We start from the raw sequence: 288358 nt of genomic DNA, 5'->3' as shown, positions 1-288358 counted from the left end.
TGGACTTGTTTGATATAATTATCATTGTCATGAGCTTATGGAAGATTTGAACTGAAAAAACCTTGCTTTCACTGGTAATTCAGTTTTATTTTACAATAATTTTCCTTCGCTATGAGGCCAGGGTATTTTTTTTTAATCATTAAAATAGAATAGAATTAAACTCATATTTGCCTTAAAATTATTTATTTTCTTAGCACTCTACCTGTAAGGGAAGATAGAGCAGTAAAGGATAAAAGGTTGATCATTATGTCGCGTGTTAGTGTTGAAACTTCCAGTAATTCTGTAATTATTTTACTAATAACTTCACACAACGCACAGGACAATATTATTTTACTTCAACTCTAAACACAGTAACTAGTAAACAGTTTAGATCTCTTAGATACAATATTTAACACTCTCTCTTAATTTTTTTTTCTTTGGAAACAACAGAAAACAAATTACATCATTCAACACACAAAACTTTTCTTGAAAATTGCATCACAGAATTAATTCATATAATTATAACCATAATACAACAAAAATTGATCACACATTTACGTTTAAGCAAAAATTAAAATTCCTTCAATTACTTGACAGTAATAAGTTTTTATGTGCATGAAACTTGATACTATTGAGGGGCTTTGTAAATATATCGGCTAACTGATATTGTGTTGGACAGTAATTTAAAGTCACTACTTTTTGTGACACCTTTTCAGAAATGAAATGATATCTTACATCAATGTGCTTGCTTCGTCTATTAAGCTGTCCAGTCTCAATTAGTCGAATAGTGCTTTGATTATCAAGATGTAAACTTACACTCAATTCTTTACCAACCAATTCTTCAATAAATGTTTTTGCATATATGACTTCCTTCACACATTCCGCTGCTGCAATATATTCTGCCTCTGTAGTGGAAAGAGCCACAATAGGGTGGTTTCCTATTATTTTTTTATTGCCTAAATCGAAAGATTATTACTCCTGGAGTACGTATTTCACGCTTTTAGATTTTTAAATGACGATATCTATTTTTCGCGATCAAATGAAAAGTGAAAAATTTCAAGCGCGCGAAAACGCGACGGGTAAGGAAATCTCTCCGTGTGACGTATTTCTGGTTCCCCCTCCCGCCTGGTAGGTGACCTTGATCGAGGCTCTGAGCGCTGATAGGACGCAGGATGCTAACAGGTAGCTGAGTACCTTCCTGTCTGGTAGCGCATGGCTTAAAAAAGGTTTATTAATACCTTATCAAGCGAATAAAACTTTCCGACCTTAGCCAGTTTTAATAGGTGATTATTAAGACATGTTTCCCTGAGCTCTGTGCCTCATGCATGCATTGGTAGCCTCTGACGATGCATAACTCCTATCCTCTCGTGTAGAAACTAGGTCCCTGTGACGTCACGTGGAGTGGAATCGCATGGGCGGCAATCTGGCCTTTTTCAAATGAGGTTAAAATTTGACCCTTGCCATTCGTCTAAACCGGTATTTCAAAAACCAAATAATTTGTGTATTATGAATACACTAATGGTGGGTAACGAATCGCCATCAATGCCTTTTGTTTTCTTTGATGAAGGAAACTACCCTATTGGTTGTTTACGTGACCACCAGGCTACTGGACCTCCACAGAACATCAGGACGTATCCACTTGTGCTCTTCCTAGTCTTTAAGTCACCTGCATAGTCAAGAGTCAGTATAAGCAGTCAGAGTCAAGCTTGATCTTCTTTTGTACCGAATACCCAGGTTCTCTGTATTCTTTAAATACTTCAATGTTCTTTTTACATTTTCAATGTCTGTTTTTGTTGGATTTTCTAGACTTCTGCTTTCATAGTTGACTGCAAAAGCCATGTCAGGTCTTGTTTTATTCGTCAAATATAAAAGACTACCAACCACTCCTCTGTAAGGAAACTTGAGAACACTTTTATCCCTTTCTTCGTGCTCATCAACTCTTTTCCCAATTTGAAGAGGTGTATCAGCTCCCTTGGTATTTTTCATATCGAATTTATCTAATATGTAATCTGTATACCCCTTCTGAGATAGGAAAATAGAGTCCTTAGTTTTTGTTACCTCTATGCCAATTAAAACCTTTGGATTATTTCTTGTCTTTGTTTCAAACTCCTTTCCTAAACTATCTAATAAATTGTCTAAATCAGATTCATTTTCTCCTATTATGATCCCATCATCTACGTACACAGCTAAATACAGAGTTCTGTTCTCATTTCTGAATACACACTGCTCTGATTTCAACTGAAAAAGCCCTCTGTTCAACCCGCAACCAACCGCATCCAGCGTTGATCCGTCTCGAAGTATACACCATGCGGGTTCGACCACCGATAAAAAAATATTTTAGCGATAATGCCATTCGGTCTTCCGCAGGCCGCCCTCAGCGGAGCGGTGCACCGGTCAACATAAAACCCTCTACATGTCGGATAGGCAAGATTTTTTTCTCCCTCTTGTTGTGCATACTCTTCACAAGGATCCTGCATAGGAATCTTTGAGGAGCCTGGAGGAGCACAAAACTATATCGACACATTTGACTAAAAATAGGCCCAAAAATAGCTAACATTATAAATAATTAAATATTTATATAAGAAATTCTGAAACGAACAAAAAATACTATGATATTGTGAAAAAATATGCAAACTTATCGAATTAAAATTGACAGATGAATCCCATGAAATTAAAAGAGTCATTTATTAAGTTGAATTACCCTAAAATCGACTATTTCTACGCCTCGTGCGTTTTAGGCTGAACATGCCCATGTTTGACGGGTTACACCAGTCAACATAATAATCACTCAGACCTATCAGGCACGAAATATTGTAGGCCATATCCTGTAGAATCCGAATACATCATTCAAAACATCCTCGTAAAAAGTCGAAAAAATGAGTTTTGGCCAACTTTTTTCGATTTGGGACCAGCTCTAATGGGAGTGACAAATGCTGTTTATTTCATTATTTACTATTATTTTGAAGTGTTAAGCATAGTTATTTCGTATCTTTCCTAAACATAGGATAAATGTTAACCCTAAATTAGATTACAATCACTGAGGAGCGTAGATTAGCATAACATATACCCGTCAATGGTATCACAAGCTAAATACAGCGTGAGAGCTCCTTATTGGTGACTACGGTCGTTTAAATTCCAATTGATATCTAACAATAGGGAAATTGCATACTTTTTATAAACAGTATGCTGATATACTACAGTAAACACTTAGTACAGCAATATACTTTTTTCCGCTTAAAATTCAGTTTATACCCTAGAAAATGACTCCCAAAATTCGCCCGAGTTTCGCGGGCTAAAAAATACCGCCCCCACTAATCTTTGGCTGTGACGTCATAGTTCAGTACGAGTCCAAGATCCAAGCCCAGTAACTGCAGGTTTGGAAGAGCCACGTTGCGTTTAAAGGAGAACATGGGTGAAATAAGGAAAAATTACAAGTGGTGCATTGTTCCTCTGTGCAATAACACCCCAGAAAAAAATTTCGTCTGCATTCCCACGGAGGAAATTAGAAGAAAAGCCTCGATGCATGCCGTCTGTCGGGATGAGCGTTTCGGAAAAATAAGAGTATGATAAACGGAATGATAAACCCGTGTGCTATTTGAGCGAAGATAACTTTAATATTAATAATATTTCCATATTTCATTGACTGAATAACTTGAAACATAGATTATTCGATAATTCGGCCGCCGTAGAATAAAAACTCAACTTCCGAACAAAAATCGAGATAGGTGTTTCTCGATGGTTACGATCGTTACGCGATGGACTCAAATTATTAAGGCACTTGTCAAATTTCAGTTACGGAAGGACATAGAAAATTCCATGATGTTTAAAATCAAGGGAGGAAATATGAAAATATATAGAGCAACGTTGATCCTCATGCATTCGAGTGCCAGCCAAGAAGACAGCGTTTTCTTCTACTGTCGGCGTCAAAATGATGTGCCGCTGTACTTTGCAAATTTATATCCTGGCTTCACTACATGCTATAATAATGAACTATACGTCATTTTAAAGGATATTTTATCCTAAATTCTGATTTATTTTATTACAAAAAAAATGAAAAATGTAGACACGGTCAGTGCAATAAATGACTCCGCGCACCGAAAAATTAGCCGTTTTGTCAACTTCATGAACTGTGCAACTCAACCTAGGGAAAACTACTACGTTTACAGCATTCATCTTCCACATTAATTTACACTCATCAGTGCGGATTAATAAAATGGCTTTTGGGAATTTTTCGAACTTATATTTTGTTATAAATTAATGAAAATATTTAAACATTATCTTGTCCCATGGTTTACCCCGAAAGATAAAGGAAGTTGTAGATGGAAAAAGAATGGAATCCAGAGGTGGTCACAAAAAATGAATCGCAGCATTCTTTGATTTTATTCTACGCCGTTGCTTGCTTTTCAAAAAAAAGTTGAGTCACAAGAGGAATGTTCCGCTGCCTTTGATTTGGAAACTATGGAGATAAGAATGGACATGTGTGGATCAGCAATTTCCATTTAGTTGGTTGTCAGGATAAACCAAGGATCCATTTAAAGGTTGTCAGGCCATCGTATAAAGATAGGACTGATGTGCACAACAGCTGGGGAAATGGTGTGTTTGAGGGAAAGTCAAACCCAAAGTTTCCCAAAGAATGCGCAGTTTTATGTTGCTCTTTCCCCAGTTAAAACCAAATAGAAATTGGATTGGGATGATATTTTCACCACGGGTTCCAGTGATAGTGAGAGTGCAGGTGATCACGGTCATCGTCGAAAGTCATCCCTCTAGGATTTCCGATACGGAATTTTTAAGTGACAACCGATCGCAATGACGATGAGCTCGCCTTTAGAGTAGGTTTCAGATATATCGTGAGAAAAGCTCCCAAAATGTATTAAAGACTCTGTTTGGAAAACATGCACATTTTAATGCTAATTTAGGAAGTATTTCATTTCAAAAGTAACTTATTAACACCTGAAGACCTGTTTATTATATTGATCGAAGTGCGATTGACCGATTCTTTCTGCAGAATAGGAAGTGGCTTCGGGGTTTTTAGTCACAAGATGGTAGATTGTGTTGGAAGTTCGTCTATATTATCGCTATTGATTGTCTGGCTTCCTGTCGCCCTCCAGGCAAGGTATTTTTAAGTTGAAAGTATCATCGACAGCTTCGAGGTGGAAATAAGTTCACCATAAGACTCTACCGGACTGCCAAAAGAATACACATTTCACATGAGTATACGCTTTCGCCAATATTATACGCAAGTCTCACTTTGTTATGAACTATAAAACATTACAGATGCACATCAGCTACCTTTCCATTTCTCGGCATCGACTTTCCGAGCCGACGAAGTCTACAGTTTCACTAAAATACCCTGTTATCATGATGGAATCAGTAACAGGAAGCTTGCTAGGATCAGCGTAAGAATAACCATATGCCTTCATCTTTACGCAATCTATCGCTTTCAATGGAGGAGAAATAGATCACATAATAGCCCTGAAGTCACAATGAACAACTCCGATACGTCTGCACTTCAATAAATGAATCATAACCACGCCGTCGCATGTATTCAATTATGCAACCTATACTATGGCCGTGCCGCCGTGCCTCGTACTGAACTATGACGTCACTTTTCTACCAGCCAATCATCGGGCGTTTTCGCTTCTCACTTGAATTTGAAAATTTTCGTGAACTTTGATGCATTAAATATCGCAAACCACGTCATAAAATAATAAAAAAACTTTCACCGAGGTATGCAAACATATATTTTTATATAATTTTGGGGCTATTGTTTATATCTGAAATATATGCAAGTTCCCTATTGTGCCCTCATGATCTACTCAGTTAGAGCTATATTTAGATAGCATGACTAGGACAACCTGTTTGAACAACAATTATCATTAATAAATATTCCTGAACACATTCCACGTTACTCATGTTCACTGAGTGTATGTAATTAGCTATTTCTCGAATATTCCGAGTTAGGAAATAAAATTTAAAGATCATAATAATGCATAGGCAAGGGCCATCATTACATGCATGATTATAGACATTATGGTCGCCATATTAACTTCAAATGCTATTTATAGTTAAGAAGAGTATTTTAAGAAATGTAATTGCGTAAAAATGCACAAAACAACATGTGTATTGAGCGTTTGGCTCGAAATCATAACATGATATGCTCCCAGGCCGATTTTTAGGAGCCAACACTTTTTGCCTTTCATTTGTTTTCGCAACGCAGAGCTGTGAAGAGCTCCAACTTGCTGCGATGAGTTAGCTCCGCTCCCAAGTACGCAACGCCGAGCTATGAAGGCACCCTAGGAGTTTCCTGATTGTTGCGTTTCGGTGTGGGTTTTCCCGCCTTTTTCATGGTCAAATCTTCCGACATCCGGTCATCTGCAAGAAATGCCTGCTCGACGAAAAGTTTTTTTTTATATTTTAATCTTATACTACCGATGACCTGTAAATTTAATATGACTATTCATAATTGAAGTGGACTACACTCAGTTAGTTTTTGGTCGATGTCTATGTACTATAAATACCTCTTTTTAAAGAAATTCTGCCGCCAAAGCGCATGGCTCCTATCTATGTATATCAGCCTCCCTTTACACTCAAATTTCTCTGAATTTTGCCCGGTAGGGGAATATATTATGATATCATTGGAAAGATGAAGACTTCTTCCTTGGAATGAGATAAAATTCATGGAATTCTACTTATGTTGATCGATTTTTCGTTCAAACTACCTTAAATGAGTGTCTCGATCTCAATTCATGTTATTTGGATGCAGCCGGGTCTCTATTGCTCCTTTTTTTGCCATTCTGTCCCAATAACCCCTCGTGCAACCGAGTTGGGTGCTTCCTCCCCTACGGATGTTGTGATTTTGCAGGACGCAGTGCCCCGCCGCGGCCGATTTCTCAAGTTGACCGAGTCGGAGGTGCCATTGATGCTCAGTCTCTCCAATACCTATACTTTAGTTGTGTGACAATTACTTAAGGCAATGTTTAAGTCAAAAATACAACATGTTTGATTGTGCAGCTCTTCCTTTGTCAAGATATTATTTAAATAACTCACCGCGGGGCTGCAATTCGAGTTCCACCCACACCCTTCCTTCCATCCAACGTATGAGGCTAAGTGCTATTTACATTTCTTGACCTTCTTTTAACTTTTATTTTCTCAAAGCTGCTTAGTACTGCGATTTGTTGTTGAAGTCCTTGATTTGAGTGTAGCCGTAATAAATCCATCTCTGGATTGGTGACCACAAACTTTAAGGGATGCCTCTTTCACCAATTTCACACTTCGCTCCACTGCTTGCGTGTGGCATGGGAAGTTTTTAATATCCCAATCTGGTATATTGCCTGAGTCAATAAAGGAAGCTATTTATTTATTAGCGATTCTCCGAAGAAGAGGTGGTGTAGATAGTTTGGCTACATTTCAGTTATAGTTTGATAGTTTTGCCTTTTGGTTAAGTCTGTCTGGCTTTTAATACTCTTCTTAGCCCTAGCTTTCTTATTTACCTTCTGACGTCGAAAACCATCGCCACCAATACGTTCTCTGGGTGAGCAAAGAAAAAGTTCCGCACAAAAACAGGGAATAATTCAAACAGGGAATAAGTAAAATTCTACCGAATCCTCACGAACCCCTTATCTACATCATAGCTCACCACAAGTCTTAAACTTGTAGCCACTCCATATGAGCTAACACATAGACGTGCATTGTTTTATGGACGAGACAAAAACCTAATTTTTTGTTAGTATTTACCTTCAAAACGAGTCGGCAAGTAAAAAATAGCTGCGTTTTAAGAAGTAAAGTTGTATTTGCGGCTTAATGTTAAACGATTTTTAGAGAAAATTAATGTGTGTCATCATGATGGTGGAGAAATATTTTCAAATGTTGCGACAAAGTGCTATAGCGTTACTGAGACATTGTACCATTGTCGAACGCAATTTTTTACGACGTTGTCTTAAAGTTGTGAAAACTTTAATTTATGCCCATTAGCTACCAGGTGACAGCGGGACGAAATATTGATTTTTCCCTTTGCAATGTATTGATAGGTTATTAATATTATCATAGATTAAACCGATTAAAGTAGGTTTCCATGGAGTGTTCAAGAAGTGATCTGGAAGCCTCTTTTTCCTTCCAGCACTGCCTTCTTTAATTCACTGTAAGGCCTAATCCCTTTCAATCTATCTAAAAATCCTATTCTTTTCCTTCCCCTCCCTCGTTTACCTAACATTCTACCCTCTAACACCATTTTCAACATCCCCTCCCCGCTAAGCACTCCTCCCATCCATACCTTCTGTCTCCTCCGTATCTCATCTAAAAGCTGCCTCTCCTCACCCACCATATCCAGCACTTCGTCGTTCCTTTTCTTCTCCGTCCATTTCACCTTCTCCATTCTTCTCCATACCCACATCTCGAATGCCTCCAATCTTAATGTGTTGAAAATGCTGGTGTGTGGGGAGCAAAGAAAACTCTTCTCATTTCCATGGAGTCTCTCACACAGATCCGAAATTGCGACTCATCGAAAGAATTCAGCGAAAGACTGCGGGAGAGAATATTCGCAAGGGGGAAAAACCTTCCTTATTCAGCCATGCTCTCGTCAAAAGGTTAAAAACAAGAAAATGCGAATATTGCAGCCCACGTCTCATGAGTTGGTGACCTCATTAGATTTTTGCATCGCATACTCGTTCCAAGAAACCCTTAACATGAGAGAAGGCGTCGCTCAGTACAGTGTAACAACCTCACTCTATTTCTAGGTCTGGCAGGAAAAAGGAAATGCGATGTATATTTCGCCAAGCGGGTATTACGTATTCGTTTCTCGCTTTTACATTGAAGGGCACAAATGAATGCCCGGTGGGACTCAAAAACACTTCAACGTACACCTTCTTATCTTTTGTAGAAGGCTGGTGTCCTAACACACACGCGGGGCTTCTTGCATGGGGCTTGCGAGGTACCGAACAACGTACGTTACTGATTGCTAATGCAGAACAGTAATAGAGTATAGCATGGGGAAGGTGTTTCTATAACACTTCAAGCCTCCATGTGAACTCAATGCAACGGAACCATTGCCTCTACAATGTTGCAATACATCTTATCATCGAGTCGATTAAAGGCTCGACCAATCCTGCCTTCGAATGCGAAGTGTGCGAAAGCACAGAATAATATTTATCGTAATTTTGCTCAAACTAATGCTCAATATCATTTTAAACTCAGCATCATCTTAGAAAGTTGCAGAAGGTTTCTTCTTCTTTATCATCTTAGAAAGTTTCAGTATTACTTAGGGAAGTTACAGAAACTTCGAGTCTATCGGGGAGAACACGTATTTGGAGATATTTATGGCAGAGCCCTGATAAAGCTAGGATTCGTCTAAGCGTGATGTGTGGAGGTTTTTATATCAGAAAGTGAAAGATTTGCACGTGTTAGGCCACACTTTGAATACTCGGCGATCACGTGGGATCGGGCGCAGAAAGAGTTGATCTGTGTGATCTATGAAATACAACGGAAAGCGAACAAAAAACTGCTACGAGCGAACAGAGAGCGTTCCAAAGACGCCTTTAATACACGCTCGGCGTTATTTCGCCAGAGCATATACGTTTTATTTGTGAACGACTGTTGCCCTAACACCCCCTGCCGCTCGCCTGTTGAGGCGATTTACGTACTGTATGTAGGTGTGATGGCTGTCAGAATTTCCACTGCCGAGCGGGAGGAGGCGCGCGCATCTCCCCCTAATGACATGACGCCCTTCCCATAATGCTGTTGATTAAAACGGGATGTCCCTTGCTTTCCCCCGAAACTCATCGCCGTATAGACCCTTGCTCCCTTTTATGGCCCTGGGTCGCCCCTGAGAGAGGCCAAAAATTAGAGATATTAGCGCCAGATTAAACTTTTCCGCGTCCCTAATTAGTCCCAGATTAAAGTAAGGCCAGGGGAGCGATTAGGCGATTTAGTGTTAATTAAAAGTGTAGCTGGCGCTCTCAAGATTAATGGTCGCCGAGGGAAATGGCTGGGCAGGGGGAGGGGAGGGTACAATCAATGGGCGGACGGCGGTGCACTCTAGCGGCGGCCAGACCAACTGCGACCCAGTCGACTTGAAGACGAGGGGTCTGTTCATTCCCGAATGTTCGGATGAACGATGGAAATATGACATTCATTCATTCATATCCCCGCTTTTTAATTGCTGATGACTCAGTTTTGTGCACCTTTTAACGTCTTCCGCTACGTGATCCTCCTTCGTTTTTGTAGCAAATGGAGGCATTTCAAAACTCGTATCTTTAGATTATGATGAGATTGCAAATCTAAAATAGTAAGATTAGCTTAGTTGACGCTTGGATAAGAGAATTCGTTGGAAAGCGGAAAGAGTTGAAGCGTTGATCCTCAGACTATAGACTTGGGAATTGGTCCTTATAAGAATAAATGTGTGTACAATACATCACATGCCGAGATGTTCATTAATTACGTCATAATTAGATGGAGAAATCGTACAATGCCGCCTTCGGAAACTTTGAAGGCGATCAAGGGAAATCTCCCAGAATCCTTCATCATTATTTCTTAACGTAAAATGCGAGTCTTTTTAGCTGTGCACATACATAACCACTTTTAAGTGGGTACACTCTGTCCGATGTACCGAAGAATGAATGGGTTCGGCACCCGTAAGAATAATAATTTACATTCAAATATTAAATATTTTGATTCTTTACAGTAATATCTGGAAAACAAGTAATTAGTGTAAATGAGCGAGGCATTGTCATTTACGTACACTCAAAAGATAAATGTCGCTGAGCAATAATGAAACTGTTAGTACCATAAAATCTAACAGTTTGGAGAATCTTTGTCTTTCACAAAATTGAATTTCTCAACACTACATAGACTCGATATTTAGCTCTGATCATGGGAATGTTTTAAATTACAAATCTTTGGATAAATATGTAGTTCAAGGAAACTGGTGAATGACAAGGAGGAAGCATGTTTAAAAAATGAACTTATGCCATATTGAAGTTAGAAGAAAAATGTAAACAAGTCACGCCAGACGACTTATTTATCCAACACTTAAAATTTCAACGAAACCTGTCGAGCCAAGGGCTACAAAAACCGACCGCGGAAGCGGGTTACATTTCATGGCGTCACGTAGCCTAAGTGTGGAATTAGGGTGGTTTCCTTCATCAAAGAAAACGAAAGGCATTGATTGCGATTCGTTACCCACCATTAGTGTATTCATAATACACAAATTATTTGGTTTTTGAAATACCGGTTTGGACGAATGGCAATGGTCAATTTTTATCCTCATTTGAAAAAGGCCAGATTGGCGCCCATACGATGCCACTCCACGTGACGTCACAGGGACCTAGTTTCTTTACGAATAAATATGAGTTTTACATCGTCTGAGATTACCAATGCATGCATGAGGCACAGAGCTCTGGGAAACATCTCTTAATAATCACCTATTAAAACTGGCTAAGGTCGGAAAGTTTTCTTCGTTTGATAGGGGAATAATAATCCTTATTTAAGCCAAGCGCTACCAGCTAGCAGGGTACTCTGCTACCTGCTAGCATCCTGCGTCGTATCAGCGCTCACAGCCTCGCCCCAGAGTCACCTCACTTGCGTCAGCGGGAACCAGAACGACGTCACGCGTTTTCCAGTTTCCCCGGCATTCATACTTTGCCGTCGCGTTTTCCCGCGCTTGAAAAATTTCACTTTTCATTTAATCGCGAAACATAGATAGATATCGTCATTTAAAAATCTAAAAGCGTGAAATACGTACTCCAGGAGAAATAATCTTTCGATTTAGGCAATGAAAAATAATAGGTGACCACCCTATTGATGACGAAATGTCACGTTTGGTGAGTTTCCCGAATAGTCCTTTAGTCGTAGTGATGGTTTGGTCTGCACAGAGCGAGCCGCATATCGCAGACTCTTTCGTTTTCCTTCTCAAAGTTGAATGGAGGTGGCCCTTTGAATCGTTTTGCACGACTTCTTACCCTTCTACATAATATACATTATTTTCTGAGAAATAGTTCCATTTTCACCGTTATCTGTTGGAGATTCTTCGCGCCCAAATTCTGACACATCCACATTCACCGAAATTTAAATAGTAAAATTAACCGAAGTTAGTTTTGAATCAGCTAATATTAAATTTTAACGAATAGAAATTTGAAGTCAACTTTTCCAAAAAATATAAAGGTTACCTATATGAAATGGCTGACTGATTAATTTTAATCGTTAACTTTTTGATCGCTAATCCCCATTATGGTTACTATGCGTGGAATGAATGATTACTTATCTATAATTGGTGCGAAATTTTACAAACGCGCGTTGTCGAAGTCCTTTGTTTGACGAGCTTTTTTGCCGCGTTTTGTTAAATTGAAGCATGAATAACAGAAGAAAATTTTTAATATGTAACTAGCTGGCATATTATGATGGAATGAAGAAGTTTAGCCCAGAAAAAATACCGAAGCCACTTAAGGAAGAACAACGCAACTTATTTTCTGTGGGGTTTTATTTCGGTAAGTTGCTGTCAGTTCTGCAGAGGAATGCTAGATGGCGTCCAGTACTCGTTAATTATTATATTAACGCTCCGAAGCAGCCACTTTAATGATTTTTCATCGAGTAATTTCAATTAATCCGACAATCTTTCTTCTTAAATGCGTTGAAAAGGAATTTTTATGCTTTTATCAGAGAAAATATTGAGTTTTCGCAGCTGGTGATGTGCATGTGGCTCGTTATTAAGCGCGACCTATCTATTTGGTGATAAACGACCGATAAGCGCGATCTAGCTCTTTGGTGTGAGCGACTGATGAATTGGATCACTCCGACGAACGACAGAGCCTTTTAGGCCGGTCGCGGCATAAGTCGGTCGTCGAGCACTCGCGACCGGTCGTTCGAAATTGTCGTTCGTAGTCGGTCGTTCGCGATCCAGAATGGATTTCCAGTGAAGAAAGATAAAGTGTTTTCCCGGCGAATAGACTTCGTAAACTATTCTCGGGATCGCCAATGGGTCAGGAACTGCAGAACTGCCGACGTTTTGATGTCCAACTCGGCAGTTATGCAGTTCCAGACCCGGTGGCGATTCCGAGAACATTTTACGGAGGTTTCGAGTCATTGCGACCGAAAACGATCGCTCGTGAAAGACATTTGCGAAGCCACGTGTAATCGTGGTTCTTCCTCATATAATGCTAAGGGGATATTAACTAATGGAGTACTATTCGCTTCATCTGTCGTTGGTATGAGGTATACCAAATGCCCTCCGCATAAGTCTAGTGCGCAGCCTCCGAGTCTCCAGCGGCTCCCAGCCTAATTCTCTTAACATCTGTGTAACGCTACCTGTATACCCGTGGAAGTTTTTGACGAATCTTGTAGCTTTACTTTGTACATTATTTCATTCACAGATTAAGTCTTTCGGCGCCTATAAAATTACTACGCATTCTATGTGTTTTATGACGAGTGTACTATAGTGTATTGTAGCACTCTGTCAATGTAGACCATCACGATTTCACTTTTCTTGCCTTTAACTTGTTTATGGTGATCTTGAATGTTTCAGTGTTTTACAAGGTAAAGCTATGCTAGGGCGGACATCACAACGAATTGTTCATTTTGGCCACGGCAGAAGAAGAAAAGAAGAACTGAAAATTGCGTTGATTCTCAGTTTCCCTTCTCACAAATTCGCGCGGCTTCGATACTAAAGATGAAAATATCAGAAAATAGCTGGATGAATTATCCCTGTATAATCGAATGTGAAATGGAATGAATTAATTCATTTATGAATGAAAATTCACATAGCTAAAAATGCTTAAGGATATTTCAAGACTCTACAGTTCCCTTTTCTGTATTGCGTTGTAGAAAAAACTCATCAATGTATTCTACTTAAGATATAATAGTAAATTGTGATATAAGTAGTTTTATTGCTCCAAAGAATCCATGCAGAATGTGCTCTGGTTATTCAGTTGGGAAAGTGACTTTAGGTGGGTATTAACAGCTGCCCAATTGTGCTATGGCCACCGTCAATCAGAATTAGGTTATCAACACATCTTCATTGAACATGGAGGGAGAGAAAGGAAGTATTTTAAATGATAACGGCGGTGGCGTAGCCAGGAATTTCGTTCGATGGGGGGGGGTCCAAAACCAGGGGGGAAAGTATTGAAAGAACAGGGTACTAAGTAGAGGGTTTCAAACCAATTTTAACACTTTTCATAATCGAAAAAAACTTCATTTGTCAAAGAAATATTTTGTAAATTCATAATTTTTCAATTTCCGTTTTCATTTACGAAGGAAAGAAATTGTGCTTTTATATTTAGAGGGGGGGGGGGGGTGGTGTCCGGACCCCCAGGACCTCGCTACGCCACAGTATAATGTTACAGATATAAGTTATGTAATATTGCACTCAGAGGAAAACAAACCTCATAGTTTGTCTCGTAAACAACCAAAACTATTCATATTCGATTGTTGAGTAACGGCTTTTTATTTTAGGCACGAATCTGGCAATACTTACCCATGTATGTTGGACCCCATGAATAAAATGCGTACTTTAAAACATAAGGTTAGGTTTAAGTGAAGTCAAGCGGGATATTCGTATAGATTGTTCCATAATAACTCAGTATTTCCACTGTAATTAGCAAGTGAGAGAAACCTTTATAATCATATTATATGGTTTCATATTTTAAATGCATTATCGCAGAACCTATAATGGCTTTTTAAAACCGAACATATCGAATAGGGAACTTATCGAAGCTATGCCGTTATCGAAATCAAGAACCGTATTCCAGAGCGTCACTCAAGTCCTGATTACGACTCAAACTCGACTCTCTTGCCGCGTTGCTATTACGAGACTACAAACTGAAATTAATTCGCCAAATTCCGTTGTCCACCGCCATTTTTAAAATGAAATATCTCGCGTAATATACCTCCACGTGAGATATTTTACTTTAGTATTGCTAGTTTTTGATGATCAGGAGACTATAAATGAAAATAGTTCATCTAGATATATTATTTAGTGAATAGGATGGTTTCCTATCTTTTTTATTGCCTAAATCGAAATATTATTATTTCATGAGTACGAATTTCACACTTATAGAGTTTTAAATGACGATATCTATTTTTTGCGATAAAATGAAAAATGAAAATTTTCAAGCGCGCGAAAACGCGACAGCTAAGTATGAATGCTAGGAAAACCCCGTGTGACGTAATTCTGGTTTCCGCTGCCGTAAAGTGAAGTGACCTAGGGGCGAGGCTTTGAGCGATGATACGATGCAGGATGCTAGCAGGTAGTAGAGTACCTTGCTTGCAGTTAGCGCTTGGCTTAAATAAGGATTATTAATACTTTATCAAACGAAGAAAACTTTCCGACCTTAAGACATGTTTCCCTGAAGTCTGTACCTCATGCATGCATTGGTAATCTGAGACGATGTAAAACTCCTATCTACTCGTATAGAAACTAGGTCCCTGTGACGTCACGTGGAGTGGCATCGCATGGGCATCTGGCCTTTTTCAAATGAGGATGAAATTGGCCATTGCCATTCGTCTAAACCGGTATTTATAAAACCAAACAATTTGTATATTATGAATACACTAATGGTGGGTAACGAATCGCAATCAATGCCTTTCGTTTTCTTTGATGAAGGAAACTACCCTATTATTTTCCAAAGTTTAATTATCCCAAGTGAGTTGAGTTGAAGTGAGTCTCTTAAGTACGAACTCCAACTCAAACTAAATTGGAGTTAGCTGAGCTATACTGAGGAATCGAGATTGAGTGAGGTTCTGGAATACTCCAACCACTCTCGTGTGGCGGCGGCAAAAGAGTTTTATTAGAGTAAGTAGTTTATATAGTATTTAACATTTGGAATAGTTATCCATTTCGTCGATTAAATTGATAATTATGTAAAACACATTCCACCAGGCTCGAATGGTTGCAAAATACTCGACTTATTGAACACGCACTCTAACGGGAAACACAGAAGATGTGGTTGATCACTAAGGCAACCCCATCAACAAACAGGCTGCTGCTTCTGACCACTTCCCTTTTATTTATCCATACACTAACGCCCTATCCTACCTCACCCCGGCGCGCTGCGGCCATTTTTGAAAACCGATTGCCGAAATGCGCCCTCGTGCGTGGCAGGAGCATAAATCACCAGCGCGCGCATCGGATTCCCTTGGCTACGTAGCAGAAGCATTCCCTTATGGCAGTCGTCGTCATGGGAATCAGGGGGGAAGGGAGGGGAGGGGGTGTACATGCATGGTGGTGTGGGTCTGCAGAGGTAGAGGGCGATTGCGATGCGCCCTGGCGGGAGGAATTGGAAGCGCGTGAGAGTCCGTGGTTTGCGGTGTGCCATTCCCTAAGGAACACTTTGGCCACACCGCCACGCATATCCCGAATTGACCCCCGTCAATTTCTCCCATCCCTGGCCAACACACTTCAAACTCCCAACTTCTTCGAATACACGGCTGCTGGTGCGCGACTCCTGCTGAAGAGTGGTGGGGATGCAGTGTTAGCGCCGGTGTGCAGACAAAGTCATCGGCGATACTTAAATGATACGCACTTAGACGCGTTGGATTCCAGCACTTCCCAGGCACTTCCCAGTCGATGGCCACCTTCAGAGAAAAAACTAGCTTGGGATTTTGTACATTTTCATTCGTCCCGAAAGTTTTGGAACGCGCAGTGTCATCTCTGCATGCACACGGTGCCCGTGTTTTGTTAATTCTACCCGTGAATGATGGAGTAAGACTTCTCGGAATGAAAAATAATGAGGATATGAAATGGAATTGATAAGTATGGATCGGAAAAGACCTATATGCGGCTAAGAAACCACTCAAATTCAATAGAATATGTGCGACAGTGCGCTAATATACTACTTCTGCAGAAAAAAGATAGACGGCGTCGAGTATGCGTTCTTTTTTTCCTTAAACGCTCCAAAGCTGTGAGCTAACTTTTCGTACTAAATTAAATTTATTGCTATTTTTACAAAATCCGGCCTTTAAAGACGGACAGTAGGATATTACCTACCAGTGAGCAATTAACGCAGGTGAATGCAAAAATTTAGCGAACAATTGAACAAACAAAGGTAATCGTGAAAATTAAGCTGAAAGGCTCATGGGCAACTATAAGAAATGAACGTTTACTGGAGGCCATTAATCTTTCTTCTGTGGGAGTATTCCGTGTTTTAGAAGAGAAATGACCTCATTCGTGAAGCTGCTGCTGGATCTTCAAATGCACATGCACCGCTCCAGCCAACATGATGTAAATGAGCCGTTCCCGTCGAAATGAGCCCTCATAGCCAAGGGGGCGACAAAACTGCGATATATCGTATGGAAAACCTCTTTTGTTTTGATTTTTCCGGAGCCCCAGTGGTCCAACGGCCTACCCAACATAGAGGCGCTGGTGTAGCCTGTATTTCTGAGCAGTTATGAACTGGGGGCTGCCATATTGAATCTCGCTGTAAACAAACGTGATATTGAGGCTTATTGATAGTCATTAGTGTTAAGTGCAGACTTTTTTTATTGCTTACAGTGTCCCTTACGATTTTGGAATTTGCTCGTTGAAGGATGTGAGTCTCAGTGATCTTGGTTATTGCTAAATAGGGTAGTTTCCTTCATCAAAGAAACCGAAAGGCATTGATTGCGATTCGTTACCCACAATTACTGTATTCATAATATACAAATTATTTCGTTTTAGAAATACCGGTTTAGACGAATGGCAATGGTCCATTTTTATCCTCATTTGAAAAGGGCCAGATTGGCGCCCATGCGATGCCACTCTACGTGACGTCACAGGGACCTAGTTTCTATAGGAGAAGATAGGAGTTACACATCGTCTGAGGTTACCAATGCATGCATGAGGCGCAGACCTCAGGGAAACATGTCTTAATAATCACCTATTAAAACTGGCTAAGGTCGGAAAGTTTTCTTCGTTTGATAAGGCATTAATAAACCTTTTTTAAGCCAAGCGCTGCCATCTAGGGTACTCTGCTACCTGCTAGCATCCTGCGTCCTATCAGCGCTCAGAGCCTCGATCAAGGTCACCTCACAAGGCGGGAGGGGGAACCAGAAATACGTCACACGGAGAGATTTCCTTACCCGTCGCGTTTTCGCGCGCTTGAAAATTTTCACTTTTCATTTAATCGCGAAAAATAGATATCGTCATTTAAAAATCTAAAAGCGTGAAATACGTACTCCAGGAGTAATAATCTTCCGATATAGGCAATAAAAAGTAATAGGAAACCACCCTATTGCGTGGGTATGAAATGTATTTGGTGATGAAAATGTGAGTAATTCTGTTTCCTTTATTATTCCATTTTGATTTCAACCTGTGATTAGGTAACCTTTTCTCATGTTTTCAAAAATTTATGGTGTCTTGTATTCCTTATATTTCAATATGTTTTTCATTGTACTTGCAGTTTTTCTAGTGTTCAAACTACTCATTTATCGCTAGTGCTATGCTTAGGTTTGTTTAATGCTAATAATTTTGTTGGTTATGTATGTAATTTGCTATTTCAACTCTGTCCTTTCAGCTGTTTAATTGTCATTAATTGAGCATTATTCATTAAGTGTTCTACGATGTTTACATTTCTTAAAACTTTAATCTCTTTCCTTTTGAAGTAAGAACTTAATTTCTGCTACATTGGTATAAAATATTCTTTACTTTTTTCGTTTTCTACTTTTGGAAAACTTTCTTTCGTATAAGTGATGGATATTAACTTATAAGAACCTTTCATTTTAAGACTCCTCTGCCAAGATATGTTGTATATCTTAATGGGTACTCATCATGAACAACTTCCTACGAAATAATGTCCTCCTTTCATAATTAAATAATTATCTTCCATGAAATGATATCCAAACTTGCACGCTTATTTCTAGTTAAGTGTTGTTATGGTCTATGGTTTCAGGATTAGCATTATTTTCCCTGTACCAGAGCTATTGCAAGATACATCTACCTCAAGGAAAATTGGGTCACCCTCTTTGTCTGTGGAGTGTTTACTTAAGTAATGGAATCTTTCTCCTATTACGCAAAGGCTTCTCATCTCATGTTGTCATTGATATTTGCTGCTTGTGCATCTCATGTGCTTGTAGAATGGTTAACTTCCTCAGATTTCATCTCTAGTATGTCATATTGAAATTGTTATTGTTGTATTTCTTTTGCCAGTTATTGTATCAATAAATACTAATGTCCACTGAAGTAAGTTTCCAAGATCATTATTCTTACCAACCACCAGATCGCCAGTTGACATTAATCTTGTATTACGGTTACTGCTTTAGTAACCTGGAGAAGTTCTTCAGGAAGATTTTCTTACATTCATTGCTTTTAAGTTTCTCGCAATTGCAGTATCATTATTAAGCCTGAATAGCACGCCCTATCGTGACGCGTAAAAAAAAATTGAAACACGCGCCGAGATGTGCATTCAAACTTCGCGGCAGCATTGGACCACTGGCATAGATGGCACTGATGTATCAAAACCTATACGCATTATCCATATGGGTATGTCGCACCCTTGTCATAGCGAGCCGTTACTCGCGCGCCGTTGGCGATCATTTATTGAACTTCCAAACAAATCCCGAATAGAGTAGTTTCCTTCGTCAAAGAAAACGAAATGCATTGATTGCGATTCGTTACCCACCATTAGTGTATTCATAATATACACACTATTTGGTTTTAGAAATCCCAGTTTAAACGAAGGTACCTGCTAGCAGGGTACTCTGCTACCTGCGTCGTATCAGCGCTCAAGCCTCGCCTCAAGATCACCTCACAGGGCGGCAGCGGGAACCAGAAATACGTCACACGGCCTTTTCCCATCATTCCTATTTAGCCGTCGCGTTTTCGCGCGCTTGAAAATTTTCACTTTTCGTTTAATCGCGAAAAATAGATATCGTCATTAGATAATCTAAGAGCATGAAATGCGTACTCCAGGAGTAATAATATTTCGATTTAGGCAATAAAAAAATAAAAGGAACCACCCTATTTGGGAAAAATCTATGACGCCATGCGAATGAGATGACAAATAGGGAACAAGACCTGTGAAGCACATGAAGCACTCTATATTCACTTCGCTTTGAGGTCGGATTGTAAAATAATAAGCGATAGTGAGAGCACTTCCATGAAAGTAACAAGGATTTGATGAAACTTCTGTCGCATATCCTTTGAAACACGCACTTTACATGATCCAAAGGAAAAGGGATTTCCAGGAGCCGTTTCTGAGATATTTTACGCTGAAATTAGGATAGTTTATCATGGGCTCTGGTGGAGAAATAGTTTTTTTTTTTCGAGATAGCGAAGGTGTTTGTAACAAGAAGTCGTTCAGAACACAATCATTAGAAGAACATTTTTGTGACAAATCTAAATATGTACGGGAAAGTATAAGTCCGTGATGAAATACGAAAGATTTTTCGAAAAACTGCCTGAAACTGGCAAGGCGGCCGGGAATCTTCAGTATATACTAACAATAAGATTGCAAAACGAAAACAATTACACCGATTTAGCCTAAATTACGCAAATATATTTGGTTTCCCATCTTTTAAATTCTACGTCTCACATATCTTATTCAAAAAATATTTATTTAGGATTTACCACTTAACAATAATATTGTGAACATTTGGTCTAGGTGTGTCGCCAACAGCCTAGTGTACAACGCAGTGTAGACACTAGTCAAGTTGACGACTGAAAATATCTTTAAAAAAATCATTTTTGACGTTTGCATTGTGCTGAGGTGCAAAACTGAACTCACATTTCATTCCTTATTTTGCATTTTGTTTCATTTTTTTGACGACTCTTTTGCGTATATTATAGGTAGCCCGAGTATCTCACGTGACTGCAGCCGATGCCGCTCTGACCTCCCCAAATGGACGAAAAATAATCTTAGCGGCTCTGTGTATTAAATTTAGAAATAAGTGCGTTGATAGGCCGCCGAATACGCCGCGGCGCTACGTTTTGCCTGCAGCCACCTTTTGCGACGCGCTTTCTATTGCTTTGGATGGAAGTGTCGCACATTGAAAGATCGGTAAAGGACCAAGGTCTTTTACGGACCTTGGCACACTGCATCGGGCACGCCAAAGCATAGCGAAGCGGTTTGTACTTGCTGCTTCGTCAACTTTCGTCCGTAGGACCTAAAGGCTTCAGAGAAACCGTTCTGCGCATGCGTGGGGATCGTCGCTACGAACAGTGCAGTGATTGCGACAGGCGGAATAAGTGTTTTCCTTGTGTATTCTAATTGCTTGTGTGAAAACGGCAAGCAAGGAGGATGATGTTGCCAGTGTTGATGTTGATAGACTGTTGTTATGGGAGCAAAACAACCCACCTCATTAAATTTAATTAATGAACATCTATAGCAGACGCCACGAAATATATTTGCAAGCTACGCACACCACTTTACTTTTCAGAGCGAAGCGAGCCTGTGTTCAAGTGGCCTTACCGAGCACGTGCTATGCTGCTCTTAACCATCGGCAAGGCACGGCAATGAGGCAAAAACGTGTCGCCACGCGCAGTGCCTTAAGGTACGTTTTCATAGACGCGTCAGAGGCGCACGCGCGCGACAATACGCGTCACGTATTCGCGTGAACCGTTCACATGCAAGCGAAAGCGAACCTGCGCGTAGGATGTGCTTGCGCGACATCTACGGCAAAGAAGAAATTATAAAAAAAGAAACGACACGACCGTGTGTGATTGTTGCAAACTAACTTTCAGATATATGAGTTGGAGTGTATTTCTGCGAACATATTTGAAAGGAAGAAATGGATGCAGTACTGCCATTGAATCCTGTACAAATGGAATGGAGGTTTAATGCCTTAATGGGCCTTGTTTTACTAAGAAGACGGCAATATGCAAGAAAAAGGTGGTGGGTTCGCCCAATATTTGAGGAACGCAGAAGGCAGGGAGACTACCATCATCTCCTCCAAGAGATGAGGCTTAACGACCGCGAGTCATTTTTTAATTACTTAAGAATGTCCCCAGAAATGGTTTAGTTAGAACTATCGAATTCTGATGAAATTTATCAAAATTTTCGGTCGTCATATGGCTCATTGAAAAATTTAGTAACAATTACCAAACCAATTTGATAAATTATATCAAACTGGTTTGGTAATTGATACCGAAATGGCCACAGTAGTTCGATAAAAACTATCAAAATCAAAAGATAATAAAGCATACGTAGCGTGCACATGTGAAATATTTTCAATCCATAAAACACTCTTATGATCTAAAATCAAAAAATTAATAGTTTAACGTAAGTTTATACCAAAAATATACATAAAAAAGTAAAAAAAAAACACCCCTTAGAGCAGCATCGAACGTGGACCCTCCGCATGGTAGCGTTTGGCGCTTACCACTGGGCTAAATCGGTTGCCATAACAGACGCGTACACCAACACAGTAATATTTTATTCATGTTCATAATCAACCTTTGCGTTGAAATGTGAATAAGATGTGATTAAACTTTCCCTTTGTAAGCTTAAGAGTAATACTTGATGCACACAATTGCACTAAGTAGTTACTCCATATCCATATCTAGTGCATATGCGCAAGAAAACTTTGTTTGTACGCTTTTTACATCGATCTAGAGGTGATTTTAACGTGCTGGGTGATATCCTTAGCATGGATTGCGTCTAGTATGACGACTTTAATCACGTCATTCAACATGATCGCGAATGATTATGCCTCAGGAATACCTCCAATTAAGGTTTTTATGTGTCGAAATACACAAACATCTCCTACCAGCTTTAATATCCATGATAATACGCTGTTCAATCATTGTCTTTGATGCACCGGCTTACGGATAACATTGCAATGTAAAGCAGAAATAAACAGAAAAATGAACGTAAATAAAATTAAAACTTTATCGCCATCACAAATAATAAAAACAAAATCATTTCTACCAAATTACCCGGATTTCCGAAATGATAACTTCATCAACGAAACCTCGCTGGTCGGCCATGTTTGAGATTCTACGCGTCCCACGCGTCGAAAGTTGAACATATTTCATCTCGGGAGACGCGAAGCTAGGCGAACGTACGCGATATCACACGAAGAAATCCGGGCTTCTGATTGGCTGAAAATTTCGCTTTCGCGTCGGTTCGCCTGAAACGCGTTCATGAAAACGTACTTACCTTTAGCCGGTGTGCGGCCGGCCTTTGACGAGGCTGGGGAACAATATTTTACTTTTTTTCAGTGGTCTTCAATTGTTGAGCTGGTCCTGGGCGAAATAGGCCTGCTGTTATCAAAACTGTGGTTAGTGTTCATCTACCACGTCAATTTCTTTCACAAATCGTTTGATAAGGCATTAATAATCCTTATTTAAGCCAAGCGCTACCAGCTAGCAGGGTACTCTGCTACCTGCTAGCAGCCTGCGTCGTATCAGCGCTCAAGCCTCGCCTCAAGGTCACCTCACTTGCGGCAGCGGGAACCAGAACGACGTCACACGGAGTTTTCCCATCATTCATACTTAGCCGCCGCATTTTCGCGCGCTTGATAATTTTCACTTTTCGTTTAATCGCGAAAAATAGATATCGTCATTCGAAAATCTAAAAGCGTGATATGCATGCTCCAGGAGTAATAAAAGGATTTAGGCAATAAAAAACAATAGGAAACCACCCTATTCCTCGTGTAATTGTGACCACTCTGAGCTCACAATAGCGTCGCTCATTGCTCTCCAATAGGGTGACCTCGTGCGACGCCTTAGAAGACTATCGACGCGTGCATAGCAGTCTGGTCATGCAGGAGATACTTGAGAGTTACACATGCACAGGGGCACCGACTTATAAAAAATATTGGGGGGCCCATATCCGAGGTCTTGCCCCGGGAAGACGTTAAATTCAAAGTGTGTCGCAGCACCGAAAAACTATCATGATTCACACCACCTGATTCAGTCAACCTGCTTCACCTTATAATTATTTGTTTTAACACATTGTTGAATTTATTTTAAAAGGTAACTATCGTCAAACATGGGAAATAAAAATAACCAATATATTTTTGTGATTTCACAAAGCATAATATAGCTTAATTATTTTCTTGAAATATTGAGGGGACTCCGCCCCCCCAAACGAATCTTTGAGGGGGCTCGGGCCCCCTCAGGCCCCATGGAGTCGGCGCCACTGCACATGCACTCACAATTTGCCCGAAATTTTCGCCGTAAGGCAGCCTTAGTTTCGCGCGGGTTATCTACACGGATATTTGTGGTCAATTCACGCGCATCTGTACATTTGTATAAATTAAATCACTCTTTATGGACAGTAAATAAGGTAAGATTTACCTTGAAATTCCTTCATTTGCAAATGTTGTGGTTATGACGCATGAGACAAAAAGAGGGTATCCTGAAGCTTAAAGAGTTGACGTGATAGTCAGTGGCGCTGACATAATGAGGCCTAAGGGGGCCCGAGCCCCCTCAAAAATTGGTTATGGGTGTGACGAAAAAATGTGCCAGGCTTCTCGATTTTTTCAATAGTGCCCAGATATCAGGATTCGAGTTATCAGGGCTCTGATGTTGATCATGTGACTCTTCTAAAATGCTTAAAAAACTAAAAACTCACTACTTATAAAGTTTCCTGGGACAAGATCCCCGGTTTGCCCCCCCCCCAATATTTCTTGTAAGTCGTCACCCCTGGTGATAGTGTTTAAATATCCTGACTTATTTTTTTCCTATTAAATTCTCACACTCTTTTTTTGATGCCTGGCCATTGTTTTTGTCAGTTCCATCTTTGCAGCCTCTTCGTTTGATGCTTGGCTATTGTTCAATCCGATTCGGGCCGTCTTACTCACCTGTTTTTGGCTAATGCGTGAGTCTCTTTTTCTAACTTTCCAATATGCCCGCACTGTGCCGGTTTCGCTGATTGCGAGGAATGCATCTTTGATAGTCGGTGCGTGTGCGCTTTTCAGAAAAGAATGGAGCACCATTGGAAAGTTCTAGAACGCACGGAGGGCGGATGCCGCGATGTCTTAAAAACTGCACGCATCATTTCGTCAACTCGAGGTCATTCCGTCAAGAGTCGGGGCCCACAGGGCCGTGGAAGGGAAGCTCTACGATTGACCCAGAGTAGCCGAGGGAGGGGACCACTCTTCAAACCAACAACCAACTCTCTCAAAATACACTCCTTGCGGTAAACTCCGTATCTTTCATTTCTCACCGATACTCTCCCTCCGAGCATGGGCTTTTATTAAGGCTAAAAATTAAAGCTACTTTTAGACTAAGTTTTAGGCGCAACTAATACTTTGGGGTGCTGCGGTATTGCATCCCCGCCAGGGTAAGTGGGAGTAGCTGGGGCCCTCCTCCAGAAAATTTTTAAGATTAATGGTTCCAAATGGCGAGTCTTACGGCTTTCCGAGGGATATTCGATTAATACTAACACTATTCTATAATTAATACTAATCCATTAAGTAAAATGGATTAAATTTAAAAATTTCTCTGAGTTCTGGAAGGGGGGGGGGGGTTTAAACCCCAAACCCCCCCCCCCTCACTGCGACACTGCCTCCGATAGGACCACCTTCGCCGTCCGCAATCCCTCAGCGTCAGTCAAGGTCCCTAGCCTGACTCGCCCCTTGCCGAACTTTCCACGAGAGTACACGACCGTGGATAAAAACTAAGGAAATTTTCTTATTCAGAGGCCAAAAGTTAGTGAAAGAACCAAGTCGCAGATCTAAATCAACAAAATGGCTGCTCCCCGCTGCTGTCATTATTCTGAAGAACTCGAAATTGCCACTTTGACAACTTGCTTCTCTTGCTATCTCTCTCTGTGTGTGTATTAGGAGTGTGGTCAAGAGAGTCCGAATCCTTTGCAAACTAGAGGCACTTCAACAATGGACGCTAGAGGAATCAATGGCCAATTCGTACGCGTTGCTATGGTAGAAATAAACAATAAAGGCAAATGGCAAAACATTCCGATCGACAGGTATCTAAACACGACGTGCCAATATATCGGTTTAAAACACATTATGACCTATTGGTATTGATCACTTGATAACTGGGGTAATTATTACTTAGAAATTAAAGGCAAGAAATAAACATTATTAGCAAAAATAACGTTATCTAAGAAAAATATTTTAGTATACCCATCAGAAAAAAAACCGTCCTCCTGCATTCAAGGCGATGGCAATCGATGTTTGTATATTCCGGCGTGTACATCTCGAAGGATACTCTTAAATAGTTGTTAATAGTAGTGAAGTGAACTTGTAAGCGAAGCAGACGCAGTTTGCGAACTTCCTTCTCTCTCTCTGTGGTTATTGTGTTGGAGATGGTGTGGAGGGGTTGTGTCCGCAGGAGCTTCTCTCCCTCGGGGCTAACTACGACGAGGTTGCACAGGGTAACAAGGAAGGGAGTAAGAAGGCGAGGGGGGAGGGATGTGTGTTGGGGGTGACGAGATGGATGTGGTTGCCCCGGTGATGATGTGGTGGGGTGGGGGAGAGTGGGAAGGGGTAACCCAATTAAGGCGGCGCTGCAGAAGGGGAAAGGAGCTGCTGTAGTTGTGCGGGCGATTCTTTTGTTGCTCCCCGAGATGTGTTGCTGGGTGAGAGAGTGTTGGTGGAGACATCTAACGGGGTTAGTCCTAATTATTGTGGATAACGCGCCTGCAATATTCAAGGAGGAAGACGAGGGGATAATCTGATTGGTTGGATTGCTAAACGAATCAGTCTGGCGAGGGGTGGGGTGGGGGAGAAGGCAAGAGGAGATTAGTTTGGGAGTGGAGAGTAGAATGGGGCAAGTTTTACGGGAGGAAGCATTCGACTGCGGCCGTATTGTTATGTGGGGGAGAGGCGAGAAAGTTTCGGGAAACGGACGAGAGATGGCAGTGATCACGGCAGTGAGTGGCTACCACCGCCGACTCCGAGATGAATTTTGGGGGGCGGGGGGATTCCCCTTGAGTGGATTATATTCTCCAACACTCCCGTTCTCTCACTCGGCGAGTGCGCTCTTCTTTTTTTTGTATTTCCGAAAGGAAGAAGCGGACCCTCGTGCTCCTTTTTTCGTCGATCGATCGTCTTTTGTTCTTTTTTCATCCATTCACGCCGCCTCGAAGAATTTTTTTGTTTTATTTCCGGGAAATGGTTGCTTCGTCTCTCCTTCATTCCCGTAGTTTTGGACTGCTTCGTTTTTTTTTCTCCTTCCGGGATAATTCGATTTTCGCTCAATAGATGAGTACCGTCTAATCAGCCCAAATTGCTCCTTCCTCGGGCAAAAACGGGAGCCGACATTATGATGTGTGATTGCGATTCGAGTGGCGATGCTCGTTTCTTTCAGAGATGGCGCTCTAGCCTCCGCTCCACGGCCATTCATTATTTTTGCCGCTACTTGCCTTTAGATAGAGGAAGGATTAGATGCGTGCGGGTGACGTCACTACTTTGGTCCCAACGAAAATCGTACGTCTCACCAGTGATAACGTGGTAATTTGTCACGTGACTGTCGTACGATAATCGCAATGTTGCATTTGTTTGGCGCTGAGAGAAATCATTTATGGGAAGCCTTGTGTCCACTCACAGGCGAGGAAAGTTTAAAATATTTTAATTTATTATATTTCATTTTGATAAGTGCCTGATTTTTCCTCCCAAACTCCTCAAAATATTAAAAGTCGTTTCTGCGCTGTTCAAATATTATTCCGATTCTTCCTCTGGGCTGCAAATATCATCAAATCGTTGTCCACCCAACTCGAAAATACCTCCGTTTGCACTCTTTTGGTAATCTCCGGGGCGAAAGTAGTGTCGATTGATGGACGCATTCATTCGCTATGTTGTGGGAATCATGTGTATCTACTATTTCCTTCGTGATGATCATAACCATTCAACGAATTCTGCCCTCGAATTGTGACCACAACTCGAAGGCGGGCGAAAAAGTTCGTTTAATGATATTAGTGCTCGGCAGAAATCGTAGGTGGACGCGTGTGTGAAGCAGTGCGGAAACTATAGTAACGTATTAATTGGTATAAATGCAGCGCAAGGACTGCAAACATCTCTCTGGAATGTTATCTTTTATGAATTTACTTATAGATTTTTGAATAAATGGTATTTAAAAGTTTACTAAAATGTTTTTCCTTTATACTGTGTAAGATTTACGCATCAGCACCATTATCCAACAAATGATTTCCTAACATTTGGCTTCCTCTCGATTCTACACCAGATACCTGAAGGCATTCCGTGAGATGATTGGATAAGCAACCTAAAATATTTTACGTAATAAATTCATTTGAAAAAGGTGGCAAAAGAAACATGGAAAATTCCCCCGTTGGAAACATGGTTCTGTGCTTCAGCAAGATCTTCACTCTCCCAGATTCTCTCTTGCTGATCATAATCTTCCTCTCTTTCTGTTTTTACCCATCAAAATTCTGTATTGTCAGTTTTTAGTGCTTATATTATTTATTTAAGATATCCAGCATTGGCTCAATATACTTTCTGTCTTGCTAAATAAAGCTGAAAATTATTAGCTTTTATATTATTTATTTTATATTACTTATTTTATATTATTTATTTTATATTATTTATTTTATAAATTAAGCGCTGAAAATTTCAGAAATGATGACAATCGGCACTGTTTATAGAACATCTGATTTGTACACTTGTAAAGAGGTACTAGTGATTAAAAAAAAATAATTTCAGGCACAGAGATTGATGGATGAAATGTAAAAAGAACTTGGTTTCCAAGGGATGCGAGTGAATCTCTGTTGTGTGTTCGAAAATCGAGTGGAAAATCAAGTGCACTATATCAAATATTCAATTGACCTCGTTTGATTTCCTGACCTAATTTATGAACCAAACTATGTTTAGAAAAATAATCACTTGTACCCCATGTCTTCTCCCCCCTCAATTATCTATTGAACCACTTATAACCTGATTAATCATCTAAGTAATTTACAGTGAATTTATGTACGTATATTTTGGATAGAATTTTAAAAATCTTATTTCAGATAGTTCATTTACTGCAGCTTAGTATTGAACTCAAGATACGAGGACTAAGAATCGCTATTGTTGGAACGAATGAAGTCAACAAAAAAGATGAATATGTCTTCAAAATATGCAAGTATTCTTCAATTATGAATTCACACTCTTGCATTTACCATAAAATATTCAATTTCTTGCTTGATTTGTTCGTAGCACCTTTTCCACTGAATCCTTTGTTAATCAATTACTACACATTTCTGCACATTCATTTCATTGCCAATCTTCTTTGAATTATAGTTTACCTTAACCTCGAGATTGGCATTCCATTCCAGAATGTTTTTAATGCCACCATGAACATTTTTCTTCCATAAATATTATTACTTCGTAAGAAAAAATTTCCTTACCAATCCGGAAGGTCTTTTTAATCGATTGTCCAGCATTGGATGGCGGTGATAGTCACAAAAATCATAGAGAAATGTCAAACGAAAATGAAATATTGCCCGGAGAGGTTATAAATTAGAATAATAAGAATTGAAATCTATCAGTTTAAGCTCATTCACGCCAAAGCAAGAACTATCCACGAGAAATAATGATTAGAGAATTAATCAACTATAAGCATTGTATTACTTGTAATAGATTGGCAAGTTGGAGCATAAAACCAAAAAGTACCGTGGGCCCAAATGGCATTCCGATTACTCACCACTGAAACATCTCTCAGGATTCATCCCTAATCTGGATCAATGCGAGGGATAAAGGATCAATTCCTTTATCTCTCGAATACATCGACTACCTCGTAGTGACTTTCCTCTAACACTGCATTAAAAGCAGTAACCATAAAATGCAAACGAAATTGACGAATTAGCAATACCTACAAATTATTTCAGCGCTATTTTATCAACAGATATCTGTATATATATTTGTGGAATACCTATTCTTCTCAATCTATCACATTTTCCTTACCTTGTTTTAAATTCATTATTTTTAAGCTATGATTTTCTTCTTGCGAAGAAACTTCGCAGAGCCAGTTGAAATCATTTCTCAAAACGATAATATCGGATTTATTTCTTCTCTCATGGTTATACTACTTCTTTCGTAGTATTTTATGCTAATTTGCCATATTCTTCAGAAATTTTTCACCATTTCAACCATTTCCCGTAAGCATGCGTGTTGAATAAATCGGCAATTTTGCTGTACTTTGAGGCCATATGTATACAACTCGCGGCGCTTAGCGCGCTACGCCCCTAAGAATTCCCGGATTCGGCTTCCCCGTCTCATTTTGTGGGTGCACAAACTATTTCTATAATACGAGTAATCTGACGCCGAAGTGGGCAGGCTTAGCCGGCCAAGGGGGAAAGGGAAGCCGCCGCCGCTGGAAGGATAGCCGCCACAGCCGGCTTCGCCGGCGCTCCCCTATAAACGGCTTCGCCGTTCCTAGAGGCTCCGTTCCCAAAATCCCCAGGGCCGGCTTAGACAGCAGCGCGGGAAGAGTGGCGCCTCGCGGCTTCACGGGCATATTCCTATTGTAAGTAAGTTGGGGGTGGGAGAGGTGATAGGTTGATATCGGGATATATTTAAGATTTTTTCCCAGTTGCTTCATCTCCTTACGAAATTTAATGGAATTTGATCGGCTACATTTCGAAAAATGATTTCTTTTTTAATTTCAGAAATTCTTTATTTTTATTTCGGAAATCAAGGGTGACGAAAAGGAACTGTTACTTACATACAGTGGAGGACCTTGTAACCATGCATAATAATCATATCCGTTGTCCATATGTCAAACGTGCCTCAAGGACAGCACAAAATATGGGAAAAATGTTATTTTTTCGTTAAATATATTTTCGGTCCGAATTTTCGCGACGATGCATGTAAAACCTCACTCGAAAAATAACGGGAGCTCGTGGAAACATTCATTTAAAGGCATACTTATGTAAAAACACCCGTACGACATTCATATTTTGGAAGTATTAAAGTAAATAGCAAACATCTTCCCGAATAAAATGGTATGTTTCCGCCACTTTTATTTTTTCGCCGTAATATCGGCGAAAAAAGTTATAAAAAGTTTGATTTTTCTGAAATAAAATGATTACATTCAAAGTATTCATGTTATTGAAAACTTTGAAAGAAATTGGTCAGATGATAGTGGACGAATTGTTATGTGAATCTTTTGGAAATGAACATTTTCGGTGATTTTTGGACTTGTTTAATTTTTATCTCGGTAACGGAGGGTGATGCGAACAATCTGTTATCACAATGTGATAGAAAACATGGTGAGTATAGATAATAATCATTTTCGTAATCCAACTCACGAAACTACGTCGAGGACAGTGGAAAGTATGACATTTTTTCCGTAAAATCTATTTCGGATGAGTTTTTCGTAACGTTGAACGTAAAAACTCACCTAAAAAATAGAAATACTTGATGCATTCAATAGACTTCATTGGTAATAGAAAGGACCCTTATAGCATCCTTATTTCAAGAGAAGTAAAGTAAATAGCAAAGGTCTGCCCGGAAAAATTGGGAAGTGTCCGACATATATATTTTTTCGCAGGAGAATAGATGGCAAAAGTATTAAAAATTAATTTTTCTGAATTATAATGTAGTTTTACATGTAATTGCAAATTTTAAAATAAATCTGTGGGGTAAAAGTTGACAAAATGGTGACGTATTCTTTAGGAAATGATATTTTTCGAATGTTTTTCGGAATTGTTTAATTATTATCTGGAAAACAAAGGGCGACGAAAACAATCTCCTGCCTACATACAGAAGAGGACTAAGTATGTTAGCATATGTGATATTCATTTTCGTTGTCGAACTCACAAAATTAGATCGAGGGCAGCGGAAAGTATGAAAAAATTTCCGAATTATCAATTTTTGGACGCCATTTTCACAGTAATGAACTTAAAAATAAATTGAAAAAACTGACGTTATTGAGTGACCATATACTCGTATATCAGCTGTAAAAATGCACAACGCACAATGGAGGAAGAGAGATAAATGTAATAAGAGACGCACAGTTTGTGCAGATTAAATTAAAAATCGATAAACCGTCCCCGGAAAATGTGCGCCTTCCGCCATTTTTTCATCCTAGCAACGAAGTGTGACGTGAACTTCCGGTTTTTGGATTTTTTCCTCCGGATCATTTCCGGTCGCCCACACATGTGGAAAATTTCAGCTCTCCAGCATCTATAGAAGTGATCGGGAATTTCTACCCATACCATTTTTCGCCATTTTAACCATTTCCCATAAGCAAGCGTGTTCAACAAATCGTCAATTTTGCTATACTTTCAGGCCATATATTCAACGCGCTCCCTTATAATCTCCGGATCCGACTACGCCATCTGGTTTTGTGGGTGTCCGAACAATTTTTTATGCGAGTAACGGCATCGCCGGCCAGGTGTGAGGGAAAGGTACCCTCGGCTGCGCCGTGGCAAACCCCTCGGAACGGCTTCGCCGTTTCTCGAAGCCCTGTCCACGAAGGGAAGAAGGGTAGCAGCCGCCGCAGCCGCTGAAGCCGGCTGCGTACGTTGAAGCCATATATATACACAATTGTACATTTCATCAACGCACCAGGTTATTATTTATTTTGGCAAGCAATTAAAATGTTAAGCAGTTTTAGGTTACACATACAACTAGTTGTCTTCGGGTATGAGTTGGGAGGGATAGTTTAACTGTCCTTAGAGAAAGGATAGAGTTTCGATTAGCCTTAATTATAGTATTTCTGATTCAATCACAGGTAGAGCAATATGGCGGGCGCCTGTACTTCACCTGCCAACAATGCCAACGCCCCCTCGCTCAATTGCTTCCCATCAGAAGAGCGCCCTCTCGTCTCCACGACAACCACCCCAACCCCATACATACAACCGCACCTCGTTAAGGGTTCCTCTTCCTCCCTCCGCCCCCCCCCCCCTCCGCCATTTCCCCTCTTTATAATTCCCCGATCCGCTGGCTTCCATAACTCCAAATTGCGTTTGGCCCCGGGGCCTTCTTCCCGCCTCTATGTCAATATCGGCCGATATAATCAATGAATCAATATCACCACGACGACCTCCGAAGAACCAATCCTCCCCTTACTTTTTCCTTTCGTTTCCGTCCAATCATGATCAGACACATCATCATCATCATGATCCCACCCCACCCTCCTCTTAATAACTGCCCCGATCGGCAAACACACCGCCGCGGTATTAATACATTGCTCCAAATTTCATCTCCGACCTTCGCATTTCATCTGTCGTTTCCACGTAGGTTTCTGGAGTGGCGGAGACCTCTGCACGGCCGTTCTCGGCACTACTGCGTCGCCAAGTCGAGACGTCCCATAGGCTGTTGTCTGGCCATGCGCCCGCCCCTAGGGTCTTATAGGGGGAAATAAATGCGCAGACATCATGTGTTTTTTTTTAATCTTTATAGAACGCATGAATATCGTAGGGCACTCAAGAAGAGTCCAGAGCCTTAAAGAAACAAACTGAGAGTGGCCATTATAAGTTCGTCAGAAATAAGGTGAAACGCATTGATGGAGTTGCTAGACACATCGTCCATTTATCTTAATTTTAAATTGGACATTTGAAAATAGGCAAAACCCGACGTCAAGACATTCCACTTTTACTAGCAGTGGTGCGTCAATGAATGGTGATTGGACGGCTCCACTTCGCAGTTACTATACTACGAGGAAATCTAGAGGACTTTGGTGGAGAGAGAGAGAGTGCCCTACCGTCAGCAGGCGGGACCCGAGCATCCGCCGTATTGCTCTTCCTCTGTTGAAACAGTACTTGGCTGATATAATGTAGCTGCTACGGGCAGGGGCGCAGCCAGGAATTAAGGCTGGGGGGGGGGGGGAAGGGGGGGTAGGTGCAACTAATAGCAGGGTGTTTGAGGGTGTGGAATACCCACCAGGATAAGTGGTAGGTGCTAGATTGATAAATTGCGGAATTTTAAAGATAAATGGTTCAAAATGGTGAATTTTACGGCTTTCTGAGGGATATTTTATTCATACTTACAGTATTCTATTAGTAATATCAATCCAATTAAGTAAAACGGATTAAACTTAAAAATTTCTCTGAGCTCTGGGGGAGTTTTAACCCCCAAACCCCCCCCCCCGCTCTCGCTGCGCCACTGATGTCCAGGAATAAAAGGATTTCATTCTGCAAATCCCAGACTCTCCTTATCACTTTGCCCACGCTCTACCACCTCACACGGAATTGTATCTTCATACTCTGCCTCCATATCCTCAAGCAGTGATTTGAACTGTCGATGGTTGAGAGCCCTTGCTCTGATTGTGATAATTACACTTAAAACAGGCTGCACTACATGTTTTAAGTCTAGTGCAGCTTTGCAAAGGCTTTCCTGTTGCAAAATGCAATGCAATGACAAGACGTCACTGTTTGTGCATTGTGCTCGTAACTCGTCTTTTAAAAACTTCACCATACCCAGATTTTTTCCAGTGAAAGCTGTGGCTCCATCTGCTGTAATGTTTGCCATTCTATTCCATGACAAGCCGCTTTTCTCCACACAATTTACAGCACACTCGAACAAGTCCTGACCAATGGTTGTGCATTTCATTGGTTCCATGATATTCCCCTGAGATGAAACAATTTCGATTAATTCCACGGATAAAAATTAGTAACTGCGCAGTGTATTCGTGCTCTCGTATCCAGTGCCAACGAAAACCAAACTGTTGGCTCGCGGTCTTCACCTGTTCTGCGAGTTCATCAACTATCGTAGCGTCAATGCGGTGTACTACAATCCTTCTATACAGTCAAAAGTGTCCAAAATAGCTTCCCACATCAGGACACAATACGCTTGCACAATCTACCATACACTGCTTAACAAACTCGCCAGCCGAAAAAGGTTTGTTGCGTTTAGCGAGGTTGTAGGCTATAATGAAATTGTTCTCTGAGGTACTGTCCTGAAGTATTAATTGCCTTGTAAAAATTGTTATTTGCTTCTTCAGCTTTGCAACATTCTCTGTGGCTTTTTTCTCGCGTCCTTCCTCGGAGATTTTGCAGCCAAATTCATTATGCTTTATTTCGTGGTGTCATCTCAAATTGTACTCCTTAAACACGGAAAAGGTTTCATGACACAGTAAACACGCTGCTTTATTGTTTGTATCACCAAAGAAATATTTGTGTATCCATTCTTCATTAAACACACGGGATTCATCACCAATAGGTTAGTTTCCTTCATTAAAAAAAACGAAATGCATTGATTGCGATTCGTTACCCACCATTAGGGTTTTCATAATATACAAATTATTTGGGTTTAGAAATCCCAGTTCAAGAATGGCAATGGTCAATTTTAACCGCATTTGAAAAAGGCCAGATTGGCGCCCATGCGATTCCACTCCACGTGACGTCATAGGGACCTAGTTTCTACACGAGAGGATAGGAGTTATACATCGTATGAGGTTACCAATGCATGCATGAGGCACAGAGCTCAGGGAAACATGTCTTAATAATCACCTATTAAAACTGCCTAAGGTCGGAAAGTTTCCTTCGTTTGATAAGTTATTAATAATTCTTATTTAAGCCAAGCGCTGCCTGCTAGCAGGGTACTCTGCTACATGCTAGCATCCTGCGTCGTATCAGCGCTCAAAGCCTCGCCCCAAGGTCACCTCACACGGCGACAGCGGGAACAAGAACGACGTCACGCGGAGTTTTCCCAGCATTCATACTTAGTCGTCGTGTTTTCAAGCGCTTGAAATTTTTCACTTTTCGTTTGATCGCGAAAAATAGATATCGTCATTCGAAAATCTAAGAGCGTGAAATGCGTACTCCAGGAGTAATAACCTTTCGATTTAGGCAATAAAAAAATAATAGGTAACCACCCTATTTTACGCTTTTTCGGAGTGTTCATAGCTGCACTTTATTTGAAAATTTATAAATTTTACTGTTGCAAAGACAAAATTGAAATGAAATCAATCCAACGCGTATTACTTTGGCCCAGGGAAGGTCATCCCACGATCTGGGAAATAACGACTAAATTAGGCTGAAAATATGTTGTTTATATCGACGTCATAGATGCGGATTTAGTAATGAAACGAGGTAGGTGGACACATAATAAAATAATTTTTTGAAATAACATCATAAAGTTATTCTTTCTTATTGATAATAGGCAAAAAACTTTATTATATAAGTGCAATATTTCCCTGTGAGTGTTATGACCTTCCCATGGCCAAAATGATGCCGCCACAAAACCACCGCATTGATTCCATTAGATTGGCAACGCGCATGGTCATTGACGAAGTCGTTCTAATCGAAAACACTGAACGAAATTTTTGCTGCCATAAGTATATACTGCACAGGAAGCAAATGTCAGTAAAAGGTAAGTTTTCCGAATATTTTGACGGGCGAAAAAAAAACTCTGTGGCATGTGGCCACAATGCGGGCCCGCCTCTGAATTGTACACGCAATGAATTTGAATTATAATACATTTTGATAAACGAACAAATAAACATATATATAAAACGATAAACAAATAAACATAATTTGAATTATACACGTCCAGAGATCCCACAGGAGAAGGGAACTCAAGGAATACGCGTGTCATAGATGTAAAAATGTGCGTGATTGTTTGTCGAAGCTTAATAATTATCATTTTGTCGATGGAATTTATGACTGTTTTGGCGAACTTTCTGAATGCCATTCTATTTACAGCTGGGTTTAACGGTTCCTTTTCACGGATCATTGTCACCCTTTTCAGTAAAAATACAGTTCTAAATATATGTTAATGACGAACAGTCAGGGTATGTTACCTACTCACATTACATATTTTCCATATTACCTCTTATCACGATTCGAAACGGCTTGAGCGTATGTTGGAAGTTGACGCTATTTCTATGCGTATTTCACTATTACACCCGGTAAATTAATCTTCCTCATTTTCGAGTTTTTATCCATATTCATTGCTGACAATTCGATAGTCCAGTTCCCATCCCTTTAAATAGTACATTCAAATGCGTGGTTGTTACAAGTGCCACGATGTTGTTTTCTTATATTAAAAAGAATAATTTTACAAAGAAAATAATTATTCATCACTGCCTGACGTGTGACACAATATGGTGGTTTCCTATTATTTTTTAATTGCCTAAATCGAAAGAGTTTTACTCCTGGAGTATGATTTCACGCTCTTAGATTGTCGAATTACGATATCTATTTTTTGCGATTAAATGAAAAGTGAAAATTTTCAAGCGCGCGAAAACGCGACGGCTAAGTATGAATGCCGGGAAAAGCCCGTGTGACGTCATTCTGGTTCCCGCTGTCGCCGTGAGAGGTGACCTTGGGACGAGGCTTTCAGCGCTGATACGATGCTGGCTGCTAGCAGGTAGCGCTTGGCTTAAATAAGGATTATTATTAACTTTTCAAACGAAGGAAACTTTCCGACCATGGCCAGTTTTTTAATAGGTGATTATGAGGACATGTTTCCCTGAGCTCTATGCCTCATGAATGCATTAGTAATCTCAGACGATGTAAAACTCCTATCCACTCGTATAGAAACTAGGTCCCTGTGACGTCACGTGGAGTGGAATCGCATGGGCGCCAATCTGGCCTTTTTCAAATGCGGTTAAAATTGACCATTGCTATTCGTCTAAACTGGGATTTCTAAAACAAAATTATTTGTATATTATGAATACACTAATACTAATATTAAGGAATCGCAATCAATGCATTTAGTTTTCTTTGATGAAGGAAACCAACCTATTATATTTTAGACGCGTAGTGAGGTTGGTCGATACGTTTGACATTAGTCTGAATTTGTCTTCAAAATCCCTAGATATGATATAATAGTGCTTACTGACCTCATAATTTACCAATACTTAATAGAGACATAATTTCATCGCGGAGGGGCGTTTTTAATGCCTGGAGTGCGCTTTGCACATGTCATCGCTGTCCATTTCCTCGGAATATTCTGTGCACTCGATTTCTCACGTGTTTGCCCTCCTCCCGATATTCAGCAATCTTCCTTATTGAATCATTCATTATCAATTGCATCTCCATTAGAAATCACAACGATACAACAATAAGACGCATGAGCGAAATGACAGCTAAAGCTTAACACGAAAGTGGATAGTTTAAAGTGCACTTAAGTGCACTAATATGCCCACATATGAACCAATTGGAATAAAACATTAGAAATCTCATTTATACGGCAGAAAACTATAGAGCCAAGTCATAGACGAAAAGATTTCTCCGCGGTTAAGCATTTCGAGGACAGTGTAACCTCTTTGTAAAATTTTTAACATCTGAAATGCCGTAATATGATAACACTATGAACTAAGGTCAGCCAAACGAAAGAAGAAAATATTTTGAGTGGTTTTATCTGTATAACTATTTATACACAAATTATACGTAAAATCTACCCAAAATGTCTTCGCAAAACATCTATTGGATCCTCGTGGACACTTTCAATGTTGCAAGGCAGTAATAATAATATGTTTATTATACCACTGTTTTCACTGAAAAGAGAGATACAATGTTATAAAGTCAATACGGCTTTTCTGCGCAACATTTCTTTCATAACAATGGTACGCTCGCGACCTCTAGAGATATCTTTGTATTATTATTTTCGGTATCAACTAATTTACTGTTGCCTATTAGTATAAATGTCATGATTATAATCCCGCGTAAAAACTTAAGTCCGTCATATCGGCCCATCATCATTAACGTGGATTAGCGTATGCATTTGGCCGCTACTTATTTTTTAGAATATGGTGGTTTCCTATTATTTTTTTATTTCCTAAACCGACAGATTATTGCCCCTGGAGTACGTATTTCACGCTTTTAAATTTTTAAATGGCGTTATCTATTTTTCGCGATTAAATGAAAAGTTAAAATTTTCAAGCGCGCGAAAACGCGACGCCTAAGTATGAATGCTGGGAAAACTCCGCGTGACGTCGTTCTGGTTCCCGCTGCCGCAAGTGAGGTGACCTTGGGGCGAGGCTTTGAGCGCTTATACGACGCAGAATGCCAGCAATTAGCGCTTGGCTTAAATAAGGATTATTAATACCCTATCAAACGAAGGAAACTTTCAGACCTTAGCCAGTTTTAATAGGTGATTATAAAGAGATGTTTCCCTGAGCTCTGTGCCTCATGCATTCATTGGTAATCTCAGACGATGTAAAACTCCTATCTACTCGTATAGAAACTAGGTCCCTGTGACGTCACATCATGTGAGTGGCATCGCATGGGCGCCACTCTGACCTTTTTCAAATGAGGTTAAAATTGACCGTTGCCATTCGTCTAAACCGGTATTTCTAAAACCAAACAATTTGTATATGATCACTTCAGAAATGAATTGTATTGCTATAAAAACGATTTCAGTACGAGGAACGAAAAATGCGAAATGACAATCCAGAATTGAATTTCATTGCTGCTAACACGAATTCAAGACTAAGTAAGAAAAATGCGAAATGACACTCCAAAAATGAATTTAATTGCTATAAACACGATTTCAATGCCTTTCGTTTTCTTTGACGAAGGAAACTACCATATTTCTAAATATCATTTTTATCCTATCTACGAAGTGATGAAAGTTGAAGTGTTTTATTACGTTCTGAAAATTAGTTACGGTAAAATTACTCGCACCTTTTCCCCTAGCGCCCTAACAAGTACCACGGACCGAAAATTGGAACTTTTGGTCTGAATCCCGTGAACGAAAAACGTGTAGTCCATCTGGTCCGTAATTTCGTTTTTTTTTAATGTTTTACGTATTTATCCGTAGGCGTTCATATGATATGGTCTCTCTCAATCCGTTCCACCCCCACTGCTGCGAGGTACGATTTTGAATTCCAGGTATGATCTGTCGAATGAAAAATAAACTTTTTACTCGTTATTCCGACTACAATACGCTTGATTAATCCTTGCTTTTTTATAGCTCCAACATGTGTATTATTATGATAATCCTCAGCAAGATAACGGAGAAATTTGCGTATTTTTTTACAACAAATAAATCAATTTTAGTGGTATTTTAGTGGTCGAATGAAAAATAAAATTTTTACTCGTTATTCCGTGTGCAATACGCTTGATTAATCCTTGCCGTTTTATAGCTCCAACATGTGTATTATCATAATAATCATCAGCAAGATGAAGCAGAAATTTGCGTTTTTTACCACAAATAAATCAATTTTATTGGTATAATTTATATTCTGCAAACTTTTAATACTAAATCTCGCTTTCTTATATCAAAATTGCAAATTACCGGAACGAAAACTACGGGAATAGCCAGCGCTCAAAGCTGGGGAACTTGATTTTACACGCAAAAAACGGGTAGGTACTTTTTTTTAAGAAAAAAATTGGTACTAGAAATAATATGGAGGAGAAAATTTTTAAAGCATGTGATCCAACGTAGAAATGAATTCTTTTTCGAATGCTTTGTTCAGACGCCACAACTCCTCGAACTCGGATGTCTTGATTTATTTACAGACATAAGGGTCGCTAACAATAAGTGGCAAGCCAGTCAGGGTCGTTGGCTTGCTAAAGATTTGAAGTGCGTGTACGTTGATTTGCTTATTTTATATCTGAAGATTTATTTGGGAGGGGGCGGTGTGACGCTTGCATGCTCGCGCCATGTTTTTGTCTTGTTTTGTTTCTTGGTGCTTTTCGTAAGAGCCGCGGAGTGGCAGTGGCGTCGACGAGGGTATATCCACAGATATATACTTCTGTATATATCTGTGGGTATATCAAGGTCGGTAAAAGACCGTTACGGACCTTGGGGTATATAGCCGGTCGGCGGTCTTGTGGCCAGATGATTTTCGCTTTATTGTTGAAGTTGGTGACGTAAGGCTGCCGAGGAGGTAACCGCCGAAGCAGCGAGTGATTCGCTCTTGAGGTCATTTCTTTCCTTTCCAAATCCCCAAGTGTGAGATATTTTTCTTTTCCGAGATATTTATCCTTTTATAAAATTATGAATAGTTAAAAATTGATTGGCACAAACATGAAAATCAAGTTTGAAATATTTTTTTGGCAGTGGTGCTTGTTTGCATTTGTTTGCATTTGTTTGCATTTTTTTGCATTTGTTTGCATTTGTTTGCATTTGTTTGAAGGTGGTCTCAGAATAGCTTTTTCTTGGAGGTCACCTAAAGGTTCCGTTTTTTCACGAATTATATTTTTTGCAATGTAAAATGTAATTATATTAGGAAGTCTATTACTAATTCCCAATGATGTCACGTTACATTTCTAAGTGAAGAGTGTGAGTCACTGAGGGAATTTAGGGTAGACCCTTCAACTTCCATTCAGCCGCACGCGGTCCTCTCCCCGATTCCCACCCTTCTTGCACTTCGGCCACTTGCCATTTCCACCCCTCGCCATCGAACCAACCCCAAGGGAGCCGCCAGGAACAGTTGACAATATTCCAATGCTATTTTTTTCGGAAGTTTCAAAAATTTAATTTCCATCGTGATGGATTGGAAGCCTGCTCTTGCGTTATGAGGTAGTATTTTGATTGGCCATACATGAAGACGCTTCTAACGATGCTTTTCTTTTCGAGATAGTTTCGCAGCTTACACCTTCTGTTCCTTTCTCTTCTGCTTCTTTCTCGTGTTGAATTACATGAGGGTGATCCTTAAATGATGAGTTGTTTTTGAAAACCGCTGAAAAGGCGACCAACAGGGTCCCCCCCCCAAAAGTTCGCTATATGGCATGGAAACTTGTAGTTATCTGTACAAAAGATTTATTTGGAAAAGAAATATTCATTTCACACCCACTACAAATTACAACTTTGACATTCATATCCCCCGCCATAGAACTTCTCACCTCAATAAATCATTCATGGTTACAGCGGCTAGAATATGGAAGTCACTGCCGGTAGAATTAAGAAATTTGCCATCAATACATTCATTTAAGAATAATGTATATAAGTTGTTTAATGGATAGTTCATGGCAATTCCCAGTGTAACTAGCCATGCTGACGTGATTGAGTACCGATGTGATGAGGGGAGAATATATTCTGTATTCATGATATAATTTTCTATTAGTCCTACGTTTTTATGTTACATCTGAATATTTTTCTTTGAATAAATAGTGATACTGTTTCAAATGTATTTAAAATGTCTGAAAATGTTGTGTGGCTAGATACCCGGGTATCCGCATTCGGGATGCAATTGTATGAACATGCATGTATAGGTTTATATTTTGTTTTTATTTTTAGCTTTTTTCTCTATTTTTTGCATTTACTAAGTCTTGATGCAGTATTTTTTTTCTTTGAACCTTGATTTGATGATTTTTACTGATTTGTTGTAAACCTGTAAATTATCTCATGGGCCAAATGGCTCACGCTAATAAATTACTTGCATTGAATTGAATAATGGCATTGGAAAAGTGTCAACTTAACATGATGACGCAACCGCTTGCCTCATTGGAGTTAAACCTCAGATAAAAAAGAGAATACTTAACAAACACTTGTTAATTTTTCTCCGTGAAATTTAAATAATTTGTCGTAGAAACATAACTTACATCTTATAACATAGTAAGTTTAATTTGATTTGTGTTATGATAGATGCAAATTCTTGATATAAGTTGTAGTTTTGGCCTTATTTGGCAGTTTTCAAGTAAAAACCATTGTGCGTGATACCCTCAAGGATCGCTTCAAATGCTTGAGAAGTTAATATTCTCAAAAGCATTCACAGCGCCTTCTCAGGATTGTTTTTCCAGTTAATAAATAAATTTATAATGAAGGGTCAACATCATTTTTAGACCATTAAGCAATAGGGTAGTTTCCATCATCAAAGAAAACGAAAGGTATTGATTGCGATTCATTACCCAACATTAATGTATTCATAATATGCAAATTATTTGGTTTTAGAAATCCCAGTTTAGACGAATGGCAATGGTCAATTTTAGTCTCATTTGAAAAAGGCCAGATTGGCGCCCATGCGATGCCACTCCATGTGACGTCACAGGGACCTAGTTTCTACCCGAGCAGATAGGAGTTTTACATCGTCTGAGATTACCAATGCACGCATGAGGCACAGAGCTCAGGGAAACATCTCTTAATAATCAACTGTTAAAACTGGCTAAGGTCGTAAAGTTTTCTTCGTTTGATAAGGTATTAATAATCCCTATTTAAGCCATGCGCTACCGGCTAGCAGGGTACTCTGCTACGTGCTAGCATCCTACGTCGTATCAGCGCTCAAAGCCTCGTCCCAAGGTCACCTCATTTGCGGCAGCGGGAACCAGAACGACGTCACACGGAGATTTCCCATCATTCATACTTCGCGTCGCGTTTCGGCGTCGCGTTTTCGCGCGCTTGAAATTTTTCACATTTCATTTAATCGCGAAAAATAGATATCGTGATTTAAAAATCTAAAAGCGTGAAATACGTACTCCAGGGGCAATAATCTGTCGATTTAGGAAATAAAAAAATAACAGGAAACCACCCTATTGTGTTTTTTCGATTTTCACCTGTAAGATTGCACCGATCCTCTGAAGCCATTTTAATTTCCCTTGCGTTTTCAAATTGCATGCGTAATTTAAAATTAATTTACTTAAACTTTCCTTCTTGCTGCCAACAGTTGAAATGGAGCAATAAAGAGGGGTAATGGTCGTTTGCCGAGGAGCCCCTGACGTCCGTGACAAGATTGCCTATTTTCATGGAAAATTTTAGGTTTAATCAATTGAGAATATTATCGATAAGAACAGGAAGTGTCTCGAAACCGATATAGTTGCCTCTTTATTTTTACTATTTTCTTGAACTCTATGATTCAAACAATCTATAACATTCTGTGCCATTATTTGCATAAAAGCGCATGATTATGCGACAGGATCTGAGATTTGCTGCAAAAGGCTGTCGGCGAATGCAAGTGAGCGAAACAGTGCCCCAATAAGAAAGAAACGAGCTTTTAGTGTCAATTGATGACTCGGAACTTGGAATGCGATTCGTGAGTAGAATGCGAACTAGCAGGAATAAACGTAAATTTTAGGCTGCCATCGGTAAAAGGGGGAAACATTATTTGTCAATTGTATGCAAATGCGAAATCATAAACTGAAAGAAAAAATTGGTTGTGGTATCCGAGAGTTGGATCCCACAGCCAATTTAGATGGTTGCTATGGCCCCGTCCATTTAGTTGGGCGAGGGAGCCATTTCAAATGGCTGGGCAAGAGATGGTTGTGAAAACCAACTCGTTGGATACCACTGCCCACTGCGTCGTTGGGTCTTACGTCCATCTATATTGGATTCCACAGCTTTGCGAAATTGTTGCCGTAGCGTTTAATGAATTGGTAATATTTCAGTGGATATTATTATTAATAATGACACCTGTGGAGTAGCGAGGGGGAAGGTCCGGAGTGTCCTGACCCCCCCGAAATATGAAAACACAATTACTTTCCTTCATTAATGAAAACAAAATATTGAAAAATCATGAATTTACAAAAAAATTCATAGATTATGAAAATCGTAAAGATTAGTTTAAAAGCCTCTACTTAGAACTCTGTTGATCAAAAATCCCCCCCCCCCCCCTAGTTTTGCACCACCCCGAACGAATTCCTGGCTACCCCTGCCCTGAGTGACACCATATGGGGAAATAATGTTAAAGCTAGAGTATTTATAAATTCATTCGCATCATCCATTAACTCGAAAAACGGCATTTAACTTTGTAAGACTTCGGATTTTCCCTGTGAAAGAAGTGGATAAGACGAATACATCATTACTGGGTTAATGACGTCATCGTGGAACGCGCTGATTTCCATTATCTTATACTGGAGCACCATAGTGAGCTCAAGCACTCGAGGGCAGCACAGGTGTGACCATCGTAGAATGGATCACGAATATTACAAATGAGGATCCTCAAGTCGGCCTCTAAATGTGTTGTCCACCAAAGCGCATTTAAATGGGTTTACAGAAGTCGCCACTCGCGTCGCTGACGGACAAATTGATCCGAGTTTCTTGTAATGAGGTTCGATATCCGAAATTCATATTCTGATGATGTTATCTACCAAAGTCAAAACTTTTCCATGTTATTCCTCGCTTTGTAAACGCCATATTGCAAAATATTGTAAAAAAGTGGATCGCATGGCACTCGCCGGGCCGCGGACATTTTTGAAAGCCGATTAAAATGCGACCGAAGTGGTAACAGAAATCAGCCTTCTATGGGGTGGTATTGAGCCTCCTATACGCAGTCCCCTTGGTATGGATTTATGCTTGTAGTTTCGCCGATCGTGCGTACGGTCGTAATTGTGGGAACCGTTTATGCATGAGTAACAGCAACGGTGGTTATTTCAACACGGCAAATAAGTGGTTGCTAGGTGTGACAGTGATGAAGTCGGCAATTTGCTCGCGAGAGGGCTCCTCATTCGGGGGCCTGCTTTTCTTTCGTGCATTTCCCTAATTCCCTGCTCCTCTGCTACTTCTCCATTCTTCCGCGGGGCGGCAGAGTAAACACATTTCGGGGCGTAGTGGTATCGCGTCATCCCCTTCACCTGTTTGCGGTTCGTGACCAAGTGGACACATGTGGCCCCACGCCGCTAATGGACTCCTTGACGGCGTAAACAGTCGTGTCGCTCCGAGAATCTCTTCCCAGCATTCCCCTCGCCCTCAAGTGCACGCATGTGGATCCAAACTTAGGCTCCGGGAAGGAGACGGCAAGGAAATATCATCATCATCATTCTTTAATTTTTACAGAATTCCAGTGGTGCCGACTCCATGGGGCCTGAGGGGGCCCGAGCCCCCCTAAAAATTCGTTACAGATGTGAGGAAAAAATGTGTCAGGCTTGTCGATTTTCCCCGGAGTGTCCAGATATCGAGATTCGAGTGATCAGGGTTCTAATTTTGATCATATGACTCTTCTAAAATGCTTAAAAACTTAAAATTCACTACTTATAAAATTTACCGGGGCAAGGTCCCCGGTTTGGGCCCCCCAATATCTTTTGTAAGTCGGCACACCTGCAGAATTCTCTTATTCTGCATCAGTATTCACACATTCGTAAAAATTTTACTTAAGCATCGTTGTATGTACTATTCGTGAAAATCTGAAATGCAAATTTTAGCTTCGGGAAAGAGTTGAGTTGCGCTGGTTTACGCAGCGCGATGCGTCGCGTATTAAAACTTTCGATTGCAGCTGCGAATCGCGGCCAGTGACTCACATATAAGACTGTCTGCCACCCTGCCCAACGTAAACTTAGTAGGAACCACGGCCCTAATCAGAGCTTATTTCTTCGTGAAATTACGATCGTTCTGCCGACAGCGACGCGACTGGAGGCTTTGGTAAGCTCCGAACTCTCGCAAACCCATTTAAAAGCGCGGTGGATGGGTTAAGTATAGCGAAAGGGGCGTATCCATTTCGTGATCATGGCCGTTTCTCCCCCCCTCATTACCTCTCCTCTCCTCATGTGTACGTGTGTGCCCACCCGTGTTTGTTTGTGTGAGGGTGGCGTCTCGTAATGTCCTGCCTGATGCCGCATAAATGAGACGGCAGCCGTCCGAACAGCCGATGTGATATTAGAGTGGGTCCTCTAGAGAAGGGTGGACCCTGAGCAGGCGAAGATTATGGGCGGGACGACGCTGGACTGACTTGACGCTGGTGGTCGAAATATGGGAGGATATAGTCACCCTTTCGCCGTCATCTTCCAGGGACATCGATATGGGTGAGGTCAAAATGTGCAACAAATATGAACAAATAAAATTTCCAAATGAAATGTAAGCCTTGGAATATTATCGATGAATTGTTTTTAATTAAAAGAGCCGATCAGTATTAGGGAAGTATTTTTCTTCTGTATTCAATATTTTCATACGTAACATTGCGGATGATTATAATATGGGAAAATGATGCCAGCAAATAAGCTTTAATTCGCTGATTTTATTTGTCACCACTATGCAGTATGGACGCCGTGGTGTGATCATCAGGTATAAAATCAAATGAGCCAAAGGCGCATTTCATTGAGGGACGATTGGCAGCGCTGCTGTGTCGACTCAAAATCAAACTCAAATCGTTGTCCCTGGCGACAAAGTGGTGAGCGGTGCCGAGTAACCCTCTGGAGGTTGAGCCCGTCTTCCCAACTTTCCACAGCGGATAAATCGCTATAGGGTAGTTTCCTTCATCAAAGTAATCGAAAGGCATTGATTGCGATTCGTTAACCAACATTAGTGTATTCATAATATACAAATTATTTGGTTTTAGAAATACCGATTTAGACGAATGGCAATGGTCAATTTTATCCTCATTTGAAAAAGGCCAGATTGGCGTCCATGCGATTTCACTCCACGTAACGTCACAGGGACCTAGTTTCTATACGAGTAGACAGGAGTTTTACATCGTCTGAGGTTACCAATGCATGCATGAGGCAGAGGGCTCAGGGAAACATATCTTAATAATCACTTATTAAAATTGTCTAAGGTCGGAAAGTTTCCTTCGTTTGATAGGGGAATAATAATCCCTATTTAAGCCCAGCGACCTGCTAGCAGCCTACGTCGTATCAGCGTTCAGAGCCTCGCCTCTCGGGTCACCTCACACGCCGACAGCTGGAACCAGAAATACGTCACACGGACTTTTCCCATCATTCCTACTTAGCCTTCGTGTTTTCGCGCGCTTGAAATTTTTCACTTTTCGTTTAATCGCGAAAAATAGATATCGTCATTCGAAAGTCTAAAAGCGTGAAATGCGAACTCCAACAGTAATAATCCTTCGACTCAGGCAATAAAAACATAATAGAAAACCACCCTATTGTAACGAATCCTGATGACGTAGGTAAAGGTCGTCCCGTGTGGAAGTCGTTCCAATGCAACATTTCGAAACAAAATTCCCATTCAGAGGGAAGTGTCAAAGTGCATAGCCGGATAAAGATGGTGAAAAGTCCCCACTCCCGGATTTTTCCCGTACTTGGGGTATGCGATTTGGGATCAAATTGGACAAACCTCCCCACATTTCCAGCCCACTAGAGGCCCACCAGGGCCGGCTAGATCGAATATATGATTTTCACTCTTTTTTATTATCTCGGTCAAGAAGGCATGTTTTTTATGGCGGCCAAAAAGAAAAAACGTTTTTGGAGGTGTTTTTTAATACCTTTCGGCTGGTGTATTGAAAAAATAATTTTCAGGTGGTGGAACACCGCGAAAAATGCGATTAAAAATATGCGATTTTGGCCATTTGGCTCTATGCTCTGGCCCTCCATAACACCCCTTTTTATTTGTTATAGTGTTCCACCGATTAAGGTGCTTACCACGGGGGACAGAATTGTATGGATACTGGTGCCGAAAATGGCTTCTCTGCCCTTGAAAACGCCTGAGTATGCTAAAAAGAATTTCCCGTCCTCCAACCCCCTCCGTCATTCCTTTCAAACGTTAGAATTGGTTTGATTTTACAGTAATAAACGCACCACGAGAATTTATTGAACTTCGTCAATGTCCTCCTTATCAGATATAAATTCATAGAAATTACCTCACATAACACCCCTTTTTATTTTTTATAGTATTCCACCGATTAAGGCGCCCACCACAGGGACAGAATTGTATAGATACTGGTGCCGAAAATGGTTTCAGGGCCTCCAAAAACCGCCGGAAATTCAGAATATAGATTAAGAAAATGAGCTCGATTTGAGTTTTCCCCGCGTTGTATCTACGCACAAGTGTTGTATCATTTGTGGATATACCTACCGCTACAAATTATCTCCATCCTGTTACAGCAGAAGCTAGATTGCAGGTGAAAGAAGGTTGATCATTCCTTTCAAAAATGTGGTCTGTAAGGATATTCTACATGATAAGCGGATTTTACCAATGAAATTACCACTTTCCGTATCGATTGAATAAGTATTTCCTTGCATGTTTCTAAAATTCGTCTATTTGTGGACAAAGTGGCAGATTTATCTAACCGCAGTTTGACGGTGAAACTTTGTGAATTCCATTTTCCAGACAACTGATTGTCCGCGAACTTTTACGGTTTTGTCATGGGACCAAGTAACTGAGTAACGTCGACGAGAAATTCGGATGTTAGGTCAGTTACTCAAGGGATGATAGTTTTTCTGTTCAAGCTGCAAACCGGAAACATGAACAGTACTAGTTCCCCTTTGTAAACATTCCCTATTTTTATCCTTGATGGGTTGTGGTTTATGTGGCAGGACCTTTCTTGGCCAATCAAAATGATGCTGAGTCTCTAAAATCTATCTTGCATTCGGCATATCCAATAAAAAGTTTCATGAAAAAGTGTGACATTTTGATTCTGGATAGAGGATTTCGGGATGTTGTGTCATATTTAGAAGATGATTTAGAGTTCAGTGTGCTGATGCCGACGTTGAAAGGCAAGCGAGCTCAGTTAACGACTAAAGAATCGAATCAATTGTGATTCGTGGCTAAATTAAGACGGGTAGGTAATTTTTATCTAGAATATACTTACAGCGAATGGCAACGTATGAGGCAGCATATTGACATATTACTGTGATTGTGGTAATGGAAATAGAAGAATACGGTGTTGCGCTCATATAGCAGCAACAATTTATCATTTATCCAATGGGCAGTAACAATAAAAAATCGCAAGACCGGCCGTGATTTTAACTAGAGTTGTTTTGACGGACAATATAATAACATGCATCAATAAAAAATAACCTTCAATGATGAGGACGACGAATAACCTTTCAAGACCGATTTTTATTGACACCCTGGAGCCAATATAAAATTGCATAGTGAAAATTCACCGAAAATTTATCTGTTTGCCTACATACTATTCACCAGATTTTTAAAAATTGTATGCCAACTGGAAAAAAGTTGAAACCTATTATTTTTTTTCATTTCAGCAAACAGCTAATATTAACTTATGAATAAATCCCAGTGGTTTAGCATAGGTGAGGTAATTTCAATGAATTTATATCTGATAAGGAGGACATTGAAAAGTTCAATAAATTCTCATGGTGCGTTTATTACGGTAAAATCAAACCAATTCTAACGTTTGAAAGGAGTGACGGAGGGGGTTGGAGGACGGGAAATTCTTTTTAGCATACTCAGGCGTTTTCAAGGGCAGAGAAGCCATTTTCGGCACTAGTATGCATACAATTCTGTTCCTGTGGTGGGCGCCTTAATCGGTGGAATACTGTAATAAATAAAAAGGGGTGTTATGGAGGGCCAGAGCATAGAGCCAAAATCGCATATTTTTAATCGCATTTTTTCGCGATGTTCCACCACCTAAAAATTATTTTTTCAATACACCAGCCGAAAGGTATTAAAAACACTTCCAGAAAAAGTTTTTTTCTTTCCTCTCAAACATATTTTATAAAAACATGCTTTTGAAATTTTCAAATCAACGCCATATCTTCTTGTCTCGCTCAAAGTTCTTGAAAACAATTGGAAATCTGCTTCATTAAATACGGTTTAAAATGCCGCAAACCGCATTGAAAAACATGCCTTCTTGACCGAGATAATAAAAAAAGAGTGAAAATCGTATATTCGATCTAGCCGGCCCTGGTGGGCCTCTAGTGGGCTGGAAACGTGGGGAGGTTTGTCCTATTTGATCCCAAATCGCATACCCCAAGTACGGGAAAAATCCCGGAGGGGGGACTTTTCACCCTCTCTATCCGGCTATGCCCTTTAAAAGAAATGCCATGCGCCCATGTTTCCGTTGTATCTTGTAATATCCATCTCGTCCATTTCACTCTCGTCATGTCTTACTGTCCGCCTTAGTTTTCCTTTTGCATTCAAGGTATCCACGGAGTAAAACCTCAGGCTCAATTCTTTATTGACCACTGAAAATTAAACAACTGAATGCTGATCGATACCCCTCCCCAAGTTAAGCGAAGATATTTCGCGTCTGGCCACCTCGAGGAAGACCTCTACAACCATTTTGCTCCATTTAAATACCACACGGAAATCACGCAAATTTCACTTTCTCTCAGCTCACATAATTCGGAATGGATTGCGAATTAGATGATAAATTAGTAATGTGTGTACTTGCGAACCATTTCGCCTCAAAATGCACTCCCCGTCATCACGATGGAATGCCTCCACTCCCCATCGCTCTGCATGTCTCCGTCGCCCCAGTCTCAATTCTTTATTGACCACTGAAAATTAAACAACTGAATGCTGATTGATACCCCTCCCCAAGTTAAGCGAAGATATTTCATTAATCATTAATTCGTCATTACTGGCTTCCCTTTCTTTCGTTTGCGCTGCTTCGATTGCCGATCGAGTGCCTCCTCACGTTGTGCGTTACTCACTTGTCAACCCACACCGCCCGATCGTGACGACCTCCGACGAAAAATGTAAAAAAAGGAAACTAATTGTAAGTAGGTATTTTCGAAGTTGCCTCTGGAACGCTCCGAAGGGCGGAAATAAACCCAGGGATTGGTAGGCAGGCACGAGATGGTGTCGAACTATTAGTGAATTTGGAAAGCCAACACGTTGCAAATTTATAGAATCGAAACAGCGGCAGAACGACATATGGGGATAGTAATGCCTCGTTCACATTACGATTGTCCGAGCGATCGTCCAAACGATAGTTGGCCGAACTAACAGTGTGAATGCATGTCCTGACAATAGTTGACGTAGTTCCGAACGTTGCCACTTTACGATTGTTAGGCGCTGAGAGACCGGAAACTGAAGCGACAAGAGAAAAACGAAAAGCTTGTGAAGCTCTATTTTTTTCATGGATTAGTCCTAGGAAGGAAGAATACGGGCGGAAGAAAAATTATTCAGTGAATACACGTTGAACACATTAATATCTTGTCCCCGCATACCTCAACAGCTTTTCTAACCGTCAATTTCCCGTTCACTTTAGATGTCAGCACTAGAGGGCAGCACAGGTTTTAACAATCGTTGCGTGAATGCACGATAGTTCCGACAATTGCTGGAACAATCGTAATGTGAATGAGGCATTAGCGATGCGTGCGTGTGTGGTTGCTCACGCACGCACTCCAACAATCCCGTCTCTCTCTCTGCCAGGGAATACTTTCTTTTGACGTCACTTCCGGCCTTGTCAACACCGTTTCATGTCAGCCTGCATGATCTCTTTCCAGAGGCCGTATTCTGTATTTCGTCGGCACCACCGCACCAATCGGTTTCCATTTCGACCCACCGATTGGATTTCATTCCGTACCGACCTTATACCTATGAACGCTTTTCCACAGATTCTGTAGTGTCGTTGGTATCAAAAGCAGTTGCTGTGGTTTCCCTTCCTTCCCAAACAGGGAAAAGCAGGATATAACCGAAGTTTTAAGCCATGCGACGTGTCTCCAGCAATTAAAGGTAAGTGTGGAAACAAGTGAAGACTGTAACTGCTCAATTCCCGCTGAAAGTCCCAAGGATGGAAGCAATCCGAACGTAGGTACTTTGTTGTCGTTTTATTAATCTTTTTATTTGCGGAAGTTGTGATTTAGATTAAGATAATCGATATAATGTAACTTGTCAATTTTGCTTATATAATGTGCGGTAGTAGTGGTCTGCCTACAGAAGCGAAGAAGGCAATATTACAGCAAGGAAATATAGTTAGCATGTGATGGAGATTGTTGTTGTCGGAATGCATTAATTCAATAATCCTTGAGATCGTATTTTATCTTTAAAATATTGGTTCCTGGTGTTGCTATTTGTTCATACCTGTGTAATATAGGTGTTGCTATTTGTTCATACCTGTGTAATATAGGTGTCATTAAGTGAGTTCCGTATAAATGTTGTAAATGGAAGGTTATTGTCTTATGTTTGACAAATCGTTTACTGTTGTTGGACGGGTCGGTTGAGATGTGTAGAAGAAATACATTTTTGATACGATATTGAAAAAAAACCCTTATCACTGTCAGAAAGTACCACATTCTCATAATTATTATGATGAAGTTTCAAGTTAATATATATTGGATATTTCACGATTGACATTATTTGGTCAACCAAATAGTTAAACCGTTTAGTATTAGACATCGATTGTTCCCAAATTTATTGATGACTACATCCTTAGAACGGAATTATCACCTTTAAGACGAGCCATTTACTGATTTTTCCAATCTCCAGAAGTCAATAAAGATGTCAGAAGTCAGCAAAGATGTCAGTTCCCAGAGAGAGAAATCAAGAAGGCGAGAGATGGGGCCGTGGTGGTTTTCTACGGAGTGGTCCATACATAGGTCGATAATGTTTCCTTGCGGGTAGTCCAGGAGGTGCGGAGGTCAAATTGTGAAAATCCAGTAGATGCAGAAATGAAGGTACTCGCAGCACGCAAATACTCAACAAGTGAATGACGGGGTGCGTGAAGTGTTGATGAGGGGAGAACAAAAGAAAACGTATAATGCGCACGGGTGAACTCATGCCCCGTTTACACCACGATCGTCGCGACGTTGATCCGTACGATCGTAACCTCAAAACGTCGTGTAGACGCGCAGAGTTACCATCGTAGGCCTTAGTACCTAACACTGCCGAACTTACGATGGTTAGCGCTAGTGTGCCAAGAAAAAAGAGTTAGGAAATGAAGATCGATGCATATACGATTCTTTCGCGCCGTTGCAATCTTGATACAATAACTGATATTTCATAAATAACTCTAATATATCAAAGATATATGGCAACGATTGAAGACATTATTCAGCAGGTAATGGAAGGACGTTTGGGGAAAGTTTTTTATGACGTTCTATTCACCAAATGATATCGGATATTCTGTACTTTACCAGTTTTATGCATTTCTATATTTACAGGTTAACCCATAACCATTTATCCTTACATTATACTTCACAGATGATGGAAAATAACAAACATGCACAAAATGTTAACCAATTAAATCATTGTATACAGGATTTCACAATAAAATTCGCCAGAAATAACCATAACATTTTGATGAGGACATGGAGATATCAAAACTTGTGCCGAATCAAGCCGAAATCTAAGCCTTTTCTAGTTAAATTATAACAGCAATATGTACTGTCTTTAATGCGTGAATATTCTTGAATGTTTTGACATATTCTCTCGAAGAATCTAGTTTCTTAAAGACTTCACGGACTGTTGTGACTAGTTTTAGTTTTATCTCATCATAGCTGGGAGTTGAAGACATAATTTGCTCTATGGTAATTAAAAACAAGCAGGTGAGGATTTATATAGCTATGACGGGATCCATTAAAAGTTACTAATAAAGGAGATAGGAATAATCTAAATATTAATTGATAATTTTGTAGAGGAATATGCCTTTGTTGGAGGATCCTTGGTCGTGCAAGAGTTTTCAAATTAACTAGGGAAAGAATATATGAAGCGTTGTAATCAGAAAAAGAGATTAATAAATCGCAATTATTTAATTTGAAAAATTTATTTTGGACACGTTCAATCCGGATTGAGTCGATAGTATAATAAAGTGACCAGTTAGCAAAATATTCCAATTTGGAACGTAGCAAGGAGACATATCTACTGTCTTTACCGCATGAATATTGCTAAACTTTGGACAGATTCCCATAAAGAAACCTACATTCTTAAACGTTTTACCGACAGTACGGTCTACCTTCAGTTTTAGCACATGAAAACATTAATATTCTTTTGCTTCCTAATTTCCAGGATTTCAATTTTCTCACGCAGTGTCGTCGTCAGTTGTTATCTGACACAATTCCACAACGAGGGCAGCACTGAGTTACGATGGTAACTTTTAGACGTGTAAACGTGCAGTAGTCGCAATCAACGTCGCGACGATCGTTGTGTAAACGGGGCATCATGAAAGCGACTGGTCGGTGGCCGTACCGTCACCTTTTTGGTGTACCGACGATCTCCCGTTTTCTCGTCGGTGGCGCACCGATCGCGTGCTTCAGGATACGGCCCTAGAACCCTTTAGAAAATTCCAGGCGCACCTCCCAATAAGCCCTAAACTCCTGAATCTGATACTTTTCTCTATTTCGATGACGATTTTTTAGCGCTGCGTTTTTTTTGTTAAATTCGAAGGCCAAACTTGGCTGTTTTAAGGTAATCAAGTAAATTAAAGAATGGAAGAGTCTCCTATCGCTTTTTTTATTTTACACCACCCAATGTGATAGTTTGAGTTCAAAGATCCCCCCTTTTTTTTCGTTCGTCGCGTCCTTCTCTCGAGCCAATCGTCGCCAAAATTCGACGTCTCTTCGCAGAGACGTGCATGACGTCATTAGCTCTTGCCGAACGTGTCGCCGTCGCTTCCTCGACCTTTAGCATGGGACTCGCGTGGTCCGTTCTTGTTTACGCCCTTTTTGTGAGCGATTCCTTCCCCGAACGAAAAACTCCCTCGTGAAGGAGCAGTTGATCTCTGATGACGTCACAAACTCATGCAAAGTGGGCGGTGTCTTTGGCGTTTTCCTATTTGACACTTGCGAGCGAATGGAAGAATTAGGAAGATATTTTTCCACCTGAAATTCCATTCGTTCCATGTGCCGAAATCAATTTAACCCGCACCAACACCAACAACCCTACTTCCCTCAACGGACACTTCCAAATAGCATACGTACACTTCGCATTAGCGGGCAGTCTTCTTAGGTCCCAGTAGTTAAACTTGGAATTAATGGCACTAACGCTCTCACGCCGTGTTCACTGTCACTGTAACGCTGTCGACAACGCAGCCAATGGGAAAAGGGTCTTCAGGCATGGATTAGTGCTAAATTTTTTCGGTTTTCTTATTTATAAATAGTTCAACGCCATTTCGTGTCTGTTCAAATGCACCTTCCACTGCCTGCGTCTATTTCCTATTTCCTCAGAACTTTCCAGAGGCACCTTCGAAAAGCCATACACACATCAATCCCCATATTTCCTTTTCTATATTTTTTTAATGATTTATTTTGTTATCGCTGCCTATTTCAAAATTTTCATTCCATTTCAGGAATAAAGTCGGCTGTTTTTGAATCATTAAATTTAATAATTAAAAAATAAACAAATGTAATGGGACAATTTCCATTGTGTAATGCTCGATGTGATGTACTTAGGTTGAAAAATGAAGATGAGCGCATTAATTCTCTTTGTAAGGCGAATCCTTCGCTTCCTCCTGGAGCAACTCAATCAGCAAGAGGAAAACGCCGGGATTAGAAGTCTTTGCTTGTGAATCACTTGTCGCTCTTCAGAGCCGCATGCAAGTACTCGATTGATTTGTCCCACGGTGCGAGCGGTAGCTTTAATGGGCGTCCGCGTGAGGCGTGTGTGTCGCCTTGTGAGGCAGTGTCCCTCAAGGGAGTGTCCGGCTCCCTTGTCTTGCGCCAACAGGACTCATTGATCCCCAACAAGTGTTTGCAGACGCCGAGATATAATCGTGCTTGTTACCTCCGCTCACCCCGTCGCGTGGCCTTGGACGTGAGGTCCAGCAAATCCTCAGTCAGTCCAAAGTCCTGGAAAGGAAAAACGTTCGTGAATTGGGTTCATCGGTTCAGTACACGGAAATGGCTTTTTCTGCTGAACCTGTTTTTGGCAAGGTCCAAAGCGAATTGAATTCTATGGATAAAATATCTGAGAAGCGATAATTGCAAATGATAATAAAAACAAATAGTACGTAGTGATGACCTTCCTTCCTGGAATTTCCTGGAAACTAATTCGCGATTGTCTGTGCCCGGTAATGTTTGCTGCATCTCATGTGGAAATGCGAGCTATTGGTGATACAACCGTGAAAATTGCAATAGGGTAGTTTCCTTCATCAAAGAAAACGAAAGGCATTGATTGCGATTCGTTACCCACCATTAGTGTATTCATATTAAACAAATTATTTGGTTTTTGAAACACCGGTTTAGACGAATGGCAAGGGTCAAATTTTATCCTCATTTGAAAAAAGCCAGATTGGCGCCCATGCGATTCCACTCCACGTGACGTCACAGGGACCTAGTTTCTACACGAGAGGATAGGAGTTATACATCGTCTGAGGTTACCAATGCATGCATGAGGCACAGAGCTCAGGGAAACATGTCTTAATAATCACTTACGCGTCGCGTTTTCGCGCGCTTGAAATTTTTCACTTTTCATTTAATCGCGAAAAATAGATATCGTAATTTAAAAATCTAAAAGCGTGAAATACGTACTCCAGGAGTTATAATCTTTCGATTTAGGCAATAAAAAAATAATAGGAAACCACCCTATTTTCAGTATAATTGACAGGCGTGTAAAGGAAGGATTTTTGTAAGAAGCACTTTCTGGTGTGTCTGTTAACTTATCATAGTTCTCTAATGCTGTACGTGGCAGCAAACAACTGACGATGCCTTCCAACCGCTTCACTATTTTTCCCGAAGGGAAATCAAAATACCCAAGCAAACGAAGCCGCTGAACCGCAATAGGGTGGTTTACTATTATTTTTTTATTGCTTTAATCGAAAGATTATTACTCCTGGAGTACGTAATTCACGCTTTTAGATTTTTAAATGACAACATCTATTTTTCGCGATTAAATGAAAAGTGAAAATTTTCAAGCGCGCGAAAACGAGACGCTCAAGTATGAATGTCGGGAAATATCTCCGTACGTCGTATTTCTGGTTCCCCCTCCCGCCTTGTGTGGTGACCTTGATCGAGGCTCTGAGAGCTGATAGGACGCAGGATGCTAGCGGATAGCTGAGTACCTTGCTGCACGGTAGCGCTTGGCTTAAAAAAGGTTTATTAATACCTTATCAAACGAAGAAAACTTTCCGACCTTAGCCAGTTTTAGTAGGTGATTATTAAGACATGTTTCCCTGAGCTCTGTGCCTCATGCATGCAATGGTAACCTCAGACCATGTAAAACTCCTATCTACTCGTATAGAAACTAGGTCCCTGTGACGTCATGCGGAGTGGAATCGCATGGGCGCCAATCTGGCCTTTTTCAAATGAGGATAAAATTTGACCCTTGCCATTCGTCTAAACCGGTATTTCAAAAACCAAATAATTTGTAAATTATGAATACACTAATGGTGGGTAACGAATCGCAATCAATGCCTTTCGTTTTCTTTGATGAAGGAAACTACCCTATTACATTGATGACTCCAACGAAATGATCTTTGAATTTTTCTCCTCAGAGAAAAAACTTCGAATTTCCTTAGTAAATTAAGAGATGGTTTCGCTGGTAGTGTGCCCCGTCGTCCTTCCTGGCGGGGCTGTTTTGCCCCTATCCTCTCCCCCCTGTCGCCTCCCTCCTTTCTTCCTTCCTTCCCATCCAACGCCCTCCCCGAGTGATCTGGCGTATCAATTGAATTTCTGCGTCCCGGCCCCGTTGTGTTTTATCCTTCAAAGGACCTCCCTCGGGCCCTCATTCGATGCTACACACAGTGACATATACACCCAGATTTAAGACGAAAAAAATCATTGGGCTCATTCTGGCTGACCCAAATGATTTTATGGCAATTATCACCCATGGTATTCATCCGTGCACTTGACTGCGTATAAAGTCTCTCGTCCTATGCAGTGTTTCGATAACGACCGACGGTGAATAGCGAGACTGAAATGTAAGTTTCTTTTTCTCCCGACCGTGAATTAGGGTGAGCACGGCATCCTCTCTACTCTGCTGCGACTGCAGACGACAGACCTTACTCCTTATTCGGCAAACGCAGTTTCAGATTCAGACGTCTTTCTTTCCTCGCACTATCAGGCGTAGCAACGGTTTGGCAATTGGTTCTATTAATCGCAGCACTCGCCATGACGAGTCATTGCATATTTATATTTTCCTATTGTTTTTTGCTCTTTTTTTCATTTTCACTGCAATTTTTCCCCTGATCATTTTCGAGTAGCGTTTTAATATATCGGTATCACTTTGCGAGGCACGTTTTCTTTTTTTGCATGGAGTATTGCATGTTTTTTGGGAGGTAATACCACGATTCGCGAATGCTAACGCTTTATTTTTCATTATTTACACACATTCTCGATGACAATGTGATGCAAATGTGCGTTACATATTGCATGCTGTAATTGACGAATGTTGGTCATCAGTCACCACCTGCCAAATACCCTAGAGGGAGTTCGCGTGATATTGTGTACACGCAGGACGGCTAGCACTTTTAGGTCACGTTTAGTATATTATGTTGAAGGGTCTTGGGTGTTGAAGGCAGCTTTTCGCGCCCGTTGGAGAGGGCGAGTGGGGTCCATGACAGACACACTCACACACACACTCACTCACACACCCACCCCTGTCCTTATACTCAATGCTCGCTCCTATCCCCGCGCTCAGCTTACTTAATGTTCGTGAGGGAGAAAACTCACCCCCTGCCATACACCCTGCAAGGGGCGAGAAGTATCGTGTCGAGAAGCTCTCGCAAAAAATGGGATCGTCCGCCTACTTTTCATGATTTATCATTATCGTTTTTTCAATATTGTCGATTTTCTTTTCATTGTTGTGAAAATCAAAGACATCCTCCATTTCGTTCAACTCGGTTTACGGCTAACCAAGGCTGACCGAAATGTGTGTGTTATGCCATGGCGAGTGCCACGTTGACGCAGCATTACAACTCAAGTGGTAGTACCAGTGGCAGTGGCGCCGATTCCATGGGGCCTGAGGGGACCCGAGCCCCCTCAAAAATGCGTTATCTCTGTGAGGAAAAAATGTGTCAGGCTTTTTGATTTTCCCCGGAGTGTCCAGATACCGAGATTAGAGTTATCAGGGTTCTAATGCTGATCATATGACTCTTCTAAAATGCTTAAAAAACTTAAAATCATTACTTATGAAATTTCCTGGGGCAAGATCCCCGGTTTTGGCCCCCCCAATATTTTTTGTGAGTCGGTGTCCCTGACCATTGGCGGATACAGATGGGGGGGGGGGGGGGAGCAGGGGGCGCGCCCCTCCTTGTGGGGCCACCCGTATTGCCAAAAATTGCAGAACCACAATTGTGACTTTTTTATATCATAAGACTAGCTGACCCGGCGAACTTCGTACCGCCTAACAATCAATGAACTTACATTTTACTTACACCATTTATAAATCAAGAGCGGCTGTATCGTTTTTAATCATGTTTAATTTATTATAATAAAATAAGATACCAAATTCAATAAAACTACGTAAATGAGTACCAAAATTGCTTGTCAGAAAGACATTTTCTTTATTGAATCTACATAGGGTGAATCGGAGCACGTTTACGCGGATTTTTTTCAACAAATTTTCTTACGTTTTTGCTTAAGAAATTTTGGGCATTGTGGTTTAATAAAGCAGTTCATGAAATAAAAATTATACGCATTCAGTTGTTGGCTAATTGCGTTATTAGCTGTAAAAAAATGTTTTTAGGTCCAAGTCTGTTGCATACACTTGGCCCATTCAGGGGGCAGGTTGACACGACCCCAGACCGACGCTTAACTGATGCTCAAAATCGTGCAAGAAAAGCCCCTATGGAGCAGCATTCGCATTAAATGACTTAAGGCGCGCCAGTTTTAGTATCTCTGTTTGGAAAAAATGCACTGCGTAAACGTACTGCATGCGTAAACGCACCACGGTGAGCCCTACACATTCGGGTTTAATGCCTTGCGTCAAGCACCTTCTGAGAAACAACAGTTTTTGTTTTGTTATCAGGCGCAAGATGAAGCGGATGGAGCTAAATAAATATAGCGAAGCAAAGCAGTGACGCAGCGAGGGGAGGTTTTGGGGGATAACCCCCCCCCCCCCCCCAAGAGCTTAGAGAATTTTTTTATGAAAGATTTTGTTATTAATATTAAGGGGACGGATGACTAACAAACAAAACATATTTAACTATTCACACAGCCACAAAACCCACTATTTTGAACCATTTATCTTAAAAAAATGTCTGGAGGAAGTGCCCCCACACTTCCCGCTTACCTTAGCGAGTTTTCTATACCCTACAGACCCGTAGTATTAGCTGCGCCCAAAACCCCCTATCCTAGCTACGCACTTGAAGCGAAGGAAGAAATACAGAGGATGGTTTATCAACTCGTGAAGATAGCACGTTAAATTGACCATGAGAAAATCATGGGTTTTCATTAGCACATGAGCACAAACAACACAAAAACTGAAAGACTGACCATGCCATTTTCTTTATTGTTATCACGAATTCAACACGAATTGGAAATTGAATACGTTTAAGCTCAAAAGGGCATATGAGTTGAGATCATGGAATCTTCGGAATGAGGACTTCCTAACCTTTGAATTTCCTTTGAGTAAAGTTGCGTGAATCACATTCATCACCAATTTTTTTAATCACCAAACACGTTCCGTTGGATAGCTATGGTTGGTTTATACTTCGAAAGATCATGAACACAGAAACTACATTTTTTCTGTAAATCGTGTCTTGGTAAGCCGGGTACGTCCAAGGACTTAAAATATTCAGATAGATAGTTGGTGATTTCGTCTTCGTTTGTTACACATTTAAAAGATTCGAATCCATGCAGAGTACGAACTATTTGAATTTACCTTGTTTTAGTCATCCACATCTTCGTTCTTGCTCGCTAAATCAACCATCTTTGATTCTTTTGGTGATCAATCATATTCTGGAACTCTTTGTTGATGAGCTCACTTTCCGCTGAAACTAATTTGCAATCATTTCAAGGAAATGAGTTAAAACTACTCGATTCCTCGACAGGAACACGGACATTACCGTTTGTCAACAATTGCTTGGAGATTTGTTTACAAACACGGTAGTGAAGTGTCAACTCGAGCTGGGCCACGGCTGGGCTTACAATTAGCTCGAATTAATTTTTTAAAATGTAATTTCAATTTAATTAATATTTTGAATATTTGTAGTAATTAAAATATTATTTTGTTACGAAATTCAGTTATTAAAGTTGTAAAAACAAAAAAAATTATTTAATTTGTAGTGTTGACCGACTTATCAATTGTTGTGTTACTATAACTCCTAAAAGCATGCCCATAGGAAAGAGATGAATTTTTTTGGTGAAATTATCCTTTTTTAATGGCCTATATGTTAACCCCGCCTGAGACAAATCCAAAGAACCAAATCTCATTGAAATCGGTGCAGCCGTTCTCGAGTTATAAGTGTTCTAACTAACACGATTTTCGACTTTCTTTTATATATATAGATGGCATTGTCTTGTATTTTTACAAAATCACTTTAATTAAAACCTTCTTAAACTTTGCATCTGACTTGATTATTTTTTATTAGGATAAAAGTAAACGTAACTCATGGTATCTTTTGCGCCCCCCCCCCCTTGAGTTTTTTCTGTGTCCGCTACTGATTGTGAGTGGTACACGCCATTTAAACCTAGGAACCACTCTGAAAATACAATTCATGGAGAAATTATTTACAGGGCGTTCGAATTCTCTATTTACTCGGATAAGGGATTCTCATTTTTTATCCACATACTTTAGGTATAAATTAGACATTAATAAATAAATATGTACAGTATTCGCGAAAGGGATTAAAAAATTTGAATATTCTTCGGTGAATTAGTTGGCTTGCAAAAAACCTTGGATTAAAACTAATTTCTTTATCTCAGATAATCAGTAACATCACTTTATAATAATTAGTAAAATGATTTTGATATAAAATAATATTTGTAAAATTCACCCTCTTTTAATATAATAAATATAATGTAATATATGTTTGAATAATAGATCACACATTCTTAGGTAAGGGTACCTACCTGTTATTGCAAAGGGTCGTTCTCGCCACCGTCACTGCTTCTCAGGAAATTACTTAAATATTCGAAAATATATAGAATATGTGTTTATTTATTTGGAAACCCTTTGATTATGTGTAAGATCAAACTTGAAAAGACGCCGTGTGACAGCCACACAGTATGTATCTACACCTCAATTCGTGGGACAACTGACTCATGTGAGCGACTTAAAAACAGACTTACGCTCTGAAAGCTCTCCACCTACCTCCGCCCGTCGTAGCAGACACGGTAGCAACGTCATAACTTCCGCGAAATGATTTTCAAAGCCCATCATAAAGACCATTTGGGTATTTTCGGCCTCACCGACGAAAGAGGTCATTTAGAAGTGATGTGAAGAGAAGAATCTTACGATAGGGGTTGGACATCACGTTATTGAGTCAACATTGTTAAGTTTCGATTGATTGATTAGCAAAGCGGGAAGATTGCGTTAATATTTCAAAGATTCAATCATAATAATGCGGAGGAAAATAACTTTGCGTACTTCTGCTGCGTCTACGTGACTTCTTTTACATTCCGATTAACATCCACTACCAGGTACCAGCTTTTGGAATGGGTTTCATGTACGTAAGTAATCTTTTTTGATTAAGTATTTAGTGTAAATCTTTCGGTTGGCCTCCTCTGGTTGCTCATTGGCGTAGGTAATCTGATGGTTCGAGTTCAGTTGGCTTTCAGGTGCTGCGTTCGCATGCAGCGGCAGAGAATTTTCAGAGGTCACCGGATCCCTGCTTGAGTGTTTTTTGGAGGGCACTTGAAGTACAACAGGCATTCCGTCGCATGGGACGCCGAGCCGTGGACCCCTCGGCGCCTCTATCTATGAGCAGGATAATGCCGACACGACGCCGGGTTTCTCTCCGGCCCTCTTTACCTCGTGGCGATATGGTAATAACCTCAGCCGTCGACCGCCCTACAGCCTACCATTCCACACGAGTGTAACAATTACGGCGACAGATGGAGCCCCTTACTTCCCTCTCACAATCAAAAGGAGGAGGGAGGAAGCTGTGTCGCCTTCTTCTTTTTTTTTGTTCTCCACCCATCCCCCCCTCCCCCCCTTTCAACCACAAACACACGCGCACTCAGAGAAGAGGGGGCGGAAAAATAAATCTCTTCCGTCGGCAGTCTGTTTGGGGGTGGAGACAAGTGGGAGGGGGCGTGGCCAAGGACCACCAATCAGGACGCCGCTGCCTCGCCCTCCCCTCTGCCGGCCCAGCGTGCGCTTCGCCACCCACCCCCCCGGGCAACAATGAAGAGCAAAGGGGGGAAATTCCTCACACCACTTGAAAGGGGGTGGACATCGATGTAGAAGTTCATTTATTTGCATTATGTATCTTCACCGCCTCGAAAACAGTTAAGGACGGCGTCGGAATATAGCGAAGATCACGAACACCCATGCCCGGTAATGATTAGGGCATCAGGCGGGTCTCGAAGCCGCTGCCTTCGGTATGGAAGGACTCCACGCCGTGTACCACCGTGGCGGACAATGACGGAATATAGGGCAGAATTGGGATGGATCGGCCTCTCTTAAGGGCTGCTAAAAGGAGTCCACTGTTTATGTTTCTTCTATAAGTGGATTAAAAATCGTGTATGGTACTGTTCAAGTGTTTTCTCCTGCAGATTGGCGAACAGTTGAAATGGTAGGTATTTTTCGATAATATGTTCTGCAACATGCTCCTTGTGAATTTTTACTTTTTCCGAGCACGTTCTTTGACTGTGGATGAAAGCGTTAAGGACATTATTATCACTCTCCCGGCTCCTAAGTTCTTTGATTTCGTCAGAAAATGAAATATATATTTTTCGATGTTTTCTTCATATTTTTTTTCAAATTTGTGGAGATTGGGATGGACATTTCTGTGAGTTAGGTTCAATTTTTACGACTTCGGCAATCATTATCATATCTGGACTGTTTTGTGCTATTTTAATACCGGTTATTGTCCGTCCCAACACATTTTAATTTCGCAATTTTCTGCTATTCTTTCCTGTTTGCGTTCTTAGAGTGGTAGTTGGTTTTCCGGAATCAAGTGATATGTTTTGAGCAACTGTAGGTGCATTATTTTGCGCACGTTTTCATGCCTCCTCCGGCAGTCATTTGCGCCTAGCTGATCGATCACAACAACCGTTGGTTGCGTGCTCTTGGGTTTCATTTTCGCTAATATTATTATTATTACGAAAAGAGGTGCGCAGTTGCGCGTTTGATTTTTATGTTAAATTTTGTCGAGTAAGTCTGAGGAGTTATGCCTTTTAATCCTTGCAACCAGTCACCGCCATCTTCAACTTGTATTTATATCGGTCCTTTGGTGTATCTTGAAGAGTTGTTCATTTTTTCTAGCCAAGTTTGTTTTCGTTCTTTCCCTCCCAACTTCACAAGTTCACGCCGTGTCCTCGATCAGTCTCCCGTGTCTACGTCACGCATCCCATCTGCTCTCCTCCTTTTCCTCCGTAAGTACATCCATTGTCTCACATCCTGATGCGTTGGACATTAAAGTCACTCACTCTTCTCTCCTATTCTATGTTTCCTTAGCATACATCTAGCCGTTTGTCTTGGCAATTTTTCTTATCTGCCCATTCATGTTTCGGTCACATTCAATTGCGGAATACATTTGGCGAATGTCTTTGAGGGCCGTTCAGGATTGTCTTTCGATTGGTATGTGCTCCATTTAATGCAACTCAAACGCGCCGACGACGCCACGAGATTGGAGAAAAGAAAAAAAAGAAGGAACTTAACTTCCGTAGCGTCGGAAAAAAATCTCACCTGCTCGGCTTTGAGAGAAGATGCAATTATAATTTTTTTCTTGATACGTGAGGCCGCTGTTGACTCTCGCCAGTATCTTAAATTGAAAAAAATAGCAAATGTCATCCCATGTACTTTGTTTGTACATTTTAGGAGCGGGTAAATGCCGAGAAAGGCCGACTCAAAGAGATCTGAATATTTCAAAGTGATAGATTTTGTTTTTAAAGGAGGGATAAATCACGGAAAAAGAAATGCGACAAGTGGAGCGTCTTTTTTCGTGTCGTCCTTTGTTTTTTGGGATTATTCGCGCGTAACTTATACTCTCACCTTGAAATGTTCAGGCTTCATGAAGCACACCGCTGTCAGCATTTGCGTGTATTTCAAATTTGAAAATTCCACCTTTAAATTGCATCCTCAAATGCAGTGGCGCAGCGAGGGGGGATTTTGGGGGTTAAACCCCCCCAGAGCTCAGAGAAATTTTAAAGTTTAATCCATTTTACTTAATTGGATTGATATTAATAATATAATAGAATAGTGTAAGGATGAATAAAATATCCCTCAGAAAGCCGTTAAACTCACTATATTGAACCGTTTATCGTAAAATTCCGCAATTTAATAATCTCGCACCTACCGCTGATCCTGGTGGTTATTCCACTCCCCGGTGTTAATTGCACCTTAATTGTCCTTTTGTCCTTAAATTTCCATTGCCAAACCCCCTCCAGTCTTAGTTCCTGGCTGCGCCCCTGTCCTCAGATGTGACTTTGTTGATGAGTGAGCACATGGTTGCTCGCGTGAGTCCCATCGACGCGGCCCCACTCACTAAAACGTCTCGCCCCCTCCCCTTATATCACTGCAACAATGCCCGCCCACCCCCTCCCCCAGGAGGCCACGCCCCCTTCACCCCTCCCTCCCCCCCCCCCTCGCCAATCGCCGCAGATGTGCGCAACACAATCCCCCAGACCTCGCCACTCGCCCGACCGATCGCAAACGGGGAAGAGCGCGTGCTGGCGCGAGGAGCAGACAGACACCCACGGAGACACGTGCAGCGAGCACACTGTCCGTCCTCTGCGATAGAGACAGATAGGGGCGAGGGAAGTGGAAGGGGGTGCTCACCACCGTGAAGAGGCACCGTCAAATGGCATTTCCAGGAAAAAGAGAATTCGACGTCATCTAACTGGAATTATCCAGTGGATGTGAAGTGAGCAGGCACTGCATAAAGTACACCTCCACCAACGCTATCAATCTACGAGTTTGCCCTAAAAGTTCCTCCATAGTTAGTGGTGTAGTCGCTGCTACAGTCGAAAACACTGTGGCCGGATAGCGCAGTGCAATAGAGGTGTTGTCGCTTAAAACCACCGAAAACGAGTGCCTTCCCAGTGCTAGTACAGTTCGCCACCTCATGGAGACAAGCAGTGTGTCAAGTGTGGACTGAAATACTATTATTAATCCTATTTAACCTGAAAGTTTCGCCAAAGTGTGTGTTAAAGTCGTCTGCAGACACAGACTGTGACCACGCGCGACAAACAGTGCGATTACGGTGGTGCTGTTGTTGCTAAAAAAACACCGGGTCTGGTGCAAAAATATTCTCAGGCACAGAGAACAAGGGCACTGCATAATGTGCAGACAGAGCAACGTCTATTGATTTAACAATTCTACTTGCTCCGAACATTCCGCCAAAGTGAGTGGTCTGCTTCAGGTTTGGACACTTACACTTTGGAAGAGCGCCAAGTGTGCGAAAGAACGGGCTCAAAATTCCCTCCAGCTGTAAATTGCACTTGCAGCGGAAGAACTGCATTCTGAAGAGTTGCAGTGTGCAAAGACATAAAAGACAGACTGAATGCTCAAGTGTGTTTGTTAATCATCATTCGACATAAATCTAAGTGAGGGCGGGAGTCCAATTGCCAGGCGATCTGTGTGTGGTAGAGCAATCATTTTAAAACCAAAAAAGTCGACTGCGTTGTTCGAAAGCGATCTTTCGCCAAATCTGTCTTCTACCGTTTGGACTAAAAGGCACTGAGCTAATTCTTCATTTATTTGCTGGGATGTTGCGTGTTTAACTAATGAACTAATGAAAGTGTAGAAAAACATGTCAACTTTGCCTTTCTGTGTCATGCATTGCCTTATGAAATAAAAATGTGACGGTGAACTCACGGAAGATTTTTAGCTGGAAGATTTTTTAAGTGTCATGCGGTTGATCCACAGTTGTGAGTTTTCCCAAAAATAGTAACATTATACTCAAGAGGATAGCTGTGGACGGATCGGAAAGTTGCCGCGAGAACTAAGCGAGTGAAGGAAGAAGTTACGCTGCAGACCTTCGGCTGAAAAGGGTTTTAGTTCGATTGCAGTTTCCATTTCACTTCCGTCTCCTAAAGAACAGTTTCGCTCACGAGGAACGCCGTGTACACTTAATGATGAACAAACTGAACTGGCGAGGGTATCGTAGGCTATAATCGGACGCATAGATAACTTCACAAGAGAGCTATATTTACGAACCTGTAGGTTTTCAAAGGGAACGGAGTATTTTCCAGAGGACTTCCGTGGAATTGCCGAAGAACTGAGGGCTTCCATGTTGATAATCGCTGTGGGTGTCCATCGATGCATTGAGGACTGCAGAAGGTTTCATGAGATCCGACCAAGTGCTGGGCAAAATTGAGTCCTTTTTCGAACGTTTTCTATGTGAATAAATAGGTTTCATAGGACTACTAACTCATTTACGAAGGATTTGTGGTCGATTTGTAATGAACTGAGGCCTTCGTTCGCGGTAACCGCTGTGGATGTCTAGAGCTGTATTGAGGAATGTAGAAAGTTTTCTGGAATGTTATGAATTGCATTACGAGCTTGGCATAACTCTCGAGTGTTTTATGGTATCGATAAGGTTTTCAGAGACGACCAACTCATTTTGAAAGGACTTCAGCAGACTTTTTACGATGAACTGAGGGTTAAACAAGTCGTCTCGTGAACTGTACGTGGGTTACAAGAACAACTTGATCGCGTTCGTTGCGAGTGCCGTTGGGGATGACGAGCGAACGTCGGAAATCGTTCTGCATCGAGGCCCTGCTGGCCCGCAGGGACCAAGAGGAGGACCCTTTGCGAGGGCCCGAGGCGAAGGACCGCTCGGAGGAGGAGCCAGACCCAGACGAGGACCGGGAGGCCCCCGACAGCGCGGGCGGCGATTCGCGGCTGTTCGTGGACGACGACGAGGATGAGGAGGAGGAGGTGGGGCGGAGCAGGGCGGTGGTGGCGCTGCCCCCGCCGCCCCCCCTGCCCCCCATCTCCCTGTCGGCGTCGCCCATGGTCCCGCGCCCCGGTTTCCTCGGCAACTCCGCGAGCGGTGTCCCATTGTTCGCCCACCACCCGGCCGCCCTCTACGCCGCCTTCCACGTTCAGCACCAGGCACCCGGCCAGGGCGGATCGGCCTTCCACCCCCTCGAGCACCACAAACTGGTGTCCCCGAGCAACGCGGCGGCCTCCTCGTCTTCCAGCAGCACCAACAACAACAACAACAGCAGCAGCACCGCGTCCCCGCACCGCTCGTCTGCCTCGTCGTCTTCGGCGTCGTCGTCGCCCCCGGCACCCGGCTCGCCTTCCGCATCGCCGCTGGCGCACCACGCCGCTCCCCTGGGGCACCTCGCCGCTCCCCCGCACCACCACCACCAGCACCATCCGCCGCACCCCCACCCCACCCATCATCACCACCAGCACCACCTGCAGCAGATGCAACTGGAGTGGCTCGCCAGGGCGGGAATGCTCTACCCAAGAATCCCCGATTTCGCCGGTCAGTAAACATTCAAACCACTCTTCCTAACAGTCACATATTTTAGCAACGGCCAACATGCAATATATAGCAAATGTTTGTACTATATGTTATCCCTTTTAATGCAACCGGAACAGCCATAAAGTCTGATCAGGTTAAGCTTATTCTGAAGCTGTCTCTCTCTAATCATGCGATCGTCGTGTCCTCCATCCGTTGACACCTTCGCATTCTTTTACCTCTTCCTAAATGTCCTATCTTCCTTCGCCTTTTTTTTTACTAATTCTCTTCTGGTCTCACGAAACGAAGAACATGACCTCATTTTTACCTTCATATTACGAGAGCAAAGGTACAGTTGAACCAAGTTGACGCTTTTCTAAAATTGTCTCACAGTCAATGTGTTTGAGGTACAAGTGATTCGTTCACTTTTTCACTGACAGTATCTTTTTCCGAAAGCCACGAATTTTGACTAAATTATCTCCTTATGTAGTTATCCTATAAGTGGAGAGATAATGGACGAAGCACTGTGTGGACGAATTCGCCTTGTAGTGCGACTGCCCGCACATTCGCCGGCGAGGAACTCTACAATAAGTATCGGTTCAAATGAAAAAAATGCGACAATACGTCATTTAAAGCTCAAATCAAGCAAAAAATGTTTGAAAAGTATGCTAGAATTTAAAATTTTGAAAACTTGATTACAGTTCGCCTGGAAAAATGTACTTAGTTCAGCATTGGAACTATGCAAAACGTTTTTAAACGTCCTGCGGCTTGTTTATTCTTTCGATGTACCAAAGTTTTGCGTCAAAAATGTCAGCATTATTACCATCCATGTAAATATTACGCAATCTCAGCACATTTATCCGTCCCTTATATGACGAGAAGAGAGGCACAACTAAAACTTGTAAAAACGACGGGTGGTCTGTGTCCCATGGCCTCCGAGATCAGATGATCTCAACCCTCTCTTTCTGCTTACTGTAGGACGACATGAAACAGTCCATTATGTCGGGCTTGATTGGAGTCACAAATGCATATAATCCACACTGCTGCAGTTTGGAAGGAGGCGTGGCGCTGTTGACGGTGTGGTCCTATCGCTTCACCGCAGAAGTACGTAGGGCGTGATATGGAAGGCGGATACATATTTGGAGAACTTGATGTGACTTATTAAAAAATGATCAACTCATTTCAATGTGATGCATTTCCTCCATTGTCCGTGTTTTTCTTCCGCACCACGTGTATTCAACAAGAACCCCGCTGCGGGAAATATAACTCTTCACGGAATATCGATTAGTTATTACGAATACATTTTGTTTGCGAACATGCACCTGGCAACTATTTCTATTGTTTATTCCTCCCCATCGAAAGAGCTTAGCTACAACAGAACCAAGTTAACATAATCCAAAAATTGTTCTTCAGCTTTCGCCGCTTCCTCAATTTTACTTTTTCCCTTTTTTTATCTTTTGCCAGCAAATACGCCTTTCGGCTACATTCAAACGAATTTCCCTGCCTCCTGAAATTAGCCTCGTGAAAACATGGATAATCATATTGACGAATTCTCTATCCACGAATCTCCGATTTCGCCGCTGTGTACATTTCAGTCTATCTGTTGATGTGCCCCTCCTTTACATGAAGAGAACAACAGCTGCATGTGTACCAGGTATAAGCACGCTATTATATAACCGTCTAACTAATTAAGCATTAGTTGTATCCTCAATTAGTTTAAATTTGCGCATGATTCATATGTTTACAAACAATAAATGTTATGGCAATAGTTTTTCCAGTTTTAATGTTTGAATTTCCCGTGCAAGATGGATTACATGCTGGCCATTTTCCTCCTTGATAATGCGAGAGCATTAATCGAACTGATCCATACTTACGATAACCTAAATTTGCCTCAATTCATTGTTTTATCTGTTGCTAACACATAAATATTTCGTCCAAATTCAATATTTTGTCATTTTGGGTCTCTATTAGCGTATTAAAATGGAGAATCAGTAAAAGAATTGCTGCCAACTATAATCGTAAAACGGTTCAATTGGAATATTGTTCAATTGCCCTGTATATGGTTAATGTTTCGTTGGGGTCGCTATCCTCTCTTTCCACGACACTACACAGGACTACACCTGTTCCTGGAGCGAGCACTTATTTATTAATTGGTATGGGGAGACCTCGTTGGCTCATTTACTCGCATTTGTTTTTGTGATTTTTGCGTTTTTTCTCTAGTATTTTTGAAAAAAAAATAAGCATGGAAAAACACAGAGCAATTCGTTTTCTGACTTGTGGAGTGTTAAATTTGTTTCATTTATCAAGTCATTTCATTCTCATTCATTTATTCTCATTCTCATTCATTCAATTTCACTTATCATCAGCAGCAGCGAAAATATATTATTAGTAAGCTCAATCCAAGTACGTGCCCTGATTGGAGCAAATTTACGCATCGCCTTGGGCTTCTTAAAAATATAGGTTGTTTGGGACATGAAATATGGGCAGAGTCGAGTAAATCAGTTGTAAACAATGAAACTGTCATTAAATAGCCAGATAATTGGAAATGAAAGATAATTTGAAAGAAAACGTTACATTTTTCTGCGAAATAGTTGCCAAATATAATATTCGAAGCAATTTTATTCAAGTCCATGAAAAAGAAGTTTTTCATCATTATTTATGCAGTGAAAAATAAAAATATCCTTCTCGAACAGAGCGATTGTGAGTATAGCGCTGTAAATTTTGGACATGGGCTCGGAGGAAGTTGCATTAAATTAGTTTGACTTGCAATGCGCACCACGTCATGATTTTGTTTCAATGCGAATGCAATATGATATCACGCCAATGTCTCCTCTTCTCTCTCTTCATTTATCCCTTATGTTGAGAGCCGAACCGGAGACGCATTTCTTGTGTTATCTGGACGATTCGTACGTTTCCTCAATTATTGTACGAGCGAACTAACAAACTTCCAACTATGAAGTTATTACAAATTGTCAATCTCTTTAAATGACATGACTCATTGTTTCATGAGATGTAGAGTGATTTCCGGAACTGTGAAAAATTAAGGAACTAGCTTCAGCGAACTATTTATAATAATTCGCGTTCAATTTGATTCCGTCGAGCCCCGAATGACTCACCCCAAACTGCCATCACGCATTGGCGCGCATTTGTTTGCGTTGTCATTTGAGGGTGAACCGGAAACTTAAATGTGAAATAATGCCAACCTCCCGCGTTCAAGGCTGTAAAATTCACAATTCACCCTTGCAAAAAATTCTCATGGACAGGGACTCGAACCAAGAACCTTTGGTTTTTCGGGCCTCATCGCAGACCATTACGGAAAGCCAAGAGTCCGTGGTTCGAGTCCCAGTCATGGGGAATTTTTCCCATGGCTATAGTCGCTAATTAAGCAGCAAGGCAGAATTATAGCACATTGTTTGCGGGAGGGCTTTGGCGCTGGGACGTGCTTGACAAGTGGTGGTATTGGCCTCATTGAAGTCCACATTCGATGCGTTGACACCTTGGATGGACTCCAACGTCCCCGCATCTAACACCACCAACCTCGCGTCAAATTGCCATGGAAATGAGGAATATGGATGGTGTGCGCTGTGGCCAGGAGCGCCTAAGGTCCGCGGATCGACTCCCGGTCAGGAGAATTTAACCCACTGCGGAAATTGAAGTATATGCCTAAAGGGCATAGTCGGATAAGAGGGTGGAAAGTCTCCCCTCCGGGATTTTTCCCGTACTTGGGGTATGCGATTTGGGATCAAATTGGACAAACCTCCCCACAATTTCAGCCCACTAGAGGCCCACCAGGGCCGGCTAGATCGAAAATACGATTTTCACTCTTTTTTTAATATCTCGGTCAAGTAGGCATGTTTTTTAATGCGGTTTGCGGCTTTCAAAACTTTATTTAATAGAGCGGATTTCCAATTGTTTTCAAAAACTTTAAGCAGGACAAGAAGATATGGCGTTGATTTGAAAATTTCTAACGCATGTTTTTATAAAATATGTTTGGGAGGGCCAAAAAGAAAAAACGTTTTCTGGAGGTGTTTTTTAACACCTTTCGGCTGGATATTGAAAAAATAATTTTTAGGCGGTGGAACATCACAAAAAAATGCGATTAAAAATATGCGATTTTGGCCATTTGGCTCTATGCTCTGGCCCTCCATAACACCCTTTTTTATTTATTGTAGTATTCTACCGATTAAGGCATCCACCACAGGGACAGAATTGTTTGTATACTGGTGCCGAAAATGGCTTCAGGGCCTCCAAAAACTGCCTGAATATAAGAATATAGATTAACAAAATGAGCTCGATTTGAGTTTTCCCCGCGTTGTATCTACGCACAAGTGTTGTTTCATTTGTGGATATACCGCTACAAATTATCTCCATCCTCGAAAGAGGCTATTCGGGCTTCCAGCCGGGTGGTCTCCCTCCATTCTGAGCCCACCCGGATGGAAGCCCGAATAGCCTTTTTCGAATATATTCGCCGGGAAAGCATCAGATTCTATCTCCATCCTGTTACCGTAGAAGCTAGATTGCAGGTGAGAGAAGGTTGACCATTCCTTTCAGAAATCACAAATCGACAATCAATATTTTTATATAACTAATCCAAACTAGTGTTGCCGCGAGACGAGACTTGAGCGAGTCTCGTCTCAGTCTCGTTTTCCGCACTCGGGTATCGTCTCGAGTCTCGCCTCGTGATCACCAGTCTCGTCTCGGTTTCGAGTCTCGGACTTTTCTCTGAGTTTCCCCCAGAATATATTTTGCACCATAAAAAGCCGTTTCCATTGCGTACTTAATCACTGGATCGGTACACTCAAAATAGGAAAGCCATAAATATAAATTTGAAATATTTTGATCGAATGATTTTTCTCTATCTCAGTAATTTTTTTCTAGTCCTCAAAGAGATTTTTCCAAGGGGTTTCTGGCCCCACTAAAAAAGTAAACAGCATGCTTCTGGAATAAGGTTACCTGCCGCCAACATGTATTTCCACAAATAATATAATGAACGGAGTTAGAATGAGTGGCTGATGAATAAATGCCGGTAATAGGATCCATAATGGAATTTTTAATTAAATGGACTTTTGGTCAGCAAAATAAAAGCAAATGAAAGGAATTAACGTCAAGGGAAAGCCAAAAGTAGTTATCCTTTTTTATTGTAACATTCTCAACGCCATTTAGCGACATTATGCTAAATACCCTCACTAACCTCGTAATATATATCATGCAGGAAGAGGTTCGTAGTTATTTCAGTTATCATTCGTCTTTCCCCCGAGTCGATGTGCTCTTTGACATTCGAAATTGCGCCATCATTTTCTCCTAGCGTGCAAAGTACAAGCAGGATTGCAAGTGCCGCTGGGTGATACTTAACACATATGCAAGTATAATCTAAGATATTTTTGTCGTACTTAGAAGTAAGCACTGACAATTGCCACTTTAGAAAAAAGTCAATTTTTGCTGAATATATTTTCCAAGGTTATCATCGAAAGAAACAAGGAAAAGTAGCGTTTAAACCTCTGAAGCGCGGCAAGCAGTTAATTAAATCCCATCCCGGCGGCCGGATAAAATTTAAATAATTACAACAACTTTTTGGCATGGTCTCTTTCAATAATTTATAACTTTAATGATGTACGATCAGTATCGTTGAAAATTTTTGTAAACTTGCGTAAAATAACGTGGTACAATATGATAATTCTTCAAACGATTTGAATAAATATTTATTTTTTTATATATTTCGTTCTCTGAACACAAAGGAACACAAGACGAGACGAGAAAATCTCGAGTCTCGCGGCAACTCTAATCCTTACCACAAGGGTAGATACGGCCTGAGAGGTATGGGATGTAGACTCATAGGAGAGTAATTTGTTTTGGCAGCGTGTGATTATGGGTAAACTCTTCTGGGCGTTCACACATTATTCGCCGGGGAAGTATCAAATCATATTTCAGTGCATGAATAGTTGGGGCAACAGGATCGTATTCCCAAACGCATTTACAATGTGCGCTTTTCGAATCCTTCAACATTTATTGGCCATACATATATTTTGTGTCGATACGATCACGACGGGTCGACCTCCCGTCTCAGCACTTACGACGCCAAGATTGGAACATCTCCTTACCTTACTTCCCCGAAACGCCGTGCAGGAAAAATATCCCATTGGGGATCGGTTTTGAGATATGAAATGAAAGGTAACGTGATTTTTAATCACTTTATAATCAAGGGCGCTACTCAATACATATATCGCGTGCTAGCATCAGTCGGAAAGAACAAGGACGTTCCATTGTCTCAGAGGGGTGTGATCCTCGAACAAGGGGCGGGCGGTGCAAAAACTACACCGGGTAGGAATGATAAATAGCAAAACGAGAAGCTTCGGGAAACTTAAGAATGATCGGTTGATCTAATTTCGAAAAGCAATTGGCACTAATTACTCTTAAAACACATTGAACACGTGAAAAATACAATGATACACCTTTAAGTTGATTGCGATATAAAACACAAAAAAACAATAGATAGCATAGAAAAATACTTAACCTAAGGGAACTAAGAACTAATGAGAGATGAATGACCATGAATGGAATGAAAATTAAATGAAAAATAGGTCCCAGGTGACGCTTAAACATATATAAAATGAAACAGTCATTCCCAGGCGAACGCAACGTAACTTGTGCGCGGAGGAGCCGGCCAGCTTTTAGACGACGACTGTGGAGAGAATGGGATTTTCATCGAAAGGTTTGGAGGAGTCCGGTGGCTGCAGTGCAGTCGGGAATTCTGTCGACGCTGTTCCTGTCCGCTGATGTAAGTCCCGACGTTGCTGGGCGACTTACGTGCCAGGAATCGGCATTTTCCACGCCGATTGACTTTTCAACGGGACAGTCTCATCATCTTCGGTTCGCTGACGACGAGACATTCGTCGTATTCACCCAGCCTGCACCGCTACACTTAGCATCATTTTCCCGTCATTTCCTCCCAAAAAGCAGTATTTCCTCAGTGCAAGACGGAAATCTCAAAGATTCCATCAACATAATCGCGTTCTGCCTTTCCTAAAAGTGATTGATTAGGTGTCCAGTGAACTTAAGTTATTCACGCTTTGAGTCTAACGCAGTTAATTAATTCATTCCGCCAATCAAATGGTTAAATAAGTGGTATGATATGAAACCATTGCGTTCATTCTAGTAGAGAAAATCTCGGACTGGTTAAAGTGCAGTCGTAAATCACTTCTCGAATCGGGCACGTAATCATCGTGTATCATAATTTCCCGTCCAATATATTCGCAGCTATGAGTGGGCGTGACCCTGTAACCGTTGTGTGCAATTACCTTTGATTACTTGATTTTCGCAGATTCATTTTATACTCGTTTTTATTTTTCATTTATGTTTCATAACATTTTTGTTCATTCATCCCTTTTTGCCCACATTTATACCTGTTTTAAGTTACTACTCAAAGAAGGCATTGCAATATTTCCACTGAGTTGATTTTCACGCGACGCGTTCCATTGTTGCTACAAAATTTATAAATATTTCAGGGGAAATATTGCAATGTTTTGTTTTTAAATTAATGTTGATAAATTCCGCCACATTATGCTACACATTTCATACCTTGGCTGGGCAGGCATAAGAAACGAATTATTGACAATTTTCGAAAAATCTGTGCGGAAGTCGATGTCGACATTCGAAGTAGAAGTTTACGCCTGCCAGCCCTTGTTAATTTCATGCAAAATACAGCCATGGCTTTTTGATAAGGGGTGAAAGCATTGAAGAAGAATGAGCAAAAAAGCGAGGAAAATAATAGGATAAGCTGCTTCTTGTGCATTTATGCATTATTACAACAGATTTTTGATCATATTCAAATGTTGAAGTATTCCACGGGTTAAGGCAGGCTCATGTAGAGTGTTTTGCGAGATAGTCCAGCCTGCTATGAACATCTCTCTCTTTAGTTAAGAATAAGGCGTACTCCCTTTCATTCTACATCTATACATCCTATTCTCTTCCTTCCTCTCCCTCGTTTACCCAACATTCTACCATCCAACAATATTTTCAACATCCCCTCCCCGCTAAGTACTCGCTCCATCCATACCTTCTGTCTCCTCCGTATCTCATCTAAAAGCTGCCGCTCCTCACCCACCATGTCCGGCACATGTTCACCTTCTCTACAGCCACATCTCCAACGCCTCCAGTCTCTCATCCTTTCTAAAAGTCCGCGCCGTAAAGCGCTACCTTCCAGGTCAGACTCAGACAAATAGTCTTTTCATCAAATTCTTATATAGCGATTCTCTAATGAGCTGTATCCAACTCATGAATTCCTCTTTTCCTGAGGAATTATTATTACTTCATGTGATATCATTTTTCATCTAATATGATGCCCAATTCGTTGAAATATTTGAGGCATAAAAACTTTAAATTTAAAATTTTAATACCCTACATATTTCGTACCCACAAAGACCAACCGATTCAACTCTGCTTAACAATGGACACGTCCACAAAAACGGCAATAAATGTTTGAAGCACTTGAACTATTTGATGTATCGAATATTTATAAACTCCGCTTTGACAAATTACTCCAATATAATGAAGGATTCGGTGCTTTCCGGCGAATCTTGTTGATGAAGTCTTATCTGGAAATGATCTGATTTCTCGATAAGACTTCACCCCCATGTACATTCCCATTCGTAATGACAGTTTAAAAATCGAATTTCGGACAAAGCGCTGAAGCGAAGAAAAGAAGGACTCCTGGTGATAGAGGGAGATTATTTCTTCTTCGTAATCTATCTTTCTCTATCAGTTTGGATCACTCCATCTCGCATGAATCATGGGTTTTCATTTTCTTAAATGCTTTCTTTGCAAAATCCATCCCTGATGTCATCACTGCAGAGCTGCTAAATCATTTTCGTTTCACTTGCTACAGTTTGTGAGCGTGTGCTTTGATGAAGCGGCTAGCTTTCTCAGACTTTCAGAGCTGCATGACTTGGGTCTTCTTATGATTAATCTCACCTACATGTACATTATACACTGCCAGCCACCATGGGACGTTTGGCGGCAGGCAAGTGCTCACCAGCTTGCATCATGGAACACTTCACGGAATACAAAACAAATGCATTTCATTGAGCGTGCACCCACAAACTCGCGGTTTGAGATCCACCAGGCATGCATCGAAGATATCGATGCATCACGCAAGAACAACTGAACTAATACAACTCCAACATTTTCTCTATCTCCGCTCTCGAACATAAGTAGGTGAGATGTTTAAGACATTTTGAGAGAGGATAATTATTACTGTGGTAACGATCACACGGATAAGGTTTGGGGTATAAACTGTAGAACCAACAAAGTTTTTGGCGTATTCATTGCCCTGTTCATGAGGCATATTAATCTCCGTGGTTTATTCATTGTCCTATTTACCAACTGCACCCTATCGCATCCACTCAATATATGGCCAATGAATCTCCCGAATACCTCCGTCATTCATACATCGACACGCAATTATGTCCAAGTATATATCACTGGCTTTGATTCCACAGTACCCAGCTGATTAAAGCCACGAAATTATGCTCGTGCCTCCTTGACATTTAAGTTAGAAAGCGCGGGCATCAGCGGAGTCTAGCGTCTTTGTATTAAACCCATGGATTTTCTGGTGGCTACCCTCTCCTGTGTAGTTACACAAGGAAGATACACATTATGCGTCTAATCCATCGTTTTAAAGGTATTCTACAAGGGTATAAGGTGGAATTACATGGAGCATCTTCATGAGTTATCCCAGCCAGCCTCCCCTTCCTTCAAGCACTTTCCTCTTCAATTCACAATAAGGCCTACTCTCTTTCAATCTACCTAAAAATCCTATTATTTTCCTTCCCATCCCTCGTTTCCCTAACATTCTACCCTCTAACACCGTTTTCCACATCCCCTCCTCCGCTAAGAACTCGCTCCATCCATACCTTCTGTATCCTCCGTATCTCATCTAAAACCTGCCTCTCCTCACCCACCATGTCCAGCACTTCGTCGTTCCTCCTCCTCTCCGTCCCCTTCACCTTCTCCATTCTTCTCCACGCCCACATCGATGCCTTCGGTCTTTTCTTGTCCTCCTTCCTTAGTGCCTACGTTTCCTCAACGTAAAGAGCTACACTCCAGATCAGACTCTTCACTAACCTTTTCTTTAAACTCTTACTTAACGTTCCTCTCATAAGCTCCTTTCAGTTCATGAACGCCTCCTTTACTAATCGTGCAATTATTTTCCTCATATTTTACGGCTATATTCGCTTTGTGCGTTCGCTGTGTTTGTTGGGTGTTGTTAAAATAGTTGAACATCTATTCAACTGCTCCACTTTGCAATCAAATACTGTAACTTTGATCCACACTTTCATTGCTTGCGCTGCTTTACAAAACAGCGTTTCTTTACTCTTCTTGTGATTAATTCTCATATCATATTCATCGTACTACCGTTTGAATTGCCCTTCTGCCAGTCTGCGCCTGGTATAATTTTAAAATTCGCCTTTATAGCCGTTCCCTTTGTGATCGATTCCTATCATATTTGTTCAGTATTTTCTCATTCAAGAAAAGTAAATATAGACTTAAAACTGATTATCCTGATGCACATCTCTGCCATGTATTTCTCCCGGGGAACCGACGAATAGCTTGCGTTAGGACATGGTATCGAGGACAACGTTCGATAATGTATAATTTTGCGAATTGTGCCCTTAATAATGATGATGCTAATTATAAATTGCAATACATCGACTCATCTGATTGGAGGATGCCATCGTGACGTTGGAAACTCTCGTTCACTATGCACTACAGTAAAATTACGCAGAAAACAAAAGTTAAGCGATGATAACACCTGAAATAATTGATTACCCATCCATCATAAGAAATGATATGAAATTCTCTCATCGACTGCTAGACACTCCAGACATTCTCTTTGGTTCTAACAACATTCTACAGTGGAGAATTGAATGATTATTATCAATCAAAATGGGTCGAGACATGTGGTCAGTTCTGACCTGTGGCACATGTTGGTACTTTGTTGTCTTACTCATCGAAATGTGCAGAAAAGTTTTAGTTGAACATCTTACCAACATTACACGAAACCAATTTATTGAGGTTGAGCGTCAATTCAATCGTCAAATATTTCACAAAATAGAAATGAAATCAAACGAGCGAGAACACCGCTGTATTCCGCCACGATTCCTTGCAAACTCTTCACTGCTATTTGAAAATAATGCGCAATCATTTCCTCTCTAATGAAAAAGGAAGCCATCGCAACTGGTGAGAGCGTGCATACATTTCGGTGCCTTTGAGATGGTTTGCAAGTCCATGATTTGAAAATTGATGAAGGGGTGGAAACGCGTGGGTCCCTCCGGTGTAAGTGCTGTAGGAGCCAGAGTGTTGCCTTCCCATTCTGTGGGCCCGGAATCGGATCCCGGCTGCGGTGGAGATTGTTCAGGGTCTGCCCGATCCCAGCTCGAGTGCTTTAAGGAGGACACTTAATAACAGCACTCCGTCCGTCGGATGGGACGTTAAGCAGTGGTCCCCATGGCGCCTTTCGTTAAGAGCTGGCTAATACCGACGCCGGGTTTCTCTCCACCGTTCCTTTCATACCCTTCCCTCACGGCGCAAATCACCTCAGCTGTCGGCCGCCTCCTCCAAGTACCATACCAGCAATAAACGATTTGGGCACTACATTTGAGGAAAATGGATATGGAGCAGCAGACATAAGTAAAAGGATTTTGATAGCCAAGAAGACGTTCATGAACAGGAATGATCTTATGAGAGGATCGTTATTTCGAGTTTAAAGTGATTTCGAGTTAGTGAAGAGTCCGACCTGGAGTGTAGGTGCGGAAACGTGGACACTTGGGGATAAGGACGAGAAACGACTGGAGGCCTTTCAGATGTGGGCGTGGAGAAGAGTGGAGAAGGTGAAGTGGATGGAGAGGAGGAGGAACGACGAAGTGCTGGAAATGGTGGGTGAGGAGAGGCAGCTTCTAGATGAGATACGGAGGAGACACAGTGGCGCCGACTCCATGGGGCTTGAGGGGGCCCGAGCCCCCTCAAAGATTCGTTTGGGGGGGCGGAGCCCCCTCAATAATTCAAGAAAATAATTAAGTTATATTATGCTTTGTGAAATCACAAAAAAATATTGTTAATTTTTATTTCCCATGTTTGACGATAGTTACCTTTTAAATAAATTCAACAATGTGTGTTGAAACAAATAATTATAAGGTTAAGCAGGTTAACTGAATCAAGTGGTGTGAATCATGGTAGTGTTTCGGTGCTGCGACACACTTTGGATTTAACCTCTTCCCGGGGAAAGACCTCCGATATGGGCCCCCCCAATATTTTTTATAAGTCGGCGCCCCTGAGGAGACAGAAGGTATGGATGGACGGAGTACTTAGCGGGGATGGGGATGTTGAAAACAGTGTTACAGGGAAGAATGTTAGGGAAACGAGGGAGGAGAAGGAAGAGAATGGGATTTTTAGATAGATTGAAAGGTAGTAGGCCTTATTGTGAATTGAAGAGGAAAGTGCTTGAAGGAAGGGGAGGCTGCCAGATCGCATATTAAGTATTCCATGGAAACCTACCTTAATCGGTAGAATACTTAGCTTAAAGTGGCTCATTAGTAGGTGCCTTTAGTTAAGAATGTTATTTTCGCTGTGTAGCGTTTTTGGACAATAAAGAGAATTAACAACATTAACCGATCAGCCACGCTTTTAGTAATTTTTTGAGAACAATTATACATACCATGCATTGACGTTGGTAGTTTGTTTTAAAACCCAGCGACCGCATTTGCCAAATACTTACTTTTGCCATGGAGGTTAAAATATTTTGGTACAGACAGCCTATTTATTCGACCAAGTTGATTTTCCAATTTATAAAAAATGTCCACACTTTTCTACAATTTTAATTGCTTTTAAGTGCGCAACTCGTTTCACCATGGCAACTGGCGCTGCATTGATTGGAGTTTGAGTTGTTTAGACGCATGTCGTCCTCACAGAGATTCTTTGATCGCCTGAGTGTGTGTGTGTGTGTGTGTTCGAGGTGTGGCATTTACGAGTGCCAATCATCACATCTCTTCCTTCACTCTTTAGTCAGATTATAACCTTCCCGCTGTTAAAAAAATCTCATTTCTTAAGTGTTCCTAAGACGGCTACTAAAATAACAATTGATAACATCTCATAACCTTTTTGCTTTTAAGGTTTTCGCACCGATTAGATACACTATCGCAGACGTAAGCCCGAAAAATGGAATGTAATAGTCCATCTTATAACTTTTTTCAAATAGACAAACGGCGACCAACTATTGACGGTACAAGTGATCACGGAGTAAGTTTTGCAATGTTAAAAATTGATGTAGTGTCAGGTGTAAAACCAAAACGCAATATTTAATTATTTGATAAATGCAACTTCATTAAATTGCTTTCGCACTGACTTCTTGAATACAGTTCTATTTGTATTTTCGATTTCCACGCTTGGTATCTGAGAAAACCCTTTGGCAACAATTCTGCCATTAAATTTGCCTACCTTATCATTTTCATCATATTTAAGCTGAAACGCCCATCTCGTTCTTTTCCATAGCTTCTATACATTCTTTTGCAAACGGGAGATACATGGCTTTTCGCGCAGTCTTTGGTACAATCACGTCACCTTCTTATTCATGAAATAAATTACCTCATGGACTTGGAACGTTTTCTTTCCTCATTCTTTCAGATAATCTTGGTTGTTTTGTGGAGATAACTTCATCTGCCCTAATAATCGTTTCTTTCACCGGTGGAATTTTGTGAAATTCATCATCTATCTCACTGTCCCTCCTTATATTTATGATCTCCATCCTTTTGCACTCCTGCATTAATATCTCCTTCACGGTTACCTTCCTCGCTGTCTTTAAGATTTAATGTTGTCATATCACTATTTCTTGGAACATTGACTTTTATTTGATGCATGGGAATATATTTACATTGAAAACCACATCTATGTTCACCTCTATTTTCTTTGTGGTTAAATTTCACGATCTGAATCCACAAATATTTCATTCTATTCATAGAAGAATGCACTCCCCTGCCTTCTTACATCCATGTATTTTTGTCCATGCTTGACATCCAATCACCTCGAATTTATTCAATTCTTCCCGTGTGATTTTAATTCCTCTCCAAAGTTGTTGAGGTATCTGGTAATTGTTGATGTTTATGGGCAATAATTTCTGATTGAGCGAGCTGAAATCAGAGCCCAGAAATGTTGAGAGACTCCAGTTTCTATTATCATTAACCTCACCATATCATCAAGGTGTCATCTAATTGGCTCACTCGGCGTTGCGATAGTGATAGTAAGTACATGGTTGGGAAGACTGTGGTAATGGTGATCATGTAAGGGGAAATTAATATAGACCTTCACTTCGTTTTAAATTTGGAACGCAATCATGTGAAATCGCTTACATATAGTATATTTTACCTAATGCAGACCTTAGTTGAACCCTAATTGACCTTAGCTATTGATAAAATTAACAAAATTGCAAAATCAGCCTTGACCGGCACTACCCCTGCCCTGGGGTAATGGCAGTCGGTAATGTCATATTCTACTGAATGGTTGTAAAATAAGAAACATGACGACTTTCCATGACGTAGGCTCGTTAAACTGAAATATTTATGTTTATTTTATTAAACAATTCCGCATTTAAGAAATCCCAAAAGGTTATTGAACGTATGGACATAATATGAAGTCAATGATTAAAAAATATCTTTCCATGGTAAAAAAAGGTCTAGAAAATTTAAGGGCTCTGCCTACAAAATGCTTACAAAAGTCTATGAGCTCATGGAAGCTGAAGTTAATTTTACCTTCCAGAGCACATTTGTCATAAATACCCTTCAGGAGTGTCCCATCCAGAAAATTCTCGATACGCCCCTAATGCACAAGAAGTGCACCTATACCACATTTCTCCATCTTTTCCGGTGTCTTCGCAATAAAAAGAGCTACCTTTCTACCCATTTCCGTTAAAAGTGACTCACTTTCTAATTCGTCTTCGAAAATCTTTTTCACATCAATAGATGTGTCTTGAGTCAGTTTCAAAGATTTTCCTGCTCATTTTCTTTTGCTTCTCTTCTGGCGTTTTTCTTTCTGCAATAGCAGCCGTTTTCTAACGATTGAAGATCTCTACCACATGGTGCTAGCTTTATATGTTTTCCTTACGTATTTTCTGAAGCACAGAATAAGAAATAAGTATATTAGTACTAATGGGGTAATGCCGTTCAGTTGCCAAAGTTACTGCCATTACCCAAACCACATGTTTTCATTCAGTGGCTAAAAAAATTAATATCAGTGCTTAAAACCTTAATAAAATGCTGCGTCATAGTACAATATGGCTCACCTTGTTCTTGCGAGATAAGTCTCGTCCCATGAAAAGTATACAGTAAGAAGTGATAGTGAATTAATCTACTGCCTTTCTTGTGGGGCGAAACGTCAAAACAGTCTTTCTTATACAATAGGAAATTTACGATTGGCAAGACGGCGAAAACTCCAGGATATTAACTGTCGTGAGTTTGCAGCACCAATCAGTTTGAGTCTGTGTTATCCACTTCATGAGAAATCATAGTGTCCGCAATTCCCCAGTCTCCACTACTATTGATAACCAGTGCTTAGTGCCCTTCTGCGTCAAGAAATTCTCTGGCATCCATGAAGTATCAAACCCTCGCTTTGAATTCCTTAAAATTTTCGCAAGGTTCATTCTTGTGTCCATTGATTATGGCCCCCCCACCTAATGATGCTGATTCAATGTGCACCTCTGCATCCGAATACACCAACTACAAAGAACGTGTGTTTTTTATTTACATCTTAACTTAAACTTCTTTCTTTTATTTTCTCTTTATTCTCAAAATTCACGTTGCTTATTAGAATTTCTTATTTCTTCCCAATTAATGTCTTTAATCCTTTTCCAGCACGGACAAAAAGATTTGATTGAAACTAACAAACCGGTGTGATTGGGTATTTTTGTAAAATATACTGAAACTTTGATGTAAATTATTGAGCACTTGATTTATTTTATGAAACGCTCTTGGTATATGTCATGGAACATTTTGATATTTCATATTTTGGTCCATTTTACGAAAGAGTCCGATAAAAATAACTGAATTAATTCATTACGATTCAGGGTTTGGTAACTTTCATCGAAGTTATGGTTAATTTTACAAAGGTTTTTGCTTGTTTGGTAACAATTATCAAACTCTATACTGTTAACCAAATTTGGTTTGATAAAATTTACTAATCGTGTTTCATAATCTATCGAACGGTCTGTCGTTCCTGTATTGTTTATACCAATACACGAAAACACAATTGCAGTTGAAAGTTTCTTAAACAGGCCTTACTTAAAAGAGCGGTTGGTAGAAATAATTTATTATCATTATTTGTGATGGCGATAACTTTTTAATTTTCTTTACCTTCATATTTCTATTTATTTATGCTTTCAAGTGTATAAAGTTATCCGTAAGCTGGTGCATCAAAGATAATGAATGCTAGGATACGTAGGGTAAGTGCAATTATGGGCGTTTAATTTTCAACTTTTTGCATTACGGAGATTAATTCAGTGACTAAGTTATTTAGCGCAGTTATTTTTCAAAACGTCGTGTTTTACGAGGACTCGGGCGATTCTCTCCGAAGTTTCTGCGACGTATGGCAAGAGAGCATGTGCATATGCCTTTTACTGGTGATTCTCGTCCTCCTTTCGCCCGGGTCTTCGCTTCGCCATGGCAACTCGAAGCGAAACAAACAATTTTCACCACGATTATTCTCGTTCTTTTCGCCCCGTCTATCGCTTCAGTTCGGGTAACTTCGTTCTCTTGGCGAAATACTGTTACGTAAGCAATGACGAATTACCCATAAGTCTATGGGCACGAGATAATTTCAGCGATCAACACACTGCCTCCGCAGTCCGAGACAATTGAAGAGCGTGAAGTACGTTGATAAGTTCAAATCACATTTCCAAAATATATTAGCCATGTTTTGCTTATTTCGTGAGACTATCAAATTGATACAGTAGGTATTGCTTTTTCAATATTGCTTATTCATTTGTCGTTTTCAATAGTTGTATATAAAACCGTTCTCTTTGTTTTTCATATTTTTCGTAGATGTAAACGATGAGTCCAAAAGTCACTCCGGTGAAACTTAGGGGTTAATATTTTCAATTTTAACCTAATTCAGGTGGCACAAAATTAGAGAGTTATCTGTTTCTTATGGTTTTATCACGGGAGAATATGATAAGCAGCTTATCGTACACTAATGAAATTATGTAAGGCATAATTCTCTCTCTCTTGCGAGCATAGTTTAGTTGCCATTTCGTGCATAACGCCTAGAATACTCTTACCGCTGCGTTTTTGGCGTGTCTTTATTCATGTTCTATATATTTTGGTTTCCTGTCTGCTGTTGCTGGTCTGTGATCATCTCTTTGTCTTAAGGGTTTCTTGCAATACTTCGCTATGTGAATTTGCCCACCACAGTTATAGCACCTGATATTCCTCCTTCGGTTTCCTCTCAGTTTTTATGTCGTCCTTTTTCGTATTCGTATCCACCCCCGCTTTCGTTCTGCTTATGCTGTTGGTGATTGATACCATCAATAAGGTTAATGAGGACGTATCTGCTATCACATCTTGGTCCAAGCTAAATTTCCTCGTGTTAAACTCCATAAAAACTAAATCCATTATCATTGGCAACAGCAAGGTAGTATCGAATTTAAATTTCACAGAACTGCCAATGATAATGGTCGAGGAAGTAAGTATACCTTTCTCTAACAGGGTAAAAAATTTTGGGCCTACATTAACCATGAATCTTTCTTGGAAAGAACACAACGATGAGGATATCCAACAAAATAAATGCAGTTCTACATCAATTAAAAATCCATAGAAATCTACTGCCACTTCAGCTAAAAAAGAAACTAGTTACCGCACTCATTCTCCCTCACTTTGACGACTGTAGTATTGTGTACAATGACTTAACTGTGGAGTTGAATATTAAATAACAACGTCTGTTGAACTCCTGTGTGAGATTCATATTTAATTTACGGCGAGATGAACACATTACCACTTATTTTAAAATGCTGACCTGGTTTGATCTTAAATCAAGGAGAAAATATAATATGGCTTGTTTTATGTTCAATCTCTTTAAATATGGTAGCCCTCTGTACTTAAGGGATATTTTTCTCCCCAGTTGTAAACACTCTAATGTTGTTACAAGACAAGACCCCTGTTTTTTGTATGCCCCACAGTTCCGCACAGCTACAGTTCAGAAATCATTTACTGTTGTTGTCTCAAAGCTGTGGAACGATTTGCCGAAGTAGGAAAAAGACAGTGCATTACATGATATATTTAAGAAAAGGATTGTCACCCACCTACTTTCTTGTTACCCATGAACACTGATCAGGTAATTTAATAATAATTTATCTGCTCATTGATGTGATTAATACCTGTTGTTGTGTTAGAAGTAGTAATCAAATTCTTGTTTCATTTGTTAAGCTAAATTTCCTTTTTTAAGGTTGTGTTATTTATTTCTTGGTATGTTTAATGTTCGTTTTTCTGTTAGAAAAAGAAATTATTCTTTTCCTGTTTTACTATGTTAATTCCAGTTTACCATGTTAATTGTACTGCTCACCAGTTTAACAATTTCTATGTTCCAAAGGAGCTAAAACTCCTAGAGCAATGAGTTATTTATTATTATTGTTCCATACATTAACGGCTGAAGCTTTTACCTCATCTTCGTGTCTGATGATCCGTTTCTCTTCCAGGAGTAATTTCGTTTATACCTTCTGTGGTGTCAGGTTCTCTTCATCTGTGAGAGGTGGAACGAGTCAGTCGTATGTCTCTAGCGGTAACCCCAGTGAGAAAAACATATCTATTTTTTTGCCAGAAAAAAGTATGTTTCCCTCGGCTGGTTTTCTATTCAAACCTTGAATCTTCGCCATGTATTCATTCCGTCATCGATACGGCGTCCGCTTTCTACGTGTTCACTATACATTCATTAATGCGTGAAGAAGCGTGAAGGTGGCGTATATTTCTTCCGATATTTCCCGGGCTTCTAGTATGCTAGTGCATTCACCGATATCTTCCAGGTGTTCAGTGCTTACATTCAGGATCAAAAAATGCAATGCTTTTCTGTTTAATCTCGACTGTTCTTGGTTTACATCATCTTCGGGAATAGCTATGTCTGTATCCTGGGCCGATTGCCATCCAACAAAGTTTCTCGACGTCTATTGCACTTATTGAGTCAGCTGCCACGTGAAATTATTCTTTCATCCGAGTTTTCCGCCCCTCTCCCCTTTTTCTTCATTTTCGTCTCTACGATATGCCAATTCTTTTTAACTTCTTTTCAAAGCTGCTATGTAGATTATTCCTATTTCCGCGACATTCCTCGTTTATTCTAGTTTCATATTTGGGCCGGTTGGAAATCTCATTTCTTAAGTGCTCCTTTTGCTTCCTTAGATGGCTTCTAAAACAACAATTGAAGACATCAAATGTGCTAATTTCAAATAGACGAACTGCAACCCGTTACAACAGCACGCTCACAAAGGCCTTTGAACCTTTGATCACTCACAACGCGCAAGTACGAATCCCAACTTCTTGAGACCACTGCCACGAATATTTCTCATGCGTGATCTCCACTCAGGTCGGCTCTAAATATGAGGTAGGTATTAATATTAGCCGTAGAAATTATTTACTGAATTAGTATTTGAAATGGTACTGATTTCGTAAGATTTTCATTATCAATTGGGGGAAATGCGTGATATGGGATTGGAATGACACGAGTCTCGTTTTCAGCCTTCAAAGGGATTAATATTCAATTACGGAGAGGGAGGAGATAGGGAAATGCGAGCGGTTGTTATGCGATAAGATGAACTGTGCGATAAATTGAAAACCTTTTCTGATCCACGGGGAATTATGAGACCACAGTCTGATTGCGATTGACGGAAAAAACCAATTCACCGCATATTGAAAGGCTCGAAATACATTCATTTGCTGATTTCTTTCCTTCTCCATGGAGATAGCATCCAGATTGAGATAACGACGATTCGTCCATCAAGCGCTTTTGATGACAGCTTTGACAGCCTCTTGTTAGATTACGCCCACAGATACATGGAAAGAATTTTGCCTTCCGAATCGAATTAAATTGTACTTTAACTTGAACGATAATCTCTCCTAAAGACAACCATATCTAGAGGGCTTTAGTAATACCGCCTCCAAATGTTGTCAGGTGAAGACAGGGGTCCCCATATTCGTATGTGAAAGTATGAAAATACCTTTTCAACGCATTCGCATGGAAAGTCATGAGGATGCACAAGATAAAAATCATTGTAGGGTGAATCAAATTATGTATATGTGTGAGGTAGCTTGTTATTAACAGAGGTAGCAAGGATTATTACAGCACTCGAGTGGTACTCCCTTAACAAAACTCGCACCGTCTCTCTACACACATTCCGTGCGACAGACTCTCTACACACATTCCGCGCGACTGTCTCTCTACACACATTCCGCGCGACAGACTGCGCGTCACCCTCCTTACTGGCTCTACCGTCCGAGTTCCTCGGCGTCCCCCAGAGGGGCAGCACCTGCCGGACCATTTCGAACAGCCCGTTGATGACAGTCGGCCTTTCCTGATTTCAGGGCCGTCCTCGGCCCGCTCTTGCGGCTGGCTGACCTCTTCTTCTACAGCATCGGATTCCTCTTGAATCGGCACGTTGGCTCCCTGGTCTCCGAGGCTGCATGGGGGTGGGTTGTCATCTTCTTCTACAGCATCGGGGTCCTCTTGGATCTGCTCGTGGGCTCCCTGGTCTCCGGGGCTGCATGGGGGTGGGTTGTCATCTTCTTCTACAGCATCGGGGTCGTAGTCTGGTGGGGGTTGGCACCATGGCTTCATTCGATCTGCACAAAAGACCGAATGAAACCTCCTCTGGGTTCTGGCTGCTCCTGGGATGTCTGTCAGCAAATATCTATCCCTGGGGAATACCTTCTCCACCCTGTATGGTCCCTTAAATTTGGGTGCTAGCTTTCGAGACGTTCCCGTCGCCTGGGCTTCTCGCTCGACTAACACTAACTCTCCCCGCACGTATTTTCTTGGCTCCTTGTGAGCTTCGTCAAACCTTTTCTTCTGCCTCTCCTGACATGTTACCATCCTGCCTAAAGCTTCCTTCCTAACCTCCTCTATCACTTCTTTGCTCACTTCATGTTCATCTTCCTGCAATGTCACTACAACTCGGTTCCTTAACGCATTCCGCGGGCGGTACGCGAACAACAGTTCATGTGGACTGACTCCCACCGTCTTGTTCTTCATCGAGTTCATGGCAAATTGAATGTCTTTCAAGCGCCCATCCCAATCACTTCCATCCTCCGTTGAATTCATCGTAGTGATAGCTCGAGTAATTATGGCGTTTGATCTCTCTACTTGTCCATTTGCCCTAGGCGTTGCAGTGGCGTTCTTGATGTGTTTTATCTGATGCCCCTCGCAAAATTCCTCAAATTCTCTCGACGTATATGCCGTTCCTCTATCCGAGATGATACGGTCCGGACAACCAAACAAGCTAACTATCTCACTCAAGGCCTCACAGACTGGTTTTGACCTCGTGTTTTTCACAGCTCGTAGTACTATGAACTTCGTAAAATTGTCTTGGTACGCGAGGACGTATTCACTGCCTCTTTTGCTACGAGGGAACGGTCCTAGGTTATCTATGTTAACGGTATGAAAAGGCGTACCCTCGCGCTTAGTTGGGTACAGTATTCCTTCCCTTTTCCCGCCTGGTCTCTTGTGGTACGCGCATTCGATACAGGCTGCGATATATCTCTTTATCCTTTGTCTCATCCTCGGGAACCAGAAATATCTTCTCAGGTGTTCCAGAGTCTTTTCTTCTCCGTAATGTCCCATGTCATCATGGCTCCCCTTTATGATTCTCCAAATCGCATCTCTTGGGACCACCCAACGACTTCCCCCCTCCACTCTTCGACATATTCGATGGTCTCTTACTACATAATCAGTGTGCACTTGCTTATCCTCGTTTGTCTGTGCTGGCTTTTTCAATGTCGCTTGTATTTCCTGGAGACTCGGATCTTGCAGCTGCATGGTCAACAGCCAATCCTCCTGCTGAATTCTGGTGGTGAATATTTTTGAGTCCACCATCTCAGGTTCTACCGCCTTTTGCATGCTCTCTCTTTTTGCGTAAGGCAGACGATACGGACGTGACGTCACGGGTTTGTCGTCATTCAAGTCAATGCTGATGCTGGTGAAGTTCGCCTTTCCTAACTCGCTTAAGTTTTTAGCAAAACATCCCCTGAATTTATTTACGAGGTCGCATAGTGCCCCTTCGTCTTGCGTCGTCAGGTTCTCGTTCATGTGTATCTCGTCTTTCTGGATCCGTGACTCCTCTTCCACCTTCCGCACTTGAGAATTCTTTCTTTCACTAAGGTCGGCGTTTTCTCTGGAAATGGTGAGTCTCCCAAACTCCTTTTCGACCCGAATTCCTGGTTGGTCTAAGGCACTCCGCCCTACAATGATAGCATCCTCCTGAGAATTTTCTGGGACAATTAAAACCTCTACTTCCACATTCACATCGTCTACTTTCAAGATCATTCGTTTCGTGCCAATAGCTTCACAACCCCTTGATCCAAACCCAACTAAACGCTTTTGGCTCGCCTCATATTCGACTCCTAGTTCTTGTGCAACGTCTCTTCTCAGGGTGACAACATCGCTTCCTAAATCAACGAAGCCAACCACCCTGTCGTCGTTTATCTCTATCCACTTGTGGTACTCGTCCTTTATGATGCAATTGGGTCGTGTGATTTTCCTAACGTTCCACTTTTTCTCATTCTGGGTCGTTCTCGGTGTTGCCTGCAAACAATCTTTCTGCATATGTCCCGTCTGCTTGCACCGGTAACAAATTCTCTCACGGGCAGCTTCTCGGCACTCCCTAGCGAGGTGCCCCTCTTTTCCACAATTGAAACAAACGCCCTGGGTATGTGTCCTTTCGCCCCTCACTTCCTTGACTTCAGCCCTTTTGTCAATGGTCACAGGAGGTCGATTGTGAAAGTTTGCCCTATCTCCCAATTTGGCCCTATCAGTGACACTCTCGTATCGTCTTATCTTGCGTAATAGTCCTTCTACATCTTCAAAGTCACACATAGTCAGCAGCTTCACTAGTTCCTTATCCCACATGCCATTTAGAATGTACTTGATAAGGGAGGCTTCATTTACTTCACCACGCCTAGCGATAGTCTTCATCGCGTAAACATATGACTCATGCGTCTCGCCACGCTGCATTCTTCTCTTTGTAAGACTCAAGTGCACGTCGGCTTGGTCCTCCACTGATGGGAAACAATATAATAGTCCTTTTTTGAACGCCTCCCAAGAGTGTACTTCCTCGGCTACGCTATTCAGCCATAGTTTCGCCGCTCCGCGTAACTTACTAACGGATTGGGCTAACAACATCGACTCGTCCCATCCGTAGGCTGATGCAATGCTCTCTACTCGCCTGACCCACTGTACCGCCGTGAACCCCAGGGTTAGCGAAGGTTCAAACTCCGGCAATAATTGCTCTGCTATTTCTCGATAACCCACCATACTTTTCTCAAGAACTAACGATTGCCCATTTAAAAGCTCTCGTTCACGTTCTAGAAGTTTCCTTTCTCTCTCTAGCAATTCTCTCTCGTGTTGCAAGAGCGCTTGTTCCCTCTCCGCTGCGCTTCTAAGGGCGCTACTCTCTCCGACAGGATACCGCCAATTTCCCAACGACGGTTCTCTGCCCTTAGTAGGCCACACGACAGTAGCCTCGCGCGGTTGCTCACCGGGTCCTCTTGCCTGTATATCCTCCTTAGCCTTGTCTCTCGCGGCAAACGGCGTCGACGCAGGCAGAACCCACTTAGCGGTAGCCTCTCGGTGCATCTCACTATGCTCCCTGGCCACGCCGGCCTCGCTCTCCTGCTCTCGACATGTTCCCGCCAATTCAGTCGCGTCCCTTCCTTCCGCAGAATGGACCCCGTTGAAGCTACCTACGCGACACTCGCCATCCCACGACGCATTCGTCGGACTGGTCATTGCTACACTAGAACCACACTCTCTCACCTTACTCAGTCCGCACTGGGGTTTTTGATGTTCTATCTATTGATGGCTGGATGTGCACGAACAACTCCACCGCAGCTCGCTGGTCGATCCCACTTCTGAACTGTGAGGTAGCTTCATTTATTAACAGAGGTAGCAAGGATTATTACAGCACTCGAGTGGTACTCCCTTAACAAAACTCGCACCGTCTCTCTACACACATTCCGCGCGACAGACTCTCTACACACATTCCGCGCGACTGTCTCTCTACACACATTCCGCGCGACAGACTGCGCGTCACCCTCCTTACTGGCTCTACCGTCCGAGTTCCTCGGCGTCCCCCAGAGGGGCAGCACCTGCCGGACCATTTCGAACAGCCCGTTGATGACATATGTTTAATTTTTTTTGTCAAAGATAATAATTATCAATTATGTTGATGAAATGTATGATCTTTATGCACTTTGAAAATGTAATGGTGGTCTTGGATGGCAGCAAAATTGACTACTTATGTGACTTACTCGCTCATGGGTGACACAAAAGTCGCGGCAGGTTACCATGTCGGCAGTATCAATAAACAAACACGCATCTCTTGGCTTCACTTTTCACTGGCCCATGCTTTCGTCTTTCATGGTTGTCTCAGGTGACCGTTAACTTCGTCCTTCCTCTCTTTCTTAGTGTTTCGCATCCATGAGTCGAAGGTAACGATTAGGCAGGAAAGCAGATGATAATGAACCGCTGAGGATAGCATTCAGCATGTCCAAACAGAACACTCAACCGCTAAGAAAGCACAAAAATCGAAGCGTGAGTGGAAGAATATCTTCCATGAACACCCAGCACACGCTGCTCCTGGAGGAAGCATTACTTTCCAGGCATCAGCTGGAAAAAATATTCTAAAAAATAGCAGCACGCAAAAAAGTCAATATAGAGTCACAGAACGAAAGCAGGTGGATAAGTATCACTCATATACTCACTACAGGTACAGATATGGAAGCTAAAGAGAGAGGAGTTCTTAATGAAACCTTCGGACGCCTCTGGTGTGTCGCGCACGCTTGAGGCATTGCATGGCATCCAGAGGACGCAGAAGGTGCGTCGCACACGCAGAGAGGAAGACCACGGCCATTTTAAGTCACGCTTGAGGAGGTAAACACATACCCTGTTTAAGACTTGTATTTTTTAACTTTAAGTATTCGGATTTTTTTTCAAAATTCTGGGCTGGCAAAGTACTAGGTGACACACAAAGTACGGCAGTTGCCACCCAAGAATTAGTACTTTTATGACGCCTATTTTCAATGAAGCCTATGCCGGGATGCCGCTATTGGAACTAAATTAAAGAGCGGGAAAATCGCCTGTTTTATGGAGCCTGTCGTCTTTTAGGTCGCATAATTCATTAAAGTTTGCCAAATTCATTATCGTTAGCACGCTAGGATAAAATGATGGCGTCACTTCGAATGGCGCAGGGACATCGCCTCGGCGGAAAGATAAATGATACTTGAAACAACTATGTGCCTCTCCTTGCATGAAATATCTTCCGAGGTTAGTGGGGATAGTTAGCATAATGTCGCTAAATTATGTTGAGGATATTAGAATAAAAAGGATAACTACAATTGGCTCTCCTTTGACTTTAATTTCTTTCATTTACGTTTATTTTGCTGACCAAAAGTTCATTTATTCATTTATTCCATTCTCCATTCATCATACTTTTTCCAGAAACACCTGTTAGCGACAGGTAATAAATAGTATTCCTAAGGTAATCTTATTTCAGCAGCATGCAGTCCATTCTAAAAGGGGGCAGAAAGCTCGCAAAAAATCTATTTGCAGACTTGTGCGAAATCGCTGGGAGGAAAATCATTCGCCCTGGCCGGGATTCGAACCCACATCCCTCGATTTGTGGCTAAGTTCTTTATCTGAAATGGCTAAATCACTCGGGAGGAAATCGGCGGACCCGGGTTCGAATCCCGGTCATGGCGAATGATTTTTTTCTCTGTGGATTTTTCGCACAATTTCTCCGTGGATTTCATTCTTGAAGCCTTTTCTTTGACGAGCGTGCTGCGCCTGCTCCCAGCGGGCTTCCCCCGCTCTTTCCAATGCAGTTCCACAGAGGGATAGGCGCGTTTCTAATTTTAAAATGTAGAAAAAAAGACAGGGTCGTACGTTCAACTTTATTGGAATGTTCATGTACAAATTGAGGGGAGAGGACCTCTTTAAACACAACATTGGAAGTAATTACACAATCCTCTGTTAAACGCACATGATGACTCATACTTACGTATAAACAGGAGACTTGAATGTAGAATCAGCCGCATTTTGATAAAAGTTATTTAAAGAATGTGAGATATTGTTGCAAATGAACAAATGTATCAGTTTGTGCGCCGTTAACGTCAGGAATATTTTCCGGTTTTTGGTTTTATATTTTATTTATTTATTTAAAAACCAATTTTTAGGAAACAATAGCAATATTTAGGAAGAAAGATATGCCGTCGCATGTTTTCTGATAAATTCTGTGCATTTTGGTACCTCATTTGTAGAGTTTAGTTGCGTATAAGTTGAGAAAAAGGTATCTATACAGTAGAAATAATATAGAAGATTTTATAATTGTATTTCTCTGTTTAAACGTTGAAAGTTACGGAGTGCAGAGTGTTGATTTGTCTCAGATACCTTCCAGGCTCTATAAAAAATATTTTCCCCTGGGTAACAAGAGATGACGTGTTTGCAGCCGAAACTAAAGATCCAGATGTGAGACTAATTGGCCATGTTTTCACTTTGTGATTGAAGTGAGATTACAGCAAAAGATAGCGATTAAGAATGCTCCAATTATCTTCGCAGATCATTTTGTCTTTTTCTTATCGAAACGGAATTGAGGAGTTGATGTCTTGGAGAGATAAAGGCTGAGTCTAAAAGATGACAACAGAGGGTGGACACTGCACATTGTTTAGGTCGATTTTTCAACCATTATTTAAGAAATAGAAAGGTATTTACGACTTAATTATCGTAGCAGGTTAATATTTCCACGCATCAATATATATTCAAAACAGCTTAACAGTATGGTTATAAACAATAATTCCGATTAATCTAAGTGTGATGTGAGGTTAATTTTTATTCTTAATCAATAATAGTAGAAACTGATCAACAATCGTTGCTCTCAACAATCAAATCAAATATCCTAATGGAATACATAGATGCAAATGGCAGACAGCAGTTATTCGTGTTTTTGACCGTGATCCACCAATTTTAAAAATCTGAAAAAATTAGGATTTTACTTTCAGATAGGGATAACAACAAAATATATTTTTTTCGGCGCGTCTATCGCTTCCTAAAATTTTTAGTTTAATTTTGAAAATTTCAAACTTATGTAAAAGTTTAGTTTTCGGTTAAAACATTTGAAAATAAATCGGGGTGATAGACCATAATAGTATACGAGTACACAATTTAAAATAAAAAAAAAACGGTTTTATAAAAATAAGAACTGGAGATATGGCTAAAAAACTAAAACTCGTGTTTCCATTTCTTATGGGGTTATTTTCCATTGTTGAGGTCTGAAACTTTGGGAAAACACATAATTTTGGATGCACTTTAAGTGTATATTTTTTATTTCTCAAAATATCGGGAGGCACTTTTCACCATCTTACCTGGTAGACCCTTTATTATTCTATGCATCACTCAAAATAACATCGGTGATGGTTCATTATATCAGATCCTCGTTTTACACTTTCACTCTAATGCTTAAATCTCAGATTGTTGAATGCATGTAATGTGGTTTATGCTTTTTTTACTTTGCGACATAAGGAGAGAGCATATCAATCTCATAGTGATCAGATGAGCTCATTCCGATTGTGATCTGAAAGTTCTAATCACGTCTATTTATGCTCGCGAATTTCAATGAAATAAATTCGATGGGGAATGTGGCAGCAGTTCTTGGAGCTGGAAAGTAAATGAGATTTTAAAAAGATTGCTGTAAATATCCACTTTGTTACTTCTAATGACTTCAACTCCAGCTGCTCGAAAAACCAATCCGATTACCAAGTGATGTTTTATCGTTCTAAATCCATGAGTATGACGCAAAAGACCAAAAACGATTCACCGGAACGAAGGAAGGAGAAATTTACGATAATTTTTTATCTCTTGTGATTATTAGCATACGCATCGTATTCGTCCGATAAACATTTTCCAGGGCAGCCATTAGACTCCCCTCTTATGGAAACAAACCCCAATTAATGAAACGTAGAGCAGGGAGCAGTGGCCGTGGGATTCCAGTGCATGGCGGTGGGAAGTGCTGCTTCGGAACCTAGCGGAATAAACGGGAAAATACGCGTGGGGTTTTTTTAAGCGGGAGAACAAGTCTTTTGTTGGAACCTATTATAAATTTGAAGGTAAAATGTTTGGAATGCGCGGTGTCGTAGTCATTTTTTTTCTTGTATTCTTCTTCCATTTATTTTTGTCAGCTCAAAGCGTTAATCATGAGAGAATTCATCTCAGAATGAAATATGACATGGTTGCGGCATGGAATTGAAAAGAACCAAGAGAAAATTCAATTTCAATTGTGCTGCAGTTTGCGGTTAGTTCTTCAGAAGAATCGTAGATGGCGTCCAGTGCGTGAAGCAAACTTTTCAATCAGTGATGAATCAGAGATTTAATATTTCGGTATTTTTGTCAAACGAACCGGCCTTAATTGGGGTTAGACCATGAGTGACGTCGAATGTGACTTTAGAGGCTTATTTTACGCTTAATGTGGTGGAACTGTAGCATGTAAATAAATTAGAGTTACCGGCAATTTTCTATAAATACTTTCATTTTACGTAAAGGACCGGTTTCATTACATTTTGTAAGGTATTGTGATCACTTGAAGGTATTACAATATGTATCTCAACCGGTCGTGAATTGAAATTGAAGTAAATGAGGAAAATTACCAATGAATGTAAATTCATTTATTTTCGAACGTGATATCGTATAGTGAGGGTAGTGGCACATTCTTCCCCTCAAATCGAAGCGTTGTTTGTTCATTATTTCCGTTATCTTGCTCGATGTAATTATGTACTAAATCTCTTCGCAAAAAAAATCCTGCCACAGATTGCATTTTATCGCACGCGAGAGCAAAAAAAGAATCGAAATTTTATCTCGTCAGAATTTGACCGAAAAGTTAAGCCTTTTATCCCATTAAGCCTACTTGGAGGTGATTGGATCCGTGTAAACAGAGGAAATTAATTATCTTTGCTTGTTCCTAATCTCTAGATGATAGTTCAATTTCCTCCCTGTACCATCATTATAGTTGGATCTGATCACATCAAACAATCCTATCTCACATCTTGAGAACAACGTTTCGATAATTTTTGACCCGCTTTTGAAGTACAATTAAGAAGTGTTAAGAAAAAAACGAGAAGAGTCTTTTGAAAACCTTGAGTAGAAGATAGGGATGAGGACGATGAACTGATGGAATTAGTGGGATTGCAGGCGATGAAGGATGCAGGAAAATCGGGGGAACTGCTAAAGGATTTGCCGATGAGCTGAAATAGAGCGGAGACCTGTCAACCCTAGGAATGTTGCCGATGAGTTTTAATTTCCTTGAATGCTTTCAACGCCATCCTAATGCTAAGCAGGTAATCCGTAGAAATTAATATTAATCGGCTGCTCAGATGTGCTAGCCTATTCGGTGGAGCGTATTGAGTGGCTGAGGGTCTCTGGTTCGATCACCGGGCGAAGCCAAATAAAAATTCCCTCGAGTGGTGGGTGGGAGGTAGCCTTTGGCTCGGAGCGAATGCCCGCGTCGGATTTCCATCCTTCAACTTCTCCTTCCCGAATTTTGCGAATGATCCTACCTGCCGTTTACCTCCTCCTTACACCATTCTATACTCTTTCCCACCGGAGTGGACATCACCTCTGAAAAGCGGGTCAAACCACTGTACAGTTAAAAGTTATATTTCAATTCAATTAATTTATTATCGTGGGCCATTTCACCCATGAGATAATTTAAAATTGCAAAACAATTACGTAAAAATCATTTGAGAAAGGTTAAAAAAAAAACACTACAGCAAGACTCAGTAAATGCAAAAATAGAGAAAAAAAACAAAAACAAAATATAAACGTATACATGCATTGTACATACAATTGCATCCCGAATACGGATACCCGGGTATCTAGCCACACAACATTTTCAGACATACATTTGAAACAATATCACTATTTATTCATAGAAAAATATTCAGACATATCATAAAATGTCATTATATAGTACTTGTTTTAGGTTTTCAATCCTTGAGATTGGTATTCGTAATGTACTGACCTCCGTTTCTCCTTTCTTTTAGCTGGTTCACCCCCGATATGCTTCTTAATTCCTCCTGTTCTCCTTTTGTCTGTCCCTTAAGTATTTATCACTGGTGTGTCCCACTTCTCCTCCGATTTGCCCTTCCATGATATTCCTCGCGTTATTTCTATGTCCTATCTTTCTATCCCTCTTCTCGTCCCTCTCTTTATCTCTATCTATTATCCGTCCATTCGCAAACGTAAGCATAATTATGATGATAGTAATAATAATTCCAAGTGCTTTCCCTCCGCCAATAGCAATAGAGTCAGTTATGCCAATCCTCCCCCATTCGTGACGTCACTTCCGCCTCCCTTCGCTTCTTGGGATCACTTCGCCCTCGCTTGCCGTGGGCACAAATCGAAGCACTACTCGTCCCCTCCCCCCCCCCCCCAACCACACCCTTCCTCATTGAAATCGGTTTCCGTGCCGTGCGCTCATCAACGCGAACGCAACAGACGCACGCGAGGGGGTTCAGGGGGAAAGGAGGGAGGGGGGATTTGTGCGAATGCCATGGGGTGACACAGAGCGGAATGGTCGCATTGCAGAAATGTAGTAACATGTATCGTTTGAATGTTGGTGCTGTGGCATGCGTTGGTCGAACATTGGAAGAACATTCAAACACAGGGTTTCAGTGAATAAGATATTTTGCGTAATAGCGTTGGAAGTGCAGGTTTTTGGAGCATCTATTTGACGCCTTTTTTTTTAATTTTGGAAAATTTCTGGCAAATGGCTGTGGTGCTAAATTGAATGTTTAAGGGCATTTGAGCACTTCGTTTGTTTCTATCAATGGCCGATGGCTCCAAAGACATTACCCCTCGATTTTAATTAATATTTTCTCACCGCAAAGAAATGGAAAGATGAATCCGCTTTACGAGTCGATGGTAGGGACGCAAGTGCCCTCCTAACCCCACTTACATCATCCAATGTGTCCCTTTGCACCTTCAACTGTTTATTTATACATTCGCCGCCGCCCCCCCCCCCCCCACTGATGATGATGGCATTACTGCTTTGTTGAGACGCGAGTCGATTGATAAATGAAGAGAGTGAATTCAGAATATGTGATTTTTTAAAATTATGAAATGAGTAACGCAACATTTGACAATTCAAATGAAAGCTGCACGATTTGTCCAAGACTGCTGCGGGGCGTACATAAAGCCTTACACAGGGCGGTTGGTAATTCACTGACGCGCTACCAAGGATGTTACAGAGTAACGATAAATCAATGACATTTTATTTTGCCAAGTTGCACCATTTTCGAGCCATTTGCGCTTGAAGTTAGCCAATGAGACGGCAGCGCGGGCGACTTCGAATGTCCTCAGAGAGGCGGTGTTGTCGAACTGTAAATGGTTCCTAAGCACCAGCCAGGCAAAGCGAAAAGATTGAATTTTAGTGTCGAACCAATTCGCACTTGGAGCGCCATTCGAACCAAAAATCTTCGGACTAGGAGTCCCGCCGCGTCTTGCCGCTTGCGACACCCAACACTACTTTCCTTCCTTGGTTACAGCGTATGAGTGAATCAGTCCATCCACCCTTTGTGGATGTAAGATGAATTAAACTGGGAGCCACAAGACATTCGGAGGCTAAGATTGCTTGAGCAATTGAGAATGTGTATGTTTAAGTGCGACACGTGGAACATCACCTCTGAACGTAACGATATTTCCCGTTCCGCTAGCAACGATAAATTAAGAGAGATATTTCACCAAACGGATTGCTATATGAATTCGTTTCACCCTCGGACAATGAAGGACCTCAATGAATTCTGATGCAGAAAAGTTTCTCAGGTTTTCCACCGGTTGATGTTTTCCATGTCTCCCGACGTTTCGAGCAGCGACTTGCTGTTCGAAACGTCGAAAGACATGGAAAACATCAACCGGTGGAAAACCCGACAAACTTTTCTGCATCTGATACGCCGGGAAAACCTAAGATCATACTTCACTGAATTCTATTTGGAGCTCTGTACGCGCGTGTCCTCTTTTTTTCTTCATTTTCATGTTAACGGCTGGTCTCCCAACACCCCCTGCCAATGACCTTTCGGAGATGCCATTTCCACCTACAGCCAATGAACGCGTCGATGCGAGTGGGAAGGAAGGCACTTGAATTCCCTCGCGGCCAAATCCATCGGCCATTGGGTAAATCAGGAAATCGCCTCGTTCATTATCTTCCCACTCTGGCTTGAATGGCGTTCAAATTCGCGAGGCAACTGATTCATAGGAAACGCGATGCCACTCCGATGACAACATTGTCTCCGGCGCAATGGCCAAACCTATCGCGGGTGATTATGGGAATGAAAGCCCTCCAAATGATCACTGAGACATTTATGAAGGGATAATATTGGAAAAAGAGTACGTTTACCGCAAATTCGTCTTCCTTGAGGCAAAATATGACGAGTTACTGCACGCAGCCGCACACTTTTGATGACATGCGCTTTAAAACACTCTCAATTTTTTAAATCTCTAATACATTTCGCAAAACCAAAAATTTATTTATATAAACTCTAAACATCGTAAATTCAATGTGGCAAGTCAAAACAATAATTGGTTATTGCCGAAATGTTGCAGAGATTTCTTCTCCATAGGTCTCAAAAATTTATTCTGAATTTTCGCAAAATTTTAAACTTTGTGGCTTGGCTGGCAGTTGTTAATGCTGTCTAATTTCGAAAAAAAACCGGATCTGAGACGCGGAAGTGAGTTGACCGAATCCGCCGTCCGCGAGAAATTGATCCCGAAAAAAAGTGACGATCAGGCGCACCCTAGTGAACGACGCAACAATGCAATTCACCCCCTCTCACGTAAGAGCACTGCTGCTAACTCAACCGATTCTCACCAATAATAGCATTTATTGCGTCATGTATTTAATAATGGCAAAATTGGTTTCAGTTCCATGTTCACCCTTCGCGGAAAGAGACCCAATTTATTGATTGGCTTCATCTACATATATCTATTTACTACGCCGCAAGCTGCCTAAACGGGCATTCGGCAAGGGTAAAATTAGGACAACATCCATTTGCATTTAAAAAGAGAGTGCACGTAAGAAGTTCAGCTTACCATTTATTAAAGTCCTATTTGTTATTAGGGAAAACCGAATCCGTTCGAGATATTTCTATCTTAATTTACCGTTTCCGTCGGACCTGGAAATATCACGAGGTTCCAATAAGATTTTCTCCATCTAAATACATCCTTTCTCCATTGCTCGAGAAATCTAAGCCCACCGCGCAGGCCCTTTCGCGGATCCATAAACTAATTAGCTTCATATCTATGCAACTATTTCTGTACGCCCGCGGGAGTTTTCTAAGGATCGCGCAGCTTTACGTTCGCCGATTGAGTCTCTCTGCACCGGATCCCATACGCTCGCTGCATATTTGAGGTGCGGTCAGACGGGTGCGAAATAGCACCTTCCTTTTAGTTTCTTATCCGAAAATCTTCCCACAAAACGATCGATGACTTCTAGCTTCCTCAGTGTTCTGCCACAAATATATCTTATGTATTTCCCCCACGGTGGCCTCGAGGTTATCGTAACTCCTAAATAATTCACTCCATCTATCGCCTTTATGTTCATCTACATCTAAATAATACCCTACGAGCCACCTCTAGGGTGTTTGGCAGGGGGTGATTAATCATCAGCATGCAGCATGCAATTGGACTCCCACATGCCCACCACACGGTCCAAAAAGCGTCACGTATACTAACAAATTATAGTGTCATATGCTGTTAGAAATAATAATAAAATTAAGAAACATTCATTAAATTTTACATAGGTTAGTAGGCTGCACTACAAGTCATGCAATCTATTTATGAGTTCTATCGCTGACGTTATAATCTCTTATTGAACCTGTCAAAAAGAACCTGTCTGTTCTACAATCTATCTCTCTTATTTTATTTATATGATCTGATCTTCCGTTGTATGTTGGCGTCCGTAAGATATGGTTAACTTCGTTAGAAAAGACACTGCTCTTGAATTTATCTAAAAGGTTTAGTCTACTTTTCAATCTACGGTCCGACAGAGGTTCCCATCCGAGTTTATCTAAGAGGTCAGTTACACTAACAAGACTATTGTAACGACCTATCACATACCTGGCAGCTCTTCTCTGCAAGCGTTCTAACTCTGTTATTAAGCCTTTTTCATGAGGGTCCCAAACACTGGCAGCGTATTCCAAATGTGGTCTAACGAGGGAAAAGTAGCTAATTTCTCTCACTTTGTCGTCGCACTTTCCTAATATTCTTTTAACAAAACCCATTTTACGATTAGCTTGACCGGTTATTTCTCGAATATATTTATTCCACGATAGATCATTATTGAGTCTAACTCCTAGATATTTCACGGATTCAACAGTCTTTAATTGGATACCCCGAATTATATAGCTACGTTGTAAAATGTAATGGCGATGTTGACACCATCCACAGCATATACATGGGGATAGTTAGATGACGTCCGCATGTAATGTTCCGCCTCGTTTCAATTTGCTCAGATTAAGTTCGAGTCCCCAATCTTGGCTCCACAATGAACGTTAATTCAATAGTAAAATTTCAAAGTAATGGTGATAACTAATTTCACGATAGATAGCAGTGTCGTCAGCAAATAAACGTGTTTTACCGCTAATTCGGAAGCAGAGGTCATTAATGTATATAATGAGCGAAAGGGGGCCGATTACGCTTCCCTTTCACTACATCAGCGCTAATTTCGTCAAGAACTACTGTTTGTTTACGATCAATCAGTAAGTCGCGTATGCAGTATACCACTGCTTCGTTTAATCCGCATGACTGTACTTTGTATAAAAGTTTATTGTGAGGTACCGTGTCGAAAGATTTCTTAAAATCTAGAAATAATGCGTCAACTTGTCTTTTCGATTCACTTGATTTTATAACATCGTGAAGAAAGAGCGCGAGCTGTGTTTCGCATGATCTACCTTTTCGGAAGCCGTGCTGCCAGCCATGGAGGAAGTTACGACGACTTTCTGGCTGTAGTCAACACGATTTATCCAAAAGATTGGCGAACGGTGACTGAATTCGTATTCTGATTTTCATTCGCTAGCTATTTAGCCAGAAAATCTTCGCTTCGTCCCTCTGGGAACGAAAGAGTTATGCTCGTTCTGTCTGGAGAGCATATAACGTATGTAAACATTCGCCGATAGCGAATTTCGCTATCGAAGACGGCGAAAACGGCTCTAGCGGCTTGGCGAAAGAATTGATGAAAGACCGACTCGTAATTTAGTTAACGCTATACACCATTGTTATTTTGTATTTTTTATCCCAATGAGTTTAATTGTTATTCAAAGCTTGGAATAAAATCTGAGTGTTGTTTTACTTCTCTTGTCGTTCTACGTAATTCAATAGATGGGTGCAAAAAATTCAATGCAATGGATGGGATTAAAAGTGGATTTGCATTTGAATGAACCGCGAAGCTTTTCTCTGGCAAGCGTATTGTGTAATTGTGGGAGTGATGTTATTCTGAGCATACAAATGTGTTGGATTGCCTGAGAAAACTTGTTGTTTCGGTTCTTATGGTCGTGAACGTTTCATCGGAAACAATACGAAAGAGAAAGACCGGAGTTTTGTCATATAAGAGGATGTCTCGTATAAATTGAAGAAGTGGTGTAGTGGATAGCATGGCTATCTACCAATCTTAAAGTTAAAAGGTCGGTTCCTGCAATAGTCACTTTTTTTCTCTCCACCACAAGAATAAGGTTCGCATAGTACTCGTATGCTTTCCATGTTCAGAGGCAAGTCACTTGAAGTTGTCAAAATGTTTTCTATGCAGAGGAAAATCTCTCATCAGTCGTTCAGCTCTTATAAAGACCCACTGAATTTCACTATCAGGCTTTACATTTATGTCAGACAGAGCTCTAGGAAGCAAAGGATGTGTAGTACGCTTTTATGCCGACTTTGGTGTTCATCCAAGATCAGCTAATTCTGATGATATGAGAATATTTGCCTGTATTCCTGGCTTATTCTTCCCTAAAATCTTGTTCTTGCCTTACATAATTTCATTAGCGTACGATAAGCTGCTTATCATATTCACCCGTGATAAAACCACAAGAAACAGATAATTCTCTTATTTTGTGCCACCTGAATTAGGTTAAAATTGAAAATATTAATCCCTAAGTTTCACTGGATGGACTTTTGGACTCATCGTTTACATCTACCAAAAAAGATGAAAAACAAAGACAACGGTTTTACGTTCAACTATTGAAAACGACTAATGAATAAGCAATATTGAAAAAGCAATACCTACTGTAGCAATTTGATAGTCTCACGAAATAAACAAAAAATGGCATAATATATTTTAGAAATGTGATTTGAACTTACCAACGTGCTTCGCGCTCTTCAATTGTCTCGGACTGCGGAGGCAGTGTGTTGATCGCTGAAATTATCTCGTGCCCATAGACTTATGGGTAATTCGTCATTGCTTACGTCACAGTATTTCGCCAAGAGACCGAAGTTACCCGAACTGAAGCGACAGGCGGGGCGAAAAGAACGAGAATAATCGCGGTGAAAAATTTCGCTTCGTTTCGAGTTGCCGTGGCGAAGCGAAGACCCGGAAGGGCGAAAGGAGAACGAGAATCATCGCCCAGGGCCCACGACTAGCACAACCATGATTTGATATTTCTACAGGAAGGAAAGATTTTCCTATGAGGAAGAAAAATCCTACGATTTTCCGTAGATCGTCTAGTGTAAACTGCATGCCATACTTCGTTTATGAATAGAGAGCTGCATTATTTAAAATTCTCGCGGATATTATGAAAGGAAACATTATTAAGATACACTCTTGTGTGTTCCACAGATTTTTCTGTGGAATTTCTGTTTCAGAAACTTCTGTGAAACATACAAAAGTTTTTCTTTATTATGTTTCCTGTCACCAAGTTCCACCAAATATTGCCGTCCGGCCTTAAATTGATATTATGAAATTTGCCACTGCTGTCTTCGCGGCGTTAAATACTAAATGGAAGCATGCATTACGTAGTACATTGAAAACAAAGATCATAAATTCAGTTTGCGTGCAGATGTAAATAAATTGACCAATGGCTACATTTATTTTCATAGCGCTATGCCTACCACATTTGTTTGTATTGACCATTGTTTATATGCGTATGAGGCCAATTAATATTTATCAGACCTTCCGAGTAGTGACCACCCCGACCCGGTGCGTAACTCTAAACTCCACGAAAACTCAAACATGCTTTGGCGAATGAGCTGATTGAGCCCTCAGAATGCCTTATCGAGGGAATAAAATTAAATTTACAATTTACTGCTAATGTTCTTTCCTGTGAACTTTATATCGCCATTTCAAGGGGCATTTTGATCGCATCAAATCTCAATTCCATCATCACATCTCATTGCATCATAATGTTGATAAAAAAAAGCCGCGCTCACAGCCAGAAATGCGCACTTTTAGTGCCCGTAGAATGCAACTCTTTCGTCACCTGCGCGGTTTACGCCTCGCACAAGCTGCGAATGAGTCATATATGCCCTTTTTGCATTTTGGAAGCCTTTAGACTAGAAGTATGTTAAGTAATTAGTTAAACCTAACGTGGGTATTTCCCAAACGAATTATCAACTGCCATTTTAGGAATTATTGTATCATTTGTGAGAATCATCTCGAATCCATTACCACATTTGGAAAAAATAAGGGCCGATGGTAGCAACCTTGTCGCACACTTGGAATTCCCTCATGCAATGCTTTGGACCTCATCACCCACGCTGTACGCCATTCATGAGTTGCGTATGAGCTCTCTATGCCACCTTGGAGATCCTTTCATTGCAAATAGTAATTTATAATTCATCAAAGGTAATTTTACCTTCAAACTGTTGCTCACCAACTGCTTTGGTGGGGGATGACTTTTCCTCTGCCTCGGTCCATTTCGTAGCGTGAGGTTGGCTTCAAACACGCTTTTATGGCCAAACACCCCTCCCCTCCCTCTCAATTCGCTCCATCGCCTCCCTCCATGTAATGCGCACGCAAGTGGCCGCAGTAAAGAGAGGAGCCGCGATCGTTTGGATTGTGTGCATGGAGAGTAAGTTAGGGTCGTGTCCTCGTCGTCAATATTCGCCGTCGGCCCCGTGGGAATCACGCCATTGAAGGGATGGATGTGTGATCGACGGTATATGGGTTGGGGAATGGCTCGTCGCTGCAAGCGGCCATTAATTAAGAGGGAGGGGACCTTTCAATTAAGGGAAGGCCCTCCCTTCACGAGGAAAGAAATCGCCGTCAGTTCGTCCTCTCTCGTTAACTCGCTTCCCTCCGTCCACTCACACACATTCATAAACACACGACAGCTAAGCACACACCCACCTTAAATTTGACCCACACGCTAACGATCGAATGCGGATAGGTAAATAGGTACAGGAGAGGCTATCGAATGAATGGACCTGTCGGGACCTAACGGGATACAAATGAAAAAAGGCGTTCGTTTAAGTATTCTGAAAAGCTTGAAATAAAAAAAATGATTTGATAATAGGTATTGTGTAAGAATATCATTTAGGAAGGCTAAAAGAGGGAAGGATAATCTCCTGATATGCCGGCGTTGTAGTTGTAAGATAAGAGAAAAAATACGATATAGTTGTTTACATATCGCAGAATGGGGTGACTTCGTGACAGAGGGTCTACTTTTCGTAATTTTAATCTCGCGCCGCGACCGCTCGTCTCGTGAAAGAGATGCACTGGGAATTTCATTTTGTCAGACATGCTGCGACATGTTGCAGCAGCTTCTTAGCACGTGTAGTTCTTTCTGACGCCTTTTTCCAGCAATACGATTTTTTCTCTTTCGGAAAGGGAGGGAAACTTTATATCGTGAAAACTTTTCTGTGAAAGATACATCTAAAACGGGTATGCACTTTGGTGTGTGAATATGTCGGGCAAATCATTCTAAACTATCGATTAAATCAAGCCTTGTTTGTTGAACACATGAAAAAAAAACTGCGTGCACTTTGTGTGGTTCTTTGAGACAAGCGATCTTGTCGCAAAGTCAACCTGGCACGGTAGAACGTTAAATTTTATCATGTTTCTTTTGTCTTTGCAACACTGAAAGGAAGATGAAGACTTATAAAAAGAAGTTAGGTGCAATGGCCTAGAGAAATTACTGCAACCACTAGATGTCGCCATATTTAGAGTTCTAAAACTTATTTGGCGTGCAATTTTGTCGGATTGGAAGCAATCAACGTCCGGTAGCCGGTGCACATCCGTCCCAAAAGACGACCTGACTGGTCTGTGAAGGAAAATGACGGACAAGCTGCAGGAAAACAGTAATCTCCAGTCAGGACCCAGTCAAGACTGGAATTTTTTCCGCTCAACAAAATGAAAATTCTCCGAAGACTTTCGAAGACCATCTTGGGAGAGAGGGTCAGGATCAGGAGTAGTGAGCAAAATCTGCATAGAAGAGCTAAACAAAAAGATAGAAGAGGTTACAGGATTCCCCCAAGAGAGGAAGATGCGAGGGTTCTTTGAGGTGAAAAATATCGTTTAAGGAGCACCCAGTTCATCGATTGCAAAAATCTACATCTACATAATACCCTGCGAGCCACCTATAGGGTGTTTGGCAGGGGGTGATAAATCACCAACATGCAGCATGCAAGAGGACCGCCACATGCACACCGCACGGTCATAGAAATATTACGCACAATAGCAAAATATACATGCTTATTAATAAAAAAAATTGCTAATAGTTAGTAAGTCCTAGAGCAAATACATGCAAGGTTAGAACTATGAAAAGACATGCAATGAGTGATCCTAGCGAGCGACGCCAAAATGCTGTAGCTTTGCCAAAGCATAGAATACTTTTAAATTAAATAAACATAGTTTTTGATATGTCGAAATTGTGACATTATTCTTTTAGCGTACTTTGTGACGCAGTCCCTTAATACAGTTGTTCATGTTAAAGATACGGATTTTTTTAAGACAAGATCTTTAATAGGAAGGTTGAAGGTATCTTATGACGCCATCCGTTTCAGTTTATGTTAAAAATTGATCGGCGTACGAATGAAAACGTCCAAAACTCGTCACAATGTCACCCCAAAATTCTACGGTAATGATAACCACATTGAAGTTGCTGTGTCGTAGCAAATTGCCTGTGTTGTTCCGAGGAAAAACGATTTCCCTTGCCTATCCGTCGGGCAAAATGTCGGGCTCAGTTTATCATTTCTGCCGTATGTGCGGCCTTCCCACGACATGCTTCAGACAAATCTGAGCTTCTTCAGTTCTCTGCCAAAAATATTTCTTGTATGGATGCATTCCCCACGATATATTTGTAGTAATCGCAACCCCCCAGATATTCCTCTTCAAATGAAGCCTTTACGGTAACACTTTCCACAACATGTGAATGAGAATGACTCGACGACCAAAACTGGAAATACGGGGCCGTGAATTTGTTCAGATTTAGTTCTAGTCCCCACCATTGGCTCCACGCATGCGTATCCGTTGTTTGGGTCCCATGAGAAGATTTCAAAATCATTGCGTTCCCTAATTTCGCAATAGATGGCAGCGTCGTTAGCAATTCGACGCATTGTTGAAACGCGTTGAGTCACCAAAATTTCTCCTGAGCTAATTCCTTAAATAGTACCTTTTTTCTGTAAATAGAAATATTAAATATTCGACTTTGAGGCGAACACTATGGCATATTCCCATTACCTGTTCCTCCAGACACGTTAGAAATTCCCGCAGAGCGCAAAGGCGTTGTGAGTTGTCGGGGAGCGGGCGAAGATGAGGGAGGGGGGGGGGGAGGGAAGAACAGAGTGTCATGTGGCGGAGCCATTCGTCAAAACGACACGAGCGCTCGCGGGAGGCAGTTGCAGGAGATGAGCATCGCGCGGCGTGTCCGCTTCAATTTGATGGAGCCATTAGACACGCTCGCTCGCTCATAGCAGTCTTCGCAATATTCGCGTCGTTCTTGTCACCCGCGAGACAAGTTGTTCGCCCGAGATGAAGAGGGCGACGGTCAAATGGACCCACGTTATCTCCTCGTCAAATGGGCCTCGTATGTATATGGCCAATCATTTTTTCCTGATGAGATGATGAAATGTGAACAAAATTGTTATCCGTGGAAGATGACGATGCAGATGGAGGCTTGCCGGGAGAATGGCGCCGTTAATATTAATCGCAGAATGTTCGAGGAGGCCAATTTGACCATGATGGCGTCGTCCCCCCAATTAACGTACCCATTTCTGAATTTATCGTCCAATAACATTCATTTCTGCGCCGTTCTTCAGCGAAAATATTGCCACGCGTCCACTCGAACTGAACGGCAGTTATTGTTAATGCCAACATAATAATAGTAATAAAGGAAATTGTTTTGATATACGGTTTTTTGTCTTATTTCTTAAATTACAATCGATTGGCCAGTAATTTCAAGTGATAATCCAATCCCGTGGTCTTTATTAGTTCACTTAAATTCCCTAAACAGATTATTTTTAGTTTAAGACACGGTCTCCAGCGTTACTTTGTGGAACTGCTTCATCATAAAATAAAATAAAAATACTTTTTTATATTCCAAACTTTATTTTAAATAGTACGACCCGGGTTTCTGCATGTCCTGATGATAGCATGATGTGCGGAAACCCAGGTCGTACTATTTAAAATAAAGTGTGTAATAGAACCAAGAATTTTTATTTAATTTGTATTTTTACTTTACTTTTTTGTTACGATGAGAATTGTTGTAAATAAATAATTACATATTATAATCAATTTTCGAAGTCTTAAAGGGTAGGAGATAACTCAATAACGTGGTAAGATGTTTAAGATGTCCTAAAATGCCTAAAACCTTCTCTATACTTTACGTGGATATCGTTGGTTGCAATAAAGAGATCTCTGAAGGATAGGTGAACGTGGAAGAATATCAACCGATTGTATCGTTTACCCTTCATTTCATTTCTCCGCTCGAAATCCTTTTTCGCTTCGTTTGTGGTCCATGGACTGACTACATCCACGTATTACCCCGCAAGATGCCCCAGAATGGCTTGTGTGTGGGGCTCTTTCGGCATCATCCTCATCACGAGACAACTTATCCTAACGTTTCTTCTCCATTCCGCTCTCCTCCCTTTCCACACTAACGCATTTCCTCTCTTCCGTGCCCACAATCACTTGTCCCATGCAATTCATTCGCTTGCCATTTTCCTGCCTTATCCTGTACTTTGACGACACCAGCTATTAATTAAAAGGTCAGCATAGAATGAGGGTGTTGGAGTGATTTGACTATTTGAGTAACGCCTAGCATTTTTACCATTCTTGTTTCGTTCGGTGTAAAAATTAATTCCAAAGCCCATCATATCCTTCGTTAAAACTTTCGCGGCTGCTCGTCATTGTGAATAAAACCTTTTGGGCTATGTCGCCGCCACAATTCTTGGGTGGACCCAACGTTTCCCAACCGATGCTGGTCGTTTTCTTAAGGGATTCTGTCTTTCCTTTCCTGCCTGAAGAATCCCTTGAGAAAGCGACCTGCATTGGTAGGGAAACGTTGGGGCCATCCAAGAATTGACGCGGCGACATAGCCCAAAAGTTTTCATTCATAAATCCCATCATATCCGTTCGGCAAAGACTCTCTCCTATTTAATCGAGTCTTTCGGTCCCGGAAAATTTTCTAAGTCTCTCTGAAAGGTATCTTTTTTAGGTGACTCAATCAATTTGAACCCTAACACGTTCCCTGCGAGTCTTCCACTCTTATTCGTGTCGGCCAATTCCGGAAGATGGCGCTATGCGCCGATTCCGGTGGTACAGAAAGCGAAAAGGTCGAGGAAAAAGTACTAATTATCAACACTAGCCATTTTTTCAAATACTGCTTATCGCGATGAAGATTGTTGAGTGGCTCGCACATGAGGGCGAAACTAAAAAGGTCTTCCTCTTGTGACTGGAGGTCGTCCTTTTCTTTGGTGATAAAGATGGGATGGGGGAGATTAAATAAAAGACTGCGTTCAGCGCGAAGAGGGTGGAGACGGGGAGGAGGGGGCGGGCCTTTTATTTATATGTTTGAGGAGGGAGCGCATGCATTTCCGTAAGCCCTTCGGAAACGAAAAGCTTTAATCTGCGGAAGAAGGACGCATGAGAATAATCCATCTGCGCTGCTTTTTCTTCTAGCCTGTCTCTGCAAAAGTCCCGAGTTATGGCGACTGGCAGGCAGAGTTAATGCTTGCTTAAATTTTCGGTTGGACAGATGTTAGCTGGAGGGCTGCCGCTGGCTTTGGCCCGAAGGAAAGGCGGAGCCAGCGGCGAAATGAAGGTGTGAGCGGCCGGGGAGGCAATGTGCAGAGAGGAAGCACCACTAAGTCCTTTGCCTCTTTCAATCCATTTCCATGTTTAGTACACATTCATGAGAGCGTAGGAAACTGAGAATGTGTGTCGTTCAACTACAGGATTTAAACCAATTAAATAAACCCTCCTCCCACGATGTAAGACATTAATTCCAAACGGGGGATCGGGTTGGTGTGGTGACTAGAGTGTTGCCTTCCCACCCGGCGGGCTCGGGTTGAAATCCCGGAAGTGGCAGAGAATTTTCAGAGACCCTGCTTTTTCCCTGCTTGAATGTTGTGTGGAGGACATTTCAAGGGCAACACTCCGTCCGTCGGATGGGACGTTAAGATTGGCGCCTTTCGTTAAGAGCAGGCTAACGCCGACGCCGGGTTTCTCTCCACCCTTCCTTCCACACCCTTCCCTCATGGCGCAAATGACCTCAGCTGTCGGTCGCCTCCTCCAAATACCTTACCATTCATTCCAAACTCCAACCCAATGAATTGCAAAGAAAAGCGAATCGTGAAAAACTGCTTCTAAGGAACAGAGATGGCTGCACAGGTATTACGGGAATTACACTGGAGATTTGGAGGCAACGTGCAAGATTACGTTTGCTTGAGCAATAAAGCATAGCTATCTTTCAGCGGAACGCGGAAAACATCATATTAGAATCCCACTGAACACATTTCTTGGTCCTGCAAAAACGGTAAATTAAGAGAGAGATATTTTACCGAATGAATGGAAATCGGAATAGGGTAGTTTCCTTCATCAAAGAAAACGAAATGCATTGATTGCGATTCCTTACCCACCATTAGTGTATTCATAATATACAAATTATTTGGTTTTAGAAATCACAGTTTAGACGAATGGAAATGGTCAATTTTAACCTCATTTGAAAAAGGCCAGATTGGCGCCCATGCGATGCCACTCCACGTGACGTCACAGGGACCTAATTTCTATACGAGTAGTCAGGAGTTTTACATCGTCTGAGATTGTCAATGCATGTATGAGGCACAGAGCTCAGGGATATATCTCTTAATAATCACCTATTAATACTGCCTATGGTTGGAAAGTTTCCTTCGTTTGATAAGGTATTGATAATCCTTATTTAAGCCAAGCGCTACCTGCTAGCATGGTACTCTGCTACCTGCTAACATCCTGCGTCGCATCAGCGCTCAGGGCCTTGCCCCAAGGTCACCTCACTTGCGGCAGCGGGAACCAGAACGACGTCACACGGAGTTTTCCCGGCATTCATACTAACCCGTCGTGTTTTCGCGCGCTTGAAAATTTTCACTTTTCGTTTAATCGCGAAAAATAGATATCGTCATTCGAAAATCTAAGATCGTGAAATGCGTACTCCAAGAGTAATAATCTTTCGATTTAGGGAATAAAAAAAAATAGGAAACCACCCTATTGCCGAACGATGGCTGATTTTAGGAAATGCTTCATGTCGCGCATTACCGTTTCATTTGTTAACCCCCTGCCACACTCCGATGGAGTCGGCTTCCTACGAAAGTGCATGCAGATCAGATCCATCACGTGGTCTGCGTTTTTTTCCCGTTTCAACCCCAATGGGCTGAAGCCGATACAGTATAGCGTGTGTTCTTTCGTGTCTCCTCGAGGGAAAGACACTTGTTTGCGATGCGTGCGGTCGCGAAGAGGGATTTAGATGTGTGTGTGGAGAGAGAAGAGAAAAAACGCGCGCAAATCTCCTTGCGATGGGTTTAGAAGAAAAGAGGATTAACTAATAAGTGAAGGCGCACACGCGAGAGCAAAGACGACGACACAGACATTTTTCTCATCCGCAAACAGCTCTTTTAATGAAACATTAAATCAGATTGAAAAGCATTCGCGAAAATCTATGAGAGTACATTTTTCAAGCCTACTATTGTGAAGTACTGCGCGAAAAAAGTACTCCGGAAGCATTCGCGCACAACCGTGAGAAGTTATTTACACGGTTGGCGTAATTTGCTGGGATTAAAAAAAAATATATATATATTATCCTACCTAACTCTGAGGAAGGTGGTAATGCGCCACCGAAAATTTAGTGAGCAACTCTTCTATTGTTAATATCTGCTGTAGCTGCATTTTTTGTAAAGGCATATTATTTTTTGGTACCATTGTAGTTGTCCTCACTGCTCAAATTTTCTCATTCATTCATTCATTTTTACATAATTTTATTTATACGAGAAGTAGGTACTTCGCGTGACAATGAGAGGCTAAAAAGCACGAAAGGAGACTGGTGCAAGCGCTGACCAAGTGCGCAAGAGAAATATGAAGAGGGAGGGTGTTGTGCATGGTGTCCGTGAGGAGTGAATTGCTGTTTGCCTTCAGCATGGGCGTCAGAGTCGCTAACAGCTGTTTTAATCATTAATCCGTCAACCAAAGGGGTCAATTAGGAAAGTATGTAGTCTGCCCGCCACGGTCCGTTTCAATGGAGCATTACCACGGCCTGCCTCTCCCCTCAACCTGGACCTCCCTCTCCAATTCGCATGGAGGTGAATTCCCTTTCATTCTACATCTATAAATCCTATTCTCCCCCTTCCCATCCCTCGCTCACCCAATGTTGCACCCAGTGGCGGCTTGCCCATAAGGACTCTCGGACGCCGCCCCTCCGAAGATTTGAAAAAGGAAATAAAATTAAATACCCATTCAATCATTATTATACATCTAATTAACCAAAGTGTTTTTCCAATCGCATACATCGAAAATGTGGGAAAAACACGCAAAAATAGCGCGAGAATTTCGCATTTGTAGCCGCGGAGCGCTGGCCAGAACGTCCCAATCAATCCCCATGCATTATATGAAGAGTGGTAGTGGTGGGGGCTGCTGGTTCTATGACACGTCTAAGCTTGTGCCTTATGGAAGTCTTGGAACGCCGTCCGAGCATGCGCAGAGCGAAGTATATAGTGAGATGACATCGTCGTTACGGCTGGCGGCATTATAAACTGGCGTATACTTGCTGCTGCAGAGTCACAGAATGCCCTGTTTTGGTTTAAATTTTACTACCATAAATGTTTAAATTAAATTATTTCAAATCAAACAAATTTAATACCTAGATAGCCATAAAAACTCACTTAAAATATACAAAATACTGAAAAACTTTGACCCCCCTGTGAAGTGTGCCCCCCCCCCCGAGCATTTGACTCACGAGCCGCCGCTGATTGCACCCTCTAACACTATTATCAACATCCCCTCCCCGCTGAGCACTCGCTCCATCAACCTACCATACCTTCAGTCTAACCACCTAAAAGATGCCTCTCCTCACCCACCATATCCAGCACTTCTTCGTTCCTCTCCGTCCACTTCACCTTCTCCAATTCTTCGCCACGCCTTCATCTCAAATGCTTCCAGTCTTCTCTCGAACCAAGTGTCCACGTTTTCGCAATACAAGGCTCTCCACTCCAAGTCACACTTTACACTATCCTTTACTTTTAATTCTTACATTACGATCCACTAATCAGATATTTTCTTCTCATGCAAGTGTCCATTGCTTGCGCAAACGAAGATAAAAAGTGATGAATACCGGTGACAGGCAAAACCTCTGCGATTGCATAAGGAGCGTGCACGTACGTGTGGTATAATTTCATTCAGTTTGGATTGCGAATGCCTTCTTTCAATGGTTGCTTTGTAGGAATGCTGCAGCGGCGGCGGCGGAAAAAGGCGATCGGGCGATTAGCGAGGGGAAAGCGTCGTGGCAAATGTTGTGCCTATCCGTGTCTAATCAGTCGCCTTTGGCACTTAACTATCGATCAACCAATCACCTCCCTTCTTCGCCGCTGATCGCCTCCCAATCAAGCCCGTCTGTCTGTCTGTGTCGTCTGCCTGCGATCAGCCCGCAGTGAATGACGAGGTGAAATCGACGCTTAATCCGATAGCGGAAATATCAGGCGCTAGTTAGCGCGTCGCGCGACAGGGGACAAATTGGCGCTGGTGTGCTCACGGCAACAACCATAATTCCATCGTACGCATCCCACGTCCACCCACGAGGGGGCGGGGGTTGTTTAACACCGCAAGCAAGCACAGGGGCATCAAGCAGGCAAGCGGCGCGCCCCTGGAGGGTGACTATTTCGGCCTGCCATGTTGGCTTCGTTGGCAAGCTGATTGCATCTCCCAGGATAACACATGTGTTGGTGGACCACTTTAAAATCGTCATGGCATTAAAAAATATATCGTGATAATTTTATTGATTCACTTGAACCGTGATAAATGAAGGTGTTTCAAGTATCCAACGATACAAATATAAATATAATTTAATGAAAACAGTAATTACGAGGGTGTATTGAAAAGTAAGGTCTCCAACGACGACGCTAATTCCGAACGCGAGTCGCTAGGCGAAATTTGACTATTGCACGGCATTTCTTGGTTCCTATGATATAATTCAAAACCACTGTCGTTACCATAGGCCACTCAGTCGCTGTGTAGGAGTCGTTAAGGATGAAGCTCCCGCTTAGTGCGCCCCCATTTGCGAACTACGCTAAGTCATTCGATTTTTGAAAGCGGAAATGTTTTCCCCGATAGAAATAGGGTGGTTTCCTACTATTTTTTATTGCCTAAATCGAAAGATTATTACTCCTGGAGTACGTATTTGGCCTTGATAGCAGGGTACTCTGCTACCTTTGCCAAGGTAGCAGAGTACCCTGCTAGCAGGTAGCACTTGGCTTAAATAAGGATTATTAATACCTTATCAAACGAAGGAACCTTTCCGACCTTAGGCAGTTTTAATAGGTGATTATTAAGACATGTTTCCCTGAAGTCTGTACCTCATGCATGCATTGGTAATCTCAGACGATGTAAAACTCCTATCTACTCCTATAGAAACTAGGTCGCTGTGACGTCACGTGGAGTGGCATCGCATGGGCGCCAATCTGGCCTTTTTCAAATGCGGTTAAAATATGCCAATGCCATTCGTCTTAACCGGTATTTCTAAAACCAAATAATTTGTATATTATGAATACACTAATGGTGGGCAACGAATCGCAATCAATGCATTTCGTTTTCTTTGATGAAGGAAGCTACCCTATTCGCCACCAGTTAATGGAAGCATATGTGAGAAGTGTATGGACATCAAACACTTGCGGAAATGGTGCCAGAAGTTTTCTGATCGACGGGATAATGTGATGATGAGCAGCGGTCGGGGAGGCCGAGTTTACCGGAATCAATGGCGGCTTGAATTGACAAGATGGTGCAAAACATCCGGAGAATAACCCTTAAAGAGAGATAAAGGAAGGTCTTAGTGAAGAGTGTGGTAACTTCTCATTGCAGAATATTGCGTCGGATATCTTTGATTACATCATGCCTGCCCTAGGCAGGTCATCGACGGGCACAAAAAAAGCCCGTCCACATGTGTCACGTCAAAAGATCGCCTCAATCAATGAATTCGACTGGGATATCTCCGGCAACACTCTTTACAGCCCAAAAGTTGCCCCAAGGGACTACTACCCTTTCTCCCGCTTTCAAAAAACTCCTTGGAGGACAGAGATTCAAAACAGACGAGGAAATGAAGGACGCAGTCGACAGTTGGCTTCGCAACGCGGCGGGAGAGTGGTACGACGTCATTTTGAAAAAGGTTACAAGGATGCAAAATGTAATTTCTTATCAAGGCAACTATGTAGAAAAATATCTAAATGCTCAACCTTTCCATTGATATACGCAAAGTTGAGAATAAATTCATTTTCGATTTTTTAAAAAATAGGAGACCACACTTTTTTTCATATCCCCCTCGTGTATACCCGTTATTAGTACATAGTACCAAATGATTAAAAAGGTTTTTCTTAAAAATGCATTCTTTTGCACCGATTATATTTGTTGGCCAGTTGCAAATAGAAGCAGCGTGCACCATTAATTGAATATGATTTGCGTTCCCTTTTGAGCCATTCCTACCCACAGTGAAAGGCTCTACCCGAACGAGTATATGAACTCGGAGTGGCGTCACCAACTCGTGATGAATTGGGCAATGTCACCTTTCCTTGCTTCCCACTTAATGGATGGGACAATGGCTGGCGTAGATTTTTTTTCCCTTTTCATCATCCTTCGTTCCGTTCCGTATTACCAATTACTCAAATTTTGATATCCGATCCGAGTGAACGATCTTACTTACCACGTTCAAACATGGACATATTCTAGCAGGTAGCAGAGAACCCTGCTAGAGGGTAGCGCTTGGCTTAAATAAGGATTATTATTCCCCTATCAAACGAAGGAAACTTTCCGAACTTAGGCATTTTTAATAAGTGATTATTAAGACATGTTTCCCTGAGCTCTGTGCCTCATGCATGCATTGGTAATCTCAGACGATGTAAAACTCCTATCTACTCGTATAGAAATTAGGTCCCTGTGATGTCACGTGGAGTGGAATCGCATGGGCACCAATCTGGCCTTTTTCAAATGCGGTTAAAATTGGCCAATGCCATTCGTCTAAACCGGTATTTCTAAAACAAAATAATTCGTATATTATGAATACACTAATGATGGGTAACGTATCGCAATCAATGCCTTTCGTTTTCCTTTATGAAGGAAACTACCCTATTATAATGAGCGCGTTTAACTGTAAATTACACTCGTGATGATAATGCCAATGATACTCGCGACTTATGAGTGTTTTTCCCTGAAATACTCTCTTGCAAATGAAGAGATATCGCATAGCACTCTCACATAGACGCTTTTGAGAACCGTTTGAAATGCGCCCGAGATCGGGAAAGATCCTCCTCCCGCGCGTTTCGCTGCTCCTTTTTTTCTGTATTGAGAGCATTCTGACACGAAATTCCAAAGCGACATTTCAGGGAGCAGTCCTTGTCTGAAATTCACCCTCCTCAGACTGTGCAGGGGGTGGGAGGTTTTTGGGGGGGGGGAGGGGGAAGAGGGTGGGGTGGTGGTCGTTGGGGGTGCGGTGGTTTGCTCGTTTTAATCTGGGGGGAGGGAGGGACGCAGATTGGCAAATCAGAGGGGAGCGACGCCAGCGCCATGGGGGAGTGTTGCGGAGAGAGTGGCAACTCTTCCAGCCAGGAGCCAACGGAACGGATTAGCCGGAGACTTAGAATTCGTGAAAAACGCTTCGATATAAGCTCATTTTTAACAACGGAAAAGACTCTTCAAAAGTTTCTGTCGGATACAGAGTGACGGCAGGAAAACATGCTGTTCAAATTAACTAGATATGGCTGGTGTGGACAATTGTGGATATTTTATAAATCGTGTACAAGTCCAGCCATGGCTGAATTAAGTAGTATGCGAGGTGCAGGTAGCAAAATTAAATGGATTGACTATTTATATAATTTTAAAGCTATATAAACCAGCGTTTTGTGCAACTAAATATTTTATGAATTTTGAGGTATTTACACAAATTTTTCTCCACGGCATCATAGAAATCATTTATATTAATTGGAATTTGGATTGCTTTTCAAAGTAAGGTGAATGAATTAATATGGCTGTGACAATGGTGAGCATGCACAGTTTTTTTTTAATTCCTGAAATATTAATGTCCCCACCTCAAATGTACTCGCCGAATATTTCGCGGATGAATAATGTTTTTTAGATGAGATGTGAGCCTTTAAAAATTCCTCTTCGTCGGCTGCTTGAAAATACGACGTCAGCGGCGCGTGACAACACGGCATGGTATCAACTGATGACAGAGCGAGGAGAAGTGCGTAAAAAATTGGTCGATGTAGGGGCTCAAGCGAAAATTTGGCGAAAGAGCACAATTGCTATTTTAACGGCAGGTTGCGGATTGTGAATATTGGCGTGTATGTTGGATTGACAAGGCGTTGTTGAAAGAAATATAGGGGATTATTTGGGGTGATTTGGAAAGACTTATAATAAAATAACTTGATGGCATTGACAAACAGATATTGATTTGTTTCAAAGATGAATTCTTGTGATCCTCGCGACGCAGTTACATCATTTGTTTAATGCAATAAGCGTATACGTATTCATCAAAGCAGAAGCTATGAGAGAAAATCGTGTGAAAACCATACGAATCGTGTATAGTGCCCCGTCGCTCAAATACCTCTATTGCCTCGCTGGGGAGGCTTTTTTGCTTCTGTCCCAAAGGGCAAAAATAAGAGAAGAAAGTGGTTGATGACCTAAAGAATGGCTTTAAATACATTATCAGCATTGCAAACGGGATAATTCTCTTAGGATCATTTGCACGTAAGTACACTCATGCATCAGGCCTATCGTAGGATTTTATGGAATCGCCAGTTTTTCTCGGATGGCCACCAAATTTAGGATGTATCACTTACTTCTCTTTCTAAACAACCCTAGAAGTGTACCTGTTAGGGCCCCCGCGCACAAGAGAATACACGATAAATATGACACTTTTGGCTGGGAAAACTCAATAGTTGCTATTGTTGTGTCCATAAAGATAGGTGTATGTCAGCGTAAATAGCACTTGAAACTTACTTCTGAAACTTTCGACTACTTTTTTATCACTTTTTGGAGAAAACTCTTCAAGTTACGCATGGTAGGTTACTAAGTAAATACAAAATATATTGATTTTCAGCTAGCAATGGATCTCTTTAATCTCTCTGGGCAATAAATAAATATTTATAAACGTTTGTAATATAATTTTTATCTATCGTATTATCACTTACCTGTTTTCATCAACACCACACATCGCGGTAGTGACGAAGCAATCACTGTTTTTTCAGGAAATCAGCCGCCGTAAGGGAGTCAACTAAAGGTAAACTGTCATATTGTGCCTCCTTAAATCCCTCTAAAGTCAATTTGACCTTAGAAAAAACTCCTACAAAGTTCGACGATGACTATTTACTTCAATCTCTTCGAAAACGGCTCCAATCCTTTAGCAAAGTGAATGATATACCGTGCGGTGACGTCAGAATGTGTTTCAGGTCACGTGACTTCAAGCGATATTTAAGAACTTAAATTATCATTTAATGACGCTTGTGGAGTTCTTGGAGAGGTTTGGCTTGTGCATTTGTGCTCGTGAGCTCCAGGGCACACAATCGAAGTAACGAACGACCTTGCTGCTATCCAAGCGTGGTGCAATGCATGGCACTTAAATTAAATTTGAAAAAAAAATTCTTGGAAAGGAATTTCTATTAAAAAAATACTCCCAATAACTTATGTATATGATTCAGGGTACCCAATTAGAGACTGTAGAATACGTGAAATATCTAGGAGTTAGATCAATTATGATCTATCTTGGAATGAACGTATTCGGGAAATAGCAGGTCCAGGTCATCGTATATTGGGTTTTGTTAAAAGAATATCAGGAAAATGTCAGTAAACTCGCGAATCAAATTCCAAGATAAGTAATTAGCTTCACCGTGGCCAATACACGCCTGATATTAATCGCGTGCGTTTGAAGAGTTTAATTCGTTTTCGACGCAAACAAATCGATTTGTTTCGATTCGGCCTACCGTGCCGAATGGAACCGAATGGGTGCGTGCGAGTGGATGTGTGTGTCAGGGAGTCGATTTTTCTCCGCGAATAGATGGAGGCTTAACGAAACATATATAGTTAGGAGGCCCTTTTGTTTTTTACTTTAACTGTATTGATATCGTGAGTAGAATAGAATTGACGAAAGAGGGCCGTTTCTCTAAATCAAGGTGAAATCCATCGAGAAACCATTAGCGAATCCCGTTCACTCGTTTCCTCCGCAATGGCGCTGGCGTCGAAACAATTGACTGCGCACCGGCCGCGGCTGCGGCAGTTGTCACATCTCCGTGGAGATTACGTGGGCATTATTCCGCCGCCAAACAATAGGGCGGCGCCACCTCCCTCGTCCGCCCGCGCCACGCCCCCCGCCTAATGTGACCCCGAGTGACCGCTACTCAACTGTCCACATCCAGGGAGGGGGTTGTGGGTGGGGGGGGGGGCGGAGGTCACACACGTTAGAAAGGGTTGGCTCTGTTCTGCAGCGTGGACCGAAGTGTAGATGGGCTGAGCGCCGATCTACTCCAGTGAAAAGAGCGACGAAACGCAGGACACGAAAGAGTGGATGGAAATTAAGTGCTTCTGATGACGACCCTCATTGCTAGAAGAGAAGTGGAATTATTTATTAGCACATCGTTAAATAAATACGCAGTGAAACTTTAATTGAAGGAAGAAAGTGGGTTTGAGTAAGTAGTCCATTCATTTCCATGCGAAGTCACTCTCAATTGTACGATAGTACGACTTTACCAGTTGTGCGATACAAAAAGCCTACGCGCACGAATCTATTTACTCGTAAATCAGTCTTTTGTTAGTCAAAGGACGCTGCTAACTAATGTGGGAGATATGTCGCGCCTCTCTTGCAGTTAGTCTGCGGTGAACTGAGTCGTTTCAAGCCAACACTCTTCAATCCAGGGTTATTTAAGGAGCCTATCCTCACCCTAATGTTTTTATTAAATCCAATATTTTTTTACTAACAATAATTTGTATTTGCTTAGTAGTAATAATTATGTTTTATTTGGTTCATTAAGGTAGAATATATTTATTTCACCAGAGACCACAAGATTAAGTTTATTTTCTTTATTCATGCCAAAGAGGCGAGCAAAGTATTATTTTATTTTATCTGAGTTTGGAAGAATATAACACGTCAGTTTTGTTTAAGACTGAAAAATAATTGGCGTCGTAGTATACAGTCAAAGTTTTAAAAAGGTTTCATTCATTCTGCGTTTTTTTATTTTTTCAACCCCAGACATCTAAAAATGGAATCATTACGTTTTTCACTGGTGTTTATCTTGAAATCATGATTGATAGGTTTCCTAGAACAGAACTTGTTTCTATGAACATCTCACTTGTTTGTCATTTTTTTCGGTGTATATAGGTCATCGTACAGCTGATATCCTTCGGTAACCACCAAAGTAATCTAAAGTTAAGGTTTTATACCATTTAGCACAGCATCTTGTGACCATTGCTCCATTTGGCCTCTGAATCGGTGGGGGACTTTCTTAAGAAGCGCGCTTTTGCTCTCCTGTGCCTCATTCTCTGAATTAAAGAGCAGTTTCGCTTTTATTCTCGCCAGCTTTTGGACGAAGTAAGCAATCCTCTAAAATTCTTCTCATGGATCACTAACCCGATGGCATCTGCCATCAGACTTTAACAGTTCTTTTAGCATTAAATTAGTTATTTTGCTTTGGCAACCCAGAGTACAAATTAATAATGTCCGTTTTTTCTGTCTTTATGTTTTGTTAGCATCACTATGCGATTCATCAGATCTCCATTTTAGTATATATAATATTTTCAGAGAGATTATTTAAGTATAGTGTCTCATGGCGTCTTTTGGCGTCGTGGTGTTTCTAAGCCAAGCATTAGTTTGCGTTGTACCGGTTTCAGTTTTCGCCGTGTTAAAGTAATTTCTACGAAGATATACAAATGTGATTTTTTAACGGATGATTAAATGAATGAATGAATGAGGAATATATTTTTATTAATCAATTATCTCTAACGATTTTTGCCGTAATACAAAGCTGTTGATCCATTCAGAATATACACTACAAATATAAATTTGATTAACACGTTGGATTGTTATTGCCTTTAGAAATCAATCAAAAATATGTTCATTTTTAGGGTACGCAACCAATTTCCTTTCTTCGCGCAGGCGTTGGAAAGGTATTTTCATGCCATTATTGGGGAAAATGTTGAGTCATTGTTTCCGTATTTATCCGCAATAGCCCGTGAATTTCTCCCGAGGTGGACCAATATGGCGTATCCATGGCAAGCAGCAATAGCTGGTAACGCCCTCTTCGGACTATACTTCTTGTGGTGTGGCGTGGTCGATTCCTTCATCTTTTCCTTTTTCTTTCTTCTCGGATATGACGCCAAGACGTGTCGAAGTGTAGGTAAGGGTTGCGGATCGCCCCACCCTCTGGCTGAGGGGGTTGCTAAGGGGAGGGGGGTGGTTCTTAATACGGATAAGTTGTGGTCGAGGAGGGAGTCGTAACTCGTTGCGTTGCACGACGGGAAAAAGGGGTCGCCGCCACCCGCAAGAGTTATGTCTACCCACCCCCGCTTTAATCTCTTCTCCACACCCTCCTCTCTCCGTCCCCACTTCTGACACCAAATCTTCTTTCCCCTCTCCAAGCAACGGACGAGAAGAAGAGGAAGATCGGATTGCGCACCCCACTTTTAAAGCGACGACGTTCCGTCAAATTGCGGCCATATTATAAGTTAAAGCATATTGCAACTGTCCTTCTCAAAATGGACTCGCCCTCCGTTTTCATTTTTTTTGTGGACTGCGATTGATTTTTTCCAATTAAGAGACCCATTATCATCCGTTTTATATTCGATCCGTATGTCTGCTCCTCGAGATATTTGCGGTGAAAAATAGGCAGCCTTCACCCTTTTGCAGATGAGTTGATGGCGTCATTAACTCTTACCGAGCGGTTCACCGCAACTCCTCGGGCTCGCGTGGTTCGCCATTGTTTACGCTCAGGCGAATGATTTATCATCTCAATTAGCACATCCTCTTGATGAATAAATGTTGTGACGTCATCAACTTCTAAAAGTGGACTGTGACGTCAGTCTATTCCCATCCTATACAAACCTACGAGCGAACACTGAATCGGGTGTATTTCTTTTTCCTACGTAAGAAATCTGTCTTTCCCACCGCCTGACAAATTCTTTTGGTGAATTACTATTTCTGGGCAAAGAGAACGAACGGCATTACGGCGACTTGTGTTTTAAGCTTATTTAGATCTTATTTATATTTTATTGCTCTGTCAATAGAAAGAAAATCATCAATCAATAGAAAGCTTCTTTTGTTTCACTTTGGAGGTCGAAATTTCGCACTCGCAATTTTAATTATTGTTTATGCACTAAGATAGAAAACAAGGCCCCATTTTGGGCGCTGTTGACCGTATGCCTTTTCCGTTTTGTATATAACTTCACATAGCGTTAATACAAACTTTCTTCATCATTCTCAAACGGCGAACCCCCACTGAATCTGATCCCTACCATTCTTTTCGAAAGGAAGAGGTTTTCGCAGAGCGGGTTGACTATCTGCAGGCGCTGCTTTTGTGACAAGATTTTGAAGACAAAATAATCGACGAAGTGGACTTCATGGCCTCCGACAACCACGTGCCGCAAATCATATCGACTTTACGTCTAATCAGCTGCCTGAAACTTTCTTTGAAGTGTGCAGCACTTTTATTTAAATCCACACCGAAAACAAGGACCTTTGTGTTTGTGAATATGATTGCCCTTTAAATATTACATTAACTGAAGTGCAATCATAAATAGCGGAAAATAATAGGGTAGTTTTCTTCATCAAAGAAAAAAGAAAATGCTTTGATTGCGATTCGTTACCCACCATTAGTGTATTCACAATATACAAATTATTTGGTTTTAGAAATCCCAGTTTAGGCGAATGGCAACGGTCAATTTTAACCTCATTTGAAAAAGGCCAGATTGGCGCCCATGCGATTCCACTCCACATGACGTCACCGGGACCTAGTTTCTACACGAGAGGGTAGGAGTTTTACATCGTCTGAGATTACCAATGCATGCATGAGTCACAGAGCTCAGGGAAACAACTCTTAATAATCACTTAATAATTTTGTCTAAGGTCAGAAAGTTTCCTTCGTTTGATAAGGTAGTAATTATCCATATTTAAGCCAAGCGCTACCTGCTAGCAGGGTACTCTACGCTCCTGCTAGCAGCCTGCGTCGTATCAGCGCTCAAGCCTCGCGTCAAGGTCACCTCACAGGGCGGCAGCGGGAACCAGAAATACGTCACACGGACTTTTCCCATCATTCCTGCTTACCCTACGCGTTTTCGCGCGCTTGAAAATTTTCACTTTTCGTTTTATCGCGAAAAATAGATATCGTCACTCGAAAATTTAAAAGCGTGAAATGCGTGCTCCAGGAGTAATAATCTTTCGATTTAGACAATAAAAAAATAATAGGAAACCACCCTATTCCTGCTATGACTGCTTTCTCTATCATTCGTTGGCCATCGTCTCAGGTGTCCGCTGCGCCACCTAGCGGCTACGTTGGTGAACCGTCATCGGCGTCATACGTAGGAATACCCATGATCCTTCATAAGAACACTGTGATTGTCGTTGGGATCAGGTTTTCCTGCTCTAATCATAAACGAGAAATGTCCAATGTCCAAATTTGAAAGAATGATGAGGAATTAGTATTCCAGGCATTAAATAATTTCGATTAAAGAAAAAAAATGGAATAGGAAACAAACATATTATCACTACACGCGAGAAAACATGGGTTATTTATAGTGTAGGTAAACCGTTTTTGGGAGCACTGCTGTGTGGAATGCACTTACAATACGCTAACATAAGTTTCGTTCCTCTCTCTGGGAATTATTCAGGAAACTCACTGAATGAGATTTGTCCGTATGAAGAGTTGTTCCGAGGTTAATCAAGTGGAATTATTTGTTATTAAAATTAATTATATTTGTTAATTAAAAGTCACGGAAAATATTCCATTGGCACTAAGCGCTATAGTATTGGTGGACAATTACCAGTCACTTTTAATTTACTTGGTTTAACCGTTTGTATTTGGACGGAATCTTAGCATTCCAACCTTGTTCTTTGCATTTTAAAAAATGAATAAAAATAAAACCCAATTTAAAAAAATTGAAGTATGGAAAACAGAAAATATTTCAAGGATTGATGTGCCCATTATTATTTTAAGACAGATTTTTTTACCGCACATTACTCAAATTAAAGGAATCATTAAACTGAAAGGCCGTTGATATGTGCAATGTGCATACACTCCTTGTTGACTGCACGCAGCAGTACATCCGAAAGTCTTTCATATTAATACATACAACTAATCGCTTCGAAATCTAAAAACAAAAGTGGGTTTTATCTCATTTCTAAAAATGTTTTATTTTGACCTTATCTTGACCTCGTTTAATTCACGTTAAAATATTTCTTGGAGTGCAGGTCAACGTATGTTATGCAAAAAAGTTATAGCCAACGTTTGTGTTTATTTTAAACCATCATCAGGGTTATGAAAGAAAAAACATAAGAACAATATAAAATACAAAGATAACAAAGATATACAATATTTTTACACAAATAACTTGGTGTGGTAATACCTTAGTAACATGATATCAATAAATATGTTCAAAGTTAAGGTATGCCAAAAGTTTTTGTGCATTCTGTTCTTATATATATATATATATATATTTTTTTTTTTATTATATTATTGTAAAAAACGCTATCGTAACATTTATTTATGTAAAAATATTGTATATCTTTGTTATCTTTGTATTTTACATTGTTCTTATGTTTTTTCTTTCATAGCCCTGATGATGGTTTAAAGCAAACAGAGAAGTTGGCTATAACTTTTTTGCATAACATACGTTGACCTACACTCCAAGAAATATTTTAACATAAAAATGTTTTGAAATGTGGAAAGTAGGAGGAATGTTTGTCGTTTAATCGCGAGAGGTGTACAAAGGCCAGAAGTGGTCTGCTGGAATGACCGCTGTTTTGGATGCGAATATAATTACGGAGAGCACAATTAGCAGGGGGTGGGGAAGAGTATAATGAGGGGATTGAGCAGGGGTAATCGACACTTAATTAATTTCAATTGGCCGCGTCTCAACCACTCGACTCGACTCGTTGACGGATGGCCTCTTCACTGGAGCCATTCTCCTCTCGAGAGGCAGATAATGCAAGGAAAAGACAAAGAAGAAGCGGAGAGCGTCTCCTCCGCTCTTAAGTGCCACTTCCGCGTCTTTTATCCCTTAAGGAAGGCCCGACGACGAGACTGCGTGACTCAAAGCAAATACGGATTCCAACTTTTCGCAAATATCATTTTGAAAATACTTCTTCTGCTTCCACCGTGGATTATTATCGGTACAATTTATGGAAAATACAGAAGTAAATGCATTAGGTGTATTAAGCTGTAACCCGTAAATACTAATTCGCACTCATTCTTCGATAACATGTATGAAATCATATTTCAGATCTTGCGCTGGCATGGACAGTCGCCATCTTCCTGATTTGGTGACTTAAGTAAACGCCTGTTCTCATTGCTAACTGTATGCACACGTAAACTTTGAGTGTTAGTTACGGCATTTAAATCGTTTTCTAAAGCGCCAACAATCAAATTAGCTTAATTCAGTGTTTTGATGACGAAGGAAAACGGTCGCATTTGACAATTGACAAACGACTTCAAACGTTGGAGGACACATCGATCGACTAGCGATCATCGCCGCGATTATTAATTCGTAAAATCGATGCTCATTTTTTTTAAACTCGGCGATGACCGCGATGCCTCCTAAGTTGGCGTGGGTCGTTGTTATACGTCACCAAGTGAACTCGAATGCGAATGTTTTTGATTGTTGGCGCCTGATGAATGAACTGCATGAACGAACCATATGAAACATGGTGTACCACTTTAAAATGAATTCCGTTCTTCAATTAGTTCGGATCATGGAAATGAATGGTTAGAAATGAGCGATTCGCTCGTGAGCTGTGGTGGTGTTGAAGGAGAACGTGTGGGGTGAGTGGTTGCCTCGGCAAATTGCTCGCAGCGATGAAAAAGATGAAAGCAGGAGAGATGGGATGGAAGAGGACAGCAGCGGAAGCACTTTTGGAAATGTCAATCGATTTAGTGGAGGTGAGTGCCGCTAGATGGAAGTGGTGGGGCGGGGACAAGCGGTGAGCGAGTCTCTGCTCTGAAATTCCCCCTTCCCCTCGTAAGCTTTCATCTCTGCTCAAATACTTCAACTCCCCAACGTATTTGCATAACTAGTTAAACACGAATCCATTATTGTGTGCTATCATTTTTATTTGCCTTAATGAACGTCCCAGAATTTATATATTTATTCATTTTTTTCCTCGTGAAATTTGTTTGCCGACTCTGCCGCTCTGGCGCTTCGCTCGTCGAATATTTTTCCGATGGGAGCCCTCGGAGTGGTTTCGAAAGATGAGGCAGACTTGGTTCGATCGCAAACGATTTGTTGTCGTCATTGCAAGCACTCCCTCCAATCCTTCCGATATCTCTTTGGCGTTTCCTTCTTCACTGGGCGCTAAATATTCTCTGTGGGGGTGGATAATTCTGGAGTTAGTGCATCATTGCGAAGCCAAGAGATGTCTGTTTATTGATGCGGTCACCTTAGTGATCTACCTCGTTTGTTGTATTTCTTGGAAGCGCGCATGTGAAAAGTATCCTCAACCTCCCAGGCTGCCAGAGCATTTAGAAGATATGCAAATATTCATTTCATATACATACCTTGTGGATAACCATTATTAACTTCGGCAAGAAATTGAAAATATACGCATTTTTCTATTTACATATCCGAAAGAATTTCTTCGCGCGTGTGCTGAAAAAAGGATTTCAATATCCTCATTCCAGAAAATGTTATTATTCCTTGTAATGTTTATCACAATAGCGAGCGTTCTTTTGTTCAACAACATGGCGGACCCCTGGCTTCACCTGCGAACAGCGCCAGATTTTCCTATTGGCTAACTAGGCTTCAGCCGAGGGCCTCAATACCATCAGGGACCTACATTAAAATGGTTTTCAAAATTACACTATTCTAAAAACAGTGAACACTAAAACACTGAACCGAAAACAAGGAGAAATTCTGCGCACAAACAAACGTAAGAATGTATTGGTTAAGATCTGAGATTTTGGATCATTGGGATCAAGGGAGGATCCAGAAGCTTTTTCTGGGGGAGGGAGCTGCTGACAGGCAATACATCTTCTTATATTTGAGATTAAAAACGACAATTACTATGAGAAATATGTTTATATGAAAAGTATTTCGCATATTATTTATTTAGCATACTCATTATTTCAAATGAAATTTAATGATTAAAGCTTCGTATAATATACCAAACAAAGCGAACGTAACCTAATGGTAACCGTATAAAAAATCTCGTCTTTTTTTTTTAAGCGTCTGGGGGAGGGGTTGGGGCAGGTACTCCCTTAAATTTCCCTACGATTGGGATAATTGGATCGTTTACATATTCTAGATCGAGCCAAAGTATAACTCATATGTTCATTGATTGCGATGGCAAGGAGTGACGTGTCTTATGCCACTAAGCTCTGCTTTCTTCTTGTATAATGAAAGTGCAGATTGGAATAGACATTGATTTCGATTGATATCCCGACGTTCGGTTATATTCGTGGAACTTCGGAAATATGAAACGCGTGTTAATGTTATTAGAAAAAATTCTTATTTTAGGATTGTGAACGCGATCATTTAACTCTTGTATTTTGTTTTTTTTTTCGTGGGTTCTAAACTTAAGTGAAATGTTGATAGATTATAGGAAAATATTTTTCGACAATGCCTCCATTTAGCCTTTCATAAAAAACTAATTATACCTATTATATTTCAAGAAAAAATAGTAGTTCTGTACAATATTGATTGAAAAATGATAATTCACTTTCATTGTTGAATAATGGATATTTTATTAAAAACCACTACCGTTTGAAATTATGAAATAAAAATTTATTATTTTATAAACTGACTATTATAGAAAACAACCAATTAAGAAAAATGACTTTTTGTTTTACTTAAATTTATTATTCGAAAATGAATTGTCTATAATTAAGCAAAAGAAAACATGCCAAACTTCAAATACGTAAGATGTTATTTTTTGTCTTGACATTAAACAATTGGCTTTTATTTATGCACGATAATCAATAGCACACTATTTGTTCAATATTATAATCTAAGAAGAAGTAAAATATGAGGAATCGTTGATTTCAAACGTAAGAAAAAGAAGCCACAAGAACATGAGGTCATACTGTTGTTTAGCGGCCATTGCAGGCGCTATTGATTTGGGAGCACTTATGTAGTTGTGCAGAAAATAGTTCAGAAATATTTTTAGACACCTAGAGAGAGGTACAACATGTGCAACGTTAAAACCCGCAAACCTTTCAAGGAATATGGTATTTTGAAATTTAATTATCATTATTTCATGTCAAGTAGTTAAATTTTGTTTAGTTTGGATAAAGTATTACAAATAAACATATGTCAATGATATTTTCTCTGAAAATTGGTACCTATGGGTGTACATTGAAAATTAAAGCTTTACTTACTCTTTGTTTTAATAAATTCAATTTCCAATGCAAAATAACGGGAAGTCATCCCGACCGTTATTATTCTTTGACCTTTACACGCAGGAAAGAGCGTTTAGGGGAGCAATAGCAGGGGAGGAAGCAAATCACTAAAATGACAGATTACCCAGAAGCGTAATGGCTGCCAACATGGCCGCGTTCCCTCCCACCCGCATTCGCAATTAATGAAAAGTGGATTCGGAATTATGGAATGAGGGGAGACACGGCAGCAAATAATTCTTCCTCATTCGACCTTTTTCTCATAGTTTTAAAATAAAATAAATCGTTCATGAGTTTATGACGTCAAAGGAGATTCAGCTCAGTTACTCGTTCTTCACGAACAACTCTTTGAGTGGAAGAATCTCTCACTTTTGTGTTAATGATAACAACATACCAAATATTTGCCCATAATAGGAAGGAGGCGAGTGGCGGAGAAGCGATGAGCCCCTCCGCCAGAGTATTTGACGTCATCAACTTTTCTGCGAAAGAGTTAAGGCCATCGGCTATAAAGCGCTACTGTATCGAGAAGTAGGCGACATATCGAAAATCAGAAAAATATGGGCTTATTAATCATCCATACTTAATCGCTATCGACAGTGAAATGAAAGACCCCATGGCTTTCTTTCAGCGTCTCCCTAGATTTCGTTTTCATTCGGAATGTGTCCCGCTCTCCATTTCCACATTTTCATTCCACAAACTGCCTCCCCCCACCCTTCCATTGCCCACAACTGCCTGCCCTCCGGTCACCGCAGACGCCCCAATGTGTTGACACAGGCCGCCGCGGTGCGGCGTTGGCGGCGGTCCACCCGCTGACGGGGAAAGTGAACGGATCGCCCAGGCGTTCACGAACGGCCCGCTACGATTCAGCTGCGATCAGGACGGACCCTTTCGCTGCTGCTGTTGTCTTATCTAGGTATGTATGTACTTGCCCAGAATTGAGTTGGAAGATGGATTCCGTCCAATAGGAAATAAACTCAAAATCAAAGCGCAGACGGAAGCAGTTGAGTTCCGAAATCGCACCTCGAAATGGGGGCTTGCATTTCATCGCGTTTCTTGTCTTGACACTGGAGTTTGCCAAGTGTATTTTGCCATATTAGGTGGCGCACGCCAAGCCTTTCTCGTTGTTTTGATTCCTTGGACATACCTACGGCTGCGACGGCGGTTGTGTTCAAGACGCGCTCTGATTGGCTATCCGCAAGCCATAAGGGTGAAAATTGATCATGATATTTATTATGTCCACTTTTAGAGTACTTTGGCTCCTTTACGCCTCATTGAAGACCAGTCCTTGAGCATGTCTTCTTACCTTTTCTCCCAGCCCCTTATTATCTTTACGGCTTCAAACCTCTCTCACTCTTCCTCTTGAAGATGCAGTTGGTGCCTTCACCATTGCCTCGCATGTAATAACCACAGCCGAAATCATACGCGGTCGCATAACACGGCATTCGTGGATAAGAGGCCGCTACTCTGCTCCAAGGCTTGAGGCCGTTTTTCACGGGGCACGGAATTGCGCAGGTTAGAGCTGCATTAATTTCTAAAATGGCGTGAAATTACGCAAATGCATGAACGAAATTAGAACAGGGGCTATTTTGCCGTCTCGCATCCACGCGCTCTCGCATGTGTTCTAGCAATTCACCGCTTTACACGACGCAATTTCACTGCGCCTTCGTACACACGTCAGATAGTGAAAGTACGTGCCTCGTGTAAAACGGCCTTAATAGAATGGAGACGAAGGGACAGTAATAGTCATAATAGAATTCGTGCGAGCAATGGCTATATATCAAAGGCTTCGTGATAATTGCTGATGTTAGGGCGAGTAGGTTAACCCGAAGAATGGAGATGAGAGGGAAGTGAGAAGAATACGTCTTAAGATTGGGTGGATATAAGACAATTAAGTGAGGGAAGAAATGGGGGGAACGATTTGAGGTAATGTCTATCGGGGGAAGATGAAACAGTTCATAAGTCGTTGGGGCGGAGAGACACGAGAGAACTGAAGGGCAACTCGATGACGAAAAGGAGAGATGTAAATCACGCATCAAATCTTCAGAACCATCAACGAGCGAATGTAATCCACATTCCCAAGTACAGAATCGCTTGATAGTTTTGTTGAAAAGTGACGGATCAAAGATTCCTTTTTTACTTTAGCATTCAATTTTCCGAGGCAATTAAAGAACAATTTATAATCGGTTCGTGAAAAAAATTCTAAACAGTGACGCGAAGTGTGCTTTTCGATCGTATCTTTATTTTGTCGACACTGCTCATCATGTGACAAATGACACACTATTCAGCGAGTGCAAGGAGCACGCCGTCGACCGCTGCGCCGCGGTGGCTGTTTGCTCAACTTCCCTTCCCTTATCTCCTTCTCTTTGGGGGCACCTTCTCCGCTCGGTGGGTTAAGTGGCCATTAATACATCCGAGTGTCGCTTCTCACAAGTCCATTAGCAACTGCCTCGCTCTTTTCTCCCCTCGCCGTCATCTTTTTATTTCGTATCCTCGTCATCCGCGGTCGCTCGCGTACGGACGCCTGTGGAACTAATGAAAGCTCCCCCCCCCCCCCCTCACTGGATTCAAATCATTTTCGGGAATCATTCGATCGGTCAGTAGAACCCCCCCCACCCCTGGATGAAAAGTAACTCGTAGATACCCATTGTGAATCTTTTCCGAATAGGGTGGTTTCCTATTATTTTTTAATCGCCTAAATCGAAAGATTATTACTCCTGTAGTACGTATTTCACGCTTTTAGGTTTTTAAATGATGATATCTATTTTTCGCGATTAAATTAAAATTGAAAATTTTCTAGCGCGCGAAATCGCGACGGCTAAGTATGTATGTTGGGAAAAGTCCGTGTGACGTCGTTCTGGTTCCCTCTGCCGCAAGTGAGGTGACCTTGGGGCGAGACTTAAAGCGAAGCAGCCTAGCACCACCCTTACGTCTAAAGTAATGTCTTCCATTCAATTGGTATTTTAAAGAAAAGAATATTAATCACTTTTGTTCAAGATAGGTGCGCAGCTAGGAATTAAGGCTGGGGGGTGTTAAGGTACAGCTAGGAATTGACTAATACCGGGGTGTTTGGGGGTGTGGAATACCCACCAGGATAAGCGGTAGGTGCGAGATTAATAAATTGCGGAATTTTAAGATAAACGGTTCAAAAAGGTGAGTTTTACGGCTTTCTGAGGGATATTTTATTAATTCTTACACTATTTTTATAAGTAAGTAATATTAATCCAATCGAGTAAAATTGATTAAAATTAAGCATTTCTCTGAGCTCTGGGGGGGGCATTTAACCCCCTAAATCCCCCCCCCTCGCTGCGCCAATGAATTAAATTGCATTATAATGCCAATGCCAATCATAGTATACCCAGTGAACTATTAAGTGAAAGGATGAAAGGTTCCTTCGGAATATCAAGTAAGTGGAGCCATGATGTCTGAAAATTTGCAATGTTCGGATGGTGTGCGGCTAGTGCTGAACCGCGACAACCCGGTGAAATTGTTTGAAAGCGGCGTCGATGCCATGGCAACCCAGACACCACGGGATGCAACATGTCCGTGAATGTCTGCATCCACATTCCGCGTATAAGTACATCTGCTCACTGAGTGCATATTTCCAAACATTGTTCGATTCAATGTATACTCTGCGTCAGCAAGATTCGTTTTGCCATGTTGGTTCTAATTACCTACCTAATGGTTATCGTTATATGTTCGTAGTGTGTGATTTTCACCATAAATGTTGGTGATACGAACGATTGAGCATCAATTTCGAATTTAGTGGGCAGGAATTTCAATTCAACTCAAAATCTATCGTCCTCTTGTTTTTATTATTATTTATGGTACTCTTACTTCTCTGAATAAGGTTTTTTCACTGTTGCATAGTATTAATTATCTGTGGGACATTGGCCCTTCAGTTTCATAATTTATTGCATTCATTTTATTTTTTTATTCATTTGGAAGGCGGTAGATGTTTATGATTTTAAATACAATTTTCGAGTAAAAGCCTTAACAATATTAATAAAAATTTATTCATACGTGAAATTCGGGTCCCTCTGCCGTCAGTCACGCTAATAGTCGTAAACTGATAGAATTCAGTGAGAAGGTTCATATGATAATAAATGAGCGAGTATTATCGTGGACCGAGAATCGAACCACGACCACTGTCTTTCCGGGCCACTGCATCGGCCACTAGGCTATCCATGGCATTTACACTTAGGCTTATCGCACTAGATGTGAAATATTGCACTGAGACGGTTTATAAAACCAGAGTGAAACTGTCCTCATGGATTGGTGCTTTCAGTCAGTCACTTTGAGAATAAAACGTGTCTTGTGTCGGCCTTCCAACTGTCTTCCTCAGTTCTTGCTGATCCGTGCCCGTCTTAAGTCTATGCTCCCGTCAGCCAGAGAGGAGCTTCCTCTCTTTCGCATGGGTCTTGTTTATTCAGAACGTGGGTTTGCCTTCTTGTAAGATGGCGTGTCAACAAAGGATTATGGGGCGGCCAATTGAAGGAGGTGGACACACACACGCACGGACCTTTTATTTTACTATTTGCGATGAAATGCGAGTGGGAAAAAGGAATGCATTGAGAGGTCCAACTGAAGGGAATTACGGAGAGAGCTCTTCAGATGTCTTCGTTTTAAATGCGTGAGCACCATGGAAACGGACAGCATGTAACTTTTCCCACGATGCGATTCTCGAGCTGAGAGGAAATATATGCACGTATATTCACGAGTGCGCATGCGCAGTGGCAGGGGGCTGAGGCCTATGATGCGCACCCAGTGATCTGGGCTGTTTGCCTTGGATTCCAGCGAACAGAATAATGCGCGTATTACCTCGCCTATACAAAATGTTATTTTTTGGGTGTTCGCTGTATAACTTTGTGGCAACAACCGCTCATCTTTCCCATAAGTAGACAATGGATACTTACGCCTGATAGTGATCCACTCGCCAGAACAATTTGTATTTTATGTCGAAATATACATCAAAAATTAAATCAATTAAAAAGACTGCAAATGGTGAATGTATACTTCGATAAGTATGTGCGATTACCGACTGACTGCTCGCGACTGAATTTATTTTGCTCTCCTTCGTGGTGAACTTTTCCTTGAGATTCCAAAAACACAAAAGTAATTTACCGCCCTGACGATATTCTCATATCAGACGATGGGATTTTATTGTTAACCTCAACAATACCATCAATTGTTGTAGTCTCGATCGATTTTATTAAATTCCCATGAACAAAAAAGTTAGGGTTATATTAGAACTTTTGAGCTAATTCGCGACCGTAGATTTCTTGCGTTTGACGACCAGCTATCCCCGTAAATGCATTGTGCATATGTTGTGGATGGAGATAAAGTAAAGGCGACAGAAGAAGTGAATCGTCTGGGAGGTACGGTAACCTGCTAGGTACCAACGAACTGAGGAACATTACGCAGCTAATACTCTTAACTAACCTCCTTACCGCTACAGATGCGGGGGCTTAGTTTTCTTGAGTAATTAAGAACAGATATCTTTCAGGGCAACACCGAGCGTATAATGTTACAACCTCACTCTATTTATAGGTCTGGCAGGGAAAAGGAAACACGATGTATATTTCGCCAAGCGGAAAATACGTATTCGTTTCTCGCTTTTGACATTGAAGGACACAAATGAATGCCCGGTGGGACTCAAAAACACTTCAACGTACACCTTCTTATCTTTTGTAGAAGGCTGGTGTCCTAACACACACGCGGGGCTTCTTGCATGGGGCTTGCGAGGTACCGAACAACGTACGTTACTGATTGCTAATGCAGAACAATGATAGACTATAGCATGGGGAAGGTGTCTCTATTACACTCCAAGCCTCCATGTGAACTCAATGTAACGGAACCATTGCCGCTATAATGTTGCAATGCATCTTATCATCAGGTCGATTCCTGCCTACGAATACGAAGTGTACGAAAGCTTAGAATAATGTTCTGTTGATTCGAAAAATGTTTTTTTAGTGAATGTGATAATTTGTTTCTTCAAAATGATGCCTAAGATTGTTTCGCGGCTGCTATGAAACTTGCTTATTATTTTAAAATATAGGGATGTACCTCCTTGATGGGTGAGTTGACTTGAATATACATTTGATTACGCGCCATTTATATGTATCAAAACAAAAATAATTGAAATGTAGGTCGGGGAAAAAATATCCGCTAATGACATCGAAAAGATGTTCAAGTACGATTTTACGGAAGTCTTTTATGTTTGATGCTCTGATTTCGAGCGGTCAGTGGGTTCGATTCCAGGTGAGAGTGATAATCATTTCCTTCTTATCTTCGCTGGCGTTGGTCCCATTACGAGCCATTAGTCCTATCTGCCGTACACTCCCTCCATCTCCATGTTTGCATCTCCCCCCCCATTTTCCCCTCCCCCCGCAGCACTCTCAGTGACCAATCAACACCAAGCGTCCATTTGCCCGACTACCCAGCTTACTAGCTACCGGCCTGCTGTCTGTTTGCCCTCCCATCCTACAACATCATTACCTCAGCGCAAACTCATCCTCCCGCCTTTTAATGCCAGACTGAGTGCCAACCCACCGATGAAAAAAATGAAATGCCTCAGACGCAGCGGAACTGCCGCTCCAAGTGAGGCGAGAGCATAACAAACGGCATGTCCTAGATATTTCTATTAATAAGATATTTTTATATGTAGGTACTCCTGTTGCAGGGAGAGAATAGGGTAGCTTCCTTCACCAAAGAAAACGAAAGGCATTGATTGCGATTCCTTACCCACCATTAGTGTATTCATAATATACAAATTATTTGGTTTTAGAAATTCCAGTTTATATGAATGGCAATGGTCAATTTTAATCTCGTTTGAAAAAGGCCAGATTGGCGCCCATGCAATTCCACTCCACGTGACGTCATAGGGACCTAGTTTCTACGCGAGAAGATAGGAGTTTTACATCGTCTGAGATTACTAATGCATGCATGAGTCACATAGCCCAGGGAAACATCTCTTAATAATCACCTATTAAAACTGCCTATGGTCGGAAAGTTGCCTTCGTTTGATAGGGTATTAATAATCCTTATTTAAGCCAAGCGCTACCTGCTAGCAGGGTACTCTGCTACCTGCTAGCAGCCTGCGTCGTATCAGCGCTCAAAGCCTCGCCCCAAGGTCACCTCACTTGCGGCTGCGGCAACCAGAATGACGTCACACGGGGTTTCCACAGCATTCATACTTCCCCGTCGCATTTTCGCGCGCTAGAAATTTTTCACTTTTCATTCAATCGCGAAAAATAGATATCGTCATTTAAAAATCTAAAAGCGTGAAATACGTACTCCAGGAGTAATAATCTTTCGATTCAGGCAATAAAAAAATAATAGGAAACCACCCTATTGCGGGTGAGTTCTGGCGACGCACCCGAGGGCTCGGTGGAGGGTCAGGGTGATCGACGAAGGCAGAGTACGCCGCGGAAGGAAAATCAGTTGACCCGGTGAGAAACCCGAGATACATTTCAATATTCGAAAATAGCGAATGAAATGAAACAAAGAATTCCTGCGAAGGCCTTCGTGCTGAACGGCAAATTCATTCATTTCTGTCAGAGTCAGAAAATGTTAACCTCATTCTCTCACGGCATAAACAACCAGAGAATAATTACAGGGGGGTAAAGGCAAGCACTTAAATAAAGATAAAAGTGCGCAAAATTTAATGCTGGGGTCTTGGACAATGTGCTCTCTTCATGGATGAACGTGAACCTAATTTAAGGACGAATTGGAACGTTCTGTGAATTAATCTTGATGCAATTAAAATGTTGCGGAAATTTTTAAAAAATTTAATCACTAATGTGATATTAATGTCGATAATTCAATTGTGATTAATGAAGCTGCTATATTTCATTTCTATGATTTTTTTACGGGCCGCGTTGGTTGACAGTTGGTTGACCGCGGACACCGGACCAAATTTCGCGAAATGCGTGGTCGAGAACGAGGAGTGGAGTGACCCCTGACCACCCCTGAAGCACTGCTCGGAAAAGGAGGCATGGATGTGCTTGAATTGCAATCAATAGAGAGTCTAGATATTGACCCAAACATAAGGTCCCTTTTTCACTGACCATTGCTGCTGTCCTTAGAATCGAATTTTGTCCTTCACCCTAGCCATTAGGTTTTCTTGACTTCATTCCTAGCTTTATACCCTGGTCCATCCTACAGCTAAAGTGGTATATGATGAACCATATAAAATATGATGGTTTGTGCCTTGAGGATGCCGCTACGGATAGGCGAAACTCGAGTGCGCTATGTGCTCGAGTGCTGTGGAATACGAATGTGGAACACGGGAAATGATTTTAATGTATTTTTCAATGTTATTGTGCAATTGTGTATTGACTAGAGGAATGAGTGGAGAGCTTCGTGAAAACAATCTTGGGATTGATGGCTGTTGATGATTGGGTTGGTGGGAACCGATCTCCGGCTGCGTATTCATGGTTTCATTTGTTTATTTTTTGTCCGCCCCTCCTCCTTGTCCAATCGATTCAGCGACCGAAACCGGATTCGGCAGAAATTATAAAAATCCCAGCGGACATGTTCCGCGCTGAGAGACCAATTACGAATCAAAATACGTACGAAGCCCTTAAAAAGCCTCTCCGCTGCGCGACACGGCCTTCGTTTGTTCTGCTGCCGAGTGAGCACACACGCACACGCCCTCGCGTGTGTGTTTTGTTTCGGCCGAGCGGAACGCCAACATGGCGAGAGGCGCACCGTATCTAAACAGTCTTTTGCGTCCACGCGACTCCTTCCCACGGAACCTCTCTCTCTCTCTCCTTCGGAACGAAAAAAAATAGACAAATGAGGATCGCGGGACACTCCTTAATTTGAGCGCGCGTAGAAATCGCGGGCTAGCACTCCATCTGACGCGAAAAAGGCGAACTCACTCGTGCGTAATGGGAGCCTTCATCATTTCCCTGCGCTGATACAGCACATTCTGGTCCACCGTGTTATAGGCGCGCTCAATGAAATATCTCAGTTATTATCATGACCCTAACACCTAAAGATCTATTTCTACGCACTTTCACGCAAATCGCCTCAATAGGCATGCGGCGGTTTACATAAAAACAAAACATACCTATGACATCGAACGTTGTTGGATTGATTTGATTAATGATTCCCTCCTAGAATTTATTGAAGTCTTTCATCGTTCGGGGAAAAAACGAATTCATTTACTTATCCGATGGGAAAAGTATCTCTCCTTGTTTACGTTTGACCTGTAAATGTAGTGAGGCTCTAACGCGACGTTTTCCGTGTCGCTCTGGCAGATATCAATAGGGTAGTTTCCTTCATCAAAGAAAACGAGAGGCATTGATTGCGATTCGTTACCCACCATTAGTGTATTCATAATATACAAATTATTTTGTTTTAGAAATACCGGGTTAGACGAATGGCAATGGTCCATTTTTATCCTCATTTGAAAAGGGCCAGATTGGCGCCCATGCGATGCCACTCCACGTGACGTCACAGGGACCTAGTTTCTATAGGAGAAGATAGGAGTTATACATCGTCTGAGGTTACCAATGCATGCATGAGGCAGAGAGCTCAGGGAAACATGTCTTAACAATCACTTATTAAAACTGGCTAAGGTCGGAAAGTTTTCCTCGTTTGATATGTTATTAATAATCCTTATTTAAGCCAAGCGCTACCAGCCAGCAGGGTACTAGGCTACCCGCTAGCAGCCTGCGTCGTATAAGCGCTAAGCCTCGCCTCAAGGTCACCTCGCAGGGCGGCAACGGGAACCAGAAATACGTCACGCGGAGAGACTTCCCGGCATTCATACTTAAGCGTCGCGTTTTCGCGCGCTTGAAAATTTTCACTTTTCATTTAATCGCGAAAAATAGATATCGTCATTTAAAAATCTAAAAGCGTGAAATACGTACTCCAGGAGTAATAAACTTTCGATTTAGGCAATAAAAAAATAATAGGAAACCACCCCATTGCTCAAGTGCTCTTACATCCATCCAACCAGCGCCCTGATTATGTAAATGTGACAGCGACGACGGCGAGAGATGACCACCACGTTCTCCTATCACGTTCCGCTGTATCACGCGATCATGTAAGCCACCGTCATCGCGCGTATCATACAGGTACGAGCGCGTGAGGTTGGTATCATTGAGAAATCTGAAGAGCCAATGAAATCCTTCGACACATCTCTGTCCAAGAATGCGTCGTCTGCGGAGTATTTGAAATAACAATAACAAACAACGAAAACATAAAATGGATGCAGTTCAAAGCTAAGTACTTCGCTTCGCCAATAGATAATATTATAATATAGTACTCGTATTATGGTAAAGTTATGGGGAAAGTGTTGTATTACTTTCCGATGTGTGATAACGTAATCCATTATGCTAATGCTCGCCGGGAGATGCTGCAGTCATTATATTTACTATATCGTAGAGAATGGCCAAAAAGTCGTGATCTTGGATTGAAACTAATTAATGTTGAAATGATAATGGAAGTGTAATCGCGCTAGCGATTTGAATGTAAGTAGTTAATAGTTGATTTCATCATCATCACTGGTCAACAATCCTAGGATTGGTTTGACGCAGCTCTCCACTCAGTTCTCCTAGCAGCTAATCTTTTCACTCCTACGTATTTCTTCTCTTTCACATCTCTCTTTACTTGTTCCATATATTTTGTTCGTTATATAGTTGATTTATGATGATTAAAAAATCGAAAAGGAGTTTAACGATGTTCATGGTGAAACAAAACTCAGTACTATTCCACAAACTTTTATTGTAACAGTCTACTAGTTTCGACGTTTATACCGTCATTATCAAGACTAACCCCTCTGTTAAAATAAAAGTTTGTGGAATAGTTCTGAGTTTTGCTTCATCATGAACATTTCATCGTCCCAACAGGTAACGCCCAAATCAGTTGAGTTTAACGATGTTGATATGTTGGAGAACGTACTAGGCAAATGTTGATAATTAAACTTCGATATAAAGTAATTGACGTTTAAATCACGGATGTACTTCAATTAGCAGTACTTTCCAATTTGCTGTGTGGAAATAAAGCAGCTCTATCGAATTCACTACCGTGCGCATATAACAATTGAACAACGTGGGCAACTATAAAGTCAACAGAGCACTCCAGTTGAAATAATTAAGAATTATATTGGTTTTTAATCGATTATAAGGCATTTTTAAATTAAATAAACAATAATTGTTTGCTAACATATGCATTTCGTGCTCGTTTTTATGTCAGCATATGCTTGTCACCATGGGTTTCGAACGTGATAGGCCGATGACGCTCGCAGCGTGATAAAGAGAGCGATCACGGTTTCATAATCGCTGCTATCACCTTCCGTCGTGGGAATCGCGTTGCCCCTGGCAACGACATCGCTCTCACCCTTCTCACAGTTACATAATCAGGGCGCAGGAAGCAATGCTCTCTAGCTCGTAGCCTTTTGAGTCTTCATTGGCCCCGTTTTCATTCGGGAAACAGTTGTGTGACGCATGCTGTTCGCTTATAACAGTTTTTCGCGAATAGAGCAGCTTTCTGTTGCGTTGGTTCAATTCTTTCGCCGCTTTATCCCATGCATGCTCGCTGCCTTATCGCGGTGCGGCCTGACGTGAGCCAAATAAGGGCACTTGCATAGTGAGGAGAGGTAGAGATGGATATTGAGGTGGAGGTAGTGGTAGTATCGCATAGTACAGAGGTTTACGCACGCAGCTTTCCCATTGCCTCAATCACGTCATAGCCAGTCTTTCACCGTGTGACATCAAGTATAATGATTATTTGCTTATTTGTAACATTTTTACAATATTAAGCGATAGTAATGGTGATCGTGGCGACGTGTAAGTGGTGGCTGATTAATCGTTAAGTAATCACAAATTCAGTCCTCAGCCCATAAATCAAGCGTGACAAGATCTGGGAGAATATCACCATCTGTATTTGCAACTTAAGTATTACCCAGACATATTTCAGGAAAACATTAGGATGAGCACTGAAATCATGGGCATTCATCACATGAAATGGGCCTTGAACGCTCCCAATCGCGGTTCACCAGGAGGTCGCGCGGGACCGCTTTCAAAGACAAACGAGTTTTTCTTTCGGGCGGTGTGCCGCGAGGTATATTGGCAGGCTTCTCCGTGATTGGTGCGTTCAAGGCCCGTTTCATGTGACATCCTAATGTTTTCCTGAAATTTTAAAAATGTTACAACTAAGCAAATAACCATTACACTTGATGCCACACGGCGAAAGACTGGCTCGTGATCGAGTCAATGGGAAAGCTGCGTGCGTAAACCTCTTTACTATGCGATACTACCTCTACCTCCACCTCAATATCCATCTCTACCTCTATCTCCCCCTCCATCTCTACCTCCTCACTAATCGAGTACCCCAAGGCACCCTTCTGTACACTACATTTAAACCTCTTCACAATTCGCGATCCTAGCTTCCTCCGAGCTGTGCCACAAACATTTCTAATAAGTCAATGTCGTATTTAATATGCCACGTTAATATATATACCTATCTAATATTTTATATAACAGTCATGCTCATACAGCTGACGGTGATATTTTTTTGTATTCACTACGTCGCTATCTATAATTATTTCCACCTCACAAGCATATCCAGTTTTCAAGACATAAGTTAATGGAATCCATTCGTATCGATTTGCCTGATTAAGTCAACATTTTCCGGAGAGATGTCGTGGAAGAACATATCGATTGATGAAAAAAGATATCGTATCGCCCACTACTTTTATCATAACAGCTCACAACACGGTTTCGATTACTACGCTAGTTACCGATGCCTAAATATACGTTTTGTGAAATGTGTCACCATTTAAAATGCCAGGGGTGATTGCAAATGGAGGGTTTATATGAACTAAACCTTCTGCTCTTCGTTTCCTTGCGTTCATTATGTAAATAGTACACATTTAGGTAAATGAACAGTTCTTGGGTCATTTTTTCCCGATCTATGAATTCGCATTCTATTCTTGCATTATATTTAATCTTTCTCTTAAAATCGCATTTTACATCAAATAGGGCGGCAGACAGCTGGAAGTTTTCCACGCGTATGCACGCTGTCTAGAAGCAATAGGTCAATAATAAGAGCGAGTCTTTTCTCAGTGTCTTTAGATAGTTTTAGTTAATATCTTCACTTCCAACGATTTCTCGAGATAGCTCTACGCCAGGAGGTAGAGCTGCGCGATTATTCAAAAACTGCAAAGAGCTGTTCTCCTCGTAAACGCCTATGTCATGCGAGAGAGCGATATGAGCAAAGATTAAATGCGTATTCGGCTGGATTTCGCTAGACGTGTGCACGTGGCCTCCTAGTCTTTAGCAGCTTCCATGCGCGCTACGCTGAGCTTCATTTTTTAGCAATTAAAAAAACATAAAAGTCAGAGCGACACAGAGATCATCATATTACTTAATTGGCCCCTAAGAAACGATAATTTACGATAGACGCACGATTACGATTTACGATTGGTTTAGGATTTTCGTTTATCTCTTCCGATCAATGGAGGACATTAATTAATGTTATGTGGGTATCATTTTTTCTTTCTTTGCTTAAAAGCTTGTGTCCTAGCACCCCCTGCCATTCCCCTATTGAGGCGAATTGCGGGGAAGTCCGTCGATAGCTACACCAAACACCTCGAAACTTTTTTCGTTGCATCGCGACCTAAATTACGTAATGGCGCGTCTCTATGGAAACGGGAAGGGGGCTGTCAATTACCGCCGCCACGTGATTTTGCTGTCGCTTGATACTATGGGCACCAGTCTTAAACCCGGTCTAAAGAATGACATAGCACTAAATATAAATTTGAACTAACGAAAACATTAGCTTCAAAACAGAGAGGTTTTCATTAAAAAAAAAAGCAAATTATCGTGGACTGGACTCCTTTTATGATTCTTGTGCCGAACTATTACAGGAAACTGTCCCGCGGGCACTGTGTATTGATATACGTGGGTACGTGGAATTGAGTTGTTTCTATCGCTTCGAGTTGTTCTCCGGAATTGACATTTCAATTGCACTTAATTTCCACGTTGTTGCTCATTCCGAAATATCTCCTTCCATGATTGGAAGTCTTCAACGAAATACCTCAATGGAATAAACTTCAGACGCGTTGCTAAAGTTTCACGTTAATTTTCGCGTGAATTCGAAATAGGCCAAATCTCACGCCATTTTCATTTCAGATAATTAATAGCCTTGCTCATTGTTTCTACAAACGTCGGCATTGACTTGAGGGAACTGGAATCCATCCCAATCAACACAAAGTGTTCCTCATTACGGATGATTTATTGATCAGTCATTTCTAAGAATCGTTTCTTTTGGATTTTCATAGTAAAGAGTCATTAAATGGGTCAGTCAAAATTCATGTCAGCCACTCTGATGTCTGAAGTGGCCTCTTTCAAGAATAAAATATTTCCTCAATTAGTTGTTACGCGTAGTAAGTTATAGAACCCTTATTCTCACAATGAGCTAGTTAACCAATTTTCTATCATTGCCGATGACAGCGTTTTGAGAATGAATAGATTTTCCATTTTTCTCTGCAGCACTATTTCTCGTGCTATTCGCGACAAAAAAATCAAGGGTACTAACCCTTTCGCAAATAAGTTGATGACGTCACCCATTCATCACGAGGTGTTCTGAGCAGCTCCTCGACTTCGCTCATAGGCCTCGCGTGTCTCATTGATGTTGACCTTTTTGTGGGCAACTATCTCCCTCAATGAAATGTTCTCCGTAAGTTAGCGAATGAACCGAAAGTCTTATGGCGTCACCAACTCAAGAAGTATGGCCGTGGCAATTTAAACCTTATTTTATAATTTTACAACTATGAGAGCGAATGAAGCGAGCCTATTGAAAATTGTATTCGGCCGCAAAGTCTTCGTCCATCGCCCTGCGTCCATCGAATAGGGTGGTTTCCTATTATTTTTTTATTGCCTAAATAGAAAGATTATTACTCCTGGAGTACGTATTTCACGCTCTTAGATTTTTGACTGACGACATCTATTTTTCGCGATTAAACGAAAAGTGAAAAATTTCAAGCGTGCGAAAACGTGACGGCTAAGTCTGAATGCAGGGAAAAGTCCGTGTGACGTATTTCTGGTTCCCGCTGCCGTAAGTGAGGTGACCTTGGGGCGAGGCTTTGAGCGCTGATACGACCCAGTATGCTAGCAGGTAGCAGAGTACCCTGCTAGTAGGTAGCGCTTGGCTTAAATAAGGATTATTAATACCTCATCAAACGAAGGAAACTTTTTGGCCTTAGCCAGTTTTAATAGGTGATTATTAAGAGATATTTCCCTGAAGTCTGTGCCTCATGCATGCATTGGTAATCTCAGACAATGTAAAACTCCTATCTACTCGTATAGCATCTAGGTCACGGTGACGTCACGTGGAGTGGCATCGTATTGCGCCAATCTGGCCTTTTTCAAAGGCGGTTAAAATTGACCATTGCCATTCGTCTAACCTGGGATTTCTAAAACTAAATAATTTTTATATTATGAATACAGTAATGGTGGGTAACGAATCGCAATCAATGCATTTCGTTTATCTTTGATGGAGGAAACTACCCTATTATTTCAATCCATTGAGATTTCATGATTGGGCCACCCTCACGCAGGCCGTTTTCTAGTATGTTGTCTCAATGACCGTTTTCTATGTTGTTTCGACAAATACAATTTTATTTGAAAAACTTCCCGTTGTTATTGCATTCCTTCAATTACATTCCACGCGGTAGGCGGATCTTCGGCTTTAAACTGCGAAACCTTTTCCCAAAATTTATTCGGAATTTTATCTTAGAAAGGTCGCAAAGAGATGAAAAAATGTATCATTCGCGGAATACTTTTAAATTGGAACAGAATTCTGTGGGAGATAAACGCTTAAGCTCCGAAAAATGGAAGGTGAATGTCATCTAATAAATTTCCCGTTAAGGGAAAAACCCGGCCATGTTTCCCTTCTCGTTAATGAAACAACCTTCCTTTTATTTTTATGCTCTTATTTCATTTTCGTTTTAATTTTCGGCGGAACTCTTTCTAATTAAGAGTTTTATCCGGCTCATTATAATTTGAGCGAGGGAAGCCCAGGGAACTTTGACATGGCGACTCGGATGTAGGATAAAAAAAATTGAAGAGCGTAGCGGTGGAAGATGGCGCTGTGCGCATATAATTCACGTCCAAACAGGAGACGGTCGACGAGCGCACACGGGGGGGCGCTTTTCGGAAGGGTCGAAAAAATCATCGCAAAAGGGAGGGAGGAACGAAAAGACGACGAGGATGGAGGGCGAAACGTCGAAAAAAAAGTCTCGAACGTATTTCGAGCGAACCGCATTAAATGCGCGGTAAATAAATTACGCTCTCCGCTGCTCCGTTGCTTTTCTCTCTCTCTCCCGCCCGTCCCCTTTTTCTATTCTCTTGTGTCCATCGCATTCGGAAGCACCACCCTCCGGGATAGAAATGGACAAGCTTAAGCACACCAGTGGAGGAGAGACGTCTGTCCATATTCCCCTGCCCTCTTCCCCCCCCACCCAAGGGACCCAAATCCAACCCTCTCACCCACCACCCCCTTCACACTCCAGCCAAAACCCCAGAAAGCCACATCCCAACCCTCCGTGAGCACCATAGTCGTCGTTTGTTATGCAAACCATGGTCGCCAGCGTACACTAGGGGCCGGACCACATTCAACCACCGTTCCTCCGCTGGTGGCAGCACCGGCGCTTCGCCCTCAACCGTCATCGCTCAATCATCTCCACTGCATTCCGAGTCTATGACGAAGCCGCGCCTCTATTACGTCACGCACTCGAGCAATCCGAAAATGTGGCGATTGAAGACTTGGGAAAGATAAGAAAGCGTTGTTGTTGGCTCACGGCGATATCAAGAAGATCAGATGGACGAACGAGTGACACGGATGCTGGGCATGACACCAAAGAAGGCGCTTAGATTGATGGAGCATACGTCTATTTCATTTCTATTTATTTCCAAGAACGTCGAGGGCAAAATCGGAAACGATCTCATGACCAGGACATCAAGGAATCATTCGTTTTTCCGCCGAACAATACGAGACACTACTAGATATTAATTCTATGCGTGACTCAATGGTCAAATCACTGCAACGCACACGCGAACCAAAAATAAATGTGTACTAAATGCGGGGAATCTAACATAAGAGAAGAGAGGAAACAATTCAAAGGAACTTCTACTTTTGGGGAACGCTTCCCTTCGGAAGTGACAGGGCATGAACTATGACAGCAGTGGAGAAAGCAAGAATGATGACAATTGACCGAGTTTGTGATGAGGAGGTCCTTAGAAGAGTAAGAGAGAAGACGTGAAAACCTTGATAAGAAGACGGAACAACCTTATCGACCACATCTTGAGACACGATGGCCTGCTGAAGACAATCTTCGAGGGACAAGTGGAAGGCAAGAACGGAAAAGGAAGACCTAGAACGAAATATATGGAACAAGTAAAGAAAGATGTGAAAGAGAGGAAATACGTAGGTGTGAAAAGATTAGCTGACGGGAGTATGGAGTTGAGAGCTTCATCAAACCAATCCTAGGAATGTTGACCATGTATGAGGTTCTATAATTCTAAGTACAAGAAATGAAAATGGATTATCTCATCTGTGATAAAATATATTGCATAAGTGAAAAATGCCGCACGGTGGATGAAAAGAAAGTGAGAGGTGGAAGGAGAGATTTCCAGGAGAAGGGAAATTGAAAGTGGTGGAACCACCATCGCATCTTTCGTAATCAGGTCTATCTTAGGTTTTTGTGGGCGGATCAGCGAGCATAAGATTTGAAGATTTGTGCGTGATCTTATCTCCTGATCGCCTTCCATTTCGGCTGCGCGAAGTGAAAGGATTTTCTGGATTGGGTGCAATCGCTTGCTGGACTATTATACATACATCTTGATTTTACCATAAAAATATTGAATTTTGACGAAGGAGAAAGCTGAAGCACGCGATCATGATTGACACGTCAATGAACCCGGGAAGAAAAATTAGGTGACCATCAAAATTAAATACAATATATATTAAAATATATTTATATATTACTCACCTTTGAAAGGTCTTTGGGCTTCCTTCGATATCTTATTCTTGGCTCCAAAACACACAGCAATCGTTTATTATTTCTCTAATCGATTGCTATTCACGTGGCACATTGCCATCTTACCATGGAGACTCTCAATTATGTATGTTGTGACGTCACCAGCCCCATACCTTTATTCATCATTAATGTTAAGAGCAGAAGCGTGCTTATTTATACGACCGCCATGGTGACCAAGCGCATTTATTGTGTTTTCCCGTAATTGTTAAATGAAACGTCAGTTTTGGTGAAATCGGAGGTTGTCAAAGTATTCAGAAGGCACGTTCCAATCACCCAATTCATCAATATAATGGATGATCTATAATCTTTGACTACCCAGGATGGAGTGTTCGTGCAAAATACAGTCATGAATGAATTTAAAAGCAGTCCACGGTAGAATTGCCCTGAGCACTCCGCCAGAACGCGTTCATTGAATATAGAAGTGGGAAATCATCATTTGAGAATGTTCATAGATCTTTCGTTTTAAACCCACGGAATATTATTCGATAAGGCTACGAAATTGAACATTTGAATAACTTTTAAGCCCGATTATTTTCAATCATGTAGTCACGTAGCACTAGACAAATGTGGACGTTAAATATCCGGCGCATCATGAATTAAAAAGGAACTCATGTAGAAACAATGTAGACCTAATTCAGGTAAAATGATATATTTTTCAAAATTATTTCAAAATAGAACTATTCCACAGTAATTTAAAAAAAAAATCTCTGTATTATTGCCATGTTATCCACCGATGTTGAGTGTCGGCAGTTGCGGATCTATGGGGGGGAGGGGTGGGGACTACCCCTCTCCCCTAGGGTATCCAATTTACGCTAGATAGAATGGTAATTTTTTCCGACCCCCACTACTGCTGGAATTTTTAACCCCCCCCCTTTTCCCCCTATCCTGGATCCGCCACGGAGTGTCGGTACATCTCCGCAGAACATTCTTTGAGTCATTTCGGAATAACTGCAATGGAAATGCCTTGCTCCGTTAAATTTCCTGGGAAGTCCGCTGTGAAATGATTAAAAGCATATTTTTAGGCCATGTATCCAATCCAACCAACTTTATAGGTGTGCATGTTATAAAAGGATAATCGTACTATCATTAGAGAAAATATTGAGTTTTCGTGGTCATATTTATCATTTGAGTCTGTGGATTTCTCCTTGGCCCAAGCTATAATACTGTTCGGTTTTTCTGTATTACTTAATGAAAATTGTCAGGTTCGGAGACTGTTGAATCTTCGAGTGAAGCGTTCCATGAGTTATTCATTGATTAATATAAACGATGAAAATGAACCGTTCCCGTTTCTCGCGTGCTGTGGGCGAACACTTAGGTATTGAACTGTGCGATTGTATATGTGGTGTCATCCAAATGTAGGCCGCAGGGGAAAAAATATATATCAAACTGGTGTGATAGGGAGTATTTTTGTTAAATATACTTAAACTTTGATGTAAATTATTAAGCACTTGATTTATTTTAGTAAACGCTCTTGATATATTTCAGCAAACATTTCGATAATTGATACTTTTCAATGTGCCGAAAGTTTGATAAATTTCATCAGAATTCGATAGTTCTAACTAAACTTTTTTTCCGTGCGGAATGCAGAGAATAACTCCTATGGCTTCACCTATCATCAACTGTATCGCCGTACTTCTTGAGAAATCCCTTGCACGGGAATACAGCACGCCGCTCTTGCGGATGACTGCCTTCTGATGTTTTCCTATCCCTGTCTCCGGGGGTCGGAGCTTCTTTAAACGCAAACCCGTCCCACTCTTCATCTGCTTATTAATTAAATTGTCGCACCGACTGGATTTCTTAAACCAATTATATCCTCATCGTTCAACTCCAGCCCTAATGCACTCATCCCAGCGAAACTTGTTTAAAGATGACGAGGGTAGATTAGGTAAGTCTCTCGTGTTGTTGGAAATCCGATTACGAAATTATTACATTAAAGAAAAAATGTAAGTTAATTCACTTGCGAATGTAGGTGGGGGGTAAATTTAGTGGAGATAATTATCCATCTTCATCATTTCGGCCTCAAAGCTTCATTTCCTATCCAATATTTTCTCGAACTTCTGAAACCAAAAATCACTTTATCAACGCCGCATTATGGAAATCCCCTGTTTTCATGGAACGGATCAATTCAGAAAGAAAAATCGCAAAATATTTCCCCGTTACAATGGAGGTGTATTACTCAGAACGGAAATAGCAGTTCATGATGAAAAATGCGCCGATGGAGGGGTAAAAAAGCTGGAATAAAATACAATGCATAGCACTCCAAAATAATTCCACCTTTGTAGACACATTAATTACATTTATAATAAATTTACTTTTACCATTCTAAGTACAAAATTATTTATTTTTAAACCCTATTTTAAAGTGTTTACATAGCTATCTCATTAGTAGCTTTCAAATTCATTTTATGTCATCACAAAACTATTGCATAATTAGGTCACCACGTTAACGCGGAAGCTACTAGCTACATATCGAATTGAAGAAATGTCAGCGGAAGAGAGTGATGCATAAATGGAGAAAGCGAGCAGTGAAGAAGGAGCATTTATTAATCGATAAGGTGAGAGCAATTGATGCGACAATTGCTGGAAGTCTAATCTCTCAGATATCAAAACGCTCTCAAATAATGCGTAAAGTGACGAGACAACGGAAGCAGCTATGAATGCTAGACGTCTTCTAATTGGTCATTAAATAATTCTCATTAATATTATTGTCTCTTGGCCGGATTGTTGTGTCGTATGAACGGGAGATATAAAGCGATGATTACGTCTCAACCGTCGCAGTCTCACTTGAATTGACCTCTGTGATAACGGATCCAATTGCAACAACGACAGATGAGATTAAGTTATGAGACTCGCATATAATCCATGGCGACCACTAAAAGTGGATTTGTAAGTTTATGAGTCACAATAACCGTCTCATAACTTCTCTGGCCAATTTCTCCCTATCGATTCCGATAGATATAGCAAATGGCGGACGGCTGATCAGATGTTTGGGTGATCAAATGAATAAGGATATTATTTAACGAAAAAATTCTCATTTCAGATTGAAATTTATTAAAAATCAACATAATTATATGTAATGTAGTTACACTAACGTAATAAATATGGATATTTTCAATAAAATTTCCGCTTCCTTTCATTCCAAGGGTATACGACAATGACGTAAATTTCATCACTGCTGCATGGGGCGATGTTACATAATTCAAACTCCTACGATACGAAATAAAAAAAAATTGTTATCGTCGGATAATCAGTATCCGGATGTTACGTGGCTGCCTTTTTCCTCTCGCTGATGTAATTTCTGCTCTTTTGAATGCGAAAGAGGAAATATTCGTTCCATTAATTGAGAGTGTGAACATAAAATATTTTCCCTACACTAACCCGACATTCTGTAGTCTTGAGTCGATATTTTGCAGTGCATTGATTTTCACCAGCTTTGCATATTTTTGTTTTGAAGAAAGCTGTTTCGAGTGTGTCAACTGGATTTTTCGCACAATGCGTCAACTGTGATTAACTACATTACTTTTGCTGTTTATTCGCATTTTGAGTGCAGGCGAGCGAATTAGTTTATCAATACCCATAGTTTCGTACCAGGTAGCAGAGTACCCTGCTAGCTGGTAGCGCTTGGCTTAAATAAGGATTATTAATGCCTTATCAAACGAAGGAAACTTTCCGACCTTAGGCAGTTTAAATGGGTGATTATTAAGACATGTTTCCCTGAGCTCTGACCTCATGCATGCATTGGTAATCTCAGACGATGTAAAACTACTATCCTCTCGTGTAGAAACTAGGTCCCTGATACGTCACGCGGAGTGGCATCGCATGGGCGCCAATCTAGCCTTTTTCAAATGAGGATAAAATTGACCATTGCCATTCGTCTAAACCGGTATTTCTAAAACCAAATAATTTGTATATTATGAATACACTAATGGTGAGTAACGAATCGCAATCAATGCCTTTCGTTTTCTTTGATGACGGAAACTACCCTATTGGTAAAGGGAAGTGTAACAGGAAATAAACACGTCAGCCAACATTAGAATAAAAAAACGGATTTTTCTATGGACTAAGGCGACCACCGACAGGGATAAAAGTAGGCGTTCACCCGCCCAGGGTCTTAGTGATTGCCTAAGACTATCGAAGAACCGCTTTCGGAGATATAATTACCTCCGACCTTAATTGCGAATTGGATCCTCTTCCTCTTCGGATTGTGAAAGAGTTTGATCATCTTCCGTTATCGATCCGTCATCTGCTACTTTCTCTGGCTATTCGCGGCGACGGTCAACAGCCTTTTCTGATGACGTCACAAACTCATGCCGAGCAGGTCGTCTCTCCTCGGCCTCGCGTACGGGTCTCGCGTGATTTTTTACCGTTCGTACTGTGATGTGAGTGATTTCTTCCATGGATTCACCCAGGCACTACATCATATTAACTGATAGGAGAATTAAGTTGAAATCTGCGTCAATCCAGTCTTAGGATTATTGGCCAGTGATGACGATTATGAAATGAAGATACCGAAGAAGCTGCTATTAAATTTGCTTCCATGCAAATAAAATTATCATAATAACTTTGAAATAGCGATACAAATAATTATTTACCTCTATACCACCGGCTTAAAAATGTATTGCAAAACATGGGATTGGTGAGAGAGATTAGTGGCCTGATAGTTTATCATGTTATAGTATAGATAGATAGATATCATGCCCGTATTACAATTACAGATTGAGCAGAAACGAATGTTTGTATTGAAATTTCATAATGAGCCCCTGTTGTGCAACTCTATTAATATTTCCTTTTTTTGCAGTCCACATTGTTCGTATCATTTCCCTTTTCATTCCTTATTTGAAATGAGTTCAGTAAATAGGGTTTTATTATAAGTCACTTATCAATAGTAACACACTTACCTCTAGTACGATAAAAGTATCGCATTTATTCTCTCTGGTACTCGAATTATATCACTTAATTTTCATTTTCTTCAATTATTCCTCGTAACTTTCCATTCTTCCCATATGCAATGCCTTCATACTTTACTTCACCTTGTTCATTTCTCTCAACATTTATATCGTAGGCAAAGTTCAAGTATGGATACCCAATTACTGACGTCGAGACGAAAGGGCGAAGGATTAATGAAAACATGGCACAGTTACCCGAAAATATATTTCATCCGAGTAATCAATTTACATGGATTGATTCAAATGTTATGTCTGTTGAACAATTGTTGTTTTCCACCGTTTCTTCAGCGCATTCCATGCCGAGACCAGGAGGCCGCGGTGTCGGCCCGTTATTCTGTTTAATGTGGGGATTCCCCTTCGGTTCCGGTCAGGCCTATACCACGCACCCCCGAGGTCAGAGTAGGGCCGTGACCCTCCTCTGGCCCCGCTCGTTCTCACTCACTTGCGAAAGATGTCCTCCACAGTATGAGCGATTCACGAACGGCCGCCGAGGCGGACGAAAAGGTATCTCACTCAGTGGCTCACGGAGATCACTACCCATAATGGTTGAATGCTACATGTACAGTAAGCTTGAAGCACTCGAGTCGAGTGAAAACCACTCGACTCCAATTTTCGAGTAGACGCACATCCCCACGAAATTCATATACAGGTATGTGCTATAATCTGAATCTGCTCGATGTAAATCGTTCATTCAGATGGATCTATGCTCGCCGTATTCGGCTCACTCGATTACCTACCAACGCCAACATCCACCACCAACTCCACTGTATTTAGAGCTATCGTTCATTCGGTGCGATTTCATTCATTTTGACCAAATTCGCCAGAGAATCACGATTCGATTCATTCAGTTTATTCAAATGAATCATTAATGTTGAACGACTCGTTCATGAACGACACAGTCTCAAGTGTTATGGATTCGTTCGTTCATGTGAACCGAATCTGTCCTCTCCCGATGACCCTCTTATCTTGTAGCACCGTCACGTCTTGGCTCGTACACCCCCCGCCATACACCCCCAGGGGTCCCATCCATGTATATATATATATATATCCAACCCTCCCATCTAATACAGAGCAGCAAGTCGAGAGAGAGAGAGGAGCTGTCTGCGATGGAGGGGCCGCCAGTGTTTTTGATCTGCTGCGCAAACAGCCATCTTAGTATTATCATGCGCAGATTAGCCGCCCTCTCTCGGGAGAGCAGCAATTAGCTAATTTGATTTCTCCCCCCATCCCCTCTCCTCTTTTCCTTAATTTTCCACCCTCCCACCACCTCCTACCTCAACTTCGATCCCTCCCTCCCTCCCCCTCCCATCGCTAGGATACGACTACGGATAAACAAGAGGAACAAAAAAAAAATGAATGCTCCCTGGCGCAATTGGGTGGATAACTTCGATCTTGGAAGCCTTTGGGAATGTTAGCGTGCACGAGCAATTGCGCGGGTAGACGTCTGCGCCCAACAATGAAATGGCGAAACACTTTGATCACGTGATGAGTAGATGCGTCTGATGATTGGCTGACTTCAACCATAGCGAGAGTTTGTTTACTTGTTTTTTATTTCGATTAAAGTTTAATACTCATGGAAAGAAAGAAGTATGAGCTGTTTAATATTGCGCATTTATGAGTGTTCGCTTTGCTATCTATTTCACTTTCCCATTTGTGTAGCACGGATTAGGTTGGGGTTTCATTGTTTGCCTCTGCTTTTGACCACTGTGGCGCCTGCATCGTGCGCACTTCCATTGTTTCTTCCTTCCTGTGAGACGTAAACAGTAGGTGCGTTACTAGGGCAATGTGATAGCCCTCTTGATTCATCCTGTACCTATGTACTGTATACACCAAAAAGATAATTCCGAATTACTTCAGTGTATTGCGATCCCAGGTATGATGGAAAGACCCCATTTGAGATTAGGGTTTGGGGATAAACGGTGTGATTATTTCCGTAGATTGCCGCGTTTTCGTGAGGGTAGATAGGTAGATGGTGGCGCCACACAGGAGGAGGGTTGGTAGTTGAGTTAATTGGATGGTAGCAAGGAGATCTGCGCACGCTTCTGAATACAGAATGGCTGTGTATGTGCCTGCCAACATCTTCTACCTCCTTGCCTCTTCGCTCTTAGATTGAGTTAGCGCGGAGATGTTTCCATGACTCCTCCTCGTCGCATTTGAATACTCGGGCGCTGCCAAGGAAACTGAGTGAGCGCTTCGTTAAACAGCGCCCCTGTCCTCGTTAGCCTCCTCGCCCGCCAACAATACACCTGTGCGCCTCCGGGATGCCTAGGCAATGGAAACAGGTAGAACGTGATTGGCCGCCAACGGTGGCCTTCATTAAGAACAGCTTTGGTTCCAGGGACGCCCGCTTCCCTCCTGATGGCGCCACTTGAGGAATTAAGGCTCAATTGAAATGTGCGGAGCGATGACTGGACTGCCATCTACGGGTCGAAATCAGACCTATTGCACTAACTAACAAGGGAAGGCTGCAGAAGTGGAAGGTGATTCAGTTTGGTGCGGAAGGCGAATTTAAATGGTTATTTATTACATTTTCGTTCGAACTCTTCCTTGTTTCAGACTGATTGTCGACGAGTCGACTTTGTGGAAGTCCATAGATGATATTAATTGAGACAACTCTAGTCTATTTTTCCACACTTTTTACATCTTACTCAACCGGTTTTCATGTTTACGCATCAACCTCAAGAGCTGTCTTTGACTGGTTGAGTAAGATTTAAAAATTGTAGAAAAATACTTCAGTTGTTTCAATTATTATTATCTTCCTTGATTCTTTGCAATCAACTATTTAAAAACATTTGATGAACCCAGCGATTATTACCGCCATTGACAGACGATCAGCCAAGTGTAAAAGAAAATATTTTAAATGAGTGAATTGGATAGACATAAAAGCATAATTGTTGGGAACTTTCGTGAAATATTCATGTTTAGCCAAGGAAAAAAGTTACTTTTCTGGGCCTCGAACCAGCGACCTATAGCTCCTAAGGTAATCGCATAGCAATGGTAATGAGGCAAACGCAATTGGAAGATTGATTTGATGATTTAAATTAATTAATTGCAATGAAGAAAGGAGAAGTTACTCTGAATAACTAATAGGGTAGTTTCCTTCATCAAAGAAAACGAAAGGCATTGATTGCGATTCGTTACCCACCATTAGTGTATTATTAATATACAAATTATTTGGTTTTAAAAATCCCAGTTTAGGCGAATGGCAATGGTCAATTTTAACCGCATTTGAAAAATGCCAGATTGGCGCCCATGCGATGCCACTCCACGTGACGTCACAGGGACCTAGTTTCTATACGAGAGGATAGGAGTTTTACATCGTCTGAGATTACAAATGCATGCATGAGTCACATAGCCCAGGGAAACATCTCTTAATAATCACCTATTAAAACTGCCTAATGTCGGAAAGTTTCCTTCGTTTGATAGGGTATTAATAATACTTATTTAAGCCAAGCGCTACCTGCTAGTAGGGTACTCTGCTACCTGCTAGCAGCCTGCGTCGTATCAGCGCTCAACTCGCCTCAAGGTCACCTCACAGGGCGGCAGCGGGAACCAGAATGACGTCACACGGGGTTTTCCCAGCATTCATACTTACAGCCGTCGCGTTTTCGCGCGCTTGAAAATTTTCACTTTTCATTTAATCGCGAAAAATAGATATCGTCATTTAAAAACTTAAAAGCGTGAAATATGTACTCCAGGAGTAATAATCTTTCGATTTAGGCAATAAAAAAATAATAGGAAACCACCCTATTGGAAGGAAGGAAGAATTCAACGCACACAGGAGAAGAAATGGAGTAGGGTGGTTTCCTATTATTTTTTTATTGCCTAAATCGAGAGATTATTACTCCTGGAGTACGTATTTCACGATTTTAGATTTTTAAATTACGATATCTATTTTTCGCGATTAAATGAAAAGTGAAAAATTTCAAGCGCGCGAAAACGCGACGGCTGTAAGTATGAATGCTGGGAAAACCCCGTGTGACGTCATTCTGGTTTCCGCTGCCGCCAAGTGAGGCGACCTTGGGGCGAGGCTTTGAGCGCTGATACGATGCAGGCTGCTTGCAGGTAGCAGAGTACCCTGATAGTAGGTAGCGCTTGGCTAAGGATTATTAATACCTTATCAAACTAAGGAAACTTTCCGACCATAGGCGGCTTAATCGGTGATTATTTAGAGAGAGAGCGAATATACAAACATAATTACAAATAGAAGTTCATCGGTTTCTGTCTCTTTCTTTCAACTTCTATTTAGCGCGCGAAACCACATTCTAGGTAATTATCCTTGGCATTGCATTAAAAGCTTTACCATAAAATAGAAACGATATAAATATACCTAAAAATATGTCCTCGCTATTTTACCAGCATACATATATTCCTAACTTTTTACCTTAATCAATCGCATTGCTCTTACCGCTATTTCAATTTATCCTTTTTGTGTAGCTAATGATTTTCTTCTTGAAAAGATACTTCGCTGATTCAGTTGAATTCATTTATCAAAACGACCATCGGATTTATTTCTTCTCGTGATTCTACTTCTTTCCTAGTATTATCGGAAAATATTCTGTATTCTCGAACCATTTCCACCCACATCGCTCGAACTATTCTTTTCTATTCCTGACAATAAACAACAATTGTGTGGCTATTTCGAGCGATCAAGCTAGAAACAATTGAAAGTAGATAAGCAAATCTCTCTTTCGTCGTTAGCAACGTTTCCACGTATAACACCCACAAGTCAACTATACGGAAGTCTTACAAAAGAGGTTTATTGAATACCGATGTCGAGAAGTCGTATGGGAGCCTTCCGGATGGGAGACTTGTGGAGGTCTTCCATGGAAACGACAATAAGCACGGCCCTAAATGTATTCCTTCAAAAATCTTGTGCGTATCCTAATAATATTACACAGCAGTAAAAACTAAAACACAAATATTGTGGATTCTGTATTTATTAATGCATTGGAGAGCAAACAACAAATCAAAATGCACACTTCATGCGCAACTCATCTTTTGTTTATTTCTCAATTAAAACTTCGCTATGGCAAATAACAATATTGATGAAAAATGTGTACAAGATGCAGCCAGAAGAGACAGTAGTCATTATCTTGAAATGTGCGTATTAAACGGTGCTCATTAATTAACTACGGAATAGACACCACAGAAGACAAACTTGCGACCATTTACGAGGTAAGACCTTTTTAACTATCGTTGCTGATTTCGTACGAAATATTTGGCGTAAAAATGGAGTAAAAACAGCCATTAAAAGAACCATTTGAAATAATTTCCCCTGGTTGAGGCGATTGCGCTTTTCTTATCTAAGTATCCTATGCATTATACACCTACGCTAGTGCGAACGATTGTCGTTTTTTCTGCTTTTTTGTTCTGTTGAGCAAGCAATAATATAATCGATGCAAATGAGTTCAGCCTTATTCACTAGAATGTAGCCTGACTTAAATTTACTTCCTAAGGAGTTGAGAACTTCAGCTTCTATTGATTTAGAAAAAAAATGTAGCTAGGGTGGCCATAAATGTATTGGCGTAGACCAGGATATCTTATATGTTAGTACCCCAGTAAAGTCCAAAAACCTACAGTATAATCCATGGGAATAGGTTTGTAAAATCAAAAGTAAGAATATGATTATTATTTCGGTTATTTTTTAATCTTTTTCCTCCTTCGACGAAATTACTTTTAATCACGTAAAATTTTCTTATAGTATTATTGTCAGGGTAAACGTGGGAGGTGTGTTTAATTTTAATCGTTACTTCCACTTTAAACCTATTTTACGTTTGACTGTCCTGCCAGCTCATCAAATTCACACCAAAAATATTCTTGGGCACTACCTACTTATATTTCTCGATACGTTTTTGTTTTGTTTTGCACATCGTAAAACTGGTCACAACAGCATTTAAAATTCACTCGAGCCATCGGCATTGAAATCGTTGTTTTTCACGAAGTAAAGTGATTTCTCGGACGACAGCAAGTTATTTGTGATGGTAAAAAACTCTTTCTACGGGAGCCCTACTTGTTCCTGGCAAACGCTCAGCAAATCATTACTTACTACATTACTCACAGCATATTAACAACACTAAGCAGTGGCGCAGCGAGGGGGCGTTTTGGGGGTTAAAGTCCCCCCTCCCCCCCAGAGTTCAGAGAAATATTTAAGTTTAATCCATTTTACTTAATTGGATTGATATTACTAATAGAATAGTGTAAAGATACGTGACGTGGATAGTGACGAATCCCTCAAAAGCGCTCTAAACTGGGACTTTCCCGGCCACTTGACATATATGGGCTGACCTCGAATGTCCCTCAGAAAGCCGTAAAACTCACCATTATGAACCATTCATCTTAAAATTCCGCAATTTGTTAATCTCGCTCCTACCGCTTATCCTGGTTATTCTACACCCACCTAGTAGGTAACAAGTGCTCTCACCAATGGATCAGATGGAGGCGACTGGCACTGCATTGGCTTGGACTCCTCAGCTACTGATCGTCATGGTTTAATAGGGCGCGCCGCGGCGGGCATTCAACCATGACGTTTAAGGGAACGCGGCGGAGGGGAAGCGGGCGTGGGGGGGGGGGGGTGAGGGGAAGCTGCGCTACTATGATACGTTCGGCTGCAAGCTGACGGACAGCGCCAGCGCGGTGTTCTCTCATAATGCCGCCATTTCATTTTCGTACGACAAAGTTGCTAATATGATATTTAATTCTAAACTTTTATTGCCGTATTTCGTTGTGCTTTTTGCGATAAACTTTTATTATAAAAACATAATTTCGATAATTTTTGCACGAAACCTGGACTTCGTACAGAATTTTCGGGAGCCGACGGGACGAATCCCTCAAAAGCGCTCTAAACTGGGACTTTCCCGGCCACTTGACATATATGGACTGACCTCGACTTGGAAAGGCCATCACTAGAGACAAGCACATATTTCTCTTATAAAATAGCCAGTAGTAATGAATGTTCCTTTTGAAAGTGTAATGAACTATCGAAAATTATCTTCAACCAATTTCGTTATTGAAATGATGTCTGAGCTGTGATTGGTGGATTATTTCACCAATAGGTCTGGAGATATTATGTAAAGTTAAGCCAATTTTATTCGTTGTGAACGGGGCTTTATCCAGTCATCTTAAGGTCGTAAGTTCATCGAATAAAATATTTGCGCACATTCCTCTCGAGTAGCTCCTCTGTTTTAGGACTCTCTTTTCAGTGCAGCCGTACATTTTCAGTGCCCTCTATTACGCAATTTTTTATGGACAAGAGCAAAAACGTATTTTTATCATTGAATGATTCCTGCATATGAAAATACCTATATCAAATATCTCTATGCAAATATAACTATATAATTATATATATGGAGATATTATAATTATATAATTATATAATTTTTAAACCTCAAATATTTACTGCTGTAGTTTTTTAAAAAATCCGCAAATACTACTCGATTGTCGGAAATAGTTTGAGAAATGCGATCGGACGGTCAGATTTGAAAGTTACAATGGTAAGTATTGCATCCACGCCATTCCTATACATGTATTTTACGTCCCGGCTGCAACGTTGTCGATTGTCTTTTTTTTTCTTCGGATGGCCTTATCGTCGGAGGCCTTATTTGTTCAATTTACTTCTGCTATCCCACGGACATTATCAAATTCGAGACCAACCCTTTTCGCATTTTGACATTCCTTTTTTTCGCTCCGCTGATGCTGCTGCCCTCTTTGGACTTAAAAAAAAAGAGGCAGGCTCGTTTGTCCAATGATGTACGCCGGCAAAGGGCGTGCGTGGCTAATGTAGGCAATTTGGATCCTCCAAGCCTTGAATAATCAGCGGGAACACAAGAAAAAACTACGCCATTGCTCTTTCGGCCGTTGGGGGGGGACTGCTGATTTCGGATTTTCGGACCCCCCCCCCCCACCCTTTACGTGGCCAACCCCTTCATTAATTCATTTTACGAGGACAAGGTCTACCGAGGTATCGTGGCAAATGGTTCCACCAATAGAGCACAAGAAAATATCTATTGCGTCAGAAATAAGAAAGAATTGAATTACTTTTTATCATTTAAAGAGAAGATGACGTAATAAAAATATTTCATGTCATCAGAAAATTTTGCTTTCAATGATAAAAAATGATGATGGGGAAGTTAACTAACCAATTAACGTTCACCTAACTTGCCATTATCATTTTGATTTAAATGTAAGACATAATTTTTAACATTTTGGATTATTTACGAAAAAGTTCTCAACGAACTGTTCAGATTTTTATGCTTATTTGTATTTTTATTAATCTTTCACATTTCGGCGAAATTTTCAATCGGCTTCAATAGGTTACATTGTTATTATTGATTTTCAAAGTTGCCGTTGCTAAGAAAATTTAGGGTTGGCTAATTTCATTGTTTGCGGAGTGAATTATTCGATTCTTGCGTCAATATCTTTGAGCCGTGCCTGCGTACACCAGCATCCAAATTATTCATTTAACGATGTTCATGCATTAAAGGATAGTTTTTCGCTAAGAGATAATACGACTATACCGGTTGTATTTATTTTACGTACAGATTATATTACTATACAGGTTGTATTTCGCTGACAGATTTGGGTATAAATGTTTAAATTAGACGGTACTGATCATTTTGACGGCGAAAACAGTGCGTCAGAAACAGAAACAAATGAATAACAGATTTTCGAGTGACTCTCGTTTGAGCATTCTGGTGCGTTCTTTCATTTCGTTTTTCTTTTGTTTTAAAGAGCGCATGTCTTTCGTCGCTCCAATGCATTAAACGTAACGAACTGCAATTCGCTGCTCTCTTTTTCTCGTCCATTGAAAATCGAACGGTTGTTCCACTCCATGCTAATGGAACTGATTTTTTTCCCGTAGCGGCGATTCTAATTCGAATCCAGCGAGGGACGCGAACATTTGTGTTTTTCTTTCGCCTGCACAAAGTTCAACGAATGCATCAGAATGTTGTATCGGAGGCAAAAAGTATTCGAACCAGAAGCAAACAACGAGATTCAAACAAGATCTTGAACCGTTTTGCGAAAAGGGTCGAATAACATTATATGTAGTTGCGACATGTGCAATTTGCCATTCAAACACGGATAGTTGGATAGGAAAGGGGTCGGCTCTCTGAAGAATTATCGCTCTTTCGTCTGCCGTTCGATTAATCGATCGCAGGGTGGTCAGAGCTGAACTGGAAACAATTGAATCGCTATTGACCGCAATGCACCACATGAGCAGTTGAACCCAGCAGCTGAAAACCAAACATGAACGTATTATTTTAAATGGGAAAGAGGGTCGAATTCGATTGAAAAAAATCAGTGAGTGTATTTTGAGGTGAACACGTCGTCGTCTGTTCGTTGAAGTATTTGATTTCCAAATCTCAAATCTCTCACTCCCAAATAATGTGAATTGAGGAGAAGAAATCTCTAAATTTCCCGATTTCACATGCATTTAAATGCATTGTAGAGGACTTTCTCAAGATATTCATTACGCAATTTCTTGGCTTCACTTGTGGACGGGGTATCATTAGTCAACTGTTTAGAATTCAATGGACGATAATTATTATTAATATATTCAAATTAATTTCGAATTGAACAATTATTTCATACCATAACTTAAATTAATATCGAATGGAACAATTCGATACCTTTACTGAACAAGCGCTCAACAATCATCCACCGAATCAAATCCGCCAATCTAGGAGCCCCAACAATAGGCATGCGACAAGATGGCCGCAGGGGAAGCACAAGCACTCACCTACGCAGCTTGAAGAATTAGAGGGTAGCGTTTATGCTCCGGCCAGCTGAGCCACAGCCACCTAGAGATAAGGCCCGTTCACAGGCGTGTGACGTCACTCATTGAAGTGCTAATGCCAGAGCATGGCAGAACAGAAGTAGTTGTGGTGCTGTCTGCGACGGTGGTTTAGCCGCCGAAGTGAAAAGATAATTGATACCTAATTTACTCAGTCAATAAGAAAATAGTCAGCGGGTTCCGAGAAAATACTGACACGCATCAACAAAAATATTTTTCAATCTCAAAGTTATTCGTTAATATTACGTCTTTTGGCACGTAACATATAACTTCGCCGTTCTCAAGAAAAAACTATTTATAACTAATTCATAAATTGTCGTTGTGAACTAGAAGTACTACATAACAATATTAAAATCTGAAATGACTATGTAGAGAAGGCTCTTTGCATCCAAAGAGCATTTATTATTCAACATAAAACCGTCTCGAAATTCGATAGCATAAAGTGGTGATGGCAAGTATTTGATTAAACCTGGTTGCATTCCATATACTTCCCTTGGATAAATAATTTCTTTCTGGCAGAGTAAAAGGTGTTCACACAAAGTCCCAAATGGATCTATTATTTAAGAGTGAATTCTTCTTTATTTTGACATTAAATTAGATATGCCCATGGGCTATGAAAATCTTACCGTAGAGCCTGACGAAATAAGATTTTCAATGATAGTTACTTGTGAAATTTGGTATCGTTGACACATCTGCCATTATTACTCTCGAATGCATCAAAATGCAAGCCAAAATTTACGTATAGTCCAGCCTCGGCTAATAAAACGTACCCCTCCCAGGAGCTTAAGTATTTGAAATATTATTTGGGATGAGCAAAAGTTTCAATCCCACTTCAGTAGATGTATCAATCGCATAAAAAATTTGGAAGTCCTGCCATATCACCAGCATTCACATTTGCATAAAGAACACGACATCTCTTAAATCACACCTCAGATCTTACTTAACATGCATGAAGTAATCACCACAAGGAATTTTGGCGGCAGGAAAGAAAAAAGCACAGAAGTAAAATACAAATATTTTGTATTTCCATTCGTCAATCAAAATAATACCTACAATTTTCTCTTATTACGATGAACTAATTTGGTGAAACTAATACTGGTATTTTCTTTTGAACAAAAATCATTTAAAAGAGCACTGGCAGAAGCCACAATAATTATCTTCAATAGTTTTTCAGATGAATGTCCATTGTCACATGAACCACTTATAAAAAACAAATCCACCATAGTCCCTTATGTCACTTCAACCACTATGACATTCTGTCTTCTAGATGACAGTTTCAAATGAAGTAATGGCACCCTCCTCCTATGACACTTCTAATTCAACACGAGTTATCTTCCCCATCTTCTCCCGCAAGGCCACAGGTTCTTTTCTGATGTCACTCGCTGAGAAGTGAAGATCACACGACTAAAATTAATAAATAAGAAAAAGTCATGAAAATTACTAAGTAGTTATTTCATTTCCAATTTTAGGCATTTCTGCATGAGAGATATCTAATGACTAGGCCAGTAAATATAGGAGATCATTATGTACCTTAAAGATTTTTAAAAATTTTAAACTAGACCATAAGATAATTTCAGATGATGAAAGCCGGGCATACATAAATTACGGTTCATTGCACCAATTGTAAGAGAAAAACGCAAATTTTCATTCACGGTTGTTCAGACACACCAATAACATAGTATAGCATAGTATAGAAACATACGTTTCTGACGCGACTTATGCATTTCTCATGATTAGATGCTATCCATGCAATTTATCAAGTAAATATCGTTGGTCTTACGGAATTATATATAAGCAGAAATTAATTTGAACCCAAGAACCCTAGAAATTTATGTGCTTTACCCCCTAATATAAGTTACTACGCCAAAAATAAAAGACTGGTAGTTTCATGGAAAATACCTAAGCACATAAATTATCGCGTAGATAATTCACATTGCTTTTCAACTATGAGTAACAAAAGTATAGTTAAATAAGCACTGTTTTGCTGAGTTTTAGACGCATAACACAGCAGAGGGCAAGATACTAAAGAATATTCGATGCTATAAACTTGGCAGCTATATTATAATTCCCAAGAAACTCCTTCAACCTCACGTTTACTGCACGAAATAATACAAAAAATTCAGCTAAAATACAAGAATTTCCAATTGAAATGCCGCTTCTGTATTTAATTCACCACTTTTAGTACTGTCAACATCCCCAAGACACATCTACCTTGAAATTACATCCAAATAATTACAGCTAGAAAGAGTACATACCTTAATGTTTTCCGTCGAGGTGAAATTGTCTCTTTTTATCCCCCATATACACTTCTTCTTCAGCTCAGGATCTTTTGGAAAGTTAAAAACTTGAACCTCGGGTCCACTCCTGTGGAGTTTTCTTCGCATGCCGGCACTACGCATGTGAAAGGAACTTTTTAACAAAGAGGCCTCACAAATACACGTATATGAAGTCCAGCGAATGAAATTCAATAATAAAGGAAACTTCACTACCCTCAGAAACTTAAATTTTCACCAACTAACACCACAAAAGTCCCTAAAATGTGGTAAAACGTAACGTAAATACACTCGTAAACAAAGTGGTCTCCAACGGCAGCCGGAACAACACAGCACTTCTCGTGGTGACGTCAGAGCCTCAGCCGTCGCTTGTGACGGGGCCTTTTCTCTAGGTGGCTATGGCTGAGCGCTTTCGTATTGTTTGGCACCCATATGAGCGGATTTGATTCGGTGGGGGATTGTTGAGCGGTTTTGCTGTGGAGGTGTCGAATTATTTCCTACCATAAACCTACTCCTGCTCGGATAAAGTTTATACTTTTACTAAGGGAATATTTATTTTATAATAAGTAGTGTGTATTTTATCTCTAACTTATGTTTTAATTAATGTGATTAGGCATTCCGCGCTGATTCGGACAACAATAATTCATTTACGGATGCGATTTTTATAGAAATCGGTAAAAATGAATTTCCATGGGTGGCCATTAAGCAATAAAAATATTTGGCCTCGGAAGTCTCGTGGCTCCCGCACAACAATGCTCTTTTGTTTACAGTGCGGAACGTGCATCTGCTCACATACTCTTTATCTGAACTCAAGCAGCAGTAATTTAAATGGGAGCGAATATAGCATAAGACCTCGAAAGCAACATAACACAATCTATTCAGCAATAATTTTACCTCTCAAAGTACATGGAAGCAGATCATATAAAGCAGATATACTAAAAGTATAAGCTAATAGTTTTAAAACATTTGTTAGTTTTTTTCATAAAAATTCCCAGGTTAATTGCTTGTGCATTTTGTTGATTAATTTTTCATTATGTTGTACAACATGTTACTTTGATTATAATGCTGTATTCCACATGAAAATTTCCCTGATTATGCAAAATTATAATCAGTTAAACGTTGCCAAAAATATATGGCGATATTAAAAAAAAAAACTATGACCTATTTCAAATCATATGAATCTGTCCACTATTTTTTATGTGAAGAAACGAGCGGAATAAGTTATAAAATGATGAGTATTCGCAATTGAAGAAGTTAATGTTGAGTATCGCGAAAGACTGTGGCGTGTGGTGCCGTCTTACTGCTGGCGAAGGACGTTCGATTCCTCTTCTTTGCTTTTAGTGTCAAAATGCACTCTCGTAGGTACATTAATGTATGTGAATGTATGTTTGAAGAGTGGAGGGAATGTAAGATGATGCACGGCGTAATTATGGAGAATAAGGAGAAGAGTAGGTTGAGTTGAGTTGGAGGGAAAAGGCAGGCAGTTGGGGAACTCGACTTTTAATCCTTGCATAATGGGAGACACGATTGCCTCCATTAGTACCCTAACGAGGTACCCTGGAGGAGGAGGATTCCAGGGGTGGGAACGGGGAGCAAGGGTCTCGGGATTAAGGGGGGGAGACATTTCCAGAGGGATGTGTATAAAAAAAGAAGGTCTCAAATTGGAGGGGCGGCAGGGGGGGAGGCGACCGCAAAGGGTACGCGCGCGCGCGCCCTCTATCTAGTTCATCCAATTGCCACTTTCCCAAGCAACCCTTTTTCCGGTGCCCGGCGGCGCGTTAAACGAACGGCGCTCTTCCGCTCGCAATTGTTTCTCTTCCTCTCCTTTCCTCCTCTGAGTATCGTCCTCGTTTTGAGGTGGCTGCGCCCTCTGCTGCTTGGGGAAACACATTCGCATTTTCTGAGTTTCGACTGTTTTCCAGGGGGAATCGATGGGGACTGGTGGTTTGCGAACGCTGATGTTTCCCATTGTCGAATTTCGATCCTGCTTTGGAAGCTGTCGATAGTAATTTTAAGTGGATGTTAGGCGGGTTGCGTAACTTAGGAGATCGTCGTCCGTCCGTTGATATCTCCGTGAAATTTAATATAAAACTTCTATTCTGGCGGCTTCATGCGGACCCGCATTCATATGAGTTTAGATAAAGTGACCATACGTCCCAGTTTACCCGGGACAGTCCCGTTTTCAGAGCGCTTGTCCTGGTGTCCCCACCATGTTTCCCGGGACAGGCAAATGTCCTGGTTTTTGACTTGCATTTGTGTGAAATACTGAAACTTTTATTTTGCGTCCTTTTAGAAATTTGTTGCCCTGACAAAAACAACAATAAATAATTATGCCACTAATGGTGCTAGTATCTTACTGTCTCTATCCTGATACTAAATCGACAGAATATGGAGGGGGAAAAACTGGTATCCGACATTTACGACGTGTGTCTTTATTGTAATTTCTACATGGAGTTAACACAATAGAGTGAACGTTTGAAAGTCTCCCATAGTTAAATCACCTCACCATTATAAAGGGCAATGTTTAAAATTTAAATACCCTACCCCAAAACTTTCGCGCGCGAAAATGCTTAGGTATGCTATGTGTATTGCTTTGTCCCTTCCAAGATATGGTCACTTTAGTTTTGAGATATTAGTGCAACATTTCAGGAATCGCGCATTTATCTTGTATCAAAATAATTAATCAACTTCGAAGCTAGTTCAGCAGATTTGGAGCCAGAGCCATTCGAGTACCGGAATGTATCGGAATTTCCGCCATTTTGATTTCATTATTTTGGAATGTAAGGGGGGGGGGATTGAGGGTCTTTTCCTCGGATCGCGTTTTCCGCCCGCGAATAATTCCGCCTCCGCAGCTCTTCCGGGAGCGCCTTGGAAATGGTAAAAGTACGTGAATGAGTCTTGCTCTGATTATACGTACGATAGGCGCATCGGCGCAATGGTTGAAAGGAAAGGAAGGAACCTCCCCATATCACTTGATCCATGTGATTGCGCTCTGATTGGCGAATAAACGAGAGGGAAAAAAATGAACTCTCCTCGGCGCAACTCTGTGTTGATCTTCGATCATAGAGGAAAAAAGAGTACGGGCAGGCTACATTGAAATGCCATATATCACGTGATCGATCTGAACGCTCTGATTGGCTAACCTCAACTTCGAAAGTTCGTTTTGATTTTCTTTGTTTCGAATGAATGAATATCATTGACGTAAACATTTTTATTAAGTGAGAAGGACGAAGGAGGTGTAGCCTATGAAGTGTTGAGCGAAGGTCTAGGGGTCCTAATTTCGATTCACGGACGAAGACTTCGAACAAAAAATCCTCCGAGCGTGATGTGACCTAGAGAAAGGAATTATTGGCTCCCTTAACGTCCTGAATGTGTGATATTAACACGCCTGTGGCTTATTTCGGGGTGAGCTTTACTCTTACCTATCCGAACCAACCTTGGGGTTGATTCACTGAGTGGAAGAAGAAGGAAATGCTTCAGAATTGTATCTGTTGATAGTTAATTATTTCGATAAATGTACCTATTTGCAATAATGATAATAATAAGGTAGTAAGGATTTCAGTGTTTGCATCGGTGGTCAGTTTCTGCGATGCCACCATGATCTGATTAAATTGAATCATAGTCGTTTAAAAATCACGCAAATGTGTCAAATGCGAAAATATTTTTACGCAGCCAAGTGCGATAAGAGCACGAATTAGTTCCAACAAGAACGAAAGTTTCATTGCACTTCGAAGTACATACAATCATTCTGATTAAATTGCTGCAAAGACATATCATAGTGGAAGCAGGGAAGCCGCCTTAAAGACAGTTATTCCTCCATCCGTCATGATATCATTTCATTTTCTTGGTCTGTTGTCCGTTTCGTGCCCAGCCTCTGACGACGACTCGTGAGCGACTCCGAAAGAGTGGACGAGAGTGTGGATGATTCGTTAATACAGAGATTGTCCGTCGAATTCATTCTAATCCGATAACTGGATGAAACGAGCGCTCAAGCTGCTGAGATTGGAGCGCACGGCGGCGGAGATTCACGGAACTAACTGTTACGAAGTAGATGGGGTGAGATTAGAATGGAACCAAATGGAGTTCAATTTGCGCGTCAGTTTGGATTCATCAGCGAACATTTGCACACTCAAGATGCAACACCTTTTTTTGAACATTCTACGTAACACGAAAATTGAAGTTTCATCTTTTTCGAATCGATATTTTCAACAATGAAAAACATGATTCGCATTGCCCGTGTGGAGTAGTTAACGTGAGATTTCAGTGCGCATGCGTCAATTTCAGAATTTGTAGAAAAAAAATGAGCGTGGATCCGCGCATAATTAACGACAAAATTAGCATGAGGTTTGGTCGATTCTGAGTTAACGGGAAAATTGACGTGATCTTTTCTGAAAGCGCTGTGACGTAGTCAATTGTTTATGCGTTCCATGCGCTTTCATCCAGTGATTTCTCAATTCAAGTCGAGAAATATAAAGGAAAACTATAAAATGGGGATGAGAAATAACGCAAAGCGTGTAATAATGGAATTGAATGCAGCAAACTCAGCTGAGAAACACGACTTCATGTCAATGCAGAGGACGCGCGGTTAGTACTTCAGTGGAACGATAGATGGCTTCCAGAACGCATTTTTTGTTATCATGAACGCCCCAGAGCCGTTGGGCCTATTTTTCGCTCTGTGTTAATTTCATATTTCGCAGTTTTTTCCGTTAACGGGCTTTGTAGAGTGACATTAGACCACGCTAATACAAATTTTAGTTGATTTCGGGGTGCGTGCAATTGCCTAGCAATGACGAGAGCATTGCCATGCACACACACAGCCATACGCATAAGTACACCCGTTTGAGTTGGACCTCTTAAACGGACCAAATCAATATTTGCTCTGCCTCTCTCTCTCGATCTCTCTTACGAGCTTCTTCCAAATCGAAGTTCGCCGCTGCGACGACTGCGAATCCAAGGACAATAAAGCCAAGCGGAGGAGCATTCAGTGTTGTGCAACGCCTCCCTCTTAATCCAATTAATTTACTCGCAAATTTTTACGGCAGAGGTTCTATTTTCAGTGTATTTTATTTCATCAATTTAGAGCTGTTTATTTCAAACAGTTTTCTCGTGTCTGCCACCGGTTCAGGGACTCCACGTGGAACGAACGACGTTTCGATCATTGAGCCCGGAATCTTCATCAAGGCATACGTTTTATGCAGGTTCCCTCACGGGTCAAGTGAATGGGTGTTTTTTCAGTGGAGGAAAGCATACCATCGGATCCTCCCCCATCACCCGACTAATATTATTCCGCCTGATTTCCGTTCTTCTAAAAAAAAATTGAGCCGAGATTCTTTCCTCTGCTGACCAATCACGATTCAGCGTTGGAGCGAATATATACAAGATGACAGACGAATATGACATTCATCTCGAATTGATGATAATCCAAGATTCAAGGATCGAAACGTCGGCACGTTTCGATCCTTTCCATCCTACTTTTTCCCTTTTTTTACGTAAAAAAAATGGGCTGAAAACAGGCTCCGCCATTATGTTATATATCTATGGTTATTGATGAAACAAAATCTTTAAAAACCCTTTAAATGGGAGTAAAAGAAGTGCCAATTAAGATGGTATAACACTTTTGTCGATAAAACTATCCATGAAACCACTGCACGAGGATAAAGTTGGCAATTTTCAGAAAAAATCGAGGGTGGTCGTTTTTCGCTAAATTTGTTCACTTTTGACCTCACGTATATTGCTAACGTGAAAACACAGGAAAGAAATAATCTGGAAAGTTATGCACAATTTATTTGAGAATATGTATGCGAAGTTTCAACTTCCTAGCTCAAAAAAATCGTTTCTGAGGTTTTGGCCAGCTTTTTTCGATTCTAGCCCACTGTGCGTCGGCCACAGTGGACGCCTTTACCCGGTGGGCGGCCCGAGAAATACTTCAATAGTTTGCTGAGGTAAATTTGATTTTTCGTAACGAATTGATTCGATTCAATTTCCCATTTACGTTACATTAAAGTGTGAGAAAATATGTTGCAAAACTTTTCACAAATGCTCCAAAAATAGGCCGAACTTAAATTTCATAATCTAGACACAATACTTACTTTGGTATCTCAAAAATAAAATAAAGAGATAAAAAATTATCGATCGATTTATTTCCACTTTAGTGCTAAAAAAATAACGTTCCGTACGTGAGGCACATAATCTCATCTGTTTGCTCAATCAATAGGGTAGTTTCCTTCATCAAAGAAAACGAAAGGCATTGATTGCGATTCGTTACCCACCATTAGTGTATTCATAATACACAAATTATTTGGTTTTTGAAATACCGGTTTAGACGAATGGCAAGGGTCAAATTTTATCCTCATTTGAAAAAGGCCAGATTGGCGCCCATGCGATTCCACTCCACGTGACGTCACAGGGACCTAGTTTCTACACGAGAGGATAGGAGTTATACATCGTCTGAGGTTACCAATGCATGCATGAGGCACAGAGCTCAGGGAAACATGTCTTAATAATCACCTACTAAAACTGGCTAAGGTCGGAAAGTTTTCTTCGTTTGATAAGGTATTAATAAACCTTTTTTAAGCCAAGCGCTACCATTCAGCAAGGTACTCAGCTACCCGCTGGCAGCCTGCGACGTATCAGCGCTAAGCCTCGCCTCAAGGTCACCTCACCGGGCGGGAGGGGGAACCAGAAATACGACGTACGGAGATATTTCCCGGCATTCATACTTGAGCGTCGCGTTTTCGCGCGCTTGAAAATTTTCACTTTTCATTTAATCGCGAAAAATAGATATTGTCATTTAAAAATCTAAAAGCGTGAAATACGTACTCCAGGAGTAATAATCTTTCGATTAAGGCAATAAAAAAAAAATAGGAAACCACCCTATTGCTATTGTCACCCATCCATTTGGCTATCTTTGCATAATACGTACTGATAAAAATAATCAAATCCCATTTCCTTACAATTGCGACATTTAAATGTTTAGAAAACCGCCCATTGACATGTCTGCAATAGCTCGCGTTGAATCTCTCGGGTGGACCTCTCCCACTTTATTGTGGCACTAATTTTAATGAATTTAAATGATTAACATGACCGACCAATCCTTACACCCTAATATTATGCTATTATATGCCTGAGTGGGTCATTTTGACCCAATATGATCAGGTTTGCATATTTTACTCAAAATATATATTTTTTTTAGATCACGAGATGTGGGTCAACCCACATCTCGTGATCTAAAAAAAAATATATATATATAATAAGGGGTCGTGAAGCATAAAGTTTGAATTTACTCAAAATATTTTATTCCTTCCCCGTTTATTTATTAATAATGTTTATAAAGTATTTGGGTGAGTAGTAGAAAATTTAATTAGACGAAAAATATTAAAGTTGTAGTTGTTCAACAATTTCTACGGTGCAATGGGAAACTATCTCCCACAAATTTGTGAATACGTAAGTATCAATTTTTCTCTGATGAGTTTGAGAGGAACAATGAATTTCAATGGTAAGAGGTTAAAAAAAAGTTACAACATCAGTGTGACTAAAAAATCAGTATAAAAACATGCCGTTTCACTGAATACAAGAAACGAACAGTAGAAATGCTTCAAATGGGTTATATAGTCTGGGTCAAAATGAGACGTCCGGGCACGGCAGGTATAAGTGACGAGGAAAAAATAGAAAAAATAATAATATCAGGCCTAACTTTTGCACAGCGGTAAACCAAACAAAATAATTAAAAATAATGAAATATTAGTCTAATATATTTCTTGCTTCCAAAATAATCAACATAAATATTTTCTTTTGGGTCGAATTGACTCAGCCGGGCATTCTACTGTTAAAACGCACATGAACACAATTACATATTTGATGAATGAATGAATGAATGAGGTGCTGTGGGCCGAAGAGGATCGGATCGTTCGACTCGGAATCGATTGGCCCTCTTTAGTTGTTGGGAGGGAGCGAACCCAACTCACCCCCTCACCTCCCCAAACCCCACTCCACCCATCCCCCACTCCTCCTCCACGGGGCAGGGCGGCTGCCAGCAAACTTCTTCCCAAAGTGGTGTTGGTGTTGGTGGTAGTCACCAATTCCTGCTCCTCATCCCATAAATCCTCGGCTAACTCGATTCTTGACTCCTTCCGGCGCCATTTGGACTTTTGGGCCAATTGGAAACGAGGGTTGGGGGAGGAATTCCTTTCTTTCTTCTTTGCTTTATCTTCGTCTCCTTCTTCGGAGCTGGGGACTCTGCCAACTCACGAATGAATCCCCATTTCCACTTATGTTGAGGAGCCGTTGAGTCCGACCCGTCCAAGCCTGATTTTTGCCGACGCTTAATCGCTCTTCAAAAATATCCGAGAATTGTGTCTCTTTTATTTTTTTTTAAATTCTGCCTGTTTTATATTTTTTCTTTTGTTTTTTAGCCTTAATTTAATTATGCATAATCCTGGTTTAGCTTTTTGTACAATCGTCACTGTTTATACTATATGTGCTGTTTTTTTTACTTTTTATTATTTTAATGTCAGCCCGGGATGAGTTGTCGGGGCGTCAAATTTAGTCTGACAATGAGTCAGAACAACTCCTTCTATAACCGTTACGCCATAAAAGCATAATAGTGAGACATTTGCGCACTACATTCGGCAGTCCATTCTATAGAAGAGCATTGAAAAGTTATGAATTTCGCGAATGGCGATAATAAAATTCGGATAACAGACGTCATTCTTGGAATTCGTGTTCAATGTGGTGCTCTCATAAAATTAAAAAGATAATTTTTTTACATTTCTAGATAAATAAGTTAAAGTTATTAACGCATACAAAATATGACTTCATAATTCTCAATATTCTTGATGCTACAGAGCTTCAAATTTCGCGAAAATTACTAAATTGCTAAACGCCCTGTGACGTCAGAATGCGAGTAAGCAGATTCGCTCCATGGCAATAACAAAACAATAGCGACAATAACAAACATATACGACGATACTGATTCAAAACTTGAAGGGTGTGTAAAAATAGTTGTGAATACTTTAAAAGTTTTTGCGGTGCTCTTATTGCGTAAAGGCTGACTCCGACTTCGTTGAGACGCATTCTGGAAACAATCTGAAGGTAGATTAATTCATGATTAATTATTTCTTCTCCAGTAATGAAGATTTCTTGGCGCGGAGTTTAGAAGCCGCAAAATTGAAATTTAACATAAATTAAATCAACAATCTCGTTCACTAGTAATATAAAGCTTGGTTTTTATCTCATTTAATTACTCTCATTTACTCATTGCTTTTAATGTGTACTTGGTGCAATATTGGAATGTGTGAAGTTAACGGTTTTGAGGAATAAAACGGAACATATTTGACGGCGATTTACTAAGCATTCCTGAGGTCTGGAAGAAAGGCTTCCGGGGAGTCGTAGTAGTTTGATAGCTTCAACTGTTAATAAATTTGAGCGTTTGCACTGCTGGGGCTAAGGGGACACTAGAACGTAAAGTGAGACTAATAACCATATACCGTGGCGATTGCCGTAGATGAGGAGGATGAAAAAGTATTAAGCGCTATTTCTCAATACTGCTGCATCTTCCAGTATCCATACATTCTATAAACCTGTCAATTATTCAGGATAAATATTTCACACGACTGATGATGAAATAAATATATGATGCTATGAAAAAGTGGAACTGAGAGGAACATAAATTTTTCTAAAACTGGGGCAAATAGTGTACTGGCACCGCGTAAACGTATTGTTTACTGAACTCTGACGTCACGCTCAGCCAACATGGCGATGGGTCGTTTGGAGCGCAAGATTCAAGGACAATTTTGGAATTGGAATTTTAAGAATAGTACGCAGGTTAGAGATGAACTGCTTTCGCTGTGATTTTCAGCATGAAGTATATTTTTTTATCGCATAATCATCCATTGTTAGTGGAATTCCCCAATGGTGGCTGTGGAGGGGATTTTTGTAAACCTCGGTGGTTGACGGCTCATCAAAATAAGCGGCCAACGGAGCGCAGAGAGCGCCACACAGTGGACTTTTCCGAAACTTCTGTGCGGTTCGGTTTCCTTCAGAATGGACGGACCTGTTCCCCTCTCGGATAAATATTCGAATACTCCCCGATTCGAACAGTTGAATCGGTTTTCCTCGTCTACGAACCGCCGGAACGGATTTCGGCCGATAAGGTTCTCAACATTCACATTGGAAAAATATATCGAAATAATTATTATGTGTCGCCATTATGCCATTTATACTGTCGGTGGAAATACTGTGATAAATGTAATTGGATACTGTATCTGGATGAGAGGTTCAGCATAAAAAAAACATTCAGTAGAAAAATGAAGCGGATCAGTTGGGAAAAAACGGTTCATCAAGAGAAACAGCCAGTTCAGTAGAAACAAAGTGTTTCAGTCTTCTGAACCGGTGCACCAAAGTCTCATTCGATTCTTCTCAGAAGCGTGAACTGGTTCAGGATTTCCTGGACCTCGCAGACCTATCTCCTATCACGAATCGTGGATGGAGGGGAATTGGGGGGGGGGTCTCCCCGCTCCCTAGCCTTCCCCCTGCCACCCCCCCCCCCCCCAATGTGCCGAAGGGTGGCGGAGACGCCCGAAGGAGGAGGGGGTGATCCAATTTGCTGGCCAGTTGAGAGATACGCCGCGCATAGAATGAGAGCCATCTATGTATGTAGTCCAGAAAGTCTTCCTTCATCCCCTCCAAGCAAACAAACCTCCACCGCCACTTGAAGCACTTCCTATTTCCAAAGGGCATTGATGGTGCATTCGCACCGTGGTTGGTCGCATTCACACACGTCAGCCAATTCATTCGAAACGAACAGGAAAACAGAATAATGAACACTATTGTCTCTATCGTCCAAATACACGTACGCATTGGATTGGTAGGGGTTACCGCTATTCTAGACGGCCAAAGTGTTGGCTTCCCACGCAGCGGGTTCGATCTTAAATGCCTGCTTCTCCCTTTTCTAACGACGTCACCAACTCATGGAATGTGGGTGGCCAACTTGAGGCATTATCCTTTCTTTGATCTTACGAGAGAGTGGCTGAAGGTGGAGAAGACAAATCTCTCTCCCTCCCGAATCTTTCAATGATTTGCGATTTCGAGTTCCTGATGAATTAGCCCGTTTCGCAAAAACAATTGCCACACACATTGCGCACAATGCTTCGACCAGGAGGTTTGTTGGGATCGTTGAGGTCTTCCCTACGATGCCAGTGGCGGATACAGACTGGGGGCAACACCTCCCCCCCACTTTCGCATCCGCCCGTATCGCCGAACATTGCAAAACTACAATTGTAACTTTTTTATATCATATGATGGCTTTGGCTTGTACATATGTATAATCCCTTTAAATAAAATTTTCTTATACTCTGTCTGTGACTAGATCATTTTTTATTACCATAAAAGTAAAGAAAACTGAAGATATATTTTGCGCCCCCCCTAGAGTTTTTTCTCCATCCGCTACTGTACGATGCGAGCTATCTTTCGAAAATGAACAAAGTTCCCTTTCCACTCCGATAAGCTCCATTTGATGAGAAAAAGTATGTGCGATTTTTTTCACGTGCAATGTCGTTAATGTGTACCGCATGCCGGAAATTTCTCTTTTACCTCTACGCACCAACGCCACTCATTCTGAATTACAGATGAAACGGGAAATTTGATGAATAGGGTGGTTTCCTATTATTTTTTATTGCCTAAATCGAAAAATTATTACTCCTGGAGTACGTATTTCACGCTTTTACATTTTTAAATGACGATATCTATTGTTCGCGATTAAGTGAAAAGTGAAAATTTTTAAGCGCGCGAAAACGCGACGGCTAAGTATGAATGCTGGGAAAACTCCTCATCTCATACTCTAAAATATTAGGCGATGTAAAACTCCTATCTTCTCGTATAGAAACTATGTCCCTGTGACGTCACGTGGAGTGGCATCGCATGGGCGCCAATCTGGCCTTTTTCAAATGATGATAAAATTGACCGTTGCCATTCGTCTAAACCGGTATTTCTAAAACCAAATAATTTGTATATAATGAATACACTAATGGTGGGTAACGAATCGCAATCAATGCCTTTCGTTTTCTTTGATGAAGGAAACTACCCTATTAGAATGTTTTCCACTCCTGCGATGTAAGCGTATTCATATAAAATCATACAAATCCCAATGAAAATTTTGCTAGTTTCTTCACCTGGTGTGTGTTTATGACATGCATGAAACGTTACGGGCAATATCCCATGCTCCCCTGATCTCTTAAAGACTAAGGAGCGCTTTGAATGTTGAAGATGTCATCCTTCAAACTTTCAAATTGTCGTTAGAAGACCCCGTCTTACATACACCGACACATTCCCTTGGGCCGCCGGCCTCCACGTTTTTTCTCTTCGCGCGCATGCGTGGGTTTTGCCCGTCTACTTCCCCCCCCCCTCCCATCGCCCCCGCTTCAATTACCCGTCTAGGACGTGATTGGCGGGGAAGCGAAGGAGGGTGGGGGGAGAGATCCCCAATGGATACTACGCCGTCGCCCCCAAACATGTACGAATTGGGGGGGGGGGGGCGAGGGGGAGAGGGAAAAGTTTCCCCTCCCCCCCTTCTTACACCCCTCCACACAGCCCTCCTCTTGTAATCGCCATGAATAAAAATGAACTTGGCTGACTCACTCACGCCCTCTCCAAGAATTAAGACTGATTTACACGCGATCGAGCTGGTTTATTATGACAGTGACTCAAAAACGATACAGCTTTTCTTTTGGGCTGGTTTTTCGCGTCGAACTTGACGGCTGTTAGCAGTGCTGTGGAGCCTCAGTTCGGTGGCATGGCCAGGAATTTCCTTCGGGGGGGGGGAGGGGGGTTTTTCAAAAATCAGGGGGGAAAATTTTTGAAAAACCGGGCACTAATAAATGGGTTTTAAATAAGTTTAACGCTTTTCATAATCGAAAAATCTTAATTTGTTAAAGAAACATTTTGTAAACTCCTGATTTTTCAATATTTTGTTTTCTTTTATGAAGGACAATAATTGTGTTTTTATATTTCGGGGGAGGGGGGTCCGGACCCCCCAACCCCGGCTACGCCACTGCCTCAGTTGTGCCAACATACGAGGCTTCAGATCCAAAGAAAAAACGCCGTACATGTGAGAGCGACTTGCAAGTGATAAGTCTTGCCTAAGGAATCCTATTTATCACATTTCCATGACAACCGATATTATTCCATTTTAAGATGGCTGGAGTTTAGAATCAAATCTACAGGATAAATACAAAAATTTAACTAAAAACATTTTCTGTACCTATTCTGTGTCACTACATATTTATGGTATCTTGAAACAGTGGCGCAGCGAGGGGGGGCGTTTGGGGGATAAACTCCCCCCCCCACTCAGAGCTTAAAGAAATTTTTAAGTTTAATCCAGTTTATTACGGAAGCTTCCGCTGTGAGTTAATTGTTTTTCGGGGTCATTCCGCGTTGACTCATATCGTGCGGACAAATAAAAAAATTTGAGTCAACGCGGAATGAACCCGAAAAACAATCACCACTTAATCCATTTTACTTAATTGGATTGATATTACAAATAGAATAGTGTGAGGATTGTCCCTCAGAAAGCCGTAAAAACTCAACATTTTGAACCATTTATCTTAAAATTCCGCAATTTATTGATCTCGCATCTACCGCTTATCCTGGTGGGTATTCCACACCCCCACACACCCCGGTATTAGGTACCCCCCCCCCCCCCAGCCTTAATTCCCAGCTACGCACATGTCTTGAACAAAAGTGATTAATATTCTTTTCTTTAAAACACAAATTGAATAGAAGACATTAATTTAAACGTAAGGGTGGTGTTAGGCTGCTTAAAATGACCCTTGACTGTTGGCTTATTCACCGTAGGACTAGCCCGACATTTCGAGCGAGCCATCGCACCTACATCACCAGAGTGAGATTCATTTGCGTGCGGATAGCGTCCTTCTGCCTGGAAGGAAAGTCGTTCGCCTGAATGTCGTGCTATTGAGAGTGGCTTCTACACGGCACTTTAGTGTCTGCACTATTTACGCGAACGGGCACAGACACAGTCGTTCAACGCAAGTTTCACTGAAGCTCCGGATGAAATGAGACCTCCCCACCATTTTCATCAACACAGAAGTGTCCCCAGATGGTCAACCTCAAAGGTAGGAAAACAGATGAACTGACGGTTGCGAAGGAGAAATTCTTCGTAGTGAAACGTGTATTTTTGCGCGCTTTAATTCTCCAAGTGGGTTCAAGCGCAATGTGAGGCTAGAGACATTGCTTTGTCACGTGTTTTCGAGTATTATGTCCGTATGCAATTCAAATTGCGAAAAAGTCTGTGAAAATTTCATAAAAATAAATAGAGAGAGAGAGATCATTCATCGTTAACAATGCTTGACGTCGCGCTTGCAACCATTCTGAAGATCGTGATGAAAACGTCGAGATAGCTTTTTGAATAGATTTGATTTGCGTTTTGCAGAGCAATTGGAAATAAAGGACTGATGAACATATCGAACATAAATCATTGCTCGAGTTTTAGTCCTTTTCCGGGGATTGTAGCTCGATCTTTCTCTTATAAATAAAATGAAATTTTGGCTTACGATTGATGCGTCATAAAAATTAAATTGTAAAACATGATCTCTAATTATGCACTTTGTCTGCGAAGTTACATCAACATTTGCTGATGGCGATGTATTCGTAGCCGTCGATTTTATATAATTGGTAGAATATTTGAGCACTGTAGGTCTTGTTTAGAGTATAGAGTAGACCAGTCAGTAGATCTTACGGCGGATTGATAAATTAAGGAGTAAATTCTAAAGTTATCCGCAATAAAAGCTTCTCCAGGAATCAGTACAGAGTATTGAAAAAGCAGCGTCTCAGACTCAGCATCGACAGAGATCAGGAGACCAAGGGGGGCCTCCTCTGACGGTTACATCGCACCGGGGCCGGGAACCAAGTCAGAGACTTAAACGCCCGCGCTCCCGGGGAGGGGTTTGGATGGGAAAGAAAAAGGAAAGAGGCGCCGCCGCGATAGGAGCCCGTGGACGCCTCTGGGGTGGGGGAAGGGTTAGAAGGGATGGGACGGGTTTAAACACGTCACCGTTATAGGGCCCTTTCCGGTGAGGTTTACCTCACCGGAAAGGGCCCTATAACGAAAGGCCATAGCGAAACCCGGCATTAGTCATTAATGTGCCAACGATTTTGGTGGATTTTCCTATTAAAGATAATAACCCATCGATCAAATCGTTGGATAACTCAGCATCGACAATTTATAATGCTACATCTAGTATCTTTAAGCAAGGCAAACGTCAGTTGCGTCATTATAAACCAATATCTAACGTGGTCGTCAATTGCCATACATCAAAAAGAAATTTTTTTGGGGGAAGGGAAAGTTGTTTTTTTGAATTTAATAGCAGATATTTCCAGAATCTTGATTAGTTTATAGAAAATACCGAAAGGAGAGGGTTGAAGGAGGAATTTTTACTGAACGAAAAGAAGAAATTGTAAGTGGAGCTGAGATTACTCCAGATAACGACAGAGAGGGTATTAGGCCGTCACTTAATTTTTGAAAATGATCCGATTTATGAATTCTGTGGCCTCAAAATGTGCAATTTGGTGAGAAAACAATTATTAAAAAAGTTCCAGGTTCGAGCAACGTTGGTCGCCCAAAGGCCTGAATGCAGCTATTTTGAATGTCGAGTTTTTCGACCCGGATAAAACACTTTATAGGTTGAACATAGCAGTCTCTAGACCTTTAAAATATTCAACAAATATTCAAACAAAATATTCAACCGTTTTGCCTACCTTTATTCCTTCATGGTGGAACGCTGCCTCAAAAACACTCCTTACTCCCGTGGATCTTACCTCCTTCCCCTTAAATGCTGGCAGAGTGGATCTAGAGTGAGTGATAATGACAAGTCGGGGAAAATTTGATTCATTTATCAATGCAATAGGGTAAGTTCTTTCATCAAAGAAAGCGAAAGGTATTGATGGCGATTCGTTACCCGCCATTAGCGTATTCATATTATAAAAATTATTTGGTTTTAGAAATTCCAGTTTACACGAATGGCAATGGTCAATTTTAACCTCATTTAAAAAGGCCAGATTGGCGCCCATGCGATGCCACACCACGTGACGTTTGGCTTATTTTTCAGTCTACGGTTTGACAGAGATTCCCATTATGGTGAACCTGAGTTTGGTGGCTCGAGAATGCAAATACAATTATCGATTTAGGGCATTTAACTGAACACCACACAGATTCAACGCTGATCTTAGCTACGGTTTCCGCTTGGGTAGCGATTGAATTATTTGCAGTGAAAATTACTCCTCCGGCTCGATTAATTCTATCTTTCTATCCGATTATAGTTGATCGATTTTGGGAAGTTTTCACTGCCTAATCATCATCTGTTAGCCAACTTTCTGTTCCTATTATGACGTTACACTTCGTATTATGAATGAAATAGTGGAATTCAGGAATCTTATTCCTTAAACTAAGACAATTATAAAATGCCTCGACTTTTACTTCTGAACTCTTATCTTTGCGATTTGGGAGTATTTCTGATTCACTTTTGTTGATTAAGCTATTCTTAGGCTCCATATTCCTGAAACGGCATATTTTTTTATCTCGCCATGTAAATGACTTCAGTCTAATGGTTTCTCATAATCCTTATTTGTCCCACAAACTGACCCACTACCTTCACTGCCTTTGACCCTGTGACACAAATGATATTTCTCTTCCTTAAATTTATTAGTTGTATTTTTGGAATTTGGTGAGTCTGGGTCTCAGACGCTGTTTTTTCCTTCTAGTACTCTATACCGATTTCCAAATGAACTTTTAACGCTGAAAACCTTTTAATTTTCCCTTTTATTTGTCAACCCATATGCACTCTGGAATTAATACCATTAGATAATGTAAACTTAACTATTTAAATATTTCAGGTGACAACTCGTAGAAATAATTTCGAGGAATGTGTATATAATCTTGTTGCTATTTCAATGAACGCGGAACAGTCCCAGGAGGAGAGATGGGTGGAAAAATAAATGGAATTAAATAAGCCAGATCAAAACGTCTTCATCATCTCTTAATTGAAATATAGTATGCATGTCTTACAGTATTATTATTAATTTTGGCTCACCCTGATTAGTCATAATTTAAAAAAAATGAAACCTCTAATGATATCCTCAGCCTCCGTCCTTTTTTCGGAATTTTCCCGCCTGCCATACTCATGTCTGCATCTATACATTCCTGCTGCATTCAGCCTTGTGCTGATTCGTCGAGTTTTCTCGGCGGAGAGCTTGAGAAATGGGAGATATATATTCAATTTAATTCAATTCGATTAATTTGTTATCGTGGGCCATTTGGCCCATGAGATAATTTACAAGTGCACAACAATTAAGTAAAAATCATTTGCCAAAGGTTAAAAAAAAACACTACATCAAGACTCAGTAAATGCAAAAAATAGAGAGAAAAAAACAAAAGACAAAAACAAAATATAAACCTATACAAGCATATGCATACAATTGCATCCCGAATGCGGATACCCGGGTATCTAGTCACATAACATTTTCAGACATTTTAAATAATACATTTGAAACATTATCACAATTTATTCAAAGAAAAATATTCAGGTGTCACAGAGAAACGTAGGACCAATAGAAAAGTATATCATGAATACAGAATATATTCTCTCCTCATCACATCAGTATCCAGTCATGTCAGCATGGCTAGTTACACTGGGAATTGCCATGAACTATCATTAAACAACTTATATACTTTATTCTTAAATGCATGTATTGATGGCAAATTTTTTAATTCTACTGGCACGGCAGTGAGTTCCATATTCTAGCCGCTGTAACCATGAATGATTTATAGAGGTGAGATGTTCTATGGCGGGGGATATGAATGTCAAAGTTGTGATTTGTAGTGGGGTATGAAATGAATATTTCTTTTCCAAATAAATCTTTTGTACAGATAAGGCTGTATGTTAGGCAGGTGAAATGATAAGGGCGACGTTGTTTGAATTTCATCCAGTTTAGGCGGGCATACGAACTACTAATTCGATCCCACTTTTTGAGGTCAGAAATAAACCGTACTGTCGAGTTCACTGCCACTTGTAATTTGTTGCTGTTTTCTTCGTCTATATTTGTAAGCAGGGAAGAGCAGTATTCCAGGTGTGGAAGGATTAGTGTATGTACAAGGATGGTGCGTATTTTTGGGGGTATAATATTCTTTGATCCATATAGCTGGTGATCAATATACCTAGGGTTTTCTGTTTAGTACTTTGTACTTGTTGCTTCCAAGTAAGTTGTTTATCAAATGTTACCCCAATGTTTTTTATTGCTTCTTCATAAGGTATGGTGTAGTTTCCGATTTTAATGTTGGGCAGAGATAAAATGTCTTTTTGAGCATGCAAGTAGCTTTGCCCAATTATTATGGAATTTGTTGTACATTCATTTAATCGTAGGTGGTTTTTCAGTGTCCAGGATGCCATTCGCTCAACGTCTTCATTGATCAGAGCAATTGTAGGTGTTACGTCCGGAATTGACGAGTGGCAATATATATATATGGAAATCATCAGCGTAAAGATGGTATTTACAGTGTTTTATGACTTCGGGGAGATCATTTATGAATGGCGAGCAAAGAAGAGGGCTAAGGACTGAGCCCTGAACTACGCCTCTCTGTATTGGCAGACAGGTTTCTCCCCACGGAAATATTCCGTTCACCTGCTCGAGACATGTACCTACTATTAATATTAAATCAAGCAGGCTTCTCCCGATTATTTTTAGAAATCCCATAGTTCCAGCCGTCAGTTCATGTGAATTGCACTGCCGTACCCGCGGCGAGGTTGACTCGCTCCACAAACCTATCTAGTATTTCTCGCCATGTGGTCATAGGAAGGGGGTGTATTTGGTCTGCCTCGCATCTTCCAAATGTGGTGTAGGGGGCGGCAACGTGCTCATCATTGCAGTCGGCAGCTGAATCAGCCATCGAAGCCACGCGCGATACATACACAGAGAATATAAGGGTAGGTTTTGGGTGTTTGCAGTGTCGGGACAGGTGGCCCAGAGGGAGGGTGGGGTTGCTGGGGGTGGGGGGTGGGGAGACGAGGGTGCGTTTGCGACGAATCGGTGACGGGATGGTGCTATTGTGTGCCGCTCCCTCCCTGCGATGCAAATGGCCCTGTTAAGGGATTAGGTGTTTATCCTTTCGGTGGGGGGGCTTTTAACACTTTTAACAGCGGACACATGCGCTCACGGACACGCTTTTACGCCCCCATGAATATTATTCTCTCCGCTGCACGCTTCCCCTCGCAAAACATTCCATTTATATTTATTACGGATTAATTTAATCGTGAAAAGGACCTCCCTCTGAATTATTCCGGCCGATTGGGAACGAGGTTTAAGCAAAACGTTCTTCCGCTCTTCTATCTGTATCTCTATATATTTATATGTATTCGCGGAATCGGCTCTGACAACGGGGGGAGGAGTGGTGTTGCTGACGCCCGCTCGCGGATTTTGGCGCCCGCGTCGATTTATTCGCGTGCAGTGCGAATTCTGCCTTTGCTTTTGTTTATCGCATCGCGCCTCCGGTGGTGACGTCCGTAAATAACCGCCTGTCGCGGAACATAAATAATAAAAGGCATTTGAGCGGGGGATCACGAAAAAGCTGCTTCTGCTTCCGAGCACAGTGCGCGCGCGGCGCTGCTGTTCTTTTTTTCTTTAAGCCGGAGATTTAAAACGTGTCGAACTTGTTAGCGTCCGTGACGCAAAGTAAGCTTTTTAAGAGGAATTAGGCTGATTGAGTGTCCTGTACGTGTCAGCTTGTCGCCACCAGAGGCGCTTTAGCACACACACTTCTCCCCCAACTCCAAAACAACTGCGAATCGAGGGCGGATCGAGCGTGATCAATCGAAGGGAAGAATTGTCGGCGATTGTGCGATATTCAGCGAGGTCGTTGCATTGTTATGCTCGACCTCCGATCGCATGAGCAAAAATTACGCTACGCATATAAGTATCTATGCATTATAGTGGAGGGGATAACGAGGAGAACTTGATTGAGATGATTTAACAGAACAGAGTGATTTTGAAAGAGCGTTATACTGTGAGGCGAGAATTATTACAGTTATCCCAGACGTCATCTTGGCTGCCATTATCTAGTTTTGAGAATCCATTAATTTTCTGTAATGCAGATCAACACAGCCACTCGATTCTACCATCAGCCAATCTTTTACAGCCTACATAATTCTTCCGCTTCTCATCCTTCATCAACTGCTCTATGTTATCCTTCATTTTGGACCTTCCTTCGACCTTCTTTCCATCCAAATATCCGCCAACAATTTATTTTAATGGAAACGCTCACGAATACATTGCAATAAAGAAAACACTTTAAACGGAGCAATCCTCTAACAGCTGAAAATTTAAGTCTACGCTTTTCTAGTTTCAGGGTTTTCCTCGCCTCTTCTCCTCCATTGCAGACCGATAATTTTGTTTTCTTTGCATCTATTCTGAGCTTATCCACAGCCAGCATCTTTTCCACATTTTTATGCTATCCATTCCGTTGATTTTTTCATCTACTCTCTCTGTCTCAGCAATGACTGCTGGCTGATTCATCGGAGAAACGCATAACGATTGCCACTTTTAATACATATGTGGAATATTAAAAATATCTATAGAAAATTTAAAAAAAACAATCAAGAATTTTGATGAGCATGCACTACGACTATGTACCTGTAAAAAAATTCTGGAAGTTAATTGAATAGTTATCTCTATGACCACATGGCGAAAAATACCTACTTGAAATGAAATTGGTTTGATTAAAGTTATGACTGAATTCGATTATAAAACTATGTGCCGTTGTCCTATTCGAAGTATTTACATCCAAATGAAAAACTCCCTTTCTCCACATTTTGGAAGGAAAAAATGACGAATGAATTCCATTTCGGCAGCTGTGTTTCACTATCAATTGCGATCGAAATTGAAAGATGTCCTCACGCGAATCGTTTCCTCGAGCGATAAAATCACGAACTATGAAAGGATCTCCTAGAGTCGTGAGTGAGAGGGGGGGGTGAGGGGGAGGAGAAGGTATTTCCTTTTCAGCTGATCCCTACCTTCTTCCATCGAATTCATTCGATCGATAGCGACTTCGTGTAAAATCTTGGTAAATCTCACATTTGGAGTTCTGAAAACTAGTCAAAACTAGAAATTTCCACGTATTATCATTGTAGCCATTTTAGCGAAAATTTCAATCAAATAAAGTGCAAATTTAATTTGAAAAGAAAAAACCAGTATAAAAATTATTCGAAGTCACCTTAAAATTAAGTTGAAATTGAACGATATGAAACGCTCAGAGACTTAATCAATAGGGTAGTTTCCTTCATCAAAGAAAACGAAAGGCATTGATTGCGATTCGTTATCCACCATTAGTGTATTCATAATATACAAATTATTTGGTTTTAGAAATCCCACTTTAGACGAATGTAAATCGTCAATTTTAACCTCATTTCAAAAAGGCCAGTTTGGCGCCCATGCGATGCCACTCCACGTGACGTCACAGGGACCTAGTTTCTATACTAGTAGATAGGAGTTTTACATCGTCTGAGATTACCAATGCATGCATGAGGCACAGAGCTCAGGGAAACATGTCTTAATAATCACTAATTAAAACTGCCTAATGTCGGAAAGTATTCTACGTTGGATAGGGTATTAATAATCCTTATTTAAGCCAAACGCTACCAGCTAGCACGGTACTCTGCCACCTGCTAACATCCTACGTCGTATCAGCGCTCAGAGCCTCGCCCCAATGTCACCTCACTTGCGGCAGCGGGAACCAGAACGACGTCACGCGGAGTTTTCCCGGCATTCATACAAACCCGTCGCGTTTTCGCGCGCTTGAATATTTTCACTTTTCATTTAATCGCGAAAAATAGATATCGTCATTAAAAAATCTAAAAGCGTGAAATACGTACTCCAGGAGTAATAATCTTTCGATTTAGGCAATAAAAATAATAGGAAACCACCCTATTGCAAGAAAATATTGACTATAGTTTCACGTTTAATAAGATTGAAGCTCAACCTAACTATCCATTTTGGAATTAATAGCTATACCTATCGAAATCTATGAAAATTATCTCAACTAGTATTCTCTTCATAGAGGTGACATCAATTTTTCCTTGTGGTGGCAAAAAAGTCACTCCAATTGACCTTAGCTCATTCCGCCTTCCAAATTATTATTGGAATGAATGAATTGCGGTTTCTGTGATTGTAAATGCTTCGAATGTAGTCGACAAATGCACTGATCATAGGATTTTAAGACGGTGAAGTCGCTGTTGCTGGAGCGGTGCCCCGCCTTCAACTGTTTCCCCGCTGAGTGCAGCGAGAGAGAGAGAGTCCCTTCCCAAGCATCCCGTGGGGACGGAGGCACGTGCACCACTCAATCGCCCCGGCAACCCTTTAAATAAATGCACGCCACCGGAGGCGACCCAACACTGAAGTGGTGCTTTTCTCGCGGAGGTCCACTCGCAACGTCAATGCATTCATTTATTTGAAAGTGGAGGCAAACGTCCCGAACTGGGTGCACTTGAGTGAGGGATGTGGAGCGCAGAGTGGACTAAGTAGGGTGCGTAGTGGGCGTATCAGCGGAGAATTATAGAGAGAGAAACAAAAGACATGCGATCGAATTATATCATCATGGGTAAACAATCCTCATTGCGCTTAATTCCCGTGAAATTCGTATCGCCCTGCCTTCAGAGTCGCGGGTGACAACTTGAGTGACCCCATTTAAATGCAGAGAGCAGAAGCTCATTTAGTGGTCGATTGGTCTCTATCGCCACATCAGTTTGTGTTTATCGATTGGAACGTGAGATGGAAAGTGTATTTTAAAAGTGTTCTTTCTGTAAAGCGACACAACTCAATCGCAATCTTTAGTGTTTCAGACTTCTCAGCAAGCCATTCTGCTCATATTCGGAGGAAAAAGAACACACGAACATGTGAATGCGTAAGAGCTGCTTGTCTCTCGTGGTGAAATGGTTTATTCTCTCGCAAGCGCCCATTTTGTTGGACAATCTATTCTAAGAGGGACACGGCCGCAGAATTGACTTTCTATAAGTATGTGCACAGATCCGAGCTCCGTAAGAGTTTCAGTATTGAAATTCGAAGCATTTTGGATTTGCAATATTCGTGACTAACCAGGGGACCGACAGCAGATTAGAGGGCGCCCATTTACACTTACGTATCACATAGCCTACGAGTGTTGAATTTGCCCGAAGAAAGAAGTGCGCCAGTCCTTCCTCTAAACTGAATCCCTCAGTCTGAATGGTGTGTCGCCCAGCCTCTTTCTTATCCGTAAAAAGCGATGCGATTGGACGCCTTTGAGTGGCGGACACATCTCGACTGCTTGGAGAAGGGATTTGGTCAATGCTCGGGGGGGGGGGGGGGGGGGGGGGGGGGGGGATTGAAAGAAGGGATTTCAAATGCGAATTGCGCAATGCGATGCATCGCATCGGCAGTGTCAACACCTGCCACATTCACGAAGTGAGGCGTTTCACCACCCATCTGACGGATTTGAAGTTTTCTGATTCACAGGACAGATCAATAGGGTGGTTTCCTTTTATTTTTTATTGCCTAAATCAAAAGATTATTACTCCTGGAGTACGAATTTCACAATTTTAGATTTTTTAACGACGAAATCTATTTTTCGCGATTAAACGAAAAATGAAAATTTTCAAGCGCGCGAAAACGCGACGGCAAAGTATGAATGATGGGAAAATCCCGTGTGACGTCATTCCAGTTCCCGCTGCCGGCATGTCGTTAAGAAACATGCTCGATATATATTACATCGTATCTGATAAACTTTTTGTCCCGTTTGCATGTTTTGTGAATTATTATTATTATTATCGTAAGCATTTACAATTTGGCAACTGGCCAGGTGGTAAGTAGCATCTACACCCAAAAAGAAAACACAAAATATCCACGGAGTCACATATGAACTAGACAGCGTACACATTTTAAAAATTTAATTAAAATTTCCAAAAAAAAAGTCATTTTTTCAGCTTTTTCTTAAATATTTTTACATAACCAGGAAAGGGCTGAAATAACTGTGCAGACAATCTCTTCCAATCTACAATTGTTTTATTGAGGTAGGAAATTTTTTAACATTAGTCCTCTGCGCCCGGCATTTAATGTTGAACTTGTAATCGTTCCTACCAATGACATTTGGTTTTACCACTTTATTGCTTAGATCTCTCCATGCTTTATCCCCTTTGTATATTTTATACATACCGCACAGTCGGTTTCTTTTTCTCCTACTTTCCAAAGATTCCCAACCCAGTATTTTTAACATTTCTGATACGCACTCTGTCCTCTGATGCTTGCCCAAAACTTCTTTGAACTCTCGCCAATGCCTTTATATTTCCACATCATAAGGATCCTACACCATAGAGGCACACTCTAGGATAGGCCTAACCAGTGTTTTATCAGCCATTTCCTTCGGGGGGTTGGGTAATTGATTTGGGGTGTGCCATAATGAACCAATCAATAGGCTTCATGTAGTTTATGTCATAAAGGGGATATTTATTACGCTATAAACGTAGATAATTAGCATTTAAAAATAATTTTGTACGTTTATTGAGTGAATCATATAATAATTAGGAAAGAAGAAATAGGTATTCCTCTTACTTTACATTTTTGATATCAACTAAAATATTGGTTTAAATTGTCATGTTCCACGCATTATGCCTTATTTTCCTTTTACCTATATCTTTAATAATTGTTTCATCGGCTTATTGCTATTTGCTACTTAACATTCATTGGAATGAATTTGAAGTTGGAATGGATTTAATGAATTCACACTCATGCATTATAAATCAAACTCATATAGTGGAAGGAATTTATTGGACGCTATTGCTCGTTAAATCATGCCTCTTCCAATGTAGAGCAATATGCATTTATGATGGTTATTAAAGCACATTCCATATGGTTTTGGCGCTAGTTATCACAGCGCCCGGCTCACAAAACTATCGCAATTCATGTCCGCTGACGTTATGAACGCCTATGTTTAAATAACACTTAACGTGATATGGTAACATTATTCCATAGTTTATTTACGTATTTAAAATTTCAGAATCGCTCATTTTCTTTCACATTCAGAATTACTTCCCGTGATCATCGACAGCCAGCAGACGTTGTTTAGAAAGAGTTACTATTATTTCTTCACCCAAATGTAAAAAAATGCTCATCACAGGAAAAATACTCACTCACTCATATAACAGCATAATTTGAATGAAAATTAAATTGAATTTCAGAGTCAAAATCACTAATTACAATTATCATATTATCACTTGTAGGCAAGGAAATCTGCTAGGGGAATCATCAGGGGAAATATAGGGAAAAATAGGGAAATCAGGGGAAAATAAGTGATTTCGTTGCTTTGATTTAAAATGGGCGCGTGAAAGGAAAATAAGCACCAAAAGGACATTCATTTGTATTTATCATCAACCATCCGATGTCAAAATGCCATGAGAGTAACAAACTTGCAGTGAGAATATCTATCAGAAACATACTACGCACCTTTTATTGACTTTCATGTTAAGCTATTGCAGATGTCATTGGGGAAATTTAAAGTATTTTGGTCATATTTTATGGTTTGCAGAGGAGTTGAAGGGGAGTGTATTGCCCCAATGGACACGTTATAACATTTTTGGACCATAAAGGGCGAGAAACAGATTTATACTGGACTACTATGCTCAACATATATTGTAGTGGTCACTAAGAACTTTCAATATTACGGGAACACTGTTCGAATTGAACATTCATTGGAATTTCACATTTGATGAATTCACACTCATACATACTAATCAATGTAGCAGAAACAATTCGATGCTCGCAATTACAAGTTAAATCACCCCCCTCTCAATCAATGTTTTCATGCATTTCTGATCGTTATTAAAACACAGGGTAAGTATGGTCATTTGCTCCTGAAATGTATCGATTCCTCCCTTCGCTTCTAAAATTCGGCCTCGCGGACTCCTCTGGTCGATTTTTCGAGGCATCGCTATCAAATATGCCATTAAAATTCTCCCTTCACAATCGATTTACAGAATTGCCCCAATTGCATTGACTCCCTCTACAATTCATTGATTATATCTCTTGAAGGGGTCAATTTATGTAGATCGCGAACATTCCCACTCTTAATGAAGGCCCATGGCAGAAAACTGCCCCTTATCCTTTCCAGTGTAGACTGCCTTAGTGATCCATTTGAAGTAATTATCATTTTTCGGAAATAAGACTCGTCCAATCAAATTCACGTAAATAATTTGCTTTATTCAGATAATAATATTTGCTTTAATTTAAGGACACGACATATTTTTCACCATTTGAAGACTTTCTTCAGCAATTTCACACGATAAATATCAAAGCGTATATATATTTAAAGTACTTTGGTAGCATTAAGCTGTATTAGAAATATTTTCATGAGGTATCATTATTTATAGGTATAACGCTAAGTATTTTTTTGGATTTATTTGTAGAGTATAATACACGGTGTCCCATTTATCTTGACCACCCGAAATAACTTTTTGTCCAGATGCAAATTCAAAAATGCGTCAAGCAAATGTTCATTAGCCGTCAGGGGGACATTAATCAGCATGACTGCCTTCCTTGTAGCTATGTTATTTACAAATATATGAACAGGAGGAGTTATAGGAGAGGTAATGAATTGCCGAATAAAAAATATAGGGTGCCATTTAAAAAAGACACACCGCTGTTCATATCTTTGTAAATAACAAAGCTACAAGGAAGACAGTCATGCTGATTAATGTCCCCCTGACGGCTAATGAACATTTGCTTGACACATTTTTGAATTTGCATCTGGACAAAAAGTTATTTCGGGCGTTCAATAAAATGGGACACCCTGTAAAACTTCGACTGTAAAATCAACGGACAGTAGGCCCGTATTGTCAGTCGCGCCTTCTATCGCGACCTTCTATCTAGGTGACCTTCACCTAAAAGGAAGCCAGTCAGTTCGAGAGTCCGTCCTTCTCTATTGTCGCCTTCGCCTTCGATTAGAAGGAGATATTGTTTACGTTCACGGACTGATCCGTTCACTCGGCCAGAAAAAAGCGAAGCGTTACGGAGGTAAATAAGGTTGCCGCCCATTTCGAAGTTAATTAAAATCGAATTATTCCTTGTGCCGCGACAGTGACTGTAGGTCCAATTGTTCGAGGGACAATGTTAATTATATTTTCGCTTTTCTTTGTTGCACCTGAATAGGTTGTAATTACTAATTATTGGAGTTCCCTCGCAATAACAATCAAAATTCAATCAATCGGAAAACTAATCACGCAGAAATAGACAGACGCAATCAGAATGGAGTCGAGGATGACGGCTGCGGAGAAAGATTTGCTGGTAGCGTTAGTTATTAAAAATAGGGATATACTAGAGAATAAAAGGACAGATGCTGTGACGTTGTCTGATAAGACACGATGCTGGAGAAACATTGAAGCTGAATTTAACGGAAATTCTCAAGTCGTGAAGGTAGGTAATACTAGAGTTATTGGCTGGTCGTGTACATTAGTAATCTATTGTATTACTTGCTCATAGCAATGTTGTTATTTATTGGCAAAGTGTGTTATAGTGCATTAAAATAATATATATTTTTAACTTAGTTAAATTTTTAATAAGACACAATGTTTCCGATGTAGTTTTATGCATAGCGCGTAAAAATGAAATGCCGATGATGTGCGAATAAATATATGCGGCGATTTAGGAAGTACTTTGTTTAATTGAAGTGAATTTCACTTTAATAGCGAAATTGGAAGCAACTGAGGAAGGCATGGGACAACGTGAAAACGAAGAGGAGGAAAGCCCAGGCTCAGGAAACCCAGCGGAGGTTGGCCACAGGCGGTGGGCCATTTGTACCGCCTGTGTGCGATCCCAACCCTGAGTTGGAAATAGCCATCCCATCACTGTCACACTGTGAGCAGAATGTTGGGGATATGGATGACGATCTCCTGGACTCGCCTCCTATCCCCAACGCGAGCAGTGGGCACACGGAACTGGAGTATCCAACAAGTAAGTATGTGCGATATTGCTTGTGGTAATGCATTACCTATCGTTATCGAAATTATACAATAAAATTTCTTTTTTCTTTTCAAAGTAGTCGAGGCTCCACCGTCAGATGTTCCGTGTGCCACGACAGTGATGGGAGGTCCGATAAGGACACCATCCTCCTCTGGTGGCATGACCAGAGGAGCTGCTGTAGAGAGAGAGTTGCAGGACCGGCTTGAGGGCTTGAAAACTTACAACGCACACCGCGATAAGATTCAAGCCCTCAGGCAAGAGACAGCACAAGTGGAGCTGGCCACAGCCAAGCTGGTCCATGACTTCCAACTGCGGAAAATGAAGCGAGACGAAGAGACACAGGTTCTGCAGTTGGAGGTCTTGAGACTGCAAAGGATGCAGCAGGAGCAGGCTCTGGCGCAACAAAAAAGGATGGATGACATCCAAATAAAAATTAAGGAGCAGGAGTTGCGCCAGATGATGGTTTGCTTTACCATATTTTGTTTTGTACTTTAGTGGTAGAAGTTGCCAGGGTAATAAATTATGTGAGGTATTTTAAAACAAATTTAAAAGGAATCAGAATGAAAATTTTGTTGCTCAAAGTTCATGCCTTTGCTAATGTATGTGTAAATTTAATGTCTTAACATCAATGGAAAGATGGCTTCAGGCTTCATTTATCTTTACTTTCATAACAATAATATCCATTTTTGAGACAGGCTGTGATATCGATTCCTTTCCAAGTTTACTTATTAAAGGAATATTGCATAGTTCCTTTGAAATAGATGCAAAGGATGAAGTTGCATTGAAACAAATGAAAATCAATGATTTTAGCAATATTTAAATGCATGAACATATGTTGGTTGAAGAAAGTATTTTCACTTATAATGGGATGATTTAGCAAGCAACATTTATTTAATATTAATATTTCAACTAATTCTAAATTTTCCCCATTTTTAGGAGAAGTAATGCTCCTGTTGCCACCTTTGCATGGCCAGCTCCATTCTGCTGTCCTGGAACTCTCTCTCTCTGCAGGATGTTACTGATGGTGTTCTTGTGGATCATGGCTATTTCCAATTCAGGATTCCATTTGGTTTCCTGCCGCTTACATCCTCCTCCCATGCCTTCCTCAGTTGTATAAGACCAGCATCGTACCTACTCATTCAACGTCACATAATCTGTCCTAATACTCTCTATTATATCCCTATTTATGTAACCAGCTACCTTTAAACAAATATTTTGTAAAATTCTTTTCTTATTAAATAGTACAGTAGAGAAATGCACTGAAAACTCTTTCATTCTTTGTTAATCCCTCTTTTCTACCCAGGAAAGCGGCTTTCCTTTTTCAAAACCTTTCAGCAATATATGGCAGTAAGGAAAAAATGAAAGGTAACCAAATGAACAATTTTGATAAAGAAATATGCAGTATTAGCTATATCTACTATAATCATCCAACTTAAAAGAAAAAAATCATCGTGCCAATGGTTAATGTCATCAGAAAGGGAGCCAACATGGGCCAACAAAAACACTGCAGTTAACTGTAATTTGTTTTTTATTAGAATAGAACAACCTCGATGATTTCATTAAATATAAATTCGACAATCCTCACAACTCAGCTCAGTAATACATAAGAGAAGGTGAAATCCAGTAGATAATACTCGGAAAGGGAACTTATGATGGTATAGGATTTCAGAGAGACAGTGACTGATGCACAGCTACCATGAATAGCAGTGGAATGCCTGTACCAGCAATATTAGAATCACTGATGACCATGGGGAAAAGACTTGACAGACGAGGAATTCACAGCCATCAGAAATGTTCCCATGCAACAGCTAATTTCCCTGACACAAATTCCCATTAAAAGACTAGGAGGCGAAGCAACAGGCATCGGCTTAAAGGAACAGGAATAGAAACTATGGAGATGTCTGCAAACAGCAGGGGTCCATCCATGAAGCACAATATCCATAACAGCAGCTGAAGCACATATTTGATCCTGGACAAATGTTAGGAAGACTGTGGTATCCATTACTGACTTACTTATTCACACCAGCTGTCAACCCTCCTGTAATGCAAATAGAAGAATATTAAAACACAGAAACATATTATTTCCTAGTTATTAAGTGAGGATACTTGAAAATTTCATGAATCAACTCTTCCAGAATTAGAATATATTGAAAGACAGTTAACATGAAACTTATTTATTGCAGCAAAGCCATTCACACTTACCTCTGAAAAGTGTCTCTGGATTAGTGCAGCTCTTTCTGCAGCTCCACGACCATTATGACCCCTATACACATGAACAGGAACATCAACCACAGGTATCACGCGCTCCTGATCAGGAATAGGGGCATGATGACGTACAGCTACATTATGTAGAACTGCACAAGCCAAGATCACTTTCAGGGAGGTTGACAATTTCGTCCTAAGCTTCGTTGAGAGGCATGGGAATCTCCGCTTCCAAATCCCAAATGTCCTCTCAACGATGCTCCTTGTCCTGATGTGCGAGGTGTTGTATCTAAACATAAGAAGAATTACAATATTAAACTTTCATTCAGTGATTTGGATAAAATATTATAAAGTTGTTACTTTGCATCAATAATTAGGATAGGTATAATGTTTAATGCATGTGAGGAAGGATGGATTCCCAATGCGCATGCATTAAATGAATGGCAGTATTGAAAAGGTCTTTAAGTTTACCCTATCACTACCAATAAATTGTTTTTTAATTCTAAAGATCCCATTAATGATGAAGAAATGGTAGTGTTTATTTCATGAGATGTAACACAAATGATTATAATTTTTGCTGATCAGACTGGGAGAAAATTTATCTATGGGTTGATGAAAATTTCACACATGACATAATAGTTTGGAAAATTATTATAGCTGATTGTATCATTGCTATCTATGAACTTCCACAAAGTGACATCGTCAACCATCGATCTGAGATTGTTAAGCAATATTCACTTCAAAATGTGTGTTTAGTAGGTAGTTATTTAGCATCCCTAATAAAATAATGAGTGGTAAAGTGGTAATTCAAAGTGATTACATCTAATAATTTTTCATATGCAACAAGTCTGTTAGGTATTATCTTATTCAATCATGAATGCACTTCATTCTCTTATTGGAGATCAACTTAGAATGAACTTAAACACTTGATTTTAAGTAATATCATGATCATCACAGGTTTTTCTATAGTCTGTTTAAATGTCTGTGAGAAGAACATACGAGTGAAGCATTAATTGAAATTAAAAAAACTCAAATAAACCATTAAACATTACCAATTTTTTGTTACCTATTATAAAGAATTTGTCCTTAAAAAGATTAAAACAATTAACAAGATACCAAACATGGCCTAGGATATCTTATTTCAGCAATGACTATGAGTAGGTCATCAAGCAATACTAGAGCATCAAGGATCAGATTTAAAAACACATACAGAATTTTTAGGGTCAGGAAAAGAATTACCTAATTCAAGCCCATTTCAAAAGAAAGATAAATAATATGTATTTTAATTCTATATGGTCGTAAAGAAAACTCTCAAAAAAAGTTTTAAACCAATTGTGTACCTCTTTTAAAATGGATATGAAATGCATGAACTGTTCCTTTAAGTCTAAGCATCGTAGGACTTGAATAAACCTATCTTAGCCAGGCAGTGGTACATTTACCTTGTTATCATAGAGACAATAAGTCAAAGTGTATAAGACAGTATGAATACCTTTCTGAATATAGTACTCAACTACAGCTGATATGATCTGTTTCATTTGCACTTTTCCAATAATTTTTTTTCACTATGCCATTTTATTTTTAAGCATTGTTATTGCATCTATGTAAGAGAAAAACAGCGTGCCATGGCATAAAAGGTCATCATTACCACCATTAATAAGGATTACAATTAAATAGTCTCCCTACATGCTCTAAAAAACTCTATCTAACATAATAGCATGAATGATAAATATAGATAACTGAAAAAATACGCCCAAGGTACAGAGAAACATACAAATCATAATTAATAGGAATATTTACCGCCTTTCAGGACCAGTTGTAGGATGTAAAACTGGTGTGAATAAATAAGGAAGTAATGGATGACCACTATCCCCTAGAAGGATTCCTCGCATCTGCCCAGCTTCAAATCTGTGCTTAAGCCTACTGTTATGGAATATACGTGCATCATGCACGGATCCCTGCCATCTGCAAACAATATCCATAATTTCCATGGATGGTCCCACCACAACCTACAAAGAAGACACTATGAGATTACAAAAGAAGGCAGCCTATGAATTACAAAAGGATTATTACATTATAAATGGATGCAAAAGTAATTTCTATATGTAGAAACTTAATTTCCATGTAACAGTATTGTTTTCTACAAGCAATGCAATACCTGAACGTTCATGGAGAACCATCCTTTCCTGTTCCTATAAACCTCTGCCAGGTCACCTCCAGGGCTTTTAATGGGAATGTGGGTACAGTCGATGCATCCCACCACGCCAGGAAAACTAGCCATTGCATAGAAACTATTTCTGATAGCTGCAAATTCTTCCTCTGTCGACGGTCTTTTCACCCACAACGGCAGCTTAGCAGCTAGTTCTGCACTGACATTCTAAAGTGGAATTTAAAGCACATATTTTTGTTAATAAACTACTTATACATTACTACACTTGAGGACTTTATAAGATAATTGTGATAAAAAGTATCCACATGTATCTTCTCACAATTTAATATCAAGTGTCATCCACGAAAAGTTTCAACAAAATGTAAATGTACGCGAACGAAATACACTAACATCACACTCTTCATTAGTTATAAGTTGAAATAACGATCAGGAATAGCAATAATAGATAATTACGAATACTGACAACTATTGGACAAGTAAAAACTAATCATAACGCTTTGAAAAGTAATCGGCTATATTAATATAAAAATTGATGAAGCAATGAAATCGATGCACGTAGCACAGAGTTAAAACAGACGAAAATATGTATTTTGATGTCATCACCAACTCTCTCTCTCTCTCATTAAATGTCAACAACAACTCTTTCCATTATGGTAGTGTACATACTTCTTTGAGAGCGAAAATCTCAGCATACAAAAAGGCGTAATGAAAACATAAACAACGAAAATCACTCCACACGACTGTACCTACTGTTCATAACCGGTCTCCCATGCAATACTTTACCATTAGAATTCTTTTAAATCTTTCACAAATGAGTAATTAATGCAGTTTTCTCAGGCGATGTAAGTCTGACCGTGAAATGAAAACACGCGTCAAGTTAGCCCAACAAAAGGCATCCCAATTTATTTTCTAATGTGATGTTTACCGTGTTACGTCAAGGGCAGCAGAATTCTGTTACCCGTAACTGTTCGACGAAGGAGCACAATTTGAATTGACGTTTCCTCTGTAAAGTTCGTTCCACAATTTTTAAATAGTATAAAAAAGCCATTAATGATCACAAACAACTTACCTTCAAGATCTGCGAAACAGACGGTTGAGATACTTGAAGAAGGTCAGCACAGACCAACTGCAATCGACAAAATGGTTTCTTTAGACGGGGAAAACTAACGAAAATGAATGCGAATATCATCTATGCATCATAACATTATACGTTAACACCAAACAATAATTACTACGAGTGAATTCAGGTCATTTGAAGTGCTTTGCCAATGTAAACAAAATTTCGAATAGTAAACAATACGGCTACAAGCTGAATAAATCAACCAACTCTACAATTATTTCCATCTTACAAACACGCTAAATACTACAATATCAAAAGGAAACTTTATTTCACTTACCTGAAAGCTGCCGGTGGCAAAAAATCGCAGGGCCGTCAATAATTTCAATATTGGTGGAACAGGCATTCCACGGTTGCTGATGTTTTGCAATGCTATCATGGGTAGCAGTACACAGTCACTGTTCTCTTCGAAAACCTGTACCTGGTCATAAATTCCCCTTCCGAGTAATATTCTACTGGATTTTGCCTATCTCTTATGTATCGCCGAGGTATGTAGTTATAAGGATTGTCGAAAATATATTCAATAAAATCATCGAGGTGTTCATCGCGCTCAAATAATTCCGCCATGTTATTTAGGTACTGTTGCTATGGTTGGAGACCTTCTCGTATTAGAAGCATAGCCCAGGGTATGCTTCTAATCGAAGGCCACAGTCGCCTCCTATAGGAGGAGAGGAACGTCTCTCAATATGAAATCTCTCCAGAAGGAGGGTTAGAAGGTGAAGGTCGCCTAGAAGGCGCGACTGACAATACGGGCCTAAGACCTTCCTGTCAGGCGTGAACAATGATGTGACGCCCCGACCCCTTAGTAACGATTGTCAGCAAAAGTAAACAAAATCCTCGACCTCTCTCTCTTTCTCCCCAACGATTGCTCACGAAATACTCGAACGTCCCTTGAGAGATGTCTTCGCACTGGATATGAACCCAGGACTCTTCGAACAGTAGACGACCATTCTGTCCACCATGTTCAGTTGACAGATACCAAAACTTACATATTTTTCTTCCATTCTTGAAACATCTGTCGAGGAAATTTCTCTTCGTATCGGAGAACGCATACATATATCCATTTCCCCTTCAAATCACCGCACAAAAAGAATGAACGCACCTTCCACATTGATATAAATAATGTCATTTATTTCTCGGCAGTAACGCCGCTTAAGAAAACCCAACACATTCCACTTACAAGGGGAGACCACGTACCTTGCTCCGCCTTTTTCAATGCCGTACTTTTTATGGCCTTCGGAATGGTGAACACATCCCTGAACTAGTAGTGGTTCCGTTGAATGGGCCTTAGTTTGGCTGTAATTAATTAATTTCCATGCGGTACTTTTCACCAGCCGTATATATTTCCTAAATGTCGCTCTCCTCTCCAGGCGGGTCAGGTGGTGTAATGGTAACGTGAATGACTCCCACTCAGGGGGGGGCCAATGTTCAGGGCTTCGTCATGGCAGTACATGTTGATGTCTTCATTGTGGTCATACGGCGTCAAGTTTTTCATTAATTTTAATTGCAGCGAGCATAGACATGAGACAATTTTTTATCATCATAATGGCGTTTAGGTATTTAAGCAGTGTCATTTCAAACGCGTGTCCTCCCTCGGGCCATTTCACGTTCGAACTGCCCAGCAGTGTGCTTACGTTGAAAAAAAGATCTTGCCGCATTGGAGAATGACCCGGAGGATAGGGCTGGCAATAAGACGAAGGAAATACGCGAAGAATATAATGGTGGGATGTGTCAAGGAAATATACGTCCAAGAAGTCCTAAGACGAGTGCGTGGGATGGATAAAGATGGACGCATGAAAGAAAAACAAGACGGAACTGGTTAGGGCGGCAAAAGAGAGCTATGCATCTATGTATTACCATTATAGTATACATAGATTATGCTTCCCAGCAGTCCTCAGCAGACGAGACCTGCTGTAAGCGATGCGACAAACATGTTTCTTTTTTTTAGTGGTGACCATGGCAGATTGCAACCTCGGTCGCTATGGTTTGAGGGAAACGTTCTCGGACTCGTCGATAGATGGAATTACTCTCCCTTCAGCCATGTTTACCCATCTACTCCCCTTGATCCCTCCCTCGCCCTGCGATATTCTTCTATTCGGGATATTTTCCGCTTCAGCGAGCAGCGCCCTTCCTCAACTAAAATCACCCTTCCGCAACTAATATAGCTTCATTCATTCACACGACGCCTTCACAAACTCTCCCTCGCGCAAACATACAAATAAATTCATAGGTAAGGAAAGAAAGGGATAGGAACATGTAATGGAAAAAAAACGAGGACAACGGTGTTGCGGTAGATGGAAAAATGCCTGAAATCACAAACATAGAAACACAAAAAAAGAAACACGCATACGGGTAAATAAACTTGGAAGCCGCGCCCACTAGAGCACAGCCAATCACCGTCAATCATTTTTCCTCCCTCCATCTCTACCCTCTCCTTTGCACCCTTCCTTCTACCCTCACTTTTTCTCCTCTTCTCACTTGAGAAAGATGGGCAGCGTCCCATCGAAAATTTGTAAGAAACAACCTTTCCCCGGAAGTTCCCCACTTTTATTTTTCATTTTTCTCTCCATCGCTAAGTTTTTCTATGTGCCCACCGTAGGGCAAGAAGAAGTTCATTAATATCATTTTTTTTATATATATTATATATATCAAGTGACTATCACTACACACACACAGATATCGCCCGTCGTATGTTGTGTCCCTCCTCCTGAAATATTCCGAATTTGTTCAACATTATTTATTCCCGAGGCCGCAAATTTGCGCAAACAGATCGCCTAATTGCCCTGGGGGTGGGGTGGGGTTGGGTTGGAGGGGGTGCGCGCGGGGGTGTCTGACGAGGAGGAAGGGTCGTGTGCAAGGATAAGGATAGGGGAGGATTTCCAGGGCGCCGAGTGCTTCACTTCGCATGAGAGGCGTAAGATTCAAAATGAAAGCGCAGACGGAAACAGTTGAGGTCCGATGTCGCGTCTTTGTGTTCATCGAGTTTTTTCGCATGATGCAGTGACCAAGTTAGCCAAGATATTTTTTTTCCAAAATGTATTCTTCCATTCGTAAAAAAATTCCAGCATAACCTACTTTTAAACTCACTACTCTAAACTAACCCAATTTTTTCAATATTATTAACCAATTCGAGCGACTTGAGACATGTATTTCTGGTGTTTGCTTAGAATGCTGATCTTATTTCTTAATACTTAGGTGACAGTTAGCATCATGCTAGTGTATTTGACGGTAATTGTGTGTCACAGAAATCACTTAAGACTGAATTTATTTTTCTTGGCCAAAAATCAATATTAACCGCTGGATAAATGCTTTTAAGAATATTTTTTCTGTTAAAAAGTACCGCTGCCTATGAATTCATATTGTTTGCTTAACTATACTCACATCCCACACGATTATTATTTCCAGGATTAATAATATATTCTGATTTAACTGATAAGTTGATGATATGCGTCTTGGAGCACAATTGTGAATTATTCCTCTTCATCCACTACTTGTTCATTTCGTACCCGGCTTCATATATATTGGACTCGCATTATCAGCCAACCAATGAATCTCAATAACAAATGACTGCTTACTCCTAGAATCCTAAGATGAAGGTATTCGATGCTTGCAAAAGTATTGATATTTATATAATTTTGGAAAAATATTACAGATTCATCTTTAAATATCGCGTTTGATAGTAATATGCCTTGATGTTTTCCTCTCTCTCATAATCAATTCAGGTCTTTCATGGCGTGGCATTCAGGAGGCCATTTGACGACAGCTGAGACCATTTGCGCCGCACGGGAAGGGTGGAGAGAAACCCGGCGTCGGATTATGCCTACTTTTAGCGATAGTCACCAAGGGATCACGGCCTAACGTTGGACACACTCAAGCAGGGATCTATATACATCTACATAATACCCTGCGCGCCACCTCTAGGGTGTTTGGCAGGGGGTGATCAATCACCAGCATGCAGCATGCAATTGGACTCCCACATGCACACCACACGGTCCAAGAAACGTCACGTATACTTACAAATTATACTACCATATGCTGTAGGAAATAATAATAAAATTAAGAAACATGCATTAAGTTTTACATAGGCTAGTAGGCTACACTACAAGTCATGCAATCTATTTATGAGTTCTATCACTGCCGTTATAATCTCTTATTGATCGTGGAAAAAAAAGATATTCTGAACCTGTCTGTTCTACAATCTATCTCTCTTATTTTATTTATATGATCTGATCTTCCGCTGTATGTTGGCGTCCGTAAGATATGGTTAACTTCGTCAGAAAAGACACTACTTTTGAATTTATCTCAAAGGTTTAGTCTATTTTTCAATCTACGATTCGACAGAGATTCCCATCCGAGTTTATCTAAGAGGTCAGTTACACTAACAAGACTATCGTAACGACCTTTCACATGCCTGGCAGCTTTTCTTTGCACGCGTTCTGACTCTATTATTAAGCCTTTTTCGTGAGGGTCCCAAACACTGGCAGCGTATTCTAGATGTGGTCTAACGAGGGAAAAGTAGCTAATTTCTCTCACTTTGTCGTCGCACTTTCCTAATATTCTTTTAACAAAACCCATTTTACGATTACCTTGACCGGTTATTTCTCGAATATGTTTATTCCACGATAGATCATTATTGAGTCTAACTCCTAGATATTTCACGGATTCAACAGTCTCTATTTGGATACCCCGAATTACATAGCTACGTTGTAGGGAGTTATTCTTCTTCCAGAAATTCATTACGACGCATTTTTTTCACTTTGCTGTCGTGGGATGGGGCAGTCTCTGAAAAATCACCGCCACCGCCCGAGTTTGAACCGTGGGCTGTAGGGTGAGAAGCCAGCAACACTGTAGCCACCATAACAACCCGATTCCCCATCTTGTTCATTTGCTGACCTTTTATCATTATGATAATGGTTATAACCAGTACGTGAGGAGGAATATGGGCGTAAGGTTGCTGGAATGGGACAGCTGGTTGAAGGGGACTTTACGATACATTAAGCTCGCACTGGCGACGTAAGCGAAGAGATCTAATCTATCGGAAGGATGTCCAACCGAGACCCCTGCCAATCACCTCGCTGGATGGCATTACCTATTGGACGCGCGTTTTTATGGCTCGCACGCACGAGTGAATGCGATCATTTTACCAATCGCAGCCAGTGCATATCACCATTACTGCTGTAATTGCTTACGATGCCATTTTGTCATTGAACGTAGACCTGGAATCGCGATTGGTTGAAAGAATTGGTGAGATGGAAGGGAAGGATAAGTTACGGTGCAAAAAGTCCTCCCTTTTTCTAGACTCTTCTGGTAAATATCAGTCTGAGAATACGCCGATATGGCAGCCAACTTGTCATGAATTGGTGACTGTAACTGAGAGTTACGATTCATTTTGAGGATTCGCTTCACGAGATTTGATTCATGGCGATTCATTCGACTCGTCTTCAAGAACGAAATCCTGGAAATTTACAATTTTTTGGATTGTACCAACTCCACGACGAAAGAGTAATGGTGTAAAGCAGGGGCGCAGCTAGAAATTAAGGCTAGGGGGGGGGTTTCAGGCGCAACTAATACTGGGGTGCTTGTGGTATTACATACCCGCCAGGGTTAGCGGGAGGTATGGAGGCCTTCCGCCGGAAAAAAATTTAGATAAATGGTTCAAAATGGTGATTTTTACGGCCTTCTGAGGGAAATTTAATTAATCCTCACACTATTCTATAAGCAATATTAATCCAATTAAGTAAAATAGATTAAACTTAAAAACTTCTGTGAGATCTGGGGGAGGGGGGGGTTATTCCCCAAAACCCCCCCCTCGCTGCGCCACTGGTGTATAGTGTAAGCGCCACGACGGAACACGAGATTGACATGCGCAAGGATCAATATATGTAGTAGCGGTGACCTGCTCGAATTCGTGACGTCATCAACTTATCAGGAAATGTTTAAAGTATACCGGGACTAGCCGCGGTGATAACTTTTTACGGGAGTCACCCGCACAACATCTTGTCATCTTGAACTTCTTGTCCGGTAGTGTCCGAAAATATCCACAGGGAAGAATGACGCCTCGATGGCTTAACAGGCTAAAGCATTCGACCGGAAATCGGGGGATCAGGGTTCGAATCCCGGTCAAGGCGAATGATTTTTTCTCTGTGGATCTTTCGCACTATCAGGAAATGGTTAACCCCGTCGATATTCCGTTAGGAAGAAGAGGTAGATTCTGGATCGAAAAAAAACGGAAAAATTCGGGTCCTCGTTAGCTAAAAAATCGAACATAGCCGTAGTTATTAATTGTTTTATCTGATGTGAAGCGCGACATCGCGATTATGTAATTTAGAGTACAGATGGATGAAAGGGAAAGATTAGTCATTGCGGACAAAGAATACCTTTCCAATAGTGGCATTCTCTTTCGGGAAGCTTAGCATAAGAAAACGCGACTCGTGTCTTGCCTCCCACTTTTCTTGAGTTTGCGACGTCATCAGAGGTTCGTTTCGTTGCAAATCTGAGCGCAAATCGCTCATTGTGGTAAGGAATTGAAAACCGATATTTTTTATAAATCCAACGCAATCCTATTGTCGTGTTTCCGTGGCCTTTCTTAGCCTTTTTACAGCCCTGGACGAGTCAACAACCTTGACGGTTGCCCAAATCAGTCGAAACTACCACTTTCGGAGATACTTACCCTCTTGCTTTAAACTCCATTCGGATGTCCTGTCTTCGCACAAATTGAACACAACATTACATTTAAAGATTCTTCCACTCACTAAATCTCCGCTGCCATTGCCAGCGTCTCAATGTTAGCAGGTAACTTCCAGGAAAAGGTTTCGACCCTCGATGTTGTGTCAAGGGAATTTCAAGGCTCAAACGTCCTTTTGAGTGGGTGATGTAGATGACAGCTCTTTCATTAAACCCTACTTCAGCCGATATCCATACCTACCAGTAGTACAGCCTCTTTCAACATTTATTTAAAATGGTTGATTATGTGAGGGTTTATAAATGAAGAGATTCAGAATATACTTTCTGTTAAAAGATGTGGGCATCCGGATGGACACTATTTAGTCGTGAGTGACATCACATTGGCGTGTTGGAGAAGGCTTAGCTGGTGACCCTACTGGGGAGCCGGGGGAGTGAGAGGGGTCACGTGACAGGGAGAAACAGGATCCTCTCCGGGAAAAGGGCAATTTGTCAAAAGACTGCAGCCCCACTGTTTATCGATCGATAAATCGCGCGGACTTTCCAATAACACGGGGATTTCCGACGATTCTCTTCTGTTTTTTTATCTGTTGACGCTTCCGATTTATTTAGCGAGTTCGACTTGGACAGGGAGCCAGCGGGAGTTAAGCGATTGTTGAATTTGATATTCGTCCCCCCTCCCTCCCCCCCTTCCCAATCGCATCTGGATGGGGGTGGGTTCGCCGTACGCAGTGGGGTGGTCGAAGGGAGGGAGGGAGGGTAGATAATTGTGTTGATCCAACCACCCCCACCCCGATAAGAAAATCCGTTTTTATCGAATTTCCTCTCTCTCTCTCTCTCTAGATTGGATTTGTTTCCCCCCCCCCACCTCGCCTTCCCTCCCCTAACCCACCCCCCACCCCTCCAACACAGGAGAAGAAAGGGGTGGCAATGTTCCCCCGCCTCCGTGAAAGGAGAGTCGAGGACTGCAAGCCCCTCAACTATCGCGTTTCTATTTCATGCACACAGTGGTAATAGGGTGGTTTCCTATTATTTTTTTATTGCCTAAATCGAAAGATTATTACTCCTGGAGTACGAATTTCACGCTTTTAGATTTTTAAATGACGATATCTATTTTTCGCAACAAAACGAAAAGTGAAAATTTTCAAGCGCGCGAAAACACGACGGCTAAGTATGAATGCTGGGAAAACTCCGTGTGACGTCGTTCTTGTTCCCGCTGTCGCCGTGTGAGGTGACCTTGGGGCGAGGCTTTGAGCGCTGATACGACGCAGGATGCTAGCAGGTAGCAGAGTATCCTGCTAGCAGGCAGCGCTTGGCTAAAATAAGGATTATTATTACCTTATCAAACGAAGAAAACTTTCCGACCTTAGCCAGTTTTAATAGGTGATTATTAAGACATGTTTCCCTGAGCTCTGTGCCTCATGCATGCATTGGTAATCTCAGACGATGTAAAACTCCTATCTACTCGTATAGAAACTAGGTCCCTGTGACGTCACGTGGAGTGGCATCGCATGGGCGCCAATCTGGCCTTTTTCAAACGCAGTTAAAATTGACCATTGCCATTCGTCTAAACCGGTATTTCTAAAACCAAATAATTTGTACATCATGAATACACTTATGGTGGGTAACGAATCGCAATCAATGCCTTTCGTTTTCTTTGATGAAGGAAACTACCCTATTGTAAGGAGGACAACGTAGTTCACAGGCAAAGTAATTATATTTATGAAAACTCAACCGGTTACGAAGCGTCATTCTCGACAGCTGTCCCACTCAGACAATGGAATTAATTACTCCACATTTTTACGGTCCAATATTTTCTCGTCTCGAGCGAAAGGGGCTCCATTGAGAGGTGAACAACGTCACTCTCTGCACTTTTTTCATTTTCCAGACGGCTCTTTGAGAAAGATTGAGTTTTGATATTCATCGTGAGCGAAATTACTCCGTTGCCTCTCTTAATACGAATGAAATTGATTTCCACCATGCAGACTCGTTCATCATTGACGAGATGAAGGAAATATGCTCATATGAGACAATCTAACGACGCCGCTTATGTTTGTTAATTTTATTGATAACAAAATGCCTTTCGAGAATTCAAATCTTTAGCTCAACTGAAGATTTGGGTTCGCGAACAGCTTTCAAATCTGTAATTTCAAGTTCATCTAATTCCATTATTGTTGAAGTAACAATAAATTAGTATCTATCAAAAATACGATATTATTAAAATAAATAATAATTTATATTATAATACTTAATGGGATATTTTATTACTAATAAATTTGTTGCAACAGATAGGGTGGCAATTTTGATTAGGGTACCCTCGTCCATGCATCATGTTGCAACGGAAAAACACATTTACATGAGTACAAAAGTAAACTTTACCCTGAAAATAGTGAACTTACAGAAACGGAAAACATTCCGTAGACCTCTCCAATCCTCCGATGCACCAAAGAATATTGTGTTTGTTTCGGAGGTTCTATTATGTGATCTTTCCTCCACAAATAGTTCAATTTTTAAAATTCTAATATAAAAAGCACATAAGTAATCGAAGGCCAGTATACGTGTCTGTTGGTTCCATCGGCAACACTGCATACACCACTCAACCGATTTCCACGATAATTGGCAAATGTTAATAGTTTTCAAAGTGGAATGTTTAAGTGCCATCTATTCTATCGGAACTGACCCTCAGATCCCATCGGCTATTGATTCATAAGCCAAGAATTTGAAGTTTCAATGACGGTGGTTTTTAATATTCTGCATATGGAAGTGCTTTAATTAAGAGAGTGGGTTGTGATTCTTTGATGGATGACTGAATTCGTGGCTTTGACATGTCCACGAACTAATGGGCCAGCTTTCATATGGATGGGTTGAATGCGAAAAGTATAGACAAGCAGGCAGGCGCAACTTTCTCTCGTTTTTATGACGGAATTTTCGATTGTAATTGTAAATAATTGTAAATAACCTTAATGCTAAATGGAATACTGTAAATGAGAAGTGGACGGAGAGAATAGTGTGATCCTCCGTTTGAGGAGGTGTTGATTTGGTTGGGAGCGATGGCAGCCGTTGCCACGCACACACACACAAATAAACAAACAAACAAGCGAGGGCGGGAGGAGGCGCTGTCAAACAGAGGCGTTATACACAGCTGCGTGTGTTTAAGCGCCAATATAAGCGATGGGAAAGCACACAGCAGAAACAATCCATTGAAGAGATCATTTGGAATGGTTATCAGCGCGAAGGCAGAGAGTTCTAACATATCAGAGGGAGGCAATCACAGTGCTAAGCGACCTGTAATTGGAGCGCATTCTATAATCTCTTCGGCCTTAGCGTGGGAAAGGGACTTTCGTTAAAATGGACGATTACTCGACAACACGGCCGCCGTTGTATTACACGCATAGGTACAACAAATGGGATTTGTGCTGTCGTAGAAAACTTTAACCCCGTTCACAATAACTTAACGCATCAAAACCCGGATCATTTAACCTTCTGGTAGTAAATCCTATGACGTTCGGACGTAATTCATCTGTCGGATTAAGTAACGTGACTTTTGTGTTAGCTTGGGAGATAACTTATAAAACTAAAATGTTCATTTATACTTGTGTGTATTTTTGTTTCTAGGCAACATTTCCATGTATAATCGCTCTTTTATATTACAAAACTGGAGAATATAACCATTTTTATGAATTTGTTACTTCTTGAAACATTATCAGGCTGATTTTTTGCAACTCAAAAAGGTAATACTATTTACATAGTTCAAATATTTCTCAGTCAGTCAAAATATTGTCGGACCTCTATTGTCAGTTTCATCATCTCACGGTGTGTATCAGAGGATTAATGATGCTATTCTTCAATCACAGCAAAAAACCAGTATCAATCGTGAAATTGTGTTCAGAGGACTTATGTTCGTTTATATGTTGCTTGATTGACAAAATTATCTTTCTTACTACTTACTGGTTATTTTCAGGAGAAACTCGAGCTTTTCTCAACTTAGACCTGTCCTGAGTCATTTAATTTTCTGTAAATCAACGGAAGCTATCTCTGAATTACCCTGTCTTCACTTGGGCTATTCAACGCGTACGCATAAATGGTAAAATGAAATAAAATTTTGGGAAATATCAAAATAAGAGTGGGAAGCTCAAAGGGCCTTTTATTTTATTTTAGTATGCGTAACTATCACAAAGTTAGTTCACCCACCATCAACTTCACGTACATATAAAGCTAATACCTGATTTAAAGAAAAAGGCAATTTATTCAAGGTCAGAATATGGTGAGTGGGTTTATCGCGACGAAATAAAGGTAAAAAAAAATGCTTCACGATAAGATGGGAAAAAATCAGTTAAAGAAAACAAATGGGAATCGATAAGCGCACACTCAGTCTCCTTGCGAGTTCTGCGATTGATTTGAAGAATTTCGAGACTATTGCTTTCCCTGGTGCTTAGTACGAGAATAAAACGACATCTTGAATCTTTTGTTCTGAGGTAGCAGTTACGGATTAAATTAACAGCGTCTATCGATACGCGCCTGCACCAGTAAAAAAAAAAGCTATTATAAACAGATACGAAATCATCGGAACGTCTTCGTCTGCTTTAACGTGTCAACATTACGTAACTACTTACGCCATTCGCTACAATGTCCCCACAGTGGCCTTAATTGCAGTGCTGTAGTTGGGAAAACAATTTAGGCGATACTCAAGGAATTGCCAACAGCTAAACATGTATTACACATCCGGCCGCGATTGAAATGTCAAACTCCAACTCTCATATTAGTTCCTAGCTGTGCCACGAGATAACTCTGAACAAGTAAATAATCATACATGATTTTTCTTTCTGAATTCCATTGGACAATTTACAGTATGGCTATTTTTTTACAGATTCTAAAAGGTAGTTTAATCGGTACACTTATAACGAGTTTGGATTTTGGGAGTACCGGAACAACTACAGCACTGCTTACTGGGAAGGTGGGAGGTGCGACACAACGACTTAACAAAGCCAAAAAAAAAGCATTAATAGGTTTTTGAGGCCGCTAATTACGATTTTCGAAATTTTAAAATATATCCAAATGTTTGCAAAGACTAAACATCTGTTATCGTGCTTGGGAATTCTTGAAATCTTGTCTCCTGGAAAATATACCCATTTTAGGAGATCCAATTTGCTCAATAGATTCTCGCTGCTCCAACATATGATGTTTGATGCAACTCAAGCACGATATTCATGGTGATATCAGCTGTGTACCGCTAAAATTCTTGTTTCATGCTACATTTAAAGGCCTTATGCGAGATACATTATAAGCTGGAGTGGATGTTGTCTTCATTTTTGTATTATAGCTTTTGTAGCCTGAAAACTTCTGCACGGTTTCGAACGTGCATTTTAAACGTCTCATTTCAGAAAATGACTGGAATTAGGTGTATTTGCAAAGCAACAGGTATTAGCAAACCTTGAGGCACATTTTATCATCTATTTACATTTAACTTTATCGTAAAATTTTAATTAAAATAAGAAAATTATGGGTTGTTAAACATCAAATTTTAAAAACGAATTCTATTTCCAGTTTAAAAAAACTGTAATGGGAGTAACAGCAGTGATGATATAGCTGCCTTCTGAAGTGGAGGCTCATTTGGTGTAGGCTTATTAACTTAGGCGAGCACTGAGAACGCGCTGGAAGTCTCTATTGCGTTCACTTTGAGATTAGTGCTTTACAGGCACCTCTTAGCATACTAACACTAATGGAAGTAACAGGGATTTTCCTAAAACCTTATACTTTGCTAATAGGGTAGTTTCCTTCATCAAAGAAAACGAAATGCATTGATTGCGATACCTTACGCACCATTAGTGCATTCATAGCATACAAATTATTTGGTATTATGTAATAATCCCAGTTCAGACGAATGGCAACGGTCAATTTTAACCTCATTTGAAAAAGGCCAGATTGGCGCCCATACGATTCCACTCCACGTGACGTCACAGGGACCTAGTTTCTATAAGAGTAGATAGGAGTTTTACATCGTCTGAGATTACCAATGCATGCATGAGGCACAGAGCTCAGGGAAACATCTCTTAATAATAACACATTAAAAATACCTAAGTTCGGAAAGTTTCCTTCGTTTGATAGGGTATTAATAATCCTCATTTAAGCCAAGCGCTAACTGCTAGCTGGGTACTCAGCTACCTGCTAGCATCCTGCGTCGTATTAGCGCTCAAGCCTCGCTCCTAGGTCACCTCACACGCCGACAGCTGAAACCAGAAATACGTCACACGGACTTTTCCCATCATTCCTACTTAGCCGGCGCGTTTTCGCGCGCTTGAAATTTTTCACTTTTCGTTTAATCGCGAAAAATAGATATCATCATTCAAAAATCTAAGAGCGTGAAATGCGCACTCCAGGAGCAATAATCTTTCGAAGTAGGCAATAAAAAATAATAGGAAACCACCCTATTGTCCGGAAAAAGTTCGTTTTTGAGTCTGTGGCGTATTGTCGATGTCTCTGTACCACGGAGAGCCTAAGTTAAAAAGGACTTTTTCTGATCAATCCATATGGTCCATTTGTCGCGCGCTTAGAATGAAGGAGGAGGCAGCAAACGAGGAAATTCGAGTGAAAAATCACCGCAGGCGATATGTATCGCATCAATCAGGGAAATAAGGGCGTCTGGCAAACGGAAGGAGGCTTACGATTGGAGGGAGTGGAGGATGATGGGTAATGGGGACGCATTTCTGCGGCGGATGAATATCCCTATAGGATCACAGCGGAAGGATACACATTGCGAGTGGAAATCGTTGGGATGATGATAAAAATGAGGTTGCCAGCTCTTCGCCTGCCCTAGACCCAATTTAACGAGAGAGAGAGAAAAAATAAATCCTCGTTTGAAACGGCGATGGGAAGGAAAAGACAGGTATAATGTATTCGAGGTATCATCCATGCAGGCGGCAGGAAAAAGTTGTTGGAAGAGAAAAAGATTCCGGATGAGAAAGATGAGTTGCTAAGAAAAAAATCCTCGTCATTCAACTATCACTACACAGAATTAACGGTAGAGAAAACGTCATTGGTTGACGCCATCTTTTCGTGGATTGGTGACGTCATTCATGTCCCAACTCGAAAATTTCTCCCGAAAGAACGGCTCGGTGAGGGAAATAACCACTCAAGAGAGTGTAACAAATAGCGAACCACGAGAGGCCCACGCAAAAGGAGGTCGAGGAGTAGTTGAGAAGAGGCGACTCGCCCTGATTGACCGCGTGACGTCATCAACTAATCAGATAAAGGATGAAGGCCGTTGATTTTTCGCCGTGAATAGTTCGATAAGTGTGTGAAGCATCGAAAATCGGAAAAAACACCAACATGTTCAGTTTCAACAGTCTTATCAATATAAAAAAAACACAGTGCAAACGGTCCCAATTCGTACGAATCGCTACGTACAGTGCCACGAGCGAGCTGCGGCCAATTCAAGAAGTTCATGTTTTAAATCTCGCATTAAAAATAACTCAGTGGAGTAATATTCTTAATCCTTCCGCCATCACCATTCATTCAGTATTCGTTAAATGCGATAGAAAGTTGAAAGAGAGACAATTGAATGCGGTTAAACCTCACTGAAAGAGGATGCTGCTTGCGTGTGGAACCATTGTGTGACTTGACTTCATATAACAGCGTTCATTTGAAAATTACTTAGAAATTGACTCACAAGCCAAAGTTTTACCACGACCTCAATGGCATTTCGCGCGTGAATGCTAGTTGTTTGTCCGAAGGAGGGAGAGAATCGCTCGCAACAATTGAAGTGTAACCAACAATGTAACGAACCACGCGAGTTCCATGCGCAAGGCAAAGGAGGTAGCTGAGAGGCGGCTACTCGTTCTGCATGACCTCGTGACGTCAACAACTATTTTGCGAAAAAGTGAAGGCCTTCCAGTGTCACACTTTGATTTTACGGTTCATGCAAACATTTTTTCCATTGTGAAACTCATTATATCCATAAGAGCCTGTGTAAATACGATGGAAAAGCCAATTGTTTGGGTCCCTTAGTTGATGGAGTGGAATCAATTAGACGGGCATAGTGTGAAATTTTCATAAATTTGAGGTAGACTCGGTTTTCGCGCTATTAAGAATATTTATCACTGCCGCACGGGTGGAGCTGTTTTCCCAAATAAACCTATTTCTCGCTTACAACATACGCTATCATAAATAATTTTAGTTTAAAAACGAGGCAATGGAGGAATGATCTTCAGATAAAATGCTTACTTTTATTCCGAGAATTTAGTCATGAGTTAAGACAAAACTCAAAATATTACATTGATACATAATATATTAGATATTATAAAGTTTATGAATGCAGTGTTTTCAATGTTAGTTATAGAAAACAGCACCAACCAGTAATGCATACTTTTCCATCGGTGAACAGAAAAAATGAGGAATAAATTTGAAGTAGCCACATGAAGCACATTCGCTTCACAGCTTCGTTTTTTTTTAGAAAAATAAGCGCGTACATAAAAAAACGCCAATCATCATTTTCCTGAAGACTTTTGAAAATAAAAAAAGCCCAAATCACAGCTGTTGTTGAGTTGAGTTGAGATATACTTCCTTGCTTCTGCGTCCGTCGGTGCCTTTCTTACCGCGAGTCCACTGAATCCATTCTCAGTCATATCCATTAGGCATGCCATTGATCATCTCAAGATGTCTTCTGCCGTGATTTTAGGCTTGAACTGACAAAACGTGGACTAACTAACAAAAACTCACGTGATACTATTAAACATAACTATGGCAATGCACGCTTAAAACAGTTCACCCAATATTTCCCGTCATTTCAACACCGAGCGATCTCCTTCGCGCTAATTCCTGCGCTATCTCCACCACATTCCGCGCTATTTTTCCATCAAAGCCGACATCTGGATCTATAGTTACTGGAAAATTACGATGGGAAGTGCTCCTCGGGGTTATAAGGGTGGTTTCCTATAATTTTTTATTGTCTAAATCGAAAGATAATTACACCTGGAGTGCGCATTTCACGCTTTTAGAATTTTAAATGACGATATATATTTTTCGCGATTAAATGAAAAGTGAAATTTTTCAAGCGCGCGAAAACACGACGGCTAAGTATGAATGCTGGGAAAACTCCGTGTGACTTCGTTCTTGTTCCCGCTGCCGCAAGTGAGGTGACCTTGGGGCGAGGCTTTGAGCGCTAATACGACGCAGGATGCTAGCAGGTAGCAGAGTATCCTGCTAGCAGGCAGCGCTTGGCTTTAATAAGGATTATTATTACCTTATCAAACGAAGAAAACTTTCCGACCTTAGCCAGTTTTAATAGGTGATTATTAAGACATGTTTCCCTGAGCTCTGTGCCTCATGCATGCATTGGTAATCTCAGACGATGTAAAACTCCTATCTACTCGTATAGAAACTAGGTCCCTGTGACGTCACGTGGAGTGGCATCGCATGGGCGCCAATCTGGCCTTTTTCAAACGCAGTTAAAATTGACCATTGCCATTCGTCTAAACCGGTATTTCTAAAACCAAATAATTTGTACATTATGAATACACTAATGGTGGGTAACGAATCGCAATCAATGCCTTTCGTTTTCTTTGATGAAGGAAACTACCCTATTGGCAAAATACGGATTATTCAATTGCTGTAATGCATTACTGGCGAAGGGCAGCAGTTCCAGTTGCAGAGAGAGAGAGCATTCTGTCTTCCTTGATTCACTCAAAGTCAGTGCCCCCTTAAGCCATTGCGGTGACGAGCGGGGTGGTTGGTTGGGGGGGGGGTTGGGGAGGAAACCACATGGGGGTGGGAGGTCGCCATTTATACGATCCCCCCCCTAAGACCCCATCCGGGGGGCAGCAGGGTAGCTGCGACAATCGCCACTCATTTGTTTGACTTTCCGCATTGTGTGCCCATCCTCCCTCCCCATCTATCGAACGGGGCTTATCCCCTCCTCCAGAGACCTCTGTGAATGAATGAATGAATGAATTAGAGGGAAAACAGGATCTATCTGAACTTGAAAAGAAACAAAGGACGATTGAAAATTTCGTCTCTCCGACTGCGTGCACCCCTGCTAGATAATAGATGCGTCTTCCCTCATTTTAACGCAGTTGATTCGCGATCTCATTGTCAGCCTTTCCCACTCTCTGTTGTTTTCCGCAAGATAACGGATGCACCAGATCGCAATATCCACTTTTCCGACGTTTTAACACCCTAGTTCAGTGTCTTATTCTGGCCCTTGTTGACATTGTAAGCTCGTGTGCGCCCGAGAGAGATCTTGGGGTACAAGTACATTGGCGTCTGCGCGATCCAGGAAAAAATCCTTTTTGCGTCTGATGATGAAGAAGATAGACAATATCGATTAAGATTATCGGGTTTCATTAGGTAATAAGGTGGCGTATCGTGTCTTTGCAGATGATTCCTTCGAGCCAATCGAAGAGTGACCTATATGCAACGAAAGTGATGTGAATGAGATCTTTCATTTTCTAACCTATATATAAGAGAGAAAGTCGTAAATCATTTTAGACACTACTAGATCATTTTGTAACTCGAGAACGGCTGTTCCGATTTGAATGATATTTGGTTTTTTGAATTCGTCTCTGCTCCGGATAACAGGGTAAACATTAAAAATAGTGAAAGTTCACGAAAAAACTTAATCTTGATCTGGGGATATTTTTTAGGAGTTGGCAATTCTGCAAGAGTTGTAAAGTCAGTCGAAACTACTTACTTATCGATTTATTTTGTTTGTCTATTTAATAAATGAGATTCGCAACAATATTAAAATCATTTTAATAATTAGAACATATTTAAAATATTAAAATAATACTAAAAGCATTTAATTCAAGCTTAGCCCAGCTCGAGTTAACACGTCACTACCGTGTTTGTAAACAAATCTCCAGGCAATTGTTGACAATCGAAAATAAATATGTAATAAATAGTGAATAAATAATGTTCCTTTCGACGACTCAAGCGGATTGACTTTATTTCATCGGAATTTTTGCAATTTCGTTTCATCGGAAGATGCACTCATCAAGGAAGTGTTTCCGAACATGATTGATGGCCAAAAAATTACAAATGGTTTAGACAGCGAGAAATTTTGGCGGCTAAGAACGAATATGTGGATGATTTAAACCTATTTTATTAAAATAATTTAAAAAATGATTAAAATCGTTACTGCCGCTCTTGATTTATTAATTCTGTAACCAAATTGATAATTTATTGTCAGGCGGTACGAAGTTCGCCGGGTCAGCTAGTAAATAAAAAATAACATGCTGACGCTCCTATATTTTAATACTATCGTCATTCTATAAGGAACATTGTATCATTACTTCTGTTAATCAATCGTGTATGTTAGCTGTTATTGACATTATTCCGATGCTTATGCAAGTTCGGCCGCAAGTAGCCTCCGTAAAAATGCGTTTTTTCCAAGTACAATTTGCAGAAGTTTTATCTCGGAAAAAGTTTTATTCTGTTGCTGTCCGTCATACAGTTGACGCAACAAGAAGTAAGAACTGAATTATTTCAACGACTAATTTTATCAGAAAGATGACTGTCTACTTTAACTCTATTATTTCTATAAGCAGATGTATCCACTGACAATGAGAAGGAAAGCGGCAGTTGTTGTATCTTCGTGTCTTTGCAGCTAATTACTGTCCAATCTCCGTCGAGTTAAATTCCTCCTCATTGAGTCGACAATTCTCAGAACGCCATTAGTGAGCATGGAATGAACATATTCGGCTACAGAGCCATGCCTTCGTGAAACAAACGGTGAGTCCAAAACCTATGAATCTGCAAACATCTACCTTATCTAATTCTTCTTTTCTCGCATTGACCTCCTTCCATGGATTTTTCACGTGCTGCGGGGCTGATATTATTGGTGGTCAGAGTGGTTGATTATAAGAGACCCATTGTTGCGTGTTCAAGGAGGAACAATCATCTGTCTTGTGGGGAATTGGAGCCCTTTTGTCCTGAGGCTTACCGCGTGATGAAGCAGCATTTTTTGGTCCGACGCGACGTGACCCAAACCGCATTCTTCATCGCCATCAGCAGATGTATTCGTGGAACTTGCATCTTCGCATCATTGTGTAACGCGGGAAATGGCGCTCGATGGCCATGTTTACTTTCATAAAGTCCCCTTGAGCAACGGTCTCGTGTGACAGTAATATTTACGAACTCAATCCGACGAAAGAGGCATCTAACGGTCATTGCCGAAAGTCGTGGGTAAGGTAATGGGAAAATATCAACTGAAAATAAACACGAAGAAAACCAAGATATTAGTATGCAGCAGAAGAGAAGAAGTCAAGTCTATCATTAAAATAGGGAAGCAAAAACTGATACAGGTGGATGAATTCAGTTATTTGCGAAGCAAGATATCTAGTGACGGGAGAAGCAAGAAAGAAATTATCAGCAGAGTAGCCCAGGCGAAGAGAGCATTCCACCAAAAGAGAGACCTGCTTACAGCGGGAAACTTAAATATGGAAGTAAAGAAACAATTTATAAGAACCTACATCTGGAGTATGCTCCTATAAGGAAGTGAGGCATGGACAATGACCGCAGCGGAGAAAGCAAGGATAGAGGCCTTTGAAATGTGGTGCTACAGAAGAATGATGAAAATCAAATGGATCGACCGAGTTAATAACGAGGAAGTCCTAAGAAGGGTAGGAGAGAAGAGATGCCTCATGAAAACCTTAATAAGAAGACGGAACAACCTTATAGGCCACATCTTGAGACATGATGGCCTGATGAAGACAGTCGTCGAGGGACAAGTGGTAGGCAAGAACGGAAAAGGAAGACCTCGAATGGAATACATGGAACAAGTGAAGAAGGATGTGAAAGAGAAGAAACACGTAGGTGTGAAAAGATTAGCTGATAGGAGAACTGAGTGGAGAGCTGCGTCAAACCAATCCTAGGATTGTTGACCAGTGATGAAGGTGACCGATAGATGCCTCTTCCGTTGGAGGCAGTTCGTAAATTGTCTTAAAGAGAGCCTTGGCCTTCGTCATCGAGTGAATTCGAATCAACTCCATTGTCTGTGCTTTCGTCCCATACCTACGCACTTGCTCATGTTGGTCCGTTGGAGTGGAGGGACGCGTGCCCCTGAGGGGTCGGTCGCCCCGGGCAAGAAGAGACCGGTTCGTCGCGAACGGGCCGTGGGGGGTGTTTAGGGGCGGGGGCAATATCCTGATTTCATTGCCGGGGCGATTGCTACGGGGGATGAAACCCAAACCGTTTAGCGCGGTGGTGGTGGCTGCCATTCGACCGATTCCCCTTCCGCTGTGCACTTGCAGCTGAGTGAGGGGCTGCCCACAGTGGGGGGTCTTACACCCAACTCACACCACTCACGTCAGCACGATCGTACAGACGAGACACGCATTCACACTACATTGATTGCCACCGTGCATTCCTCATGCGCCGTATCATGGTGGTTTCCTATTATTTTTTATTGCCTAAATCGAAAGATTATTACTCCTGGAGTACGTATTTCAAGCTTTTAGATTTTTAAATGACGATATCTACTTTTTCGCGATTAAACGAAAAGTGAAAATTTTCAAGCGCGCGAAAACGCGACGGCTAAGTAGGAATGCTGGGAAATGTCCGTGTGACGTCATTCTGGTTCCCGCTTTCGCCGTGTGAGGTGACCTTGAGGCTAGTCTTTAGCGCTGATACGACACAGACTGCTAGCAGGTAGCGCTTAGCTTAAATAAGGATTATTATTACCTTATCAAACGAAGGAAACCTTCCGACCATAGGCAGTTTTAATGGGAGATTATCCTGAGCTCTGTGCCTCATGCATGCATTGGTAATCTCAGACGATGTAAAACTGCTATCTACTTGTATAGAAACTAGGTCCCTGTGACGTCACATGGAGTGGCATCGCATGGGCGCAAATCAGTCCTTTTTCAAAAGAGGTTAAAATTGACCGTTGCCATTCGTCTAAACTGGGATTTCTAAAACCAAATAATTTGTATGTAATGAATACATTATTGGTGGGTAGCGAATCGCAATCAATGCAATTCGTTTTCTTTGATGAAGGAAACTACCCTATTATGAGACCAACGAGTTTTATCTTGAATTCGATCTAGTCCTTCGTAAAAACAAACTTATTCATTCGGCGAAATATCTCACCTCATTCATCGTTTCTGCTGGACCTGGTTATTCAGTGAGGTTCTTTTTTTCTGTGTAACTCTGAAATATTCGTATTCGCTTGGTCAATCTAATTGCGAGCATAGCGCGCATTCTCCGAGGCCATAGCGCCTCACAGCGTAAAGGTTTGAAAGTAACCTCCAATCGGAATAGAAGAGGATAATATTTATTTATCACCGGAAATAATAATCGTCTTAGACGTGCGCCCAAAGCAACAAGCATTATGACTTGATAGTCAGCTGCACTTTTCAGCAGAAAAAATATTAATGAAAGGATTTTTCCAGAAGTTAATATTAATATTCTGGCCAGGAAAAATGAATGCAGGTGAATTCAATTCCTTAAGAACAATCCTTTAAATTTACGATCATTCAAATAAAATAAAAGTATTCCAATTTTCACTTAACATTTATTCTTACCCAATGGGAGACAGACTTCGGTTGCCTCCATCACATACCATACCAACTCAGATCGTGCGTGGGGACTATTGTAAGCACAGTGGTAATGTGAACTACCAGAGGCTATCCAGCTCACAATTCACGCGCCCTGGGGGGGGGACTGCAGGGGGACTCCCCTCCACCTCCGTTAAAGTGACACCGCATTGTAGCCACTTGCCACCCGTGGCGCTGTTAATATATCCGAGAGTGGTGCTTTCAGAGAGAGACACCAGATGTCCTCACCTTCGCGTAGGGGTGGAGTGGGGCCGACGGGTCCACAAACGGGACCCTCGCCAATGGACCCTTATTCCTGCCCCCTTTATGTCTCTCCATTGAAAAAGGGTCCCTTCTCTGTAACCCTGGCGTACCCTTCCCCCCATACTAAGCATCTATCCCCTCATACAATATGCAGCCCATAGAATGCGCTGATTACGGGCTCATTGCCGACGGCTGACAATTACAAACGACGAGCATCCATAACTCCCAAAAGCTGTATCGCATCGAGGCGATGATTAAAATTAGACCCGGTTTATAGTGTCCATTAACCCACACACAACAGTCCCTCCCTCACAATGGCCAACTCCGCTTTGAACTCTGCACTCCAAGCACTCATTTCTCCACTTAACGGTCTATTTTGACACTGCCAACGCTCTCCCGGGAAGCACTCGAGGCATCACATGCCAGCGAAGGCATCGGGAAACACAGGAAAGCCAAGTTTCAACAAGAAAAGTGTTAAAATAAAAATAAGAAAACTTTGAAAAAGAAATCTACGAGTACAGTCTTAGATTCAGAATGTCTTTTTTCCACGATCAATAAGAGATTATAACGGCAGCGATAGAACTCATAAATAGATCGCATGACTTGTAGTGTAGCCAACTAACCTATGTAAAACTTAATGCGTGTTTTTTAATATTATTATTATTTCTAACAGCATATGGCATTATAATTTGTTAGTATACGTGACGTTTTTTGGACGGTGTGGTGTGCATGTGGGAGTCCAATTGCATGCTGCATGCTGGTGATTGATCACCCCCTGCCAAATACCCTAGAGGTGGCTCGCAGGATATTATGTAGATGTACAGCAACGATAAAAAATTTTTCTTTCGGCATTTTCTTGCACTGACACATGTCGCCCACCGCGCATTCGAAAGGGTTTACGAAAGTCACCACTCGCGGTGCTTAGGAACATAGCGACCCGAATTGCACTTCGGGGAAATTGGGCACATTTAGGGCTACAGTGGAGGCTAAGTTTGCCCGACGCCACAGATCTAAATAAAAAACGTCATGCGCGTGACAAGTGCTGTTTTAGAAAGCCTATCAACCATAATTTCAAGATTATATCAAAAGATAAATGATATTATTCCATTTTAAGATTTTATGGGTTTGGGAATAATAATATAGAATTAAATGAAAATGTATTAAAAAACGTTTGCTGTACTCCGCAACAAGACCTATTTTGCAGTCTTGAACTGTATTGATAAATATATTTGCACTGTTTTTTTTAAGAAAAAAATTCAGGGAATAAACTCTATTCCGAGTTTTTGGTAAAATGAATATCTTCCGCCCTAAATCAGTAACTAAAAAATATAAAAATATTTTTTTATTTAATTGAAGAATACGGCTGGAATATAATCTTTGACTGTAGGCTTGGAACGGGACAGTTCACTTTAGAGCCAACTCCGTGAGAGGCACGGTCGAGATGACTGCATACAAGAGGCCCAATTCGATTCCCACTGTTGCCGCTGATTTCCACTGTTGCCACTTCGGTCGCATTTTATTCGGTTTTCAAAAATGTCCGCGGCGTGGTTATGGGTACAATGCGATCCACTCTTTTTCCAATGTTTTGTAGTATAATGATTGAAAATTCGCAGAAAAGCATGAAAGAGTTATGAATTTCATAAATCAAATAATCGCTAATCCAATCTAATGCCTCGCTTGTGGTCTTCAAGCTTAATTGTTTGTGTTCGACTCGTTTCCATGGATGCGTTCTCCATCTCCATGCGTTTAAACAAGAGTGAATGCCAGGGTCAACACCGTAGCATTATTAAGTAGCATTCAAAATATACAAAAAATCATTCAGCTGCGAAACTGAATAGCACAGATTTTTCGCGCTCTTTTTTCATCGCGCTTTCAAATCTGGTGATACGAAAAGACAGGTTGCTGTGTTCGACGCGGTACCTCAAAACAAAATTTTACAGTACAATACAAATAACAGTCATGCGCTTTAAACGAAACTGCAGTTACTGGATATACGACTTCCTGTGTTACTGGATATGCTACTTATTAGTGATAGCACGTTTCATTCAAAATATTCGAAAAAAAATACGTACGACATATCAAAGGTAATTATAAAAATAGGATAAAAATTTAGGAAGCTAAAATTTAACTCCTTGGTACTTATTCAATTCAATATTCAATTGAAGCCATGATTAGCCGCAAAGTTTTCGATCAAGGTAGAGCAAATGTTTATAAAAGGAGAAGTCTGAGATTGATACGGAAGAAACATGGCGGAGGAGAAAAAGGCTGCCTTAGAATTTGTCGGTGCAGGTGAAAAGTCTTTTGCGAAGTGTTGAAAATCTGCCGTTGGAGTGTAGAGATGCGATCGCCAGGGATTCAATCGGGATTCAAGCCTTCCTTCCCCTCCCCCAACACCCCCTGACCCTAGCTGGCAATCCGGAAAAGACCCTGCACCCCCACAAACACACAAACCCTAAGGGTTCGGTGGGGTCCGCCCAACTGGCCATGTCATTATCCAATTACACGGACGAGTTGCTATTCATTGGCGCTGGGGGAGGACGGGGTGCCCTAAAAACGGGTCCCCCCCCCCCCAGAAATGTCACCACCCCTGGGGTTGTAGGCGTCCTCAGGATAGGGATGGGAAGAGGGCCAATAGAAGATATTAAATTATCATGACAATTGGGGGTGGAGATGAAGTGCTGGTTTGGGGGGGGAGGGTTCCCTGGTGGCCACATTTAGAGGGGGAGGGGGACCCCCGGTTGGTGGGGAAGGGTGACACGACTCGAGGGGAGATTCTAGCGAGTGCACGACTCAGCGGAAGACGTTTAAACTCTCGGGTGGTGCACCGGGTGAGTTGGTTAGGATGACTATCGATCAAATGTGCTCCACATTGCGGCACATTTCTATTGGGAGAAAAACGAGAAAAACGGATTTGAAGCAATTTACTTATTCAAGTATTCTTCTTGTGGTAGTGCGTTTTGCTCATAGCTTATCTCATCTTATCTTCCATCCAACTTGAATTTCCCTCTGCAATAGCCAAAGAGGCCTACTCACTTTCATTCTACGTCTACAAATTCTATTCTCTTCCTTTGATCCATTCGTTTACACAACATTCTTCCCTCTAACACCGTTGTCAACATCCCCTCCCCGCTAAGTACTCCCTCCATCCATAGCTTTCGTCTCCTCCTTATCTCATTTAGGAGCTGCCTCTCCTCACCCACCATGTCCAGCCCTTTGTCTTCCCTCTCCCTCTCCATCCACACTTCTTCACACCCTTATCTCCAACGCCTCCACTATTTCCTCCCCAACAAGACTCAATGTTCCCGCAATCAAAGGCGCTCCACTCCAAATCAGACACAAATACATATAGTATTATCTTTAAATTCTTATTTAGTGATTCTCTAGTGAACTGCATCCAGTGAATGAATTCCTCTTTTTCTGAACAATTATTATTACTTCCTATGATATCATTTTTCTTCCAATATGCTGCTCAGATAGTTGAAATATTTGGGGCATAAAAATTTCAAATTTGAAATTTTAATACCCAACATATTTTGATACTGACAAAGACCAACCGATTCAACTCAGCTTAAATATGTACTATCCACAAAAACGGTAATAAATGTTTGAAGCGCTTGAAATACTTTATGTTACGAATATTTACAAAATCCATTTTTAAATTGATCGATTGAATTCCCATTCGTAATGGCAGTTTAAAAATCGCATTTCGGACAAAGCGCTGAAGCGAAGAAAAGATGGACATATCGTGATAGAGGCGGATTCTGTCTTCTTCATAATCAATCCTCCCCTCCCTTATGTCGAAATCTTTTAAAAATTGCGATTATTGATCGGAGTTAACGACTGTATTTATTCTATGACTGTTGTGGAAATAGCAACAGTCGACGATATATTCAAATAAAGGACTTTTCGAGGGCAGAAGTCGATTGGAGACGAAAGGAGCGCAAGCGCTGGAACTCTCACAACCAGTTTCCAAGAATACAGGGCTGCCACCCGACTGGATTTTACGGAAAACGGGCTGCCTACAGGGAATTGCGCCGACATTGAAAACCCCAATATCCTCGCAAGAGAGAAATATTTTAAAACCAGCGTTTTTGAAATATCTCCATAAATCGAGAAGAACAATTACTACAGAGATAATAAACTCAGGGTCAGTGACATGGATTACGAGGCGAAGAAACATCATCCAGAATGTCGGAAATCCATTCAGGCAATCACACAAAGGTACGCAGCATAAGTGAGATGTTTATTAGAGAAGAGGCGTACGGCATGATGATAAGGAACTCTGACCTTAAGTGACTGACGCGGAGAAACCCAAAAATAATTCTGTTTTGCATATGGACACGATCTGCGACATACCCTGACAATAGGGTAGTTTCCTTCATCAAAGAAAACGAAAGGCATTGATTGCGATTCGTTACCCACCATTAGTGTATTCATAATATACAAATTATTTGGTTTTAGAAATCCCAGTTCAGACGAATGGCAATGGTCAATTTTAACCGCATTTGAAGAAGGCCAGATTGGCGCCCATGCGATGTCACTCCACGTGACGTCACAGGGACCTAGTTTCTATACGAATAGATAGGAGTTTTACATCGTCTGAGATTACCAATGCATACATGAGGCACACAGCTCTGGGAAACATCTCTTAATAATCACCTATTAAAACTTGCTAAGGTCGGAAAGTTTTCTTCGTTTGATAAGGTATTAATAATCCTTATTTAAGCCAAGCGCTACCAGCTAGCAGGGTTCTCTGCTACCTGCTAGCACCCTGCGTCGTATCAGCGCTCAGAGCCTTGCCCCCAGGTCACCTCACTTGCGGCATCGGGAACCAGAACGACGTCACACGCAGTTTTCCCATCATTCCTACTTAGCCGTCGCGTTTTCGCGCGCTTGTAAATTTTCACTTTTTATTTAATCGCGAAAAATAGATATCATCATTTAAAAGTCTAAAAGCGTGAAATACGTAATCCAGGAGTAATAATATTTCGATTTAGGCAATAAAAAATAAAAGGAAACCACCCTATTATCTTGTTTTCATCATACCAAATTTGAAAACCGTGATCCATTGAGAGTGCGTTATTCACGGGAGGCGAAGGGCGCGCTCGGCCTAATTCCTAACTTGGGCTCTAAATCGGAGGACCTATCAGACTCATTTTGGAGAATACTTCGTAAGTTCAACACGTCACCGCCTGAGGTGAGAGCGAGAAACGCTCACTTAAATGACTCATCGCCAACGGAACGGTTCATTTTAGGCCATATGTTTTAGCCGCGACCCCTTAAAAAATGGTTGTCTAAGTTTAAGTACATAGTTCACCATATTATTTGTATACATCTCGCGACCCCTTTCCTAACGGCCCGCGACCCCGCTGGGGGTCGCGACCCCCAGTTTGGGAACCGCTGAATTAGAGTATTTGGCCACGCGTCGCCTTACGTAATTCGACTTAAACTGGCGTAGCGGAAGGAGAACGACGTGCATCTCCATTTTTATTTCTCAAAAACTGTCATTTTCTGATAGGGTAGTTTCTTTCATCAAAGAAAACGTAAGGCATTGATTGCGATTCGTTACCCAGCATTAGTGTATTCATATCATACAAATTCTTTGGTTTAGGAAATTCCAGTTCAGACGAATGGCAATGGTCAATTTTATCCTCATTTGAAGAAGGCCAGATTGGCGCCCATGCGATGCCTCTCCACGTAACGTCACAGGGACCTAGTTTCTATTCGAGTAGATAGGAGTTTTACATCCAATGAGATTACCAGTGCATGCATGAGGCACAGAGCTGAGGGAAACATCTCTTAATAATGACCTATTAAAACTGGCTAACGTCGGAAAGTTTCCTTCCTTTGATAAGGTATAATCATTATTTAAGCCAAGCGCTACCTGCTAGCAGGGTACTCAGCTACCTGCTAGCAGCGTGCATCGCAGCGGCGCACATATCCCAGCCCCAAGGTCACCAAACACGGCGACAGCGGGAACAAGAACGACGTCACACGGAGTTTTCCCGGCATTCATACTTAGCCGTCGCGTTTTCGCGCGCTTGTAAATTTTCACTTTTCATTTTATCGCGAAAAATAGATATCGTCATTTAAAAATCTAAAAGCGTGAAATACGTTCTTCAGGAGTAATAATCTTTCGATTTAGGAAATAAAAAATAATAGGAAACCACCCTATTGTGTCCACTTCACAGTGCGACGGAGACGCCGCTCTTCGAAATTTCTCGATGTGGAAGGTTGTTGGACGAGGGAATGTGTCTTCGCGGGATTTTGAATGTAGAGGGATGGGCAGTGTAGGTGTGCATGAGACGTGTGTTGTGGATGCGGGGAGGGAATAGAAATAGATGTGGGAATTATGCAGTGAGGACGCCTCCATCTCAAATATCTAATTCCTTCTAATCTGCCACCCCATTAATCCATTCCTGCCCTGATATCCACTCATTAAAGACGCCATAAATCACTGTTGCATCGCAACCTTTCATTACTCTTCACTTCCGCTAAAAATCGTCCATATTGTCTCGGCACTAAAGGAAACTGATGGCTCGACGATGCTAATGCAGGAAATAGGGGCGCCTTTCTACAATAGATGTGTACGTATTGTGCACCCACGCGCAACTACACACTACGCCAATGCAAGATGCCTCTATAGGGGTGCAACCTATAGATAAACCTCTATGGGTGTGGCAGGGGGTGTTGGGACACCATTTTGCAAACAAGAGAAAAAGAAGAAAGCGAATGTGCGCTTTGGAGATATTTTACCACTGATACACTCCTCGCGTTCATTGTTGTCCTTCAATATTCGCGGAATTCCAATATCTTAACGTTCGGATAATACATTTATAAATAACAATATTTAAAATATATATTTTACATAATTTAATAAAATACATATTTTATTTTTAAAGAATTAGCAATTAATAAATAAGAATATAAGCTCGTTAATATTGTGTGCAACCAATAGATAATGCATCGCTCATTTTTCCTGTAAAAAGGTCTTCGAGGCCTGGTTGAAAGACATGTTAACACGTTAGAGTTTATGCTTATATATGCCTATGCGAGACTGAACGCACAAATGCTCCGTGTCATGCAAATTACAGCCTGTTTTGATTTGCTTCGTGCATTCTCGCATGTTCCGTTCCGGCTCACCAAAGTCGTTCGTTCATTTAGGCATTGATTGGGTGGCGCGATCGCATTTAGGCTCTGGCCCCTCAACGCCTCTTTCTTTCCAATGCCCCCAACGCCAGACACTCGTGGCGTTTTCTGAGCTGTTTTTTTTTCTCTTCGTTTCAGGCGGACACCATCACCACGGTCACCCGCATCACGGGCACCCGCACCACCACGTGGTTCACCCTGGACACGCCCTGCTCGGCAAGACGAGGAGACCTCGCACCGCATTCACGTCTCAGCAACTGCTGGAGCTGGAGAAACAATTCCGGCAGAACAAGTACCTCTCCAGGCCGAAGAGATTCGAAGTGGCCACCAGCCTCATGCTCACGGAAACCCAGGTGACCAAACATCCACTTGTCGACTGTGTCCTTTCTCCTCAACCACCGAGAAACATTCTGCTATCACATAAAAAATTAGATTAAATGCTGATCTCATTTCCCCAGTGTTAATAAATATAAATTCTCATCTTTGATCTCCACCTTTTCAAGAAAAATTTAAGAATTATCTCACCATATGACAATTTGACATAATAACTGTCATATGAATTTGAAGATATGTTTTGTTATCCAGTGTCAAACTGTCAAGGCTTTACCAAGTCGTTTAGCTACAGCTTCTATGGTTGATATTACTGTTAGAATTATTTTCCAAATCCTATTAACCTGTGTTTCCAAGTCCTGATATTTACTGTTTTTTCTGAATAGTCTTTTCATGTTTTTTGCACATGGAAAATAGCGACATCTTCGGAGAACATGTTTACCTTCACTTTACCAACTTGTGGATATAAGGTTATTAATATTTTTAATTATTATCAGTGCATTCACTGCAATTCATGATCTCTGCATATGCACTGCAGCACTCCTAGTGCATTTCCTTCACTGTCACTTCATTAAGAGCACAAGTGATGAAGCAGAACGAGTCCGTAGGTGTTAAAAGATCGGCTGACGGAAGAATTGAGCGGAGGGCTAAGACAAACCAACCACAGGATTGATGATGACCAATGTTAATAATAATATATACCTTTTATGAATTGGAAATATAGGTATGGCCAACTCTTCGCAAATCGATGAACAGGCATCTCCTGGCTTACCCTATCTACACTAACACCCTCTTCAGTAAACTCAGCGATTTTCATTTATTAACGAAGATAAAATTGGAATTCGTGCATCTTACATACGGCAAACTGGCGTATTCCAAAGCTGTCTACATCCAGATTTACATACTACGGTGTAGGCTGTCTCAATAGAGGTGTGGAAGGGGGTGTTAGGAAACCATCCGATAAGACAAATTAATAGGAAATGCGCATTTATCACAGTCTTTTATTTCTCGGGGGAACTTCCATTGATGGCTATTCTTTCTGTAAAATTCTCTTAATTTATCGTTTCTGTCGAACATTTGGTGAGGTTCTGATTCTCCGTGTCCTTCTATACTTGGCGTTGCCGAGTCTCCACGTTGCGTACGGATGACGAAGATTCTCGTCATTTAGGCGCGTCAACCTAAACAATTTTAAATCGTACAATACGTTTTCAGTTGTTGTTCGTTATTCATAATGAATTGATGCATCTTAACATTTGATTGGGTAAAGTTATATTCTAAACATTAGCTTTTTAACCATATTTAAACCAAAGGCATTGCGCCCTAATAGGCACATATTTCCAATCTCAACACATCCACCCAGAAACAGCATTCCTAGGAATTTAAATACCCCGGTACGCAACGTGTTAAGTCTCCTAGCCTACTTCGTGGAAACATTTCTTTGTTTGTTCATCGCTTTCTCTGTCGAATGGCGCAGCATTCCTTTGTATTTCCTTTTTTTCGCGGGTCGAATCATTCTGCACCGGATCCCATGTGCTCGCTGCATATTTTTAGGTTTGGCCGGACGAGTGCGCAATAGCTCCTCTCGTCCACTTTCTCATCCGAATATATATTCCCACGGCACATTCAACGAAACCATTGCTTCTTCGGGGCCCTTCGTCAAACTGAATATTCTCCACGTACTTATTCACTCGTAATTATTTGCACTGAATATGATCCTCGTGGTGGCCACGTTGTCGCAGTGCACAAATACGGCTGGGAATCAAAATGAAATTTCTTACAATCAACTTTGTGAGCGATAGTTTAGCCCGTGGAATAGGATATAATAAATTTGTCATGTTCTGGATGTGACACTTTTCAGGAAATTCTATTACAGGAATTGGCTAAAAAATATATATAGTGCCATGCGTCACAAGGAAAAACGAAGGATGTGATTCACGTTGTCTGAGAAAATATCTTCTTCGTATTTACTAAGTAAGTTAAGCCGATACATCGATCTACGCTCCTGTAAAGATTCCCATCCTAACTCGTGTAACATACTGGAAACGCTGCACTTTTTGTCGTAACAACCCATCACAAATCTGGCCGCTCTGCGCTGTACTCGATTGATTTCAGCTATTAGTCCTACCTCGTAAGTGTCCCACACGCTAGCAGCATGAAGGAGTTTGCGCCATTTAGAATAAGTATTCGAAGTGATGATAACAAACAGCTCATCGACTCCATGGAGATGTGTTGTTTGAGGGAGCTTTACTGTTACAGTTCAGCAGAAGAAACATTGATGGCGTCCTGTCCAAGCTAATTTGTTCTATGAATAATTCTATAATATTCTTCTGTTATATTCCACACTGTGATGCTAATTTCTTTGTTAGCCCTAATTTATAATCGTTGCTATTTTTTCTATCGTCTGTTTTTTTTTAGACATTTCGTTAAAGCAATGATGTATTCACTCCTTGAAAATTTTAAAGTGAAGGGCTCGTTAAGGGAATTTTCTTCGGAGACAAATATTTCGGCAACCAATTTCTAGCTTTAAAAAAAAAAACTGAACCCTAAATTACTGTATTACCTTGTAGTTCCCATGACGACCTTCCAAATTATTGCTTTTGCTCCCAAATTATCGTTTCGTCACTCCAATATGGCGGGGTGCGTTCCCAAATCCCTTATTTCATTCATTCATTCATTCCCTTTCTGAGTGTTCGTACCCGACTTCATAAGCGCTTCGGTATGAAACGAACGGCGGCAAAGGGCTCTCTTCTCGTCTCCTTCGGCGCCACGCTTTAACTTATCGCGATGAAATTTTTTTTGGGTGGTCATCCTCATTTTTCCTCGCTCATCCGACATAACTTTTGCTTCTCTTAATTGCATGAATATTTATGAAGCCGCCCTCGCTCCCTCCCTCTCTATATGTACAACAGATGGCGTTGAATCCGCACGGAGGGACAATGGCCATCTCAAATCGAGACCAAATCTGGACGAAAAAATGGCGGCGCCACTTTTCCTCCTCCGGTCCGTCTCAAAATTTGAAGCGACTGTCGAGTGTGCTAGCTCATATCTCTCTCCATAACGTTTTATGTTTGTAGTTTGACGTCGTGGAATCACGAATGAGAGAAAGAAAATTCAAATGTTAAAATGCTCAAAAATGACACTTATAATGCATGCGCGTAGAGTTTGTTTATTTTTCGAAATTTCTATTAAAAATCAAGATAAATGGGCAATTCATGAGCAATTAAAATGTCTAGCAAATCAATGAATGAGTTCCTGGATTAAATTCAACAGATTCAGGCTTCAATTGGTGGAAGTTAGACAAATTTAAATAAATAAGACACAGTAGCACTTTTCCACAAAATACGCGATGTACGCAGTAAAAATGTTTGTGGAAAAGTGCATCGATCTCTTCTTTATTAAAAAAAAAAAGTTCCTGGATTGTCCTCACGCTTGGAATATTTGTCGTTCGGTTCTCAGAGGGCCCAGAAAATATCTCAAGTCCTCTTGAATAGCCGACGATCTTCATTCGTTAAATGAACATTTTAAAAAACACACGATATCTGCACATTTATTTCCCCATAAGACTCCTAGGGAGCCTAACAATGGTGGACAACGCCTCTCCGTATGCGACGAATCGACTAGTTTGGAGAGTGCAATATAGGTGACTCTGGTGTTCTAAGGATGGTAGGGAAGGAATCGAGGGTTCCACCACACACTTCGGGTGGATGCTCTCATCGTAAATATGGCGACGAATATTCCACATATTCTCCATTGAGAGTAAAGAGACTCTCCTTTTCCAACGCAGACCCGAGGATTGCTAGTAGGACTTGTACGCTACGCTACGCTGATTTTCACGGCTTTTATTTAGTCTCAAGTTCCCAGCTGTTATGGCTGTCAACATTGTCAACATGTCAGTGTTTCATGGCAATAAGTAGTTTCAGGCGATTAATTTCTCTTTAAGGTCATGGCATATCTACGGCTTGCTTTAGTGGGGGATAAGGGCAGTTTTGTGGACTTTGTGTTTTGCGTTTTCAGAAGGGGTACAGTCACAAAGGGTTTTCAAAAGTTCGTTTTGTGTTGCCGCGAATGATTTTTTGAATCGGGGAAGGTATGATTTGAGAAGGGTGAGAAGAGGGGTTATCTTCAGGTCTTTCATGGTATTTCTGTTGGAAACAAACCAATGTGCCCCAACAAATCTTCTCACAATTACATTTTCGGCAGATTGGATTCGTTTCAGGTGCGTCGCTGCAGCGTGGAGCCAGGCCGGGGATGCGTAAGACAGGAGAGGCTTGATGCAGCTGTTGTATTGAAGAAGTTTTGTTTTGAGGCTCAGCGGCGAGGTAGATTTTAGAAGAGGTCGCAGAGCTGCGTGTATTCCTTTCGCCTTATTGATTGAGGATTTAATGCGTTCAACTTTTGTCCTCTAAATCTTCATATTTAAGGAGGTGAAGATAAGTTTCAGCGAAAAAAAAACCTTCCCCATTCATGCATTAAATCGCTAGTGGGAAATCAGGAAACGGGAAAATTATCGCCCAATTTTAAGGATTCAATGGCGTCGTTTTAATTAATAAAAGTAACTTAGACAGGCGAGAAGATAGCCTAAGTTAATCAAGAAGAGATGGTAAGTGATCCACAAATGACGCCCTCGACTGTTAGGTCACTCTCAAATGCACTGTGTCACCTAGGCAACCCTCAATAGCCAACTTCTCAATTTTTTACGTTCACACAGTGTAGCTGAGAATGAGCGAATGGATGAAACGCGTTATACGTCAGTCAATAAACTTGTGGATTATTTCCATCCCGTTTTCATTAACTCACAATAATTAATACCTAATTAACATTGTGATTTCATGTCTGGGCGAATTAGCGCATTATGCCGCTTCCAGATAATTAATTCATACTTGATTAGCGAGCCAATCATCGTATACGTATGTCGAAAGAAAGCAAGACGCGCGTGTCATTTGCGCGCGTGCATAATGTCTGCGTTGGAATCGTCAATCTATAGCGTATCTGGCGATCGTTAGCAGATAATTTAAACCCGACCATGCATCGGCTTAATTGGGTCGTGAGGACCCTCATTAGTGTTTTCCACGCCCGAATGTCCTAAATCACCCCTCAGTCATGTGACGTGATTCCTGTTTAGACAAATGAATAACGGCGGGCGCCATAGCCACGGGCAAACAGCCCCTCCGGTCACTTAGTTACTAATCCGCTACAGTGGTCATCACGCCCGATTTATTCATCTTCTTTCGTTAGTTTTCGTCGCGGCCGCCTTGTTTGTCGCTGCAATCGCGCATTTCATCGCCAATTAATTTTGACAGCGTGCATTTCGAGGGAATTAGTGATCGCCTATTTTAAATTCATGATCCTTTGTTTGTATATGCGCCCGTTGAAATGCGCGCTGGTAATGCACCATGTGATGAATGCGAAAATTGAATTGAAACGGTTTAAAGTATCGAATTAACGTGATGATGAGCCCCTAGCGGCGGAACATTAATCATCGATGTTGGCGATTGGCGAACAAAAGAGGAGAGATAGGCGCATCAGAAGGATGTATTTACCGTGGATTGAAAAAGTCTCCCAACAAATGGTGTGGCGCCATTTTCGCTATCGCTGAAAGTGCTACGCCGTCTCTTGAGGCTTATTATTCTTTGGTCCAGTTGCCATATTGAAAATACAGCACAGTGACCCTCATGGATAATATATATTTATTCACTTTTTTGATGGTGGTAGCTGCTACATGGATCTGAGAAAATGTTTGCGTTGCCATTGCCTGGTAACCAAGGATTGCGCCCGTGTTTATGGAGGTTTAGAGGTTTTAGGAGATGGCGTTAGCTGTACGTTGGCAGGGGAAACGAGAGGTCCGCCATGTTGTTCTACCTCGGATGAAGCAGAAATACACTCAGGCTGTTATGATAAATATGGCTACGATAACTCAATATTCTCTCTGATATTTGTGCGTCTGTCTTTTTTCAGCGCATACGCGAATGTAGTTAGTTGGATGTGTGACCAGAAAATATGCAATTTTTAAATATTTTTCAAAGGTAGTAATTATCCATTTTGTTGATGAAATGAATAATTGTAACTTATCTAGCTTCAGATTGCTGCGGCAGGTTCGTATTTCGGCAAAAAGGACGATTTGTGAATAACACACATCCTTTCGGGGAACATGCAATCAAACGCTTCATAAGTCACTACGGTGGCGCCATCAATAGGTAAACACGATTCACTTGGATTCAATATATTAATACACAAACGATCTCTATAGAAGCATCTGTGGGTGCTGCCATCTTAAAATATGCGTAAAATGCTGGAAGCAGATCATCACTGTAGGAGGGGTTGTTAAAATGGGAGTGTGGGGATGGGGCAGCCCCCTGCAGGCCATTGCATTGTGTTCCCGTGATGCATTTCGCCCCAATTAGCGTCGCCATGGTCCCCTTGGAAAAAGGCGCAGGTGGCGCTCCGACGCTGCGGTGGTGAAAAGTTGCACTTTCCAAGCGGGCTTCGCTCGAGAGAAAAAAAATGAACGAATGTGTTTGCATTTCGGCGTCCCTCTTTGTCTCTTCTGCGATGGGCCATACATCAACGGCGGCACGATTCGTGATATCCCCCGCACAACCATATATATATATATCCCTACAATGCGCGTGCGCCAATGTTGAAGCACCGATCAGACGAACGCGTAATCTTTTATGGCCATCCATCGACGGATCTCGCAAAAGAAACAAATATCAGGGGGCTGCAACGGGGGATAAAAATAATCGCCGGAAACGGGGATAGAATCTACATAGTACCCCGTAGAGAGCCGCCTCTAAGGTGTTTGGCAGGGAATGGTCTACAACCAACATACCATAATGTCCCCATCTGTGGACCGCATTGTGATAAAAAATATGCATATATGAATGGAAATAAAAAGACAAAAAATCATGTAGGTGTGTAATGTTTCAATCGTGCCGCGTTAATGGCCGTGAAATTCACATAAAACAAATTTATAAAGTACAGAAATATATGTAACGGTAAAAGGAAGGCATGAAATAAATCGTCCTAGTGAGTGCAACGATGATTTCCATACTTCAAAGTAAATTTTGGTTTCTTTGCAGAAATATACACCCCTAATGTATCATATATGAAGAGACAAACCTGCTCATGACCACTATTTTAATAATTTATTAATGTAAAGGAGGAACAAAAGAAGCCCTATAACACTTCCTTGAGATACACCCGAGGTTACTAATAATAGTATCCGAGTAAACTCCATTCGAAACCACCCATTGCTCGCGAAAGTTGAAGACATTCCACGACCAAGAGGAACCACCAACCACGTGGCTATCTATTAAGTTTTGTATTTAAATAATGCATTTTCACGTTTGCTGTGGTGCGAAGTACAAAATCAGCTGCCTTTGTACCGTTGTCAGCGGTATAGAAAAATTACGTTTTTCTAAAAGGGAAAATCGATTCAAATTATCTGCTATCAATAAAGCTTACTTATTGCTATTGCCAGATCTATGTAGTCCAATTGTCATAAAAATTATGTTGAAATTGTGTCAAATAATAATTGCTGACGTTAGCCATTAATTTTGCCCAAGACGTCACTTCCTACTTCCCATTTATATACCCATTTACACTTTTCGTTCGTTTCGTCACGGATCAATTATATCCGATTCAAGCAAAATTTAATATTTCCTTTCATGTGAAAATTTAAAAAAAAACATGAGGGGATGAGATCAAGGTTTTCGCGGAAAAAAATGTTTGCACAATTAAAAGAGTTTTTAATGTAGATCCTATATGCACACAAAAAATTAATGTCCCGTTTCTCTCTGTGTCCGATTTGTCGCAGGTGAAAATCTGGTTCCAGAATCGTCGCATGAAGTGGAAGCGCAGTAAAAAGGCCCAGCAGGAGGCCCGGGCGAAGGACGACGCGGACAAGCAGAGGCCCCAGAAGGCCCAGGGAGAGCCCAAGGAGGCCCTGCTGCCCAAGAGCACGACAGCGGCAGCGGGAGCGGCGGGGATGCCGGCGGATGGGGTCGGAGGAGCAGAAGGGGTGGACGTCCCCAGTGGCTCTCCCCCACTCCCACGGATGACCAACAGCGACAAGGGGGCGGCAGAATCACCCCCTCCGACCCTCCCCCCGCCCCCACCACCACCGCCCCCACCCAAGTTCACCTTCCTGGCCGACGGAGGGCGACACCGTCTCTCGATACAGGAAGGGGAGGCCCTCTACCGGCCGTACGTCGTCTGAGAGAACGCCGAAGAAACTGAAACCACGAGTTATAATAGCATGCATACAGGTCCTGACCTCTGAGATTCGATCATGTAAACAGTGGATGCGTTGCCATGGCAAAATCACGGGGAAGGGGGGCACGAGTCCGTCCCTTACAATCTCCATTCCACTTCTGGCGCACTTTATTTGGTTTTCAACACTGTCCGCGGAGAAGCGAGAGCGATCATTCAATGGAGGACATTTGCTGATGGAGAGTATTTGCTCTCGCGAGGAATGGCATTGAAATCGATTGATTCCATCATATGTAGCGACTATAAATATCGGCGAACCGGCCTATATTTATAGTTCATATCCTCGTGCAATTCCGATCGCTCTCACTTGAGTAACACGGGTGGTGGCTTTTGTAAATCCATTTAAATGCAGTGCGTGGATGCCGTGACATGTAGTGCATGAGTGACCGACTGGGGAATTGTTGCAATGTATGATGCGCGGCGAGAACAAAATATTAATCCCAATGTCAAGGCTATTTGATGGGGACACATGAGGAGTTTCCTCTCGACCACTTGCGTCACACGCCTCATGAGTCGCTGCGAGTTTGCGCATCTCGGGTCAACAAGGCGAAAGCCATGTCACGAATGGGGTCGTCATGGTTGCGAATGTAAACAGCGTGACGACAGTGGTCTGGGTTGATGTTGGGACCAAAGGCCTCAATGGTATGAGTGTATCAATGGACGCATTGTATGCTTACGAATGCATGATCGAAGGAGACAACTATAGACAAGTGATTGAAACCATTTTGGGACGAATGTTATGCTATGTGGGGGGTGGGGGGGCATCACACAGGGACCATTGGTGGCACGGAATGCGACCAAAATATTTCGAATTGAACACCACACTTAGGAAAGAAAGAGGTTGAGTGTCAATGGTGAGTGCAGCAAATGTGTACTGTAGGAAGAAGTTCAAAATACTTCATCAGCCTCGAGGAATATCCGATGGATGGAATAGACTCAATAGTTCATGGCACCAGACATTGAAAGGATAAATAAAATATTAGACTGTAGTGAGTGTGTGTGTGTGTCTGGCAGCAATTTCAACCAAGTGCCGACTGAGCTGTTCCCAGAAATAATGTATAATTGCGTAACAATGAAGGACAACGAGCTAGCATTTGTAAATAATAATTACCGCATCAAACAGTGTGATTCAAATTGTATTCATGATTATGAAAATTATGAACCTTTCCAGTGATTTTTTGGGATATTTTTCCCAATGAAGAACGACAGTAATTGGTAGTGCTACATAAGAAGGTGTTAGCTTTACAGTAAAGAACATAATGAGGAGTGATGTTGCTGGCTCCGTATTTTCGTCAGGCATTTATTAATTCCGGTTGCCAGGTAACATGTTATCCTGATGAAACACCTTTAAGGGTAACAAAATATGAGCAGAGGGACTCTTGTCTGATGGTCATTGTTTAAATGCTCCTCTCCTCCTTCCGACGCGTTCTGCGCATGCGCAGAGCACCGGGATTGAAAACAACGGTTGGCTAATATTGATTGTGACGTCATTGATTGCGTCATGAATAGGAAGGAGAAAGAAGCGAGTGACTCAATGCGATCATAAAACTCCTTATTAGAGAATCAATGGGTCGCGGGCGCAAATGCTAATAACTGTTGCAGACCATAACTGCTTCAACTTTCATAAGCACCAAAAGTCGTACTTTTTTTAATCATATTAATTTATAAAATAGGCGAATTGAGAAAGGTTGCATCTGAAGCAATTATCTAGCTCTTCGCTTTTACTTTCAGTATTAACGAATGAGTACAACATATTGTTCTTTCATAGTGTATGCAAAATCCGATGTGATCACATTTACATTTATAAAAATTCTTGCGTGAGAGAGTTCCTCTGATGAACCACTTTTTTACCAGACTGTTTTGCGTCACTTTCAGGGACCTAGAGATATATTCTCGGGATAAAAAGAAAATCATCCAAACGCAAAAAAAAAACATAGGAGTAATTCGTTTGGCTGAAATAGTGAAATGCTATCCTTTTGTCTCTCCATAGAATGATATTAAAGATACGTACGTGCCTACTCAGTCAGAGCCCATTTCACTTCCAGGACGGGTTTAGCAGAACATTTTCGCAAGAATCGCTTCAAACGTCATGTAGTGCAACTTTTTACCAACATAGTTGAGTGTAATGGTTGTAATGTTGTTAAATTACTTATATGAAAATAAACAATGCCAAATGATACTTCACTATTTACTTTATTATTTTCACTTTTTTTATTCCTCGCTATTATTTTCTCTTTTTCCTCAAGACATTGTTGATAGAAAACTAATGCTTTCAGGTGATCATTATGAACAATAACACCATTTATTTCATTCCCGGCATATATGTTGGATATGGAGGTGATGTCCTTTTGCCGTCGATTGAAACAGCCATGGGCGCAGCTAGGAATTAAGGCTAGGAGGGGTTTCAGGCGCAAATAATGCAGGGGGGATTGTGGGTGTTGCATACCCGCCAGGGTAAGCGGGAGGTGCGGAGGCCTGCCGCCGGAAAAAATAAGATAAATGGCTTAAAATGGTGATTTTTACGGCCTTGTGAGGGATATTTCATTAATTCTCACACTATTCTATAAGCAATATTAATCCAATTAAGTAAAATAGATTTAGCTTAAACATTTCTGTGAGATCTGGGTGTGGGTATTATCCCCAAAACCTCCCCCCTCGCTGCGCCACTGGAAACAGCGGCATGTTTAATCACTTGAGATCGACATCACCGCCAGCAATAAATTTCACATTGAGTTGAGCACCAATCGCATGCAATAATTTACGAACTACCTCCGAAGTAGGACCGAATTTTGGCGAAAGGCAATCATAAAAACAGTTTATTCCTACAATTTTTGAATTCAAAGTTCTAATTCAGCCGAAAATATATGCCTAATGTGTACGTATGATATTTAAATAGTGGTCAATATTACAATTATGTGAAGAGAAATCATTTAAATACGCTCCGCGTTTTCGCGCAAATGCGATGCTTCTGTTTATTGGTGGTTAATGAATTCGCTAATATGGCTGCTGTTAAAAATTCGCTGCTCGTCCTTTTTGAGTCGTCTATGATCGCTAGAACGTTGGAGATAGTCCTTAAATTGTCATCCACGAGATCGCTGTCTTTTGTCATTGAGTGAACTTAAAATCTAGTGAACTTGGCTAATATTGTTGCTTTCCAAAGCACAATTAGGATGCACCTCAGAAGGCATTGGCCGGTGGCCAAAACATTAAACCAACATTGAAATTATTAAACCCATGAATTAAATATTATTTTTGAGAAAGGTATAATATGTAACACTTGTAAATGTAATGCTTGGTTATATTAAAATCCAGATAATTGATTTTTCCGCAGAACCATATTTAAATTTGATAGAACTTATTCACGAAATAAGCGACATTTAAACATTGGACTTCTTGCAACGTAATTAACTGGAAACGCGATTACGTGCACGAAATCAAAGTTTCCAACACTAAAAGTGAAATTAGCCAGGAATCAAATAAGTGCCTTCGCCGGGATCCGGAATATCCCGTATACGAGTCAGGTATGCTGACTGCGAAACCACCCATGCATTTGTTGATGCCATTAATTTCAGACTACATGCAGAGGGCATAATGCATCTCAAGGTCTACAATGCGGCAGAGGAGACTGGGGTCGAGTCGGAGGAAATAACAGACGTTTTCCTTCCGCCATTGAAGAGAATCACTTGTTCTGCGAGTCTGTGTCTTGTTACACGCAGATATTGGAATAAGCGACCAACACTGAGCAGGGCCATTCTCTGCGACAGTTAGGGTGCCTTCACAGTTCGGCGTTGCGTTGACACCGCGGCTAGCGAGCCAATCAGAGCCCGTCTTTGAGAATTGATGACGTCACGTCTCCAGCTCGCTGCGTCGTCGCAGAAAAACTGAACCTGTCGGATTTTCTCTGCGTGAAGGCGGCAGTACGCAGACGATTTGGAATTGGTGGTTATTTATGGGAAGCTTTGGTATACAAATATGCAAGCTCTATGCAAGCTATTTAGCTCTAATGGGAGAGATAAATGCTGTTTATTTCATTAATTACTATCATTTTGAAGTGTTAAGCATAGATATTTCGTATCTTTCCTAAACATAGGATAAATGTTAACCATAAATTAGATTACTATCACTGAGGAGCGTAGATTAACATAACACATACCCGTCAATGGTATCACAAGCTAAATACAGCTTGAGAGCTCCTTGTTAGTGACTACGGTCGTTTAAATTCCAATAGATATCTAATAATTTTGCCCTCATTATCTACTCAGTTGGAGTTATTTAGATAACATGACTAGGACAATCTTTTTGAACTACATTTATCATTAATAAATATTCCTGATAACATTCCACGTTACTCATGTTCACTGACAATGAGTGTATGTAATTAGTTATTTTTCGTTATTAGTTATTAGAATATTCCGAATTAGGAAATAAAATTTAAAGATCATAATAATGCATAGGCAAGGGCCATCATCACATGCATGATTATAGACATTATGGTTGCCATATTAATTTCAAATGCTATTTATAGTTAAGAAGAATATTTTAAGAAATGGAATTGCGTAAAAGTGCACAAAACAACATATGTATTGTGCGTTTGGCTCGAAATCATAAGATAATATGCTCCCAGGCCGATTTTTAGGAGCCAACGCTTATTGCCTTTAATCTGTTTTCGCAACGCAGAGCTGTGAAGGGCTCCAACTTGCTGCGATGAGTAAGCTCCGCCCCCAAGTACGCAACGCCGAGATATGAAGGCACCCTTATTCTGTGGCTTAGCAAGAACGACCTCCGTCTCCGGTATGCCGCATCGTAGACTTGAGACGACAACACCCAGTCTAAAACATGCCTTACTAAAATATACAATGGTGGTCTAACCGGTAGCGTATCTACCTTGCGAGCGGGGGAACTGGGTTCAAATCTCTCCTCTGATAAACGATTATTTTTTATGGCCTTTTTTACTCTTTGCGTAAGTATGAACTTGAATTGTTTTTCGGCGCAGTTGAGAGGGAGGCCGCCAGTTGTCGTGGTATTCGCATTCGCGCCCTCTACGCGCGCGTCTGAGTCTGCACGTGGTCGGTGAGTGCAGCGAGCTGAGCGGAGGCGGAAGCGAAGAGAGGGCGAGTTGAAGAAGACGACGTGCATTGAAGAAGGTACGTACCCTTCATTTTTTTTATAATTCAAACTGATGCATATGTTTAGTAATTAACTCGTCGAAAGCTACCGGGATTTTCCACGACATCAGTGACGACACGGCGGCCTGAGTTTTAACTCCGAGACGCTGAGGGGGGATTGTCATACGTTTGCGAGTACTGGCTCTGATTCGGATGATGTCGCACTCACGTTAAAATACGGGCATCATTTTTGTTGCATCTGCATTTTCATGATCAGTCCTGTCGGATGGAATCCGATTCGGCTTACAAGACGTCGGCGGCTATCTCATCAATCACGCAGTCGAAAACCCGAGTAGACCACGAAACCCAGAATTTCACACAGAAGCAATTGAATTCCGAATGCACTCCAAATGAACCCAAGAAATTCCGCCTCTGGCCATCTTGGGAGGGACCCGTAGAATTCTGATGCATTTAAATCGGTTGCAACTTTGAAATCCCTTTTTCCTCTCGTCCTATGATTCAAGGGAGATTGATGTTTGTAAGACGAATTTCTTGATTCTTAGATGGCATTTTTTCATCTCAGATGCACTCCCATTTTGACGAGCGTTTTCCCGCTTCGGTTTTTCTTATTTATAGTGTTACACGAGAGTCATGTGGAGTGTATGCGTAAACACATCCCTCCATCATTATTGCACCTTGTAAGCTCCCTAAAATTGCGACAATTTACGAATTCAGGTCCAAGAAAAAGAAAAAAGGGGCCCAAGAAAGAGCCCCTGTTCCAATGTAGTGCATCCGTATGTGTGTTTGTTCCGCCGTTCACAGTCAAATGGATCGTGTGAACACGGATTTACTAAAGAAATTTTCTCTTTTTTTTATTTACAATGGTACAGTGGCGGAAAAATAACGCAAAGTTCATCGGCGTCTGAAAGCGGCCAGTTCAGGAATTACTTGTCTTCCAAAAGTTTGCCCTCGCAATGCTCTCATACAACCGGGAACTTTAAAAGCTATATGCCCCTTTCACCGGGGAAATGATCATTTCCATAGCATTGTGACATCGTGCAAAAGATTCAGCTACGAATTCTTCGCCATATTCTCCGAAGTATGCTTCGCCCTCGACTCACCTACAATAGAGTTCACTCTGGTCGGGACATCTGTGAACACTGCCAGCATATTTGGCTTTAAGACTTCCTTAGAACGCAATCGTTCCGGTAGCGTAGTGGGTAAAGTATCACGCAACGAATCAGAGGTTCCACGGGTCAAGTCCCAGTGACAGATGATTTGATGCTGCACATACACAGTGGACATTTTTCTGATCTTAAAACCTTGCAACACCTATCAGAAGGTCCAGAGGATGTTGCATGGCTATTAAATACTTAGGTACTCGCTTATTTATTTGTTGAAAGTCAACTCGTATATTGTTTAACCATATGGGAAGTTAGAACTAAAATCAAATATCTAATAACCAAACGCCAGGAAGAGACTCTTAACCAAACGGACCAAAACGAACGTACCTAGCCAAAACCAAGGCCTATTTAAGACGGAAAAAAAACCTTCTGCATCAAACATTTCGAACCTGAAGACGCCAGCTGCAACGCCGGCGAAACTGTCGTCTTGGAGATGAATCGACGCGGAGGTCAACCCGAAAATCTCGTTACGCACGCAATATGCTCAGTGAAAAATCGGAAATACATCTTCTTTAAGCAGAATTGACTCTTCAAAATCCTTAGTTGGGGCGTCATTTTGGCCAGGAAATGCATTGGGGTACTTTTTTAGGAAAATACTGTGAATGATCACTCGATAACAAACATGACTGAAATGCCGAGCCACTGTCCAACCTCAGTAATGACTCCCTCCACTCAAAACAGAAAACCATTCTCTACCTAGCAAACACCTCCTCAATAGGGTGGTATCCTTCATATTTTTATTGCCTAAATCGAAAGATTATTACTCCTGGAGAACGCATTTCACGCTCTCAGATTTTCCAATGACGATATCTATTTTTCGCGATTAAATGAAAAGGGAAAATTTTCAAGCGCGCGAAAACGCGACGGCTAAGTATGAATGCCGGGAAAACTCCGTGTGACGTCGTTCTGGTTCCCGCTGCCGCACGTGAGGTGACCTTGGGGCGAGGCTTTGAGCGCTGATACGACGCAGGATGCTAGCAGGTAGCTAAGTACCATGATAGCTGGTAGCGCTTGGCTTAAATAAGGATTATTAATACCTTATCAAACGAAGAAAACTTTCCGACCTTAGCCAGTTTTAATAAGTGATTATTGAGACATGTTTCCCTGAGCTCTGTGCCTCATGCATGCAATGGTAATCTAAGACGATGTAAAACTCCTATCTACTCGTATAGAAACTAGGTCCCTGTGACGTCACGTGGAGTGGCATCGCATGGGCGCCAATCTGGCCTTTTTCAAATGAGGATAAAAGTGACCATTGCCATTCGTCTAAACCGAAATAATTTCTAAAACAAAATTATTTGTATATTATGAGTACAGTTATGGTGGGGAACGAATCGCAATCAATGCCTTTGCTTATCTTTGATGAAGGAAACTACCCTATTGCTTATCTGTAGTAATTAGAGGTAGAGTTAAAACATGATTATGATTTGACTTCAAAGTTCGCATAACTTTACGAGCAATATTCAATGGTTCGCCATTGGCCGTGCTTAACATGACATTTCACGGCATTAAAGGAAAATTCTGAAAAAACTTACGATAAACATATGTAGGTACTAACGTCATGGCAGAATCACAATATACTTCAAACCACAGCTCATGAGCTATTTAAGACGGGCAAAAACCTTCTGCATCAAACATTTCGAACCTGAAGACGCCAGGTGCAACGCCGGCGAAACTGTCGTCTTGGAGATGCACATTCAACTAAAAAAACAATGGATTGAAATTTTCATCATTACGAATGCTGTCAATATTCAATTCATCGACTTGAACATACTTTGTACTACTATTTGGACAATAGTTGTGAATATGACCAGAAAAATTACAAAGAAAGCACACCCATGCTTTAGCGGGACAATTCCCCTGTTGATGGAATCGGCCACGCTTAGTAGCTTAGCTGCTAAGTGTGGCCGATAAGTAGCACAGCTTAGTATCTTAGCTTACTATTACCAAACGTTTGTTGAATGTTTTGTTTCCTACCGTGAAAACCAAATGACTTAAAATTAAATTCCTGGTCGTTAGTCCTCTAATATTCACGAAATCGCCTCGGCGACGGTGATGACAAATTGGACTTGTGACGTGTCTTCTTCACCACGGTAGGTGCTTTCCATTCATGTGACTCACGCGTCGACTTGTGTCGACTCACGGAGACTGGTTATAACTCTCAAATCCCTGCGCGTAATCGTTTGTTAACTTGTTTCTCAACAGTCGGCGCCACACACAGAATGGAACACGAACACCGCGACACAAGTCGACTTGTGTCGACGTGTGTCGATGAATAGAAAGCAGCATCCATCGACATCCATCGAACGCGATGCTGCAAACTCTTCCTACAGCGCAAGGGACTGTTCTTGCACCATCTCCATATCCTGCACAGTTTTAACCGCTTCGTCGAATGTCAGCTTTTTCACGGACAACAATCGCTTAGTTGCCATCGGATCTCGGAGTCCCACAACAAACTGGTCTTTTAAGGCTTCTGGCAAAAAAAGACTTAAAAATACTCTTAAGCGATAGCTTTCTGAGTTCAACGACATATTCACGTTGAAGTTATAATGTTAAAATCAAGTTGAATTCACAAGTTTGTAGTTTGATCCAGAGATGGCTCTGCGACGCCGTTTTTTGTAGTTATTATGTTACTAACGGAGTCAACAAAAGAGGGAACCTATAAAAAAAAACTAGCATCTTCAGCTCAAACAGAGTTGTTATAATGTTTCTTAAATAAATTAATGTGTTCAAGAATATTAATGTCAATAGGTTATGGACCTAGCACGCCCAGCTCACGCTAGTTGCTTTTGAATATTTAGGGAGTTGCAAGCGAGATTGTGAAAATTACGTCGAGTTTCAACATTAATAGTCAGTCAATTGGCAGTCACATTACGTCGAGTTGAAGTTTGCTGTGAAGTCTGGTTAATTCAGCGTTCTTCAAGAATGGATTTGGCGAAGCACATAAAACCCCTGGCTGGAGAGGCGGACATGCCAATTTGGAAGAGGAAATTGCGGGACTCGTTAGATTACCACGAAGGATCCCTAAATGCAATTGGTGGAAAATTGGTGACACGCGAGCCTCTGTCGCCCAATGCTACGGAAGATGAAATCAAAGAACACAAGAAGGTCAGCGATGTATTCCGTAAGGCAAATAGTTACTCAAAGTCAATCATTCCAAGTTCGGTGACTGACGTAATTTATGAGAAAATCATGGATGAAGAAACAGAGCGAGAGGCATTAAAGTCGAATTTCGAGGCGTCATTCAAAGATCAGCCGCTCAAAATATGCACCGAGTTTTTTTTTGCGTTTAGCTGGGTTAATGGAGAGGATGTTTCGATTCATGCCGCGAGGTTAAAAAAATTGTGGTCCGAGCTAAATAACGGCTTGAAAGCCAAAAATGAAAATACGCTGCCAGACCTGATTTTAGTTTGTTAAGTCTTGCAAATTTTACCGCATGAATATGAGAATTTCAGATCCAGCTGAATGTCATTGCCGAAAGATGAAGAAAATACTTTTGCTGATCACGCAGCTGTGTATGCACGAGTGAATTCAAACTTGAGCAGGTTGGGCAGTTCCACTATTTAGGCAGCACGTTAAAGGAAAACGGAAACAGTGCTAAAGACATCAGGAAGAGAATTGCATTGGCAAAGGAGGCGTTCATGAACAGGACGGAGCTAATGTGAGGGTCATTGTGTAAGAATTTAAAGGAAAGGTTAGCGAAGAGTTTGATCATTAACGGATCCCTGAGACACGCTGTCTACAAAAAAGCAACACACACGGACCGTTACCTCCACGCGCATTCCCACCATCATCCGCAACAGAAAGCATCAGTCATGAAAACACTCCTTCATAGGGCCAGAATGGTTTCTGACCAGTGCACTCTGAAGAAAGAAGAGGAGCGCGTTAAAGATACCTTCAGATAGAATGGATATTCGGAAGCCTTCATCAATCGACACGCAAGACTTCCAAAAAAACGCCCACCACAAGACTGCACGGAGAGAATGGAAGAAAACAAGCCAGTGGCCTATGCCACCATCCCATACGTCGCCGGAACATCTGAGGGAATTTCTCGCGTGCTGAGGAAAGCAGGCATTGTGACGCGGCACAGAGCTCTAAAGAAGATGAGCGACTTGTTTCCTTCCGCTAAGGACCGACTCCATCCCCTCAACGTGGAAGGCGTTTATAGAATCCCGTGCTCATGCGGGAAATCCTACGTTGGGCAGACAGGGCGCTCCGTGACTTCCCGCATTAAGGAACATAAACGGGCGATATTACATCGCGACACCGAGAAGTCGGCCTTAGCGGAGCATGCTTACTCGGAAGATGGGCATCGAATTTTAATCGACGAGACGCAGGTGATAGCCAAAGAGAAATTTTATCACCGACGACTAACTCGGGAGGCTATTGAGATTGAGAAATACCCCCAGAATTTCAACAGAGTAGACGGCGTCCAACTCAGCCAAACCTGGAAAATAATTTTCCGAAAGAAGAAACGGCGAATGTGTAACCAACAGGGTTATTTGCTAGACACGAAAGAGAGGCCGCTCGCTGCTCAAGGACAGAGCTGATAGTTCTGCTGACGTCTGCGCCGCCCTCCTCCCTCACTACTCCGGTGGATGGGGGAGGTTGGACGGGTATATTAATTGACAACCAATACCGTAATTTCATTCATCGCCTGATGATGCGCCCTGCAACGGACGCGAAAGCTTGCGAGACAATGCGCAACACGCAGCTGCACCCGGAAGCCATTAGCAAAGGGCTTTAGACTAAAAGAGGAATCTTCTTACAGCTGGAAATACAATCATAGAAGTAAGGAAACTATTTATCAGATGCTACATATGGAATATGTTTCTCTATGGAAGCGAGGCTTGAACGTTGACAGCAGCAGAGAAGTAAAGAGTGGAAGCATTCGAAACGTGGTGCTAGCGAAGAATGATGAAGATAAAATGGATCGACCTTGTAAATAACAAGAAAGTGCTAATAAGAGTGGGAGAAAAGAGAAGTCTTCTAAAAACCTTAAGCAGAGGATGGGACAACTTAGTTGGCCACATTATGAGGCACGATGGCCTGATGAAGATAATCGTCGAAGGACAAGTGGGAGGGAAAAATGGCAAGGGACGGCCCCGAATGAGTTACAAAGGACAAAGGGTTATAGAGGATGTAAAAGAGAAGAAAGACGTCGCTATGAGAAGGCTAGCGGATAGGAGGGAGGAGTGAGAGCTTCAAAAAAAACTAATCCTAGGATAGTTGCCTCACGAAGATTTTCTTATTCCCATTGATTTAGTTTCGCTTATTGAGGTAAATAACAGTAGTGAAGAGTCGAATATAAATTGCGTGATTTTACGGAGGGATCAATTTATTCATTATCGGTTTCCTCCTTGTCAGTTTGCGCTCGTTAAGTTGGGGATTACATTCGATTTGCGAGACTTATCGGAGTTGGAGATTGTGGCGTGATTTCTCATTTGAGTGCCATTTACGTCTGTTATGGAGAAGTGGGTTGGGAGGTCCCTGTTGCCATGGAGACTGAGGGAGGGGGTGGGTATGATATTTTTTAGCGGGGGCGCTGTGTAAGTGAGCCTAAAAGGTGGGATTAAGACCAGAAGAGATTACGAAAGAGAGAAGGAATCGGTCGAACCCATCGCCCGCCATATGTCAAGCCACCCTCGCCTTAATCCATTCGCGATGGCCCGAATGCGTCATTAGCGATATTCTCCGCACCCAAATTGATCCGATTTGGGCCGAAAAACAGCGAATTAACGGCTTATTTCACATTTACCTCCCCACCCCCCGTCATGCCTCGTATTTCAGCCCCAGATGTTCGAAAGGCCACAAATTGATCGCCATTTTCTAAAGGATATTCGTTTTCGCTTCGCAAGTAATACCTCGAGAATTCAATTAATCGTACTCTATGACCGGATGAAGCCGTAGCAATGTTTTTAATATAAAGTGTGTCGTGTGTGGTTAAGCCGTGTTGAAGTTCCACGAATCGCCATTCCCTACCCCGCCTTTATACTAAATTTGTGTTTCGGATACGCAGACGACCTTGATAGACCAGGGTTCAAACGTGGACAAACTTCAGCCTTGATAGACCATGCTTAGGAAATATAAGGGGTGCAAGTAAAAATTGGTGAAATAGTCCAGATAGTAAAAATTGGTGAAATAATCACCAATTTTTACCATCTGGACTACCGGAAACTTATATTGCATTTTCTCTTGAAACAGCCGTTTACAATTCCTCAAATACCTGACTGCCTCATAAAGTCTTTTTTAAAGTAATAAATAGTCAACAGAATCAAAATCTTTTGATATGTCAATGAACAATACCACGGTGTTTTTATTAGTATTTACACCCTCTTTCAGGTCAGAGCAAAATTTTATCAAGGCATCTTCTGAACGTTTGCCTTTAATTAAACTCTATTGGCTATAGACAAGTATTTCGCATCACTAAAAAATGTCGAAAGTCTGAATTTCGCAATTACATCCAGGACTTGAGAAAAGACAGGAGGAAGAGAAATAGGGGGTAATTGTTACAATCAGTATCGTCTCCTTTTTTATAAATTTGTATAATTAGAGTACCTACTTCTAAACTTCCCTGAACATTTCCTGTTTCCATGCTTGTAACAGCAATATAAGCAATAATATCATCAACTTTGTGGTTTATTTATTTGTTAACATTAGTCCTTAAATAGTCGATTCCTACGGAATTATTAGATTTTATACCTTCAATGATATCCTTGATTTTTCTGGTGGTTGTCGGTAGGAAAAAACATTGAATCCTGGGATTGGTATGAAGACAATTAATGTTGATGAATATACATGAGACGGAAATATGTACTAATTTTAATTTCATCGTAAATATGATTTAAAAAGTTGCTAAACTAGTTTGCTATTTCTTGTTGAATCGATAGAATTATATTCCACTCTGTAGTTTGAATGCTATAAATATTACATTTAAGGGTCTTGGAACCTATCATACCATCTGAGATTCTCCATTATTTGGCATTGCCATGTCAATGAGCGTTTAAGATGCACATACAATTAATAATTTTCTTTTGTTCAATGTATGTATGTCTTTCAAGACGAGATTTATAAGTTTTATAATATAGTAACAAAAGTTCTTTATACTATTGTTCACGCATCTATAAATGCATCTAATTCTTTTATTATAGTTATTTTACCAAGTGGCTCAGTAATCCATGGCTTTGCCAATGCATGATTTATTATTCCAGCGCAAACTTGAAGAATCGAAGTTAGACTTAAGCTTCCTTATAAATACGTAGGGTGCTTCATCATCTTCACTTCAACACTTCACTCCAATCCGAAGGTATCAGCGGATCATTTAAACCATTATAATCAATTTTTAAAGTGGTAAGTACTTCAATACTCTTTTGTGACTCATTTGGGAGTCGAATTCTAGGGAGCACATGGTTAGGTGATTATCTGATCAGTGGCGCCGACTCCATGGGGCCTGAGGGGGCCCGAGCCCCCTCAAAAATTCGTTATGGGTGTGAGGAATAATGTGTCAGGCTTGTCGATTTTCTTCGGAGTGTCCAGATATCGAGATTCGACTATAAAACTCACTACTTATAAAATTTCCTGGGGCAAGATCCCCGGTTTGGGCCTTCCCTATATTTTTTGTAAGTCGGCATCCCTGTATCTGATAAAACCAAATCTAATACATTTTGATCCGCTGGTTTCTCTACGGATCTAAAACATGCATTATCAATACAAGGCTATTTAAATGACGTAATTTACGTAGCAAAATTGATCGTGGAGAGATCAAAATTGGATCGCTTGTTTCTTTTATATCGCATATTTTGATGCACAATATCAAATATAATCAGACTTTGAAATTAATGCATTGCTTAAATAACTCATTGATATCATAAAGTATTTTCATGTAACAGAATTTTCATAACTCTGACAAAATTTAAAGATAAAGATAATATAATATCATTTTTAAGTGAAATTCGTAATTTGTTTCAATAAATTAATTCCAAAAAATCCAAATAATATCAAGTGACAAAAGAGAAGATTTTCAAAATGAGAAAACAAATAATAATAACAACAGTAATAATAATAAATTTAATTCCTCATAATATGTATAAAATATGTATAAAAAAGATTTGCAATTGAGACTTCATCCTTTGAGACTACCCCCTCCCGTGAGGATTCACTCATTCACAAATGATCCGAAATTTTCAATTTTCATTTGTCCCGAGCTGCATACATATTCTTTCTCTTTTTTTTTTAACTTTCATCCAACTGCTGGAGAGCAAAAATAAAAGAAAATACATCACACAGAACAAAGAGTGTCCAAACACATAGAGAAAATATAGTGTCAAAAAATGGAAATGAAGTATGCAAAGAAAGAAAAGAATGACAACACTTCCCTAGGTCCGTGCGTCACTGCTCGTGTTTTTTCGGCAGGCCCTATTTCTTAAGAAGCGAGCAAAAACTCCATCTCTACCGTTCAAAGATCACAATTTATTTCTGATTTCAGGAAATTCAAGTTACTAATTACTTTGATCAGATCAGTGAGAAAAATACTTTGGTTCCCGAATTATTTAAGAATTGTCAAATATTTTAATAATTTAAATCGAACGTTACATTTTTCGTTTTATTACTCAACTTCCTGCAATGGTTTGAAAACCAATACTTAAGCTTATTAAAATTATTTACGGCTTTACGACTTAACATTTCTACATGCGCTATTCAATAATGAAAGTTAAATGTTTACAGTTTAATTAGATCATAAATAGATTAGAATAATGACAGGAACCTTCTTTCTCATCAAAATTGTCCCACGTCCAATCCAGAGGTAGTGTCTTTTTCGCGTTTCATTTTTCGTTCTAGGGGTTCCCTCCTTCTAGGACTCGGGGTTTACTTAACATGCACAGGGTGCCGTAGCCAGGAGGGAGGTCCGGACCCCCTCCCCAGAAATATAAAAACACAATTATTGTCCTTCATAAAAGAAAAAAATATTGAAAAATCAGGAATTTACAAAATTTTTCTTTAAGATATTAAGTTTTTTTGATTATGAAAAGTGTTAAAATTAGTTTAAAACCCATTACTTAGTGCCCGGTTTTTCAAAAATTTTCCCCCCTGGTTTTGGACCCCCCCGAACGAAATTCCTGGCTACGCCACTGACTCTGACTGGGGTGGGGGGTCTGTCATCTGCCAAGCCCAAGTTCAGAATGGAGAGGTTCCTCTGCACCACCTTCGTCTCGTCTTCTCTTCCTACGGACGAATTACCCCCAGGGTCGACTTTCTTTCTTTCTTTCTTCCTCATGCAGTAACACATATCCACCTCCTCGTCCAATATCGCTGTGTTCTCCTGTGTTCTTAGTCGGTATTCTGGTTGTTCCTCTCATGAATACCGTAAATCTTATAAGTTCATTTGAGCCAAGGATCTGTTCTGAGCCATCAACACGTTTTTCTAACTGTGAGTTACTCGCACTGTTAGGTTCACATATTATCGCCTGAGTTCCTCCCTCATTGCTAAAACATGTACTCTCTGTGGTTTGGGCAGTATTTTCTTGTCAACCTGACTACTCACCGTCCATTTTGGTATTAACGAACCCCATTGCACTCTTTCAATCCGCTCCCATGCGCTGTTTCTCCTTCGAAGCTTCTTCTAGCGCGACCTGTCAATGACTAGCAATTCCTGATTCTGCTGACGAAATAACACTCATGCTTCGGCGTTTTACCTCAACACAACGCCAAATTTGTTTCTCCGATGAAATATGGTCAGTGTTATTTTTGCCACGTTTTATTATACTCGCTTTCTTGTTTGTCCTTCCGGGAAAAAATCTTGAAACTCAAATTTCGACCATTTCCTGATTAGCTAGAGCGCTGAAAATTTCCGTCCCGTTTTTTAAATTCCCGTCGAAACTCACCTTTCATTTCGTCAATCGATTCCTTTTAGGGCTGATTGTTTTGGTGTTGCCTAGGAAACGTTTGTGGAGAATGAAAGACGGAGTTAAAGAATTCATTCATTTAAAGCAGTGAGTTCCACTTGGACCTGTTTGCTTTGATATATCTTTCAGCAATTTTTCAATACATCTTTCCACCAAAGGCATGCCAAATCATATTTATATACACATAAGAAATCTCTTCATTCGAAGTTTACAGCTACCCAATAGGATCAGGAATCGCGAATCTTCCCAATGTACACCACGAAGTAATTTTTGTACATGGAATTTACTGCGACAATATGGAAAATCAGTACACTTAACTCGCACGCAATCAATTATCTCCATTAATGCTTATTTCTTGTATGCTGTCGTATGCGATCATGTTTGTTTACATTTAATTCTTATGCAGCGTTGCCAAACCGAATCTTCCGGCATCCGGTCGTCTGCAGGAAATGCCTGTTCGACGAAAAGTTTTTAAAAAATATTTTAATCTTATACTACCGGTGATCTGTAAATTTAATGTGACCAAAAATTCATAAATGAAGTGTACCACACTCAGTTTTTCGTCGATTTCTATTCACGAGAAATACTTCTTTTTAAATAAATTCTGCCGCCAAAGCGCATGGCTCCTATCTATGCCATGTAAATCAGCTTCTCTTTACACACAAATTTCTCTGAATTTTGCCTGGTAAGGGGTGTATATTATGATATCATTGGCAAGACCATGACTTTTTCTTTGTAATGAGATAAAAATCATAGTATTCTATGACGATTGATTTTTCGCTCAAACTACCTTAAGTGAATGCTAAGGCTACATATGATCCGGTTTGCGGTAACGGCACAGGCATTTTAAAAGCGGCCCTCTGCAATATATATCTGCTCTGTGTGGTGGATGCGTTCCTTTCGTTTCGTCCTTCCTCAAAGCTGCATGATCCGTCCTCGACTCCACTTTGCGATTGCGTTTGCGGGCGTTGTTCCACCGATACGTCTTTTCCAAATTGAAGTCGCCCTACTTGCCAAACCATTTCCGCCACACTTCACATCCAGCCGCTCCCTCGCTCTCCCGCCCGCCATCTATCGGACGACGTGAGCGTCTCTCTTCTGCCGTGACGGAGACGACGATTGTAATGGTGGGGGGGGTTTCAAAGGAAGGGGTGGGGGGGGAGCAGACATCCCTTGCGTCGACCTCGGGTTTTGCATGATTGGGGCGGATTGCACGGGATACGTGATGCGGGTGGCGGAATCCGCAGGAGCAGCGGATCCCTGTCTCTCTCCGCAGCGGAGGAGGATTTTATTCAATAATGAAGAAGGCATCCCTCCCCACTCCAACGATCCGATGTTTGACAGAGGGGAGCCAATCCCCAAAGGGAAGGGGGGTGGAGAGGGGGAGGAAGCTCACGGGAGACAGAGAGAGAGAGATAGAGACAAAAAAACGGAGGTCCACACATATAGAGTAGCACACACCATATCCGTGTAGCGCATGCGCAGTCAAAACGCAAAAAAATATTACAGAGTAAGAGGATTCCATAGGCGGCCGCTAGATGCGTTAATCGCCCGCAGCGCATCAGAGTCCTCTATGTGCCACTCTTAACACTACTTCGCTGTGCTGAGCCTTAGCGTCCGAGCGAGAACAGGCCTTTACAATATAACCCCCCCCCCCCCCAATTTCAATAATTAGACTACGGCCTTCACGAAGCGCGCTTATACCTTATGGTAATCTTAGATCACATAATTCAATAGATTTTCGATGTTATCACATTTTATGTGCCAATTACACTTTACTAAAATCATTATTTACGAGTGAAAGCATTTTTATAATATAGGATGAAATTGCAGACAATTATTACCAGAGGGCAATGACAAGTATCGTCGCTTTCCATTTGGTAATCGTATTCTCAAATGCCACAAATACAGCTAGAGTAGAAAACCGATCAGATTCCCGTGAATTCTGAATAACCAAAATGCGTGTATCCGAGTTCAACCAAAAATCGCCGTAGGAGGTACAACTTAGCTCTTTAAAGGGAACGCGTACAAGGAAATTCGGAGATAATAATGACGTGACTGCTCAGATGATGCGCGCACCAAGAAAGACTATTTGAGACTGAATGACGCGATGTTTTGGCTCATCCGCTCGTCTTCTCAATTCTCGTCGACGAGATCGTCGCCTCACAATGGATTGTTCGCGTCGTATATCCGCCTATCGCTCCTAGTAAACACACCAGAGTACCGCAAACAGCGCTCCACACGGTTTTTTGCCACCAGGTGTATGGGTTGGCCATCAGGAGGCTTAGCTGAAGTAGTTGCTCCTTATTAGACCAGCGATTTGGATGCTGGGCCGGAAGAAGCGAGGAATAATGAAGTGAGAGTTGCTGAGGTTGCACTTGCTAAAGGGTATCACTCCCAGGGTATGGGAAATCCAAATGCCACGAAAATTTATCGTGCATGCAGTCCACAATTGGCTCTTATTTATCCGAACTCCCACATATTTGATTCGTATGACATCATAATGTTAATCTCGTCGACACCAGTGGCGTGTTGGGGGTTAAACCCCCCTCCCCCCAGAGCTCAGAGAAATTTTTAAGTTTAATCCATTTACTTAATTGGATTGATATTACTAATATAATAGTGTAATAATTAATAAAATATCCCTCACAAAGCCGTAAAATCCACCATTTTGAACCGTGTATCTTAAAATTCCGCAATTTATTAATCTCGCACCTACCGCTTATCCTGGTGGGTATTCCACACCCCCCACACACCCCGGTATTATTTGCCCCTAACCCCCCCCCGCCCCCCACCAGCCTTAATTCCTAGCTGCGCCCCTGGTCGACACGAATACAGTCGAATGGTGAGAAATTAAGTTCTCGCTCCCTCTTCCCGCATCAATATTGCTTTGGAACAGTGAAAATTTGCTTTCCCTTCGCAACGAAAACCTTTGCAATGTGAACGATACCTCCGTGCCATAAAAGCTGTCCCTCCATGCAAAACCAGGTAAATTCAAGATCTCTGCTGGAAACCAACCTTAGCATCGTGAATCCCTGAACAACGCAAAGAAAAAATACGGTTTAATATGCTTTGCTTAAAAACTAGGGACATGAAATTAATTTCTAGTTGAAATTGAATGTATGGATATTTGTCATATTGTTCTGAAGATTTGCGTAGAAATTTATAAATAGCCAGAGTACATGTAATAGAAGACAAAGCAGCCAATTGATGTAGCGACAGCTTAAAACTGAATTAATGGCGTTAATTAGTAGAGGGTGGCGCCCTGAATCCCTTACCCCACCCTCGTCCTATAATGCGATGCTGTTTCGCCACCTGCCCCAACACACACAAACTCCCTCGCCTTGCCTTCCTCGCCCGAAACGACGCGTAAGCTCAGCAGTCAGACTTGGTGATGACTCAAAATCAGTTGAATGCTTTCTGACTCTGCCTTGAGCTATTCGTACCTGGAGACACCCCCTGCGTTCCTTAACAATTCCCCACCCTCCCATAGCTCTAAAATAAGTAAGAAGCAGTGCATCGCTTTCGGTTTTCCCCTCAGTCGTCATTCTGTAATCGTGAAGTCGTAGTCTCACAGCTGTTCGCTTGGTGTTGAGAGATGGATGGTCTGTTGCTGAAGAGTGGAGGTCTATGTCTTCATTCGTACCTAATCTGATATAAAAACAGGTTATAAAGCATGGCTCAAATCCGTATTCACTATTATCACCAATCCTTCTTTTCGTATAAATGGATGCATAGTGTCGTCGGTGCAATTTATTTTTTGGGTTACAGCTGTAGAACAATTTCCTGTTTTCCAGATTTTACGAGACAGCAGTGAATAACTCAATTAATCAGTCGTTTAGATGATAATACTCATGGTCCGCAGTGTGTTGAATATGAATTTTTGTTAGATATGTGTGTTTTGTGGAATCGCCGATGGACAGCTGAGCTCTTCCGCCGATGGACACGTCATCGAATGAAAGGTATGGAGCCTTCTCCTTTTGCACTCAATGTGAAGCTTAAACATTTTAACAGACAATTATTTGAAACCAAACTAGATGTTGCACCCAATTTTTTTGACGATGATGTGAATTATTTTACCCTAGACGGTGTCTTTTTGAAATTTTAAAATATTCGGAGATGTTTGGATTTTGAGTTTAATTTGTCAACCCTGGGATAGAATAGAATAAATTATACTTCTAATAACAGTTTAATAAATGTAAAATGCAATATTTTCCCGCATAATTCTTTGTAAAAAACATTAATTGCCATAGTTTCTACTTAGTTGAGTTATTGGTGGTGGTTATTGAGATATAGAGGTGCCATGAGATAAATAATAACCTTCGAAATCTTTTATTTTTCGCTCTAAAATATTCAACAGCCACGCGTCATTCTTAGCGGTTAAAAGGTAGGTTAACTCTGAAAAAGCAGTTAATTCTTAAAGTCTAAAACATTATGTGCATACTGAGTTGACATGGGTTGAGTGAGAATTGGTTTGCAGAGAATAGAACCGAAATACAGCATGAAAAGAGTGGGTTAGCGTGAGGAACGCATTTAGTTGGGGAAATAGATAAGCTTCTCCCGTATTCCCACTGCGCTGTCGTAACATTGACGTGATATGAGGCAGTGATGTCGGCCGTCAAGCCCCTGTTTGACCGGGTCTTCGTTCTATTTTACCGACAATAGTGATAGAATGAGGTTTTCTGAGGCTTAAAATGGCTTTCCCATCCTTCTCCATTATACAAGAGAATGTTGATTCTTTTAAATCAGGCAGCGTCACTCTGAAAATGTACATTCTCTGTTAAACATGGCTTAAGTGATTTTGGATTGTGAGGATTGAGTTGAAAAATGCTGTTGTTAGAATAGTTCCATTGGAATTAATGCTATATTTATATAAGTTACTTCTGCGTCAGTGTGCTTAACGGTAAAAACTTCACGAAAGTGTCTTAGAGTGCAAGTAACGTCCAAACCAAGTTGTCATGGGTTGAGGAAAAATGAGGGAAAGAGAAAAATGGAAAAATTGAATCATCGCAAGAAAAAAGTGGATGGTCGTGAGAGAGGTATTTGGTGGGGGGGTGTTGACCCCCCTTCAGACCCCCCTTCCCACTGCACCGTTGAAACATGAACGCACTCTAGGTAATATCCAGAATACTTTTTCTTACCGTATGAACGCATTATACTGTCGAAGATAGGAGTTTCTTCGATCTTTAAAGGTTTTCCCTATATTTGAAGCCTACAAATCACCTCTAATAGGCGGACCTCTTTATGGCACTTAGATTTCACAATAAATCACCTCTTACAGTGACTATTGTATTTTCGGGAAAATACAACCAAAGTTTGTGGTAATTTAAACCAAAATATGTTTAAACTCATTCACTGTACCATTTTTAATGCTAATAATGAATAATAAAGGCAAATAACTGTATGGTAGGTATTCATTTTTTTAATGAAAAAACTGGTTAATTCAAATGATAAAAAACATTATTTACTTGGAGAACGGATCGACGGAGAGAAATGGTATCCATGAGAAAATCCTGGAAAATTACATCTGGAGTTGATAGTAGAGGCTCCTTCATTTGCTCGTAATAAATACTTCGCAATGTATTTCGTATTACGACGGCGGCATCCTCAAGCAAGAACCTTGTGAATGCTATCTCAGAAACGAATCTGCGAATGAACAGAATTTATAAACACTAGAGGGATTTATAAACGTGTACATGAAAGACCAATGAAATAATTATGCGGACTGCATCGCCTTTTATTATTATGTCGTCCATTGGTCTTTTGATCTATGCTATTAGAATTTTGATATTTGCTCCCATTGGAAGTTCTGTATTCGTACTAATGTGGTTTTATGTTTATGCCTGAATAACTCATAAGATAAGAGATAATTTACTTTTATCGCATGGAATTACGTGCGCAATTGAATATAGGAGAGGCATCACGAGAGTAACAAATAATACACTCGCAGTATACAATAATTCAGGAAATTAATGCTATACATCCATGCAATAGCATGTAATTATTTATCAAAGACACACCACGTAGATGCGAAGAAGAAAAAGTCGCTTATATCACTAAGTGATGAATTGTATGCGAGCCTTGAATTGAATGTAAGCTATTAAGTGCTTAAAGTTGTTTGCCTGCAATTTTGAGTTTCTTTTTTTTAATCAAATCCACCATTACTTACATGCATCGATGGCCACGTGAACAGAAGTGGTAATTGCAATCAACCCTTTAAAGACCCATCTATCTTACCAATCGATTTTAATTATTTTTTGTCCATCCTGTCTATTTTACAACTTACTAAGAGGTATTATGAAAGATACCCCGAACATAAATTTTTAAAAGCGTCTTCAAGCATATTCCAAAATGAAAACAAGCCGCAAATTTTGCTATTGCTCGAAAAATAAATATAAAAATGTCCATAAAACCAAGTATAACAGTGTAATATTTATTCATCCTTTGAAGAAATGAGCATTTATTCCTGGAGAGCTAGTGTGGGGCAAAATATGGAATAAACCTCACACTCACAATAGAGGTTATGAAAATAACCAATTTTGAAAATTTACAATTAATGACCAATCTACACACAAGTCATGCGGTTCACTTTAAAAAATACTTCCACACTTTATTTACGTAACAAAAGCTATAAAAGTAATCACAGATACAAAATATAATTTTCATGATTTTATAAATCTGTTCCCAAATGGACCGTTAATAATTAAGTGTATTTTACAAGAGAGCGCTTTCATGCCCAAATGCGAACACAGTTACACTTTACATTTTTATACTTGCCACATGATGCAATCACTAATGTTCTTATAATTCCCATTTCTATTCGCATTCACCGCTATCCACTATCGTTGGCAATATTGGACATAATAAGCCATGTTATAAACGGACATTTTTGCATTTTTGCTGTCCCAAACAGATCAAAATTACAAGTATACCCTCTGCATATTACAGCTCCGTAATGTCGATTACATGTTCACACGTACCTTCGTCAATACTGCTGCCTCTTCTCTTCGTAATCGTGTTGATATTTATCGCTCTCCATATCCTTGTTCCCACGGAATGAGACGGTGACTTCAATGAACGTAGAAACGGCTGAAGCAGTCCAGACAAATATTTTAAACTCGCGAAAATATGATTTCACCGAAAGGACGGTTGGTGAGGGACTGGGATTGCGCTGGGGGGAGGTAAAGTGGAAGTAACAGTTGAATGCCGACTTGAGGAGGATCATGGGTTGACCACCCTGTTGTCATAAAGAAATGCGATGTCGTCTTTTGCGAACGTACTGACCTTTGGATAGGAATGGAATATTCCGGAATTGTTCCACGTGCATTGTGACCGTTGGCTGTTTACGAAATGTGCATCACCACCTTCACAACTATCTCTTTTCCCGCGCAAAAATGGTTATACGTGGGATGTATGTATGATATTAGGTTTTCTCGGCATATCAGTTGCAGAAAAGTTTCTCGGGTTTTCCACCGGTTGATGTCGTCCATGTCTCCCGACGTTTCGATCCGCGACTTGCTGATCATCCTCAGGGGACCTTCCGAATGCCGTTACAGTTTGATTCATATATTCCTCTCCACTCCACCTTTTCAGGCACTGTTGAGTTGTGGCGGTGTTAATTGTCCTGCATTCCAGGACTCATACCTATGAAGTCCACTTTGGCGGCTGGTGTTCAGGTTCTCCCGTTGAGGAGACTGGTCGGCAGTAGCGGTCCCAAGGATTGAGACGCGCTACACCGAGGGCTGCAATGTCATCAATTGTAGAATGTGTTGTCTTCGAAAATTTTCCTGTATATATACACTCCATCCGAGGTCAGGTGTAACGTGATTGGTTCACGCGTGTTGTGGTTTTCCCGCCATTTTTGTTGTATATAATGGAATTAATAATAATAACAATATTGGTCTCCAAACATTGCTGATTTGGAAGCCAGTGTCCCTGTTGAAGTTGTTGCGGTTGATGCGGATCTGAATGGCTTCCTTGACAAGGCGGTCCCAGTAGCCATGTGCTCGGCATAGCAGTTTCGTCTCCTTCCATTGTATGGCATGGTCCTCGCTGATGCTATGCTCCGCCACTGCAGACTTTTCCGGTTGGGCCAGCCGTAAGTACCTCTGATGTTCCTTCGTCCTAGTTGTGTTACAGGTTACACGTTATCCGCCATCGCCGAGCACGTATGGGAAGGACCAACACACAATGTGGACTTTGAAAGTGTAAAAATCATCGCTAGGGAAAAGCATTACTTCCCCCGACTCATACGAGAAGCTATCGAAATAGCGAAAACATCCACATTCAACAGGGAGGACAGCTATTCGCTCTCAAACACCTGGAAGAGACTCTTACCCAAACGGACCAATCAGAACGCACCTAGCCCAAACCAAGGCCTATATAGGACGGGAAAAAACCTGCATCAAACACTTCGTACCTGAAGACGCCAGCTGCAACGCCGGCGAAACTGTCGTCGTGAAGATGAAACGACGCGGAGGTCAACCCGAAAACCTTGCTACGCATGCTGCACCACCCTGCGAAAGTCTCCATCGGTAGCTCCAAAATTATTAATTATGTATGATATTTAACTTTTTAAATTGTTTAAGGAGAAATACATGTAACTATTATGGAGGACTGATGATAAAAATAAAAGGTAGGCATTTCACCATTGCAAGTCAAAGCCAATGGTTAAAATCAACGGGAAACTTAAAACGATAAACACGTTTTATTAAATTTGGATTTTATACGCTTGCATTTATATGGCGACAGGCATGAATAAAACAGTTGGAGAAAAAGATGACTGAATAATCGACTCACTATTGTACAATGGGCTTCAAAAGTAAATGTCTAGTTGCGACAGGCCACAGATGGTAGGCATAATTCGCTTGACATTTTTCCGCCTTGGAAAGCAGTCACGACAAGAAGAGGAAGACTCGGAGAAAATCATATTAGAACAACACTATATTTCCAGTTCCCTCAGAAACGATAATAAGAGATATTTTTTCGAATGGATGAATAATTGAATTTGTTTTCCTCCCGCACGATAAAATAATCTAATAAATTCTGGGTAGAACTTCCTTACAGCCTTTCCTTTTTATTCGTCAACGGCTGGTGTCCGAACACCCCCTGCCACACGCTTATTGATACGGCTTGCTGCGTAGTGTACAGAAGTAGAAGAGTAGGTACTGAGAAGAAGTAAAAGGGGGAAGTTGCGCCTGATATATTGTGCATAAAAGTCTACTCGTAGTCTAGACCCTATGTGGGAGGTCAATGGAAAAAATTCGCAAAGTAACCGATTTACTACCACAGATGTTTTCACCGGAAAACTCCTGATTGGTTTCACAGGATCAAATCCAGACCTCTAAGGTCTCCCCTGTCATTACACCACCAACCCTCAGCTCCCATTTCATATAACATCCCTTAAGTCATGGAACTTCCCCTTCAAGACTCTGAAACGACATTAATTTGATATGTCTTTCAAAACTAAAGTTATGCGAGCATTTATTGAAAGAACGAAATTTTAGTTGCGGTTGGTTCGGCATAGTTATAATTTCAGACATTCGAGAGAAAAGAAATAAAAAATTAAACAAAATCATATTTTGTAACAAATGAAAATGACGAGTCATTATCATTATTCAATGTTGACCTATAATTTATTGAAACATGCTAATAATGAGTGGAAACTATTGTGCATCCTAGCATAAATGTGGAAGAAGTGTACTTGGTATTTTGTGACATGCAAGGGGATTCTCACATGCTAACCACACCGCCATAAAAATGTTACACATTCTTACAAAATTTTCTTCCTCATTCATTCAAAGGTACAACTTGCCAACTACTAATGAAGGCAATCTGCTTATGAAGATAGATCGTGCAAAGCATGCTGTTAGAAATACTAGGAAAACTCAGAAACATGTATTAAGGATATACACAAATAGTTGGCTACATTACAAGTCAGCTAACCAATTCGTAAGTCCTAACGCTGCCCTTATAGTCTCTTATCGACTCGATACAGAAGAGCGAGTATCTACCCCAACTCCATATGTTCTCTTCCATCAGCTTCGCCTGGTGTGGACTCAACAGAATTTTTTTATTATTGTGTTAAATAAGAAGAAAGTTATTTTTCCCTATTATAAAACCTAGCTTATTGCTTTGCGTGCCAAATTTTTTAAATTCAGAATTTCCGTGAATTTTAAAGTATATAAAGGCTTGAGTAATCAAGTGACCATCGCCTTGTGTAGACATTTGGGGGGAAAATATGAAACAATCTTCGAACTCCATGTGAATTGGGAGGTGTTCTGTAGAATCCGTTAGCATCCGAGATCGTACAACCCGCGGACATCAGTGAAATAATGTACAAAATGAACAATCTTTGAATTAGTTCCCTAATTTAGTTCAAAGAATGTGCTGAGAACGTTCACCTTGCACATGTTCAAAGTTAGTGCAGCGGGAAACGATCTTTGCATGTTCTGAGCACGTTCTATGCACATTCATTCTGAATTAATTCAACTATGCACATACTTTGAAGTAATTCAAACTTAATTCTGCACAAACTTTCCCCACTGGGTTGTGTCAAAAACAAGTATGAGCTCAAATAAAGACGTATTACTCGAGCTGAGAAATAGATCGAAGTAAGAATGGTGCATAGGAGGCAAAAGGGACAAGTAAGCTGGGTAAATCGCAGTACACAAGTCATTCAAATTAAGCTATAATGATGATTATTCATAGTTATAGGTAAACCTATTTATCTGAATTAAGCTGAACAAAACTGTAAATCCTCGCAATGGATTAACATGACGACTATTAACTTATCACTTTGAAGCTGAAACATGCGCTTCATTCGTTGATGATTGGAACATGATTCTAAAAAGGTTTCTTGAATGTTCTCATGATACATGACCCAACCTAATGCCACCTCATTGCATAAAATTTTTGAGTATATGTTGGATATTTTTTCCTGGGAGTCTCCCTCACGGAGGAACAAAGCAGACAGAGAAATCTACGTCGAGAAAAAGTTTACATTGCCCGTGAATCACCAAATGAATGGTCACTGCGTCATTATATAGTTCTACTTTGCGAGTGCATTTGCAGAGACAATGTGAAGTAAAAGCAAAATGTAAATGACTCAAAGGCTAAAGGAAGCGAATGAACCACCAAGGATATATAAAATTAAAATGAACGAAAATTTGACTGACTTACCATATCTTAATCAGCACACCTCTCCCATGTGACCTTGTAAGGATTTCCCACAAAATCTGATTTCACGTCACGCAATCGACAGTGACAACGGATTTGCATTGCTGTAAAGAAAGAAAAATAACAAATTAAATTTCGCCTCGACTTAGTGCTCGATTAAAACGATTACTATCCTTTGTAAACCTCTAGTCACTCTATAAATATTATCTGCTAGGAAGAGGATTAAAATGTGTGAGATCTGAGTGAGCCCTACTGATAAATTTTTCAAATAGAAATAAACGGAATTAAAGAAAGTTCGAAGTTGCAATTCGATCCCCACCGACTGAGAATTTTTAAAAATTTCGTGGCCAACAGTGAACCAAGCGCTACTAGTAGTCACCAGTAGTCACCCACGCTACCATGTATTTCGCTGCAGTGTTTAGGATGCAAAATGCCACAGCAGGGTAGATTTTTCAGACCCGATACCGTAATTCACTATAAGTATTCGGTAGATGGAAGTGGGGACATTGTATTAGTTACGAGGAAAGTCCGAAGATTATTACGTTACGCGGAAAAATAATCCTCATAACTCGGCCATTCTCAGTTTAAAATGAAAAACACGTGAAGGTAACGCCCACATTTCAGGAGTTGATGACGTCATTACAGCTCCGGTAAATTTAACCGTTCAGGTGGAACCAATCATACAGGGGAAGAATTTATAACTTCTTGTTTTCTAATTTCTAATTCTAATTTCCAATTCCCTCAGAATTACGGCCCAACCTTAGTTTCTAAGAAGCGTTACATATTATGTATCAATGCACTCATTTCCTAGACCAATCCCGGGAATAGGTGGCTGCATGGTGGAATATACCAATGAAGATTGACAAAAGATATAATGTTACAGATTCTGATTCACATCACCACATAGTTACGGAATATACGAATACTTTGATTAACGATTTTTGACGCAACCAATATAATACACCGGTGAAAACTTGAAAAGACAACGTCAGTACCTGAGGGAGTCCCGAGAATCGCCGATTCAAAAGCTTACGTGGAAACCCCGGTCAAAAATTTCTGGAGCACGTCTTACGACCTCGGTTCACGCTTGCCGAGAAATAGTGAATTTAAAATTTGATAGGCGAGAGAAATTCACCACACACAAAAATGGATATTTCATACGTTGCACGTATTTTGCAAGTCCCAAAACTTGAGCTAACGAGAACGGTTCATGTAAACGAACGATGGAAACTTCCCTCCGGAAAATATATTCACGATCATCACATCGATAACGATTACATTACGTAGCCTCAAACGTCGAATAAAATATGAGAATTACTTGATAGCCTTGAAGACTATACGGGGTCACTGGTTCTCAGTACTTCGTTGAACACGATTTTCCGTAAAATTAATTTACTTTACGGGTTCCATAGTCACTCGCTACAACAATTATTTTCACATGCCTAAAGTCGAAATCACACACCATCAACACCGGAGAGGAATGTAGATAATGCAAGCTGTTAACTTCTTGGGAACACTCCCGTATTCGCCTCTTAACTCAATGCAAGTTGCCGCCAGGCTGATGAAAGATTTTCAGGAGGCGCATCGTGGGCCTCTTCGGGTGTCACGTGACAACTGCCTGCCACAATAAATAGTTCCGATAAATTAAAAAAATACAGTACAAAGCAAGCGACAGCATAAAATAAATAACTTATAAAATATTTAAATCTATTCATTTTAATATTTGATGTTGCTTATTAAATTAATAATACGTTTAGGTGCGATTAGAAAATTGATTTGTTACACGGAAGAACGAATTTTAATTTTAAGTCTTCGCGGAATAACTTTAGCGGAAAACAGTATCCTTACGCGAGTGTCGCGATGCAATTTTTCCAACAGTTTACGCGCATAGACATTCAAGAAAAATCATCCCATTGTGGGAGGGGGAAAATCTGCTTCAAAGGTCATTTATAGACGTCATCCGCAAGATTATCATCATATCACGCGAGTATTGCATTATTCCATTGCCTCTCGTAACAGTCTGCTCCGCGACGTAAAATTGGGCAGTAGTCATGGCTGTTTGACGTCGCGCCTGCCTTAATTCGACGGCCTCAGTAACTGCCCAACCCCGCCTCCTATCAAGTCTTACCCCCCTCTAGTCTAACCGTCACGAACCTTGGTATCATTTCAAGCAACTTATTTCTTCATTAGACAGCTTATAAACAAAGACCCAACCCTCTTCGTCAAGATCGCCTTCTTCCTCAGCAGTTACGGAGTTGGTGTAAGAAGACAGTGCGAAGGAGACTACGAAAGAAAGATAAAAACTCTTCGGATGGCCATTTACGTGAGTACGAAAATGTTTTACTAGCGTTAGAACAATTGATAGTATAAACTTACCTTGAAAAAGTCATGCGGGCTATTTTACGATAATGTTCGTAATTTTTTACTAGTTGTATCGGTAGGGTGGGAAGAATCGAAAAAAAGTAATAGCCATTTGTAAAATCTCGCTATTTGAGATGTGATTTTTTCATCAAAATAGCAGTTCAATTACAGAACGAAAAACTCGGTCGCTTCGAAGGCCATAACCATGGCAATGGGAATAACCATGGCAATTATGATGCGTATTCTCTTACATATATTTCTAATTTCCAATTCACCTCGCAGGGTTTCGAGTGCTTTTTGACGTACAAATGTATATGGAATCAAGTTACTCGTTTTGAGTTTCATAATGAATTATTAGAAACGAAGGGAATGAGATCAGGATAAAAATACACTTGTTGGATTTTTTGTAGCGGAGATTAAATGTTGAGAGCTACGAGGCTGCTCTAGATGGTCTCCGTGAATTATTTAAGTTGAGATTCTGGTCTTATAGCGAAAAAATGTGGAGACAATATTACTGGAGCAATAAAAGATTTTAGTGCTATATATTCGGATCAACAGCTGTGGAGATGAATGATATGAGGGCAATATAGAATCGAGTTGTAGGTGTGACCAAATATTCTTTTGGATCCTCACATTGGTACATCCGATTTTTTTAATGTGTGCTACACATATCGTACTGGATAGAATTAAAAAAATTGTAGGCAAGAAAGAATACAACAAAGCTGAAATTCAGTTCAATGGTGAAAATGCCTTCTAATTACGGCCAACATTCTTTACAGGCCCGAGGTTACCTGAAAACACTCCTTATAGAGAGAAAATTTAGATTTCAGAATGCTTTTAGAGGAAGTATGGGGTTTATTGTTGATGTTCCAAGGCCTGTACTTGATCTTGATACTTGATCAGGGAACTTGAATGACGGTAACACCGCAAGACGTCTCTTCGATTCCCCAGACTTGGCCGCTGATTTGACGGTCAATTGCATATGTAACCCATGCAATGTAAAGCAAGTGTAACATTCACGTGTGTTTGCAAATGAAATGGTTAAATACTTCATCTAAATTATATGTTTTCATAGGAAAGTGTAATGTACCATCAGAAGAAAATTAATTTTTCATAATTACAGGTATCAATGTTGACCTAATCAAACATTTTTCCATCATTTTGAGGGCAATATTAAGTGGAATAACTCTAAATTATACAGCTTTCTCGGATTGCTGCCAGAGAACTGCGGAGTTATTCACTAAGATGTATCCCTGGTATTACATAACAATCACGGTACATAAGGTGCTTCAGCATAGAAGCGATTTTGCAAAAGAGTTGATTCTTCCTATGGGACAATTATCTGAAGAAGCATTACGAGCCCAGAATAAGGACACGCGTAAATTCCGCCTGAGATTCAACAGAAAGCAATCCAGGTAAGGCAAAAATGAAGACCTTTTTAAACGACTGTTATTAACGTCTGATACATTTCTTTTCACCATCCTGGTATCAAGTCCGAGGAGACCGAAGGAAATGCCAAAAGATTAAAGAGATCTGCTGATTTTTTTAATGATTGTGTAGAAGAGGGATCAGACGCTAGTGACGGAATAAGTTCAAATCTATAAATAAAAACAAATACAATTCAGTAACTTTAAGGAAGAACAATGATGTGTGATATACAATACATCTATTCTATTTATATAGCAATTTATGATTCCGGATTGATTTTATTTGTAAGTTTAAGGTAATACGTGGATTTCCATTGATGCTATATTGAATTTTTATTTAAATATCCCTTTACGGATAGACCCAAACATTATCAAACATTTTTACAAATCATATGTATGATTTGATACTGAATTTTCATTTACTGGACATGCTGCCACGTATATTGTCTTTAAGATGGACGACCGAAAGTGAAATTTTACCTGGTCAGCTTAACTCTTCATCTTATATTTTAGAATAACATAAAATAATGAATTTAAATTTAACGGTTTTTTCATTTTCACTAAAACATTCCCCTATTGTATACATCTTGGTCCGATTAAAAAATAAAAAGCACCGGGGAAATAATCTGTTAAATACCTTCTAAGGCTGTACGCCGTCATAAAACGCCCCTTTACGCGCGACCCACCTCGGCGAGGTTCTGAATGGAAAAGGGTAACGGTAGTTGCATTTCGCGAGAACAGTTAGTTTTTCTCTCTCTTTAGTATGCCAACTCAATCTTTTAACCCTACTTTAATACCGGAAGCATATTTCTTATTCGTGGAATGGTTCCGACAAATATCCAATCCCAAGCATTTCCACTCGAGTAACGCGTTAAATGGTCAATTCGGTCGATCCATAATCCTTGCTAATGTCATCAGTATAGTGTTTTAGGACATTAATGACTAGGTTCTGTGCTTAAAATGACGATTTTCAAGAATAAAGTATCAAAAAACTTGAAACATCGACCTCGGTTACCGAGCCTCAGGGTCCCGCGGCGTGTAGCTCAGCCTTGACTCGCGATCGAAAAATCGCTCTCATTTGCTTCGTCGCAGACTTTTTTCCAAGATTTCTGCTTAGAATTCTTGAGGAATCTCTACTTTACACCGTGATGTGAGTTTCCCGAGTTATATATTTCGTAAACGAAAAATAATGTCTACTTTATGTCAAATTTCACGTGAAAAACGGGTCCGCCATTTTGCGTTGTAAAACCAGTCAAATGAGAACCAAAATCTTCAAAATTCATGGAAAGTATAGGCAAAGCATCAAGTCAAAGGGATATTGCGTTTTTTATTCCATAAAAATCATGCCAACGCAACACCACCTGCTTAAATTCAAAGGTTTCTGAAGAAAAACGAGACCGCGCGTGTTTTTAAAAAGTTGGTCATGTTTGGGCCACTGTATCTCAGTAACGGATCGTATTGATGTAAAATGGCACATACATCTATAGTTGGTAATCATTTATAAGTATTTACGCCAAGTTTGAAATCTCTATCTCAAAAAACGTCATTTTGGACTTTTGTCCAGCTTTTTTCGATTTCAGCCCACTGTGGGGCGGTCTCAATTCCTCTTCCTATCGAAATTCTAGAGAGAATGATCATATGCGAAATCCCTCATAATGAACCCTTCCTACCAGGACATTTTCTGTGTATGGCAGGAACAGTCGTTGTACATCGATGTTTATGGGGTTCATTAACTTCCATACTGACTTGGTGGTGTGCAATACTTGCCAGTGATATTACGTATGAAACCTGATATACGTTGAAGAGTGATTTTGTGGTTTTCATAAATTAGTTTTAAACATTGTTCTGTGGCTCAATATCCGCCACAATACGCAGTAGAGGAAATTGGGAATGTTCCAAGAACTTCCAGCGTGGCGCTGGCATTCGCCGTTACTAGATAAACAAGCGAGCTTGGCCAACAATGATTCAGCCAGTTCAGTCTGTACTTCGAAGTGACAATAAACGCTTCACATCAGTAAAGACACAAGTGTGTTATTTAGCCTACTAAAGCATTATTTAGCGTAGTAAATCGCTACATTGGTGACCCCGACGACAAACGACCATGGCAGACGCAGAGCAACTCCCCAAACTTCAGGCACAAATCGCGGAACTCCAGCATCAACTCGCCGTGCAGGAAACAAACCACAGACCACAGCTGGCACTTATCCAAGAACAGCAGCAAGCAACGATCTCGTCGCAGCCGGTCTCACCACCTTCATTATCCTCCCGCATCGACACTGCTGCCATCTACCGTGTCACTCCGAAACTGCCTCCTTTCTGGCCAGCCCAGCCTGAAATATGGTTAGCCCAGGTCGAAGCACAATTTTCTTTGGCCAACATCACCTCGGACAAGACTAAATACAATTACGTCGTAGGAAGCCTAGACCATCGTTTTTCCAGTGAAATTAGCGATCTTATAGTGAATGCACCGGCCGAAAATCGTTATCAAACACTGAAAAATCTATTGATGCAGCGCGTCTCTCTCTCTCCGAGGATTAACGAGTACGGCAACTCCTTACAGCGGAAGAGCTTGGAGATACCAAGCCTTCGCAACTATTACGACGCATGCGGTCCCTCATCGGCACCACAAATGTAGAGGACTCCTTCCTCCGCACATTATGGTTGCAACGCCTTCCGGTCAACGCTCAAGCCATCCTGCAATCGCAAGTTACTTCATTTTCCCTTGATGAACTAGCAGAAATGGCTGACCGCATCGTCGCCGTCGTTCCTCCTCCAACTTCACCCGCCATCCATGCAGTGCGCCATACCACTGACGATTCGGCATGGACCCAACGGGTTGAGGAACTCTCGAAGCAGCTGCAAGATATAGAAGCTCGTCTAAGAAAACATCTCCAACCACGAACTTGGATTCCGAGTAGCCCTCTACCGCTTTCCGCTCGCTCCACAGATATTTCGCAGCGCCCCGCTCAACCTGTGATGTGTTACTTCCATCGCAAATTTGGGGTCGAAGCAAGACGTTGCATCCAGCCATGCACCGCAAATGCAGTGAATCCGGTAAACTCAAACTGTGACTCGTAAAGGCGGCTACGAGTCGTTCTCTCACTGGCTGCCGCCTCTTCGTCACCGACCGCCTCTCCCAACGGCGTTTCCTCGTACACAAAGGATCGGATCTCTCAATCTACCCAGAAAAATTATGCCCCGAACAACGGACCTGCACTGACAAAGAGCTCTCTGCAGCCAATGAAGATGGATCCGTACATACGGTACTTTACTTCTACGCCTTCAATTAGGCCTCCCTCGTGACTTCCTTTGGAGATTCATCGTTGCTGACGTTACCGAGCCAATCATCGAAGCAGATTTCCTAACTCACTTTCAACTCGTTCCTAACATGGCCACCGCTCAGCTCATCGACACAATCACTGGCCATTCTACATCGGGCAATAGGGTTCGATCTTCCCAAGACAGCGTGCGCGCCCTGTCGGGCTCTTCATCCCACCACGACCTCCTGGCCGAGTGTCCTGGTATCACCCGGCCACCAGGGACTCCTCGGCAGATCCATCATCATACTAAGCACCACATACGCCTACAACCTGGACGGCCGATCTACCACCGTGCCGCACCGTCTTGCCCCGGATCGACTTTGAGATGCACAGGCAGAATTTGAGCTACTAGTACGCGAAGGCACTGTTCGTCGCTCGCACAGCTCTTACGCCTCACCACTTCACATGGCTCGCAAGAAGGATAGTAGCTGGCGACCTTGTGGTGACTACAGGTTCCTCAATGCACGTACGATACCGGACCGCTACCCCGTCCGCCATCTGAAGGATTTCTCCCACGCTCTTCAGGGATGCACCATCTTCAGCGTTATTAACTGTGCCAAGGCCTTCAATTAAATTCCGATGGCTCCCAAAGACATAGAAAAGACAGCCATAATTATACCCTTCGGCCTTTTTGAATTCCTATTTATGCCATTTGGACTTCGTAATGCCGCCCAAACATGGCAGCGCTTTATCGACGAAGGTCTAGATTTTTGCTTTCCTTACGTAGATGATATATTAGTATTTTCGCGTTCGGAGGAAGAGCGTCATCAACACCTACGGATCTTATTCCAGCGCCTTTCTGACTACGGTGTCATCGTCAACTCAGCTAAGTGTATTCTAGGATCTTCCAAGGTCTCATTTCTGGGCTTTCGCGTGAGCGCTGATGGATACACGCCGTTACCTGACAAGGTAGCTGCTATCAACGACTTCCCTTCACCGAAGACCATCAAGGATCTTCGGAGATTCCTCGGTATGCTGAATTTCTATCGCCAGCACATACCACACGCTGCATCTACACAAGCCCCTCTCAATGCACTGCTTCAAGGTCGTGATGTCAAAAACTTCACTCCAATTTGCTGGACACCTGAACTTAAGCAGAGTTTCGATGCCTCTAAAGCTGGACTCACCCAGGCTGCAACCCTGTCGCATCAAATCAACGCAGCACCTCTGGCTCTCGTATTTGATGCTAGCCAAACAGCAATTGGTGCCGTTCTACTGCAATTTTCTGAGAACTCTTGGGAACCACTCGGTTTCTTCTCTCGCAAGCTGACGCTCTCCCAGCAGAAGTGGAGCACTTACAACCGCGAACTCTACGCTGCCTACCAAGCAGTGAGGCACTTTCGACCAATGGTAGAAGCCCGCGATTTCGCTATCTTCACCGATCAATTACCCCATACTTACGCCTTTTGCCCAAGAATTAGGAGTAACGATACCTGCTCACTAAGGCAATTTAATTACCTGGAATTTATCTCACAATTCACCACGGACGTGAGGCATAACTACGGAGTGGACAATGTCGTCGCGGACTGTCTCTCCAGGGTAGAACCCATATCCACAACGGCTCCGATTGACTTCATTGCTCTCTCTCGCTCCCAAGATGACGACGAAGAACTACACAAACTATTCCAGAGCGGTGCAGCTCTTCAGCTTCACAGGAGGCCTGTACCCGGAACGAACATTTCACTGTGGTGCGACACTTCCATGCCAAATCCACGCCCCTACCTTACTCCACCATATCGTCGGCAAATTTTTGACAAAATCCACTCCCTTAGTCATCCTGGTGCAAACTCCACCATCGATATGTTTGGCCATCACCCGTCGATATGTTTGGCCATCCACGCGTAAGGACTGTCGCGCATGGGCTCGCAGCTGCCTCGCCTGCCAGCGTTGCAAGGTGTCTCGTCACATCACAACGCCACTCGGAGATTTTGTTCCGCCAACCAGGCGTTACGAACACATACACATGGACATAGTGGGACCTCTTCCGCCTTGCTACGGCTACCGTTACCTCCTAACAATTATCGACCGGTTCTCCCGCTGGCCTGTTGCAGAACCCCTAGTAGGCATCACCTCGGACTGCGTTTCTCACGCCTTTCTTCTTGGTTGGGTAGCTAACTACGGCTGTCCTAAACATATCACTTGCGACCGTGGACGACAGTTCGTGTCTTCTGTTTTCCAGTGACTTTGCTCCACTCTGGGTGCAACGCTACACCACACCACGAGCTACCATCCTCAGGCCAACGGACTCGTTGAACGACTACATCGCGTTCTCAAGGCGGCCCTCATGTGCTTTTCTTCCAACTCATGGATTTGAGGCACTACCCACAGTTCTTCTCGGCCTCCGCACAACTTGGAGAGCCGATCTGCAACCAACCCCTGCTGAACTTCCCTTCGGGGAGCAACTGCGTCTTCCCGGCGACTTCTTCGTCGACTCTGAACATCATTTGGATTCAAAGGATCTAGTATCTCAGCTGCGTGATCACATGAGTCAGCTGCGTCCGACCCCTGCGTCACGCCACATCTCCTCGCAGCGTGTCTTTATCCACAAGGACTTGACCACGTCTTCCCAGGTTTTTGTTCGCCAAGACGCTGTGCGGCCAGCCCTACAACCACCATACATGGGACCATACCCTATTCTCAGCCGCAGTAAGAAGACTTATACTCTTAACATCAATGGAAAACCTTCCACTGTTTCCATCGACCATCTCAAGCCAGCCCATCTTCTTGAGGAGGACTCTCCGCCTACTCCATCAGTGCCATCACCAGACATTACTACTCGCTCCGGCCGCACCGCCCGTCCTCCGGACCGTTTTGGGGTCGACGCTCTTCGACGCTCTCTCTCTCTCTTCCAAGGGGGGGTAGTGTGGCACAATATCCGCCACGACACGCAGTAGAGGAAATCGGGAATGTTCCAAGAATTTCCAGCGTGGCGCTGGCATTCGCCGTTACTAGATAAACAAGCGAGCTTGGCCAACAATGATTCAGCCAGTTCAGTCTGTACTTCGAAGTGAGAATAAACGCTTCACAGCAGTAAAGACAAGTGTGTTATATAGCCTACTAAAGCATTATTTAGCGTAGTAAATCGCTACAGTTCATTAATCTGTTCAAACGAATATTTGCATTGGTAACCCACCTAAAAGCAATTGCAATATTTTCAATTTTCCCAGAAATTACGTGGGTGGTTCTATCCCCACTACGTTACGACTGCGGCCTTGATTTGAATAACGGTAAAGGTAATTAAGTAACACTCTCACACATGGCTAACACCAGTGCGATGCCTCTTCAAGTGTTTATTCAAGTGTCGAATTACTCTATTTTCCGTGCCAATTTACATAAAATTCCAAAAATCATTCAAAATTCTCTGTCCATCTTGATGATTATTTTCTGCCATTTGTGTGAATATTTTCGAGACAGCAAGTTTTTGAACAAGTTGGGCTAAATGATGAAATTTATAGTGCCTGAGAAGTATTTTTTTCTGCTGCTGCTTTCCCGTTGAGCTGCAGCGATGGCTTTTTCTCTCTGGGTTTCCGTCCGGGTAGGCTCCCCAATTTCTGCCGACGTTTCGATGGACGCGTCTCACTAACAGTGTTGTGATTTTTTCTAATCACCTTTAAATTAATATCAGACTTTCAATGAAGTTATATTTATTGACTCTTAAGACGTACATTACACTGTGTCTTACAACGTACTGTCCTGCTGACATAACCGATCACGGCCGACTTCTGCTCAGTGCGCCACAGGCGCTGGTGACCAATAGGTGAAACACAGCTTTTAGCCAACCTTAGTGTGAGGCATTCATAACATCTCCCTTTCCTTCGACAAGTGATCAACCTCCACAATAAGTCGCTTAGGAGGTCTTACTGCTCGCCCAGATCTTGTTGTGTACTCAGTCATAGAGGGTTTGTTTACAATAGGTTCATTGACATCAGATGCATTTTCCTTCTCTGGGTGTTTAACATATAACCCAGGTACATTTCCAGTATCATGAGACCAATAATTCAGAGGAGATGTATTATTCTCTTTAATGTGTTGCCTGGTTCTCCTATATCTTTTCCCAAATACATCAGCAATTACATACGATCTTGGAAAACCACTTATCTCAACGATACGACCCCTTAGCCATCTTGAGTCAGGTGTTTTTTTTAGACCATATAGAATCACCAACCGACAATTCCTTTGAATTTTTGGTATTTCTACTGTAATAGTACATAGATTTCTGTGACTTGAAGTCAAGTACATCTTTCATATTTGTAACAACCTTAGGTTTAAGTACATGTCTACTGCTCAGTAAATTAGTATTCAAAGATCTTGAAAATAAAAGTTGAGCAGGTGATGGACAATTTTCCTTAATATTATTTCTTAAATGTAACAAAGCTAAATAAGGATTCGAACCACTAACATGACCTTTCTTAAACAATTTTTTACAACCTTTCAGCTAATCCATTTGAACGAGGGTAATTTGGACTAGAAATTACATGTTCAAATTTCGCACTGTTTTGCAAAATGTTTAAATTGGAAGGAATCAAACTATTTGCCACATCAGTAATCAATACAAGTGGAATTCCATTACGTGCAAATATAGATTTACGATGATCAATGACAGAACTGCTTTTCAGATCAGTCAACAAAGCTGTTTCTGTGAACTTGGAGTAATAGTAAGCAATAAGTAGATAATTTCTACATGCATAATGAAAAGTATCTGCACCTAGTTTTTGCTGAGGAAAATCAGGTACTTCATGTGGTATCATTGGCAAATTACTATTAGCATTGCTAAAACTTGCACATGCTGTGCACTGTTTGACTTTGTCCATAATTTGATAATTCATCCCAAATATAAAATATTTCTTACTCGATTTTTACAGTATTCTACTTCTAGGTAACCCTCATGTATATTTGCTAACATTTCTTTGCGTAGTGTTTCTGGAACAACTACAGCTTCATTTTTATGCAATAACCCATTTATAGTATGAAAATCATATCGCACATTCCAAAATTGTACTGCCTCAACATCCAGTGACTTTTTACAATCTGGTCACCCTTCTTGTATATATTTTTCAACAGATGTAAGCAATGCATCCTTTTCAGTTTCAGTTAGGAATTGTAACAATTTCTTATGAGAAATAGGTAACATATCAAAATTTAGCCTCACTTGAGCAACCATTTCCTCATTAAGATCATCTAAACTTGAGTCTTTTTCTTGTGAAGGACTTCTGGACAATGCATCAGCAATATGCATTTCAGATCCCGGTTTATAATGAATATCCAAATCATAACAAAGTATTTCTAACATCATCCTCTGCCATCTGGGTGGGACTGACGCTAAAGGGTTTTTAAATATGGAGACTAGAGGTCGGTGGTCTGATTCCACTCTTTCCATAAATGTACTGTCTGAAACGACAACTTGCAAATACTATTGCATACATTTCTTTCTCGATGACTGCGTAGTTACATTGCGCCTCAGTTAATGACTTGGATGCATATGCTACTGGCCTTCCCTCTTGCAGTAACACTCCAACCACTCCATAAGCTGAACTGTCCACTGACAAGACAATTGGTTTTTTAATGCCAAAATATTTAAGAACAGGATCTTCACTTATTTTATCTTTAAGTTTTTGAAAATCTACATCATGAATTGAATCCCAGATCTATATGGAGATTAACTTTTAAGAGATCTCTTAGTGACGAAGTTAATTCAGAGTAATTAGCAATGAATTTAGACAGATAATTTGTTATGCCTAGAAATCTCTGTAACTCTTTTTTATTCTGAGGTTTTTTCATTTTTTGAAATGCCTTAAATTTATTCTCATCGGGACTGATTCCTTCATATGACATTCTGTGTCCTAAAAACTTTATTTTTTCACACCAAATGAACATTTGTCCAAATTGAATTTCATCCCATCTTGTCAGGCTACTTGCAAAAAATTCCTCAGTCGCGTATCGCGTCCTTATTTCTTCATATCCTTTCCAGAGGCGCTGGTGACCAATAGGTGAAACATAGCTTTTAGCCAACGTTAGTGTGAGGCATTCATAACTCTTTGGAGACTAAACGAATTGGGATGAGTTGTAACAGTGATTTCTAAAATTAGAAGACAGTAAAAAATTACCCTTCATGTGAACTTAAATCCGGGACCCACACACTGTGAGATAACGAAGTAGCGCCTTAACACCCACGGCTACCAAGGTAGCCTTGCCTATATAGTTTCAGAAAATAACATCGGCATTCAAATCCCGAACATCACTCTCAATATGTCTCCTTGACAGCCGCATAGAAACATTAGGTCCTTTTCACACAATTATAGCAAACTACTTTTGCTTCGGGGACTTGTAAAGATTTGTTGCGCAGCCCGTCTAGCTTTGCTATCAAAGGCTGCTTATGTTCTTTTACAGAGAAGAGGTTCCAAGGAAGGATGGACGAAGGATGGTCCTACACTTGCCTTGCCGTTAATTGAGTGTAGAGGAAGGGCAGTCGGATGGCTGGGGAAGGAGTCCCAAGGAAGGGCATAACCTTCCCTTACACTCAATAGATGCTGGATGAAGGATAGACGAATGGTAAACGAAGTATTTCCCAGGAAGGGTAGAAGAAGTATAGGCCTACTCTTCCCTTAATGCAGGGTAGATTGATGGAAAGCAAAGGAGTTTTCAGGAAGGGTAGTTCAAGAAGGTTTGTCCTTCCCTTCCCTTACCCTCCACGGAGTGTAGAGCGTGGGTTGAACAAGGGTAACTATATACCCACCATGATGGCTACTACCCTTCATTTAACTTTCTTTTTACCCACAATGAGGAAGTTTATTTTTATCAGGGTGAAAAACCAATATGGAAAGTTTAAATTAATCTCTTAATTTTAATTAATTAATATTCTTTAATAACTTTACAAAAATTCTAAAATAAAATAAAATTAACTCTCTCGTTATTGTTATTCCAAATTTTTGATTGAAATTATCTTTTTGGAACTTGCTCATGGTAAAGGAAAGTAATGATAAGTTTGTTATATTTATTTAAATGTCTTCACCAATCGGTCTTGGAATTGGCACGTTGCAACTCTCCTGTCAGTTTGGTAGCCATGGGGGGGGGGAACCTCCACTAAAGCCTTTAAAAGAGATGCTTAAAAACAAGAAAGATGGCCTCAATAAATAAAATAATAATAATAAATATATTGTAAGGGTGTCGCTCGCCGTCTCGTGCCACCTCGGTTCCGCTCTCGGTGTAATGGAAGAATCGCAGAGTCACGTTCGAGTGATGGGTCCAGTATCTGAAACTCATAACACGTTGCAACCTCTCGCGTGGGATCCATCCTCGTGCATGACTCTGACACCTTACTCCGATTAACAACTTGCTCTCTCGTGGGAATTGGTCTCCGCGTATTCCTCCAACACTTTATGCCGTAACACGTTGCAGTATCTCGGCGTGGGAAGGCGTATGATGTGCATGCTCATGCGGCCTTTTCCGGCCAATAGGAAGACGCCGAGAGGGTCACGAGACGGACGCGACACGGGAGGAAGCCTCATGGAGGGAATAGGCACGGGGAGTCTTACGCTGTATCTCGGAGGAGGAGTTGGTATCTGTGCTAGTGAAAATTAAACGTGTGGAACCAGACTTGTCATATCATTCTGTCTTCTACGAACCTGGCCCTTCCTATAAGCTTAGCGCTTACAATATACTGTTTTTGAGTCCTTGAAAAAAGAACTCCCACACCTATCCGTTCGGCAAAATATCTCTCTTAATTTGTCGTTTATGTCGGACCATCATCATCAATGTGTCTCTTACTGCGGAGTTTTCGGGGTTGGTGTGTACTTTTCACTTTTGTCCTCCATGTCTTGTCGCTAGCTTCCTGCTAGATGCTCATTGTCGTTTTACAAGTTCCGCTTCGCTGGCTACTGGTAGACGTCAGAAGTGTCCTTGAATAAGTAAGCGAGCTTACTTTTCGTAAGTTTTAGTTCGTAGACCGCCGCATGACGTCAGCACTATCCTTGCGATGCGAGGGAACGCAATTTTTCTCGTGCTCGCTCGTTGATATCGCTCTATTGCAGTCGGCGATCTGTTTCTCTATGACGTCAATTATTGGTGGTAATCCACTAAATCTATAGACCTCCTCATTTTTAACATAATTTCTTATAGAGAAAATTGAACGAAGACATTTTCTTTCGTTCACCTCTGGTTTTTGAAGCGATTCCTTCCTTAATCGGCCAAACCAAGCTGCTGCAGCATACAATATTATGGGTCTCTTGTACATTGAGTACATGTAATTTAATTTCTTTTGGCGTTTCCGGCTAGTTATTATGCCAGAGACATTGGCCCTCGTCATATATGTTTTCATGATTATGTGGCTAACATGATCACTCATGATTATTTTCTCGCCGATTTTTATTCTGAGATACCTAGCGCCGCTTTGCCATTTAATGGGCTGTTGTCCGATTCTTAAGCCTCTGCCCGTGTCGATATTGGTCCCAGGTATGTGGAAGGTAACTACCTGCGTCTTAGATTGATTGAGCTGAAGCCTCCATTTTATGTACCACTTAGTGGCTTCGTCAAGTGAGTCTTGAGCATACTCTTTTGCCAGCGTCCAATTTTTACTTCTGGTCAAGAGATAAACGTCGTCGGCATATAGAGCACGGTTTGTCATCCAATTCTCATCTACAGGAAAATCTGCCATGTACAGGTTGAATAAAGTTGGGCCCAAAAGAGATACTTGCGGGACGCCTGCGGCTCTGTTTTTTTTCTTCACTTAGATTTCCATTCCAGTTGACTTGAAATGTCCTATTCTTAAGGTAGGATTCTATAAAAAGTAGTGCCCATCTAGGGAAACTCGTTAAGGCCGTATCACACTAGCGACTGCGGCCGGCGCTGCGGCTGCGACCGCGACTGCGACTGGCCCGTCGACCAATCAGAGCGAGGCAGTCGACGCTGCGACTGCGACTCCGAAGAATAGCCGACCGGCTATTCTTCTGAGTCGCAGTCGCAGTCGCAGCCAATCAGAGAGCTCCATTTCAATCTCGCGCGCTTGCGGCAGACGTGTTTGTTTGTTTTGGTTACCGTAGCGAGGGAAGTTCAAGAAGGTTATAAGATAACGCTGAGATAATTTCGGATTTTTAAAGCGAAGATGGAAGCCCAGTATATTGGATATTGCACCCGAGTACACAGGTGAATGAAAATGAAGTACGTTTTAACATATTTTAGGAACATTTTCAACAATTGCTGCTCTCTATCTATTCTTTGGGCTTTCGTAAACAAACATGCCACAAGAAGAAACGTTCATACGTGCGCATGCGCGATCGTGGCGTCGGCCGCAATGTGTGATGGGGTGCAGTCGCAGCCGCAGCCGAAATCGCGGTCGCAGCGGCGGTCGCAGTCGCTAGTGTGATACGGCCTTTAGTTCATGTTTATGCAGTAGCCCATCGTGCCATACTTTGTTGAATGCATTGCTAACATCCAGGAAGATTCCTATGGTCACCATTTTTCTCTTAAAGGATTCATCAATATATTGAAGGACCCTCTGAACTTGATGGGTTGTGGATCTTCCTCTTCTGAATCCAAACTGATCTTTTGGATGAAGGTTTATGTCGGCAATTGCCGAGGTTATGTGTGTTGCTACACATCTTTCGAATAATTTTCCCAGATTTGAAATTAAAGAGATAGGACGAAATTCGCTAGCTTTTATTTTATTTCCTCCCTTCTTTAGAATGCACTTTATTATTGCTTTTTTTCAAGTTTTCGGAAAATAACCTAATTTTTAATGACTGGTTAACTATTTCTATGAATAGTTGTTTGGCTTTGACTGGCGTTCGTTTTATGACTTCATTGGGGAGGCCATCTTCACCAGTTGCCTTCCTAGTTGAAAGGTTTTTCAGGATCTCAGTTAGAGTATCCATCGTCACGACCGGTATTTCTTCTTTGGTCATTTTTTGCCGCTATGCATCTTTGTCAAAAAAATTGGAGTTTTTAAACCGACCTTTCCAGGTGTGAAAGTCTTAGCTATGACTTCACTAATATGTTTACAGGTGCCACTATATCCACGTCACTATTTTCGATAATTGGATCCTCTTTTGACCTTTTTCTTAGTCTGTTGACAAGCTCGAATATCGATCCGTCTTTCGTGTTAAGGGGAAAGGATACTTCGGGAGAACTCCGCAATAACGGTCGCTGGCAATTAGTTCCGAAAGCGACCGCTGCAATTTGAATTCGAGGGAAGTTGAATGAGTGGAAAGGGGGCATCGAGAGCGAAGTGAAGCGTGGTAGGGGAGGAGGACTAATAATAAGCTCCTCCTCCTGCGGTGTCAGATTTCGGTCCGCTGGCGGTCGGGATCTCGGATGGCCTTGGGAGGCCTCCAGAGTTTTTTGCGTTACAAAAATGTGTTAGGTTGGGTGGTCAGCCCCTCGGTCGGTATCTTTTGCTTTGGGTATTTCCTGCATTGATTTCCTCCTGCTTTCTTTAGGGTCCCAAGATCTTTCTTCATTCTGCATTTCGGTGAATGCATGGGTGTATCGTAAATAAAAGACTGCATTATACAATTATTAAATTAGGACCCATGACGAGACTTTTTCCACGTCGGTAAGCAATACTGCACAACATAATAGATGGTAATGAGAACGCGAGAAATCGTGTATGACTTTCGTAAATTGCTGTTTCCTTTTTCTCTCTACCGCTTGTTGTAGCAGTCCATCACAAAATCCACGTTTATATTACTTCATTGATACGTATTATTGCGCACTTCATTTCTAAAGTTTTCCTAAGATGGCAACGACAGTATCATTTTATTGCAGCTGAGAGGAATCCTGGATTAACTCCATTTCAATCGCTTCAAGTCCAATGGTGAAAGGTTTTTACACGCCTTGCAAACTCCTTTTGATACTAATAAGTAGGAAAAATATATTAAAATTCTTAAATTTTTACAATGAGCGAATTTCACTAGAGACATAAGCGCGTTTATAATTACATTTTTTAAATATATTTAAATTTTATTTTTAAATCAAAATTCTTAAAGTTATTAAAGCTAAACTACCCTGAGATCCTGCCAATTTCATTTTTTTCTTAGCTATGAAGTCTGTGGTACTGTCATAAGCACTAAAATCTCAGTGCGCTGAAGAGTCATGGTATCCTCAATTTTTTTATCTCACTCATTTGAAGATACTCAGATAAAATGAAAGTCGTGGCTCAGCAGTTTATCCTTTCTGGGAGAAAACATTCGAATCGGTTCACAATTGATAGAGGGTATTTCGAGGTGGTATTAGTACCTTCGTGTATTGCGATCTCATTATCCTGTTGGAGTCCCATTTCTAAGGACATGTCCGGAAACATTTGACCCGCATGTACTTGCAAAACAATGTGGCTCGCGCGGCTGTTACCTAATAATTATTTAAATGTATAGCATATTGTAAGAACTTATGGAGAGATGGTCGTCCTTAAATTTGTTACAATTTTAATTAATTTATAAAATTGGTGGTAAAAAATGTGTCCTACACAGTTATGCCACATTTGCTATAATCCGGGAAAAGCCAGTGGCGGGGGCAGGGGACAGGGGGCGGGGGCAGGGGGCGGGGGCAGGGGGCGGCGGCAGGGGGCGGGGGCAGGGGGCTGCTGTTGGCTGTACCACGATACACAGGGATGAATATGTCACCGTATTTTGTCTCCAGAAGGTCTGTGGGCATGTAGAAAATTTAGGATAAATATTTGAGAGGAAAATGTTGGTTCAAATGAAAAAGCATCGTTTCTTGTACAATTATTTATTGTAACCAGATGCATTCTGGAATAGTTTGCTTAACATAGAGCTCACGTAAAACTCCTTTAATTTTACCATAATTTCTTTGGCCCAAAAGTGATTTTCCCTGGGTATCTTATTAATTAAAATACCATGAGGATGTCACCAAATAAAATCACAATATTTTTTATTAGATATTTCTAGCTGTCTGAATTTCGGTAGAATTATCTGCTTCTTCTGCATAGCTTATAATTTCCTTATTTTACTTCCACGAAGGTAACTCTTTTATTTTCAACTTCTTCCTCATGAGTAATATTTGTACAATGGTAGAGGCACTTGATTTCCACCAAGACTTCGCCATTAGATATTGTCCCATCAGTACTAGCAGCCAAAAAAGGTACATTTTGATCAACAAAGACACCAGCGGGCAAACATTTATTTTTGCTTGATCTCTCATATTCCCTGATGGCAGAGTTTTCATTGACATTTCCCCAATCGGTTGGCAAGTTTCCTCTGAAGGAAGGAAGCTAACCATCGTCAGCCAATTTTGATGTTTGATTTCCTAAGATTACACATACGACCAAAGAAAGAGGCTTGAACCTCTTCCACCTTTATGACCACCACGTCCCTTTGAGAATTTGATGTCTAGTTTCCTTCTCTTAATTTTCACGCAACCTTTGTTTCATTTTTACTGATGAAAGGAAATCACTCATCGAATCGTGTTTGGCCAATGTAACGTCACTTTGAACATCACGAATGAGCCCATAATGATTGTCTGGTCCCTCTGTTCGGATACGTTTATTTTTGGATGATGCAGAATCCAGACGCCTTTCCTCATATATCCCTTATCCCTTTCGGAGGAAGCAATTTTTTTTAACTCTCCTCGGCTCTTGTTCATTAGTTCTTTGTAAAAAAATTTATGTACATCGTCTTTCATATTGAAAACTACTGATGCAATGGCGCACCTAGTTTCGTAGGACCCCTTAGATATAAATTTACTCTCTGCCCTCCTATGTACGTTGCCACGTAAGAATTGTAGAATTCCGCAAGATTGTTAGTGACGTTATTTATAGTAAAAAAAATAGGGGAGTGACTAGATAAGAGACTGTTAGCATAAGCGATATCCTCCCATGAGCCGAAACTGATGAAATGAGGGATCAAGTTTTCCTCTCCTTCTTTGGGCCCTTTGCAATAACGTATGTCACATTTACTATGGTTTTCGAGGGTAATATTTCCTCTTCTTTAGCTGGGTACTCTCCATTATCTTTACATTTGAAATTCGAGGTTTTAAAATGCTCGAAGTTTCTTCATACTCATCCACACATTCATCATCATCATAAGAAATTCTACTTTCAATGCTAGGTTTACTGAAACCCTTCTGAGTGATAAGCCAGGCAAATTGCCATGTCAGGTCAGGTCTTTATCATAAAAATCTTCTTCGTCAACTCTATCAGACTCATCATAAAAGTCATCTTCTGTGGAACTGTTACCATCAATAAGAGATTTTTCATCGTCACCATTTGCTTCGGCTTCAGAGGTAGAATCCTTGCCATTATCCACTCTAAATTTCTCACCTCCAGAGATATTCTGAGCCTTTCTCCTTCCCAAGGACGTCTTCCTCACTGCCCTGTTTGTTTCCTCAGAATCATCCTCTTCTGTCCCACTTAGCTCAAATTCACAGTCTTACCCAAGTAGGTTACCGAACTGAGGTAAAGAAAACGTGTTATTAGTGTCTACATTCAAACTGGTGCATTTGAATGGCCTATATCATGGTCTATTTTTTAATACCAAACTCAAGTGCTATATCGTTCTTTCTTTAGATTAGTGTTGAAAATGCTGCGTCATGTCATTTTGGGGCAATGCCGTTCACCTTGCAATGGGCAATGCCGTGCAAGGCGCAAGGTGTACGGTTTTTCCCCGCGTTGAAAGATGAAACGATGTGTGTGCTGGCCAGGCAGTCCTCATTGCCTGGTCCTACTGGGCTGTCCAACGTTATAGTTTCTCAGCCGATGTGTCTTCGGAGAGTTTCTCCCGTCGATGAAATTAGTGAGGGTCCTTCACCTCTGTCTCTTCTTCTGCGGAAGGTCTTCCTCCTCTCCAGTAGAAGAGCACGGTCTCTTGTGCCGATCGTATGTGGTTGGTTTGGTGTCCGCTATCGTCTTGATGGCTTCGATGCTGGAGCTCTTCGCCTTCTGGAAGAAGGTCTTGGAAGTCTGCTTGAGGTAGTCCTCAATCGGCTCCATGTCCGTCAGGGCGTAGAGCAGTACTCGGTGGTAATTCCATCCAAGAGCGAGGATGGTCCTGAGCGTGGTGTTCTCTGCCACTCTGATGGGTTGGCTCCGTGTTGTGGGTATGCGGCCGCTCCACGCAGGGGCAGCATACGACAGTATTGGCCGGATGGCCATTTTATAAATCCTCAACTTCTGCTCCAAGGAGAGTAATCTCGACCGCAGCAACGGCGAAAGCAGGAATTTCCGCGTTCGTGCTCTTCGCGAGATGTTCAGGGCGTGTTGGCGGAAGGAGAGGCCTCGGTCCAGCGTCACTCCAAGATACAGCGCCTCCGTCTTCCAAGGTGCTTCCTCCGTGTCGACTAGAATCTCCCCCGGAATCGGCGTCATAGGCGTGGCGGAGAAGAAGACGGCGTTTGTCTTCTTGGCGTTGATGATTATACGCCATGTTGCGTACCACGGTAGGAGTTGGTCCACAGCCCGTTGGAGATAGGAGGCCGCCATATGGGATTTCCAGGAACGCGCCACCACTGCTGCGTCATCTGCGAACAGTGTCACGATCACGTTCCATCCGAAGTCCCGCGGAATATCTGCCGTAAAGATGTTGAACAGCAATGGTCCGAGTACCGATCCTTGGGGGACCCCGGCTCGGATGGTCTTCTTCATGGAGGTGGCTCTACCCCAGATGACGGAGAACGTCCTCTTCCTCAGGTACGCAGCGATCAGTCTCCGCTGCCAGAAGGGAAATCCAAAGCGCTTCAGCTTCAATAGGAGGCCGTCGTGCCAAACTCGGTCAAATGCTTTCTGGACGTCGAAAAAGGCAGCCGCCGCGCAGCATCTCCTATTGAAGCCTGAAGTTATGAAGTCCACCATCCGTACCAGCTGGTGAGTGGTGGAGTTGTGATCCCGGAATCCGTACTGCTCCAGTGGAAGGATGTCACGGCTCTCTGTATGCTTGAGGATGAAGGGCAGCAACGTCCTCTCCATGAGTTTCCCCAGGGTCGTAAGCAGGGAGATCGGCCTGTAGTTGGTTATGTCCAGTCGTTTCTTCCCCGGCTTCGGGATGAGGAGTACTTTGGCTGACTTCCATCTCTCCGGAAAATATCCCATTCCGAAGCAGGCCGTGAAGAGCAGAAGCAGGATGGAGGCTAGCGATGATGGCATCTGGAGAAGTGCTTCGTTCGGGATGCCGTCGTCTCCCGGGGCCTTCCTCTTCTTCAGCTTCCCCAGTGCTGCCCGTAGGTCTTCAGGGCGGAGCGTTGGTGGTTCCTCGTCCGGGAACTCCACATCAGTATCCCCCAGTTGGGGTTCTGGACCATCCGGCGCCAAGGGGTGGATCTCGGAGGAGAAGGACTGCTCTAAGTACTCCGCCGCAAAGGTCGCCTTCTCATCCTCCGTAGTTAGGAGGCCTCCAGGGGATGAAATGGGAGAGTCCTCCACCGCTCCTCGCGACTTCAGAGAGGCAGCCATTCTCCAGAGGGAGCCGTCATCCGCATCAAGCTGGGACACCTTCCGGTCCCACTCCTTCTGCCTGTGGTCCTCGATGAGAAGCCGGAGTTCAGCGCGTGCCTGCCGGAATCTCTGTCCGTCTAAAGGGGTCTTCGTCTTCTGGAATTTCCGGCGTAGGCGGTTACGCCTCTTGATTCTCCGTAAGATGAAGTCCGGAAGTGCCAGGTGATTGAAAGGGCGCCATTGGACCGTCGGTACAGCAACTTGGATCGCCTTGTTGATGGCTGCTGTAACTGAGTCGGCGACCGCGTCAATTTCCTCTTCGGTGTTGAGTGCCGGTTCTTCCGTAGGGAGAAGATCGGTCAGCTCCTGGCGGTAGAGAGTCCAATCAGCCTCCCCCGCGTTGAACGATAGTGCCCCATGTAGTATTATAATTTTTCTGAGCACTAGAACCTTAAAATGCTTATATGCATTATGAAGGACCTATGAATGAGTGAGTTGCCAATCCTACAGTACAGGCATACCTTGATAGTCCGAACACACAATAGTCGGAACACTTAAATAAACCGAACGACCTTCATTTGTCGTGTCGTTAGTTTGTCTGTATTACATATTTTTATGCTATAATAAAGCATTTAATCGCAAATAGAAAAGGATTTTCTTTGATTTTTAGTTATATGTTATCTCACTCTTCTTCAAGTAAGATAGGGGAGTAAGATAGGGTTGGTATTATTATAATTCTAATGTCAGCTGTTATGCTAGTTTTACGTATTTAGATGATGGAATAAAACTTTAAATTAAATTGTCCATGTTTGCTTTTCCCACACAGTCTTGGTAATATCAATAACAATCACCAGTTAGGGGAAATAACGCACAGAGCGGTATTGCCACAACTGCACCTCGATTATGTAAATGTGACAGCGACGACGGCGATAGATGACCATCACGTTCTCCTATCACGTTCCGCTCTATCACGCGATCATGTAAGCCACCGTCATCGCGCGTATCATACAGGTACGAGCGCGCGAGGTTGGTATCATTGAGAAATCTGAAGAGCCAATGAAATCCTTCGACACATCCCTGCCCGAGAATTCTAAAGGTGTTTTCCACCTCCGCCATCGACCTATTCTCTTGTGGCGTACCGAGCTACAGGGATAACGTCAAGCCCTTCTGCCATTACCTCTTGTTTCCGCCTCTGGTGCAGAAAGTGCATAGTGCGATTGACTGGGACCGTGAAAAAGATGCCATGAACTACTATTATATTCTTTGTCTCACAGTTATTTTCCCCATCACTTGGGGAATCGATGGAAAAATCAATTCGAGGTAATTTTTAAGCAACTGTTTCTTTTTGCGTGAACATTATACTTTATTTGAAAAAAGGGGGGTCATTTTAAAGCAACTGTTTCCTTTGGCGTGAACATGATAATTTATTTTAAATAAATGGAACTACTGCTTTGTTGTAGGCACTTTTGATAGTCAATCTGATAGGAAACATTTGAGTGGATTTCATTCTTTTTTTCTTGCTTGGGATTTGGAAGTTTAGATT

General features: G+C 41.2%; 3 protein-coding genes and 1 long non-coding RNA gene across 6 annotated transcripts; 2 read left to right on the top strand and 2 right to left on the bottom strand.

Moving 5' to 3' along the window:
* Positions 1-65909: 65909 nt before the first annotated feature.
* LOC124165874 (motor neuron and pancreas homeobox protein 1-like) lies at positions 65910-236912 on the top strand. Its single transcript, XM_046543411.1, has 3 exons — positions 65910-68674; positions 228503-228717; positions 236511-236912. The coding sequence occupies exons 1-3, from the start codon at positions 67915-67917 to the stop codon at positions 236910-236912; spliced, it is 1377 nt and encodes a 458-aa protein (XP_046399367.1). The 5' UTR covers positions 65910-67914.
* LOC124165539 lies at positions 165064-166425 on the bottom strand. Its single transcript, XR_006866250.1, has 2 exons — positions 166201-166425; positions 165064-165349 (listed from the first exon to the last, which is right to left on the bottom strand). It is a non-coding gene; the product is annotated as an uncharacterized LOC124165539 (long non-coding RNA).
* LOC124165538 (myb/SANT-like DNA-binding domain-containing protein 3) lies at positions 193131-195505 on the top strand. Of its 2 annotated transcripts, none has more exons than XM_046542987.1 (3): positions 193131-193710; positions 193983-194247; positions 194336-195505. In XM_046542987.1, the coding sequence occupies exons 1-3, from the start codon at positions 193543-193545 to the stop codon at positions 194749-194751; spliced, it is 849 nt and encodes a 282-aa protein (XP_046398943.1). In that variant the 5' UTR covers positions 193131-193542; the 3' UTR covers positions 194752-195505. The 2 variants fall into 2 exon arrangements, with proteins under 2 accessions (XP_046398943.1, XP_046398942.1); XM_046542986.1 differs by having other exon boundaries at positions 194333-195505.
* Positions 195767-200495, bottom strand: LOC124165537 (putative nuclease HARBI1). 2 transcript variants are annotated; one of them, XM_046542984.1, is made up of 6 exons: positions 200023-200495; positions 199695-199751; positions 198614-198832; positions 198256-198464; positions 196459-196747; positions 195767-196294 (listed from the first exon to the last, which is right to left on the bottom strand). In XM_046542984.1, the coding sequence occupies exons 1-6, from the start codon at positions 200119-200121 to the stop codon at positions 196286-196288; spliced, it is 882 nt and encodes a 293-aa protein (XP_046398940.1). In that variant the 5' UTR covers positions 200122-200495; the 3' UTR covers positions 195767-196285. The 2 variants fall into 2 exon arrangements, with proteins under 2 accessions (XP_046398940.1, XP_046398941.1); XM_046542985.1 differs by lacking the exons at positions 199695-199751; positions 200023-200495 and adding an exon at positions 199409-199530.
* Positions 236913-288358: the final 51446 nt, after the last annotated feature.

Source organism: Ischnura elegans, chromosome 9 (assembly GCF_921293095.1).
Source record: "Ischnura elegans chromosome 9, ioIscEleg1.1, whole genome shotgun sequence".
Taxonomy (NCBI): Eukaryota; Metazoa; Arthropoda; class Insecta; order Odonata; family Coenagrionidae; genus Ischnura; species Ischnura elegans.
The sequence above is the reverse complement of the archived record's forward strand: the minus strand, read 5'-3'. Positions and strand labels throughout refer to the sequence as shown.

Coding starts and splice junctions, on each gene's coding strand:
- LOC124165874 (XM_046543411.1), top strand. CDS start 67,915: ATGACGAGCGAACGTCGGAAATCGTTCTGCATCGAGGCCCTGCTGGCC. Junction 68,675..228,502: donor AAGAATCCCCGATTTCGCCG/GTCAGTAAACAT, acceptor TCTTCGTTTCAG/GCGGACACCATCACCACGGT. Junction 228,718..236,510: donor TCATGCTCACGGAAACCCAG/GTGACCAAACAT, acceptor GATTTGTCGCAG/GTGAAAATCTGGTTCCAGAA.
- LOC124165538 (XM_046542986.1), top strand. CDS start 193,543: ATGGAGTCGAGGATGACGGCTGCGGAGAAAGATTTGCTGGTAGCGTTA. Junction 193,711..193,982: donor GAAATTCTCAAGTCGTGAAG/GTAGGTAATACT, acceptor TCACTTTAATAG/CGAAATTGGAAGCAACTGAG. Junction 194,248..194,332: donor GGAACTGGAGTATCCAACAA/GTAAGTATGTGC, acceptor TTCTTTTCAAAG/TAGTCGAGGCTCCACCGTCA.
- LOC124165537 (XM_046542984.1), bottom strand. CDS start 200,121: ATGATAGCATTGCAAAACATCAGCAACCGTGGAATGCCTGTTCCACCA. Junction 199,752..200,022: donor TTGCCACCGGCAGCTTTCAG/GTAAGTGAAATA, acceptor TGTCGATTGCAG/TTGGTCTGTGCTGACCTTCT. Junction 198,833..199,694: donor CTGTTTCGCAGATCTTGAAG/GTAAGTTGTTTG, acceptor ATTCCACTTTAG/AATGTCAGTGCAGAACTAGC.